We start from the raw sequence: 247,245 nt of genomic DNA, 5'->3' as shown, positions 1-247,245 counted from the left end.
ACACACACACACACACACGCTCTACTGACTCCATTGCATGCGACTTACCACCCTGACAGAAACAATAATGAATACATTAATACATTTTGAGGATACATTTTTTAAATTCAACCTTAAAGGGAGAGTTCACACCCAAATTAAAAATACATATTTTTCCTCATATGTGTAGAGCTATTTATCCCTCTAGATTGTTTTGGTGTGAGTTGCTGTGTTCTGGAAATATCAGCCATGGGGATGTTCCTTTTCTCAAATTAAACAGAACTAAATGACATTTCACTTGTGGTGTTCAAGAGGCCAAAAAATATATGCGAAAAACTCAGCAGCAATGTCTCGTTCTGGATGTCATGACCCAGTTAGTCAAGATGATCCATGTGAGCAGTTTTTCAGTTTCAGTTTTTTTTTTGGAGGTGGGGGGTATTCTGAGCACCACAGGAAAAATGTCATTTAGGTCCATTATTTTTGAAAGAAGGCCAACACCTGTAAATCTGATATCTCAAAAACTTAGTTACACACACCAAAATGATCAATATGAATAAATGGCGCTCCAGGTAGATACATATATTTTTGTTTTTGTAGTGAATTGTCCCTTTAAAGTATATTTATTTAAACTCTGCTGCATATGCTCTGTATTTTCTATGTACTGTGCTTATTCAAAAAGTGGTTGCACTGCTCACCAGAGAGCATGCAACAGCAGAGTTACTTTCCAAAAACATCATGCTACCCAGATACATATCTATTGTTCAAAACACACATCCTCTCTGCAAAACTGTATTTTGCTTCAAAATATAACAATGTATGTCAAGCAAATCTAGCCCTCACAAAAATATTTGGATCCCTAACAAAACCAGAAGTTTTCTCTTTTATACTTTGACATAAAATACTTTGACTGGAACAGGCCATTAAGTGGACCTGAAGTTTTTTTGTTTGTTTTTTGACAAAAGACTTTTTCTAAGGTTCAAAATGAACCTCCTTTTTATAGTTTGGACCAAATTTTTTTTAATGATTCTTCTACAAATCTAGTGTAGATAATAATACAAATACAAGGCTCACGTGCTACACAGTAAAAACCTTGTTTCATCTAATAATAATAATCAATGTCTCCACATAAAGAGGGACATGAAGACCAATGTTACTGGGCATGTGGCAGTCCTGACACAGGACAGTAGAGAAGGCACTTAAGTCACACAGTTTAAATTCCATGACTTTAGCTATTTTGACCACACAGATTTTCCTTTGTATGCACTGCAACAAAATCAAATAGGCGGCAGTCTAAACTTTTCTATTAATAATTCTGAGGCAACAACAACACTTTCAGTCGACCTTGACTAAAGCAGACCACTGTCAATCATGGGTGGATAACCTGTCAATGACATCTCAAGAATGTCTATGGTTAAACCTAACTGCAGACACCTGCAAGAGTCTGGCTTTTTATTCCAACATTGACTCTGGTCTCACTCCTAAAGGCCTGAGGTTTGCTTCTTGCTTCTGCATACATCCAAGCTTATTTTAGCTCAGTATTTCAGCCCATAAATATGTGTACTGTTACTGTATTTTTTTCTTATTATTATTTTTATTATGTATATCAACCTCAAAATAAACATCTTTTAACCGCAACTTAAGTGTTTTGTCTCTGAGGATCAGCAAAGTCTTTTAGCAAATGAGGAGCTTAAAGCCTTATCATACACCCCTCCTCAAGAGACACATTCAGAGACACACATTCACACACACATGCAGGATGGTGTGTCACCTGAGTCCAGTGGTCCGGTTTCAGTTTCCCGTGGTGACATCCATTAAAGTCATGCTATGTCTGCCCCTTCACCCTCAGACAGCCCCATTAGCACCTGGCCCATTGGCCACAATAATACCCCTACCTGCATTATTCAGCCTGAGTCCACTAATGAGGAAACCTTATCTCTCTCTCCTCTCTCTCTCTCTCTCACACACACACATACACACACACACACACACATAAAATCTATCCTGGCATCACACACGCACACATATGCTGATTTACTGTAGGTTTGTTTTGTTGTGATGACTGTTACATTAGAAATGGATCACTTCATACTGTGTAACGCTGGAGGTCATCCAGTGACAGTGCCGCCTGATCTTGTGGAAAATAGTTTGTTGAAGTCTTGAATACACATTAGCACAGCATTAAACCATGAATACATTATTCTGGTAAATGCCGCCTGCAGATTAGTGTTTGAGCTCATTCAGCACTTCCTGCTTGTCAAAAAGCTGTCAGCACCCTCCTTCATCCTGCTGTTCAAACACATCTTCCGCATTTCCTCACCTTACGCTTTCATCCCCAGTCAGTCTGCGTTAACCTCAATCTCTCCGAGACTCTTGAGCTGTCAGTCTCCCCTGTGCCTACAGTTCTATTTTGTTCTGTGCACACAGTTGTCTGGAACGGCAACCACAGTGAGAACTCGGTCAGCTTTTACAAAATGTGCCACTGCTCTTTGTATAAACATCTAGCATTCAGATATAAGAGGAGGTCAGAGCACATATCTAGTCTCATACAGGGGGAGGATGTTGTGAGGGTGGACATTAACATACTTAAAGACGTGTTTCAGATGCCGTTGGTGTGAAGCATGAGGCAGAGCACAGAGTGAGACAAGGAAAGAGAATTGAAAATTGAAAATTGTCAATAGTAAACGGCAGCAAAAGGGTGACAGAGGGGAAAGTAGAGCAGAATTGATGGCAGCATTATCACTCTGCCTCCTGATTCAAACAGCCCAAGAAAACACTCAGCACCGACTGCTCTCATTGGTAGAGCCTGCAGCCAATCACAGCCCAGGAATGCAAGGTGCCTTTAGGTTATAACCAACCCCAAAATATGAGAGAGCGAGAGAGAGAGAGAGAGAGAGAGAGAGAGAGAGAGAGAGAGAGACAGAGAGGGGGGCATGCTGCGGTGCACAGGTTCCTCTGATGAGGCAGGGCTTCCTCTCAGCTGTATTCTCTGGTGTTCCTCCTGCTGGAGTGAATATATATATATATAAAACAGTGAATAAATTACAGGCTTCCTTTGCAGTAGACTGAGTGCATGTTGTGTTGCGGTCAGGGCTGCTGCTGTGCTCCTCCTCTGGCAACAGCTGGCAGAACAAGAAACGTACGTCAAGGTCTGCAGACGAATCATCTCATGTGGACGAGGCGAGCAGCAGAGAAACATCACAGGGATGCAAAGTGAAGGTTGCGATGTTGGATGTCTTTCCCACATTGAGTTTTGAGAACCAGTGAGGTGGGCGCTTGAGGCTCGCGTCACGTCAGTAGCTGATCAAGGGAGAGAAGAGTCGAGCAAGAAGATAACGTGGGAAAGCGAAGTTGACAGTCAAGGATACAGAATGATCTTGGGTAAGACAGTATCAGCAAGATTTTCTCTCTTTGTTCCTATTGATCTGATTGATTTTTTTTCTATAGTTTAATTCCTCTTCTGCTGAGGTGATCGCTCATATCTGGCACAAAGTTTTGTCTGCTTGTGCCACTGTCTCCAACTTAGATGTGTCTTAGATGAACTGTTGCCTTTTTTCATGTAGTCTAGAAAAAGACCAGTGCTTGATTTAAGTATTTTATCACTATTATTATTACCTTTATTTTTGCTAAATTTGTAGGACGATGTGGGCTAGGCTTTCTTCCGTCGCTGTTGATGTGACGTTCCTAACGGGACTTCATTCTCATTGATCTGTTCATGAATCATGCAGTCGTCACAATTGTTCATATTTTGCTTTTAGTCAGTCTAAAACAAGAAAAGACAGAGAAGACAAGAACAACCAATTGACACTTTCAGTCTGAAACACACACACATAATACACACAGAAAATGGCAAAGGATGGAAATGAAGAGGATATATATTTTTTTTTTATCAGATCTAATTTTTACACCTTAAAACTCATCACATTCAACTTAGGAAATGATATGAAATGAAATGAAAATGTGGCCAGAAGAAGTCATAATTCATTTTAAGAACCGTAACCTGATCCTCACTGAATGCACTTCTGGATTATAGTCCAATTTCAGTGCGATATACGATCAGTCCTCTCAGTTTCTCAACGTCTAAAGTGTAAGTGCACTCACCGCTGACAGGATGCAAGACTCCACGCCATTCATCAGTGCAATTCCCTGCCTCATCAACAAGCTTCATTATGGAGCACAATCGGGAAATCAGACACCTCTCTCTTCATTTGCTCATTTTGTCAGACTGCTACAACAGGCGCATTTTTACTAACCAGTCTACTTCCCTGCAGGCTGTCATTCACTCAGTTGTCACACACAACTCCAACATATGTACGTACTGCATTCTCTCTGAGTCACATGCACACATATATGCACATGACTGTCCGTAGATTTTGTGTCCTAATTGCGCATAAATGAAATAGCATTAAAAGAAATGCCAAAGGGCCCAGACGCTTTAGGTTTATACAGAGAACCTTCCTTAAAAGAGCTTTAATAGGTTTAGAAGCTCTAGAGCAAACCTGTTAAAATGTAAGAAAATACATAATCAATGAAAATACATAATCAATGAAAATACATAATGAATGACGCAACAAAATTAACTTTGACCTGACTTGAGTATGATCAGATTTATCATTTCTATATTCATTTGCAAATTGTTTTGTAAAAAGTATTCATTGCATTCAATTTAGACTCAAATTTCACATTTTCTATTTAAACAGTTTTCTGTTTAACATCTTTTTACCAATATCAATGTTTGCTTCTACTCTTAAATTTGATTAACTTCAGTGACCTTGTTCCATGCACATTTGTGTTGACTAAACATTTGACTGCTTTATTTTTGTTTGCTTGCTCTTTCCCCTGCTCGAGTCTCCCTGTGATCTGAGTGTGAGTCTGAGCTTGTGGTAATCCCTCCCCAGAGCTGAAGCTTTAACTCTCTGTGCATTAGACACTAAACACACTGACACACGATCACAACAACATGGGGCGATGGGGTTTTATATACTGTATTACTTTCCTTTTACTGACATAGAGATGTAAGTCCAGAGACCAAAATAGTTTCCATGAAGGGTGCTGACAGTGAGTGCTGACAAGAAAAGATACAGGGACAAACAGAGGAAAAGTCTTCTCTCCAACACCAAAAAAAAAAAAAAAAATCAATCTCTATCCTGCACCATCTAAATACTGTATTTCTTTCAATGAAAAGCAACATTAAAACATGTCGGCACAATCAGCAGCACAATGTGAAAGAAGTGAGCTAAAGCTGGCTCGTCTCCCTCGATGCAGAGCACTGTAGAACGCAGTTTAGTAACTCTTGTGTGATTTTAACGATGAATATTTCAAACCTGTGGGTTTGAGGTCTTTATTTATTTAAAAATGGGCCAACGTTTCTTCTAGTCTGATGCAAAGACCTCACTCAGCACTGTGAAAAAACGTCTGCGCCTTGCATCACAGTTCCCTCAACCAGAATGAGGCTACCCATAAATGTGTGTGCATGTCTGTGTGCAAACCCACTCAACAATGTCCTCCAAAAGAATCACAGGTGCATGTTGTCCCCTATAAACAACATGACCTTTAAATCAAGGCAACGCAGTGAGGGATGAAAAGTATTGACATTTAAAACGGAGAAATTTGCTTGTCACTCTGCATGTTTGACAATCTGACACATTTCTCATACGTCTGTGAAGCCTGAAGCCTGAAACTACTGCACAGCACAAAAGCAGCCCCAGCAAGGAAAGAGGAGAAGGTCAAACATCAAGGTCTATAGTTACAGTATACGTACTCATACACAGTCTGTCCTCACAAAAACAAGCATTTGCAGTTTATTCAGACTTTGACTGGCATTAATTAATTTTACAATCATTGCCATCACATCCACATACTTTTTCATTTAACTGTGATCTCAGTCTTTTGCTAAAGGGACCCTGAGATTGGACTACACAATATTAGACCAATAATGGTCCAACCCAACAAACATTGATCATGTAGTTCTCCATGATGGAATTCGTCATCATAGAAGACACCAGTGGAGCTCTAGGGTTGTCCCGTGACATGACAAAGAACAATTTAGTGTGAAAGATTTATAATTTTTTTTTTGCCCTTTCTCACTTAGTTGTGAAACTACAACTACAGTATGCACATCATGCAAATTGGTCAGGGTACATGTACAGCAGGTTACCACATGAGAGCTACTATTTGCCAAGTCATAGTATCATCAAAGTGGGGTGCATGAATGTCTGTACAAAACTTCCTGGCAATATTTCAAAGGATTAGTACAACCTTTGACCTGCTTGAGGAAAAGTCACTGGGGTTTATGGTCTGGACCACGAGGACATCTGGACCCTGTTTCATGGCAACTCATCCCGTACTTGTTAAGATATTTCATTCACAACCAAAAATCAAATTAAGTCAGTTTTATTTATACAGCCTACACTCACAAATCACAGTTTCCCTCAAGGGGCTTTACAATCTGAACAAAATCTTCTGTCCTTAAACTCTCGATTTGGATTAAGGAAAACTTCTGATCTCAGCAGATAAAAAGGCAGGTTATCACAAACTATTAGGATTTATTTTCTGAGGGAACGTCTGTATAAAATTTCATTTCCTTTCCACTCAGTAGATAGTGACATATTTCAGTGTGAACCATAGTGGTGGACTTACAGACCAGCATCCATGGGCTCATACTGCTAACATGTCTAAAAACACTGTCCATTCTGGTCCCGCTGTTAACCAATGAGGTTTTGCGCCAGAACTTAACCACAGCAACTTTAATTATTGTCTGCATTGGTTGGACATACTAGACAAACTATGAAGCACTGGGTGTCAGAAATAGTCATATATGTGGTTTTGGAAGGCAAAGCCAAAGATATATTTGTCATTTCATTTGGAGGACTTGTTGAACATAATTATAAAAGTAGAATGCATTGAAACCTGCAGCATAAAACATTAACATCTGTCATTTACTGGATCCAAGGATCAAGTGGTAAAAGGGCACACAGGCTGATCGTAAAGTGTTTCTGTTTTTTGTTGTCTCAAAGTTATGCAGCCCACAGCTCAGTCACCAGCGTGACTACATAACCGTTGCATGTTGCTTCAAGAACAAGCTATAGCATAAAACCACACTCTGCCCTTCAGACTCCAGTCAGCTCCAAAAATACAGCCTGCAATTTCGGCTTCTGTGGTAACAAAAAAACAACATACTACATGTAATTCAGCTGCATACGTCCTCCTTTGTTCTATTTTGATTTTTCTGTCTATTGAAGATCAAGTATTCATTGCCTTTGTGGATTCTCTATTGTGTAAAATCATCCGGAGATGCACCTGGCTTTTGTAAGTCTGATGCCATTGATGCATACTTGTGTTTACCCACATGTGCCTGCGTGCGTGCTTGTGTACTTTACATGCTCAGGTTTCTGTCGGCCTGTACCCGCAGTAGCGTGTACCTCAGCAGGTGTGTCAATGGCTTGACAAACAGAATAATAATGTGGGGCAGGGCTGCAGGTCATGTTGTGCTCTCTGTTTATCTCAAACTGTGCTACATCATGACTGCAGTGTGATGAAAAGAGCATTTGGAAGCCAGCTTCAGGATATTCCAACATCTCCCTAAAGAGCTGCATCAGGCTCGAGAGGAGCTACCAAAAGGCAGCTGTTCATGAGCCTCTATATGAAACAAAGCAGTTAACATTCACAAATGCCCATAACTCAGAGGCACAGATGGATTATATCAACATAACTTTTTATTTATTTATTAAATGTATGGTGCATAAAATTTAATCTTTGCTGTCTCCCGTCCTCTCTGTGGCAAAAGCCAGTATTTGTGAGTGTTGACGCTACTGCTTTGACTCACCAACAGAAACTTTGAGGGTAGGATTAGATGGAAGGCAAAGTAAAATTCAAACATGGCAAGACTGCATACAAAGCTGAAAGCAAGTGGGCACAAATGTCCTCAACATCCTCCATATAACAAATGTGTATGAAAATGGTATAAAAACAGATTTCCTTTTCGGGCACTTACTGAAAACTGCATTGCTTTTCACAAGACTTTATGAGTCAACTGCATAAATGTAGTGTACTGAAATATTGCTGCTTTAGTTCCTAAATGCCCCATAGTTTTTTCTTTAATTTGTGGAAAATCTACTTCATTTTAATCATATGACGCAAACACACAGCAGTGCATGTAGCAAAAATAGTGCTCTTTGACTCACAATAACACAAACTGACACACATACTGCTGTAAACACACCTCAAAAATGGACCACACATGACCCACACTCCCACCTGCATGTCTCAGGGTTTGTGTGTACGCGTAACACAAGACACGACATGTAGACAACCTACGTGGAGGGCTATGAAATAACCCAAAATTGTTCATGCGTGTATGACATTTTGCATGTGACAGAAAAAGGTTAACCCATACCAGCAGCCGACTGGACTGCTTTCACCAATTTGACAATGTTACTATGAGTTTTTTTTTTTTCACACAAATACAATACAGCATGTCATATGCTACACTTCAGCTGTGTGGAGTACAACTGCTGTCCTCAGCCTCCTGCACATTAACCTGCAGGTTAACATGGCTCCTTACCTCCTACGGTCACCTTGGACTCACCTCAAAACACGCGGCACCCTCCCCCTCCTCGATGATTTCCTTCTCTTTCCACCTCATCTCCCCTCCTCGTCCAGACCTTTTTTCCTCGCTCAATCGACTCCATCCACTCAGCCCCAACACCACTATTTTCTACCAGGCTCCTCTTTGTTTCTCATCTCCAGTTCCTTGTCAATTGGGGAGCTTTTACCTCTTTATGATGTTTCATAATCAAGCACTACAGAAAGACGATTTTTCATGAGAAAGTGTTACCAGGGAAAAGTCCAAACGCAGCAATGTGCTACCATCATTACATAATAATTTTAATTTTAATGAGAGCAGTACAGAATTTGTAGGGAAAAACAAAAGTCTTCAGTAATTATGAATACTGCATAGAATCAGAGAATGGAGCCGCAGAAGGACAAGCTGATTTCAAGAGCACTGCATAAAACCAGACACACACACACACACTTCCAGTGAAAGAGGACTTCTGAGAGTTCTCTAGGAGGTGGCATTTAAGTCTGACCACTGGGGTGCAGAGCATCCATCATTAAAACAAAGTGCAGCCCGAAATCAACTGTGTTCCTCTTCACCAGCACTCAGCTCTCCTCCTCATTGTGTCCTTTCCTTCCTCACTGTCCAGATCTCACACAAACACCACATTAATCAGCACTGAGCCTGTAAGTTTCTCCTTTTAGAGCATCATTCATTCAGACTACAAAGGCTTGTGTGTGAATGTGTGTGTGTGTGTGTGTAGTCGCCCGTCCCTTGCTTTGGTTGGAATAGCCGTCGTTGACTTGAGGGTAAGCTGAGCTGCAGTAAATTGGATTTCACGCTCAGTCCTTCACAGTAGCTGTATGCGACACTAAGAAAAAGCCATCTTCCCCCTGCAATCAGAACGAAGTTAGCACTCTGTTTCTTCAAAGGTTAGACCCTCTAACACAGCTGCATTACAATTACACAACATGGGATTACAGCAAAACAAGAAATAGGAGTATAGGAGTAATAAGTCATTTGAACCGATGACAATCATCAACATACTAGAGCTCATCTGCCATCAAATGTTGCACCAACTATTATTCACACGAAATTCACACTTATTTGTGCTGGAAAGACAAATAAGAAAACGGTGGATCCAGTGGTTTTTGGGTTAGCAGAGCCACCGCCATAACAGAAATGTCCCTCTCTGCTACTGTAACAGTGAGGGGGTTTTTGCCAGAGGAAGGCTAGCTAATCTGCCACAGAAGCTCATTTCAGAGTCTTCTGTGCACAGCAGTTCATTTAGATGCAGATGTGAGGCGGCTGGCATCGTGTGCAGAGCCAGTCCTCTTCAGGGGCTGAGGGGCCTGTAACTAAAGGCGGCTGCATCTCTTTCTTTGTTTTTTCTATTTTTTGGGGATGGGGGGGACCCTGCAGTGTGATTCTGCCTCTCATCAGACTTCATTCTGTTAGACAGCATGTCATCCAGTCTCCTGTCCCCTCCTGGTCCCATCGTGGAGCACAAAGATGCAGGCATGTAAGGAATATAGAGAGGCTCCAGCCACATCACTGACATTGACATTACCTCTGTGATCATTAAAGCTAAATTGGCTAAATGAATTGCCAATTTGAGAGGACTTAGTCACAGCATATTGGGGTGTGCATGCCCGTGTGTGCACACACACACACGTCTCGGGGTTTGTGACGATAAGATTCTGTCTCTGGATGTCTGCTTATTTTCCCCCTCTGCGTCTCTTCATTTCTGTCCACCTACCTCTCTCTCACAATCTACACAAAAATTCAATAAGCTATTACACAGGCATTGATCTTTCTCTCGTCCAAACATTTGCATTAGAAAAAAAAAAAGACAGTAAGATGAGGGGTGAGACAGCGCTGCCTGTTCATTTTCATGGAGAGAAGGCGCAATAGACGGTGAGGCCTGGATTTATAGAGTTTGGCAGCACTTTAACACTTTAACGCTCCTCAGAATGTGTCCAATCAATGCTCTCCCTCCCTGCGTGGCTACTAGTGAAGAGACGTGGCGTCCACTTATCTGATGTCATTGTAAATCACTCAGGAGGAGGGGAGGTTAGGGGATGCTGCTGCTGCTGCTACACTCACCGCACAGAGCTGCTGTGGGACGGTGCAGAATATGACCCTGAAAACAGTGTGTGCCAATGTTATATACATCATTCTATTGTATGTGTCTGTGCAGTAAATGACAGTGGCAGTAAATGCAGACATGCTTTGACCTTTACATTATAATGTAGCATTAAATGAGTCGCCAGGATGAGCGTGTCAAGAATACGCTTCACTAATCACAGAGGAAAGGCAGCAGTGACACCTCTGAGCCGGTTTATAAAGATGAAAGATTATCTTCTCTTTAGATTCTTTGGTAAGCACATGTTTAAGTGCAAGATATTTTACACTGTTTCTTACTTTTTGACACAAAGCAAGACATATCTCTTTACTATCATGACTGTAGTTTTTAGTAATTTTGTAAGTTTTTAGTAATTTATTAATTTGAGTCTACCCCATAATAAGCTTCCCATAAACACTCAGTAGACACAAATGAACTAGGAAGTCGCAAAGCGTTAAAGACGGGCTAACACGCTGTTAGCTTGGGTCAACAAAAATCAATAGAATATTGCCATTCATAAAACTTTAACATTTTCATTATTTTAAATACAGGAATATAAAATACATCAAACCTTCATTGAGAAAAGACGAAGATTTGAACCAAAACCTGCCTTTTCCTTGCTATTACTAATGCACTCATTCCTTATGTGGTCTTGATTGGTCACTAATTCCTACATGTTTGTGTGTTTAGTGTGAACTAAGGTGTGTCATCACTGCTGATTTTTCACTCAACACAAATGTTGCTGTGGTGATAATGGCCACCATGTGAGCTGTGGGATTCGTGGCATGCCTGAAGGACATGTAAACCATGACCCCTACTTTTCTATCTTATTTCTCTCCTTACCTCCTCAAAGTCCCTGCTTCTCGTGTAACATATGCAAAAGCAGCCAGCCAGACACAGAGGGCAATAGCTACAGCTGAGCTTCAGCTGTCACAGCCTCCCAAGCACCAAGACAGTATGAAGAGGAATGCCAGAACAAGAGACTTTCCCCTCCATCTATTTCCGATCCTGACAGCACATTCTTTACGTCTTCACTGCTCAGGAAGAGGATCCTCCGCTGCCGTTCCCAAAATAGCCTTTTCTTCCCCTCATTTTGACAAGTGACCAGTTTTTCTTTTCAAATCTAACACAATTAAGTAGTCATCACAAAGTGGTGGCAATAAAGGATGATGATTGCATATAATCTCATGAGAAAAGGTTACACAATATTCTCTCAATTCTCTCCGCACAGCCAGACTGGGCCTGAAGCACCCTGCTGGTTTTACACTAAACAGAAGAATAACTACGGGAAGCAGAAGTGGAAACGAGAGAGCAAACAGAAGGAGGATGAGGATGAAAAAAACAGCTAGGAGGACTGGTGCTGGAGTGAGGAGAAGTGCAGACTGGGAATACAGCAATACAGCAGGCAGACAGAATAAGGAACCATGAAATGGGGATAGAAAACTGTGCTTGGTGAGAGAAAGACAGTGAGAGAAATGGAGAAAAAGGCGGATATCTGCAGCACCCCAGCTGCGTGCTTAAGGAGCTTAGCCCTCCTGCCCATCACAGAAGACTCCTCAAGTGCAGGCATTCACTGCTGCTGAGCTACTACTGAGAGAAAAGTGAGCAGGGGAAGCTGAGAGAGGAGAGGTGTGGGCGGGTAGCGGAGCTCAATATGGGAAATGATGCAGAGTATAGGGTTAACATTTAGAAACAGGGGAGTATTGGATTTATTATGTGTTTTACAGGGGGGTATTTGTTCTGACATGGTGATTAGCTTTAAAGGAGTAGTTAGACAATTTGGGAAATACTGCTATTTGCTTTCTTTCCAAGAATCAGATGAGAAGATCAGTACTGCTCTCACTTGTATAAGGTAATTATGAAGCTAAAAGTAGAAGCTGGTCACCTTAGCTTAGCACAAAGGCTTGAAAGAGATTAAGCAAACATGATATAACATGTTAATCAGTAATTTTTAAAGGTGCTGGTAGGCAGATTTTGGATGTTTTCCTGTTTCCAAGTGTTCAAATCTAATTCTCACCAAGAGAGGACGTGTACATTTCCTAAAATGTTTTAGAAAATATTTAATTACATGTTTTAGTTGTTCTCATCACTAACAAATCTTGCACAATGGTTTCAATTTGTGATTCTCTACATTATCCTCTATACGAGGAACACCTGATGGGGTACATAATTTACAGGAATTTATGTTTTTGTCATTTTTTATCTCTAATTTCCCTGATTGTGCATCTACCACAGGAAGCGTAAACCGACCGGGGCCGGTCCCTGCCTTCCTCAGGAGCCCGCCTGTCATCCCAGCCCCACTGGACATGAAGCCCTTCCTACAGTTCCCCCTGGAGTCGCCTCACCCGGCCAGTATCAGTCTCTTCCACAACTTTAATACAGTGAGTGCTCACAGGCATATCTACACACGATAAGAGTACACACGTGTGCACAAAAAGTGTCTGGCATTTGTTATCTTCTTGTTTTACGTAACAGAAGGCAGAGCTGGTGTTCAGTTGGGGTTTGGGAGCGTTGAGTGAAGACAAGTGATAAAGTGCTGAGGATTTTCAATGTATAATCCAAAATCATGCGGTGACAGCTCTTAATTTTTTATTCATCAGAGTGAGTTTCAGCATAATTGAGAAAATGCCCGAGCAAGTGTTTTACTGCAATAAAATGAGTTACAGCTAATCAATTGTATGAGAGGCACAGGCTGTGTTCTCTACAGTCAGCATTTTCTGTGGCTCCTTCTCATTTCCAGATTGGGTTTCATGTGAAGGTCAGCGAGGCGACAAACACAGATGCACATGCACCACACACACACACACACACACACACACACACACACACACACACACACACAAACATTATTCTCTAGCTCATCCTCATGCACACAGACAAAATGACCCTTCTGCAGGTTAATGACTCATCCTGCTTCTGCAAGGACATTGAGCATGGCCACTAATGCCAGAACACCTCAATCCAAATCACTTTCTGTCTGCACAGTAAAACTCAAACAAGTCTACTACACTGCTGTCATCTTGTGATAGAACACTGCAGCTCAGTGTGTGAGATTATTTATTCAGCGCCTGATCAGCCTGCTTGTCTTTAGGGGCCACAATGACAGTGAGGACACAAAGAGAAAGGCGAATAGTCAAAAACACCCGATCACTGTGTGTATTGTTTCAAACAGTTATGTTCCAGTGTGGGTAAACTTTTAGAGGAGCGTCCAGTTCTGTGTTTTATCTAGAAAGCTCATATCAGGTCTGACTCACCAGGATTACAGGTAATTTGCACACACTCGGGATTCTCAGGAGCACTACGCTGTAGAGCTCACCTTCCTGTACTGAGACATAAGCTACACGGTGAGGCACAGTGTGTGCAGAGGGAGAGAATCAGCCTCTGCTGCTCTGTTGATTTGTGACTCTCCAGAGGAAAATCACTTTTCTGTGAGGCTAAAGTTTAAAGCATATGTTATTAGACTCTGTGTCACTTGCTTAGTCTGTAAAATAAATATTACTCTAAAGGTATAAATATTAACATTTTTGCTGTATCAAAGCTCATTTTGATACTGTGGATCAGGCCTATTCAACTGGCGACACATCAGGCCCAGAACCATCATACATGAACCTGATATAAGAAAAAACATGTGAACTACATATATATGCTGTGTCCATGTATAACTCATCCACATATGCTTATATATGTGATATAAATGTGAGTCATCATATACTCATATACTTCATCAGGCTATATCCTAAGACATTAAAACATGTTTAAACAAGTCCTAATCACTTACATTCCTAAATGAAAACGCTGTTATGAACATTGTTATGATTCTGCACCTTGATAGCTCTATGTTATTCTGTTTCTGCACTTTATGATGCACCTCGGTGACATATGTGATCAAAAACTTTTTAGCCACAAAAGCTAAATATTAAACACTGCTATTTTCTGCACTACATTCATTTGTGTTTAAAATGTGTTATTATAAAAAGCTCAACAGTGATTTTAAATATGCTGCTGAAAGTGAGTGGCCCATCTGCATTTACAGGTTTTAAAATTTGGCCCAATTTGTAATTGAATAGCCCTGCTATAGGTAGTAATTTTTAAGCAGTGCTAATTCAGTATATTTGTGTTCTGTAACTGCCTCTCTATAAAATTGTTCTCATTGTTACTATCCACCCTTCATGCTGCACTCATTGGCTGAGTTGTTTCTCCATCAGAGCCAACAGTCGTCAATGGACGTAACACCTGATTCCAGGTCTGGAAACAGGCTGTCACCTTCAGTGACAACTAAAACAATGAATCCTCTCAGTCCACATTTTTAATGTGCCGTAAACAAATAAATGAACTTCTCTTCTGCTTTACAATTCAGTTCAATTCAGTTTATTTATACGCTGCCAAATCACAACAAAAGTTGTCTCATGACACTTTGCAATTAGAGCATGTCTAGACCAAACTCTTTAATTCGATTTTTAGTACAAAGATTACATCTGACTGAGAGGATGTGTTTGCTGCCCCCAGTGGTCAATGACGAAAAGATGGGATCCGGCAGCACCTAAACCTTGCATTGGCTAGACTGAAAGTATTTTAACTTTAAAAATGTGAAGTAAATGCAAAAACGTGAGTTAATATTTGACCATAGATATATTACAGAGTATAATACATCGGATATGTAAATATAGACATGGAAATGAATTATAAAGGTAAACATGCGGCACACAATGTACATTTTTGGAGCAACAAAAGCTCCTCTGTTTGAGGGAGGAGAGAGTGAAAGAGGAGATAGAAAGTGGACTAATAGATTAATGAGGTTAGGGACAGATGCACAGAAAGAGATCCTGTTGCGAGCAGGTGGTAAAAGAATGGCAGCAAAAGACACACACCGATAAGAGACACGGACAGAGATCAGCATGGTGACAGAGCCACCAAGACGAGACACGACAGTGAGTGGGGTTATTGTTTTTATCTACCTTTTTGCCACACACACACATAGGCAATAATGCACTCAGACACACATTCACAACACACACAATGCGTAGAGATTGTACGGATGTAAACAAATCTGAAGGTATTACAGGTCTCCACTTGAAAAACACAAGAGACAGGCGAACTGGAGACATTAGCTGCAGACAGGAGCAAAAACAAGCAGGCTAAAGTCTGAATATTCCAACAATGCATTCAAACAGGGTTTAAGTTTTCAGACCAATTACACTATTTCCCCTGGTGACTGGAGTTTGAGAGTGTAAACAGTCTCTCATTTGGCAGCACACGCTCACAGTCTGAGCAGGAGATGAGAGGCTGAGTAAAACCACAGAGTACTTTTGGCTGTTCAACGAGGGCAACACCCAGCGCTGTGGTTCGTGAACCGTGCCAAAGGGTCAAAGAGCTCACACGAGTGCATCTGAGTTTCTAAAAATGAAGTGGTAAACATTTTAGAAGAAAATGATGTGCCGTATATCTGTGCTTAATTTGAGAATGACAGCAGTTACTATTGATTTGGCACTGTGTTACCATGCATACCTTTTTAATTGTTAAGATGTGTTAAGTTGTTATTAGGTAAATAACTCATTCATAATTAATCTTCATCATCATTATCTGAGTCACCTAACAGTAACTGAGCTGCATATAGCAATCTGCAAATGTTAGAAACCTAATCCTCAGTTGTTCCTGTTTGTAATTACTGACAGTATAGTAAACCCAAACCTATATATATATTCCATTTGGTTAATTTAATCATTTTAAAGTTTCATTATATTTCTATATTTTTATTACTCAGTATATTGATTATTTAAAATGAAAAATGAAATAGAACTTAATTGATCACTACAAGGATCTAATGTGCCTATAGCAATCACAAGGCTGAATCTTTTCTAAAATATATTTGATCTGCATTCAAGGTACTTCACATAAAACATTGCTTCTGCTTTGTGTAATGATGCTTTAAAAAGTAGAGGTTTTGTAGCACACAAAGTACAAATTTTTCCAGACAGGGAATCTGTAATTAGGCTCTTCTAACCCCGGCATGAATTAAAGCGTTTGAACGACACCCAAGAATTCAGGCATAGACAGCAGCACCAGCTGCTGCTGAGAAAACACACACCCTCCTGTCCACATCAATCACCTCTCACTCTTCAGTTCGCTCTTCTCTGCTCTTTTTTATCTCCCAGCCCCCCCATCATTCACCTGCACTTTTCTTTAACACCTTTCCTTTCATCCACAGTCACTGGACTGCATTTAGGAGAAACACAGAAACACTGCCCTCCGAGCTCCTCCTGTGTTGCTGAATCTCTGATGTGACCTCTGGGTTGTCTCTCCTCAGATGGACCCTGTTCAGAAGGCTGTGATGACGCACACCTTTGGGCCGCATGTGGTGAAGACAAAGCGGCCAATCATCTCCTGCAACGTATGTCAAATACGTTTCAACTCAGAGGTATGAAACCTTGAACAGCTCAAATTAAGGGTTTGATTATGCTGCTATTTGACTGTTCACTCCTGCAAACAGTGACTGCCCAATCATAGCACAGCATTCCTGCACTCTGATATTTTCTACTTCTGTCAGAAATCAAAGACTCAAAAATGATGAATTTTGAGTGGTAAGTCAAGCCACTATTATCATTGTAAACTGACTATGTCCATGTGAGAGCAGACAGCTCGACAGACATGTAGCAACAGTAACTAAGGGGACAAATCTCAGCAAACAGTCAAACTGTCTGAAAGGCCTGCAGCTGCACTGTAGACGCATCAAATCATGACCTAAAAAGTTAGCTGGCTGGACCCAAAGTCAGTTGGTGATTGACTGTGCAGCTGGAGCCAGTGAGATCTTGGCTGGCAGGTGGCAAGTTTTTCAGCTCCAATTTTGACCTGTCTGGGAAGCAGAGAGGGAAGACAGGCAGAAACCCTGCTTGTTTAATCTATTCTGTGATTGTGCAGCATAATTTTGTTACGTTCTTCTGAACTCCAGCGGCAAAATCTTGAGGGAGGCGGCACACAGGAGTCAGAAATTTTGTGGCCCTTTTATTTTTAGTTTACTTGCACAGAGTCTTGTTGTTTGGGTAACATATTTCAGATGCTGATAGCAAGTATAATGAGTGGTTTTTAAGTCTACTCTGATGGGGTTCCAGTGTGAGAAGAACCACAGCTGACACAAGCCTGCCCTCAAAGCTGACAGAGCATATTTTGTGCATTTCACTCCCGACAGAGAAAGCACTATGCCAACATGAGGCAGAGTGCCCGAAATAAAAGAGGCCAGAAGTGATGAAACTCAAGAGGAATGATTTTAGTGCACCCATTAAAGAGGCAGCAGTGTTAACCGAAGTTAAAAAAGCAAATAACTCATGGACATCCAAAACCAAGCTACTGGATGACATGATTGATGTGTTAAGAGTTTAGTACTGTGGCTGTTACAGTGTTGGAGTGTTTGTATGTACACGCGTGTTGTCATGATTGTGGTTGAAGTAATTTCACTGAGACTGTCTTTCTTCGCAAATAAGAATTTATAGTTCACGGTGGGCCACTAGATGGTATACAACATCACGCTGCCTTTGTACATTTATCCATAGAAAAATGCACATGATCTCTGTTTATCTTATATATATTAAAAAATTTGATTTAAAAATATATATATATAAAAAAAACAGCTCACAGTAATTTCTACAGTCAGTTCTATTAGACGCGTTTATGATTATTGAACAGGTTTTTACAGATGGAACAATCCTGATGTTTATGACCTATTAAATTGTGACCTCTAACCCAAACAAGAGTAAAAATCAAACAAAAGCCTGGCATGCAAGCCCAGCTAAAAATATAAATGCATTCCAGTGATGAAGCGCTAAATGCTTGTACCCTAAATGCAGTGATGTGTAAAGGACACAGTCGGGAAGGGAGTCATCTGAAACTTGTGTAACACTGTCCTGTTCTCTCTGTGAGGGCCGGCTTAATTATATCCCCCCTGCTCAGACCTGCATGTTCGCACATGGTCTACATGAAAGTGGGGTACTGAACATGAGCGGGAGTCGCTTTTATTTACAATAACATGTTCACATTTATATTCTGCATGTATGGAAACACATGTGCGCATGTATCCAACTGGCCTCACGCATGTGTTACGTGGTGAGAACTCTAATACAGAGCCACCTGTTTGTCCTGCCTGCTGTTTTCCTTGTGAGCCGCGGCGTGCATCTGCTCTGCTGCAGCTCCACAGCATTTTCCACAGTAACCCGAGAGACTGGGAGCTTAAAGCGCGGTGGACATTCTTTAATAATGAAGGAATACTCTGCTTACAGTACATCAGTACTCCCCTTACCCGCACTGTGGGTGCTGCAGTTCAAAGGCAGACAAACGCAAGTCTTCTTCAGGTCATACGTCACCAAAGTGCATTAATAAGACCAATATTTTGTATTATGTTTATGTCTGAGGGAGGCCAATGTTAAGTGGGAGCTCTCAAGTACTTGATGAAAGAGGCAGGCATTGATTGATAGTGGCCATTCAGAAGCAGGTGCTTCTCACGGCTACTACGCTGTAGCCGCATGTGTTGTAATTATAACATTGCAATTCATTTGAGGCCACAGAGGACAGATTAGCCTGTCAGTGTTTAGCTGAGCTCTGCTGCAAGGCTGACGTCACACCATGCTGCATTAGCCACCGTCACCACTGCAGTGCCACAATGGACACCTCTCTCTCTCTCTCTTTCTTTCTCTCATCGTTCTTCTTAGGCCCACAACAAACCTTGTTTCATTCATCTTTTCTATGTACTGCAACTTAGTTTGCTTGCCATTTTCCTTCGTCAGTTTTCATGTTTGTGCTTCTCCCTCTGTGGGCTATATTGTATCATCTGTTCCCCTTCTCCTTCTCTCCACCTCTCCAGCTTCTTCCCACCCCCTCTTCCTGTCGCTGCTGCCAGTACCCCATACAGTAGATTTGGCTGCTAGACGTGCTGCTCTGCTCTGCTTTCTGTGCCTTTGTCGCTTTATAGATAAAACATCAAAGCACATCCTGCTTAGAGAGAAAAAGGATTTCAGGAACATTCACTTGCTCACATTTTCTCCCTCTTAAATCCCATCTCTGTCTCTTCATGTATCTTAATCCCTCTTTCCATCAGCTCTTTCGCTGCTTCTCTCAGTCCATTTCACCTACTATGCCGAAAGTCATTCATATTTTATCATTATTCACTTTTCCTCTTAAAGATCGCATGCATTTAATCTCTTTTACATCCTATGGTCTCTGCTGCATCCACCCCCACCTTTGAGGCTGTCAAGCTTTTAATTCTTGAATTGATGGCACACCATCGATTTCTTAAGGCCTTACAGTGAAGGTCACAGGGAGAGTGGAAGTATCAAAGCTCACGCAGAAAGAAAACAATTGGGAATTGTATAAAGGGAAAGAAAAAGAAGCAAAACAAAGTGGGACCTGCAAAGAGTCTGCCTGTTTCTTCCTTTTGAGCTCTCTGCAGTCATTTGTTCATAGAGTTGTAGGGTTTCCTTTCCTTGTTTAATTGCAGGACTTTGGGTAGCAGCAGCCAGAGGAGTTGGGTTACACAGGCAGAGCTATATCTGCCTTTCTGTCATCACCAATCAGGATGAGGGCTATATGGGTAACTATCATTGGCAGTTAATACCTCAGGCTTACAGAGGCATCCAGAACACGTCCCAGTGGTCCACTTGCCTTAGTGAAGTATCCCAACCCACAGAGCCTTCAACATGTACCTGTCATGTGCCTTATGTGGGCCCCTCAGCCTTGTTATTGACATATCTAATCCCAGCAGGCCTCTGCTTGTGCATACACATGCACATAAAGTCACACACACATTCTTGTATTACTGTATTAGCAAGGATCTTACAGGAACTATATCTGTGCCTCTACCCTTCAATCTTTCCTTTGATTTCATTTGAAGCTGACAGGGCCATGTATATCTGGACTTGGACAGTAATGATGATTTCCCATCCCAGTGCATTTCTGCACCTCAGGATTCACATCCAGTGCCAGTGTTATGTGCCAGTTAGTCAGTGCTTTGTGTAGTGAGCTGGAAAGTAAGGGCATTAAGGTTGGGGCGGTGAATGTCGTGTAGCAGGACTTTCATGATTTACATGCTGGGAAACACACCTTTTTAGTAACCATAACCACAATCTACCCCAAACTGTAACCCTGCTCTTTGCTTAATCCTATCCATGTCTTAATCATAGTTTATCTGCCATAACTAAGATCTCTCCCTAACCATAACCACATTGTGCAGATGCTGTAGTACGATGCTGTGGGAGCATTTTTGATTAACAGTCACTATCAGCTCTAGGCTCTTGAACAATAGTGTCTGAGAGTGGATGATAATTTTAACACGTAATTCCTCTCTTACATTAACCTTAACTCTGATGAACTGAAACTCAAAGTTTACACAAGTACCAAGGATTTACTGAAATGTCCACTCTTCATATTTCTTATTTCCTGAGTTTAAACTGATCCTCTCAAGTGCAATCACACAAGGACAAGCAGGCAAACACTCACTCGTGGACACAAACTCCTCTTGATTTTCCTCTCAGTAGCTGACTGTCAACTGTCAACGGTCACCCAGAGCCTTGCGGCCCATTTCAGATAATGCCACTACTCAATAATCATCATCAGCTCGGCAGACCAGTTCAGTGATTACACCAGTAGTGAAGAAAGACGAGAATAGCCTAGAGACAGACAACCCAGACAGCTTCATCAGCACACCAGACATGCAAACCATCAACTTGACAGCCATCCACTGTAAAGCAACAAAAACGCAGAGTGCTAGAATATATTTCAGAATTTGCGAGCAATCATTGGATTATCCTTAGAGTCAAAAATATGGGGGTTTGTTAAGATTAAAATTTGTTTACGCAGATAAGCCCACAAAGTGTCCTTGGTTGGAAATAGTCCCTTCAGTCATTCTGTCCCTGTTACGTTAATCACATCCACACCTGGAAGCTGCTTGTCGCAATCGCAGTCTTCGTCTACTGATCACTTGATAGTTTGACTGTACATCTTGGGGGTTAATGCAGGTGTTTTGTGGTGTTATGTGTTTATCGTCTCTCTGATTTAAGTTTATATGGATATCTGTAAGAAAAGGGCAATAAAGATGACCAACATGGTGAACAAAATGAAATGTTCTATTTGAAAATGGTAATAAGAATCCCATTGCTTTCAAATTCATGATTTTGTGTAAAGCTCTGATATGTTCTGTTCTCCCTCCAGAGCCAGGCAGAGGCCCACTATAAGGGGAACCGCCATGCTCGGAGGGTGAAGGGGATCGAGACATCCAAGACAGCTCGTCTCCAAGATGGTGACAAGCAGTACCCTCCCCCTACTGCTTCACCCACCCCACCAGGCCCCTTGCTATCCAGCCCTGAGCCTGATCCTAATAAGCAGGGTGAGCATCACCTGTGACAGATGATGTTACACACACACACACACACACACACACACACAGAGAAATCTGTCCCAGTATCGGACAGATGCACAGTACAGCTGTGGAGCGAAGTGACAGAAATTAACTACAGAGGAATGCTGGTGTTTACTAAGAGTTGTAGTGTGAACATGATTTTACAAGAACAGAAAGAATTTAACATTTGTTCCAACAGTCTGCACAAGTCTCTCTACACACATTTAAGATTCAAGATTATACTACAGCGTTCAATATTGAGCTGAACTATGACAATAGAGTACAGTTAAGTACAGGAGTCAGTCACTGAGCCTCATCTAGCTAAGACAACATCAGTCACACGGCCTTACCACACAGTCGGTGGCCAGGTAGCAGGTTCAGGTATGTGTCCAACCTCAAAGGGGCAGAGCTTCAAGTACAGCAGTAGAGTTGGAAAAGCAATGTAGTTGTTCTTACATTTTTATATCATGATCCTCAGACTTGATGGGTTAAATGTGCACATAGCTTTCCACAAATAGGTAACTAATGTGAAAACTTTGTGCTGTTTACAGATGACACCCAATCCTGTCCCAACTCTAACAAGTCACCTTCAACCCCTAGCCATCTTCCAACACCTGCGCTGAGTTCAGCAGACTCAGAGTGTTCCCTCTTGCCCTCTATCAGCATGCCTTTACCATCCTCTCCCTCACCCTCTGCGGCACTCAGCACCCCCCCGGCAGATCCTGCAACAGCTAGTCTTCCTGACACCCCATCCCCAGCACCCAGTCCTTCTTCAGGAGAGTCAGAGGAAGAGAAAGCCAAGAAACTTCTTTACTGTTCCCTGTGCAAAGTAGCTGTTAATTCCCTCTCACAACTGGAGGCACATAACAAAGGTAAATCCCCTGCAGCTTTGTCAGAGTGCGCATATACAAAAACACATCATGTCACAGAGCATGCGCAGTCTTGAGAGAACGAAATCCCTATAGACAATAGACACTCTTAAAAACACTTTCAGATACCTTTAGGCACGGCATTTTCGAAGCAGTTCTGCACTTGTGCTGCATTTTAGGTTTAAAAGAAACTAAAACCTGTGCATTAGTGACACTTAGTGGTAAGGTTGAAAACTGCAAACTGTAAGTGGGTGGTTATAATGGTTTTAATGGAGTTACAGGAGTACTTTCATTTCAAACGCATATATTTTATAACATCTACAGCTTTAGGATTTGTTCTCTCAACTTGTAAACAACCAATCGCTAGCTGAGCTAACAATCTCATGACAAAGTCCATAAAGTTCATAGCTACTCTGGAGATTTTTCAGAATCAGAATTGCCTTTATTGCCATGTAAGTGAAGAGGTTTCACATTACTAGGAATTTGTCTTAGTGACTGGTGCATACATAAAATGTAAGAACGAGTAACATATAACAATAGAATAAAATAAAATAAAACAGAATAAAGTAAAACAAAATGAGATAAGTAAAATAAATATGGTTCTGGGGGTAGTACAACAGTGAGGTAGTACAGAGTGGAAGTAGTGCAAAAAGGTGAGGTAAACAGTGCAAATGGTCAGCAGGTCGATCATGACATGAACATAGATCAGGTCGTGTTCAACAGTCCAACAGCAGAGGAAAAGAAGCTGTTCTTGTGCTCTTGTTTCTCACATCACTTGAGCCTCATGCTGGATGTCATGAAATTGCAGATATTCAAATTTCCATATTTTGTTATAGCACTTGAAGGACTTCCAATCTTTGGAAATGGTTAAGAACATAATCCCACAACAAAGTTAGTGTGTAGTCTTTAGCATTCTGTAACAGTGAGGTGCATATGCTACAGATTACCACCATAAATTAAACCACTGATTTTATTGTTTCCAGGTACCAAACACAAAACCATTCTTGAGGCTCGGAGTGGGCTGGGACCCATTAAAGCATACCCACGTCTGGGTCCTAAACCCAATCAAGAGCAAGGAGGGGAGCTGTCCTCTGACCCCAATACTCAGGAACGCACCTTCCACTGTGAGATCTGCAATGTCAGAGTCAACTCAGAGCTGCAGCTTAAACAGGTGAAAAACCCACACAAGGATCTTAAGGCCCCAAGCAAAGTGGTTTCCAAGCAATTTGAATATCATATTTCAATATCTTTCCTTTCTCATTTTATGTTACAGCATATATCTAGCCGGAGGCATCGAGATGGAGTTGCGGGGAAACCTAATCCTCTTCTCAGTCGGCACAAGAAGCGCACAGATTTTATGGTAGACACTCAGCTTGCCTTTCTCATTCTTGCATGCATCAATATTTAAAGTTGTGTCACATTTACTTACTATTTTTTCGTCACTTTCTCAAAGGAACTTCCAAAAACTCTGGGAGCGGGACTTTTACCAAATCCTCTGGCTGTTGCTGCAGCGATGGCAGCAGCAGCTTCCTCCAGTCAGCTGGCACTACGTCCTCCTGGCCCAACTTCTCACCCTCATCCCCATCACCACTTCCTACAGGGAACACCCCTCAGCCTCCTGAGGCCTGCTCCCGGACCCATTCGCACCACGCATGGGCCGATCCTCTTCACCCCTTACTGATGACGAGAGGAAGAGGACGAATCAGGAAGAAGCACACTGTGAAGTAGAGGCCTGCAACCATGTGCCATCAAAAGCCAAATCAGCTGGTCTGACTCCAGCTGGTGTTTCATCCCAATAAAAACACTAAATACGAATATGACTCGTCGTGGTGCATACTGTGGTTGCAGACCACTACTGTTACATTGACAGGGAGAAACAGAGATAACTGACATTTCAAAGAGACAGTATGTTTCCATCTTCCCCAGTTTCCCTTCATCTCTCAACGATCTGCCAATCATCAAGCAGACTCTGCAAATACTTTGAAGAGGAACTTGATAGGACAGTACAACCCTAAATCAAAAATGCATATTTTTCTTCTTATCTGTAGTGCTATTTATCTATCTAGATCATTTTAATGTGAGCTGCTGAGTTGGAGACATCGGCTGTAGAGATGTCTGCCGTCTGCCTTCTCTTGAATATAATGGACCTAGATGGCACTTCGCTAGTGGTGCCCAAAGCACTAAAGAAAAAAAAAAAGGAAAAAAAAAAAGAAAAATAGCTAACTAAGCTACATTATGTTTGAGAAAAGGCAGCCATCTCCACACCCGGTACCTTCAAACATCTGCAACTCACACCTAAACAATATAGATGGAAAAATAGGACAAATGCGTATTTTTGATTCTGTGGTGAACTGCCCTTTAAACAATGTTTTTATGAAGCATGGACTTCTTTGAGTACCCTCGAATCAGCAACTAATTATCTTCATCTTACGTATGACCCACTGTATCCGACTCGAAACCCTACCTCTCTTATGTTTTTAATGTTCACATGTTGCAAACATTCATTAGATATCCAAAGCAGTGATGTTATCAAATACATGCCCGCTGGGTTAGATATAGTAGTTGCCTCTAATGTTAGCTGGTATCATGCTGTAGCTGTTGCAGTATAGTGGACTGTACCACTGTAAAGTTCTGTTTTTGTGGCCTACAAAGAGAAAAAGGTACCAACCATTTACATACTGTTTCTGCAGTTACTGGCAAACATTTCTCTGTACTGTATGTCTTCACTTTCACAGTTGGCCTCAGTGGTCTATCTATACTTACCTCTGTGTCACAGAAACAGGCAAGTGAAAGAGTAACAGAAAAAGGGCAGAAATTACATTAAGTCTTAAAACTGTACCGTGCGTATATGAACCATATGCTGTGACTGTCCTGTCACGAAGAAGTAATTGCTACTGGGGAACTATGTAGCTATCTGTGTTTTCTGAAGTCTGTATAAAATGCAGCTGAAATAAATAAGAACAGAACCAGAGGGAAATCCCATGCTAAGATAGTTTCCTTGGTGAAGGTCAAGATGTAACCCCACATTCTCCCTAAATGCCTACTGACCACAACCATGTTCTTCAAAGCACATAAGCAAAAGTCTACTTGTATATGGCTTAAATACAATTAAAATTATGATCAATCTTTTTTTTCCACCTACACCAGAAAAGGTTCAATGTCTTAACAGAATACTTTCAACACTGTGAGCACAGCAGGACAATGGTTGATGTATGACTTTGGTACTGTAGCAGGTATTTGCATCATGTGCACATTTAATTATAAAGACCATATTTTCACCACAGTCCTATACAGGGAGAGTGGAAAATAGTGGAATGAAAGACACCAGCATTATGTTACAGAAGGAAAAGAAAAGGACCACATACACAGACAAGCAAATGTATGCAAAAAACATAATTTTGGTAGTAGTATAAGCCTGTGGGATAAAAAATGTTTAATTTGTCTGCTCTGCCTTATGTGCTCCAACCCTACATGATCCTGAACTATCGCAGCAAACAAAGTCATGATGGCTTGTGAAGTATTAGAGGGAAGCTATACGAAATGAAAACTGTAGCAATACTTTAATCACTCCTGCTAACTTTTCATGTTAATGGCAATAAAAAGAAAATGTGGACAAATGTATGAATTGTTATTTAGGAGAAGTGTATTGAACTGTTACTGTAAATGTAGATTATTTAAAAAAATAGAAAAGGTTTATGTTGGGGCTTCCTAATTGTTAAATTAAATCAAAATTATATATAAAATCATTAAACTGAGTTTATGGTTGTAAGCAATGTTGACTGATTCCTTTTTTTATTCAAATGTCAAAAAGACGATGCACATAAAATGAAATGTTAACAGCAAGTCTTGACTATTAGCTATTAGCTTATGTAATGGGCATTTTCACTCCAATTACGAAATTACATAAGCCAGCGTTAATCAAGAGATTCTGATGTAATTTAAATTGTGAACAGCAGTATGCACTAATGGCAACATCCACTATTCATTTAGTTTAGAGAAGAAAAACAGCAGTTAAAGAGGAAAGACAGTATTTTTATCCCTATATTTACATATTTCGCTGTGTAAATGATTCATACTTATCAAAAGTTTTGGAACTGGTCCAGTAGATCGCCTCGGCCAGCAGCTGTGTACATCCACAGGCTGAAATTGTTACTTTAAGGTCTGACATTACAGACCTTACATTACAGAAGGGATCCCTAGAGATACTTTTTTGTTAATGAGTAAGGAGAAGTCTGCTGAAATCTCGTGAGAGGTGAGTTGTTGTAGACCATGTGAGTCAGAGATGGAGAAAGGAGTTTGGAGTTTACTTTGAGGAACTGTCAGCTGATTTTGACAGTCTAGATGAGGAAACAACAGCAACAACTCACCTCTTGCCAGATTTCAGAGTGAGACTTGTGTTTCAACAAGGACTTCTGTCTTGAAAAGGTCTGTCTCTGTAGGAATCCTTTCTGTAAAGTTGTCAGTCACTAAACAACAGTCTGTGAGTGGCAAAAAAAAGTACATTTAGTGTATGGAACGTTGACAGATGGAATTGACCCAAAGGATGCAGCCACTACAGACAATTAAAAAAAAAGCAATTAAAGAAAAAATCGCTAACATAATTTAGCACAACAGTGAGACTACTGCATGTTTCCATAGAGGTTTGTCCACATGAAACTTACTTAAACATTTTAAATTGCACACTATCTTTTCTCATCTGCACCACATTACACAGGTAGACAGAAAAGGTTCAAGTGTCATAATGGAATAGTTTCAACAGAACAGCTGAAGAGTGTACTGCATGACTATAGCAGCAGGTGTTTGCATGAGGTGCACATCTTTACTATACAAATGACATCATGCTGGCAATCCCATAGCATGTGTGTGGAAAAACCAGTATTAACAACAGAGCTATGGGACAGAAAGATTAATAAAAACCTATGTGTCACTGACCTATACACACACACTCTTCTTTTACTCTCACAAAAGTGTCATAAGCATTATTGAGTAGTTTTATGAAAAGACAAAACATATTTTGATAACACTGTAGGCCTCCGAAAATCATGACCATTCACATGCTGTAGGAAAACGACCCAAATTTATTTATTCTTTGGACTAAACAAAAGAAAACTAATGGCATGGTAATTTATCACGTGGTTTGAAAGGTCAATCATGAACCTTTATGTTACACAAAAGCAAAATTACATATAAAATGATTTAACTTGATCTATGTGAGCAACACTGAACAAGTTAAAATATTTAATCTTGGTCAGTTCCTGTTCCGTTTGGACACCCAGTTGCTGATGACGAGAGACTTACACAAAGTGTGGAGACATAACTAAAACATACTTCACTATTAGAATACATTTTTCCACATTTAGTTGCTTCAGTTGAAATAAAGAAATGTTCTGAAGGAAATATGCAAGATGTCTCTTCCTTATATTAGACATGAAATGGAAAACCCCTTCTGAACTGCATGTCATCACTTAGCGGGTACTAAAGCAACACAGGGAACACAAGTAAAATGCAACACCAGCAGGAAGCGAGGCACTCAGTGCATCGGATCAGTGCAGAGAATGACAGAGCTACACATCAACAATTAGAAAATCTGGCAGAAACCTTCAGCTTCAAGGTGAGAAATTCACAAGTGTTTTGTTTTTAAATAAGGGCTTTTATTGGCCTTGGGAATTCAATTTTAAATAAAAATGCTACACTTCATTTGACCCCTTGAGGTTTTTCTTTATCCTGTTTTATCTATGTTAAAGTCAAGCTTTATTTTTTTGCAGTGTTTCACAAATTGAAAGTAATAATAATATAATCAATATAACATAATCTATATCTCATATGAAATTAATCTCCATAATGTGAACATAATCTCAAGTAAACTTTATTTTGGAGGGTTTTTTCTATTTATTGTTACAGAGAGGGCAATTATTTTGAGACAAAAAAAATCTATTTTTATTTTGTTCACTCCTTATCTGTACTTATTTATAAAGGATTTAATGTTATTTTATTGCCAGGCAGAGGTGTACACTACATTATAATAGATTAAACTAAAGCTACAGAAAAAAATAAAACAAACAAACAATCAAGGGTTTCTGTGTTGACAAGGAAGTGGTGAACTAGATCACCTCTAACTTCCTTTTTTCACTTGTGGTGACACTAAAAAAAAACAGGCGACAGGCTTTCTGTTTGACTTTAAATTTCCACTTAGCGAATGAAGTGACCTACATTCTTATTCCTTTTAGTTGACAGAATGCTGATGAACCACACAAACCAAACAGACGAGAGCCTCTTCTCCTGCTACAGTCCTTCAGTTTTAGGCTATCGCTACTTTGCTGTGCTGTGGGGATGTGTCGTGACCATCACTGGTACAGTGGGGAACCTGATGACCATTCTAGCCTTTGCCTTAGACCCACGTCTCAGGACTCGCTTCAATGTGCTCATCATAAACTTGGCTGTAGCTGATCTCCTGTACTGCACCATACTGCAGCCAATCTCAGTTGACTCCTATCTACACCTCAGATGGCGCAGTGGTCAGCTCTGGTGCAGAATCTTCGGCCTACTCCTCTTCCTCTCCAACTCTGTCTCCATTATCACCCTGTGCCTGGTAGCAGTGAGCAGGTATCTCCTGGTCGCAAAAAGGGCTGTGTTTGACCGTGTCTTCTCTGGCCGTGGTCTTATTTTACTCCTGATATCAACATGGGCACTAGGCCTGGCCAGCTTTAGCCCACTTTGGCCTGTTTATGTGTTTGTGCCACAGGTGTGCACATGCAGCTTCCACCGTACTAGGGGTCGCCCCTACACCACCATCCTGCTCTTCTTCTACTTTTTTGTCGGTCTGGGATGTGTTGGTGTATTCTATCTGCTCATATACAGACGTGTCCAGATTGCATCGCAAGCCCTACTCCGCTACAGGCTCAGTCGCCGGTCCTCCAGGAAGAAACCAGCTTCTTCAGTACAAGGAACTGATGACAGTGGTGTAGAAAGTGGTATGGCCAACACATGTGGCTGGGAGATGAGCAGCCAGGATGAGATCACAAGTGAACAGAACTTTGCCAAGGCCTCAAATTCATCAGCAGCCAACAAACCTGACCCTGACATCATCCATAGATCGCCTTTATCCACACCTGCTCCCACTGCTGCAACATCCTCCTCCCATTCAGCAAATTCGGGAGATGATGGTGAATTTAAGCGTGTGACACGTATGTGTTTCACTGTTTTTCTGTGTTTCGTATTCTGCTTTGTCCCATTCCTGTTGCTCAACATAGCAGACAAACATAACAGGGCCCCACAGGCACTGCACATGTTCTGTGCAAATCTCACCTGGCTCAACAGCTGTATTAACCCCATGCTCTACGCTGTCATGAACCGACAGTTCAGACAGGCCTATCATGTGTTGCTCACCAAGGCTGCTGCGCCATTCACCTGCCTCTGGACCAGGTGGCGAGCACTCAGATCCTGAACTTTAAACTTGCATGAGGTTCCTCCTCCTCCTCCCTTAAGAAACTCTGTATGATATGATGTCCAAAAGCACTTTTAACTTTAAAGCTGTTTCTAACTATAAAACCAATCCTATGTTTTAAAGGTATTCTGAACTCAACTAGTGGGCAAGTGGAAATAAAAATGTTGATAATTTCCAGCCAACAGATTGCCAAAGTCATTTGTATTCGTTCTAAATACTGTACTAAATTTTAATGAGAACTGATCCAAACTCTATTGCAATATTTCACGATGGACCAAAATGTTGGACTGACGGGTTGCGTTAGTTTAAAAAAGCACAACTAAAATGTTGCTGTTTCGCTGTACGTCTTATGAAAAAAAGTGTATGTGAAATTGGTGATATGTATACAAAAAGTAAATTAGTTGATGCTGCTATAACCAAACTTTGACATTCAGGTAAAACTATTAAAACACTTAAGGATAAAAATACATGTTACTTACCACGGTATCAATCAAAGTTTGACGTCTTGCTGGTAACAACTAGCTCAACAGACACATTAGCAATAAATTTCTTACTTGCTTCACGTATTACAGCCAAATAGGACAGAGCAACATTTGCAGTTGTGTTTCTGGCCAGCGACAATAAACATTCACTGACTTTTTAGCTCTTGTTATATCTCCTTGAACTCCTGAATAAACATGTTGTTCTTCAGCTTGCTAGTTATGTGCGGTTCATCGTCAGCTAGCTTCTCTCTGACAGATAGCTACATATCTAACTTGATGCTAACATTATTTCACCATAAATACGATACTGGCTGAGCATACAGTCATATCCCTTTTATTGGTGATAATATTTCACTTTGATTTAAACAAGCAGGTTAATATAAAAATAAAAAAAAAACACGTTTCATTAATTAATCACAAGGTCTGAGTGGCAGCATTATAATAACAAGAAAGAGATTGGCAGACACTGAAACAATAAGTTATGTGCAGTCTCAAGAAAACATTAATACCTCGTATAAAACGTCTTCTTACAGCTTAAATAGTTTAACAGGGTCCCATTTTTTTCATACAGAAGAGTTAATGATGCATGATAATTATGGGGTCTAGTAGAGGTGCCCAGGATTCCAATGGAGTGGATATGCGTCCAATGGTGATAACACAACATGAGAAAAATTAATTCTTAGGTTTATATCTCATTCGTTTAAAAGTGCACACAAGCATTCAAATGCTGATTGTTAAAAGCTATTCTTAATTCTTAAGTGCTGACTGTCAGGATTAGCAGAGGGACTGCCAATTACTTCAAATAAAAACAGCATTGAAAGCAAACTATTATTTTAACATTAAGTTTGCTATGTAGACTAGTTTTGTGACATGGATGTAATGTAAGTAGCAGAAGAGAAAAGATCATGACAAATGACGCAGTGGTTTGATTAAAGACACCCAGCAGTGGATTACTGGAAAATGCTTCCGCAGGATTGTGGGGGCAGACAATTAAAACTGTGAAGACTGAAATCAGACAGCGTCGGCTCATCTTGCAAACAGTCAGTAAAGAGGTTGGGGTTGTTCAGGTACATCTGTAAATCCTCCTCTGGGGCATCAACAGAGCTAGACAGCATGGGATCAGGGTAGATTTCCAGAGGTGAGTTCAGAGGATGAAGATCTCCATTTTGTTCTGAGAGCACAGAAAGGCAGAAGAGAAAAATACTGTTACTGCTGTGTGTTATTTATTTCTAGTACTGCTTTTGTAGAGGAAATGAGAGCGTCAAAAATGTGACATGCGATGCATTACATCCCACAACAGAAAGAAAGGACAAACAGACCAGAATGATTTGATTTTGTGCAAGACATTCAAGAATTGCAGAGTTTGGTGCTTTTTCCTTCAGCTCATCAAATTTTTGAGTTTTCAAACACTGTTTAATTGTGACAGCAGCTAAATACACTCATTTTACATCTGTAGTTTCTTTTCAGTTTGTTTAACTTGTTTAACTGCTCAATTAAAGGTATGTTTCCTGTATTGTGAGTTTAACTACAGAACTCATACATTTGTAATTCTTATTTTTATAATTTCTAATTTTGAGAAATACATCTATACTTAAGCCCTTTAGATATTAGATATGAAGCCACTGGTAACATCCATCAAGAGCTTTTCTAGTCTTGTTGACCACTTAAAGCGCTTTACAACAAGAGTCACCCATTCACACGCTGGTGGCAGAGCCTACCATGTTTCACCTGCTCATCAGGAGCAATACCCATTCACACGCAAACTTAAACGCTGATGTAAGAGCAATTTTGGGTTAAGTATCTTATCAAGGACACTTCGACATGTAAGCCAGGGATCAAACCACCAACCATCCGCTTGATGAACAACCTGCCCTACCTCCTGAGCCACAGCTGTCCCAAACAGCTAGTATAGCTCTGGTAACAAATCCGCAAACCAGTGCTTCTAAAGCTCAGAGAGAAACATGTTACAGACTATGTCTTGGCTCTGACCAATTTCCACATGACCAGAGAAGATTTAAGGAAGTCATTGGTCCTGGCCAAGAAAAAGCCCAGCACATAATCTCCATGAAACAGCAAATTGTTGTTTTGACACTGGTTTTTGAATGGGTTTTGAATCCAAATAAAACTTGTTAACTAATCTATTGGTTTTAGTTTTTTTTTTGTTTTAGAGGTTGTTCACTTGGGGTTTTTTTACCAACTGAAAAAGTCTACTTCTCCAAAGCACCAAACTCTTGCTTTAACCATATACTTTATCGAAAATGAAAAAATGGTTGCCAAAAACATTTTTATGAATGTATATCCACACAATGAAAAATAGATTTCCAGAAGGCAGAATAAAAAAACTATAAAATTAAATAAACATGTTAGTAGCAGTGCTCAAACCAATCACCTTGTTAGATTTCATGCTCAGTAGAAGCAGCCAACAAAACCACAAGACAAAAGTTAGAAGTTCAAGATTTTCAAAACTGTCATACAACATCTATCTGGACTTCCTACACCACAAGGCCAAAACAGAGAGGACAACACAGAGCTCTGTGACGAACAGAGAGCAATTTGTTTGATGAGGGTTTCAGCTGGATGGCACAGCAAGGAGAGCCCTGACTCACCAGCTGCCTCTCCACACAGGCCATTCACTGGCTCCAGGCCTTCACCCTGTGCCATGTCAGAGTACATGGGTGACCTAGCCTCCAGTGTGTTCCTACATGACCAATAACAAACATTGTCATTACAACCAGTTGCTCATGACATAAAAAAGGGTATGGATACACCACTTCTTACATGAAGTAAATGCATTTTTAGTTGTTTTTGTTTGAATAGCATTTCCAGATAATAAAGGGTGATATAAAGGGATGCTGTAGATCAGCCTTGAGAAAATGATGAATATACTTACTCCTTTGAAACAAACATCAGTTTCGTCTTGATGTACTTTATGTAAGGACTGCCCTCTGAAAGAAAATGAGTTTAGATGTGATGTGATGTGTCATATTCAAACCAGCGCTATCAATATGGTGTATTTTTCCCACAAATACTGCAAAACACAGTTAAGATCAAACAGGAAATGATATCCGAGATGTGTTTATGGCACATTTCTGTTGCAAAAATATTTAAATGACAAGCAACAAGTATCACTTGATGTCATTACCTCCACTCTTTTCAGAGTAGTACTTTCCAAAAGCCTCATCTTTTGGGATGTTGGGATACAGGTAAAGCAGAGGATTTTCTGGGATATTTCCAGCTTCCAAGATCTGGAAATTTCTGATGATTTCTTGGAAGGGGATCTGACAGAGGTCAACTTTGGTGAAGGGCTGGACTGTCTTTATATCAGGCTCACCTATATAAGACAGAGAATTTTTACTTACAGAAAAAACAAATTTAATTCATCAGACAGGACAATTGTGTGTTTCTAACTACCATGCAACAATTTCTATTTATTTTTTGGAATCATTACGAAAGAAAATCTCACCAGTTATGCTGGTTTCCACCCAGGAGAAGGTGATTCCTCCAGTGACACTTTCACTGAAGCGTAACAAGAATGTGCCTCTCTGTTTTTTCTTTAGGAGGGTCTTCTCTTTGCCTTTGCTTACAAAACCCATGATGTGGCTACAGTACAGAAAAAGAGTCTCATAAAAAACTTCTCCCATTATCTAGGAATTCAAGGCATGAATTGAACTGTTCTGTACTGAAGTGAGACTGCACTATGTTTAGAAACCATACCCATCCCTCCACAGATCTTCAAGGTATGTTTTCACCATCACCAAGATTGCATCAAACCACACCCAGAAAGTGTCAGGAAGATTTTCCTATAGCAAAAAACATCAATACACAGTATTTTCAGAAACAAGCCATGTTTGTGGCTCTGTGAGGCTGTAACGCTCATTGTAATAAAACCATATTGTAAAATGGAGAAAAGATGGTTTGTACGGTTTGTTTTGGATAACAATCAGTTTCAGTGAACTAAATGTTCAGTGACTGACAGATGAGATGGTCACATTGACTGTGGTAGAGGTACTATATGTAAGAATATGAAATAATTTACATATATTAATCGCTTTGTATTGCTAGTACCTGAACAGACTGTAGCGTAAAGAGAACTGAAGGGAAGAGGAAGGTAACCCGATTAGTTTGTCAGTCAACACTAAAATGATGGCTAATTATAAGATGGTAAATTAAGTAAAAATAAAGTTGTGAAGTAATACATATAGTAACCCCAAAGTCAAGATATTTTAAGTCGAGTTGTGAAAGTTAACCCCTAAAGAAATACTGAAAATTATTTTCTAGGATTGAGTATTCTTACCTTGCTAAATTTTGACCAAGCCACTTTGCAGTCATCATAGTTCTGCCTCTTTCCTGGTGGGACAGAATATAAACGATGCATTGTGCAACTATCACCCTGATATCTATCTCTAAAGCAAGAAACCTCTGTCTGCAAATTCTGAACATGAATTCATGAATTCAGCCCAAGTGATGGACAAAACATCCTCAAAAATAAACAAAGACAAGCATATGAAGTAGAATGTGGAAGCGGGATTTACCAAAGACTTTGTGAGCAATCATCTCCAGCTGAGCATTATTCAGACCCCGTTTAGTGGCAGCGAGAAACTGCCAGCTCAACATCTCTCCAAACTGTGGCCAAGTGGCTGCAGGACAGGTGGCAAAGAACATGACATCCTGCAGAAACAGACACACATGAACACATACATACAGAATTCATTTCAAAAGCCTTCTAATAGCACAACTAAACTGCAAAATGCATTATGATGTGTGCTAGTCAGGGGGCTCTCGTACTTTGGTGTCCTGACTGATCAAGTTGAACCAGAGGACAGATGCCCAAGCACTCTGCTGCTGGCTGGAGTTGGAGATGATGACCACCGGGAGGGAGGAAGTCTAGGTTGTGTCCAAGAGAAAAACAACTTTTATTAAGTTATTTAGTTATTTACAAAATCAAAACAAATGAAACACAGTAATATCGTTTTTATACAGAGCACATGTAAATTGATAACATTTTTTAATTTAAGCCAACGATACACTAAGAAGAAAAGCAGGAGAAACTCTACCTGCAACTCAACTGACAAGCCTTTCAGCTCAAATACAGTGTTGAAGTAGATGATGTGCAGCTCCTCTGTCACACTGAGAGAGATCTGACAGCATCAAAACACACACACATGCAGAGAGATCACTGTTTGGTTGCTTGCTTGGATTATGAATTATTGAGTTAAACTGTAAGAACACACGGTCTCTTCAGGGTTGCCAAAGTCAACTCACATCACTGGCTCCTTTGCCACCACTGCCACACTTCTGCTCCTTCAGAGTCTACAGACAAACAAAAGCACAAAAAAATTAGTCAAACCACCAAATTACACTCTCAGATGAGAGTGTGATTATTGTTCATTTACAACAAGCAGTTGTAAGTTGCAAAAATGTGACAGGATTGATCCTTTGAATAATCCAGTTGTCAAAATTGTATGGAAGGCTTTATATCTAACTGGTGTTAAGATTTTCTTCAACTGTCACAAAACATTTTATCTTTTCTGAAATCATTATCACTTACGAGGTGTCTGAAGTCTGCCACCATGCTTCCGCTTTGGCTTTCTGCCATGTTCAAAGCTTTGGTTGTGGTCCCCAGAACATTAAAACGTCGATATCTAATAGACACATCAGGTTTAGAAAAAAAAAAAAAGATTCAGACTGAATATGAAATTCACTACAGGTAAACTGGAAATCCCACTTGATATGGAAGCTGACATTAGTTAGTTAAAAAAAAACTCACCCTTTGATCTGAGGCGCCTCCCTAAATCCCAGAGGAGAAAAACAGAGCAGTGACCACAAGGGGACAACAAAACATTATTCTAAATTGTTTCAAGCCTTGAGCTACAGTCTGCACATTCATTCTGAAAATAAAGGAAGAATCTCACCTGTCCATGGACACATTCACTTTCATGGAGTGGTTCAGCTCAGGAAACTTAACCAGAAGTCTGAAAATATTAAGTCAGGTGGAAGGTTTTACAGTCTTGGAAACCTTAAAATACTATTAGTCACAGTTAGAAAAGTGATAACAGAAGGCTTTGCAGAAAATCATTATCACTGTTCTCCTTATTGTTTTGACATTAGTTCAGAACCTCTGTAATGTTTATGTGGTGAAATGCAATCCACTACTGCCTACTGCAGAATTTATGTGGATGTACATGTGCTACAGTGCTATGTATTGGTCCATTTGTATTATCTATTATATTATTCAGGTACCTAGAAAATGTCCATAGATATAGAAAATGTTGCAAACATATAATAAAGGCAAATACAAATGAATGCATTATATTGTAGTAACTGCCTGGAGTAGCACTCTGACCTGGTCTTGACCGAGAACTGGACATTTGTCCGAAGCACAAGTGGTCCTTTCCCCTGAGGCATGGATGGTTGAGTCTCAACGACAAATGAACTTCAAGGAACAGTAATGGAATAATGTCAGGAAATTTCACAGTGAAATCATAAGAATGCAAGAGAGTGTATAATATTCTATGTATAAAAGAGACCTCTTGAGTAAGTCTTTTAAAAGAGTATCTGCTCTCTTCTGCAGTGCAGGTTTTTGGGCCTTCACTGGATCGTTGGCATAGGACACCTTCCCAACCAGCTCCTCCAGTTTACTGAGGAATTCTCGCACCTGAAACAGACACTCTGCCACGCAGGTGAACCTACATAACGCGAGGAAAAGAGAAAAAGTCATAATGTTTAAACAAATCTTGGAAAGAGTAAAAATATAGACACCAACAAATGAAGACCAGTGTGGCGATAACAGAAAGTCACAAATTTCAACTGTGAGGCATTTTCATAATTTTTGTCCTGACTTCGTGGTTTTCTCAAATTAAAATAATGACAGCAGGGATTTTCCAGTCTAGCAAATACCTCAGACTGAAAGTGCTGTGGAGCAGGTGAAGCTGAACATACCAGTTCTCTAGCTGATCCAGGCAGACATTGTCTGGGGCACCAATGCAGGCTTTCTGCTGCCTCCTCTGCCACTCTATCAGCTCCTTCTTCACTAATATGTCGATCACACTGTCTGTCTTGTCCAGGAGCTTATTTATGTCTGACAGCATTTTCTAAGAAGGTTATTGTATGAGACAAAAAAATTGAAAAACACTAAATTAGACTGAAGAGACAAAGGTGTTATTTATGAATATTAATATCGCCATACCTTTCTTCCTTCATCCAGTCTGTTGATAAGAATCTGACAGTGTTTCATTTGTTTCTCCTTCGTGGCCTCATCTGCCACAGCTGCATAACAGTTTCCACAGGGGGATGAGTATCCATATTAGACAGATCACAACAAGACAGAGCATGTGACTATGATTCATACCACTTAATTGCTCATCCTCTGAGAAAATTATCACAGCATGCAAATACCACCAGAAGTTTTTAATCTGCTTACCTTCCATCTTGTAGGTTTGGTATTTAAAATCAAACTCATCTTGCTGCTCCTCCAAGCACAATATTGCATGTTCCATGCACTATATCGCAGAAGTAAAGAGGAAAAAATAAAGGATTAACCGCAATATCAGTCAACCGCAAAGCAAAACCTAATACCATAAAGCAACATAATCTGCACCTGGACTTCATTCCTGATGCCAGCCAGTTTACGCTCAAGGTCCTGTTGACTGCTTATCTCCATGGCTTCCGGCTCTACTTGTAAAAACTGGACCTGAGACAAAGTAAAGGAGCAAAAGTTCAGAGATAGTTTTGAAGATGTGATGCTGAGTCACAAGAGTATACCTGGAAAAGAATACGTGAAAATTGCAGTTAAAACAATATTACTGTTTGGTGGAAAATCTTTGCTTTTTTGAGTCCTATAGTTTCTATTCAGTACACGGGGTCCTTTCTAGAATAACTAATGAGCAGTACGTATGTTTCAGAATAACTGAAAACAGACAAAAAATGTATCATGAAAATTCAAACAGGGCTCACTGAACATTTTTAAACTTTTTAAACATGGCTTTAAATATATAAAAATTGTGAATTAAGTTAGAGCACTGCAGAGACACAGCACATCTGCCCATTTAAGTCAATGGTTGATCACTGAGTCTTATTGTATGGGGAAAAAATTGACGAAAAATGGCAATGTACAAAGTGCACATGTAAAAAAGTACTGGTTTGCAAAAATATCAGGTGTCAGCCGCCATTCTCTGTAGCAATAAGTGCGTAATTGCCCACATTCACATGTTTTTTTCATTAAAATGTTCTGTGAGCAGCAGGGTGTGTCTATTATACGTGAATTGTCAACAAGTCAATGAAATGTCACCCAAACCTGCTCAGCCAGATCAGCACTCTGCAGGATTTCCTTTTCTTTTTGCAAAAACCACAGGATTGTGTTTGCCAAAGCACGTGGTTCATCCAAGTACCTCTGTCAGGGAAGAAAAGTCACACAAATATCAGAGTTGAACTTTATAACTTAAAATTATTAGCACAGGTAGGATAATGGGAGCAGAAACCCCTAGAATGCTAATTTAAAAAAAGCACTGAAATGACACTGAATTTTTATGCTTTCTTTACAACCTGACTGTACTTTCAGGAAAGTAGGAGAAACTCTTTTATTTTCCCTTGTCTCAAGCAATATGCAACTGGATACTCAATGCTCATCAATGCAAAGGAGCAGAACCATTATGGTCCTACAACAAAGATGTCAACCAATGTGTTTGTTGTCCATAAATCCCATCCACACAGACCTGAAAGTTATGTTTATAGCGTTTGATGTTGTGCTGCAGTAAGAATGACTCCTGCTGGACAAAACGGCTGTGTTGGATATCCAGATTCTCCAGCAAGGCCTGGAAGAGCACCATAGCCCAGTCATGGTCCTGCACTGCTCGTTGCCTGAAGCAAAAACAAAATACAAGCCGAGTATTTTACCAACAGTGTTTTTTGTTTTTTTTTACTTTATTTGTTGAGTTGCATAATGTGAGTTGAATGATGCTGCCTCACCAGTCCTGCTTCTCTATCCAGGCTGCCAGATAGTGCCGAACATCCATAGGCAAGGCATCCCTGTCATAGAGGTCATGTAACTGCTGGGTGTACACAGCAGGCAGCTGCCTCAGTTTCTCCCACTGAGCCATCCTGTGGTTGATCAGAATCCCCGACATGCACCCGAACAATAAGCCACATTTAAAGCGTGAGTATAGTAATAGTAAAATAATTGTGTTAACCTCCACAAAAGAGTATGCACATTCAAGAAGGTACCATTAAATTTAAAAGTGATGCGTTTATACAAGACTGTAACCAAGAGTTAAGGACGCAAAGCGTAAACGAGAAGGCCTGTACTTACTATGTAGTTATTGTATAGCATGGTAATGATTCGATATTGCGTGGCTTGGAAATTATTTGATAATGTATGGCATGGTAATGGCTGCAAATGATGCTGTTCTAACAAGCTATCGGATTATATTTCAGCTGTATGTTAATGAAATCAACGGGGCAAACGAGGCTCGCCCGACGTGTAATGACCCATTTACTCACCTTACTTAATGATGTCAGTCCAAGTCCACGAAATGTTTTAACTGGTAACTTAAAGGTACAGGTACATGGCTAAAGCTAGCTCTTATTTCTTTCGTTTCTAGATTGATAAGCTGCAGCCCCTGATGGACGTTAGTAGTTGCAAACAATTTCCAACAGAACGCAGATGAGTTGTTGTTATTTCCTGTGTATTCTTCCACTTGGTCCTCGCTTTCATTGGATATCGACTTATCCCTCCCAAGTTGTTCGTTACACGCTAACTACAGGCACCATTTTGAATCTGATACAACTGCTATTAACGCAGTTTAAGAGCCGAAATGTCCGAGTCGAGTCGCACAGTTTCAGAGTTGCCTTAGACCCAACAGCTGATTGGTCGACCCCGACACGCGCTGTTGGTATACTTCCACGTCAATCTGCATTGTGGGGGAGTGGTTAGCGGAATAGAAACTTATGGCCTTGTGTGAGGGTTTCCTGAGAAATTACGTTGCGAAAGTGATAAAGCGAGCATGTGACTCACTTACTTTCCAATCAGAAAAAGCAAACCAAGTTATGCTTTTAATCGTCCAGTCGTAGTAAGAACAACAAACGCTACAACTCACTGCTGGTATTCTCAATGAACCGTTTTTTTATGTGTAAATCAAAATCAAGTTCAAGTTCATATTTTTCTGTAAAATCCGATAATGAAGTGAGAAAGTGTAATACATATTGGGATACCAATGTAAAGTGCAATTACCATGAAACTGTACTCAAATACAGTATACATATCTTAGTTATTTGCATCTAGGTAACTTGTAACTTGAGCCACTTGGCTCTTTTTACAGACTCAAATAAACATTTTGTTAATTTTTTAAAATTATTATTCTATTTACGTTATTAATTCCAAGCTGGGAAATCACTTCTCTGCATTCAACCCATCACTGACTGAAACACACACAGCAACTATCAAGCACCCCAGGAGCAAATTGGGGGTTAAGTGCCTTGCTCAAGGGCACATCAGCAGGGTAACGGAAACAGTTTGTCCTGTCTACTGAGAATGTATGGCTTTAACATAATTACCTGGTAATTTCTTTTTTTTTCGATCCACTCCGTAAAACTGTCAATTTGTGGACATTATGTAACAATAACGTTGGCACTATTCTTAAGTTCCGACTCTTACCAGTAGATGTCACACTTGACTCACTGCAGAAATTACTGCAGATAAAAGTTTGGATTTTGATTAAATGATGAGATATTACAGTTTGCCATGCAGAAAATTATCACCATGGGGCTGTGGAAGATGCTCGGGAACTTCTGAGGTTCATCTATTACTTATGAACACTTTGCAGGACGGCAGGGGCTTGGAGCCAATTGCACCTAATTTTGGACCAGAGGAAGGGCTAGACTTTGGACCAGCGTCACCAGCTCATCTGCCATTTTGAAACAAACACCCATTTATTGCTCACATTCACACCTATGGGCTATTTAGACCCACCAATTAACCTACCCTGCATGTGGTCTAATGCTCCCTGTAAATCTGTATCACCAATATACAAAATATAATAATTCAACTAAGTGTAATGTGTGTATTTGTAGGGTGTAGACACTTTGTCAGATTGTTTAAATTTCATTATTTTCAAGTGTGCAAAGGACAACCTCAAATGTTGAATGCACAGATGCTGCGATTGAGGTTTATGTAAATTGTCTTCTGACTTGGGTTTATTTTTAGCACAGTGTCAGCCACAGTACAGACTGTAGAAATAAATATCTCTGAACAGCCCCACAGAGTTATTTCTACTGGTGCTTAAACACACAGGTGCCAGTAGAAGATTTTTACTTCAACCAACCACCTATTGAGAAAAAGATTTAAAACAGAAGTTATTTTCCCTCCAGACAAATGGACATTTTATGTGGCATTATTAAACAGATCTTAAATTAGTGTAGCTCCTCTAATTAAATTAAATCCCCCTTTTCCAGTAAGAGGAAGCCAGCTGTGTGTTCTGTTGAGCCTATCTGACAAACACACAGAAACAGAGATCCAGAGATCTTCTTAGCAACAGATTTGTGGCTTGTGATATTAGTCAAAATAATAACAATGACTTTGTTTTATGCAAGTGGCCCAGTAAGCGATGACCTGGCCTGGCACCAAAGGAGTTAAATTGACGTCATCATTAATTGTGTCATTTACATCTGTGCTTTTTGCCTTAACTGCAATGATCTGAAAGAGTGTAACCCACATTTATGATTGTGGTTCATTTTTAATTATTTGCCTCTTGTAGTTACACATGACCATGAGTGACTTTCACAGCTCATATCACAAATATTCACTGAACAGCTGCAACATTAACACTACTGACAGGTGAAGTGAATAGAGTTAATCCTCCATCTACAGTGCAGTGTTCTGCAGGGAAACCTTGGGTTCTGACAATCATGTGGATGTTCTCTGACACCAAACACACTACCCCCTCTTCCTGTCAGCATCAGCCTCCCACCAGCTGGACAATGTATCCCCCCGAATCACTTTTCAAAAACTGCTTGGGAATGTCTCAATGACCACAAGAACTACATGCAGACTCCCCAGATCCCAACCTGATGAAGAATCTGCATGATGCGCCAGAATAAGCCCAATCCACCCTCCACATCTTTAATGCACAGGACCCAAAGGATCCAACATTGTGATACTAGTGACCAAAAAATACCCCCAGAGGTCCTGTGTCCTTTCCCCTGAAGGGTCATAGCTGTTTTGGCAAGACAAAGGGGACCTGCAAAACATCAAGCAGGTGGTTTTAATGTTGCAGCTGCTTGGTGTTTGTGCTCCTAACTGACATGCTGAAACATTGTTCTGCATGGAGGCTGAGGACTGCAGCAGGGTTCAGTGAAAGGAGATGCCTCTTCATCTTTATGTTTACAGGGAACTGTTTTATTTTCTTCTTACAGGACACTGTGGGTTTTTAAAAAAAATCAGCAAGTAGATTTGGGCCCTTCAGTATGTTTCTGAAACTCAGTTACTCTGTTCGCATTAAGCTACCCTTCACTGATAACCTATTAGCCTCAACCCATCCATCTGTAAAGACCGTTATACCCTCAAACAGGTGAAATCTGACTGAATTTAAACATCCAGCTACAAGAAAGTGGAAAGATTACTGAAAAACAAACAGTTAAAAACAGCAGTTTGCCAGTCATCCTCAAATTACCCCTGAAAAGGTAGCTTAGTGTGAACATGCAAGTAATGTTTTCTTGTGGTGTGCACATTTTTTCAATTCCCCACTTTACCTATATGTTTTATGTCACAATACAATCAATATGAGTGTGTGCTTTCATATACAATTTATTGACATTTGAAGAATAATCATATAAAACAACAAAATTTAGTTCTCCATCTATTGTCCCTGCGGTCACACCAGAGGTGAGAATGTGACTCTGACATGAGAAAATGTGCGAGAATGAGAAAAACAAGAGTGAAGAACGGTGAAGAGAAGAAATCGATGGATGGGAAAAAGAAAAGTCTTGAGGGATTGAAGGTTTGATTTCCTGAGACCAGTTCTTCAGAAATTGCTGCTTAATATGATAAATTGTCCAACTATTATACTCATTATGCACAAAAGAGCTATTTTTCTAAAAGCAAAAAAGGCTCAATACTTAATTTATAACCTTTCTTATGTTTATACATTGCTGAGATTATTTACAATGAATGTGTACTTTTCAGTACATTTTAGATGAAATTGTGTCTCTCGAAAAGTAGGCTAATTTAATTGAATTTACAGACTAGCTGACCTCATCTTCAATGAGGAATAATTATTGTGTCAAATGAAGTTTGCGTGCAGTCACACACACAAAAAAAAGCATTTTTCTCTTTTCAAAATGGACTAATAACTTGTAATCGTGTTCTCCAAATAATCTAGATTATAACCAATTAGTTACTCTTCAACCATGTCATTTAACAAACACTGATCCATTGCCATCGTGTCAACTAGTTACAACGATATTTACTGCTAAAGCTTCACAGGCCTGACAAGCTTCACTGGATGGTGATGACGCCTTCCTCCCAGCTGAACTGGTTCACCAGCACGTCGTCTTCCTGTTTCATGGAGTTAAGCAGGTACCTGACACCAGCTTTTACACCGGTCTTCACGCCAGCGCCCAGTGCATAGCCTGCCACTCCGGCGGTCCCGCCTGTGGCGACCATGAGAGCATCTGTGCCGAGGTCAACGGCACTGAGTATGGCTCTCTCCTTGGCTGTTTCAGAGCAGTTGACGGAGGCATAGTACACAGCTGTGCCGAGGTTGTAGAGGGTGCTGACCGCAGGGATCCACTCCATCACGTTGTACACGCGCTCCTCACTTTTGTTGATGCAGTTCCTGTGGGGGCTTCGCTTCATCCGTCGAGCTGAAGCAGCAGGGATGGAAACATCGTTCTCCATGGCGCACTGACGGATCCAGCACTCATACTCTGTGGATTCAGACGGTAGGATGCGACTACCTTTCTTAAACACTGCTTGGTACTTCCCAGGTTTGAGTAGTCCAGTGTTAGTCACGCCAGCACACAGGACTCCCAGTCTCTCGCAAGTGCTCACAGCCTCCTGTAGATCACCTGTGGCTCCTTCCACAGCTGTTCCCGCCAGTGTGGTTCCATTCACTCTGGTCCAACCATCACAATTCCCTTTCTGCTTTGGGGTACCCTCTTCCACCATGGCCAACTGCTGAATGTTAAACATGACAGCCTCTATGTGAAGCTCTGCTCGCTCCTTCTCCAGAGGCAAGGCTGCTGATGCAGGTGCAGGTGTAGAAGCAGACTTGCTCATCCTCCTCTCTATCAGACCCTCCACCTCCATCAGGAGCTCCTCTGTATCAGCCACTCCCAGCAGGTCGTACAGTTTGAGCACCAGGGTCTGTGCCTCCTGTGGGCAGCCTGCCACCACCAACACAGGCACTAAAGAGAGACCCAGCAGTTCCTGGGGGAACACAGAGGATGATGGGTTATCCATGGTGCTGGCAGAAAGCAGCTCCTCACAGCTGACGTTCTCCTGGATGTGGAGATGATCTTGAATGTGCTTCTGAAGCTTTTCCCGGAGGCCTGTGATTACATGTTTGGCAGATCGGACTCTCTCCTCTTTTTGTGCCATCACTGATACACGACCAAGGTGGAGCTGGGATCCCAGGACAGAATGATGATCCTGTTTGGCTGTCTCCTCTACTTCTCCATGGAAGGCCGCTCCCAGAGTGTTTCTCAGCGCCAGAGAAGGTGGGACCCTGCACAGAGCCTGTTCATTCAGCAGCAGCTGGATCACAATCAGCCACTTCAACTTGGAGGACATCATTTCCACTGCCACTACACCGAACACAGGAGCATAAGAAACAATCAAACCAACATCACAACAAATTAGTTCTCAGTACGCATACTGAACAAATGATTTGAAAAACAGAAAAAACAATTTTGTTTTTTTTGTTGTATATTCTATATGTATATTCTAAACGACATAAATCCTGCTTTTGAGTACATTTGTGTTTTATTCTCACACAGATATTAACTGAATAGAATCCACCCATCCTTATTTGTTAATGTTTCTAGTGGCACAACTAGTCATTTGTCTAAACTGTATGCTTTAAGAATTTTAACTTACTCTGCCTAAACCAAATATGGAGTAAAATAATCTTATTACATGAGTAGATATGTAACATGAGCAAGAACATGAGGAAAATGTCAGTCTAAGACCAGTTCTGAGTTATAGTTATGAGTGAGAGAATATTACATTGTCAAAATTCTCACGTTTAAGAAGAATAGTGAAATAGTGAGAAAAACATTGGTTCACTCCATAAACAGAGCAAAAAAAAAAAAGTATATTTCAATTTTTTTTTCAAAATTTTCCTCCAGATAGAGGAATGCATCCAAGCATGGAGCCTGCACGCTGAGCTGAAACACTGATGCATGCCCTCCTTATCGTGCACTGACTAAATCTAAAAATAGAAAGGCTGTTCCTCACAATTTCACAATTTCATTGCATCTGCTGATCCTGTGTCACGTGTGTTCCCAGCACCTTACCTTAATAATCAGATCCGGAATCCAAAGTGTAGCAGTGCAACCAAAATGGCTTCAGCATGTAGAATCCTTTTTTTGTTTTCCTTTTTTCCCCCCTCAAAACATGCATAGCAATCTTCTTTCTCTTTGCCTCCAATGAGAATCTGCTTCTTAACACATGACATCCCACAGCCCTCCCTCCATCTCATCTGTCTTTCTTCTCTTTGGCCTCATTGCTCAACAGGAAGATCAGGGCTTGAATATTGATTCACGTGGGGAAAGTCCATTTGTTCTAAAGCACTCTTGTTTGTCTTCCCTGCTATCTTCTAAGCTGGCCCCCCTCCAAACTCTGTCCCTCTGCTCCCTCTGCTCCCTCTCTCTCTGTAGGTTTTGTCTTTGACCCAGATACTTGAAAGAAATATTCCCTCATGCAGCGAGCAAATTCATCTCTTATACAGCCCGAGACGTGTGGAAAACAGTGGGCTATCTGAGGTAAAGACTGAACTCCTTCATAAAAACAGGATCTGAAATCAATGTAAAACTCATCATCATAATATATATTTTTTTGTTCCTGCATGTCTGCTCGCTGGCCATATATTTTTACATCTTAACACATCACTTTAATGAACTAACTTCTTTTGTTCAATGAAGCCCCATTCACTCACATTATAGCAACAGGCATGCAGAGCACCCAGAACAGCCTGACTATGCCCTAGATTACACTGTCGATGTCTGAGATGTCTAGAGCTATGAAATACAGCCCGGTTTTCAGGCTTGTGAGCTTTCATTTTTAAGATATTCCCATGTTTTGTTTGTTTTTTTAATGGGTTATTTACCTAAAGCAGAAGGAATTTGAATACTGGAATTATTAAGTTTATCTAAATAATTAGGGTGGCACGGTGGTGCAGTGGTTACCACTGTCGCCTCATAGCAAGAGGGTTCCAGGTTCGAATCCCGGTCTGGGCCCTTCTATGTGGAGTTTGGATGTTCTCCCTGTGCCTGCGTGGGTTTTCTCCGGCTTCCTCCCACAATACCAAAAACATGTACATTAGGTTAATTGGCTACTAGGTGTGAGTGTGAGAGTGTGTGGCTGTCTGTCTTTGTGTGTCGGCCCTGCGATTGACTGGCAACCAGTCCAGGGTGAACCCCGCCTCTCACCCGTAGTCAGCTGGGATAGGCTCCAGCTCCCCCGTGACCCTGACGGATAAGCGGTATAGAAAATGGATGCAAGCAGCAAGTGTTCGTCTTTCTTTTCATGGTTGTATCTGCCTTTGCATTTTATTTAGATGCAAAGAATTTCACCTTACACCCATTCCCACTATTACTCGACCTATTTACCTGTCTTCCTCCCACTTCCTTTCATGCTATTTTATGTTTATGTTCACACACACACACACAGACACACACACACACAAACACACTTCCTCCACTCACACAAAATGTTTTTATTCTATTGAAGTACTTCAGAGCTTTTATCCCCCTCCCTTCTGAACAGTAAGGGTAAGGCCCATCAGAGACCAAAGAGTGCATTGTAGCCAAAAACAAGCATCAAAGGCTGTATCACAGTGTCCTAAAATGTGTGTTAGATTTAACTTACTTAAATTCCTGAACCACCTATAAGGTTTTATTCCCCATTACAATGTTTATCTTTTGTAAACTGTTGTCCTTTCTCCTGAAAGTGACCATCAGAAGCCCCCACATAGTGCTATACTTTAAGGTTAGTGTGATATCCATTTGTCCTGTGAAATGTCTGTATGTGACTATATATATATGAATACAACGTTTCATTTTAGGAGAGCAGTGGTTTACAAAGTAAGCACCTTGCATTTAGTTGTTCTGCTCCACTTTAAGTATTTAACAGCAGTCACATCAGCTATTTAATCATCCAGGATTTAAATTCTAAGTGCCAGGCAATCATCCACAGAGAAATGTTTGAGAAACCTAATCCCCTCAACTTGCAGTCATTTTTGTATGTGGTTTTTTTAGGGGGTGCACGTTAAGGTGAGCTTAGTCAGGCAGTACATGAAGTAAACAATTCCAATTGCTATACATAAGACATAAAAAGGCATAAAAGGACAAAGATGAAATAGACTATAAAGATTAGCTAATATCAAATAAAACAGATCTAACAATAGAGTAAAAATTAAGAGCAGCCCAAGATATGAATGAATAGTCCCAAATGCAATTTAATAAAAGGCCCCGATTTTAAAGACGGTAGAGACAGTGGCAACACTTCTTGTGATTTTCCCAATAAATCAAGAGCAATTTACACCGGATAAGCCAATTGTAATGATGTATTCAAGTGGTTTTATGAGACAAACACACAGGTTGTAAAATCAATGTTTAAAATATACTAAATCAATCCACAAACCAAATCCTCAAAATGAAAAAGAGTTTCTCATCACATTAATGTGACTAATCATGTCTTTTTTTAAATAGTGATTGCTGTTAAATTGTGATGCAAGAAAATTATTTAACGGGTAGAAAGATAACCATAAGAGATGACCTAAACTAAACTATAAACTGTTTTATAAACCAACAGAAGTATCTCATCAGAAGTATTCCATAGTGGAGTAGAGATACTCTGAACTGGAGGTGATGTGTTATGTGTGACCACAGAGGACACTGACTCATATTATCCTGTCAGTGCTGAAAAATCCTGCAGTAAACTTCCAGTTTGTCTTGGAACTAAAGCTCCATCACAGATTAAACAATATAATGGCAGTTGATTTATCATCTGTCCTTCATGAGGGTGTGGTGTAGAAAGTGCACACATTTATTTTCCGAATCCACCCATTAAAAAAACATCCACACCCACATTTGGGCTCATGTGGATGTAGATGGACACAGACAAATACCCACATGCTCTGCTCTGCTGAAAAAGGTTGATTGTTGAGTTCGGTTCCCAGGTTGTAAAATCCCAAAGCTTTGGGTTGATGTTTGACAGCCTGGGCAATCAATTATATTTCTCCAGAATCACTTAATGCACCTTTAATGTGAAATGGGTCATAACAATCTTAATATGATAATGATATGTCATTGTTGGGTCCAAATAGTCAAAAATAGGTTATCACGGGTTTAAATAATTTTAGCACCATTGTACTTGTTTTTGTTGCATTATTTTGACAAACACAAAAGAAGAAATGGCTTGATTAAAATTGAACATATCTGGTAATGATAATAAGCAGAAGAGAGTGGATACCAGTATTACAATATTTGTAGTGATATCCTTCATACTGCATGTCCTTGCAGGCTTGAGAAGTTGCTCCTCCACTGTCCCCTGCTGGAGATAGAGAGAGTGATCCAGCAGTGCAGGGAGGCCTCAGCTCCTCTCAAGGAACAAAGTAAAAATCATTAAGGCCATTAGGTTGAATTACATGCTAACTAAATTCATACTGTTGGTGGTGGTATTGTGTGATATAGCAGTCAAAAAGCTCTGCCAACTAAACTCTGGCCGGTGAGTTAATCACAAAGTGTGCTGGTTAATTGGAGTCAAAACTTATCATTTCAACCTCACATCAATAACATTACCTGGTCTGCATATTTCCATCTACGCAACATAAATTGTCTCCGCCTCTCCCTCGTCAAACACACCACTTCCATCCTTGTCCACAGCCTCGTCACCTCCCGTATTGATGATTGTAATTCGCTTCCCTTTGGTCTCCCTCACGAATCCCTCCATAAGCTTCAACTGGTCCAGAACTCAGCTGCTCGTATCATCAGCAAAACTCCCTCATTCCACCACATCACCCCCATCCTTCAGCAGCTCCACTGGCTCCCAGTAAAGAATAGAATAGAATTCTAAATCCTCCTGTTTACATTCAAGGCCATCCACAATCTCATCCCTCCCTATCTGTCCGATCTCCTCCACATGGCCACCTCATCCCACTCCCTCAGATCCTCTTCCTCCATCCACCTCACTGTGCCCTCCGCCCGCCTCAGCACCATGTGGAGCGGAGCTTTCGGCAGCTCTGCTCCGCAACTCTGGAACTCACTCCCTCCAGGCGTCCATAACATTGACTCCAGACTCCAGACATCAAATCCAGACTCAAATCTCACCGTTTTAAAATAGCATGCTCCCTCTAACTACATCGTCCCATTGCTCTTATCTGCTGTCTTTGTATTTGTTTTTATCTTTGTCTTATTTGTTTAATCTTTGTAAAGCGTCCTTGAGTTTTGAGAAAGGCGCTTATAAATAAAACACATTACTATTATTAATAAATAATTCTTTCTATGGGGAACTGAGACTAATTGACACTACTTGATGGATATGACTAAATCCCCCAGAGTCCAATCAAAAATCATCAGAAGATGCTGATGCTACGAGCTGACGGCTCTACACACAGATGTGGATTAAATGTCAGCAATTTGTGTCTGGAGAGAATTGGCTCATTTGTTGTGAGTCACCATTGTGATTTATGAGCACACTGATAATCCCAGTGCAATTATCAGGTTTGGGTCTGTTGTGTATAAACATACTTTCATTTTTAGTTCAGAAGCAACTGAGTTCTGTGTCAGTTGAAAACCTGATTTAATTTTTAGACAGGCTGCAGAGTGTCTCAAGAAATCAAATCAAAGTAATCAATGAAAACCTAATAGGCAGATGGATTCTTTCATCCCTAACTCTAATTAAATACGGAAAATATGGAAAAGAAGTTCTCGCAGTGATCAAAAAGGAACATTTGACATACAGTACAACAAAACATACAGTTTCATGGACGACTCCTAATGTCCTTCGGAAGGTCATGTTACATGACTGAAAGCTTCAGAACAGCTGCTGGAAAAATCCCAGTTCCTCTTGCAGTTTGTCAGAGGTGCTTAAATTGTTGGCAGTCTGTGATTTCTCTCTATTAAATTCTGTTTATTTGTTCAGTTTCCTTTACTTGTCCTTTTTCCCTCCACTTCTGAATGCCATTAATTCGACTGCTGCAAAGATGAAATATTATCTTATCTCACAAAACACTATTATTCAGACCACTGAATATGATGAACTGCTGCGGGTGACTAAAAATCTAAACCCCCGCTTGTTGCACATGGAGGCTGTAATGTTAAACTGTGACATCACATTTAAAGAACATGATGATCCGGAGGTTAACGCAGGTGGAAGAGGGTAACAATGATTTCACAGCTGACAACACGGCAGAGAGGAAGGAGATTTAAATCTTCATCTCAAACAACAACACAAAGGTGCTGGACAGGAAAAACTACATTGTGACGGCAACGCAAATGCACCAGTTTGACAAGTTTGTCCTGGGAGTAACTTCACAAGTGAGAATGCATCAAGTTTCAAAGTTGATTTGGTATCTTACATGCAATGTGACAAATCAAACACCTCTGAGGTGTTAAATAAGTGCTATTGATTCAGAGGAAGTGTGAGAACAAACGCACACACACACACACAGAGTTTATGTTTTCAAGACCCATGGGGGTATTCCACAGACTTTCATTAATTTCAAACTAAATTAACTTTAACCTAAACCTTAAACCAAGCCTTCACTCCAGGATTTAATCATTTACATTGCGGGGACTTGCATTTGGTCCCCATAAGGCAGCTAACCCCCCAACTGCTCCCCGGGCGCCTGACATGGCAGCCCACTGCTCCCGTGTGTTTCGCTGCATGTTGCACGAGTGCATTCAATCAGTGATGGGTTAAATGCGGAGAAAAATTTCAGTGTTTGTAAAAATAATACTGACAAGTAAAGTTTGAGGAAGCGGAAGTTGAGTCCCCACATGTAACTGTGTAAATGGATTTTTGTCCCCACAAGGTGAATAAAACACGCACACACACCCGCAGTGGTGTTTCAATCACTTTTGGGGACATTACATGGACTTAAATTAATTTCCTGGAGGCTTAACCACCACCTGACCATAACAATAAACATTACTTGCCTAATCCTAACCCTTACCTTAATCAAACCCTAAACTCAGCCTGACCTTAAAGCTTCTTCACTTCGCTCTAAAATTTAATGATATACATTGTGAGGACTCGCATTTTGTCCCCATAAGTGAGGCAGGTCCTCACAATGTGACTGTGTAAACAGACTTTAACAGACTTGCTCACAGAGCAAAAGAAGCACTACAAAGTCCGAAAAAAATGTGGAGAAATTTGACGACTGTTTTGACCTTTACAAAGGATTGTGTACCTGACTGTCTCCTGGCTGAAATCAGCTGCCAAGAGAGGCAAAGAGGCTTTGCCAGGCAAAGAGAGTCTCCAGGATGTTACTGTCCCTGCAGATAAGATGACATGTGATCTTTAAAGGTGCTGGTAGGCAGAACCAGGCTAGCTGTTTCCCTCTGTTTTCAGTATTTATGCTAAGCTAACCAGCTGCTACTTCTTGTCTAACTCACCACCAGAAAGCAAATGTTCATATGTACAAAAATGTCAGACTCTTCCTTTAATACTGTGGCTACCAAGTGATCAGTTCAAATGTTAAAAAGTCAATGTCAAAAGTTATGAACTCATCAAGTTTTTCACCTAACATTTACTCTGCAAAGTAACACATAACAGCTGGAATGCAGTGAGTCAATAAATCAGCATGAGCTACGCAGTGCTATAAAAGTGATTTTAGTCCCAGCTACAGGATCTAAATCCTGTCTGCACACAGAGCCTCTAATATGGTGTGTCAAGTTTGCCAGCCTTCTCCTAAACAACACTTAAGCCACAGTGGATATGTAGTTTCATCCAAGTTGGTGTGTGTGTGTGCGCCAAAACTCAGTGCGACAGAAAAGCAGCCTTTCATTCTCAAGATAATCAGAAAGGTTTTATAGAATCAATATAGGACAAAGAAAAGATTGAAGGATGAGCACAGTTTGGATTATCACTGATATTACTGACCCTGTGAGTTCCAGGTGGGTGTAATCAAACGTCTTACTTTTTCTCTGTGGAAGAAAATCTGTGCTTGTCATCTGAGTGGTCATTGATTCAGAGAGTGTGGGAGTTATTTGGCTCTCAGCTCTTACACACCAGACAATGACAGTGTAGACAGGACAGCAATATCCGCTTGCAGGGCGTCCACTGTTTCCAAGTCCAGTCCACTCACACACAGACACATTAAAATTTTCTCCTGGGACACACACACACACACACACACCCCATAATTCCTTTTATCATCATTATAATTATCATCATTATTAGTAGTAGTATTATTTGCCATTGAAATAAGTAATTTTAATGTTTACATGATTTCATTAACCCAGCTGAAAAGTTTGCCTTATTTTATTTTCTTATATTTGCCTATTACAAATGCATTGAGACATCTCATTTCAGTTCTTTCAGTTATTCAAAAAGACCAATCACAAAGATGCTGCAAATTGTGTGTGCGTGTGTGTAGGGGTGGGATAGGGGTTTGGGTGTCGGGTGGAGCTCTAATTGGATTACAAATGAGCTCAAGGACTATAATAATTGGCTGCTGAGTGGAAAGACGTATTTTGAGTGGGCTCTTCTAATACCCAGTGAACTGCTGAACAGATCCCTGGTTTATACTGTTGGATCAGATCAAGATTAGACATCTAACAGGTAGGATTTTCTGGTAGTTTTCATTTATTTGCAATAGATTATTGTGATAAGGCAATGACATCATGATGAGTTACTCAGCTTATTCCCAATAGAAGTAAAGATACTGTTCCAGTCTGTTTTCTCATAATTTATTATCCTTAAACATTTACTAATAATATACTTGCATGTCATAATTTCATTAGTTATTGGATGAATGAATGAATGTCAGGGCTGGTTTCCAGTCTCATCTACAAAGCAACACTGTGCTGTGTTATAATGCTGAATCTTAAACAAATAATCTGCTGCTGCCTGCATCAGTATTCACCGGTCATTTCATTCATCACTTCATCATTCACATTTGTCTTTATAATGCACTGTTTAAGGGTCTGTGACCACATCAGAGTGAAAATTTTGTATTCAGCCATCTTATTGATAAATGACGCTTTATTTTACAAGTCCAGTATTTCACAGCTGTAATTTCTACTGAACGTGTTGGAGGTTAAATTTCTTTTTACAAACTTAAATCAGTTGTATGTATTCAGCCAGCCTGCCATGAACTGAATAAGTTTAATTGGAACGTTTCATTCAAAGGTGATCAATTTAAAACTTTTATATTTTTTCTCACTGTCTATTAAGTGTCTTTCCAAGAAACCTATTAGGAAATTATTAGGAGACTGCCAACAGATGTTTTACTAATCCACAGCTTTTGCACTGTGATGAATTAATGCACCAAATTAGACAAAATCCATTCACCTGTTCTCAGAGAAAAATGAATGTGTTTTTATCAAGCTGATATGTTTCTGCCTGTGTAAGTTGTACATTACTGAAATGTGTTGCAGTTACCTCACAAGCATTTAGAATTTGTTCATGATATAAGTCATAATAGCCGAAGTGTAGCCCATTAATTGGCAGAATATTTTCAGATATGAATCAGTTTGCACACAGGCTTAGAGGAAGTCACACACAACTAAATACTGTGCTTGCACAGCTGAAGTGAACTTATCTTATCGGAGGGCTAAGTTGTTAGTCAAACAAATGGGCACAGCTGAAAACGTTTAACACCTATCAATACTTTTCCCCCACATGAGCCGGAAAGCTCTGCTGCAGATATGCAGTATATATGTGTATGTGCGCATGTATGTTTAAAAAGTAAAGATTTCTGTGAGTTCACATGTAAACCTCAGCTCTCACTTAACAGAGACGCTAACGGAGGGACTGAGAGCACTCCCTCAGCTTTGAAGTCCATACTTCAAAAGCTTCCAGAGCTGTCATTTAGATTATTACAGACAGGAGACATCTGCTTTGTTTAAGCTGAAAAAACGCTGCAAAGCACAAATGTATGAAAAAAAAAAAACCCCACCAAACTGCTCAAAACACAAAACACAGATGTCATACAAAAACATCTGAATGCTCCGATTATGAGACACCAAATCTAAAATGTCACATTTTGGCAAAAACATGTCAAAGTAAAGCATGTGACTATGATACTAAGTTTAGCTGTGTCAGTGTCTCACTGAAATTGGTTGCAGAAAATACTTGATATGTCAGTCAGACTGACAAACAAGAAGAGAATAGTGTCATGGGGAAACTAACTCTCAGCCTGGTTTTTGTCTGCTTTAAGTCTAATGCACTGATTCACATTTCAGAGTGATGGAGAGAATTTCAAACTGCTGCACTCTTGCTTTGCTGGTCACGTTGGTCAGCCTCGTCTTATTTCCTGTGAGGTCCTGGTGTAAGGAAGACCCCTACAATTCAGTGCCAGAGGTAAGACTAGTTTAATTTCCGTAATATTTTATGAAGGCAAGTGAGTCGTAGCCTGACACTTTAGGTCGCCTAATAAATGACAATTTCCTGTTTTGTCTTAAAGGTGAAGCCAGAGTGCTGTGTTAGGGAAGATGCAGCGTTAAAGAGAGCTGATGACATTGACAGTGACACCTTTGTGAGTCTGATGGGAAGGAGAAGTGCTGCTCAACCAAACAGTAAGCTATTTTTTTATTATCTGCAGGAAACACTTCGTCCTGTTGTGCTCACTCTCTCAATCACTGTTGGAACTCTTGTTGTCCAACCCATAAGTCTGTTTGCAGGATCGCAGAAACACGCTAAAGTGAGGGAAAAGTGAGACAGTAGTTTGTGTTTGTCTGTGAGGGCCTCGCCTATAGCTTTATAACATATTCTGTTTGTTTTATGAAGGACACATGGACCACATCCTCGCTGCTCTGTTGGGGTGGAGGGCAGGTGAGTGGTTGCAGCCACGCTGAAAGCAATTCATTCATCAAGTCATATGATCCTCCGTTCATTTGTTTCAGTGTATTGTGTGGTTAGACGCAGGACTAAAGCACGAATATTACAAGTGAAGCTTATGAGTTTCAGCATGTTGCTGTTTGACAAATACATCGCCCGTATCATCCTCAAATACTACCATTTGAGGATGATACGATGACATTTGAGTGTTGAAAAAACTGATAAAATTAGCTTCTTTTAAAACCCCAAATTAAATCTTAGTGGTATTAGTGATGTTGTCAGGTAGTTATATACATAAACAAGATATTACAAAAGATTGAAGTTAATGAAAAGAGAAATCAAGCCAAATTGAAAGGATTTGAACTATATTTATGATATGACATCTCATTAATGTGCATCCAAGTCTACATGGCTGACTGACACACACATAAAGGCGACATACGTTTGGTATTACTATACTGTAGTTTCTTATCACTTATCAACTGACTCATCCACCAATTTGGACATATCTGTGACGGGCTAATACTGGCTGATTTTCAGACAACATTCATACATCACTCAAGTGCTAAAAATGTCTATCAAGTTGCAGGTCAGTTACTAAATTCACCCCAGCATCTCTGCTGACTGTGCTACAGCAAAGTGTTAACAAATCCCACATTCACCTTGAGGTGTGTGCGAGTTGGCAGGCTACCAACAGCAGTGTCCTGTGGCTGACAGGAGCTAATGTACCAAAGATACTGGCTGAACTGGTGGCTGATTGCTGACTTATTTACTGAATGCATGAAAACCAGTTTTGTTTTGTGGAACAGGAGTGGGCTGTCCGTGTTTGAGGAGAGGCTGACTCTTCGGTCACAAAAGGCAGAGGTAAGAAACTCTGCACTGCAGTCTCCCTAAAATTAAAATGTACAAAAATCTTTGCTGCTCAGTTCTCTTAATGTTCTCTTAATTCAGGTTTCAGCGCTTGCTGTGGTGAGTTGTGTCGCAACTTCGTACAAGCTCAGCACGGGCTGTAAAAGCTTCAGTGTCTCACAGCTACTACTGCATCAACAGAGGACAACGTATCAAAGTTATTTAACCACTGAGAGGTGAAGACACCATATTAACCAAGCACGAACGCCTTTCTGCTGTCATTGGAAATGTTCTGATGTGTCAACGCAATGTCATGTTAACAAACGTAAAATGGAACAAATGTACAATAAAATATGCATTTATTTATAGTGATTAAAGTACCGTTCACATGCAATGACCCTGCGCACTGATCACATGTGCTAACACACTCACACCAACTCATTTACAAGATAAAGTGTACTGACTCAATTTCGATGTCAGTATCAACATAAATACATTTGAAATTTAAATACAATATTGTACACCTTTCCCTTTGTCAAAAAAAATGAATGTTGGGAGTAGATTGTCAAGGACTTGAAGAGTTATACCACTGGCATCTGAGATGTGGCGGCTGTCAATGTGTTTGGGCCCTCAAGATCCACAGATAGTAAGAATCTGCACAGCACTCCTTTGCTACTGAAATGTTCAACTGTTAACTCAATGCAAATCAAAGAAGTTCATTAAGTAAACCATTATGTAAAGCATGCTGATTTGGTTAAAATTTTCCATTTTAATAGAAAAGACTGAACATGCTATGTGCTCATGTACAAATGGAAACTGGGTGTAAACACCGACAAAAAAGGCATTTTGATAGGCATGAATTAGTCATACATTTTCCACCTGTGAAATATTTTAAGTGGTTAAAAAATAAATTTTAAAAAACAGCAATTATAACACTCAAAAATGCATGCAAATGTCACATAAATTTGTTCAGTTTGAACCATCACCGATTCTTGCCTGATGCCCAAAACCATTTCCTATATTTGGTAGTTACTGTATCTCTCACAAAAGTATTTCTTTGTTTGGTTACAAAGTAATGAAGACTTTTTTTTATGAAACTTTTGATATTAATATTTTTCAATCTACACAATGTGATAACTAAAAAAAAAAAAAAAAGGTCTAGCCCTCCCACAATTTAAAAATTACACAACATTGTAAAAACTAAAATTGTAAAAATAATAACAATAATTTTGTTGTCATGAACAAGTCATCCACTGGCTTGCCCAAAGGCCATACTCATTACATTGGAGGGATTCAATATAATTATAATTTGTCTGAAAGCATCATTCTCGTCATGGTGATAACACAGTGCAAAGTCGTGCGTGCAGCTGATATCTCATACAATCTCAATTTACAAGGCACAAGCTAAAGGGTCCACTGGGGAAAGATGAGGGGGAAGATGCTTGATTCAGGAAGAACAGTACAGCAGATCATGTTTGATTACACTAACTACTTCCTAATACTGCTGAAGGTATCAGCAAAGATAAAAGGGTGGAGGGCAGATAAACATCCTGAATGACTGCCGTTAGCTGAACAGACTCCATTTATAATACTGAACGAGAAGGACCAAGATCCACTGCAATATCGACAAGACAACATGTTTGTAAATAATGACGAGTCTGTCTTCAACCTGGCATAATCCATCGTGGGAAATCTTTGGCTGGATTGTAAAAATTTAGTCACGTGGACTGTACATTTAAGGCATCAGGATCACATCAATGCATCTCAATCAACCAAGAAACATGAACATATTGAAACGCTATACAACAAAATTAACTTTATATTAGTGCCATAAATATCTGGGCCAGCACATGGCCAAAGTAAGTTTCAAGTGCAAGTTTCACTGTCCTTTGTGCTCAGACAGTGGACCTACAGTTAGACTGGGACCAGACACAGCTTCTGAGACCAGCGACAGCCAGTATGATGACAAGCATACAGCATGGAGGTGATTTATAGCAGCTTAAAATGACTATTCCTACACAGAACATGGACCTAACATCACAATATGTGGCCTGAATTAAGTTTTGGAGGCAGAAAACGGACACAGAAATGAGCTGAAATCAAATTATGCTCAAAACAAATACCTGTCATCTACTGACAGGGAGCACTAAATCAAAATGATCTAATTCACCCTATCTCAACCCTTCAGAATTGAATCCAGCTGCAGTGCACCTTGGTCACTTTCATACTTTAAAAAAAATGTTTTGTCTGATTAGACGCATTACTGGGTCTCACTGGTGTCCAAGGCACATAGTTATCTATGTGAAAAATTAGGTAAAACAAGTCCAGCAAGTTAAAAACTACTTTGCTATCGAGAATGCTCACGATCGAGTTTTGGTGGGTTTGCAATAATCAAAAAAAACATTTTCCAAATTAAATTTACCTGATTTGGAAAAATAATTGGTTCCTATGCCAGGCTGATATGGATTAAAAGTGTTTTAGTTAGTTTTCAAATGAATACATCTTACAGAGGGTTGCTTCAAACTTTTAAAGAAGACACAGAGTTGTAAAAACAACCCAAAAAACCTGAAAAACAAGGGTAAAAAGGTTAAAAGTCATAAATTGCCACTAAGTCGTTAGTCCAGTCTTGCAGTCACAGTTAATATTAGTAGAAGTCGTTCAGCTGGAGAATCCTCAGGCAATACACCTCTTTGTGGGGATATTTAAAATCCAAGTGGATAGTTTTTTCTACTTTTGTAGAAAAATATGAGCCAAGATTATTTGAAAGAACAAGCAAACACTTGAATCACACATTCCTCCTACCTAATGATCAGTTCCCATCACACACCCTCACAGTCTTACTGACTGTTCGCTAGAGCAGCAGAAGGGTCTTTATCAGCTGCAGGAGGGGGATCTGCATCCTGTCTCTTGTCAGTCCTGGATGAATCACCCCCCTCTCCTCCCACTTTCTCCTGAGAAGCTGGCTCATTTTTTACTTCTGCAGCATCCCTGGAATTTGACAGCTCGATAACGTAGCCTACAGGAGCGGGGGGCTGGTAACGGTATCTGTAGCCAAAGGCACGCAGGTGATAGGTGTAGTACTCCAATAAGTACATGTGTGAAGCATCGACATAATGGAAAGACACCGACACGTCTGAGCAGCAGTTTGGACCCTGGGGATAAACAGAGTATTTGGTTATCCATCAATACACCAACATAAAAAGAGTCAGATTTTCAGTGAGCACCAAACAAACTTCATCAAGAATGGGTGGTAAAAGAAACATGCACATTCAGGAAATACTTCTCAGTAAACACAGCCATTAATCTGCTGACGTTGCTTCATACTTGACATACAAGAGTAGACAGGCATTCCATAATGACGGTAGCACTTGCCTCTGAGATGGGGTAGTAGCAGTAGCTCCAATACCAGAAGCTCTTGGGGAACTTGGCTGTGAGATGCTGCTCGGGCACAAATGGGTGAAATGTCTCCCTTTGCACACTGTCTCTGGAGTCCCCCGCCAGCACTCCAACTTTCTCCATGCACTGACCCATTGCAAGATCCTCTACAGAGGTAGTGTGAGTGCACACTTTGTTTTTAAATCCTTCAACAAATCGGCGCAGAGCCTCTCTGCTCAACACATAGCCTGCACCACCGCTCATGTAGCCCTGCTTGGTGTAGGGCTTGAACCTTCGGCCAAAGTAAATCGGCTCATCTGGTGTGTGGTTCGCAAGTACCCACCGCAGGTTGTCTACAATTACGTATGTGTCGTCGTCGGCCTTGAGGAACCAATCGGCCTCATTGGCGTGATGCTCATAGGCATAATGGAAGGCTCGAATCGTTTTCCAATACAGCTGGTCCCGACCCTCCTTTGTACCCAAGCCAACTGTGGGGAAGTCAGGGTCCTCCACAGAGCTCATGAAGACCACAACATTGCAGTGGCGACTCCACGTGGACTTCACATGCCGAGCCTTCTTCTCCAAGTTGCTGGGTCCAGTCATCACCCAGCAAAGAATCCGCACCTTTTTGTATAGTTCATCAGCCATGCGACTATCCTCGTCTGGAAAGAAGATACAAACATTAAACTTCACAAATTTACACTCTAAGCTCACCATCATAAATAGTGTTAATGTCCATTTTAAAGTGGAAAAAAAAACACAAACAGGAGGGCTTCTGATGTTCTTATGGGGAAAATACAACATTTTAAAGTGCATATTGTCAGCAAGTATTTGGTGTGAACTGTTTAGCATGAACAAACAAGCCATCTTCATAGATAAATACTGGATAAGCAGTGGGAATACCAAGTTTAACCAATATGTATCAGAGAATTAACACAACAATAAGCTGTTCAGGCAGCCTAAGAAACCGTGTTCTGCTTTCAGTATCAACTAAAGTACACATTCAGTACCTTAAACACTTAAGCAAACAGGTTACTCAGAAACCACTTTGTAGGTAATTGGAGAACATGCACAGTGTTAAGTTTGTTATTTATTTTAATTGTAGTAGTGAGAAAATGTTGCTGTCAGAGCTGACTTTTGTTTTTTGTTGATACACACACAGGTTGAGAGAATTTTGCTTTACAGCATGAATGTGCCCAAATCTGGCAGTCAAACTGTCAGTAGGGAAAAGAAGTGACTTCATCATGGCTTCATCCACCATGGTTTCATGCTTCTGCACGCCAGCCAAGTTGCAGCTTACATCAATGTCTGTCCAGTGTGCAGTGGAATGGAAAGGAACAAAAACAAGAGTCAAATGTTTTTGTGTGTGTGTTGGAAGTTCGGCCAATAAAGCTGATCCTGACAGAACACCAAGATCCTACAAATTCTTAAAAGTGGATGCTTCACACACGTGTGAAGCTCTGGCAGCTCAGACAAATTTGCATTCTGAGAAAAGTATGTAGGAAAATCAGGCTCTTCAGTCCCCTTCCCCCACTTACAGAAACCAGGTTTCTCATTAACATTGCATTAAAAACAAAAACAAAAACAAAAAATCAACTTACTGGAGAAAGCCAACTGCAACCTAGTTACTTAAGCATGTGTTGACAGTGAACACTTGATATTAAAATGTCCACGCCTGACCATGACACAAAAATATTAATATGAACACACACTGCGGTTGCAGATCAAAGTATAAGGACAACAATGGCTCCTTAGAGAAAGACACACCCCACAAAAACTGATCCACGCATTCCATACAAGTGATAGAGAACTATAGGAGACAAGATAATAGGATGTGAGAATTTGTAAACTAAAATCTGTACAGTCACAAGTCTGATATTTCAGGACTTCTAATATGCAAATGAATAGGTACAATATTTAGATGTGTGATACAAAAGACACATCTAACTTAAAGTATCAGTCAAATCAGTTCAGTACAGAAACACTGACTATGTGCAAAAAAACCGTAACTGAATAAATGTCCTGTAACTGTTAAATGCTACTACAACTTCTTGTCATTTATTCGTCAGTCTTCCCACACCATCCGGGTAAGACTTAAGTTTAATGTCAACACCTGCAGCATATTTGGTAAAAGGCCAAAAGGTATCGCTGTGTATTCTGTGCCACAGTTGATGCCCTAATATGTATAATTTTTTTTCTTTTTAAACAAAAATGTTAAATATTTCGTAGGTCCACTGTCTGTATGGGGTTTTTTGACTTGATGAGAGGGAAAAAAAGCCATTTACAGACTTCTTGTAAGGCTTCAGGAGATCGTTGCACGTCTTTCTCAAAATTCTCTGGCCAAATATTTAGTCTAACGTAACATCACAAGATGTGGCCTGGATTACGTTGTGGAGGCAGCAAACTGACACAGAAATTAGTTAAAATCTAATTATGCTCAAAACAAATACCTGTCACCTACTGACAGGCAGCACTAAATTAAAATGAGCTAATTCACAACAGAACAGAACAGGAAATGAGAGAATGCAATTTTACTGAACAGCGTCAGTCAGAATTCATAATTTTACGTTACACTGAATTAACACTATTGAATCGCGTTTAAATCATAGCAAATTTGTATAAGACAAATGACGACAAAGCCAAATACAGAGTGTAAGAGGGACAGACGGGAAGCTTTGCTATGAAAGCAAGGGTCACAAGAACAAGGAAGCTGCAACTCGTCTAGTAATTCAATAAGGCTTGGAGGAAAAAAAGCGGCGGCGTTTCACCTATAAAGCAATAGAAAACCTAGTAACACACTGGACACACTGCTTCCATATGGCGCACCTGTATGATGAGGGTGCTTCAGGTTGAAAAGCGCAGACCTCTCCTTCTTCCACACAGCCTCGTCTTCATCGGGCTCCTGCTGGTAGTCACGAAGTTTCTCAAGGCTGGAGGGACGCTGCGCTGAGACGGTTTTCTCAAACCACACTTGCCGCAGAAACACGTACAGCGTGAAAGTTCCCACCACGAAGCCCGCATAGAAGGAGAATCTGGATCCGAGGGCCTTCATGCTGGTCCAGGTGTCTCGCCGTCAGTCGTTCAACTTGGCAGGTGCTGAATGTGAGACGGAGAAAAAAAAGACAGCATGGACGCAAGTTTGACTACAGCAGCGAGCTGTAAACTTAAAATGCTGCTCGCCCTACTGGCGAATGTGAATAGATGGCAAAGTACCAACTGTAAAGTGACACTCCTCGTTTCAAGGTGTGGTTTACTCACCAGCTGTATTGCACACACCATAGCAGCGGTATTATCCCACATCCACTTCAGAAAGCGAAAGCTGAGCCAGTTTTGACCACGACGTAACGTTTTTCTTTTCCTCTAGACCATAACTTAGCTCAGCTAGCCGCACTATAATGTTGCTAACTGTTATCGTAGCACCACAGCCAGCGCCAAAACAAAAAACGCTAACTAATCAGTCTGCGGGGTATATAAATAAATACATAAATGATTATAATGGACGTCTTCAAAAACTGGCTCCTGGCCTTTGCACTGAGAAGACTAGCGTTAGCTAACGGGCTACTCCGTTATTTGATCGACACCGCTGCTTCAGTGCTAAGTTAGCGATTCTTCGGTGTCAATGCAGCTAAACGGTAGTTACCTGCAGCTGACAGACCGAGCTATGTGTGACGCCTGTCGGCTAACATAGCCCCAGCAGTTTAGTAAATGTAACGAAAAGACAAAAGTAGCCCCGTAAAAGTGTTCCACAACGCTGCATAAACTACTACACACCTAACTTATCCGACTGCTGACTTCCGTCCAGAAGACAATTATTTCCGGTCATGTACTTCAAAAGAAAAGCCCAATTGTTACTGAGCATAAATAAGTGTACTCCTGCAAGCACACAAAAGTCGCAGTAGAATCTTTTTTCTTTTTAGTCACCGATATTTTTACCACATACTGCATTATGATAATTTACTATAAAGGTATTGTTTAGCTATTTCAATAGGTATGATTTTAAAAAAAACACGATTAAAAACAATAATTGGCTGAATCACTCTTATGGTAATATTTTTATTTCAAAAGAACAAACAGTGCTCAAAGACTTATATTTACAAGGCAGCATAAACGGACCTTTGTTAGACTATGAAGCCAATATGGTATTTTTTATTTAGTAATATAGCTCCACTCAAGAACTCAGTACTAAACCTTCTCCTCGTATCTTCTCTTTTCTATCTCTACTTTAAGTTGTCATGTTTTACAAATAATGCGTGCAGCTGAAGTGTGAGGCTCAAAATGACTAATGCAGAGAAACATGAGTGTTATGGTACAGGTCGAAGGTTTTAAAACAGTAGAAATCTTTCTCCTCAGGGTGCATGATGAAGCTGGGCCCGTAATTACAGACTGACTCTTCACTTTACTTGTTACCACTGAGTCTAGCATGAGGGATCCTAGAAAACCAGTATCAGAATGTGAACACGCTCTGTTAGTATCTGTGACAGGTGTTTTCTATCTAGGTGAACAAGTCAGCTTTGTGATACAGGATTGGCTAAGTAAATAAACATACCCACTATGCCCAAGACTTTTTTTCTGCTCATACTTGTCTGAACCTGGGCCTCTGGACACTGGCTTCTTAGGGAACAAATGCTTCAAATGTGATGTGTGTCTGAAATAGTTTGCATCTGACTCAGTTCAACAGTGAAATTGAGTTTCATATATAAGATTACAGTCACAAATCTCAGCACATTTACTCAGGTAACTCACCTACTTTGTGCTAATTTACAACAAATCAATTCAAAAATATATTTACGCAATAATTATGTACACAATGAGTTCCAAATAGCCACAATTATTCACAAACTGTACAAAATTCAGCCCTTTTAATTACGCTTCTGAGGGATCATTAGAAAAGTTTTGTGTGGTTCAGTGTGGGTTTTTTGGTATAGTGAATCTGATTGACCTTGTAGCCTTTTTTATTTTCCTTTGCTAAATTAAGGTAAACAAAGTACACACTTAAAAGACTTATCTTCCTACATTCCTTTAAGTTTTTCTTTTGCACAGAACAACCCAAGGTAGGGCAAACTCAAAATTTTGTGAAATGGTGTTAAAATTATGAGTTTACAAATCCTTTTTCAGAAATATAAAGTGCCACAGCATGTGTACAAACACTTCTGTAACCTACAGTTGTGTTTACTGACAAATCAAACAGTGTTATCAGAGCCTTTCAAAGACAAATGGGAACTCAAATGTGAACCATTGTCCATTTTTCATATCCAGACACAACTGTACTTTTCAGTAAATGGCAAATTGATCAGCCTGCCCAAACGCTCATACAGCTGGCTGAGCTATGCACAATTACCTCCAGCCGTGTCACTTGAAGCTAGGGACTTCTTTGTATGAGCCAAACGTACGTACTGTTTGTATGAGCCAAACGTACAAGTGAGTAGTAATGTAACTGTGGACACAGTGTGCTTCCTCAGATGCAAATATTCAGTGAAATTTACTGAAAATTGTCTTAAAAGGTAAATATTGTACATCACTCAGCTTTTCCAGCCTTCTGTCAAAACTGAATCCCATCCAAAAAGGGGAAAATGCATAACGTCATTCAGCTGCACAAGTGCAGCTGAGATGTTGTGGTGTCATGCAACATATACTGTAACTGATGCCTACAAAAGACACATATTGCCTATTCAAGACAGACAGACACATTTTCTGAATGTGTTGGTCTCCACAGGAGTTCATTGTCACAAAAGGTGCGTTCAATGTACTCTATGAGCTCATATGTCCATGTCATCTGAGTCAGAGGTGCTGGATGACTGAGATTCCTCCTGGGACTCTCCCCACACAAACCTATAGTTGTTCTCCAACTCTTGCTGCCTCTTTTGCTCTTTGTAAACCTCTTCTGTGCCTCCAGTCTGCAAGATGAAAAAAATGTTTAAAAACAAATACATTATTCCTGATCAAATGTTTATCTGACTTGCTGACAATAAAAAAAAAGTCTACCTTGTTTCCCACAAATGAAAGGGCTAATTATATGCGGTAGGCAATAAGCCACCATGATCCTTACAAATCTTGTCTTGTGGTAAATAGAGTGGGTAGAACTACACCCAAAACAATAATCACATTCCCTCAAAAAGGTGGGATTTGCTGTGTGAGAGGACAGCACTTCTGCTCCCTTCCCTTGCAGGTTAATGTTTTATCTCATATAAGGTGCATTTACTTCCACCCAGAAGGATTCAAATGAAACCGATAAAAAGTCATTGTCACTTCTTAAATTACCAGGAGGTTTATGAGAAGCTCCCTGAAGGACTTTGTATCTTCTTCAGTGAGCCACTGATCACCCGCCTCCTCTGCATTTTTCCGCGTCAAGATCTTCACCTCTATCTTACCTATAAAGAAAACAAAGAAACAGGAGAAAAGGCGGACTTGCTAATTAATCACATATACTTCCCAATGGCTCAAAGTACATAAACTGGACCACATGTCAAAACAACAAATAAACACACTGAAGAATGGTACAAACACAATGGATGAAAAGGAAAGACACATGGACTACACACCTTTTGTTTCCGTTTGTCTTAAAGTTAAGGCTTTCAGAGGTTTTTTTCCTACCATGCGTTTTAATTTTGTATTTCCGTTAAAGAAAACAACTAATTTCATGGATCCTTGGTCTTCACTGCAGACCAAGTAGCGTTAAATTGCTTGCATAAACAAAATGTAGGAAATCTTATATATTATTGGCATGACATTAAGCATCTTTTGAACAGCTAAACATCATAAAAAATTAAATCTGACTAAACTTTTTGACAAAGATGAGAAGATAAGCACAGGACTACTATATGCTCAAGATTCAAACAGATTGAAGAGAGAAAAGGCCATGAGTGTTCGGGCACTCCCCCCTCATACCTTCTGCCTTCAGTCCTGCTTTCTCTAGCTGTTCTTTAACCACGTCCTTAATGTGCTGCCACTGGGGGTCTCCTTCGCCCATCTCCTGAACTTTGACCTCCCCATCAGGGCTGCTGCCCATCTTATACTTAGTAATTTTGATCTTAACATGGTCGTCAGCCGCTTGGTCTGGGTTGACGAGACAAAAGAGGGACAAACAACACAGTTCACCTCAAAACCAATCAGCAGGGCCACAGGATGGAGGAGGCGAGAGCCAAACATGTCTAAGAAAAAATACTGTCTAATGAGCATAACATTTGTGCATTGTCGCTGTGATTGATTTCAGTTATTTCAATTTTGATTTAATTACATCAATGGCAGCATAAGAAAGCCCACGGACTAACCAAAATTATTCAACATATCAATCCGATAACATAAATTCTCTGTGAATCCTTGCGTCAAGCGAACCCTATTCGTGCGTCTATTCTGAGATGAAAGATGTCACAACATCGGCTTCACATATGGATGAAATATGAGAATGATGGAGGCACACACAGAGTGCACAGATATGCACATGACCGAAGAGGGGCAGGCTGCCTGGTTACCTGGCTGTTTAGGAGCCAGACTGGGGCTGCCCCTGGTTGGGTCTCTGGCTCTTTGAACTCCCGCTGGTTGCTGCTCTGGGTCCTGGACATCTTTCTCCTCCAAATGGTCAAGTAGCTTGTCCAGTGTCGTCTCCAAAGTCTGTGTTGCTTGTGTGCGATCAAACTCCCCTTTCAGTCCTTCTGTCTCTAATTCCTGCTCTGCCTACAGCACAGAGAGAGGCCAGTCACATTTAAGCACTGCATTAAGTTACGTTAGATTAGTTCACTGTGTCACAATTTGTATGAAAATTCAATAGTCTGAAACCTCATTTATGATGTTGTCAAACTCTTTCTGCATTTCTTCCTTTATATCTTCAATCCTATCTGAGGGCAGTGAGATGTCGGACATCTCATCCTCAAACTCTTGCAGCAGGCGTTCATCTTCATCACCCTCTTCCTCACCGAGTTTCTCATTCACCCTGTTGCCTGTTGGTTTCTCTCCTTGAGTTTTGGATTGTTGCTGTGCTTTCTAAAACAAACAAAATGTCACAATAAAATGGAATACCCAACACTGCAAAGACAGAGAAATATACACTAAGAGAAGGACAAAAAAAGTATCACCGTAACCTTGGCAGGTACTGACCTTCCTGTTACTTTCTTTGAGGTGTTGGACAAATTTCATCAGGTCTGCTGGGTCAGTGATGATTTTAAAGTTGAATTTTTCCACTGAAAGATAGTCATTTGAAGAAAGAAACTGTAAGTATAACAAATAACCATAAAGTACTCCATGATAAACAGTCACCTGCTTAACAAGTCAGATCGCAAAACTGCACAGAAATAAAAGACTGTGTGGTCCTATTCAACTTGTTTGAGGCTCGCTAAAGCCTCAGGACATTAATCAGCCGCACAAAAAAATAATTATAAAAATAAAACAATGACCAGAATGATCATAAAAAGCACTGGTCTTCCTTGTGTATGTGTGTGTGTTTGTGTCATAAGAGCAAAATTGCAATACCTTCATCACCATCCTCTATGATTTCATTGTCTGTAACTGAGTTATAGGCATCATCTCCCGCCTGCGCATGAAAATAATAAATAAAAACAAAAATCAGTTTAGCGGAAAAGTGTCAAACTACAATATCTACTAGTTAGGCTCTGACATTTAATGGCACTTAAAAATGTAACAAGCTAGTGAGCATCATTCACTAAAAAGAAAAACTGACATATAAAACACATATTTCTATACCTGATTCTCCTGCTGAGAAGCCGAAGAATCTGTTTGTGAACTCCCTGGTTTTGTAACTCCCTCCCAGAAGTCAGAATCTTCTGTCTCCTCTGTGCTGGCATCCTCAAATACATCAGCAGTATCTGTTTGAAAATAAAGGCACACACTCATGTCACACAAGTTTACATCCGGCATAATGGAGGAAATAACAGTGTACATTTTCATAGAGTGCATTGACAAATTACAACAATACTTGCACCTTTTTTGTCCAACTGGTTTGGATCATCATCACTGGCTGCAGGTGATGTCTCATCTTCTGTCACTTCCGACGCTCCATCTGTCCCTTCATTGCCAGCTAACATCTCATCAAGACTCCTCAGCTCCTCTGAGATCTGCTCTACTTTACGCTTTGTGTCAGCTGGAAATAAAGAGCGGAAGAAAGTTCAACTGTCTCATTTATTACAATTAAATAAAATTTCACATATCATGTAACACCTATTCAACAATACATGTCAAAAAAAATTCATACATTTTTAAATACTCCCGCCCCACATTATGTCCTGCGTCAGTATCCTGCTTCAACAGGAAGTAATGAAGCAAAACCTTTTCTGCATCACAGTGACCTTCACTCTTGTTAACTCACAGACTTGAGCTTTGACGTAATCCATGTACTGTTGGGCACTTAGCGCTGGCTGGCACACAATACCCTGGGGCTTGGCGGTGGAAGGTGGCCGCAGGAAAGGATGCTGGCAGGTACGACTGGTGTGAACTGTCAGCACATAGCGGCAAGACTGAGGCTCATCCACTCGGGCAATGTAGTCACCTGAGCCCTCTTCACACACAAACTGGAAATGATACAAATAAAATTGTCTGTGTGTGTTTATGAGGATCATTTGGAACATGAAAATTTCCACTGTCTTCATATCTCTGTTTGGAAACACAAAACAGAAACCAAAACGAAGACAAACCCAATAAGGCAGCGTAGAATACAAAGACATCCTATATTTAAATGTCTCACCCGGACTTCAGTCTCTCTAGGATTTCCATTGAGGTCACACTTAGAGCCATTTACATAAGTCTGACTGTGGTAGCGCTTCAGTCTGTGCTGCTTGGAGGCCTGAGAAATAAACAGAGGAGATATTTTAACCAAACTGATTTGTCATATCCGTGGACAATGAGGCTCAGTCCATCATCTAACAGTTGTACATGGTGCTATGCATCGCTGGTGTTTTGGAACCTGCATTTTATCTCCCATTTATTCTACTACACGCTCACATGCTGGAAACACAGGCTACCCTGCACTCCCTGTTTCCCACTAACATGTCTGCAGACACACCTGGCAGAGACCTGCACTCTGCTGAGTAAACTCTTCTAGTTGGGTTTTATTTCATGAGCAAAGCGCACAACAGTTTATAGTACAGACTACAATGTTTTGGTTCTTCAGAAGCTCTAAGACCGACATTTGGTTCTTGTTTGCAATGATGGACAAAAAAAGCAAAATAAATGTGAAATAAACGCAGAAAGTAATTCAACCAATTTGAAAAACTGAGAAAAAAAAATCCCATTATGTCCACGTCTACGCATAAAATTGGACGAAGTTTTATTGGTCAAATAAATCGAAAATGAACAGCAAAGGTGTTAAACTGTCAATTACACTCATGCAACTACAAACGTCCAGCTCTTATTATACAATGATTATGCAATTCCCATTTTTGTCTCACCTAAATCCACACCAGAAATCTAACACCATCAAGAACAATAAACACCAACTATCACCACAAAATTGAGGCAACTTTACCTTTGCTGTTTCATTGCTCCAATCAAATTCAGATTCATAATAACCTAGGAAGAGAATGTCCCCTTTGATTTCTGTATCTGAGAAGAAGAGAACAGCACATATCAAAGACAGCTCATCCGTCAAAGTGTTCGTCTTGGAAAAACACAGAGGTGCGTTCTTACCTTCAAGGTGGTACTGTCTGATATACTGACCATGGCAGAACTCATATGTCCACCAGTCCTTCGTCTGCAGGAAACACACACCACAAATGTTTCAAAATACGTAGGTGGTTAACACATTTTTCATTAAGGACACTTGCTTCAAGTCAGCAACAATATCACAGATCACACACCTAACAGAAATCCACACACACTCAAAACAAGGCTCTGGCTTTCCCCCTCAAGAAATTATTCAGCAGACTTGATCTTTATGAATCTCATTATCAATTTAGGGGAAGTGGATTTTTTTAGGGAGGTTGGCCCACCTGCTGTGAAATACTGTGGAAAACCCTGGATATTGCATTTAGCTCATTGCATCTGTCTTTGTTGAGCTTCTTTTCATTAAAGGCAAATTATTCACTTAACTAAATGAAGATTATTGGTCACTTCCCATAATCATACAGACAGACAGATGGTTAAATCCCAGTGTGAATCAGTGGTAAAATATTCATTTGGAAAGAAATCAATGGCGTTCTTTCCAAGAACTACACGGCATTGTAAATTTCACTGAGTAACATTTGTTGTAGAAACCTTACTTTAACTCTAAACTGAACCACTGAAAACATACAGCAGCAATAAAGTGTGTATTTCTGTCTTGAATTGCCAGACTCTAGCTGTACAGGAAAGGCCACATGTACAATTATCAAACAGTTATGTATCAGGACTGGTCCATCACTGGTTATTCTAGATTCTAATATTTTACATTTGATATTCAGATTTTCATTTTTACTGCAAATATGTATGGCTGCCAAATATTGGTTATTGGTTTCCTCGATTACTAATGATCAGTACTGCCTCTGAAACCTCCTGCCCTCAACACAAACACATTGGCATATACCTGGTACACATCCTATAGCTCTGGTGTGTTTTTACACATAATGTGATCTCCTATTTGCAGGTGTGTATGTCATTTGACCTTGAAAGTCAAAATGTTGCCACAATATATGTTTGTGATTTTATTTTTTTAGTGTGCAGATGACAGTGAACATTAAGCCGCATACAACATTCACATCATCATTTATGGCTCAGGTGATACTCTGCTTCTACTTCTACATTTCTAGAGGAATAATAATAAACCAGAAGAAATCTACAGACATGTGGTCATTGTGATAGTCTGCATCATAAACAGTTCTAGCTTGGATGGATAAAAGTCTTAAATAGCCTCTAAACGGAATAACAAACCTACGACTATTGTAGTATTGCAGATAGGTAGTTGAGAACTGACCTTCACCAGACACTGGGCATTTTGCATTGGACTTAGTAGGTCTGGGATGTCAGGCCCAGTGTACCCTTCTGAATCAGGCTCAGAGGCAGGATCTTGATGAAACCGGACAGCCTGGGCTGGAAGTCGACACTCATACAGCTGTTTATACTTACTGGACACCATCATAACCTCCTCTGTTTTGGTCTAAAGAAGAGATACTGTCATGAAAAGTGTAGCATTTTCAAGTATAATAATGCTATACATTACCACAGTATTAGAGTGTTATTAAAGTTACTAAACTACCTGGTTAGTCATACGCAATCTAGCGAAGTTGCATCTAGCAAAGTGGAAGTAAGGAAGTTGACGCTGCGTTGTGACAGCTGTCAGCGATGGTTACTGCGTAGGTTACTGGGATATAACTTCTGCATTTGCGCTCCTTCGTGTAATTTATAAGCAAATTGTGCATTTAAAAATAGCCTTCTTGGTTAGTTAACAGGTATGTCATTCTTTACAGGTTTTAGTGACGTTAAAAACAGATATTTATACATAATGGAAGCTAATAGTAGCCTACTTTCTAGCTAGCAAGCAAGCTAACGTTAACCGTTAGCTTCCCTGTACACCCTCACTCACCTGACCCAGGATGACGGGATCGGGAAGAATTTGAATCCCATATTTCATTTCATTCAGCTCCTCTAAATTCAAGAAGGCTGGAACACAGAGGGGACATATCAACAAGAAAAAGTGCAATCTCTTTAGCCACCGTACCAAGGAAGCAGCCATGACTGACCCTCTCCTCATACCCCCATTTGTCTGACAGCAACAAAATACACAACGTCTGACATGGTAGCAGCGGATTGGTCGATGTGAGAAGCGCTGTTCTGTCATTGGCTGATTTTTTTGTGGCTGAAAACTGGGTTCCAGTTCTGAGGCGTGTTAATTTCCTACACCAGACTGAATGGTTACATCAAAATTATTATTAAACAACGCACATATCAGCTGTCAACGTTTGCTTTTCCATTAAATACACTCAAACATGATTGAAACGGGACACAGGTGTGTCACAGGCCAATTTGGCCAAATGATTTTTGGGATTTATTTCTTATTTGTTAACACCAGACTGCTGTTTTCTAACGTTCACATTTGAAGTAACTCATCTAGCGCCCAGTAACCAAATACTGGTATGTGAACTAACGTTACAGCTGTAAGAAGGCTGTCGAAAAAAACAATCCCGTCTCACACACACTCCATGCACATATGCGCACTGACGCCCACACCCATCTACGCACACACACACACAGATTGCTGAGTTATCTCTAAGAGCTGCAGCTTTGATTGTTGATACGCAACCAAACCACAATGCATTTTTCTCCATCTATAATTTATGTGTAGTTCATGAAGAATGTTATATGATGCGGGCGCACGTTGGAGCTCCATGATGTTGCTGATTGTCCGCTGAGTGTTGCGTTAAGGTGCGGTGAGCTCTCCGCTGTGCTGCTGCTGCTTCTGCTGCAGGGGGAGCTTCTGCAGCCCGCAGTGCTGCGATGTGCGGCCGCTTTATTTATTTGTCTCTCCTGGCTGCTCCGTTTTTCCACATGTAATCTCATTTGCAAGACCACTGAGGAACAAATTCATTAAGAGGGGCGACCTCCGTGCAGGTGAAACCAGCTTACACTGTGCGTCTTTCAAACTGAGGTGAGCTCACTGTTCATGATCTGCCTTTAACAACAATAGGCCTTTCTCTGTATTTCTCTTCAGCACGTTAATTTTGTCGGGATTTTCAGGTCTGAGTGGAAATTTAACGGTTTCTTTACCTGACAAAACAAGAAAAATCAGAGCCAGTTAATTCAGTTCGCTAAAATCCCTAAGTGCAAACAGATCTTTGTTTTGGAGGAGGCGCGTTTCAGCATTTTATGAGTGTGATCGTGATGCACATCAAGCTTTGCGAGCATGTATTTTCCTGCGGTCGTCTTCACCACAAGGTAAGCTAATAGGCCTGTCTGAGAGAGTGCATATCTGCAGCCAGTCATTTGTGCTCAGCGGTCCGGATTGCTGGACAGAATTAGCCTACTTTGACATCTTTCTTACGGTTAAGGATGCTGGGTGCTGAGTAGGAGTAGCTGGTGCAGAAACAATAATAATAATAATAACAAAAGATTTAATATCCTGAATCTCAATGAGGCAACAAATCTGTAAGGCGCACTTTGGGAGGGACCCACGGCGCTGTGTCCATGTCATGTCCACAGCTCTCATCATCACCTCCCTGCTGGATCGTTTCTAGGCTAATTATGAACAGCAGCAGAGCCGTACAGCACCCAGTTTGATTATCGTGTGTTAGATCATCGCTCACCTCTCTTGAACGACCCTGTTACGGCTAAAGATGGTAACATGGACTTAAATCCATATGCAGGGCGACAGGACTGGCTGTGAAGACCGTGGGGCAACGCGTATTATATATGACACACTTAACGCTGAATAAAATGCGATTGTTGTGTTCTTCATAATGAGTTGAATTAGAATAATACTCCTTTATGCACGCTTTTACAATCTTCCTCATATTCCACATTTTCGGTTCGTATGCTCGGATGTTATGGCCTGAGCCGAGCAATAGCTCCTCGTTTTATCTTCCTACAGCAATCTCTTAATCGTGTTTCACCTCTAAATTGAAGTTAAGACTTGCACATTTGAATTGTTTCCTGGCGCTTAGCAGTGAATTTGCATGGTTGCTCTGCTCTGTGTGTTTGCCTGTCTAATGTTTGCTGCAGCTGTAATGATAGGGATTATTAGTCTACCGGCATACAGAGAAAGAAACAGCACTCGTGTTCTGAGTACACTAAAGAGTTGGCAAAATATACGATATGTGGCTAACATAAACACGGTGCGTCCCCCCATCACTAGTAGAAAGAGAAAAACAAAAGGAGCACTTTGAGAAGCCATTCCCGTGAGAGATGTTTAAGCGCACAGAAAGATCCCAAACAGCCCAGCTGATTGGCTGCTCAGCACCAATTGATTTTTCCGCACCCAGAGTCCCCCACAGGCCCTGCGGGATTTCCTGTGGGAGCCGTGAGACCACGCAGACAGCTGCTGCAGCACCATATGGGCGCTGGACTGTGTCTTTATGTCATGCTGCAAGTGCTCCGTGACGTTTTCTATACACATATTCCTTGGAAACTAGTGTGTTATGCTTTCTACCCCGTGTTTAATGATTAATTTTGAATTGTTTATTTATTTTTTGTCCCTTTTTTTGTTTTGAGATGGGGAAGGCGCTCCATCGATTCTGTGACTATCTACACGGTTTCTGGAGATGCAGGTGCCCCCAAAGGATGCCCTTTCATTGACGGTGTAGAGGCAGTCGGGTATATGTATATATATATATATATTATTTTTTTTTTACTTGTGAAAAACATACATGTGCGGTCAGATATAAGGAGAACTTAAGGGATTTCCTAGTTGGTTATAAGAAGTATTAATTATTATTATTAAATCTTTGAACAGTTACTGGAAGTATTTACAGTAACTTGTGCCTATAAACAACATTTTCAGAGGGGAAGTAGCTACAATATGTGTACATGCATACATATACAGGAACATATATACAAACATATACAAACAGGAACATGTCTGTGTATGTGCAGCGACTGTGAACATGAAAGGAGAAAGCATGCAGAATCCTCCTGAATACTTCCCCGTACACCCACATGCTTGGCCAGATCAGACCACTGTGCTGTAGCTTCAGTTTATCAGTGTACAAAATGTATCTCAGACCCAGCCTACCCCCATCACACACACACACACACACACCAGTAATATCTACATTCAGAACTCAAACTTAGTCCTCATTCATCACGGTTGGATGGTGGGAGAAAGAGCTCATTGTGTACTGGTACATTTCTGAGAAGTGAAACATCTAATTCAATAAAAGTAACAGCGACAACAACAGAACAGAAAGCAACTCCATATGCTCTCCATATAACTCCGATTTTAGTTTTACTCATATGCAGCCAGCTGCTCTGAAACCTTGTTTTGCTAACCTAGCAGGCTAGTTACAAACTCCGTATGTTTTATCCCTGGATGTATGAATCTTGCTTTCACTCGGCCTGTGTGTGTGTGTGTGTGTGTGTGTGTGTGTGTGTGTGTGTGTGTGTGTGTGTGTGTGTGTGTGTGTGTGTGTGTGTGTGAAAGCCATATTTCTTATTGTGGTTGTCGTAGGTTTGCGTGCTTAACTTACGGTTCATCTTAATGGATGCCTCTACATCCACCCCTGTTTTACCACAAAGAGGCTCCATCTTAAACGTATCAACAGGACAAGATGTATCGACAAGATGTTTCCACAGCTTTGGAGGCACAGTAATTTATAAGATGGATCTTTTTACTGTATTACATAATCTGCAACAATGTTTTCTAAAGTTCAGCCAAAGCTAATGTGGGTCTTCAGCAGTCTAAAGTTAGTAAAAACAAGTGGATAGCTTCCAAAATTTCAGGTTCTGGATTTCAGGCTTGTGCGCTGAGCTGCAGAGGACATACAGCAACACAGAATATTTTGTCCTCACAAGACAGTACAAGCCTGATATTGTTACACAGAACAAAGACCCTGATTTTGTTCCACATCGCTTGTATTGGAGTCATGTTAGGAATCTCTCTGGCAAATGTAAACAGAAAGAACCAGTAAGTCTTTCAACATTCATGTGTCTGTGTCAGGTTTTTAGGATGCGCTCCCTGAAAAAGACGGTGTTGCTCGCCATCCTGGTGTCTGTGGTGCTGGTGCTGGCCCTCCTCCATTCGTGGCCCACTCGGGCTTACACCACAGTGGATGCGTGGCAGCGACCGGGGCCAATGGTGGAGAAGCATCTGGAGGAGAGGCTCCCAGAACCGGACCACCGGTTAGGCAACATCCCCTTTCATGTGAGGGAAAATGTGGCAAGGTATGGGCACATTGTAACCAGTTAATCTGTTCCATCTCAGCACAACAGGGCTTAGTTAAAACCTGATTTCCTCCCATCCATATGCCTCTGGTGATTTGTCCAGCTTGTTGGCGCGTAATGGATGTGTATGCGAGGGCGAGAGTGGTGGAGTAAACCTGCCTTTTGCCCAACTCTTGTTCCCGCGGGTGTCGGCACACCCGCTGCACACTGCCTTCGAGGCCTCTGAGCTGGAGGAAATGAAGAGGAGACGGGCCAAAGAGTACAAAGGTTTCCAGAAAAGGTAAGCAGCTAGTTGTCGGCTTCTTTTCTGTCCTCTTCTACTCAACATCAACGTGCTGAATTGTTGCTCAGCATCTACAAATCAAGCCAGAAATCTGAGTCGGCCATGTGAAGAGAATTACAAACCCGCCCCCTACCACCTTAAAACGTAGCAAGAATCGAGTGATTTCTGTACAGATACAGAAACACTTGATCATGGGTATATTTTCAGCAGCGATACAATTGTAATGGTGTCTCATGGGCATCTGCAGCTCCAAAATCACAGTACTGGCCTCCTGTTTGTCAAAGGATTAGATTTTAACACCCAGTTGCCTGTCTATAAAGCACTAAATGGTCTTGGAACTAAATACCTCTCTGCTTTAGTTGTACATTATGTAGTTTCCAGACCCCTCGGTTTATCTGGGTTTACTCAGTCTTCTCGGGATCAAAACCAAACAAGGTGAAGCAACTTGAGTTTCTATCCTCTTGAGTCCTACTGAAACTGCCAGCTCATTTATATCATAATTTTCTTAAGGCCTTATTTTTCTATGCCCCTGTGAAGCACTTTGATTTGCCTTGCGTCTGAATGGCACGATATAAATAAACTTGCCTCCCCCCTTATAAGACAGAGACGTCAAACATTGTTGCCAGTCATGTGCTTTTCTGCTTATACTGCATCACTTGATATTTTTAACCCTGAATAGTCTGTTGTTAATAGGTGCCACTTTGTGTTTTCTGACTGGATTTTAAACGTATTTGTTCACCTTCTCTGTTTTGCTTGTGGATATATGCTTTGTGTAGGCTACAGCAGGTATCGTTCTGATGTTAATTTTTCCCCTCAGGTCACAGACATCTGCTGATGTTCTCATCATTGCCCAGGCTAACAATCCCTTACAGTATCCAACACAGGGGGTGGAGGTACGACCCCTGAAAACAATCATCATCCCAGGTAAGACATCAGACAGGGTGGGACGAAAAGCATGTTGGATTTCACTTATCTGTATGACTGAAGTGGTATGTCTTAACATGTGTTTGGAAGTGGATTAAATATGTCCCAGTGGCTGTAGCATCTGAGGCTGTCAGTTCTTATCTTACGATTTCAGGCTTGGCCTTAAACGACCTTCGCAGAGAACACTACTCAGTAAGTGTTTCAGTATTTCTGTCTTCACTTTGACATATTTGAAATATCCCCTGTCCTTTCATCCCACTGATTTTTCTCTCCGTCTCGCTGCAGATAAACATCACTGCAACGCTGGGGACTCTGAATGTAGCAGCAGAGGTAGACAGAGTGAAAATCAAAGGTGACGGCGAGATGCACATGACTCTGTCAAGCAGCCTCCTGCCCAACCTGAACCGACAGCTGCAGTTTGTCACCTACACAAACACGCTATTTCACCCGAGCACAGCAGACGCAGGTAAGACCTCAAACAAACATCTTCTTTCCCCCCGTAATCTTACTTTATAAAAGTAGCATCTGTAAAACGGTGGTTATGTTTTTTCGAGGAGCACATCCCTTGGAAAATGTCTTTACTAGAAGTGGATCTATTCAGTCTGATGTCATTACTATGTAATTTTACACCTGGGAAATCAAATGGGGGATGAACTGGGGCCCTGCGGTTCTCTGCAGTTTCATGTAGGACGTCTTCTGTGATCTGGGACCAGATTTAAAGTTCAACATCTGAGTAAACCTTATCAGTCAAAGAGTAACGCGTTTCATTTGTCACAACTTTCGTGTCTTTATAGTAAATATGAAGCAACAGCTGACAGCCTGTTAGCTTAGGTTAGCATAAAGATTTGAAAAAGATGAGTTTTTTTTCTGCCTGAAGGTAACCAATTCCACCTACCTGATCCTCTAAAATTCACTAACACATTCTGTCTTGTTTGTTTAATCTTTACAAAAACCACCAGAAAGTGTAAAAACAATTGGTGGTTTTCTGGAGAGTTATGGAGAGTCTGACTATTTTATGGCTCTGAGCAACAGATGGACGGGAATCAGCCGGCCTCTGTTAGATCCTATTACACCGATCAAATTCATTAAAGTCATTTTTGTTGTATCTTTTAGTGCAGATTGAGACGGAGGGGCATCAAGCCGTCTTCAGCGTCAAGATTCGTCATGGTGTGACACCCAAACTGTATAACACAGGGTCTAAAGGAGGTAAAACACACAACTGTGCCCATAAATGGAGCTAATAAATCATAACCCTGTACAATATAGATACATCATTACTTGCTTAAAAAAGGGCTAACTTTCCTCTAACGGTTTTTTTGATCTTCCTTCTCTGCAGAGTACAATGTCAGTGCCCTCGTTACCATAGCTACTAAAACCTTCTTGCGGTACGATAAGCTTCAAAATCTCATTGACAGCGTGAGAAGATACTATCCTACCGTCACCATAGTGATCGCTGACGACAGTGAAAATCCCAAAACCATCTCCGGGCCTTTCATCGAACATTACATCATGCCCTTTGGAAAGGTGGGAAGGTCTTCTAATTTTGCATCTTAGCCTTCATTATTGATCCTCTTTGGTGTTCAAGCTGCTTGTCGTGTGTCATAGGGTTGGTTTGCCGGACGAAACCTGGCTGTCTCTCAGGTGACCACGAAGTACGTGCTGTGGGTGGATGACGACTTCATCTTCACAGCCAACACCAAGCTGGAGAAACTTGTGGATGTTTTAGAGAGAACCACTCTGGATCTGGTGAGGGACGGATGAATAAACTGCTTGTTTTCAATGGTTGTGGCAGTCTGGTGCTTTTGCTGAGCGTGTGGTGTGTGTGTGTGTGTGTGTGTGTGTGTGTGTGTGTGTGTGTTTTCTCCAGGTGGGTGGTGCAGTGCGGGAGGCCACAGGTTACACTGCCACCTACAGACAGACCATTTCCATTGAGCCAGGGGAGGAGGATGGTGACTGTTTACACATGAGGAGAGGATTTCATCACATAATCCAGGGTTTCCCCAACTGTGTTGTGACTGACGGCGTCATCAACTTCTTCCTGGCTCGCACCGACAAAGTCCAGCAGGTCGGATTTGACCCGCGCCTCGCCAGGGTAGCTCACCTGGGTGAGTGGACAGATGTTCACAGCATGTTAGGGCATTTATTGCTGTTTCTTTTCTTAAAGCCACAGACATAGAAGCCCAGCAGCATGAATATAAACATGCTGTTGTTGGGGCAGGAGGTGAGAAAAAGCAGTAGCTGAGTCCCAACACAATACTAGCACACATGCTAATTCTATACAGAAAGTGTTTCAAACAAATTTTTCATACTGTTTTTTTGTGTTAAGAGGGATATAATATGAGATATAAGTTTATGGTGAATATAAAACACGAATTTATGATTAAGTTTTGATGGTTTGAAATGAGTTTGGTTGACAGACTCAAAGAGGTTTGAGAAGTTAATAAATGAGAATTTTTCGTTAAATTAAAAATGAGTTATTGAATCTGTTCGGCTGACTCATTTTGTTTGTGTTTGCTTTGCAGAGTTCTTCATCGACGGCCTGGGGTCTCTCCACGTGGGCTCTTGCGATGATGTCATCGTCAATCATGCAACCAAAATCAAACTCCCCTGGGTCAGCCAGTCAGAGAGCGACAAGACTTACGCCAAGTTTCGGTACCCGCTGGCCTCCTCTGACGCCACACACACGAAAAACGGCCTTCTGTACTTCAAGAACCGATTCCAGTGTTTGACTCATAATTAGCTCCTCTCCTCTTTGTCCTGAAGGTTCCTCTGCTCTTCCTGAGTTGCCAAAGAAGTTCTCCTCCTCCGCATCCCATCAGATAGGATTTCAGACACTTTGGTTTGCCTTTTCTTGAAAACCTTGACCTTAACCTTGAGAGGCTTTCAGCCTTTACTGTAGTGAAAAAGGGCCATTAGGGCATTTTTAACGTGTTTATTCAGCCAGAGCCGAGCTCTGTGGTGAGCATACACAGTAAACAACAAGATAAAAAAGTTCAGAGTCTCTTCAGAAGTGTAAAAACATGTCATCTTGTTTACACACACCGGGTGTCAAGACTACAAAGGGACTCTGCTTTTTTGTTTGTCAGATCTTATCTGGGTGCACCATCCTCGAGTTGCTCTAACTCAGACACTGAGCTTTGGGAAAGCCCAACAAGTAGCATCTATCCAGTCTGAGTCAGTTCAATGTCCTTTTATGTTAATGTGGGTGGAGGCCCATGTGGCCTCCTTCAATTTGCACTATCCAGAAACACTGAGCTTGGAAAAGCATGGAAGAGGCTGAGGACGAGGACACTTGGGGACACTTCCCAGGAAGTGACAATCTTGCAGACACAGAGCACAGGTATGCTTTTTGCAAACGCATCGAAAACCTTTTCACCTGTGGTACCTCTGCTCTGTGACTGACCGGTCGGTCCAGAGGTTTGGCCGCCGGCTTTGGAGTGTTTTTATCTGTTTGTGTGATGGCTTTGCTACCCCAACCCTTTTACTCAGAATCTTAAGTGTCATTTGTGAGTGATAAATCACATCTGAGACAGAGACAGTTTTGGTCCCACCCATCTGGACTCACAACCGGTGTTACCTGATCTGGGAGCAGCTTTGTTTTTCGTCGTCTGCTGTCTGTCACTCTCTGAAGAAGAGGTTTCTCTCCAGTGCACGCTGACGAGTAAGACTGCATTTTCCATCTTTACATGCTGCCTAAAAGGAAAGTTGACTGAACCAAAGCGCATGTTTATTTTTCCTCAGTATAGGAGAAGGAAAAAAAAAAAGAAAAAGAAAAACATCGAGATAAAATTAGTGGGAGTATTGATGACAAATTGAAACCTGGTATGAGTGTCAGAGCATGAGATGATGACTGAGTGACACCCAGTGAGACAAAGTCAACGAGAAAAGGTGAGACAGTGGAGCACCAAGGCTTGAAAATCCCCTTTTTATATCCTCTCCTCTTTGGAGAGTTACTGTTAGTCATGCCTGAAGTGACAACGCTGTTCTTTTATACCATGGCCTTTAGATGGCACCCTTGTATTATCGTTTCCTATTAAGTTATTTCTTGTTATCTGCTGGGGTTTTTTTTTTTATATCTCCAGAGGAATATTTTAAAACTATTTTGTGTGATGTCTCCGTGAGTTTTTTTTTTCCTTTTTTTCCCACTAAAATGCATTCGATGTTAGCTCTGTGGAAAGATGTCCGAATCACATTCATCACTATTATAAAAGGCTTTTGTGTAGGTATGTGTTCAAAACAATGCTTCATGTCGGGATTTGAAACTGTCGAACACTGTTCATTGTTTTTACGGTGATATTTAATGTGTTAACACTGAGATTTAACATGCCTGCCTCACCCAAAAAACAAAACAAACAAACAAAAATCACTGCTGTGAGATGTCTGCTCACAGCATTATGGGCATTTTTTTAAAAATTTATTTCAAATGTTGTAAACACCCCTGTATTTCTTTGTCAATTGCTATATGTTGGGGGTGGTGGGTCACAAGCTCGGTTTGCATTGTCATTCAATGTCCTTAAAAGCATTCCTGTCCACCACTGACAGTGTAAAACGCTCATTATAAAAGAAATTTAAGCAAATGTCATTTTGTTGCAGTTTTTAATTATTGCTTCTCTAAATGTTGGGCTGCGTCATCGTCACCCTCAGGGCTCAGATCATGTTCTACATTCACTTGGAGGATTTAGGATCTGCCTTTTGTTCTCTCTTTTTACAGTCATTACTTTGTGACTAATGCCACACATTTGCTAAATGCATTGCAATAAATCTTTTTTGAGGAATGAGGGAGACAACAAAGCAAATTAAAGCAGCTAGAGTCTCAAATTATTTGCTGTCAAATATCTAGTGGTCAAACAAAATTATTTTGTAACCTGAAGCTGATATGTAACAAATCTCTCCACTAGAGGGTGCTATATGCCAACAGGGTCTCTGCTTTGAATCTGTTTTGAACTACTGCCAAGATCAGATGTAACGAAATGTCCAATGCACTGTCTAAATTACCTTGAAAAAGCAACGTGACCCTGACATTCATGATTGTTTTCTGCAAACAAATAAACTCTCAAATTAGAAAATCTACTGTGTAAAGGCAGTTGAGGCAAAGAAAGCCATGATATTTTTCTGCTTTCGTGCTGTGACTGATGAAACTATTCCGTGGTAAAAATTGCACTGCATCAGTGTTAAATTCATATCTTCCAAAGTGAATCTTCTCATTATTTAGTTATGTATATTTAGAGTGCAGTGGGGCCATGGATGGACAGGCCTACTGGGCCTGACCGGAGACCAGAACCTGTGAAGTGACAGTTAACATTTCTTGTTGGAAAGTCAACCAAAGAAATGGACAAATGGACACAAAACTACCACAAAGAGACATTAAATGACCAAAGAGGTGCAAAACAATGACAAAGAGGTGCAAACTATCACAAAGACACGCTAAATGACTACAACTACACATTAAATGACCACCAAGACACACAAAATACTGCAGGAATACAAAAAAAAAGCAAAACAACTACGCAGAGATGCACACCCAGCAACAACAAAGAGACTTAAAACAACTTTGTCTCTTTCTTTGCGGGTGTCTTGCCATGTCTTTCTTGCTATTTATTTGTCCATAGGCCCTTCATGACTGGGTATTGTGAGAAGTTTTATCTTACAACATACAGTAGCTCTGAAATTCTTTAGTTTCTTTAGTTAACTTTCTTGTTTTCTCTCTTTTTTTAACAAAAATGATGAAAACAAATACCTGAACAGCATTTCTCTTTAATTCTGTGTCTGTATCAGGACACCGCTAGTTGAAGAGTTTTATTGATATGATGACAGTGACAGACGAGCACCCCTGTTTTATCTTTGTTCCCTTTTTCCTCTTTCTGCTTGATTAGGACATGTGCTTTGTGTGAGTTTGCAAATGTGTTTAGTGCAGATAACACTCTAACAATGGTGTGATTAAAATAGCCCAGCAAAGGGAAAACACAGCTATTTGCTAATGTGCAGGGACAGACAAACACTACTCATATGGATTTAGATCCCAGAGTGAAGCTGGAATCTGAAGTCGCTCAGTGATTTCAAGGATGCAGTTATTTGAGGACACAGAGTAAAGTATATGCAGGGAAAGCAAGTATATATACTGCATAAAGGGATTTGAAATCCCAGTTCTCAGGGGAAATGAAGTGGAATTGGTCCCTTATGAAAATATTATGCATTACAAAAATATCAATCAAGGAATTTTCATTGGAAAAAGTAAGAAATTTATATACAAAATGAAGTACAGTTTCTGTGGTACTTCAAAACCAGCTCATCTCTTCTGTTATCACCATCTGTGGACGTGTGAGAATGTGGACTAGACACACACATGAACACAATCAAAACCAGTATGATTACACATGATGAGATCCAGATTGGCCTAAACCATAGTGACATTTGGAGGAAAATCAGGACAATAAAGATGGAAACACTGAGACCTCGATGACTTCTGCTCAGGAGTGTAACAAACGTTGCTGACAGAGCACTGACTCAGTGGAGGCACTCCACAGTGAGTTCATTCGTCCTCGCAGGTCATTACTGCTCCTTCTCCTTGAACTGATCCAAGCCGTTTGGTCGGTTTGCTGAATAACTCCCGCTCTCATTTAATGTGGTCGCCTGGACACTGACAGTCACACCCTGAGAGGATAGAAACACAACCGATTAAGGGATTAAAGGTTTTTGTGCTCATGTGGTTTAAATGTGGAACTTCAGAAGGCAGAAAGTGAATTAACAAAAATACATTTGAAATACAGCAGCCAAAAAATATTTCAGGTCCTGACTATAGCTGACTATACCTGACTATATATAACATATAGATGAGAGTGAAGCAAAAAAGTAAAGATGTAGGCTACAAAACCAAAACAATAAAGTGAAAGGCACCAAAATGCTCTGCTGAGCTGAGGAAATCAGTTTCTGTGGCTTCGTCACAATGAGTGACTCCTATCACATCACATTTGATCACTGAAAAAGGTATCGGTTACCGCAGCTTTAAAATGGAAAAAAATGTCAAAAGCTCAGATGCACAACACACACACAAAAAAGCTACAAGTTTATGCTTCAACCTAACTGGCACTGGTCTAACAAAGGACGGTCCCTGAGGGGTGAGTACCATTCAGGAACATAGGAAACCTGTCTGAACTCCTGCACCTGAAGCAGGATGAAAACACCGCTGATCGAAAAACACAAAGAGGGAAGACAAAAGAACAAGAGTGACTTTGTGGAATCGGGCCAGATAAGCCGGCCTAAAAGACTACTGTGATCAAAACTATTTCCTCCTCTACATGGAAGTCTGAGTGAATAAGATAAAACAGCAGGTCAGTAGGTTTTCCATAAACTGTATGGCTGAATGACAGTGGAGCAGATTAGCTTGAACAGGTTTTAGGTGTTAAATCCACGCAAAAACAACAACAGGATATTTGACAAAGGCAACCACAGAGTCATTTCCCCTCATCATCAGTGATGATTACCATTAGTGGCTGATTACATAGAAAAACCAGCTCCATCATTTTCACTAACTAGTGAATTTATTTGTACTGTGTGCACTTAACCAGGTAGTGTATAAAGTGCATAATGGACTTAACCTGACGCAACAGGTGGAAAGTTTACTCAACCTGTTTAACTCATTATTCACACTTTGTGAAGATTTTAACTGTACTTTTTTATATCCAGAATTTAATTATGATTGCAGGTACGTTGCACATTTTGACATACAAGCATTCAGAGAAACAAGTTTAAAACGTGAATAAATGAGAATAAAACAGCTTGATCCCCCTTCATTGTAAAAATAGGGGGAGCTGGAGCCTATCCCAGCTGACTACAGGCGAGAGGCGGGGTACACCCTGGACTGGTCACAAGTCAATCGCAGGGCCGACACACAAGGACAGACAACCACTCATGTACACACTCACACCTAGGGGCAATGTAGAGTAGCCAATTAACCTAATGTGCATGTTTTTGGTATTGTAGTAGGAAGTCGGAGAAAACCCACGCAGGCACTAGGAGAACTTGCAAACTCCACATAGAAGGGCCCAGACCAGGATTCGAACCTGGAACCCTTTTGCTATGAGGCGACAGTGCTAACCACTGCACCACCATGTATATATTTAAAATACTTGTAAAAAATAAATAAATGACTCGCAGGTTGTAAGAGTGAAGTATTGTGACACCAGGTTGAAAGAAAATGTTTCATAACCCTTCCAAATGGAAAGTTTTAAGTGTGTGTGGGCAGTGTGTGCTGCTCACTCTGCTGTGTTGCACCTGTGACCACACCAAACGATGCTGTCACGGTGCACTGATCAAACCCTGGAGTGAACTTGTATATCAATGTGTGAAGTTAACACACTGGAAATTACTTAGCTGCTATTAAATTCCTCCTTAAATGACTTTTAGGATCTCTCATATCACCCCAACTTCTCCCTGTAGTATGTAACTTCTTCTTTCTTGTTTGGAAAGTTCCTTTACCTGCATGCTGGCTGCAGGGCGGCAGGCCATTGGACGTCCCACGGCCGTATCTCACCTCAGTGCACAAACTGAGCTGCTTGTGGGGGAGAAGCGGAGGGTGGAATTCTCGAGGTGTCGCAGCACAAGGATTAGAAACCTTGAATGAGAACAAGAAATCAAAAAAAAAGAGGATGTTGGAGCAAGAAAAAAAGTATGAATGTACCTAACCTTAACCCTAACCCTAACCCCCTCCATTAGCCAGCTGATGTACCTTTGAGCAAGGCACTTAACCCCCAATTTGCTCCCCAGGTGCTTGATGCAGCCCACTGCTCCTGTGTGTGTTTCGCTGCATGTAATTTGCCGGGTGTTGCATGTGTGTTCAACTAAGCATGGGTTAAATGCAGAAGACAAATTCAGTGTGTGTGTAAAATATACATATATATATCTACTGCCAATAAAAGCAATTCTTCTTCTTCTTTTTCTTCTTCTTGTTCTTCTAAATGTGAGGGAGCATTGCTGCACACTCACCACCTTCGTGGCTGGGCTGTGTTGTGGTGGATGCAGAGAGGGCAGGGAGGAGTTGTAAGGCAGCAGGCAGGGCTGCTGACGTCGGTCCATGGATGCAGAGGAGTGAGGTCGCAAGCAAGACTCTGATGCAGTTGGAGACTTCATGTTCCTGCCCAGGCTGTTTGACTTGCTCTCCCTGCGCTGGTATTCTATTGGGGACTGAAGAGCTACAGTGGACAGGAAGAGATGTCACATTACTCAGATTCACTACTCTTAAATGTGTGGTTTTATTGAGCAAACAATGGACTCTGGTACCATTAAGGAAGTTCCTCTGAGTCTCCAAGATCTGGACCACATCACTGAGCCAAGCTTGCTGTATTTCGGGAGCTGACGCCTGCATGATGAAGCGCGTCACGCTGCCGTCAGTCCCGCGGGAGGTTAGGACCAGACAGCATGGATCTTCCTCAGAGTGCTCCTCCACGCCCAAACAGCTGACCTGAAGCACACAGGGGACTTTTTCCAAAAAAATTCACTAAATCACAGATGTTTTGAAGATGTCTTAAAACACGAGGTTACCCACACCTTGATGCTGTTTTTAAAAGTGTACCCTGGCAAAGAGAAGCCTTTTTTCTTGTCAATTGGCTCACTGAAGATGACCAGCTGCTCGAACAGGAAGACCCGCCTCTCCCTGGCTCTGGACAGGAGGCCACTTTCCTGCTCACTGACAGCGAAGGTATCCTGCTGGAGCAGCTTCCCCTGAGCTGTGATTTTCCCCTGAAACAACATGTAAACGTTGTCACAGACCGTAGGTCACATGTGATATGTGTTTCATCTGTGGTGGCAAACATAAACAAACAAACAAAGCCATTTTTCACCTCAAAACCTTGGAGCCGGCCCACATTCATCATATCATTACAGCGTTTTGGCACAAAACACATCACCTCCACCGCCCTCTGATGGAAGGAAATTGGATGGAGGAGAAAAAGTTAGCAATAACTAAATTTTATGATACACAGATTTGGAATATCACATTTATTTTCTTGTTTCTTAGTTCCACCTAGCTGAAAATAATGCAGTCTAATACAACATCGATGCAATAAATCAACCTTCGTGAACGTTGTAATGTTCAGTTCTCGAGGATGTACTGCAATTTGTGGCACTGCTGAATTGTACTCCATAATGCAGAAAGGTGTTTCTGCCTATCATCATTAATATAAATGGGCTGGACAAAATATAAATGACACGTGTTTCTAGTAAACTGACAACTGAGTGCATATGTGCTCGTGCTCTGTAATGAGCTCGTACCTGCAACTCCTCAACGTCCCTTCCTGCTTTGCTGTAGTACTTCAGGAAGTCCTGGGGTCGCCAACCAGAGAGCGATTTGTTTAGAGGTTTAATCAGTCAAAGCACACATTAAGTTACAAAGCATTTATTATGGTGGCTACAAGTGTTTCTTGACTGCACACTGATCTTCCTGTGAAAACCTTTAGATTCCTTTCATTTTAATTCCTTTCATGCAGATGCTGATCACATTTTCAACGTAATTAAAATAAAGAGAAACATATAACGATGCCACGCATGCAGATACAAAGTCATGTTAAAGGGCAAACCTTCAGCAGTAGCTGATACTTCATGATTCTCTGAACAGGTTTGATGAGAAGATCATTGAGCTGCAGCCTGTGACCCAACTGCTGCCTGAGATCCTGTCACAAAAAAAGAGAGACAAAGAGTTTCTAAGTAAAAACAAAAAAGTCTTTAGAATCAAAAGTATAAAACGTTTACTCACCTCAAAATACGTCTCAATGTACTCAGAGACAATGTGCTCTGATTTGGGTTTGTTCTGACAGTAAACCACGTACATGTGAAGACGTCGCTCCTGGAAACAAAGAGATTGTGAAAGCCCGTGTGCTACAATTATTCCACAAAATGTGTAAAGAGAAAGAATTAAGCTTCGACTTCAACTCTCAGGTTCCTCTCAGTTTTAGTGTTCCCATTCCCCTCAAGATTTTTTGGGAATTTTCAGTGCAGGACCTTTGCCTCATTAAATAGTTCCAGTGGTTGAAAAAGAATGGTTTAATTTGCCGTAGCTTCATTAGTCATGCTACACTACGCCGAGTGAGGTGGATAGAGAAGCAGAGCTGGAAAAGCTGCAATCAAAATATTTTTCCCGTTTCTTTCCAGTTTATTTTCCTCACTGTAACACTATGTGTGCATGCTGATATGTTCAGTGCCAACGCAACAGATTCACCACCCATTTTTTTTTCACGTTTTACAATGCTGTAAAGCAGCAATTTGGGCTTTCATATGTATACTGTTTTATTTGTGCTTTTGGATCAATTTGCAGAAATTTGTTTTCTCTTTGACATTAAATCGATCAAGTAAAACAACTAAATATGAAAAGCTTCAAGGTGGCTGTGAACACTTCTTACACAGCTCTGAGATCTGTAATTACAGCACACATACTTCACACACAACGTGGTGTCTGCGGAGCATTTTTAACACTGAATTTAACTAGAGCGTTTATTTAGCAGCTGCACCCGCAGACCAGTGATCTGCAGGATGAAGACACATCTGGTTGGCAGTGGGCCAAGGCTTCACACACAGTCAGAGCTGCAATCTGCAACCTTCAGCCAAACTGAAAACATGATGAAAAAAAAGCTTCTCGTCCACACTTGTTACTCACTGATCCATACACTCACATGTTTGATGAAGAGCTGGGCCAGGCTGTCTGGATCTCCCACACATTTCTCCAGCTCTCCCAGGAAATAACTGTATGACACAAAGTGGAAGGTCAGGCAGGAACAGTCATCCAAACACACACACACACACACACACACACACACACACACAAGTACAGAAACAAGCAGGAAACCCACAGCCACAGGGGACAGGACACAAAATGAACCATCATGAAACATGAGGAGTTCAGAAAAAAATAAGATTCATTAACAATCTTAATTAAATAAGATTGTTCAAATTCTAAAGAACTGGGGGTGGGGGTGGGGCGACAGAAGAGACGTTTCAGACTCACTCCTTATGCCAGTCGTAGATCTGGTGGATGTTTCCGAAGACAATCCTGTCCTTCCCTTTCAAGTCCTCTGGAACTCCCTGATTGACCATGGTGGCCATGTAGCCCTACACAAACACACGTACACACGTACACACACACACACACACACACACACAATCATTAATGATACCAGGGGAGGTTTCCTGGTGGCAAATGAAGATGTCTCGTTCAGTCTAAGACATAAATGTTGCAAAACACTGTTGATGATAAAGGATGGAAGAGAGACACACCTGCACTATGAGTCCAAGATCTTCCACATACAACCTTTCTGTCTCTATCAGCTCTGTCAGCACATATCTGAGAGAGGAAGATTTTGAAATAATCATTTACATTTTTGGCTAAATCAAAATCAGAAATGTATTTACATGTTAAAGAAAGTTTGATGTTTTGGAAAATACGCTTATTTGCCTTTTTGCTGAAAGGTGATGAGAAGCATCTCATGTCTGTATGCTAAGTACAAAGCCACAATCAACAGCCAGGAGACAGTTAGCTTAGCTTAGCTTAGCACAAAGACTGGAAACAGTAGGAAGCTGCTAGCCTGGCTAATGTGCCTATCAGTAAGCTTTAGAGGTGCTGGCAGGTGGAATTTCTTACCTTTCAAAGAGAGTTAGGCTAGTTAGGCTGTTCCCAGTCTTTATGCTAAGCTAAGCTAACTGTCTGCTAACTGATCATTGACATGGAAGTATTATCCATCTTCTAATCTAACTTTCTGAAAGAAAGCAGAGAAGCATATTTCCCAACATGTCATGCTACTTTTATGTAGAGGTGAAGCCCTACATGCTCTTCTCTAAGGCAATGTTTCTGTCCTCTTCACTGTACACTGTTGCAGACCACTGGCTGCCTGAGACGTCACTCACACTGCTGCCATCGTCCCCTTGGAGAGTGTTGATACTGGATTTTTGACTCTAAAACACACAAACAAGGCAGTGTAGCATGTAAGGGGGAGACAGAAAGCAAATCATCCTGTTCTATTGAGAAGACCAAGTGTAAAGGACCTTAAGTACTGTACCAAAGTATCATTTTGAGGTACTTGAGTATTACACTAGTTAGTTTATAGATCAAGATTTTACATAAAAACAAATGATAATCTTATTAGAAATAAATAAAATGCATTTCTTAGGATGGCCATTTAGCAGACAGTTTTAGAAAACAGGAGGCTTGAGGCAGAGGTTAGATGCACACCAAGCAGGTGTTTATTTCACTCACAAAGAAGACATAACAGCAACACAACAGACAGATACTGTGTGCCATGGGCAACATGTGATCTCAGCAGCCACCCCTCTTGATGAATAGCCTTAAATACTCTGCCACTAACCAGGACCTCAACCACCACCAAAACGTAGGCCCCTACCCCGACATCAAACATTAGAACACATACAAATATACTGAAAAGAAAGATCCCCTTGTACTAGTAACAACCACTATGTGTTTATGATACATATCGTAAAAGAGTGATAAAAACATAGAAAAATAGTTTAAAAAAATACCATCACCCTCTACGTTAATAATCACATGGTGTCTCCCAGAACCTTAAATTAGAGCTCAGTGTGTCTGGGGACTCTTCTAGCTCAAACACCCTGGAGAGGTGACCTGAACACACTACTTCAGGAAAAGTTATACTACCAGGACCACATGACAGCCACACTAAGTTTATCTTATCTATTGCAGGTTAGGGCTCCATTCAACCCCAGCTGAGGCACCCACCACATCCATAAAACAAACATACAAACAAACAAAATACATGCCACATTTCCACTAAAACAGATCATGCATCTGATTCCTGTCTTATTTCTCCCACTACTGTTACACATTCTGTTTAAATCATTGATGCCACAAAATGAGAAGAAACGTTAGAACCATTAGTAACGAAGAGGACCCCCATTACAGCATTGCTAAAGACAAAACCAGTAGCCCCCAAACTTATTGAGCCCTTTTTGACCATTTTTACAAAAAGCAGTATCTAGATGGGGTTCCTTATTAATGCGCATGAGTTGTTAGCAGCTCTACCAAAGAAAGTTTTTATTATGAGGTAAAATTGGCTGCGGCCCATGAATTATAGTGGGCTGCCCTCTAATCACAGGGTTGGTGTCTGAAAACCATGTCTTAGACAGGACACTGAGCTCCAAACTGCTACTACAAAAATGCAGCTATTTACTTTTTATCTCACAACCCCTCGGCTTTATCTTGTCACCCATTGGAACTAATGGGAACCACTAAAGCCTAACCAGCTACAACTCTGAAATGCTGCTTACACATTCACACTCACACACATTTACAATCAAATAATGGAGTATTTTTACATCTGTCGTTACTTTGAGTTAAGTAAATGATCTAAATACTTCCAAACGCTGTGGTGCAGAGTGATGTCAGACCAATGAACATCGACCACACAAACCTAAATCATTAAGCTTCATCTACCACATCCACTGACCCAGCCAGCATACAAACGGATAAAGACGAGAGGGTCCTAATTTTGGGGTGCATATAAAAAAGGAAAAATATGCCAATCCCTAATCCCAAGTAACCTGAGAGCAATAATCACTTTTTAATGTCTCCACTTGGTGCTGAGGAGACTGCTGGGCAAAGAAATTTGGAAAAGTAGAATCAGGCCTGACAGATGGCCGTGAATAATGAGCAACATCTGTACCATTTGTCAAGTCAGATAAAAAAAGGTAAGGATAACTGACCACGGCACGGAGAAAGGTTATATAACAATTACCACTCTCCAACTAAAATCAGTAATGTAAATTTGATCTTATTAGTCTTGACATAGTGTAGGCTCACCACATGTTTTTCTCTTTCTCAACACACTAGATGATAATCCCTCTGTCAAGTCAGATTGTGGGTCGAATATGAACTTTGTGTTTATTTTCTCTTGTGTTTTATTTGCTTTCACTCTCTTGACTGTTCATGTCCTCACCCAGCAAACATCCTGCCTATGAAAAACATCAGAAGCAAATTCAAACTCCATCTTCACTTTGGTTCCAATCCAACAGCCATTAAAACTGTTGAGCTTAGCTTACTTGTTCCTCTAAATGTTTCCTCCTCTCTTACAGTAATTCCTCATCAGCTGGAAGGCCATTACTTCTCTGAAGTGTATGGGGAGATTAAAAGAATACTTGGCCATTTTTGGATCTATCAATATTTGCTTTTATGCTAAGAGTTAGATGTGAAGATCGATAAAACTTCCACAGTTCTAGGGTGGATATGTAGCCGGAGTCAGCATCCAGTAAGCTTTGCTTAGCAAATGTGGAAACAGGGGGAAAGAGCTAGCCTGCCTCTGTTCAAATGTAACAAAAATCCACCAACAAACACATCTAAAACTGACTAATGAACACACTATACCTTAATTGTTTATCTATTGCAAAATCAACAGGAAGCGAAGTGTACAAACATCCATTTGTAGTTTTATGGAGAGTTACCAGTTAAGGTAAGGTCACTTCATATTTACGTTAAAGATAGCAGAGTGGTTTGTATTGTGGTCTGCAATAAAGTTGTGTTAAACAGATTTCCCAAAATGTCAGACTATTCAGAACCTATCTACCCTGACAAGAGAAGGACAAGAAGAAAGGGTTGAGCAGCCAAAGTAAACACCAAGCAGCAGGTGTCTATGGAATAATACGGTCATTTATCAGACAGAACAATGTACTTCATGAGTGGAAGGATTGTTTCAACCCTTCTTATCTCTTTTGTTAAGCTTGAGTAACTTGACTCTAATAGAGTTCTGTCCAACATCTACAGGCTTGTTTCTCATTGGACCTGCAGGCCTCTTCTTCTACTCATGGGGTCCTGTGGCAACACCATATTTATTTTTATTTTTGGTTTTACAGTTGTAGCTACTGGCTGTTGGATTTGGCATGTGAGTTGTGTGATTACTGGTACAAATAGACAACCGTGAACAGATTAAGCAATCAACAATGTGATAGGAGCTACTACAGGGCTGAATTGCTAACTAGGTGCTTTACGGGTAGACTGAAGACAACAGGCTCATGCTGCAAACCTGTCCAATCACCAGTCCAACACCAGGATTGTGTTCAAGTATTGCTGGCAGATCTCCTGGACTAATTAGCTGTAGTGCTTGTGTGGCTTGAGTGAAGTGACAGTACACTCCTAACCTCCAACCCTGACCCTGTTTCAGCCTGTTTGGCTTGTTGATCACTTCCAGATGTTGTTGAGAAAAGCTCACAGGATTGAATCCACTGCACACAGTCTTTCAAAAAGCACTGAATACATTGTTGGGTTACTAGGAAGTACTTTGTGTGTGGGCATGCAGTCAAAATATGCAGCAAAATGTGAAATTCTGTGCTATTCATTTGGCACAATTGGTGGAAGTCAAATGATGGGTGCCAGTAGAACTGAACAGGATGTGGAGTGACATGTGCGTGGTCATACTTCATAGTTTCAGTGTGAGTTACTTTGACATTTCAGGTTATGGGTTTCAATAATTTATGCATCATTTACACTCATGAGACCTCTATTACCTATGAGTCTGATAAAGAGAGGTTCCACTGAAATAATCAATAAATAACTGAGGAGAGTGAAGAATTTAGTCATGAGAGCACTTTGTATAGTCTGCATTATTCATGATCAACTTTTTCCTGGTCCTCAAAAAATGACTCTAAAATCAGTGCTTTGTTCATGTATATGTTGCACAATTAGCCTACTTTGTAGGCTTATTCTGCAATATATACACAGACCAATAAGCCTTCAGACCGGTGGTTAGGAGCCACTGTTATATGTGATATACAATATGTGGTAACCTGTAAAATGATTGCCACATGTTCAGTTAACATACATTAAACTTTTACTGAAATTGTTTGTTGTGTCTCTGAGTGTTTGATTCAATTATAGCAAGTCTAATTTTAAAGAGAGACTTCAGTGTCAGTGCTGGTATTAACAGAGACAACAGCTTCAACTACAACACAGTTTATCTGCTGAGAGACAGGCCTTTGAATAGAGCAGAACAGAAGAGAATAGAAACATTACTAGACTGTGTGTTTCTCTGCCTTGCAGGAGGTCAGATGAGGGGCCCTGACAGGATGGCTGCATAGGAGTAGGAACTGCTGGACTAAACACATCGTCTTTCTGCACCTGTACAACACAAACACAACAACCACAACAAACAACAATATAAAATGTTTTTATAAACGTAGGATATTTATGTATATGTAGCCTGCATGTGTGTCTTCAAGTCTACCGTGTCTCCAGAGGGGAGGATGGTGTAGCTGTCGTGTGGTTCCAGAGGCCTCGGCTGAGTTTCACTGTGGGAAAGGAGTGATGGCAGCTGCCTCCTGTCTGACCTGCACATCTGCTTCTCAACTTTTCCTGCTCCTCCTCTGGCATCAGAGCTCAGCTTGCGGACAGGATTGGTGAGCCATTTCTTGAGGGCACTGACAGGGTGCCGTGATCCTCCAGACGAGGAGTGTGAGCAGGGGCTGGAGCTGCCTGAGGCCTGGTGGGGCACAGAGCCCATTGATGGGGGGATACTGCCGTCACTGCCCGCCACAGAGTACGACTCTGCTGCTGAGAGAGACAAAAACAGGGAGAAGGATTAAAGAGGGGTTAAAGCAAGAAGCTAATTGTGGGGTATATCCTCTCAGGCCAGATGCTGCAGACAGATTTCTGCACAAAAATGTTCTCCAATTTCCTGTTTTAAGGCCTAACTGTAACTGTAGGAGCTGCAGCTACTGTGCACGATGGTCCTCAGCATAAAGGCAAAAACAGACTTGTTCTGATGAGGAAAACTCCTTATGAGAACTAATTTAAGTGGAAGTTATAAATCATAGCTTGAGCGCATACATTTGCTATGCAAAAGAAAACATATTAAAACCAAAACTGGTGGCACGAAACCAAAGTCCCACCATTTATCGTCCTGTTCAAAGCATATGCAGCACTTTTGCTAAGCTGAATTAAAAACAATGCTACGATATAGAGGTAGATGAAATAAATCAAAACTCAACTTGAAAGGTCTTCTTTTTGATGCACTGACCCAAACATTATTTGCTTTTGCAGAAGTGGACCTCACGCTCTGTAGATCAGCTGAGTGCACAAACACAGCAGAGCTCTGGACAGAATCTATTTATGAGAAGGTGAGTGAATCAGCAACTTCTCCACAATAAAATAAATACTGAAAATCAAAATGCCCAAACTGAAATCCTCTTATTTAAAGGAACAGCCAATGGAAAGACTTAATGTTTAAGAACAACAATAACAGAACAAACTCAGTAATCCAAGTTTAGCTTAATATTTGACACATGGTGAGTGGAACCTTAAACTAATGTGCACACAGCTGCCTCAAGATTCTACTAAGATTCTGTACTTTTTATGTGTTTTCATTATTTCATTTTTGATGCCTTATCTTGCAAATAGTATTTAAATGTAGCTCTTCACACTCGAGTTATTTTAAACGTTTTTAATAGTAAGTACTAAAAAATACTGATGTAAGATATTTCCATGTACGGTACCATAAATTAGCATATTTTATATGCTCATTATAAGACTTTGGAAATATTCCTAGTTAATTAAGTAACTGTAAAACATACTTGCAATTGATTGATTCTCTGTTGAATCATGAATATAAGTGCCTCGTTAAAATCTGCACTGACACTTGGTTAAATTGTTCCATTAAAAACCCGATACCTGCTGTGGTAACACAAATCCTCATTGACCTCAGCAACAACTGGGACTCTGGTTTAACTTAAGCACCGACTTTTAAAATATAATTTAGTTAATGCCTGAACCATTTAAAGGATTCAAAGTAGATTTTTTTTTCCAGTTCTCAGTGGATTATGTGACCTAAAATCTGTCATAACTGAACCCATCATGTCTGCACTGAACTGCTCTCATTCTTTCTGCAACTCAGGCTGGACCAACACTGGAGCTGACACCCTTTTACACCACAGCTGGATTTTGTTTCCAGCTTTGAGTCTCTTGACTATGGAAACTGGTACCTAATACTCAACCACACTGTTATAATCAAGCACCCTAACATTAACATTTCACTCTTCTGCTGATCGAAACAAAGTAGAATCTTTTAGGAGCCCCTTCTTGTCATTTTGGACTTTTCCCAGAAGCCTCTATTCCCTGTCAGCACATTTACGTAAGCTGTAATCATAATAACAAGCTTTCAAGAACCCAGTGGAAAACTGGGTCAGCCATTTGCCAAAAGTGCCTGATACTGCCATTAAACAAGACACCATATTGACAGTAAAATAATAAACGCGTTCGTTCTCAGTTCACAAAGTCTTCAGTAAACGGGAAAATATTAAACCATTGTTCATGACATTTTGGATGATTTATTCAAAGATGTATTATATATTTATCATGTTCATATGATTGTACCTTGAGCTGACGGTCAGACAAAAGTTCAGTCTTGTACAAAACAATCTAGCCATTTAAAGTAGGCTGAAATCAAATGAGACTGTAATCAAGCAAACTCATTGCCTGCCTCTTCACTTATGCAGAAAACTCATTTATGTAATGGCTTGATTTGGAGTGAGGGGAGGAGCACAGGGAAGTGCGTGTGTGTGCATGAATGCTTGTGTGTAAGCAAGACAGTGTAAGAGTCTTTGTGTACTGAGTGTGTGTGTGTGTGTGTGTGTGTGTGTCTGTTGGTTCTTGGGGGGGTTGAACCAGTGAAGTGTTGTGAAAGTTTGCTTATCTTCAAGATGAGAGGGAGAAGGACAGAAAGAAGAAGAAGTAGCAACTACGAGATGAGGGGGATGATAAGAGGCATCCCCAAGCCTGATGAGATATAATCGGTCCAGTGGGTTCTGGCTGTCCCAGCAGTTGGTCATGCCCAGAAAACAATGGAGCAGCAGCTCAGCTGTGAGCTGCTTCTGGATGTCTGAGTTCTAAAGGTGAGCCCAACCATCCTCTGGTCTGATGAAGCCAACAGAACCACATTATCTGCATTATGGACAGGTATTGTCACTAACACCCACACACCACTGAGGAGGCTTGACAGTCCAACAACATCTCTATACTTAACCATGAAATGTGAAATGACTAAACCAAGAAATACTTTCTGACCAAATCCTCAGCTATGTGGCCCAAATAGAGGAAATGCGAGATGAAATGGAGAGAGGAAATGCAACAGAATCAGCTGGTGCACACATCTACAGATGACCACATACACACACACATACTGTTATTACCCTGAGCAGAGACAGCCATCTGGTCTCTTTGTTTTTTATCCATCAAGGTCAGTTCATACAGGACCACTAACAACCACCTTACCATCTGTTGAAATGATACAACAAGTGCACCTTAATGCAGGTTTTTCTACAAATACATGCAACATTTTCTGTGAACTGACCCTTAATGGTGCAAAACAGCCATTATGACATCCAAACTACCACTGAGCTGAGTGACTCAGATTGTGAAGTTTGTTTGAAATGCTTATGTAATATATCATTTTCACACAGAGCAACAGCTGGACCACCATCCAGGGCTACAGGGAGTGTCAGCAGTGCCTGCAAGGACGCACGCTGTGAATGCATCCTCACACACAGGCATTTTGGACATCCAGATTATATCAAAAATTTTCATCTTGTGTAAACCTGGTGTCCATGAAAATAGGTCCAAAAATAACATAATAAAACAGGGAATGTTCGCTTTCAAGTTATGTGCTGCACGTCTACTGCATGCATATTGACGGATAGGTTAAAGTCAGGTGGGGTCTGATTCTCTCTGCAATGCTGTTATCTCAGACAACAGAACTACCCAGATAAAAGAGATGGTAGTAAATAGGACAAAAACAGTCGCAGAGTCAGTCTCCCTCATGGTAATCCTGTCTGTTGCATTTAGGCTCTGGAAGCTCAAACACCACCATCAAACTGTACTACACTGGGGCTGAAGAGACAAACAGCAGAAACTAATATTTTGCTGAAACTGAGGAGATTATGTAGTTTTTCGAGTATTACTAAAGTCACTTATTTTCCTTTTAATTTTCTAAGTCACTTAAGTTTCTCATCCTTTTTATTTTGTAAATTCCTACTTTTGCACTTGAAAGAAATAAACTTCATCACAGTTTATTTTTACAATTTTCCGGCAAATAAAAACGCTGCCAATGTGCAAGAATTCCCGTCTGACGCACCTCTGATGCACATGCAGGATGAAAATGTGGGTGCGGAGTGATATATCAAAACCTGTCAAAAACAATGTCCAGAAAAGTTCCTCTTTCTAAAAAGTGGCAGTTTGTTCGTATGCAGACAATATGATCTGATGTGATATGATGACCAGTTAGGATCAAGCAAGGTATATTTACAGCTACAGTCTAATATTCTTCTACAAAAGTCAACCCGCTTTTTTAATTTCAAGTGTATAAGGCATTCAACAAAATCCAATGTTTAATCATTAATCATGCAACTCATATTGCACGAGCAGCAGGCTGCGATGGGAGAGAGACTGTCTCCTCCATGATCTATTTTACATCACAGAAGTCTCTTTCTCGCTCTCTTGCTCTGTCTCTTGAAGCAGATGGTCAGGAGACAGTTAACTACATCTTCCCCCACTAAATCCCTTAAATGGTCATGGTCAGCAACAGCAGGAATTATTGAGATGCTGCTGGAACGCTGCTTCAAACATTATCATGACACTTCACTAAGCGTAAGCATGACTAAAACATTACGTGAAGTGTCAGGCCTTTATTCGCCTGTGTATGGGAGCTGATTACTTTTGGTGCTCCTTATTCTGTTGGTGCAGATGGATGAAATCATCATTAACAGGAATTATTGGATAAAAATAGTCTGCTTCACTTCCTGTAGGAAAACTGCCACCAATATTACCAAATCAATCAAAACTACAAAGCAGATACTTTCATGTCATAGCTATCCACTCACTACAAAGCAAGCTTCATGTACAGATTATTAATCCAGGAGAGACACACGCACACACATCTTCTTTGCTCCACATTAAACTAATGAGTGGTTGAGAGAGGACCTTTAACGTGAAGGTATGAGATGTTATCTTACAACTGCAGTGAGTCTGATAAACTTCAGGAAAAGAGTTGACCACCTGTAAACATGCAGAATGAAGTTCAAGGTCAAACCAGGATCTGATCTCAAGCGTTCATCTTTCTCACTTGATACATTTAAATGTAGCTGCGAGAAGCTTTTACTGCACTGCCTTGAAAAGAAAAAAACAAACGGCAACCCAGACTTTCATGTAAAATACTTTAAAATACTACTGCTTTTAAGTTTTTGCTACTTCTAACTGCCTGCTGACACCCTGACATCCACTGAGATGCACTAGGCATTCAAACACACATGTTTTCATCTATATTGCCATGTGTGCAGACATCTCATAAGGTCATGCCTGTGGTTTGTTCCATCTTTTTGCTCTTTGCACTTCGCATCTGTGTCTTGAGGCATTTTTATAACATTTGTGCTAGTAAGCTATGACAAGAATGATTATGATTAACTTCCCTTCACATCACATTCGATTACATCCTGCATGCTGACAACTGACCCAGATGCAGTTTTTACACTGTAGCAGGACATCTCCTAACGCCACCACTTCCTTTTTCCCACAGTACAGCAGGCAGCTGATGTGGGCTCTCACTCGTACATTGTGGTCACCCCTCGTAGTTTTTGTTTTCTGCTCAAAAACACTCTCAATCTACTCCATCTTCACTTAATGGAGGTCTGGCAAGTCTGGCAAGTCGCAATCAGACTTTATTGTCATTGCACAAAAAGAGTACAACAAATTTTGCAGTACTTTCCTTAAAAACAACACATGCAAACATCATAACTGACAGCTGCTTGTGACTGGGTCAGACCGGTGTATGAGCGGGAACTCGATCCCTCTATCTTTGGAGTCATGGGCTCCAACTGTGCAACATAACAGCACTCGTATCTGGGATATTTTAGTAGGAAGTAGTAGGAAGGAGACGTATTGTCCATCTTGATATATGTCAGTGGTTTTAATCTACCAGTATATTTCCTGTTTGATATTTTTAATGCATTATGTAAAACACTTGGATGACCTCAGCTCTACAAATACACTTGCCTTGAAGAAGTGTTAGTCATCATGTTTACTTCTTTCTTCATATACTGGCAGTGATGTCCTAACACACATTGCTGGGCTAATGGACTGTTAGTCATGGCACTGTCTGAGCCAGAGAGATGTAAATGTAATGACACAGTGAGATTGTTGGCAGTATTAGATTTCCAAGCAAGTTGCCCAAACATACTTTATCTGGGGGTGTTTCTCTCTATTTATAAATAGCTGCTGGACATTGTGATAAATGAAATGAAACACTCAGTGAGTTATGAGTTATAAGAAGGAAGTCTTCAGGGGAGGTAGAGGAAGATCGGACAGCTACAAAAACAGAAGAGAAGGCCCCAAGGAACACAAGAACACTTGAAAATGAAGAAAAAGGCTCTCTGGCAAAGACTTTCCTGCAATTACAGACTAGAAAGACACAAATGAAGAGACAAACAAATGAAAAAAGAGAGCTGGTGCTATCGTCACTTTCTATAAACACAAAGCAAACTCATTAACAGACTGACTGACTGACTGACAAATAAAGGTATTTTTAGAGTCAGAGGGGAAGAGAACATCTTGTATAACTACAATGTAGACATCATATCACACAGGCAGTGTGTATCCCAAAGGAAAGTGTCAGAGATGTTCTATTAAGGTTTGCGAACAAAGGTGAGAAAGCAAGACATCTCAGCACAAGGCTGTTTTCGTTTATATGTTTCACACATTTATTTGCAGGGCCTGTCAGAGCAGTGCAGCTCAGAGAAGAGCTGTTCTGTAATCACTCCCTGTGCAACTGGAACAGCAGAGGATTTAGGGGTCGGAGCAGTAATGGGACATGTTGGTGTGTCTATTTATGTGCATGTGTGTGTGTGTACAGCTGCCTTTGCTCTAAAGCAAGGTCACAGTATTGTAGGGGTACAGATTAAGAAAATCACTTGCGGTTTTTACATGCTGCCACACACGTCTATACAGAACAGCAGTCAGAAATGCATCTGATATGAAAACAGTACCTACTGAAGCGCACACAGGAACAAAAACAGAAAAGGAAAGTTTGTGTTGCATAAATGCTTAGCTTTATGTGTTTGCTCACTGCCACATATGAAGCCCCAAAACAGGCTAAGTGTCCTGCGAAATGAAAAGACAGACTGGTCAGAAATTTAACTGAATACAGCAATAAATATTATTAATAATGATTAAAATCCATCCATCCATCCAACTTCTATAATGTTTCTCAGTGTAGGGTCACGGGGGGGCAAAGGGCAAGAGGCGGGGTACACCCTGGACTGGTCGCCAGTCAATCGCAGGGCCAGGCCAAAAAGACAGACAATCACACACACTCACACCTAGGGGCAATATCGAGTAGCCAGCTAACCTAAAGTGCATGCTTTTGGGACTGTGGGAGGAAGCAGGAGTACCTGGAGAAAACCCATGCAGACCCAGGGAAACCCTCTTACTGTGAGGTGACAGTACTAACCATCACTCCACTGTGCCTCTCTAATAATTAAAATTAAAACGTTTTACTTTTCCTTCAATCTCAAGTCAGTTAGTCATAAAAGAAAAGGAAAAAAATATTTGCTTTGCAACCAATCAATGGTAAGAGTCGTTACAACATTTTAGCAGGCAGGCCTTATGCTTACGATGTTAACTAGCAAGCAATTCTTGAATTCTTGAAAGCTCGAGTCCATAGACTGCCATAGATAGATAGATAGATAGATACTTTATTGTTCCCAAGGGAAATTCAGTAAATAATAATCATAATGTCACACAAACTAAACTCAAAACTATTAAGTCAACTATTAGTCGAGCTAAGAGGTGTGTAGTATTGACACAAGAGCTGGACTGTAAGCAAAATTTTTTTTTTTTAGCAAACAATGAGCGTAATGTGTGTATATATATATATATATATATATATATATATATATATATATATATATATATACATATAATACTTTGCATTAATGCATAGCTTAAATGCAAAGTAATATTTAAGATTATTATATCATCCTATGCTTAGAGAAAGGTTCTTGAAAAAGTCCAGCTGAACACCACTTACCTCAGCCTCTCTTTGCATGTAGGAGAACATAGTGTGGCTGCTGAAAATGTGAACGGCCCTCTCTAGAGCCAGTGTTTGCTTTGTCTCTTCTGAGCTACTGTAGACACATGGTGGTGATGACAGGATCACTGAATATAAAAGTTCAATCTATGGAAAAGTAAACACAATGCTTCTTTTTTTCAGATGATTATACACTGATGAAAATATAACTATGAATATTAGATTCCACTTCTGTGAAAAAATCCCCCTAAATCACACATACTGAACCTTTAAATAGCCTGATCTCCAAATCTTGATTCATTTTATTTATTCTGTAATAATACTGTAGAAGTGAAGAACTGCTTTTAATGTCACACGTTCTCTTGAATTATGCTGTGGACATAATGGACAAACAGTTGGAAAATTTTATCAGCATCACCCTCTCAGTATTACAGTCACACAGAGGAAGACTGGGGAGTGAAAGGAAGAAAAACATAATGAAATTAATTAAGTGTTGCACAATAATAATAAAAAAAAAACATAAAAAAGGTAATTTGATTTTAATATGATTTAAAGAATCTCCCTTTGGCTTTGCTGAGAAAGTAACAAACAAACATCAATGCATATCTTATCATTACTAAACATAACAGATAAACCCCTTTGGGAATTTAAAGAAGTAACCTAACAAACTATCAGTAAAAACATAACTCCACAGCCAGTGAACAACCACAGTAAAAGTCCTCAGAGCATCTACGTACCTCTAACTCGAATAAAGCAGCAGCCACATTTGCTGAGCAGTTTTCTGAACAGGTGCTGACACCCACAACCTCGTTGGTGGTGACCTCCTCTCATGATGATCCACTCCTGCTGCTAGACTCAAGACTATCAGAGGCAGGCATCATGCTGGACGGGCACATACATAAGCACATGGGCACACACTATTCCTGAGGTAATACCCTGAGGAGATGGGAGGAAAAGTGTACAAGGAGCTCCACAGTCATAGTCCAAATCTGAGTAGAAACCCCTAGGGATGGGAAAAATGCTGCTCCTATCCCATGATTTGAAGGACAACAGCAGCAAACCCTGAGAGGCAGCGCTCTCCTGCACTCTCTAGCCTCTCTGTGTGGTTAGATAGTGGGAAAGGGCTATGAGAGGGAACAAAAGTAAGTGAGCGACAGAGGGGTAGGAAGGGGAGGGGCTGTGATGAGGGAGGAAGTGGTAACTAACACGCTGCACTGCTGTGCTGGCGTCTGTTCCCCCCGTCCCGCCTCCTCTCGTTTCTCTCCCCTCCCCTTCTGCTCCCTCTCCCCTCTCTCATCACACCTCCCTCGTCAGCTTTTCTTCTCACCGTTTGACTGTGGGACCTTTGGTACTGTCATTGAATGAGCAATTATGGCACTGCCCTGTGGATTTCAATGTCTGTCACTTAGTTGGTCCACACTTTGGTTCAGACTGAAATATCTCAACCTCTATAAGATGGACTGGCATAAACATTTGTCCCTCCCTGACTTTTCCTTTAGTGCCACAATGAGTGTGACATCTTTAGTTTAGAGTGAAATGTCTCAACATCTATTGGAAAAATCGCCATTGAATTTGGTAAAGGCACACATGCCCCCGAAACTAATCATATTTCCATCAACCTCAGCTGTGTCATTGTGTTCAGTGCTAAACAGAAAATGTCAGGAGTGTGCGCACCATGAGCTTCTCGCTGTGAAGCTGGCAGTAACTCTGTATGTGAGAGATTCACATTCGCATTTGATTGAGGCAGAAGACAATGAAATAAAAATTGAAATAAACCCTTGATGCATTGGATGTAAAAATATTCTAGGTCTTCATGCTCCCCCACTTCTTCTCTGCCACAGTATTGTCCCAACATTTTCACATCTAATGCTAAGAATTAAGGGCTTATTTCAATGAAACCAGAGTTGTTGGTTTTTGGAACAGTGGAAAGACAAGTCAAAGTGGTTTTGATGAGTTTCGTGTTGTTTCTGTCAGGTATGAATGACTGTAAATTGTGTGTAAGTTTAATTGAGTCTGGTGGATTTTGAATGTGTGATACTGCAGCTGTTTCTGGTTAAACCAAAGAGATTTTACGCTTTAATACAAAGGTCTATCTCTGCAGGGATCCTTTCCATTATGTTGTCAGACAACTAAAATAACAACCTAAGCTTGTCAAGCGCCAAAACAAGCACTCTTAGAGGACATATTTCAACGGTCAAAGTTTCCCAGAAAGATTACAAGGCATTTAACATTTAGCATCCATTAGTCATTTACACACCAAAATCAGTAACCATCAGGCCCAGGTTTCACAATACCAAAATTTTCCTTTCAGTACCAACACTGATCCTGGACTGGTCTTTATTCACTGTTATTCACTGTTTGAATAATTATAGAGCAAAAGCAGCATGTGTATATGTTCAGTATGCCTTCAGTAGCCAGCACAGCACAGAAGTGCTAGTAAATGATTGAATGATTAAAAAGAAGCATATTTCTCCTTTCAACCTCTCTGGCTAAATGAGCTGTTACATGTGCCCCAGGCATAGCATTTAACTATGACTAGCTAAAAATAAAAAAATTGCACAAGAATCAATCACTGTCAGTTGGCTGATGCTACTCTATGCCTGTCCAGTCTGTATTTAACAGGCCAACTATGAATCAGTTCTGATCAACAAAGACGATCTATGTTTTGTACAATTTATATGGAGACTCCTTCTCTAAGCAGTAAGGCAGGTGCTCATTTGTCACCACAAGGCACCAAAGTATTTTCTTGTGATGTGGAAAAACCAACATGTGGAAACATCCGACATACATCAAACTGAGCTGACAGGAGAGAGGCAGAACCATTTAATCTCAAAGCCAAGATTAAGCATTCATGACTAGATGATCTTTGGAGCACAGCTGTCCAGGCTCGTGACAGCCGGTAGTGTGATTCAGGGAGATTTGTACATACACTACAATATGAACCCAAGCACAGACAAAGTCAGTGATGAAGAAAAAAGCAGGAAGAGAAGAATCTGTCTCTCATGCAGCTGCTGTCTCTATGCGACACACACACACGTTATACAGTTCCACGCACACATGCAGACAAATGAGTACACATTCACGTCACAGGTCGACCAGCACAACCCTGAACTCTCAATCCACTGAGGACAGATTACAGCTATAAAAATATCAAAATGCGCTTGCTCTCTTGGCCATTGAGTTAAGCTTTTAAAAACTCTGCAAACATGATGATCCCTGTGAGCTGAAAAGCACTGATCTCCCCACAATGCAGGATTACTGTATGTGTACACATGTGCATTTGAGTGTGCCCACGCTTAATTAGCCAGTCTTTAATCATCAGGATAAGGTAATGTGTGCTTTTTACATTTGCTTTATAAATTTTAAATCTTAAGTTTATCAATGAGGTTTTGTGTGGAAAATGAAACACTTTCGGTCAAATCTCAAATGTGGAAGCTTCTCTTCCTTTCTGTCGCACAGCTCCCCACTACCGGTGACATACTAAGAGGCGCCCACAGCAGTGAACTGTGTATGAGTACGAGTATGGCAGAAAAACCCCCTGTGTTACCTTTCCATCCTGCAACCGCACTGGACTTCCTGGCCCACTTGAACCGCCTCAGTGCAAGCTCCTGATTGCTTTCATTTGACAAAAGCTTGTCCAGGTTGGTGTCTGAAATCTTACACAAGAGACAGACATGATACAGAGTGAGTGAAATTAAGTTAAAACATGAATTAAAAACGTCTTCCCCTCGTTATAAAAAAAGCCTGTATTTGTGGCTGTATTTGTATTTTAATACACGTGTGACAAATTTAGGAGTGGATAGGACCTAACAGAACAGATGAAGTGGGTGAGCTAATTATACACTTTTCCACTGTTTTTCACCTCTCTCCTTCCAACCCTCTTCTGTCCTATTTTTTGCCTCAGCTTAAGAGGTTTCTTATCTTATCTGAGGAATTTCTCTGAGAGGGCTATCCTAGGCTCAAGACTTCTGATGCTGCCTGAAGAGTAAGCTTTATCTTAAGGTGACTTCCAATCTATAAAACACCCAAAGAGCACAAAACGGTGATTAATTTTTAAATTATTATTATTATTGGTTGCTGCCACACAAGAAGGCAAGATGATTGAAAATTGTGTCCAAGAAAGAGGAGCAGCACTTTGTCAGCACATGCATTAAGTGACTACAAGTCTCTCGTGACACATCACTAGTTATACATAAATTAAACTAACCTCAAAATCCTCAAAACCTCGACAAATTAATATAACAATCAGCTTGTCGGAAGAGCAGGAGCAATGTGTTTGTGATTCATGTCCTACGAATAAAGAACAAAATCATTCATTTCAGTTTTACATGGAAGAATCTAAATTTTTTATTACATAAAAAGTCTACACTTTATTAAACTGCATAGAGGGAAATGCTGACTAAAACTAGTTAAAGACTACAAATAAAAGCAGAGGTTTCAGCTTGCATACAACATTCTTTCTTTCTGGTGTGGACTTCTTGTTTTCTGTCATCAAATTTAGGCCTCACTCCATTGCATTTCACAGAACTATAGCTTTGGCATACATGTGTATAATGATGAAGAGCACAGTGAATTGATAAATGCAAGCTTTAGATTTGTTATTTCCACCACCTCTCTTGGACAATGTTTGCCTGTCGGACCAAAGACACTCACTTTATCAACCCTGCATCCCAGACGCTGTTCAGTCCTCTCTTGCACTTTCGTCAAAGTCTTCATTTTGCATCCCTTGCTCTTCTGTTCCCCTTGAATTTGTCCTAACGAGATGTTCCTTTTTAAATGTCTGATCCTTTGGTTTTTTTATTTATTTAAAGAAAATGGAAAAAACAAAAAAATTGTTGAAAGGCTTCAGAAAAAGAACCCAGGCAGCCTGCCTGATGTCCAACAGAAGGACAAAAGTAGACAATCTATGCTTTGCACCAGGTCTTTCTTCACCTGCGGGCAGATGAAGACAGCTGTTCAACTGCAGTGGGATCCATCCTCAGGCCCCTCTGGACAAGAGGAGGTCAATCTGTCCAGACAGGTCCAGCCACGTCCCACAGGACCCACAGGCTAATTTCAGTTGGTGACCATTCCCAGAGCAAGACTTTAAACTCACTCAAAATAGGTTCAGAAAAACTGAGGAGCTTAGTTTTTACAACCGAGCAGACCAGATGATACTGCTTTAATGATTTCTTTTAGTAGTCTTGTTTCATTCACTTTTACTCCAGTTTCTGTACTCAACAAAAACTGCAGGGAAGCCAAAAATGTCATTAAATCCTCTTAGAGTTGACTTTACAGAACATGTGCATGAGCATTTCAGATTTAAGTCATGTTGATGCATTTTGTGATTTCTGGATTATTTAAGACGTAGATATAACAGCTTATCAGTTTCACTCAATTATGACCGAATTATAAAAGCTGGAGTCCGGGAACAGAGCCTGTGGCGTGAGTGCGAGATCTCCATCCTGTGGTAAACCTGAGAAATATCATGACTCAGCCTCGGCTGTGAACTTCTGTTCCTGTTTTAACTGTTGAGTCTGGAGTCTGTCCCATCTGTTCAGAGCACGCTGGTCACCTCTGATGAGATCTGGTTGTCTCTGCCAGTCAGTCTTTACAATTAATTGGATTCTTATGGCTTAAGAAGCTTACAGTAAACAGTTTATACAAGTAAAATTGACTTAATTACAAATACAAAATGCTTCATGCGTTTCTGTGTTTTTAATCAGAGATTTTTGAATAAACGTATATTTATTTATATTTGGTGGAAGGTGAGCGGTGGTTGTTGTTGACGTGTGATCATTACTCTTCCTCCAATATTACTTTTTCTGTTTATGTTCCCATTTATCTTTCAGATAATATTTCTCATCCTAAATTGTGGCATTTTATTGCAGGTCAAATGCAACTGTGATAGGTAATGCATGGGGAATCTACTTATTTGACAAAGAAAATATCAAAATAAAGATAAAAGGGAGGCATCTAACTTCAAGAACATCTCTTAAGGTAATCCAATAAAAAAATGGTATAGGAACCAAGTAGTACAGACAACACTAGTGTTGTGTCGAAAGATGAAAATGGCCAAGGCAGTAAGTAATCCTCTCCATAAAGCTGTTGTAAGTGGGATGAGCTAAGTGCGGGAGCTGAACACTCAGTGTATCAGTGAAGACTCTGTGAAGACTCCTCCTCTCAGTTTATGTCATCACGACAATATGCCGGATGGAAATGGGTAAAGTACCTCTATTTACAGGCCGAGGAGGAAACTGTGACCTCTCAGTTGCTCTGAAAACGCAGCAGGAGTGTTGGAGGAAGTCAGAAGTCGTCCACAAGGAGACACAGAGGTGTGGCATACGCTGGACCGACACGTGGATCCATTTACATTTATAACTGATTGATTAACCATTATGGTAAGTGTATATTCTTTATGATCATGTATCAGTTTCAGTGAGTCTGTCATGTTGTATTGGATGGTTGATGCTGCAGCGGTGCTACTTAATTTTCACTTCTTTACTTTGGTCTCATGAACAGTGGGTTCACATAGGTCTGTGATGTTGATGTTGATGTTGATTTGACATGTGATAGTGACGTGTGTTCCATGATAATATTTGCAAAACCACTGATACTGGTCCTCTTTAGACGTAAATAAATATTCCCAAATCACAACAGTGTGGCTTTGTATCAAGAACACTGGAGTTTCAGGTCAAAACCACTGCATGGGATTACATACATTCTACATTATAGACAGGAAAAAAGAAGTGCCTTCATAAAGCAGTCATGGAGTCAAAACATGAGTTGACCAGGCCTACATGTGACTAAGGGTTATTCTGAGGTGGGTTGTTCCTCATTTAGCCCTCCTGTATGTTCAGCAGGGCTTTCAGATGCTGATCCAGTTACTCAACTGTAAAGGCATACTGAGCTCATACAGCCACACCCACTCCATGACACACAGATAACACACTCATAATCCCTGCCTGACAGACTCATGTTGCCTTTGTCAGTCTGATAAAGAACAAACTTTTGATCTTTCAGTGTGGCCTTATGCACATAGCATGTTGTGATTCATTTTGTGCCTATATTGAGGAGATGATTTTAACTTGAGCATTATGTGTAATTACAGAGAGCTTGCCAGGGAAAGGAAAATTCATTCTTTCCATCTCTAGAGTGCACATGATTGCACCTTTGTTGCTAAACATCCAGTAGTTCCTGCCTGACAAGTTGTTATTTTTGATTTTCTTGTAGATGTAGCCAAAGCATACAGTACCCTCTCACCTATTCTGCTGGTGGAAGAAGATGGCCACTGCAGCTGAAGACCCCCATTTGGGCTCAGGCCCCAGTGAGGACGACGAGTCTCTGTCGGGGAGCGAATCGGATTCAGACAGCATCCTCTCTGATGACTCGGTGCTTCCAGACTACACGCCGGAGACAACAAACGGGCGCGCAGCATCAACACTGTATCAAGCATGCGCCCGTAATGAAATCGTCTCTCTGCGGAAAGTTCTGGAGAGAGGGGTCACAAAAGAGGAGGTCATGGAGCTGGACATCAATGGTTGGGTGAGAGTCAGTTTCCTAATGATAATATTTCAAAGCCTGTAAATCACATCTCCAGTCTGACAAAATGTCTGAAAACACCCCCACTGTCGTTGATCCTAACCATTAACCACTACCAACAGAATGGATTGATGGTGGCTTGCTGCAAAGGTTTTGTGGATGTTGTATATGGGCTTCATGGCTGTCCCTTTATAGACATAAACCACCAAGACAATGAAGGCAACACTGCTCTGATGATTGCATCCCAGGCAGGTAAGTCATATCTCCACATCACACATTAACAAAAAACAACAAAAGCTCAGATGATGAACCAGTAAGGTACAACACAAACATCTGAGCTTCTCCATTTATCGTGTAATCAGTCAGTAGCTTTATGTAACTTATATGGACTGGAAAAACTTTAATGTGTCAATTTGATCTTGAAGCAGACAGCAGCAACTAATATCTTGATCTGAGTCACAGAAACTGAGACTTTGGTCAGCAGCAGAATAAGCTCTAAAATGTTGAACATTTTCTGACTCACTTCCGATCTGGTATCTCAATTCTATTTTTATTTATTTCTTTTTTATCTCCAGGTCATGTCAACACAGTCATGTACCTCCTAAACTACTATTCTGGCATAGACACTGAAATAAGGGATTGCAGAGGTTTCACAGCACTCATCAAAGCAGCTATGACCGGTCGCAATGACGTCATGGCTGCCCTCATTATGGCTGGTACGTAAGAATTGGGACGCTGCCGTGAACTTTCAATGCTTACAGTTATTCATTATGTTAGTTTGATGCACACGGTTTGCCATTAATTTTTTTACCAAATTTACCGCACAATGTAATCATACATTCTGGAAAATTATACATTAAGACCTCATACCAGTATACCACATGTTATTCATTGATTAAAAAAAAAAATTCAATACAGTACAATTTAAATGAGTTAGTTAAGCTGAACACATCATATAAAATAATATTCAAATGGCTGATCGTACAGTTTTCTCACAGGAGTCCAGGAATTCAAAGGCCCAACTTTCACAGACACTTTTCTCTGTAGCTTCTTCATCTCCCACGGAAACCTTCGAGTCCTGACAATGTTGCACTTGTGTATGATATTGTTAGGTCTTTTTTGAGACCCTGACATTAGCTTATTAACCGGGACTCTTACAACTCTAAATGAGTAGTACAGCGCTGGCGGTGAGAATAGCTGACCCTGTGGTTTATCTCTCCAAGGTAGCTAACTCTGGTTTCGAGTGAATGTGTTAGTGACGCCAGGCCGGTTTAAGGGATCCTTCTGAGGACATTATCACATCTTAACACAGTAATCTCTGATTTACTAGTCTTGCAGGCTGGGTGTAGATTAGCCACTTGCAGGGCTATTTGTAGACTGCACACATCTCTGTTAGTCATAACTTATTGTTCAACACTACAGCAGGGCTGCAACTAATGATTATTTTCTTTACTCATTAATATGTCTCTTTTCTCTATTCACTGTTTCATCTTTTGGTCATACCCATACCACAAAATCACAATTTCTCAGAGTCTATGGTCATGTCTTCAATTTGCTTGTTTTGTCCAACTGACAATGCAAAACAGATATCAAAGATATTAAATTTACGGTCATATGATAAAGGAATTGTAAATAATCACATTTATTTTATAAACTGGAACCATATATATATGTATATATGTATATATATATACATATATATATATTTCCGTTTCAGGGCCCTGGGTTTGTGTACACTCGCATTGGGATGACATGCTGCAACATTTATCTGTGAACTGGAATAGAGCATAATTAATGTGATTAATGACACGTGTGCTTTTCCTGCTAAGACCAGACAAAATGTCAGCTGTGAACAAGGCCTGTTGGCTCTCTGCAGGTCTGACTAACACTATAAAAAGAAGATGAACACATTATTTATTTTAAAATTCCAATTAACCCCTGCTCTCCTAATTCCTTTGTTTGGCCATCTTTATTTCCAGGTGCTGACATACATGCAGTAGACTCCACAAAAGGAAAATGTGCTCGAGACTGGGCATTGAAAACAGGTCGCTATGAGACCCTGCATCGTCTCCGCCGCCTCAAAATGCGGCCAAAAGCTGAGCAGTTCTGTGAGAGTTATGTTCCTGAGTGGCCTGAGCTCAAAGAGAGGGTAGCTATTGCCACAGCTGCGAAAAGCACCAGGGAAAAAATTACCCAGAGGATCAAAAACACATTTGGATTCAGATTTCCTCGTGACCCCGAGGACAATGGGTGCTTGGACCACATGGTGCGTATTACCACCAGCGTCCACAGTCCCCTAATTTCAACTGGATGCCGTCCCCTCTGCCCTACGACCCCCCCTGAAGTGGGGAAAAGGCGTCTAGCTGTGCCAGAGCTGGTGAAGAAACACCCAGATAAGCAATTAGAAGAGAGCTCTGTGTGCCACAGCAATGGCTCTGTATCACACATCATTCCCACCATCCACTCTGCAGAGTCCATCGCTACGACGTGCTGTGCTGAGACTGAGCGACGAGGCAGCATCCTCTCCTTGGCTTCCACCAAAGTTGCTACGACATTTATTCCCCGCAGTATGGCGAGAAGGAACAGCGTGTTCCCCTCGGGCTGCATCCCTAAGATCAACGTCAGCAGGCCTTCAGAGGCAACACCAAAGAAAGAAAAGAAGAAGAAGAAGATGGAAAAGGGCTTCCTGGAACCACCCAAGTGGAAGTACAAGGAGATCAAGGATGAGAAAAAGAAGGAGAAGAAGAAAGCTGAGAAAGAAAAGGCAGAGAAAGAGAAAAAGGAGAAAAGAAAAGAAAAAAATGACAAGAAGGCTAAAAACTAAGAGTTTCAAAGAAGGGATGTTCTGCTGTATGAGTATTATCCCTTTTGAAAGCAATATGCTTTTTTAAAATATGTTGAACTCAGGGCTTGAAATGTTTAAATATCCTGAAAATATTCATCAGATACTGAACCTATAACCTGAATTAAAAATAGGTGATATTTTTCTTCTCAAACCTGAATGACAGACTGAATGACTCTTTGGTGGGAGTTCTCTCTAAAAGCTGAGAAATATTACATATATTTTGACTTAGGATAAAAAAGTTTATTTTTCCATGAATATATAAAACATTTAAGGGATAAAAAAAACTCTTCAATGAGTTTGATACACTGCATGAAACCCATGTTTACTCACCGCGTTTCACAGGTGCTAAAGCATTTTGTATGGTACCCACCTGTCTACCTATATCTATGTAAAATACAGACTTATTGTATGTATACCTGCTTAACCATTTCCAATTCATGATCTAAATGTAGACATCGTAGCTCATTTGTAGCTCATTTACGTAATATTGTTTCATGTGTTGAATTTGTTTCAAGTTATTTTTTTTTAAATAGCTAACCACCAATCACTTGTAATACTGTGTCTGTGGAAAACATGCATCAAAATGGAAGATCTGTGTTTTAATGCCATTTATAATGCCATTGCCATATTGCCAATAACATATTGATAGGATATATCCTGCTTTTACTGACTCTATGAGTGCATGGATTCAAATTATTTGAAATTACAAATAAATATAGGTAACCAAAAGTTTCAGTTCAGTCACTTCATTTATTTGTGTAATATTTTTATAATAAGGCGTTAAACACCAAACTGTGCAGTCTCCATCAGCTCTATGTGGCACTTTAAGTCTATTTTAGCTCCTTGTTTTGTTTTCCTGCATGGACTCCACTTAAAAATCTTCTTGTCAGCTGCAGCAGGGTACTGTTTCCAGCATTTTAGCTGAAAAGATCTCAGGGGGTTTGTGGAGACCAAAACCAAAGCTATAAAGAAACTGAATGGATGACTTTTGAATGCTAACTTCAAATCAATTCCCATAACCTTTATTACATTTTAGTGTATTTGTTTTTGTGTCTGTGACATATTCTACTGATACATACTTTGAAAATGTGGTTAAAAACGCTGGCACGATGGTACGCCCCAAGGCCAGTTGTGGAAGAAGTACTCAGATCTTAAAAGTAGCAGTACCACAGTGTGAAAATACAATACTCTATTTGAGGTTTGAGTACTACATTCAAAATAGTCACGAAGTAAAAGTGTGTAGGTAATGGCAAAATCACTGGATTCTTGGTAGATAGATAAAGTCTCCTCCGTCTCCTCTGTTCCTGCCTATGTGCTGCTGCCTGCTGGTGGAGCATGTGAGTAAACTGTAGTGCACTGACAGCCTGCTTAGCTGTCATCACGCTTCGCCACATCTAACGCTCGCTATCTAAATGTGTTAATGCGATGAACCGGGAGTTTATTGATCATGGCTAATCTACGGATTTCACTGGCCATCGCATTTGTTCAGGCTGTCCTGTACAGGACTTGTGAGGGTGAGTAACTTACCCTTTTGTTTTGTTCATAAGCAGTGCCGCTGCCATCATCAAGGCGAACGAATGTGGCGCTAGCTCTTAGCTAACATGAGCTAGGTTAGCTAGTCCAGCCGAACGACGGATTGAATTGACCGATTGACAGGAAACCAGGTTAGCCCTCATTAGCATAGACCTTGGTACTATTTAATTAGCTTTCATGTCTATGTAACAAAACATTGTGTCTCACTGTCTTTCTGTAGCCGTCGAGCTAGATAGGCTTGTCTGAAACAGCAGTTAAAACGTGTGTTTATGATAGCTAGGACTGTCAGTTTCGTGAATGATTTCCTTGTAAACAGAGCTTTGGAGCTGGACAGCTTTTTGTAGTAATTGTAGTTATTTATGTTACACAACCAAAAATGTGGTTGTTACCGCTGTGTGTCCCTCATTCTGGAATATTTCGTGTGTGTTTAGTTACCTCTTTCCACCATAGTACTGTTAGCCAGAGACCCTTGACAAGAATCCAGTTAGATAATGAAGCCATGAGGACATTACAGTGTGACAGTATTTCTTCACTGCTCAGATGTTGTTGTAGTTTAGATGGATTTGGATGCACTCAAATTACATGTAGGCAGACCTTAGTAACATAACATCTACAGCACCCAGGCACAGATATGGAGATGCAACTCTCTATGGTTATGTGGTTATGAATGAATATGATATAAAGATCGTGTCTAACATCAGGTTTACATTTATCTGACAGCAGGACATTTAACAGATTATCATGGTTTGGAGCTTGCTGATCTGGTCTGGTGATCTGGTCTGGTGTATAAGATACTAGAATGCATGTTAAATGTGTGTATTCAGCAGAAGGTTAATAATATGTGGCAGGGGCGAAATGGGTAATTGATATAACAACCTTACTTTGTCATGCATTTTCCCTGGAAATACAGTAGATTGTTCTGATACCATTTTTTTCCTTCCCCTTACCATTTGCTTTACCTGAATCTGCATACTGGCTGATAGCAAGTTCCAGTCCAGAATGTGTTAAAAACAAAAATGTATCACCAAGATATCTTCAACTAACCCTGTATGGATTGGGATAAAATTGCATCATTGTATGGCCTGGCTCTGATTGAAGCCTTTGTAAAACACAATCAAATGCAAATACAGAATGAATGCCCCAAAACTTTATTTTATTATTAAAAAAAAAAAAAAAAATTATTAACACATATATAAAATGCAAGTTTATTGACATGTGCCTAAAGCTACATAAGTCTCTTGTCACTTATTGATGTTGGCTGCTTAAGCTGTAAAAACATACATTGCATACAGGTATATGGGGCGCTGCTTAGAAGTAGTATGGTCCTGTTTCAGAGCTCATGAATTATATGGAATCAGATCAGTACATGGACTTGAGAAGTAGTAGTAGGCAGTAAATGCAGGGTCCGGTATTTCCGATACTGATACTGGTATCAAAACAACCCTATGCATAGATAAAATAAGCCAATGGGAATGTTTGTCAAAAGTAGCTCATCACATTTATGGAGAAATCTTGTAATCTTGTCTTGCCATTAGTCAGTTATCAATTTCAACAATCAGTCGCATTATCATTTAAATTGCCAATCATCTTTTAATTTTTTGATTAATAATTGTTTCCCTTATGTTCGACCATCAGTCAATTTTCAATTGTTGCAAATCCTCATATTTTGAGAAGCTGAAACCAGAGACTCAAAGAATGATTCTTCCGTCATCAGAACAGTAACTGGTAGATAGTTGATCAGTGAACAGACATTAAAGGTAGAGAAGGCAGTTTTGTAAAACGATCGCTGCTATCTGAACCCAGCAACCACATAAATACCCCTCCCTTCAGGGCTCCTTCATAAGCTGCACCCCCCAAATTCATGGACACACATTGCCAAGGTAACAACACTAACGAGGAGTGGGCAAAGTGTCTAGAACAGAAATATGGCGGAATCCAGAGCATCTGCTGTCCGAGTGTAAGTTAACCTCAACAATAAAGGTTACACTGGCGTGGAAAAGTGAAGAGAAGGACTGCAGCATCTGCTGTAGCAAGTGAATTATTTTTATACCTAACTGGCAGGGTAGTATCTCTGATATATATATTTTTTACCTTTAATTGCTGTCGGGTTCTGACTCTTTTCCTTGTGGTGAGGATGTGGAAGATGGAGAGGTCAGAGTGCAGCTGGTTCCCCTGTTGCTGTTTGGCTGGAATTGTGTTATGTAGCTTGGTATGAGCCAGTTTGTTCCCCATTTACAGTGCCAGGCCTGTGTGCAAATGCCAGATTTTTTTTTTCAGTGCCCACACAGAACAGACAGCTTGAGAAGATATTAACTGAGTTTGACAAAAAGTGTATTGAATTAGTATAGTTGACTGCTCCTTTAAAGAACAGATAAACTGAGATGTTCAGTGAATAGTAATGAATAATGAATGGTATTCACTGAACATCTCATGTCCAGTGAATAGCAAAATTGCAATGACACATTGTACTGTATATATCCTCAAATTCTTAACTGCCAGGACAAAATGATGTTAACATGTGTGGAAACTGTTCCTTTTCCTTGGAACAGTGCTAGAAAAACATAATGATAATAATACAGCTCATTGCATCCACACACAACGCACTGCATTGTTCACATTAGCTTGTTACTTCTGTTTCCCATATTGCCTTCAAAAGTATGGAATGTAAAGTTGTTGCTTAGGCTGTAAGACATGTCATAAAACATGGTGTCTCAGTCCTGCTCTGGCTGACAACAAAAAAAGTTGTGGTGAAGTGCTTTGCAAGAAAACATTTTTTAAATTGCGATTTGTTTTAACCACTTTAATGTTTTTGTCACAGATGGTAATTTAAGAGCAATCAATATGCAATTATTCAGTATATTTTTACTGTTGTCTTTATATCACTGTTGAACTGTCGTGGTCAGTTTCATGGCTGTATTTTTGCATGGTTTTGGGATTTCCATCCAACTAGACAATTTCTTTTTCCCTGAGGACTCCTTTGTGGTTTCCAAATAATTGGTCCAACATGGTTAGACTTCCGATATTTACAGCCATGGAAAGTCTGAAATGTCAGTCTCATGTTTAGTCACCATTGATCTTCCTTATTTCTTCTCTGGTTGTTTTGTTTCTCGGATTTGACCGCAAGCATCTGCCAAGTAGGTGTCGGCATTGTATGAGTCAGTACCACAAAAAATGTTGTAACACATTAACTCTAAGCTTTCTGTTTGACGTCGATGACACTGAAGTTCAGCTGCCTCCTTGCTGGTTTTCTAACAAACACGTCCACCACACAGGCCTTTTAGCGAGGTCATATCTTATGGAGAATCTGCTGGGGACTTACTGGAATGTCACATCACACCTGTGTAATAACTGTGTAATAACATTACTCAGTTTCACCAACAAAGTCTCAGACTCTCGATAGTCCAATGATAGTCACAGCTGATCAGTTTGTCTCTACTCCTAAATGCCCTTACATAAACTCTCCACCCATCCTCCCAAAGCCCCTGCCACCAGATCACACTCACCCCACCCAGCCTCTAACACTTCCTCTATTTCCTGACCTGCTCGCTAATACCATCCTCCATCACTGGCATTCTTTCCTCTGTAGTTCATTTTGGCAAAACATCATTTCTCTGAATTCCCTTAATATTTGATATATTGCTGTAAAATTTTACTCTCTAATTCTCTTATCAGATAGCTGCCTCACACGTGGCTCCCACAAATCCCTTTACCATCTTCTTTAGCACCCAGTAAGTGAAAGTCATATGTTAAAGAAGCCACAATTAAAGCTCAGCACTGACAAAGTATTACTAATTATTATCCTACACAGTGGGCTTCATGTTGATAAATCTAAGGTTTATGATGCACACTGTTAGTGCTGGCTCTACTACACTTAATGTGCACAGTAACTTCTGATACAGATGAGAAGAAAACAAAGCACTTTGTTGACACATTTAACTGACTGTTGCTGTTACGCAACAATAAATTCATATCCTGTACTCACACTTTTCTTTTACAGTGCTTGCAGTCCAAAGGTCAGTACTATTAATTGTGCAAACTACTGTATTTCACACAGTGTTTCTTCTTCTGCGCCCTCTGTCTCTGCAGCTCTGTGGTGTAACTGCACCACCGCCCAGTGTGAGAAGACTGGATTCCAGTGTGAGACTGATGGAGCCTGCATGGCTTCTACTTCCATCATCGATGGCCAAGAGCAGCACATCCGTATCTGCATCACACGGGACAAACTTGTACCTCCGGGACAGCCGTTCTATTGCCGTAGTGCAGAGGGCCTGCTCAACATCCACTGCTGCTACACTGACTACTGTAACAGCATTGACCTCCAAGTACCTTCAAGTGAGAACTGTGAATTATCACACAACATATACAGTGTGATCAAACCCAAATGTCTCATCTGTTGTATGAATTGAAGTAAATACATTTTCCAAAATTTTTTTTTCTACGCCTGGAGTACAAACCATAGACCTAACATTCGCTCCTAATATACAGTGGGTGAGCAAAATCCAGGCAAGAATATGCAATAACCTATCCTGTGTATGCTGTTGAGTTACTATGTCTGAAGAGGAGCTTTTGTGTCTCATTAACTTAACCCCTGAAAAAAAATGAGTGGTCTAGTTATAACATGCATTCATCCATGGTCTGTGGTGTTAACTTAAGCATCTTGGTGCCTGTGAAGAGTTTTCGACACACTTCTGTGACTCATAGTTCCTGAGAATTGTTTCCTCTGGTGTTCTGTTAAGTGTCCCAAAATATGTGGAGAAGAGTGTCTAAATTAAGTAGGAAGAACCCAACAAGACAAAGACAAAGCACTAGTGGAAAATATGAGAGAGGAAAAGAGAAAGAAGCAGAACTTTTGTAGTGTTACTATGCTATAAATGTAATTTTAACACTCCTTGTATATTGTTTTCACAGCAGAAGTCTTTGAATGTATACAATTGAGGATTTCTTTGTTAAATAACTGTGAATAATGAATGGAAGTAAATCAAGAGTATAATTTTAACTCACTTTGCTAACTCAGTGCTCAGCCAAAAGTTTCATGCTGTCATCCCTCAAAAACAGAAAACAGTTCATGTCAGGGATTTGTACTATTTGTGCACTAAATGCCAGATGTTTTAATTTAATTCTCTGTGGTTCTGTTTTCAGTTACAACTCAGTCAGGTCTGGGAGGAGGCTACGGCCCTGGTGGGACATGGGGATTGGTGGAACTGGTCGCTGTGATTGTAGGGCCGCTCTTCCTGCTGTGTCTGCTGCTGCTGGTGGGTGTGTTCCTGTATCAGTACCACCAGAGAGCCTACAGCCACAGGCAAAGGCTAGAAGTGGAGGACCCCTCCTGTGACCACCTCTACCTGACCAAAGACAGGACCCTGCAGGACCTCATATACGATCTGTCCACGTCTGGTTCAGGCTCCGGTTGGTGCACAACCATTTGCCTTTTTTTTTGGTTTTTTTTTTCCCCAAAAGTTTCAAGTTTTGTCAGACATCTGCTGATGACTGTTTTCTGTCCTCATCTCTTCTGAGCAGGTCTGCCTCTGTTTGTCCAGCGGACCGTGGCCAGAACAATTGTACTCCAAGAGATCATTGGTAAAGGACGTTTTGGGGAGGTGTGGCGAGGACGGTGGAGGGGCGGTGACGTGGCGGTGAAGATCTTCTCATCCAGAGAGGAGCGCTCCTGGTTCCGTGAGGCTGAAATCTATCAGACCATCATGCTCCGCCATGAAAACATCCTGGGCTTTATAGCTGCTGACAACAAAGGTGCAAACCTGTGACATCACGATATTAATTTACAGCTTATTTACCTTCTGTTTCATTTTTTGGGTTACAATTCCTCATTCTTAAATTGTGTATCGGCCTATATTTCTGTCTGTTGCCCAGACAATGGCACATGGACCCAGCTGTGGTTGGTGTCGGACTACCATGAGCATGGCTCTTTGTTTGACTACCTGAACCGCTACTCTGTCACTACTGAAGGGATGATCAAACTAGCGCTGTCAGCTGCCAGCGGCCTTGCACATCTGCACATGGAGATTCTTGGAACACAAGGTAATTAGCTAGATGAGCTCCAGAGGTTCTCTTCATTGTTCAGCCAAAGTCACAGAATGACATTTCAGTTAACCCCAGTCAGGTCTGCTCCCCACGTTACACTCTCATCTGTTTGTGCAATTCCTTCCAGTAGTAAAATACTTTTTTGAAGTACTGTATGTAGAACTTGATTATGTGTTATCCACAAAAATAATTATGCAGAAAAATAAACTGTTCTTTATTTTATTATTGAAGGGAAAAAAGACAAAAAGCGGTAAATGCGATAAAAAAATAAAGAAGCCAATGAATGAGTGAATCCAGTGTGGTGAAATGGTACTTGATTTCTAAATATCACTAACTGAATATTAAGAAAACTTTAAAGACAAATGTATCAGTTTATCTACTGACTGTGCTTGAAGGCAAGTCACTCCTGAATCATCTGTTTAATTACCCAGTAAATTTAAGTGCAGTTGATGACATACTGTTGATCAAATGCAGGATTGTTTTCTATTTTTATCGACCAAACTGATGCCCAAAACAAGAAAATTGCATAACTTGTTGTAGTTACTCTTTTTATAAGAGAGTTTAGAATTGGCAGTGAAATGTTAACAAAACAAAGTTAGATATAAGAATTCACAAGAATCTCTTATACATCTGTGATTTGGTAGGAAAACCAGGCATCGCCCACAGAGACTTGAAGTCCAAGAACATCCTCGTGAAGAAGAACTGCACCTGTGCCATCGCTGACCTGGGTCTGGCTGTCCGTCATGACTCTGCCACAGACACCATCGACATCGCGCCCAGTCAGAGGGTGGGCACCAAGAGGTCTGTGTCAGCATACACACCTGCAGCTGCTGACCATCTTTTCTCACAGATCTCTTTAACTCCATTCCCAGAATATCCTTTAACTGTGGGCACCATTAAAAAGTGGGATTGTTTTTACATCTCACAGGTACATGGCTCCAGAGGTTCTGGATGAGACTATCAACATGAGACACTTTGACTCATTCAAATGCGCTGATATCTATGCTTTGGGGCTGGTCTACTGGGAGATCGCACGCCGCTGTAATAGTGGAGGTCAGACTCTTGTTTTTCTCTCTGGATACTTAAGCTGTGTTGTTTGTTTTTCTTTATCAATGTTATCAACTGAGGCAACAGCAGCGATCTGACCTTGATATTGACTTGTGTTATCAGGTATCCTTGAAGAGTACCAGCTGCCCTACTATGACCTAGTTCCTTCCGACCCTTCCATAGAGGAGATGAGAAAGCTGGTGTGTGACCAAAAGCTACGGCCCAACATCCCAAATTGGTGGCAGAGTTACGAGGTATGAAAATAACTTATTAAAACAAAACTTTGTCTCTAGTTAAGATGTGTTTTTATACTGGAAGGGTAATTCCAGTTAATGTGGGTCTTATTTTTGGTTTTGGTTGTCATTTCTGTCTATAATCATAATGCTGCACTCAATCAAATTATTTTTATGAGATCTGGGAATAGTGTGAAATCACTTTCAAAAAAAAGTCATCAGGTTAGTCCCCCAGTTTAAAATTATAAAATAGTTAATATTATTAGTCTGGAACCTCTCACTTCATTTTAGGTTTCCAAGGGGCATTATCAACAGGTGCAGACCTAAATGCCTCTGGATACAATTGGATAAGTTCTACAACCAACCAGAGGAACAAAACGTGATCTACAAGAATCGTAGCAACGAAACACCACTTTTCAAATCTGGACCGATGCTGCTCTTCTGTCAGTCATCATATCAATCCCACCTCATATTAGATAAACAGTCACAAACCAGGATGGAGGAAATCATAGGTTTCTTTTCTTTGTTGAATTTCCCAAGTGAGCAGAATGTTATCACAACTGCTGGAAATGATTGCTAAAGCTAGAAAAAAATAAGACCAAAGATGCAATAAACGGGATTATCCTTGAAAGGTCTTTGTGGATTGACACGTTCAACAGTATACCTCTACAGTAACAGGGTCTTTCAACAAGGCAGAACTACATTTCTATCGTCATCATACTAATTTATACTCTGTTGGTTGTAATTCTTATTTCCTATTTCCCTCTTCTATACCTTTCAGGCCTTGCGGGTCATGGGAAAAATCATGAGGGAGTGTTGGTATGCTAATGGAGCTGCCCGCTTGACAGCCCTGCGCATTAAAAAGACGCTGTCCCAGCTCAGCATTCAAGAGGACATTAAAGTCTGAGCAAAGCCAGCAAAACAAGAGAAACAAGCTTTGAGCAGGACCCAGCTCCAGACTGAGAAGAAAGGAGCTAGGACTCCTACAAAGAACGCACAAAGTAAGAAAATATGATGGAGAGTCGCGCTTTGTAAAATATTACTCCATAGACACTCCTGCCAGTTTTGAAGCCACTTGATTTCTGACAAACCCTACCTCGCTTACCCAGCCAAACTACCGAGAACACCTTTCCTGAATTGTCCTCAGCTATTGCTGCCCTACCTGAACCTCTTTGTTCCACTCTACACTAAATATTAACGAGGATTTTTGGATTTCCTGTGTGACTTGTATGCAATCGACAATAGGATATGTAATTAACCAGTTAACATTTTGATGAAGTCTTTTTGATCGGTCAAGGAATAGTCAACAAACAGCATTCAATCTATTTGTCTTGGGACACACTGGGAAGAAGAAGTGGGAGTGTTTTTAACTTATTTTTACTTATTCTGTCGTTTAAATGACTGGATCTTGTTGTTAATATATGGGTATTTGTGAGGTTATTTCTCTGTGCCACATACAGCACATAGGCACATCACAAACTGCTCAGACATCCTTCGAAGAGAACAATCCATCTGGTTCTACTACAGCTTGTGTGTCTTAGTTGTCTGCTCATTACCATGCAAGCATGTACAAAACAGTCGACACACATCGTGTAAGTGCAGCACATTTACTTTCAACAAGGTGTTTTGAGATTTCAGTCAGAGTCACTGGAGCATTAGGGCAGCCTGCCAAACATGATTTAGCCTTTGGACCACTTGCCTAGAGCCCTTCTCATAATCTGTTATAAACCTCAGGTTTTCCTTATCATTAAGCTTGTTTTTTTCCCTTCTGAAACTATCCAAACCATCTTTAAGTAAAATGAAATACACATTGAGGAATTATGAAGCAAAATGTGTTTCAGTAGGACTGAGGATTACATGTAGAATGTTGTAGAGCAACAGCTACCTGCGACTTGATAACTTCTCTCCTTGGTCTTCTTAGTTGACGCTCTCACTGGCTTCAACACACATGTACCTCCATGCACACATGTATTTAAGTAGTATCATTTCAGTATGAATGCATCCACTGTCTGTTGATCAACCCACAGACCATAACTTCTGTCCCCCAGATAAGCTGGTACACACAGCATTCGTCCTTTGCTGCAGTTTGTATATTAACACTGTACATTAAACAACGGTATCCCTTTTATTCCTTTAATTTTTTTGTATTGTAAGTGTTCTTTTCCCCTCCCTCGCCAAGTACAGCTACAGCACATAAATTACTTTTTTTTTAAGAAGATACTTGTGAATATATGACAGTTAAATTAGATTTTATGTTGATACTTTGGTGTTTTAGATAATTGAATCTTTTATACCAGCTTTTTGGTTGGTGGGAAGAAAATCTAAGACTTCTGTACTGATCCACTTTCTGACCTCTGAAGTAACGTTACTGTATATGTCAGACACACTGCTTATGTTGACTTTCTCCTTTAGCCCTCTTACTGCAGAACACTATGTGATTTTTAATCGATGTTTCCCCTCATGGTTCCTTTAGTTCACCACACAATACCTCCTCAATGTGCAAATTATACATGGATTGTTTCCTTTCTGCTAACATTGTCAGAAAACACTGTCTCTTTTTTGTTTTCAGGAAATATATGTCTTTAGCTGTACGCAGATTCAACAGGTACTGTTTGTGTCTAGTCTTTCCCCATGTTATTTATATTTGTGTGCCGTGACTTCCTATGAAAGCCTGAAAGGCCACATGTGCACTACTACTGACCTCGCAGCATTAAAACCAAATTGTTCTCAGAAATCATCTCGGGTCATAACTAACGTTTGTTTAAGAACATGAGAATGTTTACACAAGTCATGCCAGTCAGTTGCTGTATGCTGCATCTGACTGGAAACTGCAGAGAGAGTTTGACTTTTCCTTAGTTTGACTTTACTACTGAAATGTCTCAATGCTATCTCACAAATGTGTTTGATCAATACTTTTTATTTTCTGATCACTTGCTCACTGCACTGTATTGTTTCAGTCTTACAGGATGTTTGTAAGAATGAATAGACTGCACTTGATGCTGTTGTTTTTTTTTTGCTGGAAAGACTGGAGAGCTCTCGTTTGATAGGTGGTTGAGTGTCAATCATATTTATACACTGTTTGTCAAATTATATCTGCCTTACAGTGTTTAACACTTTGCTTCAAGTATCCCTATGGATGAATGGGGGTGGGGGTAATACAAATTAGGTATTGTTCTACAGTTTGTCACAACTCCCAGGTCTCTGTCCAGACGTGGCAAAGAGACTACCGCATCCATGTAAAAACCCCTTCAGGGCTTCAGTCATGTATCTTCTAATATAGAGTAATAAATGCAGTCGTTTTCCTATGTGGTGTCTTTTTCTTTTCTTTTGCACCTTTTGCGGTGCCAAGTCTGGGTACTGTGTGAACCGTAAATACCAACAATTATTTGCGAACTAACTGCGTTTACAGACAGTTTTACAAAGTTTTCCACAGGCCATGTAGTAATATCCTTTACACAACCGTGTTTCACAAAGCAGTGAACCTCGCCCCATCTTTGATTGTGATCGACTGAGCCTTTGGAGGGTGCTCATTTCATACCCAGTCATGATCCTATCACCTGTTAGCAATGAACCTGCTTACCTGTGGAATGTCCCTATCTTTCCACGGTTTTCCCAGTCTTGGTCCCAGCTTGTTTGAAACATGCTACTGGCATCAATTTCAGAATAAGCATGTATGTACATAAATTAATAAAGTTGACCATCACCTATTCAACATCAAACAACAGTCAAAGTTAGTGACTCGCTGGTGAATATATTGGAACACTGAGCAGCTCCAGAGCCACGTATTTCCCTCAGGAGATGGTGGAGACCAAAAACAGGGCGAAAAGGAGTATGAATACAGTACTTGCACTCATCAGGTGGACACAAACAAGACTGCAAATGAAATCTTATGTTGCTCCATGATAGCTGCATGTGTAAATATGTAACTATATCAGTTAATACAGGTTTAGTTTAGCTTAGGTTAAATTTGCACTGTAAATCACTTCATTCATGCCATTTAAAAGAAGCTCAAAGAAACTTTATTGCTCATCCTTTAAATTACAATCTCAATGCAGATTAGTACAAAACTTGTGCATTTACATACAGTTGTATACATTAATCTATACCAAAACAGGAAGTGTGGCATATGCGTGACTTAAATTATGGAAATGGAAGAGAATGCTGGTATTTAGTTATTCCCCAAAAGTCCCCAAAATGAAATGACAATGAAAACAGTTGAATACACTTATAAGATGTGATGATCTGACAAGTCATCACTGACTGTAAGTTACATCTACATAACAAACCAAAAAGATATAAAGCAGTACATGAGCAATACCACAAAAATTTGAATTGTTAATTTGACTATTTGGACCACACAATACACAAATCCCTTTAACACTTATAGTGCCAAAACCCAAAGAGTGGGTAATAGAACAGACAGAAAAAAAAGGTGTCTTTAAAGTGAAATATACAGTCCATTAAACATCTTGTTAAATATGGTAACTGATACAAAATGGCAAAACCTGAAACCCATAAATATCAACAATTAACTGTCGTCTGTACAGCAGATTCTCCTATGCTGTTCTAGACTTCACCAATGAGGTTGTTTTGGGAGCCTTAAGTGCTCTTCCAGTTTGCTGCTTTGTTGTATGTCCACACAACAGACCTGAATTCTTTACACACTGTTAACTGTGGCAGCTAATTGTTTACAAAATGACATGAATCAAAATTTTCAGTTCATTGAAACTGGCTTTAAAATTATCCAGAGCTATTTCTGGAGCAACGGGTCCTAAAGATAAACCTGGAAAAGTCCTGGCTTTTTCACAATTTAATTAGATGTGACCAGGCCTTTATCATTTTATGCCTGTGAAACCATTTCAAAATATGACTAACCAGTACAAACTACTGACCATCTCCAAGGTTTAGTGTTTGAATTATATATTAAGATAAATGATTTTTACAAACTTTACACAAAGCTAGCTCATCGCTAGTTTTTATATCCTGCATGTATGGCGCATTCACACAGGTAAATACCAGTAACCATGAGTCCATCCATATGTATTACAAATTGGAAGAGTGCAGTTCCTCAAGGTTATAAAAAAGAAAAAAAAAGATGTTAACATACTACTCAAATGTCATAATATACCAAAAAAACAAACACTGAATGCTGATGCGACAAAGTTACACAGTGTTTAAAATTACCCCTAAACAGGCTTATGTGCATGTGAATTTTAGTCCCATCACAGAAATGAAATACTACCAACACAAAATTACAGGTTAATTTTTTTTCTTTGCTATTGTTGTTTTGTTTTTCTTTTGCTGGTAACTGATTGCTTTATTTATGATCGGTAATACATTTGTAATCAACGCAACAATGAATGATCCCCTTATTCATAGGCAAGTACAGTCACAGAGATGTGGGAATGATCTCAGGTCATCCTGAGAGCAAAGAGTTCCTTTTCAGATCTCTCTTGTGCTTTCTCGTGTGGCTTGAAATTTGGCTCAATTTACTCTTATATTTCCTGTGCTATTAGCATTTTATATTGCTGGGTGGCTAAAACTTCTTGCAGAGAGGGAAAAGTCTTCATGTGTGAGTATAGGAAAGCTGGTTACAGGAGATAGATGATGATACTTCAACATATAGTCTTAATTCCTCTTTCACATGCCTGTTCTCTTTCTCCCGTCGTTCTGACCTTCTCTTCAAACTGTGCACCCTGTCTTGAGTTACTTCATCAAGCTGTGCCTGGGGGACAGAAAAGATTACCATAAACACATTTAGGAAAAGTTGTCAATATTTACGTTGCTTTTAATACTACTGAAATGCTTCCTGTATGTGTAAGCTCCAAAAGTCTGTACTTACCCTCTTCACTGTCAGTAAGCACAAGCGCCTGGAGAATATCTGAAAGGGAGACAATTCCCTTCACCACATCCTGCTCGTCCACCACAACCAGCCTGTGCACCTAAAAGACACACAGGAGCGCCGTCAACTTTACTTTTACCTCCACAAAATAGTATTTCCACCTTGGCCAGGAGACTTGATCCATGACAATGTAACTATACAGACAGAATTGGTAATAAGAAACACAACAGCTAGGAGTCAGGCAATCATTTTTAATTTCATAATTATCAGTTCCATGAACTGCAAAATTGGAGAAAAACTGGCTGTAGTCTTATCTAGTTTTCACGTAGCGTTTGTGGTGTTCCTCTATTTTGGACTTTGATTTACATGTGGAGGAAGGAGGAGGTTTCAGACATTGTTTATCACAGGCTATAGTTCACTACACTCTCAAACCAGGCCACAAGAGAGAGCTGCTTTGATGACGCATAATGACATGTGTCTCTGACCTCTGCCTCCACCAATCTGTTGATGATTGCCTCCAGGGTCTCATGCCTGTTGCAGGTCAGCACTCCTTCAAAGTATTGAGAGCGGTGCTGCAAGGCTTTGGTCACTGTCACATCCAGGTTGTTGTACGTCTTCTCTGCTGCCAGGTTCTGTGTAAACAGACATTTACGTTAAAATGTCTCTTCATCTTAAACCGCACTCGTATTGAACCGTATTGTTACAAATACAGTCAGGTGATTCACATACTAAAATACAACTTGGGTGGGTAATGCACATGAAGCAGTCCTGCTAGCTGAAACGCAACACTGCCACAACTGCCGAAAGCATTCAGATATTGAAGAGATAATGTTGCCATATCCCACAACTGTATTACTCTTATTATATTTGAGCTGCAACTATTAGCTGATTACAACACTGACTCCAACAAAAGTTGCGAGGCTGTGTAGAACATACATAAAATAGAATGGGATAATTTGCTAATCCTTTTAGACATATACTCAATTGAAAACAATGCAAAGACAATATACTGAACGGGTGAACTGACTTAAAGGGCTCTGAGGTCTACAGTCAATGCGGTAAACAGTTGGTTTGCAAATGACATGAATGTTCTACACAGCATCTACGCGTTTCTGAAATGGGGTCGAAAAGGTGTTCACCTTAGTCAGTTTTCAAAGAAAAATTCCAAACATATGCTGGTTAAATCTCAAATGTGAACATTTTTTGCTTCTTGTCGTAATTGAATGTAAACAGAATATTTTGGGGGTTTGGACTGGTGCTCAACTGTTGTGAATTATATACTCTTTAATCAACAAAACAATTCATAGTGAACATAATATCAGCTGATTAATGGCTAATAATAAAACAATAATAAAACAAAGTTACTCCTATGTGCAAATCAGTGAATAAAAGGCAGAAATACATGAGGAAACACTGACAGACAACTTACTATAACATCAAATTTTGAGTATATATCCACCACTCGACCTGCAAGAGAGAAGAAGCACATCAGCACATAAACAGACAAAATTTAAGAAGCTTCTGGTCATTCATGAAAAATCAACAAAAATGTTAGTTTACCCACACACCTTTGTCATCCACAACAGGCAACGCTGACACCCGCTGCTCAACAAAAATACCCAGCGCCGTGTACAGCGGTGTGTCTGCACGGACCACTGCTATGTTCTGGAATGTTCCGATTTTCAGTTCCTCAATGGTTTGATTCAAGAACGAAGGTTTTGGCATCTCTGATATCTGAAAACATCAATTAATAATTAATACAAGATTGTGAAAACTTTATTAAAACTGCAGGTAAATAGATGACTGTTTGAAAATACACTTTTTCCTTAATTGTAGCGACTCTGTACTGGACATTTGTGGTGCTATTATCAGATTCCAACACAGAAAACACAACTGAAGATAATTTGAAGTATTTAATGTAGTAATAGCAGTAGTGAGGTGAGAAGTCAGAGGGACTTACAAAGAGCTTTAGGAATTTGAGAATCCGCTTGTGTGTGAGAATATAGAGTGTGTTTCCTGTCATGGGGTCGATAACAGGTAGTCTGTGAATCTTATTCTTCAGCAGGGATGATACGGCATCATACAAACTGTAACACAGAGGAGTTAAGAGAGGACCAAATTAATCAAGTTATTTTCAGCATAGGATGTTGTGATATGAGGTAGATGAGTAAAAAAAAAAATTCATGAAAAATTGCTACGAGATCATTACTTGTGTTAGTCCGTCAGATGTTGGTATACCAGCTAGAAATGTAATGACTTAAAGTATAACTTTACCATTCACTTCATAAATGTTGAGGGGACAAACAAAAAAAAATACAGCAACTTTATTTAACAGTTTCAGTTCCAAATTCTAGAACTGAAATATTGATACATTTATTATATTATTAATAACTTTCAATCAATCACAAAATTGCAGAAAACTGCTTGTAGCCATAGCTCCTTTTTAGGCAGTAGTGTGGTGTTGGCCGCTATCAACAGACTCTGGCCAGGAGAATTTCAGGCAGATTCCTGAAATGTTACATGTAGTACATGTAACTATACAGCATGTGTACTTCATCGTTGTCTACTAGGAACAGACCAACTTTTAAGAGTTACTGCAAAAAGGCTAAACCATAAGGCTAAACCACTTTTATGTCCCAGTATGCAACATCTCTGCATTGAGGAAAGTGAAATTAGATCCAAATAACATAAATAATAAAGTAAAACTGCAATCCAAGTAATAATTTCAAAAAACCCACCTTGCATTGGGAGATATGTTAACCAAGGGCTTGAAAGAATCTTGAAGGTACACCTCTGTTATAAACAAGAAAAGAAAATGTACTTCAAGACCCTCAAGAAAAATGATCCAGAATAAATGACAAACAATATATTAAGTATTCATTAAGGATTCTCACCTCTCCACGTCTCAATTTTGTGCTCTTCCAACTCATATATCTGAACCTGAAAGATTACAATGAGAGAAAAGGCCGACATCTTTAAGGGGATCTTGATACAAACGGAAAAAGAGCAACCTGGACACATTCAGGGACATATTGGTTAAAACACAACCTATAGCAAAATAAACCTGCAGCCTCAACTTTGAGACCAAACATATCACCCGCCCCCAATCTTATAATTTAAACAAGAAGAATATATCATCTTACCAATGGAGATTTGTAGTAACGATGAAGGATGTTAATAAAGTCTGTGATGGTTAGCATACCTGTTGCCAGATAGATGAAGAGCATAAAGTGAGTCCTTTATCTAATTTTTTCTTACAGAGCGGAAGTGTGCCAAATAAAACTTAATCTTACCAACAAAGCACTGCTTCTTACTGTCCCACAGAGGTGCTGCTCTTACCCCATTAGAAACAAGAGCAAAAAATGCCTTCTTGACCTGTAATATTAATCACACCAAAGGTTTAAGTCTATATTACCTAAAGAAAAAAAGATTCCATTTTTTAAAAACCTTTTGTTTCACCTGAAGCGATGTATCAAACACAACCAATTTGGAGCTGGTAGGTACAAGGTCATAACACCGGTGAGACTTCATAAACCTGGTGTACACATTGTGCTCTGGGTCTGAAGGAGTGTGAGAGAGAGAGAGACTTTTAAGGACACCTTTTGGCTGTTTAAATGTTTAAACATAAATGTAAATGTTTAAACGTTACTGTTTCTCATTTTAGTATGATGATATTTATTGTAAGTTTTTTACCCTCTACAACTGGGTCCTTCTTCCCCTCAAGATCATCAATAGTTGCTGGAATCTGAAATAAAAAAATAAAAATAGTTAAAATTCGGTTTGTCCGGGCAACCTACAAAACAATGAATGTTAATGTGTAGTCTCTGTAGTTGTACAAAAGGACTGGCTGACCAGCAAAATAGTAAGGCTGTAGGCTTATGATTTAATTATTAGGATTGGCGATTCGGTATGACCCTTGATATGGTTAAATTTATGTATAATTTTGTTATAATGTTGACTCTTATATCTAGGTTAATATTAAGATCTTTGAGTTTAGATAAAGTGGTTAGTGAAGGAAAGTGTCAGCTGTAAATACACGCTAAAGTCGGATTTTAAGCTATAAACTCTATTCATCAAGTTGCACTATATTATTAACCAGGACTGGCAATGGACTATGATACACAAAGTACATTTTGTTACTGGCTTTAAATGTAGGATGTACCAAACTGTGCCGTATACACGTTAAGTTTTACTGTTGCTTTACTGCTAGATAACATTAAACATTAATTAACTTTAAATAAACACAGATGTTTCCTTGACTACACATTGTAACATGTAACATAGTTGCATTCAGTGTTATAATGGATTAATTTGACGATAATGCTATAATTTAATGAAACCTGGTTGGCGAACTGACAGAAGATGTCGTAACAAAAGTGTAACGTTACCCTGAACGAAACCATAACAGTAACGTTAGCGAAGCTTTAGCATTGAGCTAGTCAAGCGTCGAGGTGACTTTCTATTTCAGCTTAGGCTTACAGTTCACTTGACCTGGTGAGCCGTTATGCATGCTGTCTTATTTCATTATTGAATGTGCGATAGTTACTTTCGCCACAGGTTAAAAAAAACGTTACGTGCTTTCCGGCGGTTGACATTAAGGTGAACTCATCTGCTCTACTAATATAACCTCGCAAAGAATTAGCTAGTTAACCGCTAGCTGCTACTGTTAGCATGCTTCAGAAAGTCACATTAGTTAACTTTTGTGGAGGAAGAGACTGTTTGAAAACTAACGAACTATATAACCTAAAGTTAGCTAGATCACTTACACACTCCATATTCCACTCGCCGTATCGCTGTTCTCTAGCCGGGTTCGTTTACAATTGGCAGGATCTTGCAAAACAGGTCTTCCGCTGCGACTTGCAATGAGCAACTTGGGTGTACAGTCGCTACCGTAGTACACGTAGCGTTCCCGCACCACAATCTCAGGTCTGAAGTAGACCTCAAATTACCTTCGTATTATAATCCTGTGTATGTCTAAATACCTTTACACAGCAATTTTGATGCAGGTGAAGTTACAGTATGACAAATGAACTGTTAATCTAGTGCTTCGACCTATGCCCCGCCAATCCACTGTAAACTGTGCAGTACAGACGACCTTGCTTTTGGCTACTTTATGCTATCTAAGTAATGCAGCCAAAATCCTCAAGAAGACACATCAAATGAGTAACAGATTTATTTATATACAAAACTGTTTACAGCAAGATTTCTGAATTAACATTGACCCACAAGGGGTTATTGGTGTTCAGGTGTACAACATCGCCTGCACAAGTCAAGTCAACAGAAGGAAAAAAAAAAAAACCTTTAAAGAGCACCGTGAGTCTTGAAGGGAAGCAGATGAGGAGGTTTCAACAACTGTAAGGCACAAGACACAGCATCACCAGCTTCTCTTAGACCATCATCAATCAACTACTTACTCAGCAAAGCACTTGATAATACGATACAAATACCCACTACAGGTACAACACAAGGATTATGGTGAAAAATCCACGTTATATCTTTGTAAGGCTACAGGATCTAAGAAAAACAAGTCATTAAGGATCTCAAGCATCTAACAGTCAAGCCAGTCCACTATATAAACTGAATGGACTGCATGCCACCCTGGCTTGGTTTTATGAAGCCTGCACAAACTATCAAATCAAAACCGTGAGCTCAAAAATTACTAAGATAACTCTGTGGCCACTGGCCATTTAAATAGTCTTTTGCTATGTTAAAATGCAATTTAAAAATTGCAACTCAACAATGTTCATAATTACAATGCACTTATAATCAGATACTCTACTGAGGATATTGAAAAGAGAGCAAAACTGCACCACTCACGATATAACCAATAGTATCAAACCAATTTCTAAGATTCTATTTATATTGTATAAAAATGCTATAACTGGTAAATACCAAAGATCTATTCATGTCTATGCTAATTTTCTCTGAGGGTTGTCCATAGGATAACATCTTTATTACAGTCAATAAGGTGAAATTAAACTGTTGAAACAATGGAAGAGGACTAATATGCTTAGCACAAGCGCTTTAAGTGTGAACTGTTAGATATTCACTGGTGAAAGGTACCTGAAGAGGAGTTGATAAAAACTACAGTGAGACAAACCATGAAACCACAGTGAAATTTCTTATGTTAAATCTCATTCCAGGGTATTCAAGGAAATCCAACCATTTGTGAGAAATACTGACATTTTAACACCACATTTAAAGCAATGTGTTCTGTGACTATTCATCACTGTGAACAAAAACCTGCTGAAGTAATACCAGTCCTTAAAAAGTTTAACAGCCCTTACTGTGTATAAACTGTACTACAGAAACAGCTAGGAAACATAAGCCAATGTTGTCTCAGATATCAGATTTACAAGAAGTTATTATCTTAATATGTTCTTTTAAAACAAATGATGCATTTCTTTGGGACCAATATGTCTGGGGTTATTATTTTGTTTTCTAAGCATTCAGCTGAGCTCAAAGTCAGGATTTTGCCCAGTCAAGAGATTACATTTCAATTCTTAAAGAAAAGTGTTCACTGCTGGCATTTCTTTTTCTAAAGCAAACATCAATATTGCTCTTAGAAACTTCTCCCTGTGGTTACAATTAGTGGAATCGTTTATCAACTGCCTGGGCAGTTGCCTTGCTATGTAAATCAATCTGGTATCAGAATAGAGCAGAAAAGCTCCATCGCAGCATCCTGATGTCAGTGAGGTCATAATCGGCAAGCTGGTGAAGTTGTGTCTCCTGTCTTCAGCAAATAAGCTTACTGATGTCCTGGATACAATTTTACATCACAGCGCACTTCTTCTCCTCTGGGGGTGCATTTCCATCAGCTTTCTCCATCTCCAAAATGATTCGCTTGAAAACCTCCACAGCAGTCTGCATTGCAAGAATATTGTCATCAGAGTGTGAATCTGGCTCAGAATATGTGGACTGCAGTGGTGAGTTGGTATTCAACAAGGTATCTAACATTACCTCATTCTCCTTGGCTGAGGACTCCATGAACGCAGCACCCCAGGAATCAGCAAGTTTCTTTCCCTCCTCAGGCTTGATAACCCTGGGAAAAATGAAATGGAAACCTCACTTGATGAAAGCATAAAACTCCCTTTTGCATTGTACGCATACAATAACTAAGAGCACGCTTTTAAAGGATTTGTCAAGTGGGTGGAGACTGAAATGTTGAGAGACCACATAATATGCCGTATGTGGTATTTTTAAGATAAACATGGCAAAATTCTGTATTTTTTGCTGTCAACAAATTCAATGAAAAGTCAAGAACCAACCATATGATGTTCCTTATTTAAATCCTTTCCATCAGCCTGGCTCTCAAATTCAGATTTTCAAAGTTCAACAGGACACAAACTTACTTAAACTGAAGAAAAGGACAAAGTAAAGTAATTCCCTGAAACAGCTGGACACTGCAATCTGAGCTGGATATTCACTGGTATCCTGTGGTATTTACAGCAGCACATGAGTACACGAGATCAAAATAAATCCAGTGCAGTGCTCATTTTATCATAATGAGAGAACATGTTTTTGGACAACTACACCAGTTTACAACATAGAAGAATAACCTGTATCAGACACAGGCAGTACTTGTTACCAGGAATACTTTGTGGTAATTTTGCTCCTCTCAGAGAATTTGTTGACATTAAGGAAAATACAGAAGATCATCAGACATATTCTTAACACTTAAGCCATTCAAAATGTCTTTAGCATTGAATCCTATTAACTGCTAATGCATATTTTGCAGCACCAGTGTTATTTTTAGAAGACAGGGTATGCAGTTAATGTTCTAGAGTCTAAACAATCTCATTTACCTTTCCATGTGGAGATCTTTTTTGTTCCCTACAAGAACAGTTGGCACCCTTAAAAGAAAATATCCTTGTTAATGGAAAAAAACAAGAAAGACATTTCTGGAAGCATTTAATTTTAAAAGGTTTAAATAAACTTACTGAATCTTCCCAACCATGTCTAGCAGCTTGTCATGAAGAACCTGCACAACTTCAAAACTGAACACAGACAGAATGCTTAAGTCTGTATATATTAAAATACAATACTAACATCAATTGTAGGACACATATAGTATGGACCTAGCTAATATTTTTTTAGCAGTGTATGCCACATTATTCATACAAACATGAAAACTAACCATCCACTCACCTTTTCAGGGAAGTCACTGAATAAACAAGGACATAACCATGGATGTCCATTGAGTGGGATTGGTGAAAAATTGAGTATTCATCCTATAGACAGAGAAGAAGTGTGATAATCGCACTGGGTATGACAAACACAACACATTATTAAATGGAGTCAGGCATATAAAATTCCAGCTTCTAGAAAAACTGGTACTTTTTGTTAAACAGACAACTTGTCAGTGCAGTGCCTACAGCTGAATACTGGGATTTAGCAGATCAGAAGTGCTGGGTTTAGTGGTTATGGTGTTAGATGGTGATAGATAAAAAACTTACTTGCCCAGCTGTATCAACCAGCTGAAGATTGAAATCTTGACTATTCACGCTGACCAATTTGTTAAAGGCTGGAAAGAGGGATGAACTAGTTTTAAAAAAACGTTTCTGTACAGTAGGCCAAAATGATTGCAACTTTCTTTGCTGACATATCTTACAAACAACAGAATAACAACACCTACTGTTTTCGATGGTGGGGTCATAGGAGTCAACAAACTGTCCTTCCACAAACTGTATCGTAAGAGATGACTTTCCTGTGTGGGAAAGTCATTTCAAAAGAATGTTAAGAACTCTCTCTTTCTTACTAACAAGCCTCTACAATGCAAAACATAAATGTAACATACACACACACCATACACTGTGATCTATTAAATTGACCTACACACTATAGTTTTTGTTACCGTAAAGTTTTTATGACCTTACGTAAATGCTATGAAAGCATTATTTTTGGTAATGACTGTTGTCACATAAAAGAAGCAATAAAGTACAACATGATAAAGATAATAAAAACGTTTACAGTGGCAAAACAACTTTAAGTTTTTTAAGTACAGCTGAGAATCGTAATAGAGTTACAGAAACTGACTGGTCATATACTTTGGTGCAACATCAACCACATAAAGACCTTGTAGAACATAAACGGCTAGTAATGACTTGGTATGTTGACACGTTGGGCTACAGACTGATCTCCTTAAACTATGGACATTACATAATCGTTGTTATGTTTGACACGCTAGGGTAAATGTTTCGAGGTTTGGACACACGCCACTTTGCACTGTTCCAGGATGTCATCGACGGAGCGAATGTTAACCTTATTTCCGCAGAACACATTACAACGAACAACAGAAGGCTTCAGATATAACGCTGCAGTAAAACAAATATGACTTGGGTATTCTTTGGTAATCTACTGCCCAGAAACCACATGTAACACAAGGACACACGAACAAAGGTAATCTAGCGTACTGGTGTCATACGGACACATTCAAGAGGAAAACAAAGCCAGGACGTTAGCCTGTTAGCCAACTAGCCGAATAACATTAGCTGTGCACGAGATCGTGTGCTTTAACGTTACTCACCTACAGACCTGTAGCCTATAACAGCAATCTTTCGATGTTTTGGTTGAGGCATTGTGGTGAAAGTGGTCCTCGATAAGTTTTGATAATATAGTATGCCACTTAGTTTTACTATCTAAGCAAACTTTTATTGCCACATTCGTATCGAGTCACGTGACAACAACAAACTTTTCGGAGCTGCCGCTCGAGCTCTGTAGTGGGCCTCGAGCTGAAAGTTCAGAGATTAGGTACAGCAAGTACAAGTTGTACTTATCTCAAAAAATGGTCTTTTTCTGTATCCGATACAATAATCTGTATCGATCGACCGCTGGAAATTATAAAAATGTCGTTTAAACGGAAACTGTAAACGAAAAACGCTCTTTCAACGCGCTTACAATTTGCAAGTCAAACTGACGGAAACTGCCATGTGCACACCGTCGTAAAACCAGAGAATACGTCACAACTGACATGGACGTACATTCATTCTGGGCAGTTTGCACAGTAGAGGTCACTCTTTGTGCGTCCCAGCATGTTTCTGATTGTCTTTTTTTAGACTTTTCCAGGCTCACCTTTAGATTACAATCACCAGTCAAAATTTTCAGTCTTTCATATCGACGAGTGTGTCTTTCGATTACTATAAGACAACACTGACAGAGGCTTTCAGGTGTATGGATGTAAAATGCTACATTTTCGACGTATATGATCTCATTTGAACAGGAAAACCCATCTGAGAAAATGTTGTAGAGACTAGTGTTTAGGAAGTTAAATGGAATAATGTCTGATGTATATTATGCCAGTCTGACCTGCCATCTTTCTGAATGGTTGTTAAACACTGATGTATTTAGATATATTTGGGAGAATCCTGAGTTATATCATTCTACCCTCTTATCATGTGAACAATAAATCTCTTAGTTCACTTTGCTTAGCCGTGCACACAATTCAGTTTCTTTATCAAAGCTAACATGTTTGGGCACAAAAATGTCATAGCTCACTGCAAACTTTGCGTTTTCTACAATGGTATGTATGAATATCTGTTTAACTGAACAATATAACCACACATACTGTTTTCTGTGATGGGGTCATATTCTAGAGTCAACATAGTGTCCTTCCCCAAACTGTAGCGTTAGAAATGACTTAACACTTTCAACACGATACAATTTCTTTCTCTGCTTAACCCTACATAGGCCTTACTGTAATGCACACACCATACTCTGTGACCCATTAAATTATGTGACCTTATCTGAAATTTCAGATGTATTGCCATGGTTATTGTTTTTAATCATACTAAACCATATTTGTTCTGTGCAAACGGGTTCATAAATTTTGATAACTGAGATTTTCAATGAATTTTGGCAGTGTTGTTTCCTTAAGGAGGTCTACTGGTCTGTAGCAATGTTTAAGTGGGTGGTATATGTCATGACACTTTTTTCAATAGATGAATTGAATGAATTGATGTTCCAGATATTAGGAAATGTTATTAAAAGCCGACAGCTTTGAAACAGTCAAGCACCATAATAAGGTGTGGTTCACTATTAAGTTGGATATATGCGACAATCTTTTTTTTTTTTTTTTTTTTTTTTTTTTTTAATTGAAATTTCTGACACAATTTCCATATGGAGCCACGAAAAAGGATGGCCACTGCAGCTTTTAAGGACAGACTGAAAATTGTCTGTATTGAAACTGTCGTCTGTATTTTAGTTAAGAGTTGCACAAAACAGAACACAAATCACAGCTAAGTCACCGTCTGTTCATGTTAGTGATGTTGGTATTTGTATGCCTCCTGAATATATTATCTGATGTTGCTCAGTCCAAATGCTTTTCACGCAGAGTCCTGACACACGCATGCTTGCTCAGTGCTGGTGGCTGAAATGCAGCAACATTTAGGATGTAACGTTAACGTTAACGCTAACCGGAAATTGTTTGGAAGCCGTAGGGAAACGCTGCCGGGAGATGCTGCCGTCATAAACAGGCAGATGAAAATACAGAACAGTCTCGGCCCTGACAGGCACAGGTAATGTAACTGATACTTAAAGAAACGGACAAGTGTACAAGTCTTTTTATAGTTGACTGCCTCCGCTGTGTTGTGTTGTAAAAGTGAGCTTCAAGGTTTCAGGGAGAGCTAGCTAGCTAGCTAACCACTAGCTGGCTAGCCATAGCATTTGGGAGGCAGTGGGTGCCATAGCAACCGTTTAGGAAACACTGACTGTGAAGGCTGGCTAGCTAGCTAACATAGTTCAGGCTAACGTTGGTTTGTTATGCTAGCGTCAAACAAGACGCTGTATAGACCCGAATGTCCAATTTGGCGTTAGTCAGCCAATCAATATTACAGGTCAGCGCTATCTAGCGTGCGCCATCGCCCATATTACTCCACTGTAACTTTGCGCCATGCTTTTTAGTATGCTGTCGAGGATGGTAAAGTGTAACGTTGCACTGTTGAGTTTAGCTAACTTGGCTAACGGTAATTACCATGATATACAGTAAGCTAACGTTAGCAACTAAGGCCGATCCGTAAACTTCGGTTATCTCATCGCCATCGCTATGTTGTTAAACGTTGAAATTAACGCTGTCTTTCCCCATTGCAATCTGTATTTCAAACTAATTTTCATCAGATGAGCCTAATGTTAATTTAGCGTAATACTAACATCTTAACAGTTAAGTACTTTATTGAATTTGTCATGGGTCAACCAAATTACAACTTAGTCAATCAGCTGATCTGTGACCGCTAACGACAAGGTTTGAGTAGGCGCTATCTTAGATGCTAGTTGATTACTTTCTTGTATGTTTAACTAAGCCGAACTCATCAGCTAATCTTCAGCACATTTATTGTTAGCGACAGGCGCACGTGTTCCAGTTAAATATTAGTGTAGGTGACAATGCTTGGGTTTACTTAAATTGCACAGACAACTTAACGGCAACGTTAGTTATTTGACATGCCCACTGTTATTGCTATTTTGAAAGTGACATAACTTATGAACTGGGGTTTACGCAATGCCAGTTTAGCTTAACTTGCATCAGTGTTTTTTCATTTCACAGTACGCTGTAAAATTGGACCTCTACCTGTAATTGTGTTAGTATATATTTTTTTATATGTAATTAATTGGTGTTGTAGTATGGGGGTAATCATGTGGTCGACTTGTGTTCAGTTATGTTTGAATGAGCTGGCGCTCGAAATAATGTCTGTGAGAAAGGGAAATCAGTCGGATCGTAATCTCTGACATTACTGTTATTTTAGTATTCAGCTTGATCTAGTATGGATGCTGATGACTGCAATGGCCGATCTTACATATCAGGTAGGACCCATATTTCATCATCACAGATATACTTACCTTCACAGGTAGGCATGTTCTTCAAATGACATGATCTTGCTTTTATTTCCCTTTTGGTTGTAGCTAGTGGAGACTCATCAATGGAAAGGGAGTTTTCTGGAGCCCTGGGAGGTCCAACAGTGAGCACCCCGAACAGCAAGGAGACCTCACCTAGTCGCTCCATCAGTGGTCAGTGAGTGTGTGAATCCCACAAAAAAGATGGCTAACCAAAGCTCAAAGTCTTTATTGTTTTTCAGTTCACTTCTTTAATAGTTCCCAGCATGAGAGATATCACAGTAATATCTAATATTACTTTGGTTCACAGTAATATCTAATATTACTGTGATATGTCAGATATTTGCAAATGCTTCTATCTAATGATTGACTAGATGAGATTTCGAGATTCAGTTACTGAGGCAGCCCTACTGTCATCACATAAATGATGACATGTAAACTTGTACTCACTCCGTGGTGTCTTGTGTCAAAACACTGGTCTACATATTATCTTCTTTAAGGCTTTGATTATGTTTGCACTTTTGCCACTGTAGCCAATTCTATTAAAGTGGAGTTATACAGTGATGAAGACCCAGGACGCAGTACTGAAGATGAAAGAGGGGAGCGGGTAGAGGAAAGTGTTCCAGAGCAGGGATCTGAGGCTGTCGGAGGCTACAGGGAACCCACCAATCCTGACATCATGCCAACTGGAGCCACCAGAATGCCAAATGGAAAGCTTAAGTGTGACATCTGTGGAATGATCTGCATTGGACCTAATGTCCTCATGGTCCACAAACGCAGTCATACAGGTGACTGAACAGTTCAGTTTAGATAGGTCTTCTCTATAAGAACGCATACATTTAGTTTGGTGACGGACCAGTTTGGTTCAGATAAGTCATCTGTGAGAAAACCTACATTCAGTTTTTTTTTTTTAAAAGATTAGTTTCGATACAAAACATATCTTGGGTTTTGTTGTATGTAACTGTAAGAGTAATTTTGTCACATACACATTTTTTTTCTGCACTCATCTGTTGCAGAGTTTCCATTAAAATAGGTGCCAGTCCACATGTTTTGGAAGACTTCAAAGTCCTAGACAGATTGGAAAAATAAACTCAGATATTATCTGTGTTTAATAACAACTCTTGGAGAAGGAAAGAAGAGATAAAATGATGATGGTTTTATGGAATTCAGAAGAAAGTGGGAGAAGTGAGGAGTGCAGGGAGAAATAGATTATGTGAAAGGATAATATCAAGGCTTAGGCTAGGACATACTGGTCTAAACAGTCCATTATACAGAATGGGAAAACATCCTACAAGCAGATGTGATTTTTGTGAACATGAGGAAATGATAGCCCAGTGTAAGAAATATGAGACAGAAAGAATAAAGTTAATTAAAAGTCTTAGGGAAGTAAAAGTTCAGTTTGACCTTATAGATATTTTAAGAAAGAACTCAGGAGATGTTTGTTATCGAATCTTATTACGTTATCTTGCAATATTGGTCTGATTAAGAGAATATAGATATAGTTTGTTTTTGTTTTTTTTATTTTTAATGGAATCTTGATCCACACTTCATACCAGTTGGTGGCGGTAATGCACCATAACGTTGTTTGCCAACCGCCAATAAACGTCAAAAGAAGAAGATGAAGTAGACGACCTCTTGGTGAACTCTGATCCCTGCTTCAAAGCTTTGGTATCTGAAAACCAGGGAATGAGACTGAACAATCAGCTGTCTTTCTTCTTTAATGTGATTCAGATTGTGCTCGCATTCACGCAGAAAGCAAAGTGAATTTTCTCCTTGTGTCAGCAGTCTAATTACACTACTTAATTACACTAATTACAGTACATTGAACAGCAGCTCACTGCTGCAGACAAGTTGAGAAATGAGAATGAAGGTAAATCCACTTTCTAATCCCAAAAGTAAATAAAGTAAACTCTAAGTTCTCCTCCCACTGATAGACGTCTCTGGATCAGAGCAGAATCTGGTTGCTTATTCCTCCGGACGCCCCAACTCTGCCAGCAGCTCTTCTCCAGACCTTAACCTTAACTTTAATTAAAGAACAAAAACTAGTATCAGTCAAGACTAAAAGACAAAAATGTGCAGTGATTATGGTGAATATTTTGAATGTCTTGGTAGATCTGCAGATGAATGTAGGTGTAAGAACAATAACATTTTCTCGTTCTTATTTTTTATTATATAAAGTTCTGCTGTCAGAAATCATTAGAGAAAAAGGTGACAAGTTTAGCATTGTCAGTAATATAAGAGGGCCTGAAACAATTAGAAAATATTAATGGTACAGCTGTTAGTGGTGTGTCATCAGAGGAGCCTCTCCCAGAGGGAGATGTTTACATAAATTAGATTCTACAAAAGTCTTTCTAAAGCAAAGGTATCTAGTAATATGAGAGGTGGTCAAGAGGTAAGATATTTTGGAAAAGAGCAAAATTTATTAGTCTGTCGTGAGTGATGTTCCACTGACAGATGCAACAATGGATGATAAGAAGAAATCACGTACAAATGGTCATGGTGTATTACAATTAAAGGTGAAGTAATTGTTTTTATCCCATGTGGAGACAGTTAGACTACCTGTGCATGACTCCTACGACATATCAGGACCACTTGTGAATTTCATTCATACTTCAAAGAAAGTTAAGTTAATGCCACAAATTCTCTTTAATCACGTTTAGGTTTAAGTTAGGTTGACAGGTTTCATCTGTCCACAGGTGAGCGACCGTTCCAGTGTAATCAGTGTGGCGCCTCCTTCACTCAAAAAGGTAACCTGCTTCGCCACATCAAGTTGCACTCAGGGGAGAAGCCCTTTAAATGTCCTTTCTGCAGTTATGCTTGTAGAAGACGAGATGCGCTCACTGGCCACCTTCGTACTCATGCAGGTAGAACAGATTCAAGTCTAAGTGATTTTATTTATTCTATGATCGTTTGCAATAACAATAATAATACTAGCTTTCTACTTTGTACCCAGTGACCTCTCCAACTGTCGGGAAGCCTTACAAGTGCAGTTATTGTGGCCGGAGTTACAAGCAGCAGAGCACCCTGGAGGAGCACCGTGAGCGCTGCCACAGCTACTTACAGAGTCTGGAGTCGCAGCAGCCATCCAGTGCACAGAATGCAGGTACCATTTATTGCATTCATGATATCTTAGAAGTAAACATTTTTTAATGGACACAATACCTCACTTAGTAAACGATGGTTCCATCTAAGCATCTAGGTAATGACAAACATTACAGTTTGTTTGTACTTTGTGCAGGAGAGGAGATGAGAGAGCTAGAGTTTATACCAGACTCTCTACTGCAACCCTCCTCAGAAAAGATGGCATTTATCGATCGGCTCGCAAACAGCATCACCAAACGCAAGAGATCCACACCACAGAAATTTGTAGGTGAGCATTTGGTCTCATTGTGGACAAGTTGGGGAAACTGTGAAGGCAACATTAATTGCTTGGATAGGATACCACATAGTATTGATCTGTTTGAGCTGGTAACGTGACCACTAGCTTACAGCTTACAAAAGCCATATGATTTGCCATAGATTCGAAGTGAATCAGAAACTGTGTTGTGCCTCGTTTTTATGTTGATTGATTACGGGTGCACAAAGCTGGTGTAGGAGAGTTGTAGTCTATACAACAGTGGTTACATAATCCAACCAATTATGGCATTCAGGATGAATCCAGTCTGTTCTTCAGTGTAAGCAGCCTGCCCACCTCTAGTTTTTTTTTCTTTTTGTTTCTTAATTGCAGGACAGAAGCACATACGCCTGAACCTTCAAGATGCACCATATGAGCTCAGTGCTGGTTTGGATAAAGACCGAGAGATTCACACAGGGGACCTTGAAGCCCCGCACTTTCCTGGTCTGGGAGGAGAATATGCCGGTATAGCAGGTAATGGAGGAGGAGGGGTATCAGACACACTGAGGCCTCTACACCTTCCCACCACTCACCCCTCATGTTTATCAGAACTCAGGCCCATCCACAGCTCGATTCACACCTCTGTTGCTCTAGGCCCAAGGCTGGATTGTACAGGGACTGGAGCTGGGATAGCAGCTGTGGGTGTAGGGGGGAGAGAGGCAGCAGAGGGTCATGAAGACCTGCCTGCGGGACAAAGCCATGTGCCCTCACCTAGCAATGGTTGTCAGGACTCCACAGACACAGAGAGCATGCCAGATGAGCCGTGCAACAGTACTGCTCCTACTCTGACCCTGCACAGTAACAATGGCCATCACCTTCTCCACTCCAATAACCATCACGCGGCGACTCCTACCATCGCACACCACAGGAGTCGGGACAGACACAGTCCCAACCACGCCAAAGACAGGGAGGTGGAAAAAGAGGATGGGGGCCACTCAGCCCTCCCACCTCCTGCCCTCGCGCCAACTCCCAGCTCCCCTACAGCACCTTCCTCCACCTCTAGGGAGGCTTTTCGGGTTGTTGACGGGGAGGGGCGAGCCGTGCGCTCTTTTCGTTGCGAGCACTGCCGCGTGCTTTTCCTGGACCATGTCATGTTTACCATCCATATGGGTTGCCACGGTTTTCGCCAGCCTTTTGAGTGTAACATCTGTGGCCATCGCAGCCAGGACCGCTATGAATTTTCTTCACACATTGTCCGTGGGGAGCACATCCTTGACTGAAGATAAAGGGTGGACATCCTGCTTTACCTAGTGCTATTTTTACATTGTGACAAGGACCTGGCTGGGTTTGGTCTGCACAAAAGGTAGAGGAGACACAGATGACATGAAACTGATGTGAATACTTCAAAGAGGCACTGGTACAACTAACATGTACCAGCACAGATGACAAGCTCATGTGTGTTTCTGAAATGATAATTGTAGTCCTTATTATTTTCGTTGCACTTTGGACAATGAATCCAGTTTAAATGCACTTTTAATTAAACCTATTCTAAAGTAGATCAAGAGCCAATGCACTTTTTCATCCACAGATGTGCCTTGCTCCAAAATTCAGGATTCAAACTTGATGCACAAATTGTGGTTGACCAATTCTGGCTTTTGTCCATAACCTGAAAATGTTTCCTTCTTGTGCACTTTAACAGAGGCAACATAAAACAGCTTATGTGAAATTTATAGGCTCGTCTGCAGTGGAATCTGAAGTTTTGAACGCCTTGTTCTTAAATGCACTCTTTCAATGAAATGTTTCCCTAAGAAATATAAGTGTTCTGCAAACACTGATTCTATCCAGTAAACAGCTTTTTATAATGAAAACTGAAGAGTGCAGACCAAACACAGAAACCTGGTCCAAGTCATGTAGATGGTTGTTCGTAAATTAGAACTGCACTTTGTTTTTAACGGGGTTGGGGTGGACAGATCTGTATGTGTGTCTGTCTGTCTGTGTGAAAATGTGAGGGCCTGTGTTTTGTTTTTTTTTTGTTTGTTTGTTTGTTTGTTCTTTTTTTAAGTGAATAAGTAAAGTGGACAATGAAGGCCTTTTGTGTGAATGCTGAGTGGGGCCATGTATGACGTGTTTGTTTTTCTTCCATATGACTGCTTTTGTTGCACTGATACCTGCCAGAATACTATGATTATATTAAACTATTTTATGGAATACATTAATGACCTGCACATTTCTGTCAAAATGTGAGAGAAGCTGATGGGATGTTTGTCTCACCAGGAAAGAAGTATCACTGCCACAATCTTAAAGATTACAGAAGAGGTTAGGGTCTTGAACAAATTCCTTTACGTAACTACATCAAACCACTGCAAACCAACGCTAATCTATTTATGCTATATTTAAAAAACATTTTGTTGTTATATCTCATTGTATTGTGCCTTTCTTCACCCCAATTACACTTTGTTGACCAGACTCAAGGACATGAACTACCTACTGTTAAATCTAGAAACAGATCATTGTGGGTAATTTTAGCTATCATGATTTACAAAACAATTTGCTCACTCAAGTTGTGTTACAGATGTTATAAAGTCTCTGGTTTTGCACATCAATTTTTATTTTCCCCTATTCAACAAAAATAGGGTTGATTTTAATTAAGCTGTTTGCAAAAAAAACAGACTCTGCTAATTTATCAAAGACTAAAATGTGTGTGGGATTTAGCACATGCTGCTAAGACATGAATGGGTGCAGTGTAGTTTGGTAGTTTACTACCGTCCTCACAGGTTAAATTTAAAAAATAAAAAGAGATGTTTTATTTGAAATTTCAGTCCACAAAGTCACCAGTCACTGGTGTGAGAGTGAAACAGGTGTTTATTTCAGAATCAGTTTTGTCACGAGCGATCTGTACTTAATTCTCCTGGCTTGGTAATATGGCCCAGGAATGTGTGTTGATAAATGTGTCAGTTTAACGGAAGCTGTCAGCCCTTGATTCTGTCTGTTTACATGTTAAAACATTAGAGATAGCTGTTGTTGTCACTCCTCGTCAATATTTGACTTTGCACACTTTAAGCACAATAAGTTATACTATCCCACTAATATTAAGTCTAGCTTACAGAATTGGGCACAAAAAGGAATACCTAATTTGTGCTGATAAACAAGATATTTGTAGATGAGATGTACCCCCCATGTACTTCACAATTTAAAGCAACAGAGGTCAAGTTTGGGATAGACTTAATTCATAGATCCACTGATGGCCTTTAAGGCTGAAAAAATATTGACTATAGACAAAGTCTTCAGCTGACTTGAGCCAATTAACAAAATTGTTTTATTGAAAATCATCCACTCTGATATCTGAAACTGATATTTTGACTTTATTTCATAAATGCACCTCATTTTTTTTCAGCATCAACAAAAGGCTTAAGAGAAACCGCTGCACTATTGAAGCTTGTTTTAGTGTTGTGAATGGCTCCTTGGTTCTGTCATATACTGAATCCTACCTTTTTAAGTAGTGCTTTATATGTGCAGAAGCTCTCAAGTACTGTTTTTATGATGAGGAATAAAACGGTTTTCCTGTTATTTTTAGATCACTCTGAGTGTGGTTCTGTATAGCACCAAATAAAGGTTCCCCCACTGCCGAGCCAAAGAACCACTACTGTTAAGCACTTTTCCCTACTGCAGTGGCAAAATGAAAGAACGGTTAAAGTGAATGGATATATTTGTACATGCAGTATGAATTATGAAGGAGCTGCAAAGTAATTCTCTGTTTTAGATGCTGTCAGTAAAACCTTGTAGGTGTTAAAATGGTCTCTTTTCTTCCCGGGAGTTATTTCCATCTTTTCAGAAGACATTAATAAAAGATCATTATTATCTTTAATAATAATGATCATTTTATGAGATCATTATTTCAAAATAAATAAATATTGTAAATGCTTACCTCAATTTATTTTCGTTATTAGAATTCCATCTTAAAGTGCATCTGCATGTTTTGCTTGGTGGTTTTGGTGCACATTGCTGTATGAGATTTGAAAGAAAGTCCCTTGTCACCAGTTTTCTCACCAGTATTGAAACACGCAAACTTAAATAGTTGGTTTAAACAAATCTTCTTCCAAAGTTGTTGTTTATAATAATAATAATCAAAGGGACTTGCCTTAATGCAGTTGAGTCCTGTTGGGACATACATTTGTTGTGAATTGAACTTGTGTCTGCAGCCTAATCAAGAAAACACTGACAGTTTGGCTTTAACATAAATGATGTGACACCAAAGTTGTCATTGAAAATTGCTTAAATTGTCGTGTAAGTCTGTATGGGCAAAAAATGCTTCAACCATTTGATTACATCTTACTTCATGGTGTATATTTTGATTGGAGAAACAACTTTTATCTGCGCAGAGGCCCAGATGTGACTCTTCTCCAGTGATATCTATGTAACCAACTGTACTATTGTGCCTTTGGCTTGAGGTCTTTTCTGCATTTTTTTTTTTTTGTCTCAACAGTTAATATTCTCATATTTAACAGTAAAGTTTCGTATTCCCGTTGTTGTAAAAGTCCTGCATATTTAGCTTCATATTATTTTGGCCATCTTTGTAAATGTTTGTTCACCAGCAGCTGTATACCTAAAACCAAAACAAGCAAATTTTACAATCGGATGACCAGACATCCATCAAGGAAACTTGTAAGGTAGACTGCTAGGAGCCAAAGAACTAGACATACAGAGTGTAAAACCCAAACCCTCAGCCATGTAGTCAGTCTTGAGCATGTCAAATACTGGACAAATATGATGATAAAAAAGAAAATCTGGGAGCTAGATTTTATAGTTCTGCATTTAGGACAGCAAATTCTGGAAAAACTTGCTGTTTGCCCTTTGCTGTTCACAAGTTGAGTTTGGTTTCAGATTTATTTACCTGTGTGCAACAGACAGTAATGTGCTTCTAAATGTGATGCATGTGGTACCAATGATGTTTGCTTAACTTCCCCCCCCCCTCAGTCATCTTTCCATTTTAGTCATAAGGACACAACTGGTTAGTGTCTTTTTTATAATTCAAACCTGTACTTCAGAAAGAAAAAACAAAAAACAGCTACTTTTGTGGTTTTTGTGTTCCTTGTTGCACTGTTCGTTCCCGACAGTTTTACTGTTACCTCCCAACTCCTGTAAATGGTCTGATATCGCTTTAAATAACTGCAGAGCCTTTTTAAATGTATCATATGTAATTATGCATTTACGTTAATTCGATCTTACACTACTGTAAGTTTTGTACTGTAAGAAAGTCTGTTCAAAATAAAATACTTGACAGGCATGTCTTTCCTAAAACACATTCTCAACAAATGATTAGTTAAAAACAAGCTTCACACATCCAAGTTTTTGTCAAGATTTTTCAATTTATTCTTCAGGTGTACAGCATCTTCAAATTCTGCTTTACATGGACTTTGGAGGAGCTCTTTGTGCACCAGCCTGTAAAAAAACAAAACAAAAATAGATTAATATCTGATATCAACTCTTGTGGTCAATGTTGCAGTTCATACATGTTACACTGAAGTGTTGGAACCTGAATCTCTAAAAGCTGACCATGAAAAGTCCTCACTGATGTTAACAGTTGCAACCGTGTTTGTCCTGCTTTTCTCTGAAATAATTTTCTAGACCCTGTAGAGCCTCACACTGAACAGATCTGAATGTGCTGAGCAAAGTCCTGTGTAAGGTACTCACTGCAGGCCTGAATCTGGGGGGTGGGGTGCGGTCTTTCCTGGCCTCACAGGAGCGGTTCCTCACCACCTTACTGTGGATGGCACAGCTGACACAGTAGTGCAGCTTCACATAGAGCTTGGGCAGAACATAAGCTGCAGAGTGAACACAGTGGAGTAGGCACAGATTAGGACAACAAAATACAAAAAGCAGCTGACAGAGAAGCGAGATGTGAAAAAACAAAATAAATACACCTACAGTCAAAGACACTGGCCTCTGAGATGTCTCTCACGGCCGCCGCCTCCACTATGTTCCTGATGACAAACTTCTTGATGGCCTTGTCCTTGGGGACACAACGGGCACAGTTGGTGCAGCGGATGGGCTGCACATGCCCACGGCCCTTCTTGGCACGACCGTTATTCCTCCTCTTCTTGGTCTATAAAACAGATTTAAAAAAATATGCAAATTGCAGCCTCACAACTAGAGCAGAGTACTGAATATCAATACAATATCAATGAATATCAATGCACCCCCAGAAAACGAAAGAAATCAATCTAGAAGGTATTTTCATATATAAACCTAAGTTCTTAAACATTTCAGCACTAACAGTAAACAAAACAGACCACGTAATGATTGTTTCTCCCCCACAGGTTTAACTATTGAGAGTAAAACTTAACATTGCTTCTGACACTCAACCTCTACTGAAGCGTAGTTTTAAGTACAGCAGCAGGAAATAATGCAGGGATGTCAAGACAAAGTCATACATTTAGGTGCTCGGACTCTCAATACAAAACAAAAATTATTTAGAAACGTTTCATCAGTGTTTATTGGCGTGGCTGCTATCCAGTCGCTTAATAAAATGGATCATCAAATAAACGTGATGTCTGCGGTGGCTCGAACCGGCTGCCACTGCAACACAGGACTAAAACATATATACCACGTTTTTAAAAATTCGTATTATTTAACAGACGTGTTAGTCGACATTATCATCAGAAAGTAACATAGGCAGCAAACCCAAGTTTCCACGCTGTTTCTCCGTACATTAACAGCACCATTATCCCTTGGCATTTCACAAGAACACATGCACAAAACGGTTAGCCTGCTAAACGCTAGCATCAGGCCTAGACTAATTTTTTAATCAAAATGAGTGACATCTAAGGAGCATTTTTCACACTGGGGTTTAGTTGTGTGGTTAAAACGACCAATAAGAGAAAATTATGTGTGATTTTTCGAATAAAACGTCAATTTATTCTGTTTTTGCCATCTGGCCGCCATCGAAACACACTCACCATGTTGCACGGGAAGCTGGAAAGAGGACCGGAAGAGGTTGTACCGCGAGAAGTAGTGCTATCCGCTCCGCCCTCAAAATATTTTTAATCAAAAATAAAGCTCGTCCACGTCTAGTTTTATTTCACTTTATTTATTTTACAAAATTGTGTGCCCTGTAAGCAGTTTAAAAGAAAAAAAATGCACAGAATTTCTTCGGAAAATTAACATTAACAATCTTTTATTCGCGCAGGGATATGAATGGACTTAACGTTTGGCCCGAGTGCCGCCCGAGTGAGCGGAGTTCTCAATTACTGCAACAATCCGATTGGGAAAAGAAGCGCTGCCGAGCAACGCCGTGTAAGAAAACAAGCCCACCCGTGTTCTTCAGCTCGTCATGAACGCGCTTCTACCTAAAATTAACAGGACAGATAAATTCTTTTAAAATGTATACCTAAATTGTCTTTAAGCAGCGCATCCAAAGAAATTTTAGTAGGCCTGCTCTGACTGAATGAAATGAGATCAGTATTAACTGACTTTTTCTCCTTGATGTGAAAATGGCAGATGATTTCTTTATTATGTCCATGGGGTCAAATTGTAAATACCAGACTCCCAAAAGTAGGTGACGAATTGTGCGTTTTACATTTAGTCTATTTACGGCTTGAATCATGTATACGCCACATTAGAGACTACAGATTTCTTATACATTTGAGGCAGCCATTCATATAACCTCCAAACTATCAAAACTCACTGGTAGATGTGAATCAGTCAGATAATTCGTTGAAAGTGCGATTTTCTATTAGAGCCAGCATCTGAAGGAGCAAAGACAGTTTCTAATTATGCAATTCTATAGTGTTAAAGTTTTTAGCAGGGAGTTGATTTATTTATTTATAATATTGCAGTTGTAGCAACAGTATCATCGGGCTTAGCAGGTATACCCAGGGCTGGGTATTCATCCCCACATCCAACTGTCTGGATGTCAAAGTGTCCTTGAGCAAGACACTTTCTTGCAAGAGAGGACTTGCCCAAGTCCTCCCAAGGACTTGCCCAAGTCCTTTCTTGACCAAGACCAGCAACTTGTGTGATAGCTCGCTGCCATCCGTATGTGTGTGTGTGTGTGAATCAGAGGCAAATTGTAAAGTGTTTTGAATAGAAGCGCATCAAATAAAAGAACCATCAGCTACAAGTGTATGAATCTAAAACTGTGGTAGTACTGGGACTGCACTTGGCTACACCTGTTCATAAAGTCTCAGCTAAATGACCCACGACAAGTAGACATCACTGTTACTGTAGCTGTTAAGTGCACATATACACACTCTAAACAACTGCTGTATTTTCTAAAAAACCTAATTCCAGGTGTTAACACACACATCAAAAGCATGTATTGATCCTGAATAAAAACGTGAAGAATGCAAAATAAAATTACAAAATTTTTATTTAAATAGTTCTGCACTTTTTGTCCTTATTTCTTCTTGCTCTTCTTATCCTTTGCCTTCTTTTTGCTTGGCTTCTCTGCGTTGGCCTTTTTGTAGAGATAAAGTCCCACCAAGCCGAGCAGCGTGGGCACCAGGGCCAAACACACAAGGGGAAACACATCGTTGACCATCTTCTGCCACGGCGTCTGCTGCATCAGAGAAATCACCTCCACCTCGAACTCAAGAGCAGCATCACCTGAGGAAGATCAAGTTTGTGTTCAGTCTTATGTCACATCAGGTCCTTGCGTCCTTGTGTAAACATATGAGGATGTTTAGGACTGGTGATATTTATTTTTCTTGTTGTGAGCAAATCCCATGAAAAAACAAAACCAACAATAAATTGAAAATATACACAGTGGGTGACTTGTTCTTTCACAAACATAAACCAGAGGGTTAAACACTGTAGTTTATTTTGGGACATTCACACATACACCACCCTGCTGTTGTAAATGCATACTGGTGTGAATTAATCAGTAGCTGAATATAAGCCCAAACGAATACTCTATTTGTTTAAGACTGATCAAGATGATTTTGATCAAATTTCAGCGTCCCCCTGTTTTAGGAAACATACCCTTTTAAATATGATGCTACAGTTTGTGACCTGCAATTGAAATCATCTCCAACAAGACCCAACGGGCCGAGTGTGACAGGATAACTTTTACATTTCTGAAAGAGGGACTAACACCATGTTGGTGTTGGTTTCTTGTGGGATTTGAAGGATACTACAGACTGACACCAGCCTTGTGCTTGAACAAATGTCCAGTGGGACTGTGCTTGCTAATGTATGCGATCGTGGTTGTGAAGTGGTGCAGACTTGTGCAGTGATGTGCAGACATTGTTCAGTACCTGGAATCGTAGGGGGGTAACCTTTTTTCCCATATGCCAGGTGAGATGGAATAGTTGCTCTGATTTTTTGCCTGAAGGAGAGAAAGGAGAAATGAGGAAGCATTTCTCAGATTCCATCAAAAAAAAAAAAAATACTTTTTTTATATAACTAACAACTGCATGCAGCTGAAGAAGTAAACCTGCTGCTAAGCTTTTCACTTACCCTTCACAGACGCCAACCAAGCTTTGTTCCAGACCTGATAAGAAAATCACACAGAGAAAGTCAATCAGCACAACAAGCACATTCACTGGCAGACAACAGGCTGCAGTCAAGTGTAAGCAGAACAGAGTGTCTCTGACTGAGGAACACAAAAGGATTCAGTGTTAAGTTACCAGCAATGACTGTCCTCTTGCCCAACTCGACAACAAGAGGCTCCATGGATAGTGACGAGTCAATCACCTTTCCATCCATCAATTTGCCCTGGACAGTAAAACATACAATGTGAGGCATGAGGTGGTGACATAAAAGACAAATACTGAAACATTTCACTGCTTGATCAATTTGTGCATTTAGATGTGGGTTGTGGGTTATTGTTTGGCTTATTTTTGAAAAGAAAACGTTAAATAATATTGCATACATTGTCATTTTGACAATTTTTACAGCACGATTCATAGCCTTCTTTATCTAAAGAATAGTTTTAATATGTGCAATTTAGCTTTCTTGCCTCGGATGAAAAGACTGATACCTCATGTATCCTCAAGCTACTGTTTGTAACTGGTTAACTTAGCTTAGCTTAGCACAAAGACTGAGAACAGTGATGATGAAATCAGACAGCCATATATGACTGTGGGATCTATCTTCTCATCTCTCAGCTTTGATCATTTCAGCAACGGTGCTTGAAGAAACTTTTGGTTGCCTCGATTCAGCAGTAGCACTTTTCCTGACCTGTGTCTTTTGATTCAACAAAGAGCTGAATAATTAAGGAGAAACGATCTATTTAAATTAAAAGTGCTCCTGAGGCTGATTGGGTTATTGATTGATGTCTTATTAGATAATAAGATATTATCCAATGTATTATTAACTATGTTCAGAAAGTTCAAGCATCCATGGCAGGACAGGATGTAACAGATCTCAAGCTGCAGCTGGATTTCCTGACAGAAACGGCTCTTTTTGTAGAAGTCAAGCATTAGTATTGGTTAAGTTAGTATTAACATCACACAAGGTGGACAGCTGTGATATTTATTCAGTTGCTGTTTTTTCGTTCTTTTTTTTTTGATTTACTTTTTTTTTTAGCATGGGTCAACATTGCTAACAATCGTTGTCACTTTTTCATATATTATTTGCTTGTAAAAACAGAGAAAAGTATCTCATTGTTCTGATATCTTCAAACATATATGATGTTTTTTTTAAAAAAGTAAAATAATAATGTAAAATAAAAAGTGAGCAAAGTAAAGTAAAAGTAAAATAATGATTAATAATAATGAATAATAAACTAAATCAGCTGGGAACCTCCGGTACTACTGGGGTGCTGCTGCACTGAAATCCTGAGCTGTTATTGCTGACGTGTTGCACCGCCCAATCACTCCATAGGCAAGCAGAGGCGATCCTTTCACACACCAGACAAAATAATACTTATAATAATAATAACAACAACGTGTATATATATGTAAACCACACTGACACACACTAAGCCACAATCAGCCCCAGGTCAAATCAGAAAGCCGTTTGTGCGGGCTGTGTGTCAGTCACCCTCGGTGTGTAAACGCACAGCGGTGTCCACATGGTTCGTGCGGACGGTGCCACATAGACAACAACTGTGCTCGTCATCCTATGGACCGGTTTCCATACAAATTAGCGTGCTATAAAAAGCACACATGGCGGAGCGGATTTGTTTACAGTGTCGAAATGTTTTGGGTGACTTTCTCAGCCTTACCGTGTAGTGGATTCGCAGCGTGTCTCCCATTGCAGAAAGTACAGAGCAAGTTTCTGGTTTCACCTTGGGTCAGAAGAGTGAAGTGTTAACACGGTTGCGTTGCTTTGCCGATGGGTGTTGTTGTGTTGTGTTACTGCAGCAGTATGGCTGTGTTACACCGCGATACGTGCGTCTCACTCACCAGGGTCTCCACCTGCAGCTCGTCGACTGCATTTTGTTCTCCTCGCGCCAGTCCACAGGTGAAGACTGCGAGCAGGAGCAGAAAAATGCTGGTCTTCATTGTGAAGTCCTGGAAGAGAGCTGCCATCCAATAACTTCCGTGTAAGCTTCTTCTACACGGCAGAGAGAGACAGTGAGAGAGAGACAGACAGAGCGAGTGACGAGCTGCACAGTCGACCACTGTGTCCAAAATGGCTCAGCACCGACTAATGCTGATGTGTTATAATACTGTAGCGATAAGGACTAGCGGCCCGTGGACGTTGTCCCAACACCTGGGTCTCCACGAAGAGCCCGCCTCAAACATTCCGCCAGCATCCCACCAAGCTGCTGCAGCAGCTGGGAAGCGGAAGCGGTGCTGTGCAGAGCCGCTAGGGGGCGGTGCTGCGCGGATCCCGCCCGGCTCTGCTGCTCCGTGCTGTCGGCGGAGGTCATCGCCTGTTGGAGCCTGCTGCACAGGCGCCACGTTGCTGCTAGTCCACCACCAGCCTGCTGGTGATGACTGCCAGTGGTGGAAAAAAGTAACCAGATCTTTGTTATTTGTGTAAAACTACCAATGCCACGCTGTGATAATACCTCTACTTCTAGTAAAAGTCCTGCATTCAAAATCTTGTCGAAGTAAACACGTGCGGTATTATCATCAAAATGTACTGAGAGGCTACTTAAAAGTATAAAAGCTAAATAAAGTATTTTACTGTTGCACTTAATGTAGTAATGTGGATTATTTATGTTGAATTTTATCACTGTCGATGCTTAAGGTTGTGCTTATTTTAACAACGTTATATACTGTTGGCATTGTTGACATTTAGTCAGTTACTAAATAAGAATTACAAGGCAATTTTGGAATGAGTAACACAATCCACTGGATTAAAAAAGGCAATCTAACAGGATTACTTTTGGATTACTTCAAAATCGACCACTGAAAATATTGCAACAACTAAAAAAATATATGCAGCAAAAAAAAAATGCTTTCCAAGCACCTTTTTTCCTTTCACATCTCAAAACATTTCCAAAACAAATAAAATGTATTTTGCATATTCAGCCTTTACAGATGGTCAGATCAAATGACCCTCACAAACCATACTGTACCAAACATACAATACTGACAAGCTACTGATGTACTGTGTGTATTCTACAACGTGAGGGATGCGGTTTCTTAGAGCAACTCTTTAATGTTTCTGCTTTTTTAATCAAAGGCGAGAGGAGTACTTACTCAAAATGTCATTTTCCATTTTCACTTTGAATAAAAAGAAAAAAAAAATCTCTACAAAGTCAACGTTTATGAGCTCAGAAAAACAGGCCTTCTGTCAGCTTTGTGACAACGCAGCGGTTACATATTTCTTTTTTGTGTGTGTAGTTTATCTTCAGAAGCAGAACTTTTTCAGCTCATAAACGAACATTTAATCCTTCAGTTTATTTGACAAATAACTAGTTAAATTTGAAAATACGCAGGCACACACACACACACACACACACACACACACACACACACACACAGGGCTGACAAAATTAAGCCAGGGACGTGTTCAACGGGGGGGGGGGGCTTGGGCCACCCCTGAAATCTGATTGGCCGCCCTAAGTGCCACCCCATTATTCTTAAGTATGATTGGCTATTTGCTTATGAGAGGTGGGACCTTAGTTCTGTGCCATGGTCTGGCAAGCACTTTTGAGTGTGCATTGTTTTCTTTTGTAGTGTACTTTGGAGTTACAATTTGTTTTTGATGACTTAAATAATAAAGCGTTTGTGTGCTCCCACTCTTGTTATTATTGGTAGGAGTTCTTTATCTTTTAAATGTACTAATTGTGGTCTCTTTAGATAAAAGCATCTTCTAAATAAATGTTATGCAGCGTAAATTCCTGTCCAGTATGATCATAACATTATGAAGTTATCCTCTGATGTCTCAAACTCTGAGTCATGCATACCTAATTGATTTAAAAATACAGAACATTTAAATCTACCAAATGTGTCAAGTCCTCTGTTGGCCAGCAGGATATCATGGAAGTATCACTAGCACAGATTGCAGTATTAATGCCACATGCTCATGTATTAGACAAAGACTAATTTTCCATGCAGAGGAGTTAGAGCAAGAAGTTAAGCTTTGTTTGCTCAGTGATAAATATATGGGATGTGCTGTTACACAGCTCACAGGCTCATCCTGTGTGCTGTTTATTCACGTCTACCCACTGAAACTTAGTGAACAACCTGTGACATATTGTAAATGTTTGGTCAATATAAATCTAATTATCTGAAATTACTGGAAACACAGAGTCCCTGTAGTAAAATAGGTGTATGATCAGAAACAACATTCGAACACTGTCACAGTGCAGCACTGAAATAGAAATAAATGACTCATCTTTGTGTGCAAACTAAAGATAAAATCTGCTTCCTCCCTCAGATCACAGAAGAACAGTAGATAGAGGAGCAAGTTCTGCTGAAACCACAGTATTTTGTTTTTAAATCTATGGTTTGGACCCGTCGCTGCATTTCATTAATGCTTCAAATCAGTTTAAAAATTCACAAATGCTCCTCATGAGTACGTAAAAACATGTAGTTATGATCCACTTTGTCATTATGAGTCATATAGCAAATCATAAATCAGGATTGCATCATAATGAAACACTTTTGACCTTGACCATGTATGCTGTATTTGATCATATGAAGTACTTCACTTTAGAAACTCTGCGTTGCTCCCCATCTGTGGATTAAATATTGTGCAAGTGTTACGCAATAATTAAGACCAATTTCCTTAAAATCATTTCCTGAAAACTCAATAACTTCACACATACAACAGGAACTTTACATAACAGGATGGCAGGCTCAAGTAGCAATTACATTTATTACAACTTCAAAATTCTTAATCTTGTAAATTCCGGTTAACACATTGTTGCTATCATTGCTGAACTTGATGCTAATTAGCATACAACAAATTAAAATTTGGCGAAGCATGTCTGCAGCTTTTGGCCATCTGTCAGGAAATCCTCCTTAGCTGGTTTGCAGTGTTTTAATGAGGGAGGCTTGTGATGCTTCTCAGCATTTGGTCTTGTGACTGTTGTATAAACCTGTCCTGCAAATGTTCTTTATTTATTTTTAGAACATTCATGATCCACTTTTCACAGCATGCACATTGAACGGTTGTAAGAGGAAACATAAAAGTCTAACCAATAACATTAATGACAGCTCCTTTCCGTGTAGTGTCCCAGTGAGCCGTACCAGTAAATCAGAATGCACCATAGGGAGTACCTGAAACCGATGAACCTAAATGGAATGCAGCCGTTGTTATCATTACATCCACCTATGTTTTTTTCTCCTGTGACACATTTACAGTGATGAAGGGCTAAATCTGGTTGTAACTCTGGGGTGTACAGATGTGGGTCACAGACTCAGAGCAAAGGGAGACCTCTGGACTAAAATACCCACTGAGATCCTCTAATGTAAATATATTATGTCAACCGTTGTATCATTGTTAAGCATTGTTGTGCCATTTGAGATAACCTTAAATGTTTGATTTTTCAAGAGCAAAGTTTTCCCATAGAGATTTAATGGAAGAAGGAGGATGTACCACTCCAATTCCTGAAAGGAAGTTTAATCAGCAAAAATAAGTGAACTGTGTTGGCATGGGTGTGCAGGCCCTCGAGGGTAAAAGAAAACTAGTATGACTGCTGTTAACACATCCAGAGCCTACAGACTCATTCTTGATTAGCTGTACCCATTATCAGGAAAATGAATGTCTGTAGCAGTATTTGATCTTTCAAGACATGAATCAGATATGAAATTAAATCATGAGACATTAGTAAATACAAGATAGACTCAAGTCAAGCACCTGTGTAGCTGTGTAGCAGAGTCCATTATTTGTTAGGTAATATTACTATGTAAGAGAAACAGGACTGACGTGACAGTGTTCCATATCGCTAACAAGCCGACATACAGCGGTCCGTTAACATAATTCTGATTCGGTTTTGCCATCCTTTCTCGCGAGATCTCGTTTACTGCTGCGTTGTCTCCGGGAAAATACCGTGAGGCATTCATTAGAGGACTACTCAGCTAAGGTAAGTCGGGGTATTTCCACTATGATAATATTCATGTAGGTTCCAGCAGTTGATTTAATAACGGGTTTGCTGGCTTTCACGTAGTGGTTATGTAGCCTCGCTGTTGTCCGGGCTGAAGCCCGGGCGGGCGGCTCGCCGGCAGCAGGACGCCTGCTGAGGTGGAGCGGATGGATGAATAGGGTGGATCGGCACGGCAGATACGCTAGCTACCGCTGCGTCTCATTGCTTCAGTGATTAGAAGCTTGGGTAGACTGGAAAATGGGTGTGTGAGAGATCAGATGATGGGGGAAATTTTAAGCCCGGCACTTGTAATTCAGTGTGACTCTGTAGCCAAAGCGCGGAGGTGTACGGGGCCGATGTGAACGGCAGGTTAGCTCTAACGTTACCTACCGTAGCATCCCTGGCTAACGTAACCTGAGTCACCCGTAGCTGAATTAAAATTGTCAGGCCGGCTTCTCGTGGTGCTGCTCCCAAATAAATCACCATTTTAAGATGTTTAAACGCGTAAAGCCATCTGTGAGAGGACGGGTCCTGGTGTCAGACAATGATACTGTGGTGATCCTCTTCAGCACCATGGACAGGGCTGCTGTTAGCCCCATATCTACGGACGACTTCATATATTTGTGTTTTAATTATTTATTTTTTCCCCCATTGTTTTTGTAGGATGATTAATGTCCTCTCATAAGGATGTATATAATACAAACTGAACCACATGGCCTCTTTTCCACATTGAAATATAGCTAAAAGACATACTTTATAATAGAGAGTATGAACTATCACTGTCATTCGACATGGCACATTGTCCACAATACAGCACGATGCTGAAAGATGTATTTGTTGCATAAGATATAAGCTTCCAGGTCCCTGACCTGTGAGTGACCTGCAATGTCTTCAGAGCTTCAAATGATGAAAATTCAACGAATGAATGAAAGTAAAATGAAATGAATAATTGAGGCTAGTAATATGTGGTTGTAATCTTGGAAAGCTGGTGGAGTTTTGGTCTCAGGTCATTTTGTTACATATGTACTTTGACCTAAAGAGAGTATTTTGGACACTGGGGTTGTATTCTGCTGTCATCTGTTGACAGCTAACCTGCAAATATTTTGGCCTCTTAATCTTTTAAGTACACCTACATTTGTAAATTTGAGCTATAGGTGAAACGTGTTCTCCCTGTTTCGGTCCAGGTGGTTTTATTTTTGGGTTTAACTGAATGTATTAGAGCCAGGCCTGCTAATGTAGGACATTTTGCATGTGCTCCGAGGGTTTGGCATCGTTGCAGGCTGAGATTTGAAGGAGAAAAAAACAGCAAGAAGGGTCTGAACAGATTGTGCTGCAGCCTGGAGTCATGGCACTGACATGCATCTCCTTCACCCTCTCTGTGATAATGACTGTGGGCGATTAGCATAGCTTGCACCTGTCCCAGAGCGTGGATGTAGAAGTGAGATTTTCTGGCATGCTGGTTTAGTTTCCAGAAAAGGTGTGAGAAGGTGAGCTGGAGCGTTCCCTTAAGTATAATTTAACAAAGGCCTTGCATGGGTTATCTTGTTAAGAATCCTCTCTTTATTCCAACATATTCATAATTTAAACCAGCGTTTTTTTTAATATGATGTTTATGTTGTAATATAGCAGACATAAAAGTATTACTAAATGGTCATCTGGTCTCTGTCTTTTCAGCCCTCCTATTTAATCTATCCCTGCTGGAATAGGGAACATCAGCAAAAACGCATCTACAATCTGGATTGAAGCCAATTTTAAGAACTTCATCTGAATCATGGGGAACATTTTTGGGAACTTGCTGAAGAGCCTCATAGGGAAGAAGGAGATGAGGATCTTAATGGTAGGGCTTGATGCTGCAGGAAAAACAACAATCCTCTACAAGCTCAAACTGGGCGAAATAGTCACCACAATCCCAACCATTGGTATGTGCACATTCAAAATAACACAGTTTGCAAAGTACTGCGATGCCCACTATGTCTGATTTACACAATGCATGACTGTGCTCTTGTTTTGAGGGTTTAACGTGGAGACGGTGGAGTACAAGAACATCAGCTTCACTGTGTGGGATGTGGGTGGGCAGGACAAGATCCGCCCTCTCTGGAGACACTACTTTCAAAACACACAGGGTGAGCAGAGCTAATGGAAATTTATCATTTTAACGCTTTCCTCTTCTCTTCTTCGTCTTCTTCTTCTGCTTCTTCTTCTTCTTAAAAAAATGTATTTGGTTTGTTCGTCTTGCTCTTCCTCAGGTCTAATCTTTGTGGTGGACAGTAATGACAGAGAGCGTGTGAACGAAGCACGAGAGGAGCTGATGAGGATGCTGGCTGAGGACGAACTGAGAGATGCAGTCCTCCTTGTGTTTGCAAATAAACAGGCAAGAAACTATAACTGTTCTGTATATATGTATACAGAATCACACACTGATTCTGTTTGCAGATGTAAATTAATGCATAACTGAGTCGTAGTGGAGTATCAACCCACATAAGCCCACCTCTTTGTGATTTAAATATTTCATTGTAGTTTCGTTTACAGTTTTACACAGCAGAGAAAGAACACAAAGCCTTAGTTCATTAAAACTGTAACTACCTTAGTTAAAAAAATAATTAAATATGCATCCCACTGAATTCATGGCTTTTAGGTTTATGAAAAGAGAAAAGGGATGAAAAGAAAAAGGAGAAACTACTAATGAACCAGGGCTTGGCTTAATGGTGAACAAGAACACAGAAACCATAACAAGGAAACCTGAAACATAAACTGATGTGGGTCAAACCACAACAGTATCACCAAAGAAATGGTACCAAACCTCAAAATTTCTTGCATTAACACCTTTAAACTTACCTAACCTACATTCACAAGAAACAGTCTGACATTAAAATGTCCCCTCTTCTGTTTGTGAAACAGTTGTATTATTCAAATGGAATAAAAAACAACTGGTTATGTCATATAGAGTGTGTGGCCATTCTGTCTACAGCTATACCTCATGATTATTTTCATTATTGATGAATCTTTTTATTATTTTCTTGATGAATCATTTAGTTGTTTTGTCTTTAAAATGACAGAGAAACAGTGACAGAGGTTTCCCACAATCCAAGGTGACATCTTAAAGTGTCTCTTTTAGGTCAACGCACAGTAAAAAGCCAAAGATAATTCTATAAAACAGAAATTCTCCCAGATATTCAACCAGATATTGTTTGGCAGTTTTGCTTGACCATTTTACTCAGTTGCCATGGATCTCATCACACGCTTTCTTTCTGTTGCCGATGGTGGTTGTCCATTATTGGAAAACACTTACTGGAGTGCTGCATTTTGGGAAAATACTCGTACTGTGATTACTTTCATGCTAAATTTTAGACGAGAAGATTGAATATCTGTCGCTAAAATATGAAGCTGCAGCCAACAGCTTGTTAGCTTAGCTTCAAGACTGAAAACATTGAATTTTTCTGCATCCTGCCAATATATAGTCTGGTTTACCGTCCTCTATAAAGTCTTTATATTAAACGAATAAGATCCAAGATGTTGATTTTTGAGCTTTTGAAGTGCTGGTCCATTGATTTTACTTCAGACCAAACGACGCTTGTTTCCTTCTGTTAACTGCCCTGCTAGCTGTAGCTTCATATTCATATCGATTTTATTGTTTAAAATGAGCACGTTTCCCAAAATCTAGAACAGTTTCTTCGACTTTACAGTTTACTGTCTTACTGCATGCACATTAGTCAGGCTGCACTTAGGGTCTGTTGTCATTATCGATTCATCTGCCCGTTTCTTTATAGATTAATTGAATAAGTGTCAGGTCTGTATGATGTCAGAAAATATTAAAAAAGACCCCAAAATTGCCCTCCACAAAGAAATTTAATTTACTATCATACTGACAAAGACATGAGCTGTCTTGTCTTTATAAAGCCTCATTAGTAATACCTGATTCACTCTCTCCTCACTAAACTCCCTCTCTCTGACAGGACTTACCAAACGCCATGAATGCTGCAGAGATCACAGACAAGTTGGGTTTACACTCCCTGCGTCACCGCAACTGGTACATCCAGGCCACCTGTGCCACCAGCGGCGACGGCCTCTATGAGGGTCTTGATTGGCTGGCCAATCAACTCAAGAACAAGAAATAAGAAGAAAACTGTGGGGATAAAAACAGCAAGCATCCACACCCATCCAACTTTTTATTTGTTCTGGGAAATGTGGGTGCAAGTGAGGAGCGAGGGTTTTGAATGATAGATCACAAGCAAGATTCTATGTTTGGGGGTGATTTTTGGGGTTTTGTTTTCAGTCTGCTGAGGTTCCTAATAGTTTTCAGCGCTTATTAAAAACAGATTCTCATGTACTTCATATTTAATCACTCACTCGCGCACACACACTCACACACACACACACACACACACACACATGAATGGACACTAACCATAAGCAATCACAGCAGACACTTGCTTTTTCCTGTGTCCACCTCTTGTCCTTAGGTGCATTGTACTGTATGTTAGTCTCTAGGTGCTGTACCAAGTCACGTGTGACTCCACTGAGTTAGCAATGACTCATTTATGACTTTTCGTTGATCTGTGTCTTTCAGCTATCGGTCGTCCATGCAAAGAACTGTTCTGTGTCAGTTGCACTTCCTGTTTGTTTGTTTTTCCTTTCCTGCGGGGGTAACAGAGCCATGTTTGAGAACAATCACAGCTTAATAATTCACTTCAATGGTTCGTTCTCCCCTTTTAACTTGTGAGCAATGCTGAGGCACTTTGATACTCAGATAAAGTGTGTAGATGCGTGCGAGTATGCACACGTACTGTATGTGTTTATGCAAGTGGCCTAGTCAGTATTAGTCTTGGGCAAGTCTCTGAAACAGAAAAAGACAACAGGACTGGAGTTTCCTCTTACTGCCTCACTTTTGATATCTGTGCTGTGTTTCTACTCCCTGCGCTGCCCTTTTTAAATATTTTAAAATGCTCGTGACTGCCTGAACTGCATGCATCCTGTTAGATCTTACGGACACTGTTGCATACTTTTCCATCCTCTGTACTGCATGGATGTTGACGCTGTTTCTATAGCCGCCCTCATCGTGTTCAGGTGTTGTTCACAGTACGATGCAGAGACTAGCGGAGCCGCAAGTTTCCACCTGTAGTCCTCGACGTGCCCTAAATGCAGCATACTCAGCTTTATGGTCTTTCGATGTGTAAGCAGTATAAAGGTTAACCCGTGCATAAACACAACACACATGACCTGCACAGCTGCTGCTTGTCTGCCTTCGTGTGTGACCGTATGAGTACTCAAACTGCATCAGGTTGCTCTCGCTTTGTGCGTTTTCGTCTCAGAGTTGCATATCGGGAGGATGATTCTGTTGCTTATGAGCCTTTGTTAATGAATGTGAACAGCGTTGATGAATCTGTGGCTGTAATGACATTTATTTCAGAAGCATATTCCTTTATTTCAGTGACGTGTCGGAATAATATTATGTTTAGCCTGCTTTAGAAAGAAGAGTAAGCAGATCAGTTCATTCACTTCTGAACAGCAGACGAGTTACCCCGTCACCACTGATACCAGCAGAATCCACAGACTCCTGATCTCTTTGTGCCATACATGGGTTTTACTACTCATATACCAATGACAGCACGACATACTGTAAATCCACTACACCAACTTAAGAGTGCATTGTTCATATTCCGACTCTTATCGTATGTTAAATCATGAGTTTGATCATTTCAGTTTCGTGGCCTTATCTTTAGTGATGACTTCGAATTGATTTTTTCTCAGCTTGTTTGTTTCTGATTTTAAGTCACATATATTAATCTATAAAGAATGATTTACAGATTTATTTCTCTATGCCCTCAAAAGGCGGGTTTTGCACCACAGTTCAGGGTGATTAGGCAAAGGTTTTGTCCATTTTGTTTTGCCAGTATACTTGATTGATATTTGGTGGTAGATTTCTTTGGTTTTCTTTGGGGTGTGAAGAAACTTTGATGTAGACTGTGTCTGTGAAACAATGATAATCTGTGCGAAAAAAAAAGATAATAAAAATACTTATGATGATTCATTCTGTACCGTTATAGTTACACAAGTAGATTCAACAGCGGCAAAGACCATGTTTCAGTGCTGAATGCAAGGAGACATATGTATGTTATGTAAGACAACAAACAAAATCCTGCTGTATTACAAATAAACCCATTTTCTGTATGACCTGTCTCATCAGCTGTGAGTGAGTGTTGCTGGTGGACTTCATGTATAAATATTTATACTTTATCATTTGAAGTCATCTTTACAAGTGACTGAAGCTTTGGAGAAGAACTTGCTGTGACAAGTTTCTACCAGAAGAGGGCAGTCTTCCACAACAATATCTGTTTGATCAGTGAGTTTTGAAGCAAAAAGAAGCCTGTTTACTTTTAAAATTCAAAGTAAACATGTTGTGGCTTTTAATCCGAAATTTTCTGTTTGGCCTTTTTTAACAGATTATAAAGCATGTTTGACGTTGCTTTATATCCTTGGTTCTTGATGACTTTAACTTTTTTTTTACTTTAATGTAATTTGTCAGTGTATTATGGTTTTGAACACATGAAGCTGTTTCTGAGTGTGCTACAGAAAATAGCACATTTCTCCTGTTTAACTGTCTAACATATAGATACAGTAGGTTTGTATTAGTATTTTATTTATGGTAATTAATGTAGACAGATTTTTTTTTACACAACAGTACTTGAAATGGATAGAGGGAGCACTGAAGGAAAAAAACTGATTGGATTTACAGCCATTATATTTACACATGCAGGTCTGCAGGACCTCAAAGATAAGGAAGAAAAGCCAGTGTATGCAAAACCCAAAGGTTATAAGTTAAATACAATCATTTCAGACTTATTTTGTCTATAAATATTGGAACCTTTAGTACAAGTAGAAAACATAAGGAATACATGAATAACAATCTACTCATGACATGTTGGAGAATCCTGCCAGGTAACAGCGGGACATGGTGTTATGTGACTGTTGTCTCCTGTTTTAAATTAAAACACTTTCCAGAGGAATAAACATAACAAATAAACAGTTTTGAACTAAACATGGCAAAATATCCATTTACATTAAACAATCAATAGGAGAATTTTCAGGTGTATCTAACATTATTTTATGGCGATTCTTTGTTGGACATTTTTATCAATTTTGCAATAAAACTTTTTCATTTAGTTGCTGTTCAGTTTGTAAAACAGCAGTCAAGGCTTTCTGTTATTGAAGTGAATAACACCGATGTTATTCGCTTCAGTTATTGAAGTGAATAACATCGATGTTGTTCACATCACTGAATAACATCGATGTTGTTCACTTCAGTGTTTTCATTGTTTTGGAGGTTCGAAGTAGACTTTCCTGATGCATAGTTTCTGTTTAAATGCTGCAGGTGTGTGAGACACATGAGAAGGTAGTATGCCTGCTACAACAACAGATTCCTGACAAATCTTTTTCATGTTTCCTTGAACTTATTCTGTTGTTGTAGCAGGTTGTATTCTGAGAGGGCAAAGAGGGAAGACATTTGACTTTTGAAAATCACTTCCTGGTAGTGGTGAACTATTAACCATTTGATTTGAACACCCCCCTGTTATATGTCACGCATGACTCCAGAAGAAAATGTGATTTTCTGGTGAACTGGAGACTTTTTCCTCTATAATTCTGTGTCATCAAACCTGTCCAGATGGGAAAACAACAAGTTTATATGTGTGTGTGTGTTTGTGTTTGTGTGACAGACAGACTGGAGCTGCAGGCAGAGCCAGTTTCTGCAGAGCAGTTCGGCTGGCTCGCCCACTCTTACATGCAGGTGATGTTTGCATGGAACGGCAAACAAGGATGACACAAGATAAGACTAACTAAACCAGATATTGTGTGAAGAACACTGCTATGAATGGGCTAAATGTTTAATAACACTTATGTGTCGAGCAGTTAGCTGATGCTGTTATGCACAACTCATACTGAAATCTGATAAGTACTGCAGTAAAATGAAGGAGCAGCAGAACGATGGAACAGTAAAACAATCTTAGATCTTAGGCCACCGGTTTAAAGAAGTGGAGAGGTCAAAGCCCAGCTGTTAAAGACAACATAAGTGTACCTGAGAAGCAGGTGTGACAGACTGACGCAAGATGGAAGAGAACAGATTTTTTATTGTTTTAGGGTTACTTGGTCTTGTTGCCTTTCGTGGACAATTTTAGAGACACAAGAGATGTGAAAAAAAAGGTTAATTGAAGAGACACGTTTTTAGGTTTATGAGAATCAAAGAGGAAGTGGCTCACTTCTTCTGATCGTAACGATAAAGCTGCTCAAACATGAAGAAATCGTGAAGAAGAAACAGTAAGATACTCCACAGGTCCCTTTAGAACCAAACAAAGCTGCCTGATCTGAAGGGTCCCGGGCTTCAAAAATCAACTTCAAAAGAACGTCCCCTGAGATCAGGCACTAAGTTAGAGCGACCTTTGCTCCGGTATTTATTAAACTTAAGACAAATGCAGACTTAGGGGAAAATTCCACCTCTGCACAGGCCAGCTTTCGAGAACAATGGTTTGATGTGTCATACACCTGTGCTTCTGGCAGCACGTTGTAGTTTATCTTCTTCAGCTTATTCACATGCTGTCACCAAAAATCACACGGGTTAGCGTGACACAAAATGCCTGTTTTGTGATCACCACGGTCTGAGGCTGGATTGAGGACTTTTGTTGCACGTCGTCCACACTTTCACACTCTCTCCACAGTCCCAATCTGTCTTGACTGTCAAACTTTCAAAACGCTGCATCATCTGTGGTTGAAGGTTTCTGGACTCGCTGGCAACACTGAAGTGATTACGAAAGCTCTGTTGTGTAAATGGACATAATGACTGGGGGCTGTTTAGTGAATTGCTGCCTTAAGCACAGTTTTGGTGGGACTACATACACACCACATGCACAGCAAATCACAGTTTTTCTTTTTAATTTTGGTTTGCTGCATGAGAAAATTTTCCCTGTAATTTTTTTGGGAACATTATTACATTTAATTGTTTAATTCCTCAAGTCTAGACTTAAAATGAAGTAATGAAGCGACTGCTGTCATTTCCATTGCTAAACTTTGGAAGAGTTTACCTCTTAGCATAACATGATCCCATTCGGCTGAATTCTTTCCTCGAAACAGATTTTTTAAGTGTTATTTCTGTTCTGTAAATTCAGTTTGGCTGCTCTTGTGTATTGTTCTGTCTGCTTGATATTTAATTCTATCTTATCATGAAGCACTTTGTAGGCCTATCTTTGTTTTTGAACGCATATGTGAATAACTTGTGCATATTCATGCTGGTGGACCTTCACGTTTCCCCCGGTGACCCCATGTTTAAAAAAATGCCTCAAATGTGCCCTCTTGGATGCATTCCTAGTTGATAAACAATGACAAAGTGTCATCTTGGAACAAACATGATGGACTGCCTTCATTTGTGAACAAAACATGATAGCTGCGCCCTCTGGGTGAACGTGTATTTGGAGATGATGTTGATAAGTTGATGTTGATAAGTGACTCCTGAATGCGTCCTTCCGTGTTTGCTAACGCATCTTTCAAGGTGTTCAAGGTTTCCATTTGGTTTCCAGGCTTTGCCGGGAAATACTCGCGCTGTGCAGCCGTATGGCCGCAGGCAGGGCCCTCCCACATAAATCAGAACAGCAGGAAGAGACGCTCCTGCAGCTGATTGGCTCCGCGCTGCGCTCCAATCACTGGGCTGTAGTGATTCCTCTCACACAGACCGGAGCGGGCGGCTTGTAAAGTTGCGGTTTAGTTAAATGACACACAGAGAAAACACCAACAGGTTTTCAGCACAGGTTGGATTTACTTCTCCATTTGAGTGCCTGAAGAAGACGAAGGAAAGGAATAAGAAACAATTTGGATTAACTCAACCAGACTGCTGCTTATAAATGGACTCTGTGGGATTGAGACGACAGTTTTTAACGAGAAAAGGACAAATCTCTTCTTATTAATATGATTACTGTGTTTATTTGAAACGCCACCAGCTTTAATAAATTGAGTGAGGATGACCGCCCTCATGAGGAAGGTGCAGCAGGTGCTGTGCGTACTGCTGCCGTGTGCTCTCCAGCTCTGTAGCGCACAGACACAAGAAGGTGGGCTCACACACACACACACGCACACACACACACATACACACCCGCACACACACAAGATAAAGATCAACTTTAATTTCCAGTTTTCAAGTAACCCAGATCTATCATGGACGGTGCACTTTTGACAAATCCCTTCTAACACCTGGATTAGAGTTGCATACTACACCAGGTGCTCTGATGTACGAAAACACCTGTCCTACCTCACAAACCTCAGACACAAGAACCTGTTTCGCACACGTAAAACTTGTTTGCTGTGAGTCACCTGCACCTCTCCCACGAATCTGTGTGTGCTTTATCACGGTTGTCTCAATTGTTTCAAGGTTTTGCGACATCGGAGCCCAACCTTTTACTGCCTGTTGACTGACAACCGCAGCCTTTGCAAAGAAAACTTTACCTCTGACATGTTCAAATATCAGTTTTCTCAGTATAGTCAGCGGTGGGAGAAGTGTTCAGATGTAAAATGGCAATACCGTCATTTATAAATACTTTAATGGAGGGCAAACGTTCTGCTTTAAGTAGTAAAAGTATACAAGTAGCAGCAAAATGTACTCATAGGTGAGATGAATGGTCCCTATCGGTTTTATTATATTATAGGTTTATAACTATTTTAATGTTGTAACTGGTTGAAGTGAAGCAAATTTGTCAAGTGTGTCTCTTTTAGAAACTGATCACATGTGCATGTGGCCATTATGTTCATTAGGCAGTAATCGTTCTCCAGATTAATGGGTTAGTCTTCTGCTCCATGAAATATCAGAAAACAGTGACAAACAGCCTCGCAGTTGAGAAGCTTGAATGTTTGGTACATGTGCTTTAAAAATGAAACACTTCATCTAAACAGTCACAGGCTAATTTGGGGTTGGAGGACTGACTGAGTAATCCACAGATTGTTTCAGCTCTGGTATGTAACTTTGACTGAAATAAATGTAGTGAATTTAAAAAAAAATGCAACATTTCCCCCTGAAAAGTAGAGAAGTGAAAGTAGAAAGTAATAAGGTAGAAGAACATCAAAATTGTACTTGGGTAGTAGAAGTTCAGTAAATGTACTTAGTTACTTTCCACTAGTGAGGGCAGTGATGTGTTTGAGGCAGAGAGAGGTGTTGTGATTTGAATCACTGTGACGCTCGGTGAACTTTGACCTGGTGCTCCTCTTGCTGTCACCTTGTGGCAGGCGAACGAAGTGACACTCTGAGTTCGAGAAAAACAAAAGTGAACTTGAGATCATCGATCTTCAGGTAGCTGATGCTCAGGTGACGGAGCCACTCGGTATAAAACATATTACATGTCATCTCAGTGCTTCGTGAGTGCTACAGTCTTTATGAAGAGACGAGTTATGTTAGGTCGGTGTTATGTATGTGTTCAGAGTTATTTCTACTGATCAAGTCCTAAGAAAGATTCAAACTAAAGACAATTTCAGGAATTTATTTTGCTGTCACTCATCAGTCATCAGGATTTGAGTCATCTGTTGAATGGGATTCTGTTTTGTAGTGAGCAGGCAGTCGGTCCTGGACGTGAAAATATATGTTGCATGTGAGGTTAACTGGCCAGTCATGATAGAACGACTGATGGAATAATGGGGTGTCGGGCGGGAGCCAGTTGTCATTTTAGATTTTTGCCACATTTTTCTGCAAGTAACACACATTTTTAAACGTATTTGTAAGCACCTAAAACATAAGTGTGACTCACATAACTCAAACATGTTCACCTTGTAAGTAAACACCACAAGTATGGTGAGCTTGTGCCAATTCCACATACATGAAGGGCAAGGGAATTTTAATTCCACAAATATCATCATCATGACAAAAGAGCTATTTTAATTTCTCAGGTGTTAAGTATGTGATGTATCTTCTTGACACATCACCGATGTGACGTGTCTGACATCACATCTTTTAAGAAAACAACAATAGAAGGTGCCTATTCAGATTGCTTCTGTACATTTACAAGTGTGACATCCAAATAACTGATGTGTCAATAAACAAATATGCTGTCGTTCCTGTTGCTGAAGATAAGCAACATGACGAGCAGCTCTGGCCTCAGTCTGCGGTCCTGCACACTGGAAGGAAATTAAAAAAATCCTCCAGTTGGTTTGTACACAACCTCTGGCTGTGGACCAGCGAGTGCTCCATGATATCAAATAGTTCATGCGCTCAGGTGTCTGCCTTTGTGTTCGTGTGCTTTTGTGTGTGTGTGTGTGTGTGTGTGTGTGTGTGTGTGTGTGTGTGTGTGTGTGCATGCTCACTTGCCTGGTATGCAGTAATCTCTGGCTATCTTGTGCCAAGTTTCTGTTTACCTCATCGTCTCAACCGCTTTATTGAGCTTGTTTGTCTCCTCCTCCCTCTTTTCTTTTCTTTCTTTCTTTAACTCTCTTCTTTCTGAGTATTGAAACCCTGGTAACAGATGAATGAAAATAACAGCTGAACCTGATCCATGTTATGTTTTTCCTCATGTGTTGGGTTACACTTTAGCGCAGAGGACAATGACAGCATTTAGCTTTAAGTTCCTGTGCAGTGTATGACAGTAATGCCACAGACATGCTGCAGTATTTACGAAGGGCCACACAGGGACTGAAGTGTCAGCGCAGACACATCTTAATGCACTGTGACTCTTGTGTTGCACTCTTTCAAAGTAGGGCCATTGTGTGCATGTGTTGACTCTAAACCCTCCACCCTGTTCATTTTTTTTCTCCACCATCCATCTGCCATCACTGAAAGTCCTCCTTTGAGAGAGAAAACCCACTCAGCCTGTTGAGATGTTCAGCTTCTGCAGCTGCAGCTTGTGCATTGTCTGTGTGGCTGACATACCATTTCGTCACATACCGTACTGCAAGTGTACATACTGGTTTGCCTCCCTGGCGTGGGCTGTGCACTGTATGCACGTTGCACATACTGTAGCGTATGGAAGTTTGTCAAATGTACATGTTTCACAAGTATTTCCCAGCAGCCAATTCAAATGGTGTAGAATCAACAGCTCTGATAGCACTGAGCTGCTCTAAGGGCTAAACTAAGGTGGGGTAGATATCAACTGACATCATTTCAACTGAATGGCTTTTAATGAACAAAAGTATCTGATAACAAATTGACTGAGACTCAGTCATAGCGATGTGGTAACTCTGAAATCCATAGCTGTGAACGTTAACGAGAGCATATCCTGTGTCATTGAAGGGATACTCCAGTGGTTTCACTTTCAAAGTCGACAGACTTGTAAGAAACGGTCAAAACCGAGTCCAAACTTTTAGGCCCTGTTTGAGCTAAGCTTTAAAAGCACTGGATACAAGACTCCTCTTCACACAGCTCGGCAGAGTGTGTTGTTATGCTGTGTTTGTGTTCTATTGTGAAGACCGTAATTATGAGGAGCCAAGTGTAAAAAAAAAAAAAAGTTAATGTCAGCCTAATTTAAAGTCTGTAATTTCTGACTGCTGTGATATCCCCCACTGGTGAAAATAACAGACATTGTAGTGGTGGAAATCAGCTGCAAAGCCACCAGTTCTGTCAGCTGCATCTAAATAATGCATTAAAGGAATCGTTTGTTTGACAGTTTTGACCAGGTGCGGTGACCTCCTGGAGTTTCCTCTGGTCACCAGGCAACTGCTCAGAGCTAAGAAACAGTGAGGCACAAAACTCACCTGAAAACGATCTTTTATACTTTGGCTACGCTGAGATGCACAACATATAAATTAGTGAGTTGTAGAGGAGGATTGTTTTTCTTAGCAAATATATGATGCACATAGATGTTTTGCCTTGTTTCCAGTCTTTGTGCTAAGCTAAGCTAACAGGCTTTAGCTTCACATACTGCAGATTCTGTGAAAACTATTTTGCCTCCTGAAGTCTGGATAACCCTGACAACATAATTATATGTCCAGGTTTTAAAATATGAAAGTGTCTGAGCCTCTTGCCTCCACCCTAATAACACTGAATGTGTTTGTGTTGCTCAGCAAAATGAAAAATAACTTATAACAAAACAAAAAAACACAATGTCCAGGTTATTCTTGATAATCCACAGACATCGCTGTTGTGAGTAAGACCTTATTTCTGGTAAGGAAGCCTTGAGTAATGTAAACAAAATTCCATTCACCTCTGTTTTATTGCGGCGATGGAAGGACTTTCCAAAGTAGATATTTAAAAATATATTTAAATAAAATCAACAATCAGATAATAGTGGACTGGACTTTACACTAATGTTCAGAGCCAGCTCTTGTGAAAGCAACTTTCTCAGAAAAAACAGTTAAGTGACTCTTATCAGGACTTTATGGACATTGGACATTGTGTCTCTCTCACTCCCTCACTCACAAACACACACACACACACACACACACACACACACACACACACACACACACACACACACACACACACACACACCCTGTGCTTTGACTCCCCTGCTGTACCTTTTAACAATCATTAGCCTTTTTATGCCCTTGTTGATCCTGTTGCTCTGCTGGGCTCGATTTTGTTTCTGATGTCAGGAGATGGAATGTGTTTCTGAGTGTGTGGAGGATACGTAATGAGCATAAGTATGTTTGAGCACACATTCCTCGGACCCAAGTACAACAAAATCAACAGCAACTATGTCGGAGAGATTCATCATAATTATCATCACTGATCTGGTTTGATTGGTTAATGATTATTTCTTGACTGAGGTTTAAGGTTCAGTAAACATAAAACACAAAAACAGTATCCTGAATGAAAACTGTTTTGTGTCAGCTGTCCACAATATATAGATTAATTTTTCAGTGCTTTGAGGACTCCAATTGAAATGTCATTCACCTTCACCACAGAGGCAGAAATCTTAGTGGCAGACAAATAAAATCAAAACCAAAATCCCAAATTATTAACATGGTGAAAGGAAGTGAGAAAGTGTATTTTTTTTTCATGTCTTTAAACATGCAGATTTGCAGATATTCAAATAAAACACTGAGATATGGGACTGATGTTGGCCGACAAAGTCTGACTCACAGTTGGGTTTTCCAGTTCACTGTAAAGGTGTCAGATGTGTTTGAGGTCGGGGCTGTGCACATGTGAATCAAGCTCTTCCAGACAAAATTTCTGACAACATTTCTCTATGGATCTCGCTGACTTAAACTGCTGCCCCACATTTAGAAGCTCACAACTATTTAAAACATAATGAAAAAAACCCTGACCAAAAGTATGTGGACATACTGTGTATGTGACAATGGGCACAATACATAAATACTGTATTTTTGTATAAAGTACTGATACCTATGACACTGAAAAGCAACAGTTGTGTTAAATTCTCTGTCCTCTCTGTCCTTCCCTTTCTTCCATTTTCTTTCTGTCGCTTCTCTTGTGTCTGACATTTGAATAGCAAAGCAGCCTTCAAGTGACGTTGAATGGCTGAACTCCCACACACCATAAACAAGGCTTTGTGTATTTGTCTCAGAGATGTACATGCCCAGTACACAATGCCCAGTTTGTTTCGCACTGTTACAGTACATTCATTGAGATTGTGTGAGCAAAACACACAGTGGCTTGTAGTAAGTGGGATAAAACACTCTTTGTAAGGACTTAGTCTTTTGCCCCATAAATGATTTAATAGAACATGCATAGTTTTATTATGTTATGTGATAGCATTGTGTGAACATCAGTGGATGTTTTTCTTTTTGTGGTACTATATCCCAGTGCGGCTAACTGCCTTATGATACGTAAAATGTCTTGCCATCAATGGAAGACAGTTTGCTAAATGATAAAGTTGATGTGATTCTGTAGTTTTCTTATTGACAGCAGTTGTAGTATTTGGCCCCAGAGCTCCACTTTGTAATAAGCATGTACATATTTTGAAGTGGATCACAAGGAGAGCCTAAATCTTCACATCAGGTCTGGGCTAGCCTCTGTTACAGCTTCCATAACTCAGAACAGCACCTTCAGGATTTCTTTCATCAGTCTTGCTGAACTTAAAAAGCGTGTTCCTAGGAGCTACTTTCCAAGAACCTGAGGAAGCTGAAACCTTAGTGATTGCAAACAAAGTTAATCAGCAGTTGCTTTGGGAAAAAAATTGCAGCTGCCATGAAAATTTAGGACCAAACATCTGTCATGGTTGGTCGGTTTTGTCCAAATCCATAAAATTCATCAAACGACCTTTTCTCTTCTCCAACTTTTTATTTGTAAACTCTGCTGTCTACAAAGCTGCTGTCTCTCTCTTTGGCTGTTATTACAAACATGTCTGAACTAACCACGAACCTTTGACTCATCCATGGACAAGCCTCTTTTTGGAAATGGTCCTTATTTAGGGCGGCTTTCATAAATCTTGATTAAATCAATGACTGTCCTAAAATATATGTAGTGAGCCCCACATTGTGCTGCTGAGGTGGGCTCTGGTCCAAGTATGGGATTTTTTGTTGTTAGCATAGCTACAATTGTACAATTACAATTAGTTTTTCTTACTTTGGAAAAAGAAATTCTGGTTTCATTTTGGTTCTCTATATACTTTAATTTTTAAATGAAGCCTACAGAATTTCCTGAAAGAGTTGGACACTGTAGTTTGTATTAAACAGTACTACAGTACAGTACTAGGTGTAAATGGTGTATTTGTAGGTGTATTTCTTGGTGTCTATTCTCACCAGTGGATTAATACACATTTGGTGATCTACTGAGTATAAATAGACCTTTTTCACAGCTACCCTTCTAATGTGCAATAGTCAGGTAAACACAGGTGTTATCAGTGATACTAATTGAGGCTTCATTCAGTTCAGGTCAAACACAGTCAGGGTTTGTTTGCTGTTGTTTTGCATCTTGGCCCACTGAAAAGGCTCTGCTACACTACTTTGAATGAAACATTAATTGATTTCAATAATTAAACCACTTCATGTGAAAAAGGTGTGTTTCCAGCAGCATGGTTGTGTATGTGGGAGCCACCATGAAAAAGACTACAGTTCCCATGTTAATGAGACAACACTCATTGACAAGAATTCCTTCTTTTCCAGTGGTCGTTTGCTCTGGCACCCAGAACGCCTTGAGCACAACAGGTAATCCAGAGATCCAGTACAACCTGATGAAGGACATGTACAGTGGCTGTGAGATTGTGATGGGCAACCTTGAGATTACCATGATGGGGCACAGCAGAAACTTCTCTTTCCTGCAGGTGAGGTTTTTGAACATCTGGATGTATCACAAAAACAAGTCTGTAAAAAGCAGATTGCCGGTACTCCTTCCACAGATCTACAGTAAATGTGTCACTGAGAAGAACTGCGTGGTAACCAGTCCAGACAAGGAGCCAGAAGCAAAACAAGTTGTTTGTCACTGTCTGTGGGTGATGAGCTCATCTATGTCCTGCTCCAAGTCCTTTTCTTTACAATTGTTCTTTCTCATCTCATTCTTTTTTAACCCGGCAGTCTATCAGAGAGGTGACGGGCTACATCCTGTTCGCCATCAACGAGTTCAACCGCCTTCCTCTGGACCACCTGCGTGTCATCAGAGGCACCGCACTGTACGAGGACCAGTACGCTCTGGCTGTGATGATCAACTATCAGAAGGATGGGCAGTATGGCCTGCAAGAACTGGGCCTGACACACCTTACAGGTACACAGAAAGTCACTCGGTTAGTGTGTTTAAGTGTGGGAGGTTGGGAAGGGAGCAGATAAGAGTCTGATCTGGAGGTGACACTGTTGGTTACTGTTGGAGCTCTCACACCCACACAGTGCAGCCACACCTTTAGAGCACCGGTCGTCAGAGAGCGGCGGCGGTGTGCGCAGCCACTGTGATGTGACGTCCGTGGAATGTCTCATGCACTCAACTGCTCAACTGTCAAAGTAACATGAGCTGCAGCACATTATACTGAGTTTGTATGTGCTGTAGTAAACAGTGAATAGCAGAGTTTGATAGGATGAGTCATGGGCCTGCTCGGGCTTGCTGTGCTAAATGTCTAAATGTTTGTGTGCTGCCCACAGAGATACTGGAGGGAGGAGTCAAGATCATCCAGAATAAGTACCTGAGCTACGCCCCGCAGGTGAACTGGCTGGACATAGTGAAGGATGGATCAGCTCATATTATGATTGAGGACAACGGACCTGAAAGTGAGCAGGAAGGACAACACTCAAACATATAAGCATATAGGCATATATATCAGTTGCCTTCAGTTTAATTGTTAGATTTTGAATTCTGTAAAAATCTGCACCTGCTGATTGTAACATTCTATCTTAGAGCCTTGTAACGAAGCATGTGGAAACGTCCCATGTTGGGGTCCAGGAAATGACACGTGTCAAATCTGTGAGTGACGTCAGCATCCCTTTGTTTTCCCGTACATCAGCTCAGTCCTGTACCGCAGTGATCACCAGATAAATGTTGTGGCACTGGAGTGCTTTTAAATATTTATTAGGCCATTTGAAATAACTTCTTACAACCATGGTGTTTTTTAAATGAAAAAGTTGCATGTGTGTATGAGTGGGCAAGGAGAGTACAAAGACAAAGAAACCTAGCAAGATTTTGTTAGAAAAGGCTGGGAGTTGCTGCAAACTAACAACTTAATACACTCAACTTTTTTTCAGTGACAAAGACTGTGTGTGCCCCTCAGTGCAACGGCCGGTGTTTCGGTCGAAACCCAAGTGAGTGTTGCCACATTGAGTGTGCTGGTGGCTGCACTGGACCCCTGGACACGGACTGCTTTGTGAGTGCACAGCCTCAGTAGGCCTTTCTAACATTCTGACATGTCACAGTATAAAAAGCGCAAAATGTAAATAATAAAAATCAACAAATCATCAAATAACAAAATCAACGATGGCTGAATTCCATTTAGTTGCCTCAGGGTCTCAGGGTCTTGCTGTTGTTGGGCCACATTGTAACACTGTCACAGATTACTGGGAGATACAACAGAGCCAGCATTAATGTTATTAGTAAAATGCGTGCTTTTCCTACCATGATGAGTCAAAATAGCTGTCTGAGATACAAATACACCAATGGACAAAACACGTCTATGAGCTGTGGTGCTGATTCAGCTTTATGTGATGTTTTACAGGCCTGCAGGAACTTCAACAACTCGGGCTCTTGCGTACCTCTGTGTCCCCAGACCCTCATCTACAACAAGCACACATTCAAACTGGAACCCAACCCCAATGCCAAGTACCAGTATGGGTCCATCTGTGTGGCACAGTGCCCCAGTGAGTCCCCACACATGCTGCTTTATACACACATGCTCACAGAGTTTTTCCTCTCCTGATATCATCAATGCAGTTTTTATGTTTGTACAACATATTTTCTTCATCATTCAAACCTTTTCACAAAGCACCAGTCGCTGGTCATTTATTCAGGCCAATTTGTGTTTTATTTTCCAGCAAACTTTGTGGTGGATGGCAGCTCATGTGTGAGCAGTTGCCCATCTGACAAAATGGAAGTGGAGAAAAATGGAGTGAAAAGATGTGAACCCTGTGGAGGCCTCTGTCCAAAAGGTATCTTTTACTTAAGAAAAAGTTGTAAGTAGTGTTGCAGTAGTGCAAGTAAAAGGTTCAGCATTCAAAGGTACAGTAAATATTCCACATGCAGATGTGCAGTGCATTAATGTGTAAGCAGCTGGATGAAAATGTGTCTGCAGTCTGCAAAATCTACCTTTGCTGCTTGACTTCATAGATCGCCGTCATTTTCTTCCTCCTCTTTATCTTCCTTCCCAGCTTGCCACGGCACAGGAAGTCCAACAAGACAAACTGTTGATGCAGTCAACATTGACAGTTTCATAAACTGCACTAAGATCCAGGGCAGTCTGCACTTCCTGGTGACTGGGATCGAAGGGTAAACTCATAACAGCTGCCGTTTGTTTTAATAAGATATGAATGATAGAGCTTTTACTCTATTTAATTGGTTAAAAGGTATTTATTTCATCTGTGTTTTTTTATGTTTCTTGCCATTGGCCTTCATATTTTCCTCTTTTTTTTTCTTTCTCTTCAAAGTGATGTTTATAATGACGTACCACCCCTCAATCCTGAAAAACTCAAGATCTTCAACACCGTGAGGGAGATTACAGGTGTGTGTGTGTGTGTGTGTGTGTATGTGTGTGTGTGTGTGTGTGAGTTTAATGTCATGTCACAGTGTTTGCATGCTGGCTAAAGCATCTAAATCACAAGGTCTCTAATTTCAGACATCCTCAGTATCCAGTCGTGGCCTGAAAACATGTCTGACCTGTCAGTCTTCTCCAACCTGCAAACAATTCAGGGCAGAGCACTTTACAAGTGAGCAGTTGTTTTTGTTTTTTTCTCTTCCTTGTTCTAACATTGTTTTTCGTGGTTGATAAGGTCATACCACTATCATGTTGTTGCATCTTTTTCTGCACTGCTAAACCTTCATGTGAATCTGACTGTTTTTTGGTATCTTGTATCTCTCTCTTCCCTTGTTAGAGGAGTGAGCTCTAAAAGGTACAGTAAATATTCCACATGCTCACCCACATCCACCTCTGGCTGTGCAAAATCTCAGTTTAAAAGCATTTTTTTTTTCTGGTTTAGATATTTTTATTCTGTGTTATATTATGATCAAGGGCATATTCAGTACTGGGACTGTGTGATTGAGTTGGTGGTGGGCACAAATCTTTAATGAATGCACAATTTTCTTGCATGCTTTATCTAATATAAACTGGTATTTGGCTGCAAAATTTTAGAATCTGAAATGGTGGTGGTATTTTATGGAGGAAAAGAAAGACCATGAAGACTGTAGAATTGTACATTGACAGTTTAAACGGATTTGTCTGGTTTGTATTCTTCTTCGTATTCCTCATAGATCTGAATATGAATATTTAAAATTTATACTTTCTGTTTGAATTTGGGATCTTTAAAAAAAAATAACATATTTAATATGGTTTAACATGTATTTGAAAATGCAAAACACGGACCTACGGTAACTTCTGAGAAATTTTGCAGAATTCAAACTTCACAAATTCAGAAAGTCAAAGTAATCATAGTAAGTCAGTAAACATGTCATTTCTTATAATTTTACTCACTTCCTGTTATTTCAGGGGCTACTCTCTTATGGTGGTGAGGATCCCCTCCTTGACCTCCCTGGGGTTACGCTCGCTGCGGAAAATGAATGACGGCGGTGTCTACATAACGGGAAACAAGAAGCTCTGCTACCATGACACTGTCAACTGGACTCGTATCTTGAGCAGCAGCTCCCGCCCGCAGCGACGCCAGAAACACATTGATTTGAAGGAGAACAAACCAAGAAATGACTGTGGTGAGAGGGGGCGGATCATTTGTAACCAGCTCCCTTGTCGGTGTTGATGATGATGATGATGCAGCAATTTTTTGATCTGTTTGTGTCTGCAGTTAATGAAGGACATGTGTGTGATCCCCTGTGCTCCACTGATGGATGCTGGGGTCCAGGGCCAAACCAGTGTGTGTCCTGTAAGAAATATAACAGGGGAGGAACTTGCGTGCCAGACTGCATGTTCTTAACTGGGTTAGTCTTTACAAAACAATTAATAATATGAATGTAATAATGACAGCATTTGTTTTTATGTGAGTAATGTTTGCTGTGGTCTAGCTGTCCAAAGCGTTTCAATCTTATCTGCAGTCTTTTGAAAGTGAATAACTTTTCGCCCTGAATGCAGGGAGCGGCGGGAGTTTGCTACTGAGTCAGGGGAATGTATGCCATGTCACCCTGAGTGTAAGGTCCAGGAAGGGAAGCAGACCTGCACAGGCCCGGTAGGATATTCTCTGTTCTCTTTGGGTGTGTTGCTGCCACCTGGAGGGGGTTACAGTGAACGTGATTACACTCGATTATATTACCACCGACTTTGAACAATTTCTTTCTCTTTATGAGTTTCTGTGTGCTTTGTTTTTTGTGCGATTTGCTTTTGTCTGTCAACTGAACGGTCCCTCCATCTTTTAAGGGAGCAGATCAGTGTGTAGCGTGTGCCAGCCTGCAGGATGGTCCACACTGTGTCTCTTCCTGTCCTGAGGGTGTGATGGGAGGGGAGGAAGTCATCTTTAAGTACCCCAACAAGCAAGGCCGCTGTGAACCATGCCACATCAACTGTACCCAAGGGTAAGGAATGAGTAGAGCGCTCTCTCTCTCTCTATGCATTCATATCTATGTTGGTGTTTATTTCAAATTTACCTTCTTTGCTGTGTTTCATGTTTAGGTGCTACGGTCCCAGAATTCGAGACTGTGTTGGGTCGCCTCGGTACATTTCGGGGTAAGTTGCACCTCTCAATATGGCATCTTTTTAAATAGTTCAGACCATTTGATTCAGTGTTCAAGTGTTGACAATGTAGCATCTTTTCTTCCTTTTCACGTCATTAGACAAACGACCACAGCCATTGTACTGGGAGTGATTGCCCTTCTCTTCGCTTCATTCTCTATTTTCGTGCTGACTGTTCTGTACCGTCGAGGTCTTGCCATTCGTCGCAAGCGAGCTATGAGGAGGTACATGGAGAGCGGAGAGGTCAGTCAGAGTCTTGTCTTCATGATGCTGCTACGCTTCAGTAAAATTTGTTTCTGACATAAGCTCTATGTGCCTACAGACCTTTGAACCTCTGGATCCTGGAGAGAAAGGGGCAAAAGTTCATGCTCGGATCTTGAAGCCCACAGAGCTGCGTAAGATCAAGTTGCTGGGTAATGGAGTGTTTGGATCAGTCCATAAGGTAGATATAAAGTGATGACTGTCTATACAAACCTCTTGCACATTTGATGTTCATTTAACAAATTATGAATCTGTCTCATTCTTTCCTTCACAGGGCATATGGATACCAGAGGGTGATACAGTGAAGCTTCCTGTGGCTATAAAGGTGATTCAGGATCGTTCTGGGAGGCAGAACTTCAGTGAGCTGACAGATGTAAGAAAACATGCCTGTTTTCCTTTGTGTATCGAATAATCACTGACGGTAGGCTTGAACTGTAGCTCTGAAATGTTTTGTAGCTTTTGTCTTTATACGGTTGACTTGGATTGAGCGAATTCCTTTGGAAAGAGTTGTGCAAATACAAATAGCATGCCAAAACTTACCTAAAGAAACCCAAAGCACTGCTCTGCTATTGGCCTGTATGTGAAGTAACCATTTAACAACATAGCATACCAGTAAAAGTAGCATATTAAGAGATTAACTGGCCATGAGAGGATAATTTATTTGTAATTTGTTGAGACATCTATTATGTTTGTGACATTATAAAGATGTATATGGGCCTTTTTGATGTTGTCATGATGTCTTAAAATGAATTGTAGCTGCTGTGAGTCCAAGCTGACAACAGAAGCAATCTTCAAACTTTTCAGAGCAGAAATTGTCAAACCTACAAAAATTTAATATTTGATGTCTAAATAATAAAACGATTAAAGGCTGACCTTTGATTTAAAAATCCTCAATGATTGAACCTACATGTTTACTACAGCACATGATGATGATGGGAAGCTTGGACCATGCAAACGTTGTCAGGATCCTTGGCATCTGTCCGGGAGACAGCCTGCAGCTCGTCACCCAGCTCAGCAGTCAGGGCTCCCTGCTGGAGCACATCAGGAACTGCAAGAACAAACTCAGCCCCCAGAGGCTCCTCAACTGGTGTGTTCAAATCGCAAAGGTAAAGGGCCAACCTTAGGTTTTATTTTGTTTTGTTGTTTTTGTGCATATGAGGACTATTTCTTTACATATCTATTCAGCTGACAGATCAGGAACTTAAAAGCATTGTTGTCCTCTCTCATCAGGGTATGTATTACCTGGAGGAGAACAAGATGGTCCACAGGAACCTGGCCGCCAGAAATGTACTCCTAAAGAATAACTACATAGCCCAGATCACAGACTACGGCATTACAGACCTGCTTTACCCTGATGACAAGAAGTACTTTTACAATGAGGGCAAGGTGTGTAGCCTGGCAAAAAAAAGATACAATAAACAAATCCACTCAGTAAAATGATCAAGGTTCATTCAGAGAGTCTTCATGATTAATCTATTGTGCACACTGTGAGACATTGCTCTTGTTTACTCACATTCACTGACCACTGAGGTAATCAATAGTTACATTTTCTGTTTAGGCGACAATCAAATGGATGGCCTTAGAGAGCATCTTGTTTCGCAGATACACGCATCAGAGTGATGTCTGGAGTTATGGTGAGTTTTAGTAAACCTTACAAGATGTGGAGGTGCGGATGTCTGGGCTGCACCAGATGTGCTGTTTTATGCCACACTAAACCTGTTGCCTTCATCCAGGTGTGACCGTATGGGAGATGATGTCCTATGGAGCAGAGCCATATGCTACGATGCGTGCACAGGAAGTTCCTGATCTGCTGGAAAAGGGCGAGCGCCTGTCTCAGCCTCAGATTTGTACCATTGATGTCTATATGGTCATGGTCAAATGTGAGTGTCTTCTGTCCCTTTTTTAAATATACGCTTTTTAACCATGCTAGCAGCATTGTAACCAGTCATGGAATGCAGCTAATTACATTTAATTGATACTGTGCTTAAGTACAATTTGAAGTACTTGTACTTTTACTTGAGTATTTCCATTTTTGGGGCTACTTCATACTTCTACTCCAAAAATGCCATCCTTGTTATTACATTTATTTGAGTAAGTTTTAAGTTTAGTTACTAGTTACTTTGCATTCTGCATCAGAGTCAAAGAAAGTCTCTGCTTAAATTAATTTATTTTATCAGCAACTGGATTAAAAAAAAAAAAATTAATTTGAAAATTGCTGATTATCAGATCCAATGATCAGTTGGGCTGTTAAAGGGTCATAGTTTACGGTATATACATAGGTGTAAATACCTGTATAAATTACTTCAGTTGTACTTTTGATCTTAAGTGCACATATTGCCAGAAAATTATTTTTGATACTTAAGCACATTTAAAATCAGATAGTTTAAGACTTTTAATCAGTACTGAGTATGAGTGACTTTCACTTTTACCAAAATTATATTTCTGCAGAATATCTTTACTTTTATTCAAGCCTGACTTTTGGTTACTTCTTACAACACCTCAACAAACGCAAAATTTACATTTTTGACACTGAAATGATAAAATATTTCATGAAATTAGGTATAGACATATCCCCTCAGGACAAAATTTAATTTCTCCTATAATTTGCTTTATAAGAAAATATTGGCAAGCATAATGACCTTCTCTTCAACCTCAGCCATACTTTATATTTAGATCTAGTTTGCAAATGTTAACATCCTAATGCCCTAAATTAAGATAGTGAACATGATTACCTACTTAAGATTCTTTTTGTGGTGCATTAAATCTCCATAGACATGAGTAGGCAAACAATGTTTTTTGTTTTAATTTCCAGGCTGGATGATCGATGAGAATATCCGTCCCACATTTAAAGAGCTGGCAAATGAATTTACCAGAATGGCTAGAGACCCACCTCGCTACCTGGTGATCAAAGTAAGGAAGGCTGCTAGCAGCACTCATTTTCTTCTGTGGACACAAGCTTCCTGATGACTGTGGAGTAAAAACATACATGCAGTACATTCATCTATGTCTTACCTCTGTCCACCAGGAGGACTGTAGCCAGCAGGACACAGCCCCAGATGAGATTGCCCAGCGCAGTGCAGACCTAGATGACCTGGATGATATAGACACAAAGCTGGTAGAGCAGGAGGATGATGGCATAACTCCAGCCCCTCGCTACTTATCTCAGTCCAGGAGTCTCAGTCGCCTGTCAAAGATGGACACTCACAGAGTAATAGTCACCACTTTCTGTCAAGTTTGTGCTCGGAAAGGCTTTTTCTGTCACCTCTTGGATCTAAATTTCACCTCTGTCTCTTCTTGTAAAGGTGGTTCTGGCTTCATCAAACGTGGCTGGATACCTGCCAATGACCCCAGGTGTTGACAACTCAGTACAGGTAGCTAAAACATCAGCGTCATCCTAGTCTACATTCTAAGTGTTGTCATTTTACTAACACAGGTCTGATTTGGTGGTTTTCCACAGGCCACGTGGCAGTCGCGCTCTCGACTAAACTCGGCACGCACAGTGTCTGAGAGCTCGGAGGGCTGCGGCACGGCAGTGGAGCTGGAGATGTGCGAGGAATTTTCTCTGGCAGGGAGCCTGAAGAGGCGACGTCATCGTGAGGACAGCGCTTACATGTCACAGAGGGACAGCATGTCCGGTGGGCCACCAGAGACTCCATCACCAGAGATAGAGGAAGAGGACCAGAACGGATACGTGCTTCCTGGAGACAGCCCAGAGAGAGGTAATAGCATCATTCTTATTTGTTGTGTATTGAAATTATATTGCCAATTACATGGCCATAACAATCTTTCCTTGAAAATGGGTTACAAGATGCCTGGTTCAGTTCTGCTGTGTCACACAAAACTGTAATGTTTTCTTCAAAGTTTTGACCTAACACATTATTTTGAGACCACTAAAGGAACTGAGTACAGGATCAACTACCAGCTTTTCATCGTGTGCCATGTCACATCTATTTGTAAAATATTGCCTTCTTGCTTAAAAGATTGGCAGGACATAGACACTTATTTGCTTTCTTGAAGAGAGTTTGATTAGAAGATCGAGAGTAGTATTGTATTCTTAGTATTCTTCTCATGTACTCTTCACAAGAAAACAAGCAAGCACATTTTCCAGTATATCAGAGTATCCCCTTAATATTTCTTGCAAGAGTGGTGACTTTAACCAAAAAAAAGGTACAGCGATAATGTTTTTGGATTATATATTCATCAGATGATACAAACTCAAATGATCATTTTTTTCTTTTATTTTCAGATACCCTACTTTCCACATCTCGAGCCACTTCGGGCAGGATCAGAAAGTCTCGTTCCATTGGCCTGCTGGATGATGCAGAAAATGAAGAGTATGAATACATGAACAAGCAGACGTGTGTAACACCCGTCTCACCTCCCAGGCACAACAATCACTGGCTGAAGTCGAACAAGAAGCGCACCTCCTCTGTATCATCACACACAACAGCGTGTTCAGGTGACACCACTCCATCGGTGGAGGTCAGGGGAAGTCACACAAGGAGCAATCACAACTCTGATTCAGAGCAGCAGGGATCTAATCAAGTCCAATATGAATACATGGACATCAGGGGCAGTGAGAAAGACGAAAGCCCTACAGCACATAACTTCCCTCCTCCTCCACCTCTGACACCAGAAAGGATTGACAGAAGGTTGGATGAGGAGGGCAAGGAGGAAGAAGAGGAAGATGAATATGTGGAGGACAGTAACTATCATTACACAAACAGACAGCCGAAGCTGCGACAAGCTCTTCAAGACAGGAAGGAGCTGAAGATTCAGGGGGGGGACGAGGGCGAGGTGTATGAGTACGAGGACATGGACTGCTTTGCTATTGGGAGGCATGGAGATGTAGTAGTGTACCAGAATGTGCAGACGGAAGGGGCGCGAGCAGGAGGGAGCACGGAGGCACATCGATCTGGGTTTGAACCCTATGTAAAAGTGCGAGCAGGAGTCGGGGTCGGGGAACCAGCAGCTGGTGACAGATCTTTTGACAATCCAGACTACTGGCACAGTAGGATGTTTTTGAAGCCCAAAGCAGTGCCTACATGAAGATAAATGTTTTATATCTCATGAACTTTCCTCTGGGACATATTCATGAAGGAAAAAGGGAAATGCAGTCCAAAGCCCTGGCAATAATGTAGCCTATGACACAATCTCAAAAACCCAGCATGTGTGACTTTCGTTGTTATTGTTACAGGATGACGTTATATGTCTTGTATTTAGGCCTGTGATTTGGGGGCATTTCCAGACATAACAGCTCTGAGCGTTGAAAATACAAACAGATATGAACAGAGTGCAAGCTATATATTTTTCTGTTTACATTTTTAAATGAACAAAGTTTGTATTTGAGACCAAATTCATTTGTTTGTATTTGTTGATGTTGATTTTTTGAGATCTCTTTTAATGGTGATATATGAAATACATTTTCTACTTAATAAAAATATTTTGAAACACCCTTTTTTCTGACATGCTACTATAGCAATATGTACTGTACTGTTCATAGTAAATGTAATTTAAATACGTTTTCCATTTTGGCCATTATGGGGCAAACAAACCTTGTGAGGAGCAAAAAAAAAAGAGCATTGGGTCCCACTGGATTTCTATTATTCTCACCTAACAGTGCATCCAGCCAGTCCATATCAAATACCCATCATGTACAACAAACACAGAGTCTTTGATATATTTCCTAGTGCCAGAAACTGGTGCAATGCTAACAATACCTGCAGTCTGATACAACAGCACTATGTAGTTGGGAATGGATACACACTTTGTATGCAGTGGATATATTGTGATGTATATGTACTGTAAAGCATACTCCCAAGCATCTTTGCACTTGGTCAAATTAACCAATGGATACACAGTGAACCTGAGGCTTTAGGAGCGCCCAAGGCTTCACGAAACCACTGATAGTTTTCTCATTTTACCTGTTTGGTGTCGCACTCTTGATATCTATCTATATGCATATTTTTCATGTGTTTTCATCTGGCTCACATTTGGTTGCCTTTGATGGCATCTTTAAATAATACAGTACACGATTCTGTAAATTATGATGGTCTCTGTGTCTCCAGGTTATCATACCGTCATGTTTTTAAGGCTCATGGTAAACGGTGCAACTACAGAAGTTCATGCAGGAGAATGCTCCTATGACTTTACACTTCACAAGCTTAAAACAATTGTCAGGTGCCCAATAAACATAGGAATCCTAATCTTATTCTTCAACAATGAATTTTATACAAAAACAGACTGTGAATCTGTAAGATGATCACTTGATATGATTAACTCAGATGACTAAGGCCTAGTATAATATTTCTATTAATTTATGAATACATTTTTGCACAAGACGAGGTCCTCTGTCACTTATACTGAAAGGACATTAGGAGGTACTATCTTTGAATAGGAAACGAATGAACATCGACGACACACTCATTACAGAGCATTACGTATACAAGATATTTTAGGCTGCATTTTGGCGGGTTTGGGTCGTTGTGACGTCCTTAGCGTCTCGATGAAGTGGGAGGGGCTTAGAGGGCAGCAGGAAGCCGGCGTTAGCGGAGGCAGCAACGGTCAGCGCCGAACGGAGCTGCGGGAAACTGTCGCTGTGTCAGGCCCGATAGCAACTGAAACTCAGCTGCCAAGATGTCGGACGAGGAGCAAGAGCAGACCATAGCCGAGGATTTGGTGGTCACCAAGTACAAGATGGGTGGTGACATCGCCAACCGTAAGTTACATTAAACACGTAGCAGTTCGTCACCTGCTCTTTTCGGCCTGTCGTGCAACCAGCTAGCGGTTTTCCACTCAGCAGCAGCAGCCATGTGGTTTACATGCGAGGCACACATATGCTAACCTAATTGGCTTGTCAGCTAGCTAGCTAGCTAGCTAGCAGGTGCAGCTCGGTCAGTTTTAGCTATTACTAGCTCCTCTGTTACTGCTGCCCGACGTTGACTTAAAGCTTATCTGAAGGGAGATGTCTGTCTGTTTAACTAACGTGGGGTGCTAAGTAACCAGCTAACATAGCTCAGTCATTTTCCCATTACAGTCAGCTAGCCAAGCATGTTAAGCAAGCGTTTAGCTACGAGTTGAGAGATAAACAGTCAGTCACAGATAAGAAGCCACTTTAACGTTAGTTACGTGTTCATGGTTCTCTTTCTTACACCATCAGAGTGAACTAATTTTTTCCGTTTAAATATTGTGTATTAGTCACATGTTAAATTACATAAAGCGTTAACATAAGACGCTGATCTATCTGGAGTAATATGAAGACTACAGCTCGCATGTCACTCTAACGTTATTCAGGTGACATTATCGGTATCTTCATTGTGTATTTGCAGACCCAGTTATTTGACAGTTTTGGGTTGTTGGTCAAATGAAAATACTTAGTTATTAACTGCAATTGAAAAGTTACTTCAAAAATTGGAGCTATGAATGAAATCTTTTGTCACTATCTCCCAACACAATTTAAAATCTTACTGTACTATGAACACTGTCACTGAGTTGGACAATAGTGATGCATAATATCTATGTGACCTACGAATTGTCAGCCCACAAATAGGAAACTTATTTGCTATTAGGCCAAGCATTTCAGCAACAGTGTGTACCTTTTTTGTTGTTGTGTTTAAGTACAACAAATCTTATTTCGTCGAATATTAATTTATCAAGATTCCGTCACTTTTATAATACAAAAATGTAAATCAGCTGAAGGAAAATCTGTCATGTATTCCTGTTGGTCAAAATCACACTGTTTCTAAGAGAATTGCACTACTGAGCAAATTCAGCATGCTCAGGATGTATTTTTGTTATCTGGCTTTGCTAACCCTAGAAACTGCAATTGCGCTAAGTGGTCAGACAGAGGTGATTATCAGCTCAATAAGTCAACCGAGTATTTCCCAAAGCATCCATGACCGCGTTCAGTTTTCTTTGATTGGTAATGTCATTTTCCAGATAATTTAATGGTCAGTATGGTGCACTTTTATACGTTCTGATCTGTTATCTCGAGCATAACCTGCTACAGAACAGGTTAGAGATGCGGCTTAGGGTTCCATTGTGGTGTGCCATGGGAAGTAGAAAACCACAAATCCCGCTTTATAGTACAGGCCTCTGATGTTGTTAAAATAGGAGTTGATTGATGTCATAAATTATGCATTCAGTGTATATTTTTTCTCAATTTCAGCAGTCAAATATCTCTAATGCATTCTGTTAAGAGGATGTCTCAGGTGATGTCTGGTCTCACATCACAGTATCAGTACTACATTGACGCTTCTGCTCGTCTTTGTTCCTCCTCCACTGTTCTGAATCCTATGCTACTTGTCTCCTCCAGAGGCCCTTCGTCTGGTCGTGGAAGCAGCCAAGCCCGGTGTGTCAGTACTGAGCCTCTGTGAGAAGGGAGATGCCTATATCATGGCCGAGACTGGAAAGGTCTTCAAGAAGGAGAAGGAAATGAAGAAAGGTGAGGCAAACATGACCTCAGGGAATCTGCTGTTATTTGGGTGAACTGTGGTGGATCCTTCAAGAAGAGTGTAGCTGCAGTCATGTTCCTAGTGTGTTTGTGTGCGAGTCAGCACAGCCTAGATTATCTTTAAAAACAACAGGGATATGAAAACAACTAATATGGTGGCGGAGTATGACAGTGTAAGATTATTAGGTGATTCAAGTGTCGCTCCCTCCATCCTTGTATAGTGTTAAACTTGCTAAACTTGTGGATGATTTCCAATATGAAGACTCGGTGGTTCTCTTTTCCCTCTTCTAGGCATTGCCTTTCCCACCAGCGTCTCAGTCAATAACTGTGTTTGCCACTTCTCTCCCTTGAAGAGTGACCCTGACTACACACTTAAAGATGGGGATCTGGTCAAAATGTAGGCACCACGCTCTGCAATAATGTCACCCACCCCTTCTTCCTCTTGTGTGTCTTGACTTTTCCCAGTGTGTTGTCCTTCCTTCTTTCCATGTGATATATTGGCTTGTATGTGAGGGTCTTTGTTGTTGACTGTCCGCTTCATCAATAAGGTCACGTCTTCCTATCTGTCCTGTGTGGCAAACGACAAGTAAGGTTTTTTTTAGAATGGGTGTAATTGTTATTTTTGAAGTGATATGTTGGATTTTAGCTTTGATGGCCACCCATCTGCTGAATCCAATTTATCATGCTTTTCTAATGTAATGTAGTGTGTGTTGAAAAAGGAACTCGGCTCATCTTAGTTGTTGTTGTGCCACCTATGTGTTTGTCCTCTGTAATGTCTTTTGTGCTATGTGTAGAACTGCAATGTTTGCAAAACATTTGTTTTAGCTCATGGTGATGTGGTTACACAAGGTTTGTATGTTTTTTCATTTTACACACATTCCTGGCCAAAACCTCTCTGTGGGCACGTCTGTTCAATTTATTGCAGTCTGTAGTGCAGCCCCCTTGAATTCACAATAAGTCCTTTACTGTATTCCAGCTGATGTACAGCCAAAAGAGATTCACCTTGGAGTGTATCTTTCATTTAATGGCCATAATAGATTAAAGTGTTTTATTTTTGTCTGTGCTCATTGGTTTTTGTGTAGTCTTTGTTAGTTTTCTTATTTTCTAAAGTGGAGTATAGTTGGCATTTTGTCCTTCCTGAGTTCATTTGATTGATTTGGTGTCAACATCTTGTAATCTTGACAGCTGCCTAGCAGTTAAACTTGCAGTGAATTTGACTCATGGTCAGTTTAATTTGCTTTATTGTTATTTCATGTTCCCATCCCTTCTTTTCCTCTTATTTCGTATAGCGATCTAGGCGTTCATGTTGACGGCTTCATTGCCAATGTTGCTCACAGCTTTGTGGTGGGAGCCAGTAAGGTGAGGGCATTTCTAAAATACAGCTTTAGTCCCTGTTTTGTGTCCTCTTGTTGGAGCACACCATTAAGTAATCGATGTGTCTGCAGGAAAACCCCATCACAGGCCGGAAAGCTGATGTAATCAAAGCGGCTCATCTGTGTGCAGAAGCAGCTCTTCGCCTTGTTAAACCTGGCAACCAGGTACATGTAACCACATCTCCACAGATATTACCTTTTCTACAGTGGCAATGGTCATGAAAAGACTTAGACGGGCATTGTTCGGAAAAATTAAAACTTCAGCTACATATGTCATTGTATAAAATTAATCTTCCTGAGTCTTTTGAAGGCAGTATGGCTCTGCTGCATATTGTTCTTCCCTGCATCCATCAGGTTGAGCAAAAAAAGAAAAAAAAAAATCGCGTTTTTGGCCATGGTTTGAATACAAGCAAAAATAAATTCACTCCGCATTGTAGCTGTTAGCTATTTACATTTTTAACAGTCATTTAGCACAAAACTCTATTTTGCATGTGAAAGTAATGTATTTACTCTTTTTATCAGAACACTCAAGTGACAGAAGCCTGGAACAAGATCGCCCAGTCATTCAAATGCTCACCAATTGAAGGTGAGTATCTTGTGAGTGGTTTGCATTTGGATGACTTTTTCCTTAAATTTCCTTTTTTGAATCCCTTCAGCTTTGTTCACATAACAGTAGTTATGGATTGGTTATGGTGCAAGTGGGCGTTTTTAGGGAAATGGTTCTTTTATTCCCTGTATTTAGTATTCCTGCCTCTGTTTTTACAGGTATGCTGTCTCATCAGCTAAAGCAACATGTCATAGATGGGGAGAAGACCATCATTCAAAACCCAACAGACCAGCAAAGGTACATTTTTGAAGGCTGGGAGGGAAATCTGAAATGTTCTGTTGGAGTTTTGGCTTGTAGTAAACCAGCAAGACTGGAGTTGACCTGAATTTTCATGAACTCAAGAAATTTTTCTAAACATCTGACTAATTTGAGCCGCGGTGTCTAATGTCTGGCATCGTTCGACTATCATACAGTGGGTTACTGTGCATAATATACCAGTTGTCAGCACATCCCAAAACAGGCACGGTGTGTATGGAAAACACATATGCATTTAAAGTCACCTTCAGCTTTGAGGAGGACACTACTATTTTTTTCTTGTGTAAACTGCATCTTTACCTTGTGGATCACCCAAATCACTAATATGCTTCCCCCCCCCCCCCCCCCACTTCCTATCATTTATTGTGCAACCAGATCCCTATCTGATTAGACAATAACTTTCAGTTTGACATATCCCAATATGATGGAAATGAATGGAATTTGTTTACGATGCTGAAACCAAACAACCACAATTACATTTGGAAAAGCAGAACGTTGTCTTTAGCCCAGTACTGTAGTTCTTCAATCCATCCACAGTCAGATCTGTGGATTATCCTGACTAACTGTGGTGTAACTATCTTGAGTAGTTGTATTTACTTTGAGGGTGGAGTCCAAAATATGTTGCTCTTCTTTTTCTCGGGCTGCTGTTGGCACTCATTTTCAGGAAGGACCATGAGAAGGCAGAGTTTGAGGTACATGAAGTCTATGCTGTGGACGTCTTGATTAGCACCGGAGAAGGGAAGGTCAGTGTCCTCTCAGTTCTTACTTTATTCATTACCCACAGCTGCAGAATGTGTACACCTCTGCTGTAGCTAATAAATATTTGTGTATTTAGTGTACAGACATGTGTTTTTTGTTATTCTCTGTGTGATTTACAATCAGGCCAGGGATGGAGGTCTGAGGACCACCATTTACAAGAGGGACCCCAGTAAGCAGTACGGGCTGAAGATGAAAACTTCCCGTACGTTCTTCAGCGAAGTGGAACGACGCTTTGATGCCATGCCCTTTACTCTTAGGTCCGAACAATACACTGAACATGTAGATATTAAAATATGTTGTCCACCACATGCTGACATTTTAAATACATCTACAGCAAGCTGAACATGGATATCCTTTGGTTTAAGCACTTATTTAATACCACCATCCATTTTTTCCATCAGGGCGTTCGAGGATGAGGCCAAAGCCCGTCTCGGTGTGGTGGAGTGTGCCAAACATGAATTGCTACAGCCCTTCAGTGTGCTGCATGAGAAAGAGGGTGAGTTTTACTCTCCCTTTATGCTTATGTTTTGTTGTTGTTTTATATTATCTCTTTAACAGCTCTCACTTATTTATATACTGCTTCCCCCTCCTTCCGTGCCTTTGTTCCCAGGAGAGTTTGTAGCTCAGTTTAAGTTCACAGTGCTGCTGATGGCCAACGGGCCTCACAGAATCACTAATGGACCGTTTGATCCGGAGCTCTACAAGTCAGAGCATGAAGTTCAGGATCCAGATCTAAAGGTGTGAAGACTGTGAATTCACTTGGCTTTGATGGAGCTTCTTTATCACAGAGCAACTGGCTTCATTAAATGTCTTATTCACTACACTGAAACTCTTCTTTTCCCCAGACTTTACTACAGAGCTCTGCAAGCCGTAAAACACAGAAGAAAAAGAAAAAGAAGGTAGATTATTATTCTGTGTATACCATGAGCAAAACTAGATTTTTACCCCCTTGATTTCCCATCATCTTATCTACTGATCTGTACATCTCTCTTCACATCCTACAGGCCTCAAAGACAGCAGAAAATGCCACTGGACAGCCATCTGAGGACACAGAAGCTGCAGAATAAACAAACACTGCCTTTTCACACATGGAAGACCCCAATCAGCAGCAAGAAAAATCATGAGAAATTGTCCCAAACTCTCTGCCCATTATACTCCTAATACACCTGATTTCACAAATTAAACTGATGAATTCATAACATGCTTTAACCCTTTACTGCAATCATTAGTTTTCTCCTTGAACTGAGAGACTGTTGCCTTTTCTTCCCTCACTTGAGTAGGAAATAAAGAACACTTGCAAATAGTTGTACATCTTTGAAAAGACTTCAAATGGTCAATTGGTAAATGGAAATTGTGTGACCGGCACCTGCTTTTTAGAATTTAAAAGTCATTTGGTTTTTATTGCTGCAGCTGAAAATATCCTTTACTTAAAACTGCAGCTCACTGTGGGCATTAGTACGACTGGATCGATCTGGATTTTGGACATGCACTGGATGCTGCGAACAGCAACCTGAATCATGTTGATAAACTCAGTCTTTATCTCCTCTAAGGCAAATAGCTTTATCCATTATGGATTCTCCTGTTGATCAAATGGCGGGACATAATTGTTACATGTTCTTTTGGCATCAAATTTATGAGTTATATAAATTTTTATAATTGTCAACAAATGTTACAGTAAAAAGAAATATTCTGATATTTTATTCAGAGGTTGATGAAAACTTTGTCACCTCTTAAGCGAATAGTAATGATGACCGTGAGTTTAGTCATCCAGTACATTATCAGACTACTGAGGCCTTTGGTAAAAAACTTTTTCTTTTCTAACTACACCATGCAGTAAAGGGTTAAATTATAAATTTGTCTCACTCATGACAAACCAAAAAATGTAACACAACTGACTGCAAATGACAGCTCATAATATCACAGATGGCCTTTGTATCAGAGTTACTGTAGTGAAGGCTTGTGGTTATGCTTCTGTCATCAAGGTCATAACTGAATTAGATTTTTTTTTTTTAAGCAATAACCTGAGCAGAGGATGAATATTTTTAAGTGTACAAGCAAAAAAAAAACATCTGTAATCAGCTTGACTTTAGGGAACAAAACTGCCACATTTACTGCCATTCCCCTTGAATTTTATGAGAAAAGGAATCTATAGGTTTCAATTTTAAAAAAACTTTTTTATTAGTGACACCTGTTACTTGCTTCACTTTGTCATTAGTCTTGTGAAACATGAAAACTGAAGCTGTTAAAGCTTTGAAAAGGTTGAATGGGTGTCTTCAGTGGAGTTGGACCAGTAAAAGATCTGTTCAGGTCTGAGTTTCATCTCGTGAGCTGGGACAGCATTGACAAAAGTAAAATCTTTGCTTTGTAGCTCAATCAGTGGGCGATGGAACTTTAATGAAATAAAAACATTTTCCTACATTTGTTTGTTTTCTGTAATGGTTTTTGTCCACGCATTGTGAATGAAAACTAAGCTGCAGCATCAGTAGGATTAACCACCATGATACACCATGGGATGGAAATTTGTTAACCATTTGAGATTTTGCTAACTTTTCAATGATTGTTGTGTATTAGACTATTGTGTGTAGTGTATTTAATTTGCTTTTATCTGAAACTTAATACTGACCTGCTATGGTACCACTGGGCACCGCAGCTGACAGCATTGATGTTCTTTTACTCAGAGGAGGACACCGAGAACCCGATGGTTAGAAACACGATCAGTGTGGGGCACCAAGTTGGAAACATCCTGAAAGAAGCTGACTCCCTCCCACTGTTTAGTACAATCTGGAATGATTTTCTTTGCTTCCAGGAGGAGGAGAGGAGGGTTTAAAAGCTAGACGGAACAAGGTCTACAAAAAATAGGAGATATTTACTATGAACACCTGATGTCATTTGATGAAATTGTTGTCAAACTAACCTGGAAGGAGGTGAATGGACGAGGATAGGCAAATGGTTTTCTGAATTAATAATGACTTTGCCTTAGAAAAGATTACTTATGTGATCAAGGGTATGCAGTCTACCTTTAACAATATTTATCTAGAAAATAAGGACTTATTGCATATGTGTCAAATAGGTAATAACAAGGTTTTAATAACGACCAACAGCAAAAAGAAAAGAAAAATTATTAGTTTTTTAACTGTACTGGAGTTTTTGTGAATATCATTTGAGCCTCATCCTGAATTGCTTTTCCATGAGTGTGAGGACGTCTTGCGCTTCATGTATTCTTGAAGACGCGTAATAAGTTGATGAAAGTTCCAGATCAGATGTATTTATCTAAATGAGGTGATACTGCATCGTTAGCTGCTAGTTCCAAGGTCAAGAATGAACTTTGTTACAGATACATTGTCTTGTGTGTTATGATTTGGAAATATAAAAGAATAAAATTTCATTATCATGGCTGGTGCAGGATTTTTTTTTAGGTTAATTCAGTTGTTAGATTTGTAAATGAACTGAAAATTCACACATTTTTAAACAAAACTTCAGGTTACTTTATGGATAATAGACTATTATGTTTAACTGCGGCGCCATACACAGATTAAAAATCAACCAACAAACAAAAGAAAACTTTTATTCAATTTAGACTACATTTCCCGAAGAGCCAAGAAACCACCGTTGGCGCTTAAACATGACCTCACCACTCTTATAAATACCGCCCTCTTTCTTCGTCACATCCTCTTTCCGTTGCTCTTCTCGCTTTGAGGTATGGAATATTGCTTCGCTGCTAGCTGAATCCAATCTAATCATCAAGTTTTACAAATCATCCACAGTCACTAATTATTTCGTTTGCTTCCTTTTCACAGAAATCTCTCCACACGATGAGAGCCAAGGTAAGTTAACCATTCAATATCAGTAATTTGGTGTTTTACATCCTCCTTCCTGTTCCACTCAATGCTGCTAGCTAGCATAGGAGCATGTCTCTGCGTTTCTTACACAGGCCACTCTGTTAAAAGGGTCCTTTACTCTCAACGCATTTCTTCTTTAATCAGTCTGAGAATGTTATTGTAAAATTAAGCAGTTAATAATGTCAGGTATTTGAAATGTTGCAGAAACGCCCGCTTTGGTGCATGCTGTAGTGTTAGCAATGGTACACGATGGACTGAGGTAGCGGTGTGTTAAATGGTAGAATGTCATTGCTGTTTAATATTCTTTACCAGGGTAGTTTGGGCTGCTGAATATTACTTGGTCTTCATCATAGTGTGCATGCTGTCTGCCCATAGTCAGTAAGTCGGAGGGAAAACTTGTAGCTCCCACTGCTCACTAATAAATTCTTATTCTTGTGTTCTAGTGGAGGAAGAAGCGTATGCGCAGGTAAGAAACAGTAGTTTTTCTCTGCAAATTACTAGTTTCTACAAGCTGTCTTATGGGATTTCGTTTCACGTGTGTCTGAGAAATGGTCATTGTGCATTATACACTAAAATACACTGCAGTCTACTCGAGCACCAACACTTGATCTGTTTCTGATGCCTCTTGGAGTTGGTTGTCATAATCACTAAGGTCTTTTACTTAGTGAAACTTTGCTTTCATGTTGATTATAACCAATATTGGCAATGTTCTGTACCCTTTGAACATGACTGTCCAGACCAGCTATGCTTCTAAATATTTGATACCACTTTGAAAATTCAACTGCATGTAATGTCATTTGGTGTCAGTTTTTTTTTTTTTTTTTAAATTGTCATTCAGTTTACCACTTAGGTCTGTCTACTACTATATGTAGTTTGGAGCCTATTCCTCATTGCTTAAAATGGTAATGGACCTGTGTTTTTAAATATATGCAAAGTGCCCATGTGAACATCGGTCACAGATTTAAAAGTGCAGTAATGGCCAGCTTTAACAGCCTGCCATTATTAACAGTCTTGATTCTTTAAGTTATGATTAGCTGCTTAATATGCAGTCTTTAACCACTAAAGGAGAATCTAATGAATGTTTTCAAGTTGTCTAAAAAGTATCCATGCAGTTTTAGGGGTACCTGTTCAAAATTGTACCTATGTTGGCAATGTCTGAAGCAAGCCATTAAAAGTCAATGGTTGTCTTTACCCTCTACAGGCTGAAGCGTAAAAGGAGAAAGATGAGGCAGAGGTCCAAGTAAGTCCTCATCTCCGCCAGCTGCGATTCCCGTCGGAGCCTCTCCTGATGACTGACGCGTGTGGCTGAAGTGGATTGTGGAGCCTTCATCGGTCGGATAAAGGCCTCAAACCTGGGTCCAGATGACTGCACATCTCATGGAACCAATTGTGAACGTCTGACTGGAAGATGGCAAAGATGCTGGACTGAGCTTTCAACATCAGAGCGGCAGCTGTTTTGTTCATGGACCATAAATACATGTGATTACCAACAACTGTCATTTGGTGTATTGAACAATAAATGAACTCTGTTCAAATTTACCACAAGTTTCTTGTCTCTGGGTGCCTTGTATATCCACTTGAATGTATTAGACCGAATAGAGGGAGAGAGGAGTCGTGTGTGTGTGTGTGTGTGTGTACCAGATATCTGGTTTGGTGATATCAGACATTGAGTTTCAGCCGCTTCTGGTGTGCAAATCCAAATCCTAGAAAATTGAGTATGAAAAGTTGATCTGCCAAGTGTTGAGTGATGTGTTTTGAACCAAATATTAAATATTTATCCTGTAATTGGACTACATAGAAAGTGTGAAAACCCTTACATTTCAAATCCAGTGTTCTTAAACTACCTTTGTGAAATTAGTGACTTCATCAAATGATCATCCAGGAGGATGAATTTGACCAAAATTCCAGTTTCTAGTTTTTGTTTTTTTTTATCCAAAGCAGATTTCAGCAAAACATTACTGGACAGTTCAGTGTTGCATTGGTAAACTATAGCTCTATACTGGAAACAAACTGTTTGGCACTTTCAGTGTGTTAATGTCTTAGGTCATACGCACATCCTGTTAAATAATTACTATGATTAGTATCAAGTCCCTCAGGATGCAGATTAACCTCAACTCTCGTATAGTACAGTTTGACAGCAGATATAATCCTCAAATAGTAAAACAACATGAACAAGCCACAGAATTGTCATATTTTAACAGCAACTTTAATATCACTGCCCACCAGAGCTACAGCACCTCAGAGATAAAGGGGACGCATTCTGCTCTTTTGTTGACATTTTGCCGTCTTTCATCAGCTCCAGTTGATATTGATGTATTTCAAGTTTAGCTTGATTTTAAACTTTTTCAGAGATGAGGTACAGTATGATCTATTCAGATTCTTCTGAGCTTTTCGCAGAAGTTCAAACTGCTGCTTTAACCTCATTTGAGTAATAAAGTCACATTCTGTTGTTATCAAGCAGCTGTATGTCTTACACAGTAGTGGGTAGAGTACCCAGATTCTTTGCTTTAGGAATAGAAACAATACACCAGTATTAAAATAATCCTGACGGATAAGCGTTATCGAAAATGGATGGATGGATTATTTTAATATGCATAGTTGACGGCATTTCTTATCTCGACAAATCGCCAGGGGGCGCTCGGGATCCATCTTGACGCTGCACACTAAAGACGCCGTAGAAGAAGAGCTAGTAGACTATTGTAAACACAAGGATATGGCTGACGAGAGGGGTGGAGGAGAAGACAACATTAACGAGAACATGGGAAACCAGTTACAGCTTTTACCAGGTAACAGTTAAACTCACCGACTGACTGATTGGTCTGTTCGGTGTTTTCACCAAAAGATAGTTTTATGTTTCCACCCTGCTAACAGCTAGCTAACATTTCTTCACATCAGGCCACTATGAGAGATCACATCCTGACTGGCACATTTTCGGAACCTCTGCTTTCACTTTTCTTTCATTTTGTGACCATCAAAGTGACTCACTAAGACGATAAAGCTGCAGCTGTAGTTTGGTTAGGAGACACTAACAGAGGTAACTGTCATTACTGTAAGGCTTTTTATTTGCCGTGCCATGACAGACAATGAGGAAGAGGAGGAGGAAGATGACATGGAGACTGAAGACAGAGACAGTGAGGATGCAGAGAAGCCCAATATCATCACCTTTGACCCCAGTCTTCCCACATCACATGCTGTGAGTGATGCCACAGCTTTCTTCCTTCAGATAATGCTCCTCTGCGTGTTTACCGGCTTGTTGTGTTGTGTTGTGTTATGTTGACACTGACCCCTGTGACGTGCAGTACCTGGGCTCAGACATGGAGGAGTTTCACGGCCGTACAGTTCACGACGACGACAGTTGTCAGACCATCCCTGTGCTGCCACACACGGCTGTGATGCTGGTGCCGGGCCAGACGCTGCCTCTGCAGCTCTTCAGGCCGCAGGAGGTCAGCATGATGCGGAGCGTCATCCAGAGAGACCGCACCTTCGCTGTGCTCGCCCACAGGTACCAAATAACTCTGAGTCCATTGGTGATCATAACAAGACTGGACGGATCTGATCAGTGGAAAGCAACTGTTTGTTTGGTGTGCCAGTTAAAGGTGCACTCCAGCTTTTCTGTGACATCTGAAAAGCTTGTTTCTTTTGATCCCCCCCAAACTGTATAGAAGTACAGCGCTAAAATCACTTTAACATTGATTTTTGAGTTTAATTTTAATGGTTTTATTTGATATTTGTCTTCGCAGTGATGCAGGTGACCCGGAGGCAGAGTTTGGAACAACAGCTGAAATCTATGCATACCGAGAGGAGCAGGAATATGGCATCGAAACTGTTAAAGTGAAAGCTGTGGGGAGGCAGAGATTCAAGGTCCATGAGATAAGAACTCAAGCAGATGGGTGAGTTGAATTGCCATGTAAACCATTAAACCACAGATTTTTTTCTTTCATAGTTGACCGCTAGAGGGCAGACTAACTCTGCTCACAGTCATCTTCAAGAAGTACACCGGTTTAACCGATGTAATTGCTGAGTGCTGTGGCCACTACTGTAAGCACACTCATTCTGGTTTTTGTGCAAGATTTATTGGTTGTGAGTTATTTTATTTTGAGTATATTATGGCTGTGTTATAGTTTTTTTGCTAATATGTTCTACTACTTTGGAGAGGGTTTAGTTTGTTTTTGATCATCACCACAGCTGCAATGATTAGTTGACTAATGGTTTAATCATTCAGTAGAAAAATAATTGTCAGCTGATAAATTACTTTAATCATATATTGTTTTTCATGCTCAAATGGCACAAAGTGTTCTTTTCAGCCCCCTCAGATGTGGAGATTTCCTTCTTCTCTTATTTTTTCAGATTGATCAGTAATGACACTAATCATTAACTGCAGCCATAATTGTCAGAAGAAAATGCAAAGCCCGGCCCTTGTGCCTCCTCTTGTTGGGGGTTACATTAAACAGTAGAAGCATCTATAGAGAAAAGCTGACTATTTAACTGTTGTGGTCGTTCTGTATATCATGCCTGCTTACGTCCTCCACCGTTCAGGAAATTGCTGAGGTTTACTGTCCATAAAACTGCGTCTTCATAAAGACACATTTTCCTCTTCCTCTTTCTTTCTTTCTTTAGCTGTTGTGTAATGCGCATAAATTGGTCGCTGTAATCCGGTTGACGTCTTTCTGTACTGCAAGTGACCCCAAGTATAGAATTGAAGTTATCACTCACTTAAATAGGATCTGTGCCCTCTGAGGTGATATGTACTGATTACTAATATAGCATCTACTGTGTTTCAGTGCACTTCTTCTCCTCTCTGTAACGTCTCTGAAACATTTCTGAATGTTCAGTCAGAGGGATAGGATCAGTAAACACACCACAGAAAGAAACATGTGGAAGTTCAGCAGTGGTGCCGTCATGTTATGGCGGCGGTTCTGCTGTTTAGATTAATTGAACATTGCGTACTGTCTTTTGGCGCAACTGATTTGTTGCTAATGTGCTCTTACTTTGTGAATGTTTGTCTGTCTGAGCTCCAGGAAGTTCACTGAGTTTGTCTAAGGTGAGAAGTTGGAGGAATGTATCTTACAGCTGATGGAGAAAATGTACTGACAGCACCTTTTTACGATCATCTCAGATTTTGTCGTACACCTGATGATATTCAGCCAGCACACCATTTGTTTAATCTGTTATTCATCCGTTTGTTTCACCTGTCTTCTCTTGTTCTCTTTCGCATTTCCCCTCCTCGTCTGTCTTTTTTTCCCCCCTTGGCTTATGTCATTGTCTCCCTTTGTTTCTCTCCTCAGGATCAGACAAGCCAAAGTACAGATCCTTCCAGAACGAATCCTCCCAGATCCCCTCTCTGCCGTGCAGCTCGCTCCCCTCTCCAGACTCCACATGCAGCCCTCCTCCAAAGCCCCGACTCAGAGCTGCAAGCAGGCCCAGTGCTTCTGGAGCAACTACCAGCAGGTCAGGAGCGGCAGCAGGGGGACTGACAACCACTCATGCACGCACTCACACCTAGGGGCAACATATAGGAGCCAGTTAAAAAGTGCATGTTTTTGGGACTGGATCTAGTTTTTGGACTATGTTAATACTTGGTGCATTGTCATCTATGAGAGCAACATTTAGATTTCCTCATACTTTTGGCCATATTCTCAGTTAGTAATGTGAGATGTGAATGGAAAAGTTTAAATACTTCGTGTTCGTGTTGTTCATTGCAGAGGAAGTTTCACTGTGCCAGTCTGACACCATGGCCACCCTGGGTCTACGCACTCTACGACTCTGTGAGTGCGGCAGCCCTGTTCTTGGAATTTCCTCCATACATAAACATCACATACTGTAAGTGAATGTAAACCAAACGATGTGCATGTTGTGTTTCACCCCACAGGAGTCGCTCATGAACAGAGTGAAGAAACAGCTCCATGAATGGGACGAGAATCTGAAGGACGACTCTCTCCCTACAAACGCCGTAGGTCAGCCTCTGCTCAGTTTATTACAGACGGACTGCAGACACGTACACACATGCGCTCGTACGTCTTTCTATTTGTGTTCTTTGTGCTTTCATTCCTTCCTTCCTTTCATCCCTCTTTTTCCCTTCTGTCTGCTTTCTGTCAGATTTCTCCTACAGAGTGGCTGCCTGTCTGCCCATAGACGACGCTCTGCGGCTCCAGCTGCTGAAGATCGGCAGTGCCATCCAGAGACTGCGCTGTGAGCTGGACATCATGGACCGGGTGAGGAAAGGTCACCACTGACCCCTTATCCCTGCCCAGCCAGCTCAGCCTCTCTCCTCTGTCCCTGCTGTGCTGTGCAGGTGGTGTCTGTTTTTCCCTCTGATGTTATTTGGTATATTTAACTACAAGATAGATGTGTTGTTGTTGCTGCGATATTTCCTTCATGGTCAAACATGTTTAGAAATCATTAAGTGTAAGCAAAGAGGGTTTCTAACTTCACTGGGTATGATAATCTGTCTTTATTTTATGCGCCCTTTTCTCCCAGTTATCATCAGTCCCAAAAAAATGCAACTTTAGAATGAGACAGTGACAAGAGGCCTGAAGAAGAGACGTTCTGTATTGCAGCATTAACTTTACAGGAACTTGCAATATTTTGTGTGTGGACTACATGAGATGTTAAAATACCTCATACATATTATCTAAAATTGAAGGCCCTGAAGTGGCTGAAAGTCGCTTCTCATCCATCCATCCATTTTCTATACCGCTTATCCGTCAGGGTCGCGGGGGAGCTGGAGCCTATCCCAGCTGACTACGGGCGAGAGGCGGGGTTCACCCTGGACTGGTCGCCAGTCAATCGCAGGGCCAACACACAAAGACAGACAGCCACACACTCTCACACTCACACCTAGTAGCCAATTAACCTAATGTGCATGTTTTTGGTATTGTGGGAGGAAGCCGGAGTACCTGGAGAAAACCCACGCCCACACTGTCGCCTCTTGCTATGAGGCGACAGTGCTAACCACTGCACCACCGTGCCGCCCGTCGCTTCTCATATCACAAAAAAACAATGCAAATATTTAAATTTGGCCAAATAACCTGTTAATGTTGTTACTCAAGATAATACTCCATCAGACAGGTTGTCCTTCATTGTTCGTCTAACAAAACCAGAATATTTGCGGGGGTTTCCACTAAGTCCGAATAAGATTGGCTTTTAATCACACACTTTGTCATGTTATTCAAATGTGAATGAAAATGCTCTTAACAACGTGCTACGAGTGGATCAACTAAATCATGTCAAACGTGTCTTCGCTAACATTTAATGTTGAATGTGAATGTGAATGTGAAGAAGGCCAGTGATGCTCAGCCGGGTGTAATGTCACCCGAAAACACACAGACACACACACACACACACACACAAGCTCTTAGTGTGTAGTAGTACTCCTGTTTCGTGACCGTGACTGTAACTGTATGTGTGAATGCTTTTTAAACATGTCTGCCTGTTATCAGCTTTTTCCTCTTGTGTGATTAAGGATAATAATCCTCCTTACTGAGTCTCGCTGGTCTCACTAAAGACCTGAACTTGTGTCACCCAGTCATTGGCTTTTGTGGGAGTATAAAGGAGTGGATTATTATAACATCCCCACTGAGAACACTTTTCATTGAGAGCATCTGACACGTATGCATCCTTTTTACACGTTATCACCTCTCCTCCACAGTGCACATCACTGTGCTGTAAGCAGTGCCAGGACACAGAAATCACCACCAAAAATGAGATCTTCAGGTGAGGACTAGTTCTGTTTTTTCTTCAAGACGGTTTTGTTGTTTCTTTGTCTTTTTCTTGAAAGGCTGCACACATCAGTACTTGAGCATGTTTTAGCTGGGTTATTACCAATGCTTTCAGAAGGGTGTTGACACAAACTTCAAGAGACTTGACGTTTGTTCGAGAGGGATAATTCATCACAATTAATAACACTAAATATTTGAAGTGCTTAGTCCTACTGTTAACGTAAAGGTTATTAAGGGCTGCGCATCTTTTTTTATTTTACTGAAAGACAGAAACATTACATTTCAGGTTGCATCTTACTTTTTCAAAAAAGCATCGTCGTCTCTTTAGCCCTTGGGGATAATGTAAAAGACACGTTAAAGCAGTCTAACGACACTACGCTGCCAGGAACAAAACTGCTCCTACTTGTAATTTTATCTTAATCATTGTAATGACTGCAATTATTAACACGGCAATCGACGCTGACTTGACTGTGCGTAAGGAAGTTACAGACTGGGGTAACATAATGAATATAAGTGGCCCAGTCTGAGTGCAGACACACACACACACACATTGTTATGTAATGTAATTTTCTGTCAGTGATGTCTGAAGGTTAATGTGTTTGTCTGAGAGTGACAATGAAATCCCCTGACATCAATGAAACTGTGCAGACTCCCTACTGTACTTTTATAAGAAAAGTGCATTAGCTGATTTGTCATTTGTTAGTCAGATAATCTGACTGATCGTGTTATGTGTTTTAGTTTTTAAAGCACACTTCCTCTGACTAACTAACCGACCTACATAGCTAATACATTTTCAGTAAGGGTTTAAATCCACAAGAAGTAACCAGAGTAAAACAAATTGCTGTATCGTCTGCAAGGACCTGTGGGGTTAAATAATTACTCTGTAGAACTGAATCATGAAAACAAAATGTTCTGTCTTCAAGCCTTAGTTAGTTTCTATTTTGTATTTCCACAATTGCTGCACTCGGAGACCACTGGAGTCGTTTCAGGCCATTAATGAAGCTTATGCTTTCCTGACTTGAATTGAGAGTTTTGACTTCAGTTTTTGTTGTTTAAACCTGAATGTAAGATTCATGGCCACTTCAGGGCCTGGACATAATTATCTGTGGGTTTATCACTACGAGTGACACATTTAACAACACACACAGTGATATGGTCCATTATTAAAAATATGAATTACGGCAGCCTTAAGTTTGAAAACCATTGCTACACTGAATGTTGATTTCAAGCATATTCTATTCTAAAATATACAATATTTATTATGGTAGTCATGACTTTGTTGTTATAAAATTTCATGTACAAAATCCATCCTGACAAAGTAGGTCATATTGTGAGAAAAGCTGCTGTGTTTAAAAGAATCTAAGGCTCGTGGATTTGAGAAGCCCTTGGTTGTGTAATATGAGTTTGCTGGGTTCAGCAATACTGCGGAATTTAAATTTACGATTTAATGCACTTTGGCTCCCTTCATACCTTTTCCGGATCTCTGATCTGTCTCTTTAAGTCATAATCACTGCTGATGACATATTCCACCTGCTTCTTCTCTTCCTGCAGTCTGTCTTTGTACGGCCCAATGGCTGCATATGTCAACCCTCATGGCTACGTCCATGAAACTCTGACGGTCTACAAAGCCAACAACCTCAACCTGGTCGGCAGGCCATCCACACTGCACAGCTGGTTTCCAGGGTAATTCAGCTATACATGTTGCATTTATCTCACCCTTCCCCGTTGCGCTATTGAATAATACAACACACTACACACACATTAAATAGACTGGCTCAGACCCCTTGCTGTGCCTCTCAGTGCTTTCATAAATGCACCTTTTTTAAAGTCCCCTTCAAATAGACAGATGGTTTGGAAACCAATCCTCGTCCAATATTCAACTTTCAACCTACTTCTGACTTTCATTTGTTTGTTTGGGATGGAATCGTGATCTGACCTGCTTGACCCAACTACAAGTTGCAGTCTGCGGGTTTGAGCTGAACTGCTCCAGTAGCCAGGTTCGTTTACATGATGCAATGCATTCAAGCATTGCAAGATCTGACCTGGACTAGTCACCAAGTACATTACTATCTTTTTGGATTCTGCTCCATACGCATATCACCAATGATCAGAGTTGAGGACTGATCGATATGTTTTGTTTTTGTGTTTTTTCAGGGAGAAAACAGACCAAAACGTGTAAATGTAGTTTTTTTTAAAATTATTAATAAGCCTGTTAATTTATACATTCACACAGTCTGCAGCCTGGATTATGTATTTAACTTTTTCATATTTGTATAATATCAACCACTGTTGTTCTTTCTAACATTTACCGCTCTGCCGAAAGTGCACTTGTGCATTTTTGCGATTGTTTGTACTGCAAACACGTCTTTCATATGAACATGCTCGGGTTGACTTATTGACTTCAGGTGTCATGAAAACAATAAGATTAGAGAAGGGACCAACTCGATCTGACCTGAGGAGGATCTGTGTGTGAGATGTTAAATCAGTCATGTTTACATGAAAATAAAAGTAGCCTAGTATGTATTTTTTTTTCTCATCATCAGTCTGTGCATCACTTACGTTAAATGCAGATTGAATATTCACATCATAACAGAAAGGAGAGGTGTAGTAGTAGTTGTGAAGCGTGATGTACTTTGTGTATATATTATCAAACTTGTCATTAATCCAACAGACACTGCTCTTTGTCAGCTCAATGTCCTCCCGGTGCTCTGATGGTCTACTGACTTCACAAACAGAGCCCACCACACTGTACGCTCAGTGCTTCTGTAAATATTAGCTTCCAGCGCTATTTAAAAGCCATACTTCTGCAGCTCCAGCCATCATGCTGCTTTGAACAGAGTCATGTGGAGCAGCAGACCTGCGACCAGCTGACCACCTGGAATTTGCTTTATGAATGTACCCAAAATGTAACTGAGTAAAAGTAGAAGTATGCTGCATTAAAAACTACCCCGAAAAGTACAAATTACTTTAAAGTTTGGTGAATGTAAGGCGGTGGGTGGGGCAAAGAGTATTTTAAGATTTTTTTTTTCCCCAAACAAATTATTTTTCTGTATTTTCAAACATGTCTGAAAGTGATCTTGTCATCCTCTTCCCGTGATCTCAGGTACGCCTGGACAATTGCTCAGTGCCGAATCTGCGGGTCTCACATGGGTTGGAAGTTCACAGCCACCAAGAAGGACTTGTCTCCACCTCGTTTCTGGGGTCTTACCCGTTCAGCCATGCTCCCCCGTATCCCTCAGGGCGAGGGAGAGGAGGGTAGAGAGAGCTCACGTCTCTTCTGCCTGTGATGCCGGACCATCATTTCCTGTCAAAAAAAAAACAAAAACAAAGAAAAAAAAAAAACCCCTCCAAACCTCTCAAATCTGGATCTTTAGGCAGTCTCTGGCTGCGATTACTTTTAGTAATCAGTGCGTCACACTCCACCTGTCACCCCTGCCGGCAAATAATCCATCACATTAGTGGAAAGGTCATTGGAATGGCCCCTAAGAGCAAAACAGAACTGGGTGTTGGATGAAGACTGAAATGTGGAGACAGCAGTGAGTCAACTCAGTATGTTGTGATAAACTGAGAAAGAAATAGAGAATAACAGAGTGAACATGTTGGCCCCATGACGCGTGCTAACGTCCGAGCATGCAGCTCCCTGATGTGCACCCTTGTCCTGCTGATTTCTTGGTAGCCGCAGACACACACAAACACAAAAGCTTACGCATAATTAAACTTAAGCTCTTTTCCTCTGTACGATTTAAAGTGTGACTGCATGCAGTTGAGATAGAGACATCGCTGGCAAGCAGTTAATCTTTGATCTGTTTTGAAACCAGCCAATGTAAATTCACCGAGCGTTCAGATTATTTGTGGCTTTCTCAGATATGTTTTCTGATGTAATTTCAGCTGCCGTAGGTCAGTGGAGAAAACTGTAGGGATGGAAGTGCACTCACGTTCTGTTTGTGTAGATCTGTCACCGCTGAGGGATATTTTGAATCTTGGAGTTAAATAAGATGTATTTTTGTATGCAAGAATGTTGGAATGATGGACTCATCCATGTGTGGAGACGTTATGGTATTTATTTTCACACCAGTTTTTCGTGGAATAAAAAAAAAAACTGAGGTGACAATAAGGATAAAGTGTAAAATTTTGTATTGTACAAAGGTTCATTGTCCTGACAGATAATGTGCTTCAGGAAACAAGCGTTGTCTCTGGTTATCCAAGTGGAAATTAGAAATGTCTTGATGCTTTTGGTCTTTATTTTATTTTATTTTATTTTTTTTTTAAGGTCACAGTTGATCAGCACAGAAAGCAAGGGGAGTATTTACCTTTTTTCATTTGGTTTGTTTATGTTCTGTGGCATTTTAAAATGGTGTGCCTACACCCCAGTTCGGTGTCTTTTGATAAGTTTGATGAATCTGTGAACCACAGACGTGAATGGACAACTAAATGGAAAAGTGATGATGAGATTTACGTTTGATTGTTTAAGTTTTTTAGAACTGTGGGGTTTTTTTTGTAGGCTCAGTTTTCAGGATTTTACTTATTGCTATTTTGTCGCAAGATGCTAGCTGATGTTTGTATAAATGTAACTGTAAATAAGAGGCAGTTATAGCATTTGCTGTGTAATATAACTGGTGAGTCAAACTCTTATTCATCATATCTCTTCCTGTCACAGAGAATTGTTAGGAAAGAATCTCTTCATCAGTAAGAAAAAATTTTGATCACAATAAGAAACCTTCTAGACTGTAAGGATTTTGGTGTGTCTAATTTAATGTTTTTTTTAGCTTTTCTTAAAGGAATACTTCAATATTTTGGGAAACACTCTTTTTTTTAAGATACCACCAGTAGATTGTTAGCTTAGCTTAGTTTAGCTTAGTTTGGCTTAGCGTAAAGGCGGGAAACAACTAGCCTGGGTCTGTCCAATGGTAACAAAATCTGCTTAACAGACCACACCTCAAAGTACAAAAGTGTACACATCACATCATGTTTGTTTATATACCTCGCTATTTCCTGAAAATGGAAACTCAGTTACAATACAGCTGCCAGTTTTTCCACTTTTTGTTAGACACATTAAACAAGCGAGATATAACCCGTTAACTAGTGAACTTCAGAGGTGCTTGGCAGATATTTTTTTTTTTTTTGCAGAGCCAATCTAACTGTTTCTCCCTCTTTTTGCACTATCCTAAGCTAAGCTAAGCTAACAGACTGCTGGATGTACCTATTTACCCTGAGGTGTCATATATACAATTGCGCGTGAGAAAATGAGTTTGCTTGGAATGAATCATTTTCATTTATTATCACATTCTTGTCTTCCTTTAAAAGAGGACTCTATTGATTTAGCACTCCTTTAACGTTGTCTGGCTCACAAGTCTGAAAATCGATGTACCACACATTCTTCTTCCTTGTCAAAACCAGTAGCCTACATTAACCACAAGGCAATTCAACCGCTACCCAGTGTGTTATGCTAGTAGTGGCTATTGTAGCCTCGAGCTGCTAGCCTCCACCAGAGATGCGGAGTGGGCTGCACATAAGCAGTAGTACTCCCCGAGATCTGTAAACTGACTTTGATGTGAAGCTTTGAAAATCTGAGCTTATTCTGAAATGTGTCTCTTTTTTAAATTACATTCACATTTTAAATCTTTTATACATATACTGTCATATCATCGAATCACTTCGTTTCAGCAAAGAGGGATTTTCATCGTGAGAAATACGCGTAAAATCTACAACAAATTTGAGTATATTCTCTCAATAAATTGGATGCTTCACTGAAGAGATCACTGGCTTGTTTCCACAGAAGGTCTTTGTTTGTTTTTCCATGAGATTCAGTGTACCACAGAGTAAAATAGACATGTAGATATCCCATGACTCTTCTGATGTACAAGTTTCAGCAGGACACTCGAGGCAGGGAGTGCATTCAGAGGCATCACTTTGATTTGGTGTGTGAGTGTATGTGTCTGAGGCTAGAGATGTGAGGTGATAGTCTGAGCTTCAATAAACAGGTTAAAAAAAAAAAAAATACAAAAAAAATGTTGTCTTCCCAGAATTTGTATCTTCACATCTGCAGACAAATCAACATGTGCCTTCATTGTGTTTGTGTGCTTTCATGTGTCTGAATATAATGAGTGTGCGCTCTATTAAGCTTTCATGCAGGTACACGTGGGCAGAGATCATCTGTATGCTAGCACGGTGAAAGTCTAAGAGTCTCTGAGTGGGAGGGGAGTCTTGTCGACCACGTGGAGAACATTTGAAGTGATGATGTTTACAAGGTTGAGGACATACAACATGTGACTTGCTCATATCTCACCACTTCAATTTCGTATCTAAAAAGTACTGCTGACTTGTTTTGTGGCTTTAGCAGTCATTGTGTCTCTCTGCTTCTCCAGTAAAGTTTTTCGCTTTATGAATCTGTTTTGTAGATGTGTTTTTGCTGTTGGTTGTGGTACAGGCTATATTATTGAGTTTATTAAACATTATTGAGCTATTGCATTATTGTATCATGTAATAGTTCAATAATGTAATAATTATTACATTACTGAACTATTGCTATTGACATTGAAAGATGTTTCTTAGTCTATCATTTTTGATAAGATAAACCTTTATTGATCCCCAGCAAGGAAATTTAGGTGTTATAACAGCACAATGACATAAATGAGTACTGATTCATATTAAAAAGTAATTTAGATAAGTAATAGTGTTACATAACACTAAAATAAATAGCATAAAATAGAAACTATATTTAAAGGTATAATAAAATGACAATGGTGCAAATCGGTAGAGATTGACGTATGAACCCTTATTTTTTGACTTTATCAATATAAAGATGTACTACAAGAGTAATATACACATACAATATGAAGGAGGTCAATCTAACATTAACCTGGTAAAGTATATAATATGATACATCATGATAGAGTCTGGGATAAGAGAGAGTATGACATAGTATAGAACAGCAATAAAACGTGGCAGGATGCAGTATAACATACTATGTGATAAAGTATAAAACAGCAGTATAACAGAATAGAATAAACTGTCAAGTGTAATATGGCATAGTATGCTGTAATATATAATCAAATAGATCTATATGTAAACAGTCCAACAGTCCAGCAGAAAGACAGCGAGGTTTGGAGAGTGGCATTACTGTCTGTGGTATGACAAACCCTGGGGGGAAATGGGTGTGTGTGTGTGTGTGTGTGTGTGTGTGTGTGTGTGTGTGATGTTATCGATCATAGTCTTCACCGCTGTCGTACAGTCTCATGGCAGCACTGAAGCCCTCTGTTTTGCATCTGGGTGGGACAATCCAGTGGCTGAATTCGCACTTCAAATCACTGAAAATTACACTTCCTCAAACTTTATCAGCTGGAACCTTAGGGACTTTTGTCTGATAAACAATGTAAACAAACAATCATCAAAATTGTCTGTTTCAGAATATTTTCTTTCAGTAGTAGTAGCTTAGTATGAGCAACATTTTTGCCATGTACCAGTCCTTTCCTTCTATAGCCCCCTTGAAATTAAATATTGATTTGACTTTAAATAGTGGACTAATTGCCAAAGCACTGATGTTATCGTTATTGTTATGTTATTGCACCATTCCCACAGGCTCTTCCTGCAAAGGTGTAACAAATGATACGGTGGGACAATCACTAACTGGGTGTTGGGTTGACAGTGCTTTAGTCAGCTGTTGTTTCCAAGCTCAAGAAACAACTGTCAAATTCAACTTTTAGCCAATGTGGGCAAGAAGTTTATAATGTATTCAGGAATGTTTGATCATCTGGAGTTAAGTGATAGCTGAGCAAACTCTGCTGGTGAAGACAGTGTGATATGATCAAAAGCTCCAGCATTAGTGAGTAAGTGAACCTTAACTGGATGTTGTTATGTCATCACCATGCACTGCATATTTTTGTGGGCTATGTTCATATATGTGATGTAAGATGTTAATGTATTCATTTACGTGTACCGTACACGTCCATGTGAGCATGTGTGTATTTTAGTGCATCATTGTTCACTTCATTGTTTTCAATTACAGCCCGTATGCATGCTGTGAATAAGGCCTGACTTTAGATTGATACAATGATTTGAGCTTTTGTAATCGCAACTAAACATGTCTGAAGAATTCGTGGTTCAACCATCTGAAATAAACCGAGTAAGACATACTTAGGTCTGCACTTGTTAAGGTTTTCGTGTCTTTTTCTTGTAGGAGGGCACAGAGTAAGGTGAAACGAGAGAAAAGTTTCCAGCATCTCCTAGTATACGCGTGTCAGATTCTACTCATCCAGAAACATGAGGTAACATTAGTCACCACTGTATATTTGTTTTAAGTGGGGGGTTTCAAGTGATTGGAAATGAAGTTAAATTGTAATACTCCAATAAGAGCCTTCATTAGATTAAAACTAACTATTATCTCCTAATTGTAGTATGAGATGTGAAAAGACTTCTATCAGCTAGAAGGGCCAAATATCTTTAAAGCATAATTTAATTCAGAACTAATTGTAAACCAACTGTGTGGTGTCAAATCACCCAGATCATCAAGAGTGCAGGTTCAGGTGAAACACCGCAAAGCCTAACTTCATGTAATTTACAAGAGCACTGCAGTTCTCCTTTCTTACAACATTACTTCGGCAGGAGAGAAACTGTCAGTGATGTTGGTAGAGAAACAAAATGTGCAGTAATGTAGTTTGTTGGTTTGTAGGTAGATTGCGCTCCAGGAACAGGATATTGCTGCAAGTTTTTTGAGTCAGTGAGCAAGGAGTTTCCTTGAGCAGCTCAGTTTCTTCACCAGTCTTTACTTCTCCAGGAATCAAAGCAACCAAGAGCTGTGGGATGCCTGTAGGGAGAGGACCAAAATGATATCTCACTGGGAGGAAGATTCAAAAACTCCCAGTGACTGTCACATGAAAGCTTCAATATATCTGCACAGCACGTTGTGCAGTAACAGTGCAGAAACTGACACTGTTGGAGCTGTCATAGTGACCGCTCAGTGAGCTTCCACATGTTCCACTACCGCACACGCAACCTGCAGTCCACCAGTCTGGTCTAATGATTAGAGTTTCTTAATTCAAAATAACAGCTGAAAGAAAATTTAAACCAATGACTAATCTTCAGACACCTTCAAACTAATCTTTGATCTAAAATCCTAATCACAATCATTTTACTTTGATAAAAGCCTTTCGGTTCTGACTCATGTGCTTTTGAAAATTTCTTGTGTGTCTTTGAAAATAAATGGGTCTCTTTCCTGGTATGCGTCCTGTGTGCATGTGGGAGATTTTTCATGCCGTGTCAGTCCGCCTGCTCCCTGTTTCTCCTTCGGTGTAAAAATCCTTCATCCTTCATCCTTCTGTTGGCCATCCTCCAGATATCATGTATGACATACACCAGGTTTAACTCTGGCTCAAATCTTTTCATTGCATACTGTCACCTCTAGTGTAAATGGAAAAATGTTTTCACAGTGGAGACAGTATGTAGACAGTAATCTAAATGAGTCCTACAAATTAGCCTGCTCCTGATTTGTCATTAGTGGGTTTTCAAAAATACACATTGTATGTGTATAACATGTACTTACACACAAGTGAAACGACGATTCAGTTTTGACAATATTACATTATTCCACACTTGGTGGTTACAGGCTGAACAAGTCATTATGAATACAGTATAATACTCAGTATGGGATATTAAAACAGTTATTCACAACATTTCTAGATGTGACAAAAGTACTTCACAATCTTTAAATGCAGTAATGTTACAGCAGACAGGCACATTGATGACTCAGTGTATTTATATTCACTGGTTCTTTAGTTCACTTTTTACAATAGCTTTCTTTATGGAAAGTAAAACTACAGACACAGTAGCCTCACCTCAACATCTCTGAGCTGAACTCAAAGGACTGTGATATAATGCCACAGTATATGGCACACAGACAGTATACAGTATAATTACTGGCGTGTTACTCAAAATTCCACATATAACAACAGAAGTTCATTCTCAAGTTCTTCTTTATCCGTAACAGCATGATCTGAAATTAAATCACTGACTCTTGTCGACAAAAGCGTTCCCGCTTCTATTAAAAGTGAGGAATCATTTCATATCACATCAAAACTGTCACAGTCTTTACAGTGAGATGAACTAATCCACAGCAACGCTTTGCTTGCCCAAAGGCCGCTGACCCTCCAGTCCAACAGCACACAGCCACACTGACTCGCGGCCACTCGTTGCAGATAAACACGCTAAATCCTGTCTCCACATCTCCCGTTCGCAGGAAGCAGTCGTTCAAACGCAGAGAGCTCAGAAGCAGCTTCGTGAGGGACAGCGACCTCGCACAACTTTCTTCCACTGCAGTTTTTTTTCCGTTTCCAAATCATAACGCGTGGCCTTCACTTAGACTCGGAGACGTTTTTGAAGCTCATGTACACGGCGCTGACCAGCGTCGCCTCGTCATGCATTGAGTCCTTACCGCCGGACAGCCGCTGGCACAGGAGCGTCAGCAGCCTCTTGGGAAACTGGCCGCTAAACAGAAGGTAAATGCAGGGATTCGCGCAGCTGTTCAGACTGGCCAGCAGCATCAGGATGGTGAAAGTCGCAGCTGGAATGACAGGAAAAGTGCAAAGCGTCACGTGTTTGCCAATAAGCGTCCTTGGCTACCTATGCTTTTCATGCGTAAAAACGCACTTCTCAGCGCGTCGAAACTCTTGAATTTGTGTAATTAGTGATCACACATTTAGAAACAAAAACTGAAAATGAAACAAGCAGTCAAAAAATAAAAAACAAACCACATCAAACCGAGCATCAGTCAGAATGACTTACTTTCTTTTGGCGCATGTGTGTCCCAGGCGGACCAAAGCTGGACAGTGAAGAAGGGAGTCCAGCAGACAATATAGGCCAACACGATGACCACCGTCATCTTCAGCGTCTTCACCCTGGCCTTGGACATGCCGGCCACGCCGTTGGCTCTGGATGGAAAAGGGAGACCGACTTTTCCCTGCTGTTGAATCTTTTGGTACAGGTTGATCTGAATGGCTCGGCAGATGCGCACTTGACAAACAACAACTGTAATAACGGGTAAAACAAAAATGACCAGCGTGGTCCAGGTTATGTAAGTCTGCAGCCCCCATGGCTGAATAAAATTTCCCCAGCAGTCGAACACACCGGGCGCAACCTCGACCTGTGAGAAAATAAAAATCTGCGGCAAGCTGCCCAACACAGAAATCCCCCACGCGACGCACACAGGGATGTTCAGTCTTGTGCGCGTCCGCTGGAACTTCACCATCGGGTTGCAGACAGCTTGGTATCTGTCAACTGTCATCACCACGATCATGTAAGTCGATGAAAACATGCCGAGCACTTGCAGGTACTTCACCAGGCGGCACACCAGGTCTGGTCCGACGAATCTGTCTGTGATGTCCCACATGAGCTGCGGACACACCTGAAAGAAAGCGACCACCAGATCGGCCAGGCACAGGTGAAAGACAAAGACGCGCATCCTGGACATCTGTTTGCGCTGTCTCCACAGGACGAGCAGCAGGACTGTGTTGAGGATGGCGGCGCTCATGAAGATCACACTGAGCAGCGCGATCTCCACTTTGGCCAAAATCTCGTCTCTCGGCACGTCCTCTCCATCCAGAAAGTCACTTCCGTTCAGAGGACGCATTGTGTTTGGGTCGGAACGGAGCTCAGACTACCAGGCAGGCTGTGCGGAAAAACAGATACTCCAGTTACACTGACAACGTACTCTGATAAAGAAAAGTTTGGTTTGCTTAAAGGACCAATGAAATAAGGCTACATGTCACAACAGGTACATCAGTAAGGTCTCTTACAGCAAATATTGCTACTTACTTTAAGGTGAATTGAAGCTCTTCTTTTGTGACAGGGATCAGGTCGGGAATAATCTCTAGAGAGGAGGAGAGGAGGGTGGCCTTGCTCTAGGAGGTCTCTACAGCTGTGCATCTTTGTTTTATCAGAGGATGAAACTGGGCGGAGCTTAGATTCATTCAGTACTCTGAGTACCTGGCAAAAAAACAGTCTCGTGCAAGTGGAAAAAAAACTTCCCTGTACAGGTGATATGATTGAGAGAATTTTTTTCATAGCCTTAATCACAGCCTGTGTTGACTATAATAAGAATATGCTTAATCTTTAATGCGTAGATTAAAAATAGTAGATTAGAAGTAGTTTTTCTGATCCTTTATGCAAGCCATTTAAGAGATAGATAGATAGATAGATAGATAGATAGATAGATAGATAGATAGATAGATAGATAGATAGATAGATATGTGTGCAGTATAAGGTGCAGAATATGGATGTAGTGAAACTTAAAAAAGTTAAAACTTTGAAATTGTACAGCGCTCAGTGAGTAAATGTACCTTTAAATTACTTTACTTTAAATTTGATGAGTACACAAGCAATCAGCTTTTGGGTTGCACAATCAACACTTCGATTGTAACTGAGCCTGCATTTCTTTCTTCTGTTGCACGTATCGCACGTCTGAAAAGCGACTTCAGTGGCGCCTGATGTAATCACGCCCCTCGACCAATCACAGAACAGAACAGTTTGACGTCCCAGGACTTTCAAGCGGAAGAGCGCATGTAAACAACATAGTTGAGATCGAGAGGAAGTGACAATAGACGGTTTTCATAGCGTTACTGAAATAGTTGCTCGTAATAGGACAGATTAAGTGATATACTTATTGACTCGACGATCTTCGTGTGTCGACAACCGTTAATGTACATGGGTATCGTGCCCAGCTAGCTGCTAGCTAGCCTCAGCTATAGGGCCAACCTCACAGCGTTAACAACTTAGCCTGAATTAGCAACCAGCACTAATGCCTCAAGACGGAGAACAGTTTCTTCCCCTGGTTCGCTCCCTGAACAGTCGAGTACCGGTTAATGCAGTGTTTTGTAACCGCACTCCCCGTGTCGTAAGGCCACTATGGATTGATTTCTTCGGGGAACCTCAGGCGTACGACAACGTACAACCAGGGATGGGGCGAAAAATGACCACATACAAAGGTAAGTTAGCTTTTCCAATAATAGTCTGCTTTTGCGCATGGTGTTATAATAAGTGTTGCTGTTTTGCTACGTTTCCCATAAAGATAGACCATCTATAAATATAACATATCCCCACTTGCTAAATCATCATCAACATCCAACGTGTGTAAACCGCGTTGTTGTTATTTCCATAACATCCTAACTGCTCTTTGAATGCGAGAGCATGAAAAAGTCTGCGAAAACAACACTGGAGCTGCTGCTAGCATGTCGGACAGAAACATTATGAACCACAAAGTTGGTTCGTAGTTCTTGTTAGAGGACCAACCAACAAGTGTGACCTGATGACATTTAGTTCAACTCTTAATGCTTTGGTTTGCAGTTTGGGGAGTCAGGATTTTGTTTGTCGGCTCAGTACAACACACACTCTCAAAAGATGTTTTATGTTTGGTTTTCCAAGGTCACTCATGGATCTTCAGAGACGCAGAGACGGATGATCCGCTGAGGGTGAATGGCAAAGAGCTGTTTCTTCCCAAACCAGCAGAGGGTCAACATGTTACACTTGCTAATATCACTTTACCAGGTAAGTAACGTTAGGCAGGTTCATCATATATAAGCCTTCCATCCACATGTGGAACATGTGACATTTGATTTCATCCAGCATTGCTTTGCAATCCGCCTTTTTTTTTTCATTTTTATTTTTTCTGTTTTGTTTGATATTGTAAGTAAAAGACTGACAAATAAAAGACTGACAAAGACAAACACTTCTTTGATTTATACAGTTTACAGCCTAAAGGATCGTGCCCTTCAGGTTATTCGCCAACTGGTGCGACCAGAGGACTACAGGAGGTTGGAAATAGCACGATGTCTTCACGAGGAGCTGGAAGATCAGCCCAGTGCGTTGAAAGATCTCCGCCGCATGAACCAGCGAGTAGAGCAGCATCTGCTGGAACGCATCCAAGGCCAGGAGGAATGAGGCATGAAACTGGGCTGCAGTCATGTATAGGTGGCATTATTGTATTCCACACAGATAGAACTCAGAAAAGCCAGAACTGATGAAATGTAAGATAAAATGTTGGGAGTTACTTCTTTGGTGAGTGAGCAGCTGTTGTTAAGACTTCCACCGAGATCTTACATTTCTGGCAACGGAGGCTCAGTTTGATTTGCTGCCTGTGTTGGCAAATGTCTTCCTCAGAAGAAAAAAAAAAAGCTGCTTCGACAATGTGATGACAGCTTCTTCAGAGAAATGTTGTTTGTCCTGCAAGATGTTAATTATGGGGATGCACAATATTTATCGATATTGGGAAATTTATATTATGATGATATGGTGATAAACAGAGGTAATAGACAGTACACACTGATTTGCACAGCATCTACACAGTTCTATACAGCTTTATGCATCTTTAAGATTGATTTGTGATTGGCCAGTAAACACAGAAAAGAAGAAGAAGAACATGTGCATTACACTGCTGTCGTACTCATAACATCAAACTGCTGCACCTCAGCCAAACATGTTGTTACCGTGTGGATGTATTTATTAGTTTCACAGGAAGAAAACACAATTGCAAATTCAAATACATGTCCCACAAGTGTACTGACAGGAGGGTAAAAGTTTATGAATTTAACAAAGCAGATCTTATGATTGCTAAAGAATTGCAAATCATCCACATTTGCCTTCCTTGCCCTGAGGTGTGCATAAACCACAGGTTATGCAATTCTTTTTAAAATAAAGAAATGTGAAATTTTATGGTTATTTTGGCAGGGAATCAGTGGTTGAACAAAAATCATAAAGTGTATCCCTGGATATTTAAGTGTTTATTCCTGGACAACTAGAAGAGAAGTGGGGGAATGTTAGCCTTTGATGCCTGTCTCATTATATTATTCTACTTTGTTTAGCCATATTGTCAGGTTCTGCTATGAGTCAGCTTCATCTAAAAACATGCTATTTGTTAATTTGCACAAGCAGGAACTTATAATAATGTTTTAGTTGTCGCAGTGTTCTTATTTAAGGACACTGGATAAAAAGTATATAGTCACATTAAATAGGAATCTGAGAGAGCTGTATGTTGTTAAAATAATTATTAGCAATACGTGAGATCTTAACTATACCAGTTTGTAACACTAACACTCCTCTAAAAAAACATTTTTTAATCTAACTATTTAGTTCTGCTGTTTCACCAAGACTGCACTATTCAGCATCAGCAAGCTTTTGCTTTGGCATTTTAAATCTTGAAAAAGATGGAGTGTTTATGGGTTTGGTTTCCAAGTTGGCCTGTAAATGTAGACTTTTCAGGTGATTTCCTCTAATTGACACTTAGTAGTTAACCTTGTCTTTACAGTTTTAACGATTAGACTGTGAAACACTGTGACTGAGAAGTGGATACATTTTGTTTTTGTCTACTTTATAATTTTTGTTCTGTCAATACATGTCATCATATTTTATAAATTCATACACTGCTACTGTATCTCAAAAACTTTTGTCTATTTGTGTAACAAATAAACCAATAAATAAGCTGTTTCTTGCTGAAGGGCTCTGTGAATTTTATTGTTGTTTCAGTTACTTGCTCACAGAGAAACTGTTCTGCTAGTGAATAAATGCAACATTTTGTAAGGAATAGGAAATCTAACAAACAAGCCCCTGCCTTCTGGTACAAAGAAAGTACACGCCAAACAATACCTGTTTTGCCCACACGCAAGATACTGTAATAACTGCATCGTGGTATGTGTTTAGAAGAGTGTTTAAGAATGAATAGACAGTACTGTCAAGTTATTACATATTATTATTATTACATATATTGTTGACTTTTTAAGTGTGTAAGTATCTTCTTTAGTTTATTTCAAGAACTTATTTTTGTTGAACACACTGGAGCAGCATTCAGCATTTTTAAAGCAATGTCATTACCTGTAACTGCCAAAGTGGAGAAACGTTTTTCTCAAGATCAGTACAAGCCGAATAAGTTCACATAACTGACACTTGTACAAAGCTGGCTATGTAAGCTCACAGACAGGATGTCCATTCCAAGTGGCGTCAATTCCTGAAATTACAACCATTGTGAGGGGTACTGTTGTCAAATGTGTTGCTAAGCGACAGTAACACAACCCATATTTTTGTGTGTGTGTGTGTGAAGGTGCAGTGAATACTGGAACATGCAGGCAGGAGAAAAGAAAAGAACGTGGGATTCGAGTAGTTTCAGGCAAGAGCAGTAAGTACTGTCAAGAGATATCTGTGCGTCAGCAGCGACCACTGTGTTGTTAAGACTCTGTGAAGGAATACGCTATAACTAATCTTCATGGTCCTTCAATTTTCCTCACTAGCATGACATATTGGTCCAGGAGTCACCCAGTCATGTTTCCACATCTCCACACAGACCACTGGACTAAAATGAAAACAATGGTAAGAAGAAATGTACCAAACGCCAATTCCACTAACAGAATATTACGGAAAATAACAACACTTTGAAATGATTAATAACAAAAATACACTACTTTGCATTTTTTTGATACTGTGCAACTAGGTTCCACTTTACCTTACATCAGTTCCAGCTGCCTTGTTGAAGGATGGAGGTTTGTGAAAATAAACCTGTTTAACAGATAATATTTTATTGGTGACCAGGAGAGCACTTTATGCAGTACAGAGAGCAAAGTTTTGTTCGTACGTCACAAACAAAAATATATCTCTAATTTGGCTTTATTACATGCTCTTTTATACAAATGAGGTGCTTTAAAGTGTACCACACACAGCAGCCTGTTACCTCCTCTGACTCGAGAAGAAACTGCAATGAATGAACCTGTTCCCTCCATGGTGCAACGATGCAGTACGTCCTACACTAAGTTGTTGAATTATTTTTATTTTTTTTCATTTGTTCACATTCTGTTTCAGTGTTATTTGTTTTTATTCAGGCTTGCATCAAAACACACCAAAAACCTCACCTCAAAACATGCCCCAGTACAGGAATGTGTTCAATGACCACGCCAGGATGAACTTCTGCTATTGGCTCATTGAAAAGAAGGGCTCAAAATGTAAATGAGAAATGATTGCAAACACAGTGTATTGTATTTTAGAATAACTAATGCAACTTTATATTATGACTGGTTTACACGATGGTCAGAAGACTAATGCATCTTTGTTCACTCCTTACAGGTAAAAAATACAGCTTTGGTGCCTACAAGACCTCTCTGGGATTACCAAAAGTTTAACAAAAAAGTGTTTAAGATTTTCTTTTGACTCAATGTCCAAATTAATTTTATCCACATCATGTATAATATGCATAATCACTCTCAACTCATTAGCTGAATGGGGAGTGATTTGCCGTTCACTTGAAGTGCTGTTAACTTGAATTATTAAACTGAGCATGTCAGAAAATTCACAGTGACGACAATAATTATCTACCTGTGGGATGCTGAATAAGAAAAATAAACTTGACGGACATTTCAAGAGGAGCTGATTTATACACACCTTATTCCTGCTGTCACACATACTCACTACTGTTCTCAGGTTCCTACTGTTCCTTTAGTAAAGGCAGAGTGAAAATTGGTCAAGCTGATGTTTAGCCTATCTATCATTAGATAGCAGTATGAGTGTATTTAAACCAGGCATTCCAGGTTATTTATACAGATTTATTATTTGCATTTTATTTGGTGTTTGATGTTTAGGGTTTATCTGCAGCCTAGTTATATATTTACTCTGTATTTTATATCATTTTAGACATGCACACACACACACCTACTTAGAAGAATGAGCATGTGTTGATTATGTGTCAATCTTCTCTGGTGGGTGTTTGCATAATGTTATAGAATGCCGATTTCCAGCAAGCCTTGCCTACTCATCTATCCTTTCCTCCAATAAGCTGACCACCAGGCATTTTAAGGTAGACTTGTACACGTTCTTCGTTTGAAACTGGATTTATGCTTACTGTTTTCCCGTAGTTATATTCTATGTGCACCTAAAATGACCAACTTTCGTTATCCTCCCGGCACTGCAACCCCATGTAACCTGTCACTTATTAGTCAAATCTCGTGCATTGAACGGAATCGAATTGATCTCGCGAGATGTAGCATAACCTGGTCGCTTGGTTGCGCTCAAACGGGCGAAAACATTGTTTTACCACCATCTAGTGGTTAATTTAAACACCTTGTAATTCAAGCTGACATTACATAACAATATAAGGTGTATATATATATATATTTTTTATCTTTGCACAGGCGCGTTATTAGCAAGAATCGTTTAAGCAAATGAAGAGACACCTGCGACTGAACCAACGTGGATAAAGTGACGTTTTTGATTTCCTACGCAGTCACAGCCATTGAAGTCTGAAGGTATCAACAACTCTCCAACATTAGCTATGTGGTTAGCTAACCTGCTGTTTGTGTGATAAGTATAAAGTCTTAATGAAAAGAACTCTGACTATAAAAATGAAATGAAAATAATTATTGTTAGCGAACACTTGACTAATTTAACGTTAATTTGTGAAAATGAAGGCTAAAAAGTCTCATTTGTCATCAAAATGGCTGCTCAATTTCGGCGTCTCTTTCACCGAGGACAGGTCATATCAGCCCCTCTTCTTTAAACACTGTTCAGATCAGAAGTTAATTGCAGTTGTACTTTTTTAATTTCAGAATCATCTGAGTACCTAAAGTTGGTTGGTAAATCTTCAGGTGTGTTAGGAGTCATCTATCGCACAGAAAATCTGGTAGTCGTGGTGTATTGATATTTCTTTAATATCGCAGGAATCCAAAATATATATAATAACAGATACCGGGCTAACAATATGCTATGTTCGAAAATTTGCAGCTTTGAACTGAAATCATTAAACGATAAGTTTAACCAGTTTATAAAATCACACTATTCGGGACTTCCTGCAGATTGTAATGGAGGCTGTCCACGCATGGCCACATTAACCTTTCCAGAGCAAAAACTATTTTTTTTTCGGTGACAATTACTTCTTATTTTGATCTCTTTTAGTTACTGAGTCATTGTTTCCATTATTCTTGGAATACAACCTGGCCCCATTTTTGAAGTGTGATCGTTAAAGAATAAGCACCTTATAAACAAAATATGAGTTGATAATATGTAGGTCTGAAAGGTTGATTTTGATACTCAAGATCAGATAATGAAGCAAGACACATCTTAGGGCTTTTTTAAATGCATGAAATATGTGTTTAATGAGAGTTACCATTGTATATGTCCTCATCCACGAACTAAATTGATCGTGAGACATCAGCATATCCTCTTAAAGTAGACAAAATGACTGAATACTGCATTTTGTGATGCCTTTGTGTTTTCATCCTGTTGCTCACATGATGTACTCGATGGTAATACAGATCTGTTAATTTCTTTTCCAGCTGTGTATTGGATTAGGAGCATAGACATGGACAGCGGCAGAAAGAAGATAGCATTTAAGTGGCGACAAACTGCAGTTACCTCACCCGTATATCTTAAGGACAAAGATGCTGGCTTAAGCGCACCTTCTTGCTGGGATACGGCGCCAAATGAAGATTCAGGTGCTCTTCACCTCAGTGGCTCTCCAGGACCTGACGGTCTTGGAGAGCTGAGTCTGGACACTCCAAAGAGAAAAGCAAAAGTACTTCATGAAAATGTGCCTAACTTAGACACAGTTAAGCTGAGGAAGCTTTCCAGGAGAAATTCTGAAAACTTAGCTTCAGAGGTAAATCTTATGAAAATCAACTTCTCAAATCTGCTATTTCATGCAATGTGTTCAGTTCTTGTTAAGAAATGACTGATTTATTTGCCTTTTTTCAGCTTAGCTGTCAGGAAAAACCTATGGACAATTCATACAAGCAAATGGAATTCCCAGAGAGCCAAGAAGTATCACCACCTCCTTCTCACTCTTTTGTCTTGAAAAAGAAAGACAGGACACCTGAGGAGGGATCAAAGGCCATCTACAGGATGGCATTGCTTGCAGCCATTGGCAGCACAACAGCAAGACACAGCAGCACCAAAATCCTCCAGAGTTTGTCTTGCGTATCTTCACCAGTGAGGACTGAAGTGCCCAGCTCAGCGTCACTTGACAGAACTGCTGTGAATATTAACTGTTCCTCAACCAAGACAGAGAATAAATCTGAGGACAACAGCAATGACCAGGAAGATCAGTCATCCTCCCTTTGGGTGTTTGAGGACACAGAAGCTCAGAGTTACCACTCAGAACCAAAAACAGATGGAAAAGTAAGCCAACCGCTAGGAATCTTTTCTTGTGATTTTGTTTCCTTATGTTTCTCAATATGATCATGTTGATGTTTTAAGATGTTTAGTGTAAATCAAAAGTAACCATAATATTTGAACAGAAGCCAGAAAACTGATAGAATAATCAACATGCCACTTAGGACTACAAGTTAAAGGTAGATGCTTTTTGTAACCTTTTCATTGTTTTTGTTTGTCAGAGTGTTGTGCTGAAAGAAGATTCACCCAAGAGGTTTGTAGACTTAGCCTCTCAAGACAAGTCATTTGATGCAGGAAGTAAACCAGACGCTGAGGACTGTGACTTTTCCCTCCCAGATTTAGAGTACATACCAGACTCTTTGTCTTGTTTCGTGACTCATCAGAAAGGGGGCCAGCAAAGTTCAGGCAATACTCAAGGAGCTACAACTTCCTCTCTCACATTTTTATCCACTAATGAAAACACTGGGGTCATCCACAAAGCTCTTGGGGACACTGAGATGCCTTTGTCACTATCACAGAGGGGAGACGTTTTTGTTACATTCAAGCAGTCCCATTCACCAAATACAGGCCCTGCAAAAGCATCTACAATTGAGACTGGGAATTTTTGCTCCTCCGACATTATGGTCCATGTATCGGATCCCTTTGCTCTGCCTCCACTCTCAGATGGAGGAGTATTCAACCGTTGCTCGAACACAACCACACGCAGACGGTCAGATACTGATGCATCCATGCGTTCCACCCGCTGCTCCTTCTCTCATGTTAGCACCTCTAAAAGAAGATTATCCGTGGGAGCAGAACCTATAAGGAGCAGCTACCCCTATCTGGACAGTCAGGCTGGTTTCATAGACGCACACTGCCATTTAGACATGCTTTATGGAAAACTTGGCTTTTGTGGGACTTTCAGCAACTTCCAAAGGCTATACCAAAGCAGCTTTCCCTCAGAGTTTAGGGGCTGTATTACCAACTTTTGCAACCCAGGGGTCATGGTGAAGGAGGCCCTGTGGGAAGGTTTGCTGGGTGAAGACATGGTATGGGGGGCTTTCGGGTGCCACCCCCACTTTGCCAAAGACTACTCAAGTGTCCAGGAACACAACATACTGATGGCAATGCGGCATCCTAAAGCTGTGGCATTTGGTGAGATGGGCTTGGACTACTCCCACAAAAACTCCACTGAGGTCTCCAGGCAAAAAGGGGTAAGGTTATCTGTTTGACAAAACTTTGTACTCTGTGAAGTGTCTATCTTAAGGGAATAGTTCACTCAAAATGTTACAACACTGTTTTGCTGTGAAGCTCCAGAAATGTTTTGTAGACTAAGAAACTTTATCCAGATTTTCATTAGTTCAGGGGCAGTTGGATAATAAATGAATTTCCATTTTTGGGAGACCAGTTCCTGTAAATTAGATATTCCTTTAACATATGTAGTGGTTAGAAATATTTTGTGTGCAATTGAATGATAAAAATGTAAAATAATAATGAATCTTGTGCTCTGTGTTTAATTTTTGCTTCTCTGTGAAGGTGTTTGAGCAACAGCTGCGTTTGGCTGTGGCCATGCAGAAGCCTCTGGTGATTCATTGTAGGGATGCTGATGATGACCTGCTGGCAATCATGAGGAAGTGTGTCCCAAGAGAACACAAAATTCACAGGTGAGGGTGGAGGAAAATCATCCGACTGATTATTCAGAATTTCTTTGCAGTATCCATTCAGTTTATTTACATTCAGTAATCCCCATTGCCAACACAGTCAGCGTTATTGTGGTCATTTCTGCCAGCAGATTAGTTTTATTTTTCCTCCTCATTTTTTGTATTCAAATCAATGTAGACTGAAATCTTGAGGATTATAATTTTAAGGGCCATCAAAGTAAAATCTGTTACTTTTGTGGTTTCCAGGCACTGTTTCACGAACAGTTATTCAGTGATTGAGCCCTTCCTGGCAGAGTTCCCCAATTTGTACGTGGGTTTCACAGCCCTGATCACCTACTTCAGGGCCACTGAGGCCCGAGATGCTGTCCGCAAGATCCCTCTCAACCGCATTGTGTTGGAGACAGATGCACCATATTTCCTGCCCAGACAGGTACGTTTAAATCAAACCAGTACCATTAACACCAAAATACTGTTCTCATGCCATTAATGAATGACAGGCTTTTTTCAAGCTCGTTCAAGTTAATCTGGAAATCCAGATTTTCTGACCTGAAAAACATGATCAGTCAAGTCCAATGAAAACCTGCCTGCCAGAGTGGCAGGCAGTGGAAAAAGTTAATTTCAAACCCTGAGCAGGTTTTGACAGACATCATGGTTCTGTATGTCTGAGGTACTTTTTTTGTATTTCCGTCCACCAGTTTAGGGAGTTCAGAATCCAATTTTATTATCTATCACTGAACAGCCCTGAAGTAAAGTCTACACTTGAACAAATGGGAGCAAATTTTGATGATATATGTATCATAACTATGTGTCACTGTTAACAGGTGAGTAAAGATGTCTGCCGGTTTTCACATCCTGGGATGGGTATCCATACACTGCAGGAGCTGAGCCTGCTGAAGGGGGAAGACATGGACACGGTTCTCGCCACCATCCGAAACAACACCACTCAACTCTATGGCGTATGAGCTTCAGAGATGATGGATAAAAACTAGCAAGAAAGGCAACACATTTTGCAGCTGGTTAATAACCCCAACATTTTATGTGGCATTTTGTTTTAGATTTATTATCCAACCTATAGCTATGTTGCAATATGGAGGAGCAGTCTCATTTTAAACTGCTTGAAAGAAAAATCTGACTGAACTGACAATGTCCTTTGATAGAGATGCTGCATATCATTGTTTATCTGATCGTATTTTGTGTCATTGTTCTTCATGGAAATTAATTCGTTTTGGGTTTCAGTCATTGATTTTGCTGTGTTTCAATAATTTGATATCTCTTCTCTTGTTCAAATTTGTCTGGATGTTTCTGTTGTCCAGCTGCTTTATGGTCGAATTTTTTTTGTGATACAGTGGAGAAACCTTAAAAGCCTTTAACCCTGCTTTTCTTATGCTACAAGTATTGCTTTGTTGAATTACTCACTGATGGACATGAGTGCTGACTGAAAAGCAAGTGAAGATATAAGATGGAAGAGAGTAATATGTTGTCGTTAATACTGTGACACAAACACATGCCATGAGCAGACCTCATTCTTATAAAAGAAGTGGATGTGAGACCAGTCCATTAGCTTGCTTTGATACCGTCATGTTTGGTGCATGCGTTATGGGTGAGTGCTTTTTATTTTGAGAGTGATTAGCCTGGCCTACTTGTGATTTTCAGGTGGTTAGAGTACACTATCTGAGGATTAGATTAATGCTAGGCGGGAAGATGTGTCTCCGGTAGAACAGATTTGACAAGATGGATGTGTTTAAATAAAAAAAAAAACACCATACATTTTCCCCTTTTCCATCATTCATGACAAAAGCATCATTTCCAGGTGATTCAGAGCACACTGTGTTCGTGGCTGTATCTGTACTTACTAAAGGCTACAAGGGAGAGCCCAGGACAGACACAAACAGAGCAGTGTGTGCTTTGCTGAGTTTGACCTACTTCTTGTAGATTTGATCAGAAGTTGTCCAACCTTGTTCTGGGACTTGTTGACTTGATATTCACCGTTAGAATTAAATAATAACATTTAAGCTTTTGATTTTGTTTGTAAAAGTAGAGTCCCAAAAAGCCAGGAGAAGCTATCAAAGCAGCAGATGTCAGGACTGTAACTACTACTGTGAAAAGTGTCCTTATTTTCTGTTTCGTTTGTCACTCAAATGCACGCTAAATACATAAGTGTATCACAATTAAAGCCAAGGAACTAAATCCCCAACCCCCCCAAAAAATTTGTAATACCTGGCTTAAAATAAGACAGAGAGACAAAATGTAATTGATGCTTTATTTTCCCAGGCAGATGTAGGTCTCTGATGACAAATCAGGACTGGTTGTTACTTAACTAAAAAGGTAAAAAATCTGCTTGACTCATCTGCTTACATGGGAGAGATTTAAAAATGGAAATCGATTACAATTGAGACATTTATTTCACTAAGTTTAGACATTTGAGAATGGGGGTTCGGTATTAACCTTGAAAACAGTACCGGTAGTTTGACAAAAATAAAAAAATCATTTTATCATTTTAACTGTTTTTAACCGTATCCAACTTGTATTCTGTGTTAATAGTTATTCTGTAGGAATTCTCATGTATTGTGGTTTCACCTGCTGAACAGCTGTTATGCTGTCTGTAATGACTCAGTCTAACTGTTTGTGTAAATAGCACACGCATTTAACCTCTCAAAGAGATGAGACAAGCAGCTTTCTGTTTTCAGTATTTTGAGGATTCATATCTAATGAAGTTGAAATTGGAAGGCACCGAGACAGCAGATTTGAAATTTTTGTCGATGATCTTCAGAGTTGTGGCGGCGGTTTTATCTCTGAAAGATGACAAAACATTACATCAAAAATTAATTTTAAAAAAAGTCTTCGGTCTTAGAGTATGTTGGCTGAGGGGAACACAGTATCTTTATGTAGGATACAGAGGGATTAAGCGTACCTGCCGTCTCCGTGTTCTCCAGCAAACGCTGGATGATCTCCTGCAACGCCACATCGTAATCCTCTGCTCTGCCGTACTCCCCGTAGTCCCCTTCTCTCATTGTGATACCAATTTCAAATGGGGTACTTATCTACTCAGAGGAGAGGAGGACCATAAAGTTAGAGGGATGATTACTGGTGGTGTGTAGCAGTCACGTGTGTGATTTCTACTTACTTTGATGTGCTTGTCCTCACTGGGTTGTCTAGGCTCCTCCATGACATGGCGGCCAACCCTGGAAGGTCTTCCCCTGTACTGTGGTTTACCCAGAACAGAGAAATGTCACGATTGTAATTCAGTTTTTTATGTTGGAAGTTCAAATGTAAGGAGATTCATTTCACAGGTCTGTAGTATAGTGAAGAATGCAGTCGCTGTGTTTGATGTTTTGACTCGGCACCATCCGTCCTTATAGCCCTTTAATCATCTCATGTGCAGCATCAAACTTCCTTCATTCACTGCCTCACATTTAAAAATTGCCAGTAATCGAGCACTGTGCTCAGGGAGAAGGCAGAAGCATAAATAATCTTGTTATCTTTAATGTATGAAGACGAAGAATCATTATTCAATGTAAAATAGCAATGCATGCTTTGGTTTGGCATCACATTATAAAGTGTCTAAAACAAGCACATAACCAAGTCATCGTTCGCTTAATGCAGCTCACTTATGTTAATGGATTCATATTCAGAGTGGTAGAGTGTAGAGGCAGTGTAGTGGCAAACACATGCATCATTCATTTTGTAGATTTTCTGAAAGGTTCAAAGAATCCACCCAAATGTGTTGTGTTAAATGGCTGTCAGACAGAAAGCACCTTACCTGAGGTTTCTGTGAAGGGCTGAGGAAGCTGGAGCCTGCACTGATCGACTTTACCCACAGGCTCATAGAACACAACAAGAACACCAGCATGCAGGTGTTTGTTTTCAAAAACATGGTGGAATAAGGATCTCAACTGCCTGCTCTGCTACAGACAACAAGATGACGCATCTACGGTGTGAAAGGTTAAAAATATCGATCTGCCGATCGCTGGCATCTAGCTGAGTTCACCTTCTGGCTTCATACCTTTATATACCTTTCATGTCCTTTCACTTTGGTTGAAAATGCATTCAGTACTTGTGATGTCATACTTTCGTAGCATCGGACTGTTCAAATGTTTAAACTGATAACAAGGTAAGCATTTCTCTGTTGTAATATGACAGCAGCCCTGATGATTGTCGATTCAGTGGGGTGATGAAGGTAATAGTGTTGCTGCCATAGAGATAGAGATAAATGGGACTGATTCAGCCTATTAAGCATGCCTACAACCACGTACAAATATTGAGCCATTATTCCCAGCAACAGAGCAATACAAATAATGTTTACACAGAGCGCAAAACTAACGTTGCATCGACGCAATTAAATATTAGGATTCATATTATACAATCACACTTCTCAGCAGCAAAGGACTCAGTCTGAACCACATCAAACCAGAGGATTCAATAAATTGAACCCAACTGTGTACGTTTGATGAAATTATGTGGGAAAAAATATTCACTGGGTCATGCCACCAATTTTTAAAATGTATACAATATAGACAAAAGTATTGGGCCACTTGGCCATTACACCAACAGGGACTTTAATGACACTACACTCTAAATACACAGACGGCTTTGCAGCTATAACAGCTTCTACTCTTCTGGGAAGGCTTTCCACAAGAGTGAAGAGTGTTTCTGTGGGAATTTTTGCCAGTTCATGCAGTAGAGCATTTGTGAGGTCAGACACTGATGTTGGACCAAAAGCCTTCTCTCTAAGGCTCAGTTCAACTGACTTTTCAAGACAGAGTTGTGTATGAGACAGAAATATGGCATAACGATTTCAAGAGGGCTTGATATCAAACCAAAGAGTTGATACAAAGACATGGTAGGCTGTACCAGAGCAGACTCGGGTAGTTTTTGAGAGATGTGTTGCCTGGGTCCAGACCTTTGAATCGGTCCAACCCACCCAGTTGACTGAAGATGAAAAAGGTGTCTGTCAATTGTTTGCTTACAACACGCCACTAGTCGGCGGTAACGCGGTATTTTTGCTATCCAGAGAACTACCAACGAAGAAGTCGGGTGCAGCTAACACGATAGTTGCATGATGGGATAGAAAAGAATTAGTAAACATGGATAAAAAGAAGAAACCCTTCGATGTGACTGCTTCATCGGTGAGTTACATTGAGATGGAATTACGCAAACATTTTATTGATACACTTTATAAATGTAGGACGCTGAAGTAAATGACAGTAACAGCTAACGTTAGCTAACCTGCAATCAGGCTAAGTTGCTAGCAAAGAGAGTTGTTTTAGCGGCTAAATAATACACACTTACAGTTCCTTTTCAATTTATATTTTGGATGTTACCTTATGTCTTACAGCTAGTGGACCTTAAAGCTGAACTGTACAGGAAGCAGGAACAATTTAAACAGGAAAAGCTCGGGCAAGAAAACGCTGGTGCTGGAGTCACATCAACATCTAAAGTCAAGGTACGGTATGTGTAATTTTCGTGTTTTTGCTTTCTTGTGTAAATACAGATTGATGTCGCTAACCAGGATGTCTTGTGTAGAAACCTAATGTTTGGAGCAAGCAAAATGCTGGTGTTTCAGCAAGAGCTGAGAAAGATGCAGAGCAGCTGGCTGAGGAGCAGAGCAGCCTGGAAACAGCAAAGTGAGTTAAACACACTGAAGAGATTTGCTGTCATAAATCCATAGTGAACAAAACCCCTGATTTCTCATTTATCTTCTCCTAACAGACACAAGTTGGAGGAGAAGGCCAAACTTTACGAGCAAATGATGAAAGGAGACTTTCCAGGTTGGTGATAATCATTATTCGTTATCATCATTCATCTGTTTGATAATTAGCTGTATGGATAAACGAATTTACTTTGTAATAAACTTGTCTTGTAATATGTCAGATGAAGAGACAGAGGGACTTTTCCTGGTTGACTTCACCCAGAAGATTATTGACAAAAAGAGAGAAACATTTGCACAGAAGCAGGGAGATGAAGAGGAAAGAAACAGCTTGTCTCCTGTCCCTCCTCCTCAAAACCCGGATGAGGAATGGTAACATCTCATTTCGTTCATTTTCATTCATTTGGAAGCGCATTATGTAGAGTAGAATATTGTTTAAAAGTATATCCGTATCTCAGGGTTTTTTTTAAGTTAATTGATTAGTACTACCACCACTACTAACCTCCAGAATGTTAGTTAAAATGAAAATAGTACAAATAAATAAGGTGCGAAAATTTGGATGTTATGTAATTATAAAACTTAAAACCTGTAAACCTATTCTTCTGCTGCAGGGTGGATTATGTGGACACTTTGGGTCGATCTCGACGATGCATGAAGAAGGACCTGCCAGGTTTTATGAAAATGGACCAAGACCTTAAAGGAAAAGGGTAAACATTTTACAAATAATAGCACTTTAAAGGTGCAGGTGATGGTTTCTTAAAATTGAACAAAGGATATTTGTATCATGCTGGGAACTGCTACATTTTCTATTTAGAAAAGTCTCAGTTGAAAAGACACTACTCTCAGAGGACATGCGTCGAGAGCTGCAGAGGCAGGAGTGGGAGAGGGAGGAAGAGGAGGCTATGAAGAGGCCTGTTGGACCGATCCATTACGAGGACATCAGGGGACAAGGTCACTGTTAAAGCATTTCTAAAATGGTTCTGCACACATTTTAAATTAAATACTTTGGTTACTTAGTTCATGTGCTGTTGAAAGCATTTTGTCTGTTTGTTTATCTCAGAGGCTCGGGAGCTTGGTGTGGGTTACTTTGCCTTCTCTCAGGATGAAGAGAATCGCAGAAAACAGAGAGAAACTCTGGACATGCTCAGAGACCAGGTGAGCTGTGGATCACCGGACAAATACTGTATAAACACAGACATACAGTATTTATTTTAACTGCCTTAATGTAAATCACCCCACTCTCCAGTCATATTCTCACACGTATATTCTATAGCTGAAATCCATATTAAGTTGTGTTTCACACGGTTTTGATTGTTATTGAAACACATTGCGCTAATGCTATAAAGAAATAAAGAATATAAAGAAATGATGGTGTGGACTGCAAAATGGAGGAAGAGAGGGAAAATAACAAGGGGCAAGAAAGAGAGACTGGTCAGATAAAATAATTGAAAGCGTCCAAAATTTGGGATCATCGCAAGCTGAAACGAAACAAAAACTAGTGTGTCTATTGTAAAACCAAACTGGACTGCTAGTACAACATTAGTGCTTATAGCATGGCAACAGAAAGCATTCAGAGCAGACTCAACACAAGGTAATGCTGATGTATCCATTTAAAGTATCGGTAAATCAATATATTTGTTGGTTGAAGTGAAGGCTGGTATGTTTATTATGGCTGTCTGTAATGGCTTGTTAAGAATCCAACACAGAATCCAACAGTCCAACACAGATGCTGCTACACACTTACCGTACTTGTGCGCTTGTTATTTAGTGAATAAAAGCTATTTTGAGTCTAAACAGATTCATTCCCTCTTCAGACAATGGATCAGCGCACTAAGAGGGAACACCTGAAGGAGAAGAGGCAGGCCATCCTGCAGGCCCGATTGGCGAAGGTGAGGCAGAGGAAGATGAAGAAGGCCAAACTGGATGGCGCTGAGGACGAACCAGTAGAGAAGGAGAACGAAGGTCAGAATCCATACCCTGTTGTTGCTCATAAGCTGCTCTGTGTGCGTGCTGCAATTCAGTGATCACCTGATTGTTAACGAAGGATTGTTGTGAATTGTTTTTCCAAGGAGACGAGGGGGAAGGTGAATTAATAGGACCCTCACCTCCACCCGAGGACTTGCCAGAGATCAGTACAGTGAAAAAGGTGGAAGTGGAGATCCAGGAAAGGAAGGACACCAAACCAGGAGTTCCTTATATCAGAGAATGGGACAGAGGCAAAGGTGAGCCTTTTTATTTAAGGATCCAAATTAAAAACTAATTTGCAGTAGATAATTGTTCTTGTGGATGGTTGATTAAAAGTTTTCAAGATTAACGTTACTGATTATGTAATTTGTCACATAGTTGACTTCTTCAACGCAGCCTTTTTACCTTTTCTTCCAGAGTTTATGTTTAGTGAGTGGAAAACTCAGCGTCGCCAAGAGCGAGATTCAGAATTTGCACCTCCTGCTGCATACTTTGCTGAGGGGAAGCGACAAAAGCCAGAGAAGAGTAACACTCAGGAGAATAAATTCAAGACAAACTTCAAGTGGGCCAAAGACCCAGGAGAAATCTCTGAGAGCAAGGAGGAACTGCAATCTCTGCCCAAAGCTGCTCCCTCACCTCCTCAACAAAGTCCCCCAGCTCCTGCACAACCACAGACCACATCACCTTCAGATCACCCAGCAGATTCAGCTCCTGCATCTGCTCCCCCTTTTAATCCCCAGTATCCCCCTCATCCATTTTATCCTCCATTTCCTCCTCCTCAGTTTGTTGGACCACCTTACATGCCTCCTGTTTTTCCCCCGCAGTACCCGAGCCACTATCTACCCCACTATCCACCTCAGTACCCCCCTCAGTATCCGCTCCAGCAGCCTCCACAACCACCCCAACCTGCAGATGTTAGTCAGACCCAGCAGTCTGCACAGAGTCTGGATGACATGCTGTCCTTCTACAGGAACTCTTCCTGATCTTTTAAAAAAATGTTCACCATCAAGTTGGTTCATATTATGAGTGTAAATACTGGTCTTCTTTTTTTTTTGGGGGGAATTCACAGAAACAGCATAACTCAACATCTCAGCCCTTATAGTTTTAACATTTAATAAATATCAGAATTTTGAATGAACACTGACTGACTTTTTTGTTGTTTTTTTGAAGTTGTGAAAGACTTTGACTTTTTTTTCTTTTTCAGACTGTGTCATAACGGTCTGTTTCAGGCTATTTTCACAGACTTTGTCTGCAGCCAATCAGTGTGAAGAAAAATTTTTATAAAGCCTGCACCTCATGAAGCATTTGTGTGAGGAAAAGAGGGAAAGAAAAGAGGTAGTTTCACCTGTTTAAGATCTGGAGATGCAGTTTGAAAGTTTCCACTAGATGGTACTGTAGACCTTCATGTTGAGAAAGTTTCTGCATGTGACCCGACTTGCTGTGTACTGCAGTAATCCATCATAACTGTCAAAGGAAATCATTCTAGAGCCGTCAGTAATTTTGGCCATTCAGGCTTTGAATAACAGAGCACATGCTTTGAAGATTTGCTATTTTTAAAGCAAAAATAACAAAAAACTATGCTGCTGCTTACTACTCAAAGTGTGTTGAGTCATGAGTGATGGCAGCAGGGTAAAGGTAGCAAGTTTAGTTATGAGTGAATGCATTTAGTTTAGGAAATGTTTTTTCTGTGATGAGTGATTTTACCACTGAAACATAAGACATGAGTTGAGCCTCTTCATTGCTGCTCCCCGATGCCTGACTGGTGTTCTTCATCACCTCCTGTCTTGGCAACAGATTTGTGCCAGTTTCAGTCCCTGCGTGTACATGAGCTGGTGAGTCTAACTGTAACAATTTCAGTCAATGGAAAAGATAGAAATTTTAATGAAGTCTCAATCATTTAAGGGCTTTCCAACATGCTCCTCACAGCGTAATCAGAGTACCATCCAAATAATGCAAGCAGGATGATTAATGCCAGAGAGGAGCACATTTATCCTCAGCTTACAGCTCCTAAAGTCAGAGAAACGGCTTTCGCAGTGATATATTACCATGCTGTTGGTGAAGATCATTAAATAAGTATTGTGTAATCTAAGAGTAGAAGATGAATTAATATATTATCAGAGTCTCTTTCTAGTGTAACCTCACTACTGCATGTCAGCAGTGAGACTGACTGTACAACTGCTGTTAGCTATGTGATGTGATTCAGAAGGCTGAAAGTCCCAGGTATTGTGGCATTACTCCAACTACCACTACTGAATTAAGCTGGTGTACATGTGTTGCAATATGACACAGTCAATTATCTGACTCTAACCCCTGCCACTGTGTTGGACCACAGGAAGACCTGAAACAGGTCAGGAAGCGAGGGGAAGTATTCAGGAGAGTTGATAGTTGCCAGTAGTTTGATTTATAAAAACTGGAACTACAACTTGACCACAGATTAAAGACCAGGTAGACATTTGGCTTGACTTCTGGCTCACTCGTTTCCTCTCCCAGGCAGAAGAATGGGTAGTTTGGGACTTGATGTGTTTTTGGGATCTCCTGTATGAAGAGGTGGTTTTCTTCCTAGTGTGGTGGATTATTGACCCCACTGTCACCTTAAACACTTTTTTCCTATATTTGTTCCTGCAATCTGTCCAGTCAGACTAAGAAATACGTGCTCAGACAGCTTCTTGCGTAGCAAGTATGTGTTGTGTTGATTTGATATTGCGGCTGATCAGTGTATGTAATACAGTATAGGCTGCAATACTCATAACAGTAAAGAAACGGTCAGTTTAATGAGGTTTGCAGAAGAATAACTCAGCTCTAATAAGAATACATGGAGGCAACCGACTTTGTAAGCCGTGTAAATATCAGTCTGTTGGTTGGTTGGTCCACTACTTATTCGCTCCATACTGAAATATCTCAACATCTATTGTATGAATTATCATGACTGTTTGTACAGATGATGAATCCTAAAGACTTTAACTATACTCTGACTTTTCCTATAGCGCCACCATTGGGTTGACATTTGTGGTTTTGAGTGACCAAGAATGTCCAAATAATTCTTGATTTGGTGGTACTCAGATCCCTCTCAGGGTGAGCTGTGATTACTTTGATGATCCTTCAAATACGGTAGTTTGCATTTAGTTCTAATTAACGAATGCTACCATGCTATACTGCTAAACCACGATGAAACATGCTGTTGTAGCGGCACTGACCTTATAAGATAAGATAAAATAAGATAAGATGAGCATGTTAGCATGCATAGCATTTAGCTTAACATGGTTATAGACTAGTCTTGCTAAAACAAATGTGTACTCGCACCCAACCATTTTCCCTCAAACCTTATATTTAACTAAAGTTAATTATGACAGATTTAACATTCACAAAGACCTACACACACAACCAGCTCTAAATGAGCAAAAATGCTATGCTAAATGATAATGTTAATTAGCATTGTCTTTGTGAGCATGTTTGCGTTATGATGTCAAAACATTCTGGAGTTGTTAGAATAGTTGTAAGCTCTGTCTGTATGGTATCTGTTTATTTATTTATTTATTTTTTGGACAGTTAAAGCGAAAAGCGACTGTACTGCTTAAAGCTGCTTCTTATATTTTCAGCCACTGTGCTGAACATCAATCCTGCGCTGAATAGAGACAACCTGATGCCGCTGTGTAAAATTGCCACAGCACAAGTAATAACATAAAAATAGGAAAAATGTGCATCTTCTCAGCTTAATTTGACTTGCTGACTCACCACATTGATGAGTCTAATCACTTATTAGTGACAGGCGGGTGTGTCTCGTTGACAGATCCGCCCTCCTCTCGGGGAGCAGCCGCACTGAGAAATGATCTCTGCATTTAGTTGTGGCAGTTTAATCCTGCTGTGCCTGAGAAAAATGGCAACCTACTGTTTTAGTAATAGAAAATAAATGACCTTCAGTGCGAGGAAACCCCTTCAGATCTATGATGTAGTGAAGTAGTTTACTTTTTAAAATATGTTTTGCAAAGTGTTGTAGGTTAAACGGGCAGTCACTTATGCACTGTTCAGAGATACTGTCACTCACACAGTATAGGAGTCAGCTTACTGTTGATATTCCTTACAGTGCAGCTATAAACCTGTTGTAAAGCAGGAGTTATTGGAGCCTCTGTGAGGAAGGATATGAGGTGAAGCTGGTGTCTGACACTTGTTCCTCAGTAATCCTGTCTTATGTCCTCTAAACCTGAGCAAGCAATTGATGTTGTCTTTATGGCACCGTCCTTGATCCAGAGAGGGGAGGAGGGAGGGGTACATCTGGCTCCTTGTTAATGCAGTTTTACAGGGATAAAAGGAAACTAAGGACAATATTCTGCCATGTTTACCCCATCTGCTAGCAAACTGAAAGTTCAGACATAAGGAGATCAGATATATCACCGCACAGACCAGCAGATTTTGTGTTATCAGTCTGGATCAGCCCTGGGTTGTGTCTGCGTTTTTTTTTCTCATCTCTATCAGCTCCATCAAACACATATTTAAGAAACCATCTACGCACAGGAGGATGATGCTGAGTCTAGCTTATACTTTTATTTGAAAGAGAGTCATTGTGAACTAACAAGCCAACTCCAACATGCCATTTTATTATTTGCAAAAAAGAAAAAGTTATCTTAATTTATACAGCATAGAAACATTTAGGAATTTCTTGGTTCCTCTGAGATATCAGAAAGGGACTACACACAAGTCACAGTGTCTTAAATCAATCAAATTCATCAAGTTACTGAAAGTCCTCTTGAAAGTCCTTTTGTAAGTGACAATGGCTTTGGTCTTTTGAGAAGTCCAGAGTTGATTCTTGAAGCTTAAAGGAATAGTTCAACGTTTTTGGAAAATACAAGGTGGTCCAGAATTAGATGAGAAGATTGGTACCACTCACATATCCTTTAAATATGAAGCTTAAGTCAGCTTACAGCTTAGCTTAGCACAAAGACTGAAAAGCTTGTCTAGCCCTGCCTGAAGGTAAAAAGGAGGCACTGAACAGCACCATAAAGCCCCCATTTGTTTCACTGCTACAGAAAGCTAAGACTAAGAGTAAACACTTCAAAATATTTCCTGACTATTTCTTGTCTGGGAGCAGTGACTTTGCTTTGCTTGTACTCTAACATCACACAGGACTTCCTCAGAATCTGCACGCAATTCACTGCTGATGTAAACCCAATGAGGTCCAAATAAAACATTCATCCATGAGAGATTTTTAATTCTTGGAACCGTTTTAAGATAAGAGTTTCAATGACTCAACTATGGACTGAACTCATAGTGAGCTGTGAGAATCAAACTCATCAGTTGTCAATCCCAGGGCAGAGGCTACAACGACAAGTTCACTGAGCTGAATGAATCTTTGCTACTGGAAGGGTTACTCAACGAAGGAGCAGTGCACTTTTACACTGCAACAGAAGACACAAAAATAGCCCAAAGAGACCAGATTTGGAGCTTTTAGGATCAGTGTAGGATTCTTCTTTAAATTACCGACATTAACATAAAAACAAGTGAAGGGAATAAAGGGAATACTACCAACTCCATTAAGGATAATAGGCCATTAAGCCTCGATCAGTAAAGTCAAGCATATTGAGCCAACAAATTTAGAAAAGTACTACAGCATAATGAGAGATGTATAAAAAATAGTAAATAATACAGAGAGACTATTCACAGTTGTACAAATTAATTTACATACTTTTCCTGTTGTATTTATGCCAGTTCTCCAGGAGGCGGGTTTCTCAAAAGAAGGATGTGATGATTACATGCACAGCAATTAACTGTGCACATGTTAAGGTTTAATGAGGACCTGTGTCAGATGTAAGGTGTGGAAATAATTTCAAATGACATACATAGTGATGCTTTTTGTTTTTGTTGTATTTTTTTTACAACTTAAACAGGAGATTTAGACTTACACGTCATACAAAATTTTTAGAATTAAGGTAAAATAAAGGCACACTAGAGAACACTGAGAGAAAACTGCCAGACAAGTAGTAAAGTAACTTTAAGATGAGTTTGTTTTTAGTGGAGTCGTAAAACAATAGGGGGGCTTTTTGTGAGGTCCGGCAAGACTGAAAGAGAGGCAAGTGGAAAATCTAACATTCATTAGAGCTTATTACATTTCATTTCTGATACGTAAGCAGGTCCATCTAAATTAATTTCACCGTCTGTACTGTACCACCTGAGATGGACAGGTGGTTGGTTTCATTTCCTTTAAACACAACATGATTCTCGCTTTGGGATGCAAGTTGTTCTTCTGTGTGCTTATCTCAGCTGTGGAGCGCTGCAGGAGTTTAACTTGCTATCTGTCGTCAGAGTCCTCATAGAAATGTCACATGATATAAACTAATTAAAAAGCAGGGGAAAGTTGAAATATAAAAATAGAAAGAGAAGATTAAATGGCTGAAGTCAGTATGGCTTTCTGAGCTTGTGTCATCCCAATGTTTACTACTGTAACTGTTTCTGTTGCAATATTGCAGTTATCACAAAAGACATTGACTCATATGGCAGCCACTACAACTTAATAAAAATTGATGTCACGTAACAACTCCACTTGGAAGTACATTTTGCATAATTTGGAGGACAAAATCTGCACATAATAGAAAGAGAAAGATGGATAAATAATAATACTTATTATTATAATAAAAATACAAAAATCAGACAGACTTATTTGACCACCAGCTTTCAGATCAGAGCAGCGTCCACAGGGCAGACAGTTAAAACCCATCATTGGCCCAACATCCCACACTGCTCAGCCAGAGCACTATTTTGCTACTGCAGGCTTTAATGGTCCATCAGTGAATAGCATCCTCCACTGCCATGTACTGCCACCTCCACACTGTGAGACGATGTGCTTCAGATGGAGGCCCGGGTCCCTCTGTCAGCATCGCCCCACGGTGAGCTGTAATGAGCTGCTGTATGTGTAATGAGAGCTAATGCTGCCACAGCTATTGAGCCGCTCTTGCCACCAGGCCATAATGCCACTCCTGCTGTGTTGTGTCAAACAGCCACATGCAAAACAGACTGGTGCCAGTGAGCTTGATGGTAGGGCTGCTGCAGAGTCTCCCCAGCAGCAGATGGATCACTGGAAGAGGGACAAAAGCCCCATGGAGTCTCAAATGACAGCATTTGGTTGCAGTTCAACTCACAGCGTGGGTCTGTTGAATTGATGTTGTAAATAATACCTTTGCTTTCTGTTGACCACATATTGAGGATGAGATTCATCTAAAACATTTTCAGCTTTCGTGCTGATACAATTCCTGAGTTCTGGTCCAGGTGCAGATACGTTACAGTAGCCAATAAACTCAAATACTAAAAGGATAAGACTGACAATATGCTATAGTAGTTATTGGCAATAATTCCCACGAACACATAAGCAAGTCACACTGTTGACTGACAGTAGTGGAAAAAGTATTCAGATCCTTTACTCGAGCACAAGTATCATTACATTAATGTAAAAATACTAGTTAAAGTCCTGAATTCAAAATCTCAGGTATACAGTAGTATTATCACTAAAATATAGTTTAATATAAGAAATGACAGAACTCATAATGTAGAAAAATGGCCCCTGTAACATACACTAGTTTTACAGTCTGATAATATCATATATATTACATTATTGGACTGTGAAACTGGTGCAGCAATGTATAAGCTGCTTTACTGTTGTAGCTGGTTGAGATGGAGCTTTAATTATTTGATATACAGTTGGATAGTTCAGCCTTGTGGTCTTTTCACCAGCACTGGCTGACATGTTTCTTTACTGTAATGTAGTTTTTACTTTAATCAGTCACTGCTGCTGTGAATATTCATTAGATCACAAAATGTGTGGGGAATCTGCTGCAGAAAATATTCCCCAATACGAGCACAGTTTTGTCCTGTTTATGTAAGACACCCAATTTAGGCCTAAGAAAATTATCATTACACTTATTAAATTATTATTATTGTTACTAGTAGTAGTAGTATTTTATTTGCAACATGCTATTAAAGGTTTTTGTTTTCAGAGGAGCCAAAGGGCTTGGAGTAGAACCACAGACAAGCATAAAGTATTAGTGATGGACAAAAGCATTTGTTGCCACTAAGACATTATAAAGAATATCTTCACATTTCAGCCTTCAGCTGTGCTCTACACACTTGCAGCTGTAAAGGACCTTCAGAACTTGTAAAAATAAAAAATAAAGTCTAAAACTGGCGAAAAATATAATAAAATTGGGAACAATCTCATGAGAAAGTGGATAAACCAGGTTTTAGTTTGCTCCTTTAATGAACAGATTTGTTCATAATAAGAGACCACTTGGGCTGATTTCATTATTTAAGTGGCTGAGCTCTTTAAAGAAGCCAGCCTTAATGTGTTTGAAATGCTGAGGCATGTTAAACGTCTTGAGCGTCCGCGTGTGTGTTCAGCTGAACTGTGTGCTGGGAGGGCAGTTTGTCTCCCTGGGCGGTGTATGTGTTGCCTGACAGGTCCCCCGCTCCTCACAGTGCAGGATAAAGATATTAGCAGGGCACTGTTGACACTGCATGCACACTCGTAATGGCCTCATAAATTCTGCTCGTGTGAAAGAGAAAAAAAGGGAGTGAGAAGGGAGGAAAGTGACTGTGGACTCATTGGCAGTCCACTCTCACTCTGCCTGCTCCAAACCACACAGTATGCTCCCTACCTGCAGTTAACTCGTCATAATGTGGTTATACCCAAAATATTTAGTGAAGTAACTCCTTTTAAAGCACTGATTCACAAAAAAGACGGAAGCTTCAGTGTTTGCAATTCTTTGAATAAAATTGACTTTGCATTTTAATGTCATAGTGATTAAAGACAAATACATGTCATTATGTAAGTGTAATTTTAGGGGGATTTTATGGACATTTTACCCCAAGTAATTTCACATAAATCATGTGACAATGTTACCTCCTCCATGACTGTATGAATCTGTTAAGCATCATACAGTGTTTTGTTGAAAATGCCGAATTGTACACACTTCTCTGAAGCATCTACCTTTACAAGTGCAGCTAGAAACTGGTCGTCAATGTGTGTGAGGGAGACATGGTCACTTGTACAAAAGATTGCCAATAAGATACTGCATTTACAGGTACCACAAGTAACCACCTTTATTGTTTCAGGCCCTGAAAACTTATTTTCTCAATCAAGGCTCACTTGTTGAGTAACGGGGTCATGGATACACAGTTTAGCAACTGAACAATGAGCAAGAGTTTAAAATGTGCTCAGCGTCACTGAGGTGAAATGTGACTGTCAGTGACTTTGCTTAGATTAGCTGCCTCAGAGGGAGGAGGCGATGCTTCTTGGCAGCTGCGATGTCACTCTCACTCGCTCCAGTGTCACATGGCCAGTATTGATTGTTAGATGCAGAGGCTGTTAAGGAGCTACTTGCATCTCAATGTGTCCTCCAGTAGAAGATTAATGCTGTCTCAAAAAACACACACACAGACACTGTATCCTCCTTGCATTTCACTTCATTATTAGTGAAACTTAAAAGGCAGTTTGCTAAACTGAAGTAAACTGTTTTTAAACACACAGCAGCTCTGCCACAAAAACCCAAACTTACAAAAACAAACACAGAAAAGTGCTCTGATACACATTTATGGCAAGCTTGAAGTGTAAAGCATTAAGAAGGAACAGTCTGACATTTTGGATGCATTAAATTCACTTGTCTGAAAAGTTCAACGTTTTCCTCTGCATACAAATACGCGCACTGACAACTTATTGAACACATGCATAACACTCATGACAGGAGGTCAGTTCAGGTTAATCCAGTGTGTTTTTTCGTCCGTGCTCACATAAATACGGTCATTAGACTTATTGCTTCCTGTGACATCAACCTGATGGATGTATTGTTCAGTTTCAGTTAACAACCGTCGCTTAAATCAACATTGATTAATCTGCTGAAAGTCAAAGCCAATCAATAAATTTCAGTGTTTTAATATGCATTATACTATGAAATTCCCTCAGCATTAGACAATGTTAAGACCAGTGTTCTAATACTGCATATGTACATATTTGCTGACAGAGTACTCAAGAAAATTTGAAGCGTTGGTAATCAGGATTAAACAGCATTAAATACCTTCATCATAGTGTTTGTTGTTTTGGGTCAAAGCTGCACTGAATTTCTTCAGAAGTTTCAAATAAAACCAACATTTCCTCAGCTGATGGTTAATCATATATTTATATATTTAGTCATATTTTCTTTTACAATATCTGTTTGTTGTTTTGGGTCAAAGCTGCACTGAATTTCTTCAGAAGTTTCAAATAAAACCAACATTTCCTCAGCTGATGGTTAATCATATATTTATATATTTAGTCATATTTTCTTTTACAATATCTGTTTGTTGTTTTGGGTCAAAGCTGCACTGAATTTCTTCAGAAGTTTCAAGTAAAACCAACATTTCCTCAGCTGATGGTTAATCATATATTTATATATTTAGTCATATTTTCTTTTACAATATCTGTTTGATAATGTTAGGCTTATTGAATAGACCATGCGACGATGTGATGTATATGATGATGTGACATATTAGTATTATTACTGAGTATAATAGAAATGCTTATGAGTTTAATATTAATCCCTATGATAAGGTTTCCAACTGTTAAGTGATATTTTTTATTTTAAGCAGAGGACATTAGCATTATTTGGTTATCTAGTAGGCTCCTTTACTTATAAATCCTTTTATTTACCGTACATTGTTAATAGTTTTAGTTCAGAGTATTTAGGTCTATATCAGAGATAGCACACCTACATACGTGTTTGTACCCTCACTTCCATCGCTGCCTCTGTGTCACCTGCTTGATGAGAGTCTTGCTTTGCGTGAAATTCCACATCAAGGAGGAACTTCTTAGGAGGCTGCTTATCTCTGTACAAGACCTTCATCTCTGCTTCAGACTAGCAGCTCAGGGCTACTTTAGCTTAACACACCTGATTCTGTGACCGAGCTGACTGTAATCAATATGCATTGCGGGTAATAAAGGCTGATTTTGATAAGGAAGAAGAAAGGAATAAAAACATATCCCTGGTTCAGATTCATCAATTTTGAACCTTTAAGGCATTTCTTTGCCTTAGAGAAACGTATATGTTTCTTTAAGGTGAAAAAAATGTCTACAAACACATGATGTTATAAAAGACAGATGTAAAAATAAGTGTAAACATCATTTTTCTGTCTGTCATTAACCTTATTTTCACATCTTTCCTTTGCCAGATCTTATCCCATTGTGTACTTGTCAGAAAGTTCTCACCAAAGAACAAAAACAACCTTCCAGCTGTGTTTTCTTCCTTGTCATGATGTGATGGGAAACTAAAATTAGACAACCGTGACACAAGCGTTTGTTCCTGTGTCCTACTGGTTCAAAAAACTTGACAGTTTACAGGATTCGGCGTTGCAAAAGACAATGCAAGTTACTTTCCAAGGATACACAAACGCGCATGTGTTGTTTTTCTGCCTTATGTTTGAAATTGTGTTTTGTGAAAGTAGCAGCAGCCACACAGTTCCTTTGTTATTTCAGTCTGTCCTTATTAAAACCAATAAGTACTACTCTTAAAAATACAGAATTAAATCAGTTAGACTGACATGTTAAAGCCACATTACAAAAAAAAGCTAAATAAACACACAATGTATTCAGATAGACTTCAGAAATTCTCATGTCTTTGGTCCTTAATTCTGATATAATACAAGGAAATATAAAAATGATCAAAAAGAGACAATGCATGAGTCAGAAAATGCGATTTCTGTCATTTCTGTCAACTGGAGACACAGAGTGAAGTAAATGCCTAAAAGAAAAAAAGAAAAAAAACCTCATGATAAACCAGCAGTCATGTCAAAAAGTAGGACAATGAGGCCCAGGTTGAAAATAGCTGGAATTATCCATTAAGTTTGGCGACTACGCCCTTCTTGCTCTACTTTTGCTGAAAGACTTGAAAACAGTCACAGGAAGGAGTATATCAAGATGGAGTTCCTTTTTTAAGCCCCAGTCTTATTGTTTCATCTCAGAGCAGGAGAGAGGAGGAGACGCACTCTTTTCTCGCCTGACGCACGCAGGAGACACAAAGACAGAGACGGACCTCAGGGCTCGCACTGCGCACAGCTGGGATTGTTTTTCCAATCTATTACTGAAAACACTCTGACATTGTTTAATGCCCTTACTGTACACATCCAATACATCAGGTCTGTGTATAGTCTGACCTGGATCTCCTGCATCCCAACCCTTATGAGACAGATCCACGTAGATAAAGGACAATGTATTGATTAGGTGTTGAACCCCAAATCGATAAATACACACATTCAATTTGATTTGAAGAGCGCTGTAATCCATCCCATTGTTGTTGCAGGAGGCTGAAAGGACCAGCACACCCTTACTCTGTGAAGCAGATGCAACAGTTCAGAGACATTTGTTTTTTATTATTGCTGACAATAAC

At 40.2% G+C, this 247,245-nt stretch overlaps 24 protein-coding genes and 1 long non-coding RNA gene across 42 annotated transcripts; 14 read left to right on the top strand and 11 right to left on the bottom strand.

The window, feature by feature from the left end:
* Positions 1-12,711: 12,711 nt before the first annotated feature.
* LOC124056478 (zinc finger protein 385A-like) lies at positions 12,712-26,714 on the top strand. Its single transcript, XM_046383930.1, has 7 exons — positions 12,712-13,039; positions 16,963-17,073; positions 21,849-22,023; positions 22,587-22,907; positions 23,888-24,075; positions 24,178-24,264; positions 24,358-26,714. Exons 1-7 carry the CDS (start codon positions 12,842-12,844, stop codon positions 24,583-24,585), a joined length of 1,308 nt encoding a protein of 435 aa, XP_046239886.1. The 5' UTR covers positions 12,712-12,841; the 3' UTR covers positions 24,586-26,714.
* Positions 26,715-28,340: 1,626 nt separating this feature from the next.
* gpr84 (G protein-coupled receptor 84) lies at positions 28,341-36,510 on the top strand. Its single transcript, XM_046383931.1, has 2 exons — positions 28,341-28,515; positions 29,132-36,510. Exon 2 carries the CDS (start codon positions 29,140-29,142, stop codon positions 30,346-30,348), a length of 1,209 nt encoding a protein of 402 aa, XP_046239887.1. The 5' UTR covers positions 28,341-28,515; positions 29,132-29,139; the 3' UTR covers positions 30,349-36,510.
* On the bottom strand, positions 31,149-40,644 carry stat2 (signal transducer and activator of transcription 2). Of its 3 annotated transcripts, none has more exons than XM_046383928.1 (24): positions 40,326-40,643; positions 39,795-39,950; positions 39,542-39,686; positions 39,124-39,219; positions 38,428-38,520; positions 38,251-38,329; positions 38,017-38,096; positions 37,770-37,921; positions 37,358-37,516; positions 37,174-37,263; positions 36,743-36,802; positions 36,598-36,618; positions 36,379-36,472; positions 36,093-36,140; positions 35,885-35,968; positions 35,616-35,714; positions 35,363-35,498; positions 35,125-35,177; positions 34,545-34,630; positions 34,294-34,430; positions 33,973-34,161; positions 33,721-33,775; positions 33,437-33,528; positions 31,149-32,001 (listed from the first exon to the last, which is right to left on the bottom strand). In XM_046383928.1, the coding sequence occupies exons 2-24, from the start codon at positions 39,923-39,925 to the stop codon at positions 31,781-31,783; spliced, it is 2,400 nt and encodes a 799-aa protein (XP_046239884.1). In that variant the 5' UTR covers positions 39,926-39,950; positions 40,326-40,643; the 3' UTR covers positions 31,149-31,780. The 3 variants fall into 3 exon arrangements, with proteins under 3 accessions (XP_046239884.1, XP_046239883.1, XP_046239885.1); XM_046383927.1 differs by having other exon boundaries at positions 39,795-39,926; positions 40,326-40,642; XM_046383929.1 differs by lacking the exon at positions 33,437-33,528 and having other exon boundaries at positions 31,864-32,001; positions 39,795-39,926; positions 40,326-40,644.
* A 2,673-nt stretch (positions 40,645-43,317) lies between these two features.
* apof (apolipoprotein F) lies at positions 43,318-46,525 on the bottom strand. Its single transcript, XM_046383925.1, has 2 exons — positions 46,338-46,525; positions 43,318-45,631 (listed from the first exon to the last, which is right to left on the bottom strand). Exon 2 carries the CDS (start codon positions 45,613-45,615, stop codon positions 44,317-44,319), a length of 1,299 nt encoding a protein of 432 aa, XP_046239881.1. The 5' UTR covers positions 45,616-45,631; positions 46,338-46,525; the 3' UTR covers positions 43,318-44,316.
* A 10,715-nt stretch (positions 46,526-57,240) lies between these two features.
* On the bottom strand, positions 57,241-64,177 carry c1galt1b (core 1 synthase, glycoprotein-N-acetylgalactosamine 3-beta-galactosyltransferase, 1b). The gene is made up of 4 exons (XM_046383916.1): positions 63,532-64,177; positions 63,100-63,369; positions 60,271-60,935; positions 57,241-60,050 (listed from the first exon to the last, which is right to left on the bottom strand). Exons 2-4 carry the CDS (start codon positions 63,323-63,325, stop codon positions 59,736-59,738), a joined length of 1,206 nt encoding a protein of 401 aa, XP_046239872.1. The 5' UTR covers positions 63,326-63,369; positions 63,532-64,177; the 3' UTR covers positions 57,241-59,735.
* Positions 64,178-64,297: 120 nt separating this feature from the next.
* Positions 64,298-72,978, bottom strand: os9 (OS9 endoplasmic reticulum lectin). 2 transcript variants are annotated; one of them, XM_046383896.1, is made up of 15 exons: positions 72,776-72,977; positions 72,167-72,349; positions 70,906-70,969; positions 70,745-70,821; positions 69,965-70,063; positions 69,590-69,791; positions 69,206-69,364; positions 68,968-69,089; positions 68,737-68,797; positions 68,365-68,447; positions 68,047-68,250; positions 67,743-67,944; positions 67,159-67,326; positions 66,532-66,641; positions 64,298-66,167 (listed from the first exon to the last, which is right to left on the bottom strand). In XM_046383896.1, the coding sequence occupies exons 1-15, from the start codon at positions 72,941-72,943 to the stop codon at positions 66,030-66,032; spliced, it is 2,040 nt and encodes a 679-aa protein (XP_046239852.1). In that variant the 5' UTR covers positions 72,944-72,977; the 3' UTR covers positions 64,298-66,029. The 2 variants fall into 2 exon arrangements, with proteins under 2 accessions (XP_046239852.1, XP_046239853.1); XM_046383897.1 differs by lacking the exon at positions 67,159-67,326 and having other exon boundaries at positions 72,776-72,978.
* A 479-nt stretch (positions 72,979-73,457) lies between these two features.
* On the top strand, positions 73,458-82,025 carry b4galnt1b (beta-1,4-N-acetyl-galactosaminyl transferase 1b). 3 transcript variants are annotated; one of them, XM_046383914.1, is made up of 13 exons: positions 73,458-73,837; positions 75,397-75,498; positions 76,841-77,064; positions 77,168-77,344; positions 78,165-78,271; positions 78,426-78,463; positions 78,557-78,737; positions 79,385-79,477; positions 79,608-79,795; positions 79,877-80,017; positions 80,139-80,376; positions 80,794-80,923; positions 81,035-82,025. In XM_046383914.1, the coding sequence occupies exons 3-13, from the start codon at positions 76,850-76,852 to the stop codon at positions 81,051-81,053; spliced, it is 1,527 nt and encodes a 508-aa protein (XP_046239870.1). In that variant the 5' UTR covers positions 73,458-73,837; positions 75,397-75,498; positions 76,841-76,849; the 3' UTR covers positions 81,054-82,025. The 3 variants fall into 3 exon arrangements, with proteins under 3 accessions (XP_046239870.1, XP_046239867.1, XP_046239868.1); XM_046383911.1 differs by having other exon boundaries at positions 80,794-82,025; XM_046383912.1 differs by lacking the exon at positions 75,397-75,498 and having other exon boundaries at positions 80,794-82,025.
* Positions 82,026-82,371: 346 nt separating this feature from the next.
* On the bottom strand, positions 82,372-115,354 carry arhgef25b (Rho guanine nucleotide exchange factor (GEF) 25b). Of its 3 annotated transcripts, XM_046383900.1 has the most exons (18): positions 115,238-115,354; positions 110,587-110,814; positions 106,892-107,000; positions 95,500-95,825; positions 95,289-95,393; positions 91,080-91,207; positions 90,533-90,599; positions 90,264-90,367; positions 89,932-90,001; positions 89,019-89,108; positions 88,843-88,935; positions 88,538-88,588; positions 88,108-88,185; positions 87,815-88,006; positions 87,548-87,728; positions 87,254-87,459; positions 86,747-86,882; positions 82,372-84,922 (listed from the first exon to the last, which is right to left on the bottom strand). In XM_046383900.1, exons 4-18 carry the CDS (start codon positions 95,773-95,775, stop codon positions 84,885-84,887), a joined length of 1,815 nt encoding a protein of 604 aa, XP_046239856.1. In that variant the 5' UTR covers positions 95,776-95,825; positions 106,892-107,000; positions 110,587-110,814; positions 115,238-115,354; the 3' UTR covers positions 82,372-84,884. The 3 variants fall into 3 exon arrangements, with proteins under 3 accessions (XP_046239856.1, XP_046239854.1, XP_046239855.1); XM_046383898.1 differs by lacking the exons at positions 106,892-107,000; positions 110,587-110,814; positions 115,238-115,354 and adding an exon at positions 104,082-104,469; XM_046383899.1 differs by lacking the exons at positions 106,892-107,000; positions 110,587-110,814; positions 115,238-115,354 and adding an exon at positions 104,082-104,469 and having other exon boundaries at positions 95,500-95,822.
* ankrd33ab (ankyrin repeat domain 33Ab) lies at positions 109,490-113,967 on the top strand. Its single transcript, XM_046383924.1, has 5 exons — positions 109,490-109,724; positions 110,557-110,868; positions 110,988-111,117; positions 111,441-111,581; positions 112,845-113,967. The coding sequence occupies exons 2-5, from the start codon at positions 110,608-110,610 to the stop codon at positions 113,687-113,689; spliced, it is 1,377 nt and encodes a 458-aa protein (XP_046239880.1). The 5' UTR covers positions 109,490-109,724; positions 110,557-110,607; the 3' UTR covers positions 113,690-113,967.
* Positions 115,057-125,292, top strand: LOC124056466 (activin receptor type-1B-like). The gene is made up of 9 exons (XM_046383915.1): positions 115,057-115,224; positions 119,330-119,575; positions 120,383-120,649; positions 120,761-120,991; positions 121,112-121,279; positions 121,927-122,083; positions 122,211-122,335; positions 122,453-122,583; positions 123,344-125,292. Exons 1-9 carry the CDS (start codon positions 115,158-115,160, stop codon positions 123,467-123,469), a joined length of 1,518 nt encoding a protein of 505 aa, XP_046239871.1. The 5' UTR covers positions 115,057-115,157; the 3' UTR covers positions 123,470-125,292.
* A 1,271-nt stretch (positions 125,293-126,563) lies between these two features.
* On the bottom strand, positions 126,564-133,314 carry LOC124056469 (5'-AMP-activated protein kinase subunit gamma-1-like). 2 transcript variants are annotated; one of them, XM_046383919.1, is made up of 13 exons: positions 133,171-133,314; positions 132,098-132,149; positions 131,864-131,964; positions 131,698-131,779; positions 131,548-131,606; positions 131,299-131,344; positions 131,143-131,197; positions 130,365-130,491; positions 129,973-130,138; positions 129,834-129,871; positions 128,890-129,036; positions 128,405-128,504; positions 126,564-128,287 (listed from the first exon to the last, which is right to left on the bottom strand). In XM_046383919.1, the coding sequence occupies exons 1-13, from the start codon at positions 133,177-133,179 to the stop codon at positions 128,277-128,279; spliced, it is 993 nt and encodes a 330-aa protein (XP_046239875.1). In that variant the 5' UTR covers positions 133,180-133,314; the 3' UTR covers positions 126,564-128,276. The 2 variants fall into 2 exon arrangements, with proteins under 2 accessions (XP_046239875.1, XP_046239874.1); XM_046383918.1 differs by lacking the exon at positions 133,171-133,314 and adding an exon at positions 132,793-133,127.
* A 248-nt stretch (positions 133,315-133,562) lies between these two features.
* Positions 133,563-138,365, bottom strand: rhebl1 (Ras homolog, mTORC1 binding like 1). Its single transcript, XM_046383921.1, has 8 exons — positions 137,931-138,365; positions 137,040-137,111; positions 136,861-136,928; positions 136,553-136,635; positions 136,345-136,401; positions 136,210-136,257; positions 135,365-135,446; positions 133,563-135,268 (listed from the first exon to the last, which is right to left on the bottom strand). The coding sequence occupies exons 1-8, from the start codon at positions 137,980-137,982 to the stop codon at positions 135,176-135,178; spliced, it is 555 nt and encodes a 184-aa protein (XP_046239877.1). The 5' UTR covers positions 137,983-138,365; the 3' UTR covers positions 133,563-135,175.
* Positions 138,366-139,547: 1,182 nt separating this feature from the next.
* Positions 139,548-146,768, top strand: LOC124056464 (zinc finger protein Eos-like). Of its 8 annotated transcripts, XM_046383909.1 has the most exons (9): positions 139,561-139,917; positions 141,139-141,196; positions 141,296-141,400; positions 141,760-142,014; positions 143,923-144,090; positions 144,180-144,329; positions 144,465-144,596; positions 144,954-145,094; positions 145,215-146,768. In XM_046383909.1, exons 2-9 carry the CDS (start codon positions 141,157-141,159, stop codon positions 145,838-145,840), a joined length of 1,617 nt encoding a protein of 538 aa, XP_046239865.1. In that variant the 5' UTR covers positions 139,561-139,917; positions 141,139-141,156; the 3' UTR covers positions 145,841-146,768. The 8 variants fall into 8 exon arrangements, with proteins under 8 accessions (XP_046239866.1, XP_046239865.1, XP_046239859.1 ...); XM_046383903.1 differs by having other exon boundaries at positions 139,564-139,917; positions 144,954-146,768; XM_046383904.1 differs by lacking the exon at positions 139,561-139,917 and adding an exon at positions 139,959-140,235 and having other exon boundaries at positions 144,954-146,768.
* A 3,138-nt stretch (positions 146,769-149,906) lies between these two features.
* On the bottom strand, positions 149,907-151,553 carry LOC124056473 (40S ribosomal protein S26). Its single transcript, XM_046383923.1, has 4 exons — positions 151,517-151,553; positions 150,486-150,663; positions 150,252-150,382; positions 149,907-149,999 (listed from the first exon to the last, which is right to left on the bottom strand). Exons 1-4 carry the CDS (start codon positions 151,517-151,519, stop codon positions 149,964-149,966), a joined length of 348 nt encoding a protein of 115 aa, XP_046239879.1. The 5' UTR covers positions 151,520-151,553; the 3' UTR covers positions 149,907-149,963.
* A 1,357-nt stretch (positions 151,554-152,910) lies between these two features.
* fkbp11 (FKBP prolyl isomerase 11) lies at positions 152,911-156,310 on the bottom strand. The gene is made up of 6 exons (XM_046383920.1): positions 155,909-156,310; positions 155,728-155,790; positions 154,187-154,274; positions 154,017-154,050; positions 153,815-153,885; positions 152,911-153,164 (listed from the first exon to the last, which is right to left on the bottom strand). Exons 1-6 carry the CDS (start codon positions 156,032-156,034, stop codon positions 152,956-152,958), a joined length of 591 nt encoding a protein of 196 aa, XP_046239876.1. The 5' UTR covers positions 156,035-156,310; the 3' UTR covers positions 152,911-152,955.
* Positions 156,311-159,862: 3,552 nt separating this feature from the next.
* On the top strand, positions 159,863-166,158 carry LOC124056472 (ADP-ribosylation factor 3). The gene is made up of 5 exons (XM_046383922.1): positions 159,863-159,990; positions 161,665-161,909; positions 162,003-162,113; positions 162,237-162,361; positions 163,944-166,158. The coding sequence occupies exons 2-5, from the start codon at positions 161,762-161,764 to the stop codon at positions 164,103-164,105; spliced, it is 546 nt and encodes a 181-aa protein (XP_046239878.1). The 5' UTR covers positions 159,863-159,990; positions 161,665-161,761; the 3' UTR covers positions 164,106-166,158.
* A 3,381-nt stretch (positions 166,159-169,539) lies between these two features.
* Positions 169,540-187,922, top strand: erbb3a (erb-b2 receptor tyrosine kinase 3a). The gene is made up of 29 exons (XM_046383895.1): positions 169,540-170,078; positions 177,013-177,170; positions 177,421-177,607; positions 177,976-178,101; positions 178,229-178,294; positions 178,573-178,691; positions 179,040-179,181; positions 179,356-179,469; positions 179,689-179,806; positions 179,965-180,038; positions 180,153-180,243; positions 180,409-180,426; positions 181,020-181,237; positions 181,330-181,462; positions 181,614-181,707; positions 181,896-182,050; positions 182,148-182,201; positions 182,309-182,450; positions 182,530-182,649; positions 182,743-182,841; positions 183,389-183,574; positions 183,699-183,854; positions 184,027-184,102; positions 184,202-184,348; positions 185,281-185,378; positions 185,494-185,676; positions 185,771-185,839; positions 185,926-186,187; positions 186,715-187,922. The coding sequence occupies exons 1-29, from the start codon at positions 169,991-169,993 to the stop codon at positions 187,515-187,517; spliced, it is 4,296 nt and encodes a 1,431-aa protein (XP_046239851.1). The 5' UTR covers positions 169,540-169,990; the 3' UTR covers positions 187,518-187,922.
* Positions 187,923-188,962: 1,040 nt separating this feature from the next.
* On the top strand, positions 188,963-196,332 carry pa2g4a (proliferation-associated 2G4, a). Its single transcript, XM_046383917.1, has 13 exons — positions 188,963-189,186; positions 190,783-190,911; positions 191,212-191,317; positions 192,210-192,279; positions 192,366-192,458; positions 192,816-192,879; positions 193,059-193,137; positions 193,820-193,898; positions 194,038-194,171; positions 194,316-194,410; positions 194,525-194,652; positions 194,760-194,813; positions 194,919-196,332. Exons 1-13 carry the CDS (start codon positions 189,105-189,107, stop codon positions 194,979-194,981), a joined length of 1,176 nt encoding a protein of 391 aa, XP_046239873.1. The 5' UTR covers positions 188,963-189,104; the 3' UTR covers positions 194,982-196,332.
* A 1,179-nt stretch (positions 196,333-197,511) lies between these two features.
* Positions 197,512-199,292, top strand: LOC124056460. Its single transcript, XR_006842977.1, has 4 exons — positions 197,512-197,611; positions 197,712-197,738; positions 198,197-198,219; positions 198,955-199,292. It is a non-coding gene; the product is annotated as an uncharacterized LOC124056460 (long non-coding RNA).
* Positions 199,293-200,385: 1,093 nt separating this feature from the next.
* crbn (cereblon) lies at positions 200,386-211,857 on the top strand. Its single transcript, XM_046383894.1, has 11 exons — positions 200,386-200,539; positions 200,834-200,946; positions 201,053-201,255; positions 201,494-201,643; positions 203,039-203,201; positions 203,456-203,518; positions 203,623-203,707; positions 203,850-203,965; positions 205,402-205,466; positions 207,023-207,154; positions 208,575-211,857. Exons 1-11 carry the CDS (start codon positions 200,467-200,469, stop codon positions 208,756-208,758), a joined length of 1,347 nt encoding a protein of 448 aa, XP_046239850.1. The 5' UTR covers positions 200,386-200,466; the 3' UTR covers positions 208,759-211,857.
* Positions 211,858-215,791: 3,934 nt separating this feature from the next.
* On the bottom strand, positions 215,792-217,554 carry LOC124056456 (vasopressin V2 receptor-like). The gene is made up of 3 exons (XM_046383890.1): positions 217,277-217,554; positions 216,248-217,130; positions 215,792-216,026 (listed from the first exon to the last, which is right to left on the bottom strand). Exons 2-3 carry the CDS (start codon positions 217,089-217,091, stop codon positions 215,818-215,820), a joined length of 1,053 nt encoding a protein of 350 aa, XP_046239846.1. The 5' UTR covers positions 217,092-217,130; positions 217,277-217,554; the 3' UTR covers positions 215,792-215,817.
* Positions 217,555-218,009: 455 nt separating this feature from the next.
* vhl (von Hippel-Lindau tumor suppressor) lies at positions 218,010-220,952 on the top strand. The gene is made up of 3 exons (XM_046383891.1): positions 218,010-218,445; positions 218,882-219,004; positions 219,204-220,952. The coding sequence occupies exons 1-3, from the start codon at positions 218,259-218,261 to the stop codon at positions 219,395-219,397; spliced, it is 504 nt and encodes a 167-aa protein (XP_046239847.1). The 5' UTR covers positions 218,010-218,258; the 3' UTR covers positions 219,398-220,952.
* A 2,561-nt stretch (positions 220,953-223,513) lies between these two features.
* tatdn2 (TatD DNase domain containing 2) lies at positions 223,514-228,613 on the top strand. 3 transcript variants are annotated; one of them, XM_046383887.1, is made up of 7 exons: positions 223,514-223,737; positions 224,764-225,086; positions 225,182-225,604; positions 225,820-226,791; positions 227,114-227,241; positions 227,485-227,668; positions 228,060-228,613. In XM_046383887.1, exons 2-7 carry the CDS (start codon positions 224,790-224,792, stop codon positions 228,198-228,200), a joined length of 2,145 nt encoding a protein of 714 aa, XP_046239843.1. In that variant the 5' UTR covers positions 223,514-223,737; positions 224,764-224,789; the 3' UTR covers positions 228,201-228,613. The 3 variants fall into 3 exon arrangements, with proteins under 3 accessions (XP_046239843.1, XP_046239845.1, XP_046239844.1); XM_046383889.1 differs by lacking the exon at positions 223,514-223,737 and adding an exon at positions 223,822-223,964; XM_046383888.1 differs by lacking the exon at positions 223,514-223,737 and adding an exon at positions 223,926-224,076.
* Positions 228,614-229,484: 871 nt separating this feature from the next.
* Positions 229,485-231,211, bottom strand: ghrl (ghrelin/obestatin prepropeptide). Its single transcript, XM_046383892.1, has 4 exons — positions 230,999-231,211; positions 230,363-230,440; positions 230,150-230,279; positions 229,485-230,030 (listed from the first exon to the last, which is right to left on the bottom strand). Exons 1-4 carry the CDS (start codon positions 231,110-231,112, stop codon positions 230,005-230,007), a joined length of 348 nt encoding a protein of 115 aa, XP_046239848.1. The 5' UTR covers positions 231,113-231,211; the 3' UTR covers positions 229,485-230,004.
* Positions 231,212-232,203: 992 nt separating this feature from the next.
* ccdc174 (coiled-coil domain containing 174) lies at positions 232,204-235,986 on the top strand. The gene is made up of 11 exons (XM_046383885.1): positions 232,204-232,364; positions 232,574-232,681; positions 232,762-232,862; positions 232,948-233,006; positions 233,110-233,257; positions 233,497-233,592; positions 233,700-233,836; positions 233,946-234,040; positions 234,700-234,847; positions 234,955-235,107; positions 235,268-235,986. The coding sequence occupies exons 1-11, from the start codon at positions 232,323-232,325 to the stop codon at positions 235,831-235,833; spliced, it is 1,653 nt and encodes a 550-aa protein (XP_046239841.1). The 5' UTR covers positions 232,204-232,322; the 3' UTR covers positions 235,834-235,986.
* The last annotated feature ends 11,259 nt before the right edge of the window (positions 235,987-247,245 follow it).

Source organism: Scatophagus argus, chromosome 3 (assembly GCF_020382885.2).
Source record: "Scatophagus argus isolate fScaArg1 chromosome 3, fScaArg1.pri, whole genome shotgun sequence".
NCBI lineage: Eukaryota > Metazoa > Chordata > Actinopteri > Scatophagidae > Scatophagus > Scatophagus argus.
Note: the sequence above shows the minus strand (reverse complement) of the source record. Positions and strands in the feature narration are given on the sequence as shown.

Bases quoted from the DNA above. Each gene is read 5' to 3' on its own strand.
- erbb3a (XM_046383895.1), top strand. From the start codon at position 169,991: ATGACCGCCCTCATGAGGAAGGTGCAGCAGGTGCTGTGCGTACTGCTG. The intron at 178,692-179,039 runs GTGAGTGCACAG...GATGTTTTACAG, and splicing joins CCCTGGACACGGACTGCTTT to GCCTGCAGGAACTTCAACAA. The intron at 181,463-181,613 runs GTTAGTCTTTAC...CCCTGAATGCAG, and splicing joins GACTGCATGTTCTTAACTGG to GGAGCGGCGGGAGTTTGCTA.
- rhebl1 (XM_046383921.1), bottom strand. From the start codon at position 137,982: ATGCCTCAACCAAAACATCGAAAGATTGCTGTTATAGGCTACAGGTCT. The intron at 137,112-137,930 runs GTGAGTAACGTT...TTTCCCACACAG, and splicing joins TATAGGCTACAGGTCTGTAG to GAAAGTCATCTCTTACGATA. The intron at 136,258-136,344 runs GTAAGTTTATTT...TTTTCTTTTAAG, and splicing joins GACATGGTTGGGAAGATTCA to GGTGCCAACTGTTCTTGTAG.
- b4galnt1b (XM_046383912.1), top strand. From the start codon at position 76,850: ATGCGCTCCCTGAAAAAGACGGTGTTGCTCGCCATCCTGGTGTCTGTG. The intron at 78,738-79,384 runs GTAAGACCTCAA...TGTATCTTTTAG, and splicing joins CCCGAGCACAGCAGACGCAG to TGCAGATTGAGACGGAGGGG. The intron at 79,478-79,607 runs GTAAAACACACA...CCTTCTCTGCAG, and splicing joins TAACACAGGGTCTAAAGGAG to AGTACAATGTCAGTGCCCTC.
- ankrd33ab (XM_046383924.1), top strand. From the start codon at position 110,608: ATGGCCACTGCAGCTGAAGACCCCCATTTGGGCTCAGGCCCCAGTGAG. The intron at 110,869-110,987 runs GTGAGAGTCAGT...CACTACCAACAG, and splicing joins AGCTGGACATCAATGGTTGG to AATGGATTGATGGTGGCTTG. The intron at 111,118-111,440 runs GTAAGTCATATC...TTTTATCTCCAG, and splicing joins GATGATTGCATCCCAGGCAG to GTCATGTCAACACAGTCATG.
- gpr84 (XM_046383931.1), top strand. From the start codon at position 29,140: ATGCTGATGAACCACACAAACCAAACAGACGAGAGCCTCTTCTCCTGC.
- pa2g4a (XM_046383917.1), top strand. From the start codon at position 189,105: ATGTCGGACGAGGAGCAAGAGCAGACCATAGCCGAGGATTTGGTGGTC. The intron at 190,912-191,211 runs GTGAGGCAAACA...TCCCTCTTCTAG, and splicing joins GGAGAAGGAAATGAAGAAAG to GCATTGCCTTTCCCACCAGC. The intron at 194,653-194,759 runs GTGTGAAGACTG...TCTTTTCCCCAG, and splicing joins TTCAGGATCCAGATCTAAAG to ACTTTACTACAGAGCTCTGC.
- LOC124056464 (XM_046383903.1), top strand. From the start codon at position 141,157: ATGGATGCTGATGACTGCAATGGCCGATCTTACATATCAG. The intron at 141,401-141,759 runs GTCAGTGAGTGT...TTGCCACTGTAG, and splicing joins ACCTAGTCGCTCCATCAGTG to CCAATTCTATTAAAGTGGAG. The intron at 144,597-144,953 runs GTGAGCATTTGG...TCTTAATTGCAG, and splicing joins CACACCACAGAAATTTGTAG to GACAGAAGCACATACGCCTG.
- arhgef25b (XM_046383898.1), bottom strand. From the start codon at position 104,175: ATGAGAGGAGGTCACCACCAACGAGGTTGTGGGTGTCAGCACCTGTTC. The intron at 87,729-87,814 runs GTGTGGGTAACC...TGTGTGCTTCAG, and splicing joins CTTTTAAAAACAGCATCAAG to GTCAGCTGTTTGGGCGTGGA. The intron at 86,883-87,253 runs GTGAGTGTGCAG...TTCTCATTCAAG, and splicing joins ACAGCCCAGCCACGAAGGTG to GTTTCTAATCCTTGTGCTGC.
- LOC124056473 (XM_046383923.1), bottom strand. The intron at 150,383-150,485 runs GTAGGTGTATTT...TTCACTCTGCAG, and splicing joins AGAGGCCAGTGTCTTTGACT to CTTATGTTCTGCCCAAGCTC. The intron at 150,000-150,251 runs GTGAGTACCTTA...GTTTTTTTACAG, and splicing joins CCCCCAGATTCAGGCCTGCA to GCTGGTGCACAAAGAGCTCC.
- fkbp11 (XM_046383920.1), bottom strand. From the start codon at position 156,034: ATGGCAGCTCTCTTCCAGGACTTCACAATGAAGACCAGCATTTTTCTG. The intron at 154,275-155,727 runs GTAAGGCTGAGA...TTTACTGTCCAG, and splicing joins CGCTGCGAATCCACTACACG to GGCAAATTGATGGATGGAAA. The intron at 153,886-154,016 runs GTAAGTGAAAAG...TCTCTCCTTCAG, and splicing joins TTGGTTGGCGTCTGTGAAGG to GCAAAAAATCAGAGCAACTA.
- vhl (XM_046383891.1), top strand. From the start codon at position 218,259: ATGCCTCAAGACGGAGAACAGTTTCTTCCCCTGGTTCGCTCCCTGAAC. The intron at 218,446-218,881 runs GTAAGTTAGCTT...TGGTTTTCCAAG, and splicing joins AAAAATGACCACATACAAAG to GTCACTCATGGATCTTCAGA. The intron at 219,005-219,203 runs GTAAGTAACGTT...TGATTTATACAG, and splicing joins TGCTAATATCACTTTACCAG to TTTACAGCCTAAAGGATCGT.
- LOC124056466 (XM_046383915.1), top strand. From the start codon at position 115,158: ATGGCTAATCTACGGATTTCACTGGCCATCGCATTTGTTCAGGCTGTC. The intron at 120,992-121,111 runs GTGCAAACCTGT...TCTGTTGCCCAG, and splicing joins TATAGCTGCTGACAACAAAG to ACAATGGCACATGGACCCAG. The intron at 122,336-122,452 runs GTCAGACTCTTG...TTGTGTTATCAG, and splicing joins ACGCCGCTGTAATAGTGGAG to GTATCCTTGAAGAGTACCAG.
- ccdc174 (XM_046383885.1), top strand. From the start codon at position 232,323: ATGGATAAAAAGAAGAAACCCTTCGATGTGACTGCTTCATCG. The intron at 233,258-233,496 runs GTAACATCTCAT...CTTCTGCTGCAG, and splicing joins CAAAACCCGGATGAGGAATG to GGTGGATTATGTGGACACTT. The intron at 234,041-234,699 runs GTGAGCTGTGGA...TTCCCTCTTCAG, and splicing joins TGGACATGCTCAGAGACCAG to ACAATGGATCAGCGCACTAA.
- ghrl (XM_046383892.1), bottom strand. From the start codon at position 231,112: ATGTTTTTGAAAACAAACACCTGCATGCTGGTGTTCTTGTTGTGTTCT. The intron at 230,280-230,362 runs GTAAGTAGAAAT...TCCTCTGAGTAG, and splicing joins GTGAGGACAAGCACATCAAA to ATAAGTACCCCATTTGAAAT. The intron at 230,031-230,149 runs GTACGCTTAATC...GTCATCTTTCAG, and splicing joins GGAGAACACGGAGACGGCAG to AGATAAAACCGCCGCCACAA.
- LOC124056456 (XM_046383890.1), bottom strand. From the start codon at position 217,091: ATGCGTCCTCTGAACGGAAGTGACTTTCTGGATGGAGAGGACGTGCCG. The intron at 216,027-216,247 runs GTAAGTCATTCT...CTGTCATTCCAG, and splicing joins CACACATGCGCCAAAAGAAA to CTGCGACTTTCACCATCCTG.
- tatdn2 (XM_046383887.1), top strand. From the start codon at position 224,790: ATGGACAGCGGCAGAAAGAAGATAGCATTTAAGTGGCGACAAACTGCA. The intron at 226,792-227,113 runs GTAAGGTTATCT...TTCTCTGTGAAG, and splicing joins AGGTCTCCAGGCAAAAAGGG to GTGTTTGAGCAACAGCTGCG. The intron at 227,242-227,484 runs GTGAGGGTGGAG...TGTGGTTTCCAG, and splicing joins AGAGAACACAAAATTCACAG to GCACTGTTTCACGAACAGTT.
- apof (XM_046383925.1), bottom strand. From the start codon at position 45,615: ATGATGTCCTCCAAGTTGAAGTGGCTGATTGTGATCCAGCTGCTGCTG.
- os9 (XM_046383896.1), bottom strand. From the start codon at position 72,943: ATGAGGAGAGGGTCAGTCATGGCTGCTTCCTTGGTACGGTGGCTAAAG. The intron at 69,792-69,964 runs GTGAGACATTTA...TATCATTTCCAG, and splicing joins CTAGAGAGACTGAAGTCCGG to TTTGTGTGTGAAGAGGGCTC. The intron at 69,365-69,589 runs GTGAGTTAACAA...CTTTATTTCCAG, and splicing joins TTACGTCAAAGCTCAAGTCT to CTGACACAAAGCGTAAAGTA.
- stat2 (XM_046383928.1), bottom strand. From the start codon at position 39,925: ATGGCTCAGTGGGAGAAACTGAGGCAGCTGCCTGCTGTGTACACCCAG. The intron at 37,517-37,769 runs GTATGTTCAGCT...CGCGTTATGTAG, and splicing joins CTGGATCAGCTAGAGAACTG to GTTCACCTGCGTGGCAGAGT. The intron at 37,264-37,357 runs GTCTCTTTTATA...TGTTCCTTGAAG, and splicing joins TTAAAAGACTTACTCAAGAG to TTCATTTGTCGTTGAGACTC.
- crbn (XM_046383894.1), top strand. From the start codon at position 200,467: ATGGCTGACGAGAGGGGTGGAGGAGAAGACAACATTAACGAGAACATG. The intron at 203,519-203,622 runs GTGAGTGCGGCA...TTCACCCCACAG, and splicing joins TCTACGCACTCTACGACTCT to GAGTCGCTCATGAACAGAGT. The intron at 205,467-207,022 runs GTGAGGACTAGT...CTCTTCCTGCAG, and splicing joins ACCAAAAATGAGATCTTCAG to TCTGTCTTTGTACGGCCCAA.
- LOC124056469 (XM_046383918.1), bottom strand. The intron at 130,492-131,142 runs GTGGGTTTTTTG...TCTGTGTTACAG, and splicing joins AACATATCTCCCAATGCAAG to TTTGTATGATGCCGTATCAT. The intron at 130,139-130,364 runs GTAAGTCCCTCT...TGATGTTTTCAG, and splicing joins TCAAATTCCTAAAGCTCTTT to ATATCAGAGATGCCAAAACC.
- LOC124056472 (XM_046383922.1), top strand. From the start codon at position 161,762: ATGGGGAACATTTTTGGGAACTTGCTGAAGAGCCTCATAGGGAAGAAG. The intron at 161,910-162,002 runs GTATGTGCACAT...TCTTGTTTTGAG, and splicing joins CACCACAATCCCAACCATTG to GGTTTAACGTGGAGACGGTG. The intron at 162,362-163,943 runs GCAAGAAACTAT...TCTCTCTGACAG, and splicing joins TTGTGTTTGCAAATAAACAG to GACTTACCAAACGCCATGAA.
- c1galt1b (XM_046383916.1), bottom strand. From the start codon at position 63,325: ATGAAGGCCCTCGGATCCAGATTCTCCTTCTATGCGGGCTTCGTGGTG. The intron at 60,936-63,099 runs GTGCGCCATATG...TCTTCTTTCCAG, and splicing joins GAAGCACCCTCATCATACAG to ACGAGGATAGTCGCATGGCT. The intron at 60,051-60,270 runs GCAAGTGCTACC...GTTTATCCCCAG, and splicing joins GCTACTACCCCATCTCAGAG to GGTCCAAACTGCTGCTCAGA.
- LOC124056478 (XM_046383930.1), top strand. From the start codon at position 12,842: ATGTTTTTGTCATTTTTTATCTCTAATTTCCCTGATTGTGCATCTACC. The intron at 17,074-21,848 runs GTATGAAACCTT...TTCTCCCTCCAG, and splicing joins AAATACGTTTCAACTCAGAG to AGCCAGGCAGAGGCCCACTA. The intron at 24,265-24,357 runs GTAGACACTCAG...ACTTTCTCAAAG, and splicing joins AGAAGCGCACAGATTTTATG to GAACTTCCAAAAACTCTGGG.